The 288,358-nt window shown below is 36.3% G+C and overlaps 3 protein-coding genes across 3 annotated transcripts; all 3 read right to left on the bottom strand.

Annotated features, from left to right (window-relative positions):
• Positions 1-6,399: 6,399 nt before the first annotated feature.
• LOC149567726 (tetratricopeptide repeat (TPR)-containing protein) lies at positions 6,400-224,054 on the bottom strand. The gene is made up of 11 exons (XM_089820990.1): positions 222,927-224,054; positions 193,731-193,950; positions 177,994-178,086; positions 177,779-177,886; positions 177,047-177,217; positions 176,750-176,838; positions 127,738-127,859; positions 96,311-96,492; positions 83,497-83,778; positions 54,480-54,627; positions 6,400-7,131 (listed from the first exon to the last, which is right to left on the bottom strand). The coding sequence occupies exons 1-11, from the start codon at positions 223,649-223,651 to the stop codon at positions 6,659-6,661; spliced, it is 2,613 nt and encodes an 870-aa protein (XP_089677116.1). The 5' UTR covers positions 223,652-224,054; the 3' UTR covers positions 6,400-6,658.
• Positions 116,406-118,761, bottom strand: LOC149567727 (uncharacterized). Its single transcript, XM_089820991.1, has 5 exons — positions 118,554-118,761; positions 118,284-118,436; positions 117,812-118,212; positions 117,302-117,707; positions 116,406-117,166 (listed from the first exon to the last, which is right to left on the bottom strand). The coding sequence occupies exons 1-5, from the start codon at positions 118,609-118,611 to the stop codon at positions 116,583-116,585; spliced, it is 1,602 nt and encodes a 533-aa protein (XP_089677117.1). The 5' UTR covers positions 118,612-118,761; the 3' UTR covers positions 116,406-116,582.
• LOC149567728 (uncharacterized) lies at positions 118,775-119,815 on the bottom strand. The gene is made up of 2 exons (XM_089820993.1): positions 119,748-119,815; positions 118,775-119,555 (listed from the first exon to the last, which is right to left on the bottom strand). Exon 2 carries the CDS (start codon positions 119,524-119,526, stop codon positions 118,906-118,908), a length of 621 nt encoding a protein of 206 aa, XP_089677119.1. The 5' UTR covers positions 119,527-119,555; positions 119,748-119,815; the 3' UTR covers positions 118,775-118,905.
• Positions 224,055-288,358: the final 64,304 nt, after the last annotated feature.

Here is a 288,358-nt window from a genome sequence, read left to right on the forward strand (position 1 = left end):
TGGATTTTTTGACATGCTAACTGTATTTGTGTTATCACAATGTATGATAACAAGCTCAATAAACTCAATTCCAATATCCTTCAACATTTGCTTCATCCAAATTATCTGATTACAATTGTTTGTTGTTGCTCAATATTCTACTTGTTTTGTACTTTGTGAAATGCAATCTTATTTCTTGCTTAGCTAAGAAACCAATCTTCCTCCCAAGAAAAATGTTCCACCACTTGTTCTCTTTCTATCATCAACATTTCCTATTGAATCAGCATCAATGTATACAGATAATGTGAAAACATGTGATTTGTCATGCCACATCCCATAATCTAAAGTTCCTTTCAAATATTTGAAAATTATTTTTACTATTACAAGATGTGTCTCTTTAAGATCTACTTGAAATCTTGCCATAATTCAAACCACGTTAGCTATATCAAGTCTAGTGTGTATCAAATATTGTGATCCACCTATCATGGATATATACCTTGTTTGTAATGCCCTAGATGATTCATCTTTGCTTGATGACTTACATCCTATCACCATACGTGTTCCAATAGGTTTACAAGTTTCTAATCCAAACCTTATCAACAAGTCCTTAAAATACTTAGTTTGTGATATGAAAATGCCATCCTTATTCTGAAGAATCTATAATCCCCTAAAAATATTTCATCTCACCAATCATGCTTGTCTCGAATTCATTCTTCAATTCTTTTGAAAATATTTTGCCAGCTTCATCATTACCTCCAAAAATGATGCCATCCACAAATACTACAATAATCAATGAACCATCTTCATTCTTTTTTAAATGCAAGTTGTTGGCTCCTTTACCTTTCTCAAATCCCAAATTGATCAAACGTTTGTCTAACCTCGCATACCAAGCTCTATGTGCTTGTTTTACTCTATATAATGTTTTCTTCAATTTGCAAACTATATCTTGTTCTTATGTCAAAGGAAATCCACTGAGATGTTCAATGTATACCTCTTCTTCAAGTTCTTCATTAAAGAAAAACTAATTTTACATCCACCTGATAAACTTTAAAGTTCTTTTTAGTTGCATATGCCAAAAATATTTTAACTGCTTCCAATCTAGCAACACATGCAAAAGTTTCCTCAAAATCAATTCCTTCTTGTCATGGATAAGCTTTGCATACTAATCTTGCTTTGTTTCTGACTACTTCACCTTTTTCATTCATCTTGTTTCTAAGTATCCACTTTGTTTCAATTATGTTTTTGTCTTTAGGTCTAGGAGCTAATTCCCAAGTTTTGTTCTTTTCTATCTGCTCAAGTTCTTTTTTCATAGCCTTTATCCAAAATTCATCTTCACAAGCTTCATCTACATTCTTAAATTTGACTTGTGATATAAAACATAATTCTTCATTACCTTGTTTGTTGTCATAACTCCTTTGTTTGCACTCCCAATGATTTGATTCACGTGGTGATTTCTTGCAACATGTCTAGGTGTTCCTTGCTCTCTTCTAGCTAATTATGTTCTAGGTTCTGATCTTGCTTCAATTCTTGGTTCTTCTTTATGTTCTTCCCTTTGTAATCCAATCTGCAAATTAGTGTCAATTTCATAAAATAATTCCCACTCAACATTCATATTGTTAATAGGCCTTCGATTACTCTCTCCATCGGAATCATAATCAAGTATTCTCTCTTGAATTCTAAATTTTCATCAACTCTCACATTAGCATTTTCAACAATACTTTTCAATATTTGATTAAAACATCTACATGTTTTACTCTTCAATGAATATCCAAGAAGCATTCCTTCATCACTTCCAAAATTGAACTTCCCAAAATCATCATCCCTTTTAATATAACACTTACTCCCAAAGATTCTAATGTATTTCATAGTAGTTGTATGTCCAAACTAAAGTTCATAAGGTGTCTTACCAATGCGTTGTCTAATTTGTACTTTGTTCATTGTGTATGTTGTGGTGTTCACTGTTTTTGTCCAAAAGATATTTGATACATTATTCTCAAACATCATTGCCCTAGTAGCTTCACTTACTGATTTGATACTTCTTTCTACTATCCCATTTTGTTGTAGTGTCATAGGAGCTAAAAGTTGTCTCTTTATACCATTATCCACACAAAAGATGTTAAATTCATTTAAAATAAATTCTCTCCACTATATGATTAAACACTTAATCTTCAAACCAAATTCATTCTCAACTCTACTCTTATATATCTTGAACATCTCAAACGCTTCATATTTCTCTTTAGGATATGCTAAAATCATCAATAAGAAGCATAAAGTACCTTTCACCATGAAATGCCCTTGTTCTTGTAAAACCAGTCAAATATGTGCGTACAATCTCCAACTTTGTTATAGTAGGGTATATCTTGCTAGTAAGTGAACTTTTCTTCTGTTTTTCCATCACAAATTCTTTACAAACCATGTTAGAAGGTTTCACAATCTTAGAAAGATCTCTTACTACATGTGTTGTACTAATCTTCACAATGTTAACAAAATGTGACAAAATTTCTTATGCCATAACCAACTATCATTCACTTTAGCAACCAAACATGTTATCTCAGCAAGATTCAACTGAAAAACATTACCTTTAGTTCTTGTACATGTACCAATTAATATGTCATATTTTTCTTTGATTGTACAAGCCTTCTCTGCAAACTGTAACTAATATCCCTTGTCAACAACTTGTCCAACACTTAAAAGATTATGTTTCAATCCATCCACAAAATAAACATCCATACTATTAGTCTTTCCATCAAGAGTAATAGATCATTTTCATTTAATCTGGCATGGTGCATTGTTTCCAACTCTAACGATCCCTCCATTATAACCATTGAATTCAACAAAAATGTTCATATCACCAATCATATGATGAGAGAATCCACTATCTATAATCCAACCAGACTTTTACTTGTCAACATGTGATACTAAAGCTTTTTCTTCCCTTACTTCTTTTACGTCTTTTTCAGGGCTTTCTTCCTTAACAACAACAAATCCTATCTTAGCATCTTCTTCATCATCACTATCTAGGAAGTTTACCATCTTAAAATCAAGTTCATCATGTTCATTTGCAAAGAAGCAATCCTTTGGAATTCTAGATTTGTAGGGCTTCCTAAGCTTAGTCTTCCTTTCTCTTCTAGGACAACTAGATGAATAATGACCAAGTTCTTTACATGTCCAACAAGCAAAAAATGTCTTAACTTCAAGTTCCCTTTTCATAAGCAAGGCAAGTACTTCATCAATCTTCTTGTCTTCTTGCTTTACTCTAGCACAATCTCCAGTTGTACTCACACTCCTAGCAAGTGTAGGGTTGTCTCTTTGTACGTTGAAAGCATTCTCAACTCTCGATAATTCTTCATTTTGTTTCATCCATAGTTCAGATGCTTGCAACTTTTCAAGAAGAGTTTCTTTGGTGAAGTTAGGTGTACAAGGAATAACTTCTTCAATCATTTGTGTCTTTTGATGATAAGCAAGTGTCAAGTTTTAGAATCTTCCATACAATATCATCTTCTGATTTTGTTCCACCACAACTTCTAATTCCCACAACAATCTCAGCTATCGTACTATAGTATCCCCTTATAGATTCATCTTCCTACATTTTAGCACTTTGAAACATAGATACCCAACTTTGCAATCTAGACTTCTTTGCATACCCATCATCTTCAAATATATTCTGCAATCTAATCCAAATTCCATTTGCAAGTTTTAAAGTTTTTACCTCAACATATTCATATTCTAGAAGAGTTGACAACAATGCTTCTTTAGCAGACATATTTTGCATGAATAGATCTTTAGCAAACTTGTAATAACTTTATCAAATCTGAAAATGTAATTAAAAGGCGCAACAACCATACACAGTAACACCATATTTGTTAACTAGGGAAACCTTTAATCAAAGGAAAAAAAACCCGGTGGGAGTGATGCCCACAAGACAGTGTACTAATATAAAAGTTCCTTGTGAAAGGATAGACTCAATTAGGAGCCAATGAATTACAATCACTATATATGAGTCTATGTTAAGAGACTTTGCATTATAGTCAAGAGATTCCAACCTTGGTAGGAGTTGCGCCAACCTTGTTAGAAGTTGACAGGAAGACAACTAAACTCACTATCCCAATAGCTTCAAGACTATCTTCACTAAACAGTCTTCAGAATAACATATCCAAGTACATAAATTCACTAAATAACAACTCCTTTGCCAATACAATTCCTTTGAATCTCACAGTACATCCTCAACATCAATCTATGCTCTTATCTTTCATAATCTGAATCTAAAGCTCGCATAACATGACAAAATGATCTCACTGATAATTACAACCAAAGAAACAAACTTTCTTTTACACCAAGTCCTAAAACAAGTATTGAGTCGCCCTTGATGTTTTCTCAATTTACAATGAATAATACATTACATGTTACATTACAATAACACTTCCCATAATGATATTAGCAATAGTCGGCTTCCTAGGAACAATACTTTGAATAGACATCACAACTCATCACAAAATGATCATCTAATTCAGCCATGTTCACCATAGCATCTTTAACATGTTTTCCATCATCATTCAAGCCCGCTAAACAATCTTCAAGCTCACTAAAAAGATACAACACAATTACTAGTACCCATTTTCCAGAAACTCAATCTAAGAGCAGTATCCACAAAATCTTATGTAACTTTCTAAAATATGCAAATCTCTTTCAGTGAACATGGACACGGCATCAAAACATGTTCATGAATTCTCCTCCAACTGCACGTAACATAACTCGCTAACTATGAACCTCACCGAACGAGTCTTCCTTTGCAACTCTAACAAAACTGTACAAAAAATTGGTATGTTGACATCAATGACAAACACAGTCATGAATGCAACATATAAGTACTTGATCATCTCTCTGAGAACTTGACAATCTCCCCCATACAGCAACATCAAACATGCATGCTTAACAGTTGTGTCTTTGTGTGCCTCTTTTTTGTTCTATTTTATTTTGTCTATCATTATTTATGGGCAAAACATTAACAAAAATGGGGAAAACCATTAAAGAGGTGATGAGTGAATTTTTGGGTTGATGTGATATATAATGTCTATATGATTTCTCCACTCTTAATAATCGTCACATATGAAAACATTAATGCATTTTTCTAGATAGTGAACGAGTTCATTGATAGCATGTCTAGCCAAATGAATGTGGTTATATAGGAGAAAACCCCCACCTTATAGTTTTACTATTAACATAGTTAAACAATTATACAATAGATACAAAGACTTTATAGAATTACCCCAATGGAGGATCTTACAGTGAAAGTGGGGGGTGAATGTTTTCCAAAAGTTATATCACATAGATTATGCCACCACCATTTGTGTTGAGAAGACGTGACTTATCACAAAGATATCCAAAACAGGCCAAGATGGATAGGAAAACTATAGCACAAGGGAACCAATTGCATGGTGAACTTTGCATGGGCTTGTTTTTTACCACCACACTAACTATTTGCCTATCATCTCAAGTTTCTAGCTCTACTCCTAAGAGGGATTGGTCTACATGCAGCTTTGTCCACCTTGCTAAAAAGAACAAGCTTACAACTAGAAGAATAGGGAAGCTTTTAGTTGTAAATTAACCCCAGTATGTTTCTGCACACAACACACTTACATACAAGGAATGAATAACTCAATGAAAAGAAAAGCTAAAGGAGCTAACTTAAATAACATTGGTTCTTATTGGTTTCGAGAAACCTGACCTCAAGGAGTCCAATACTTCAAGTGATGGGGAGTTTAGCATAGAATTTGAAGATGATTAGCAGCATGAGGCCATTGGCCAATCGAATCCAAATATTTTATGTTATCATAATTTATAATATAATCTCTGATAAGTATCTTCTACATTTTCATTGCTCAATACAATGTGTTTATTTACAATAACTAATTTTTCAAATGCAGTATATATTTGCACTGACATCCCCATACCTAAGACCCTGGCCAACCTATCCTTGTGACCCATTTCCCCATTGAATGAAATTTACAACCAAGTATAGCACTAAATAATATCTTTGTGAAATGGTAGCAGGCAATGATACCAGATAGTAATCAGTAAGAAGATTTTAGACCAATTTGATCTTTTAGTATTTTAATCATTGTAGAATTCTGAACAGTGTTCACTGCTCATCACTAGCCAAAAATACTCAGCCTTACAATCCTAGTTTAGCCAAAAACTGGAGTAGCTATGTCCCTTTCTGGCTTTCTACCTCGTATCCTAAAACTCATGTAGAGGTAGACATGCATAACTATTACTGTTTTTATACTACCATAAGTTTTCTAGAAAAGATTGGTAGTCTATTGCCGAATCCAACTGTGTTGGTAATGTTTCTCAGGAATCATTGATTATTTTTCAAAGACATAACATATGTGTAAGTATGATGATATTGACCAACAATAGTTGAGCAAAATATTTCATTCCAGAAAATTTTTCTGTTTCCAACTATTTTGTTGTATGTGACATTTGTGTGCCCCTTAATTTGGGGTGTTTCTAATAGAGGAATGGAAAGTAGCCAATATACAAGTGTGACTTTGGATAATATATGAAATAATGAATACCTTGTGTACACACCCTCACTGCTTAACAGTTCAGTGTTAAGAGGAGTTATTCCTTTTTATTGATACAACTAGAGAAAGTGATCATCCTCAGTGCATTCATGTCAAACAACAGCACTCTCCTCAGTGGGTACACAATCCCGAACTCGAACAGCATCAGTGGAAGATGGTGGAAGGTCCAGTGGTGTCTCTGGTGAATACAAAACTGATGGTGATGTAGGAAAGTCAGCATCCATGCAACACGGTGAAAGGGCTATTGCTTTCATCTTATTTGACTTTGCAGCATCCAGAAGAGGGTCTGCAAGAAGAGCCTGGTTAAAACAAGAAACTGCCTTTTGCCATTGACCCTCTGCAATGTACAATAGCCCAAGATTGTTGCATGCAAGTGCATAACTAGGGCATATTTCCAGTGCTTTTGCAAATGCTTGATGAGCATCATCAAATCGTTGCTGTTGCCGATAAAGATTTCCTAAATTTGAAAGCACACTGTGTGCTTGTTCAGAAGCAGCAAGAGAAAGTGCCTTCTTGTATACTTCTTCAGCCAAAGAAGGATCTTCAGATAATTGTAATGTTACACCTACAGCCACAAACCACATCACCAAAAATATAATATTTGGAAAATGAGACAGCCAAATATTGAATAAATTTACCTGCAGCTATGAAACTTCACACTTAAGGTTAAAAATTTGTATTCATATTATGAATTGAAAACATACATGATACATCTGTAACTATTGTTCATATAAGTGATCCAACAAAGTTATAAGATGAAGTCAACAATATTAACAAGATGGTAGTTACAAAATATCTTATTTAACTGGGCAACTGCCTCTCTGTATCTGATGAAGTGAATTGACAAAAGAATTATTTACACAACCAACATTTATCGAACCAAAACAACCCTCTGCTTTTTCTTCTCCATGCCTTTTGTCAATTATTAATCACTCCATATACAGATGGTAGAAATGGAAATTATTCACATTTTATGCCATGGAAAGGACACAATTATAAAGACTTGAGTAAGATCGATAATTCAATGGATCAAGTTTGGTAGATATTCCCAGATACTGAGCTCAGTTATAGTTTGTAGATAAAATTATAGCAGTACTAACCAACTTTCTTGTTTTTTCACATCCCCAGATTGAAATGCAGACACAGAAGCATGGGAATATTTACAACAGTTCAATTGTTGTTTTGGCTGATGCATGATTATGCTTGCTCTCTTAATTTAACATACCATGCAGAAAAACAGCACTGCAGCAAGAAAAATCAAATGAAAAATAACAGGGTTGCTGGGGATGGGGCCACTTGGGTTCTTTGGGTATATAAGAATGGGTATGGGTACAGCTATTTTCCAAAATAGGAGAAGGGAGTACTTAGGTATGTGAATTTTTTTAATATAATTTAATATTTATAGAAAATCTGAAAATATGAGTCATAATGAGTTTTCAAAACAAGAACAGTGATTGGGTCTGCAGATGTAATTAATGCTGACGGGCATTCTACAACGAGAGAAGGGGGGAGTGGGATGATGTGAACCTGTTAATGTTAACTTTTATTCTTCTAGGTTAAATTTGACAATCTACATGTCAAAAGTTTAAATCTTATTATAAATAGAATATACTTTTAAAAATAATTTAATAAATACCACATAAAATATCCATTTAAATTATAATATTTGGAGATATAAATCATCCATTTTTTAAGAAATTAAAATAAAAAGCTTAAGTTAGTAAAAACCATGGTTACCAGGAGACCCGTCTCCCCCCTAAAAGTGGCGTCTCGGAGACCGAGACGCGTCTCGGAGACTTTTCGCGTCTCCGGAGACCTCAAAAAAGGTTGGAGACTTCATGACGAAGTCTCCTGAAGTCTCCCCGTCTCCTAATCCAAAAAGTGAAGTCTCCTCGAAGTCTCCTGATAAAATATAAATGTAAAATATAATATTAAATAATTTTATATATTTTAGCCCTCATTTAAATGTTTTTAATGCAAAAATCTAAGGTACTATATGAATTCCGTAAAAATTGCTTGGTGATGTACGTCACCTACAGGAACACGATACAAGTCTAAGACAACATATTGGAAGCTGTACAGGATTGCAGTAAAGATCCCAAATCACATAAATTTATGCGGCTGAGGAATTAGGGTGCAAAAACTGTTGTTAGTGCATTAGAAGATAGTATTACGTATGTTACAGAAATCTGATATGCAAATGCTTGATAATAGTATTATTCCTCATGAAAACCAAGCATCTATTTGCTGATAAAGACTCAGCGATAACAGTGATGGACTAGAGGTTTAATGTATGTTAACATGAATGTATTTGGTCCCATATTTCTGTTTTTTCAAGAGGATATCATGTTTCAGTTTGATGTATAAGTCGTATTTGTTATTCGTACCTGTTTATCTGCTGTTGGCAATATCCTAGTACCAATATAGGAATCTTTGTTAGTTGAATCTGTGTAACTGGAAAAAAAACACTATTACAAAATGATTTACTCCCTTTTAAACTAAGCAATCCTAACTCTTAGTTAGAAAATAGAAATCCTAAGTGTGTCTCTATGCATGCATCAATGTTGAATAATTCAATAATTTTCACAAATTTTTTGTAGCAATGCCAATTTGTCAGGTTTTAAAATCTATTTCAGTAATGTACTTCTGTATCTGACCGCTTATTATTATTATATTTTTGACAGTTTGACTCTATGAATATATTTTAATTTTTAATGTGACAACACTAGTATTATTAATTTATTATTTACTTTAGTCTTTTAGTCTTACGGTATTACTATTTTGAAATTTTGAAATTTTGTATTTACTTTTAGTATTAGACTCTTTTAAGTTTAAACTATTAAAAATTTATTTTAAAAAAAAAAAAAAAAAATTGCCGTCTCCAAGTACCCCCGTCTCCTATTTGAAAAATTGCCGTACCGGTACCAGTACCAGTACCGGAGACCTCAAAGTCTCCCCGTCTCCCGGTGACCTTGGTAAAAACTAAATAAATAGAGATAAAGAAAATATAAATAATTTTAAATGTAGTAAATTAAATTATAATTAGTTTGTATTGGATATCTGTCGGCATTTCTTTAGATAGATTTATTTAAGATATCTATACTAGTGTATTGTTTTCAGATTCAGATTTGCAATATGTTTGTAAAAATTTTATATGCTAAATCTCCAGATGCATAATAGAGAAGGCAAATTTTAAATATGAACAAGAAGATCATAAATCATATAACAATGTGATATTGCAAATGAAAAACTTCTAACTTGATCAGTGATAATTTTTTATGTTAATCAGTATTGTTTCAAAGCTTCATACTGATTACATATTGAATTAAGCTTGATAAACAGCAAGCTTGTATATAAACAAAAATCAAAAAATTTAATCAAGGTTCTTAGCTATGATGCTCTCCACTAAGTACCCGATCCTTGGGTACGTGTACCAGTACCCAGTATGCATCCCAGAATAGGAAACTAATGGCATGCTCAGATACAAATATTTTTAATATTTTAATACAGCTGGTCAGAAAGTTTATTAATTCAAATATTAGCAGATGTGTAGATTGTAAGAACTGCAAAAACATAAAAGCTACGAATTATCATACGAAGATGATTTTATTATTTGCATTTGTTACATACATATAGCAACAAAGCGTTATCACGTAAGGATATGAATTTAGTAATTTGCTTTCAGAATTAAAGCATATTTCATTACATTTAAGAGTCCACGGTAAAATGTGACCCAACACAAGTTGATGCTTAAATAAATAAAACATCAAGCAATCATTTTCTATCTCCACCACAACCCTAATAAAAGAAACAGCTAGTCTCTCAATTGGCTACACCTGATCTTCAGAAGGAAAGTCATGAATCAGTCCATGCCTATGTTGTTTTGTCATACCTGTACAGGTCAAATGAAGAAGGTTTATGAAGTATGGGTTTGGATTGTTCAAAGGGGGTTTATGAACAGATTTCATCCTTGCCATATGGTGAGGACCATAGGTTCACCATCCATCACAAAACTGTATTTCCATGCCCTAAAGAATGCAGGATGTGTGTATAAATTATGAAGTTGAGGAAACCTGCATGGGTAAAGATGGGTTTTCAATTGAAACTTATATCACACAACATTAGGCATGGCAGTAAGGATGATAACTGAGTTTCTAAAAAATATGTAAATCAATTTTTAAAGTGTCCCTCATAAGGTGAAAAGGATAAAATATGCAAACACATGTATGGAGCAGACATGTTTCTGTAACCTTGAAACCAAGGTCAAACGTAGCAATTTCATGGCCTAGCATGAACCTGTGTACAATTATGGGAATTTGAAAGCCAAAGAATGAATCCTTGCAAAGAGACACATGCCTATTCATACAAGGATAATTGAAAGAGAAAAGGGCATATTTTGGTGCTATAATTGGTATGACTATTCATCACAATGATTAGCAAATTTGAGAGCAAAAGATGACTATTGTTTTAAGAGAATTCCAAGTAATAAAACAATGACAATGCTATGAAGTTCAGTCCCTCCAAAACAATGCCGTCGTAGTATGTGGTATAACAATCAGTGTTACAGGACTCGGACTCCCCCCTGACTCGGAGAGTCAAAATTGGGCTCGGACTTGGACTCGGACTCGGCTAGGACTTAGCAAGGACTCGAAAAATCAAAAACCCATGAAACTCAAAGATTTCTTAAGGATATAAAGATATTTTCATGCATATTTTAGTCAATTAACATCAAATACACAATAATTTAGATAAATAGAAGCTAAGCTTATAATTTGATGAGTTGAAGAAATTAATCCTATCTGGAATTGCATTAACTCTGAAAATCCTTAATTAACATTCCAGCAAAATAGCATCATCCAACATTTTAAAGGATTCAAGTTTGCTCGCAAAATGTTTGACGAAATGTCAAGCAACTGATTAGTATAAGAATTGGGTGTTTGTCAAAGCCATAACCAAGAAGGGGTTTTTATAGTAGTATCAGAGCGGTTTCCTGCCAGCCTATAGGAATTGGGCTCCAAGTCATTGACAATGGCCGGTGCTTGGTTAGAATTGCAGTTAGTATTTGATCCATTATCTTGTATCATGGTTAATGAAAGGAGATTTGTGCCAGGTATGCACTATACCCGAAGAGGACATACCAATCCACCTAGGGAAGGTGAACATGAGATACAGTTTTCTCCTGTTGGTAGTCCAAGTGGTTCAGGCAGGTCAAGAGTTAGAGATGTTGACATTGACAGAGAGCCTATGCAAACATTTAGGAACCTAGCAGCCGAACAATAGTAGATGACAGGTGTACTACAGCAGTTGTCTAACACTCTGCAACAAATAGCACTCCCCCACGAACAGAGTAGGGAGAGAGTTGGAGATGTTTTTGTTGGTTTTCATAGATCTCGAGTCGAGGATAGAACCCGAGATGGTGATAGGTTCAGAGATGTCAATTGGGCTTCAGTCGAGGACCATGGTAGATTAGCTGACAAAGATGGCATGCATACTGGCACTCATGATAGGCCGCAGAGGCCCACGTTTCTGAGACCTGAGGTGGATGCGGTCAGTATTGAGTCTAAAGCCGCTCCTTTTGCTGATGACATGGTGGAACACTTTGCGGAGTGGGATGCTTTACCACAGGCTATTAAAGATCATTTGAATTTTGATAGGATCCTGACCCAAAAACGAGAGCATTCCAAAGCAAGGTCAACACCTGAGAGACAACAACCTCAACAAACTAAGTTACAACAAGTTGCCAGTAACATGATGTTGGAACACTTTGATGGTACCACGAGAATTACAGCTCAAGCTTGGATTCATAAGCTGACACATTTCTGGATTTGCGTCCTATGTCAAAAGTGGACGTTATCAGATTTGGAGTGTTGCATCTAAACGGAGTTGCCCATGACTGGTGATACCATGGGTTAGTTTCTTTGCGACATGATCAGATCACTTCCTATCATGAGTTTGTGGATCGTTTGATCAAGAGATTTAATACGAAGGATCCAGAGGTGTACTTCCGTGAGTTGGCTTAGCTGAAGCAGTCTGGTGGATTGGAGAGTTACATCAGTGAGTTCCAAAATCTTTCAGTCATGGTTTATGATATTTCGGAGTGCAAACAAGTGATGTTATTTATGGAGGGATTGACTGAGCCACTCCGTGGATGCATGAAGTCATTGCACCCATCTTCTCTATAGGTAGCAATGAGGAAGGCACGAGACTTGGAGTCCTCTTCTGGAAGCAAGGTTGCTTTGAAATCTTTTGCTCTTCCGCCTGATGATGAGGAGTCCTCGCCAGTTGTTGAGGACAAGGGCAAGTCAGTGGGGAGATCTAATGACACTTCTAGACAATTTGACAGGAAAGGTTGTAGAGCTAGAGGACAGGCTGGTTTCCGGACTGACTGCCAGACCATGGATCACATTTTCACTTTACAGGCTATTATTGAGGAGGCTAGACAAAGAGTGGAAAAAGTTTACTGCTACTTTGTTGATTTTTGCAAGGCTTTTGATCTATTCCTAGGATGGCTTTATTTCAGAGGCTTCGGGTGATTGGGATTTCAGAGATGTTACTAACTACTATCATTAGATTATATGAAACTATGGTGGATAGATTCAGGACTCTTGATGGATTCTCAGTTCCAATCCATAGCACCATTGGGGTTAAACAAGGCTGTCCTCTCTCCCACTTTGTTCAGTTTGTATATTGATGAGCTTGAAGATTTCCTTTTCAAGTCTTCACTCCTATGTGACAGTTGCTACTTACACCAGGTTTTGATCTCCATTCTTCTTTTCGCGAATGATGTGGTTCTTGCTTCTTCTCCAGAGGCTTCTAGATAGTTTGGCTTCCTTTTGTGTTCAAAAATAGCTTGCGGTTAACTTGGGTAAGACTTAGGTTATGATCTTTAATTGCTTAAAGACTTCTAATCTTCACTTATTTTTTCAAGGACAGGAGATTGAGATTACTTCTTCTTATATGTATCTGGGAGTGAAGTTATTTGGGCCCCACTTCAGTATGAGACCAGCGATACAGTCCAGAGTTAGTAAGGGTATGGGTTCTCTTGCTCTGCTTGAGAAACAGTGTTTCACACACCATTTCCAAGATACCTCGTCCAAGTTATCCCTCTTGGACTCCCTTGTTCGACCGACTGTTCTTTATGGCTCGATGGTTTGGGGGCCTTCTCTCCTTGGTTCTAACTAGGCCTTGTTCAAACGGGTTCAAACATTACTTTTACGGTGCATCATTTGATGTCAAAGGTTCACTCTTCATAGTATCATTCTTGTTGAGTTTGGTGCTCATCCCTTCAGTCTTGCAGCCATATTTGATCTGATTTGGTTCCTTCGTCACCTACGTGGTTTTGCAGATTTGGTTGGTGAACGTCATAGATATTCCTACCTAGCGTATTGTTCTTTTGTTGCTACTACGAATTATGATACTAGCTCTCGTGCTCATTGCTGATATGCACAAGCTTCTTCTTTGTTGAGCTCGATTGGGATTGATATTGATCGTCTCCCTCCTTATTAGTTCTTGTTGAATGCCCCTGCTCATCTCCTCCCCTCTCAACAGGAGTTAAATGAGCATCTCAGACTTGATATTACAAACAGTATATTATCACTACCTAGACTAACTCTCATGGTAGCTTACATTTGAGGATGGCCTTCTATGCAGAGCACTTTTTGGAGATCAATGATGGGAATATTGTCTGTCCTAATTACCTTTCTCGACGGTGGTGTCATGCCCTGGGTATCTCTCTGGGGTCTTCCAAAGTTGGTTCTCACCATCTTCATCCTCAGACCGACCATCATATTGACAGAGAACGGATCTGCAATTTGTGTACTTTAGCTGAGGTTGAGAGGAAAACTCACTTTATTTTTCGTTGCCCTATCTTTTATGAGATCAAAGGGAGATTTTATTGTCTCTTCCGGGAATTTTTTTCCTCTTTCAGCTTTTTTCAATTATTGTGACCAGTTTTGTCTAGCACTCTATCTATAGGAGGCCACTTTGCTCCGCGATGGTATTTTACAGTTACTACTTCCTCACCGACATACCTCTGATCAACTTATTATTGCCTTTTTTCGATGCAGGAGCTTTTTGTGGCTTACTAATCCATGATCTTTTAGTATTTTTTTTAAAAGCTTTTAATGTTTTTCTTAGTTTGTAGAAAGTCGATTTTTATTAATAACCTCAAAATATTACTTCTGATTTTGAATGTTAGTCAGCAGTGCATCTTATCTCATATTTAGGAAGCTTCACGAAAAAAAAAAATCAGCTTTTTTTGAATTGTTTTTAAAAATTACCAAAAATAGCAAAAAAAAAATTTATGGAAAAAATGCCAAAAAGGGTAATTTTAGATTTGTATTTAAATTTGTATTTCCTCTCACTGTAGGAGAAGAGAATTGGGAAGATGAATAAAGAATAATTGGAGTTTTAATATTTATTTTTGTGTTCTTTCTCTCTTATGTTTCTATTAATTAGTTGAGGAATTTTGGTTGCATCATCTAATGCAAAAGCTTTTAGTAGCTTTCTAATCCATGATCTTTTAGTAGTTTTTTTTTTTTAATTTTAATCTCTTAGTTTTTAGAAAGTTGATTTTTATTAATAACCTCAAAATATTACTTCCAATTTCGAATGTTAGTTGGCAGTTCATCTTATCTTAGTTTTAGGAAGCTTCATGAAAAAAAAAATCAGCTTTTTTTGAGTTATTTTTAAAAATTACCAAAAATTACAAAAAAACAATTTTGTGGAAAAATTGCCAAAAATGGTAAAATTTTGGATTTGTATTTAAAATTTGTGTTTCCTCTTATTGTAGGGGAAGAGAATTGGGAAGATGAATAAAGAATAATTTGGAGTTTTAATATTTATTTTTGTGTTCTTTCTCTCTTATGTTTCTGTTAATTAGTTGAAGAATTTTGGCTATATCACTTTTTCGCACCCTTATCTCCTTTATTGTGTGTGAAAAGGCCATCTAGTTCTACCAGTTCTACTAGTCATTCCAAATCTATCAGACCCCGCAGTGGTTTCTTACGTCAGTGACACTCCTCCACGAGTTCACAGAGACAGTTCAGGGCTCATGTACACTCGAAGTCTTATCCTTTTGTGACTGATTTCTTTTTGCCAATGAAGGACTCCTAGTCTTTGCCTTGGCCTCTCTCTTCTTGTTTCTTGTTTTTCGATTTTCTCGGACACCATTTGTTGCTCCTGCGGTTGTCAGCTGTCTGGTTGTAAACTCTCGGTCCCATAGACCTTTTGTGGTCTTTTGTTGGACATTAATAATTTTATCTCATCTTATCTAGAGAGGATTTAAGGAGGCGTCAGCTTTGCTATTGGTTTCTTTAAATGTCATACTTGTGCCTTGAGGCTAAAGGGAGCAGCGAATCATCGTATATGGGTTTACATTGATGTGATTGAGGATGAGTACAGCAACATGAGGATGTCGAAAAAGACGATCATACTAATGATAGAGTTTATACTATGATGAGTATTTATAGTTTGGTATTTGACTCACATGTTCAGAATTTACATCAGGGACAGAGTTGGTCTGAGCCTAAGCTTGATTGTCTGCAAGATGACTAGGTAGGTATAATGAAGGAGAGTGTGTTGAGATCTCCTGTGGATTTGTCTAATAGTGATGTTTCGACTTTTATATCACCAACACAGGTATTCAGTGCTATGTTGCAGGTCATGTTATTGGTTTTGATGATGGTATTGGCATTCAGTTGGTTTAGTGAGGACAAGGACATCACTTGCTTCTTATGGGATCCTGGTGTTTTGTATGTGTCGGATTGCTTAAGGGCAAGCAATTTCGAGGAGGGAGGATTGTAATGTCCCCGTTTTTGGCAAGTCTATGCAGTTGATGGAGTTAGCTCATGTCATGTCCCCTTTCTAGCGACATGACTTCTACCGTAGATTTGCCTATCATTGACTCTCGTAGGCAAATGATTTTGGAGAGAGTCATTCTGTTACCGGAAGATACATTTTTGCTCTCGGAGAGTTATAATCCAGTAAGTGGGGCCTATTTGTTCTAATGTCGAATTGAGATTGCACTTTTAATTTTATAAAGTTATTTATTTAATTTTATAAAGTTAATTAATAATAAAGTGCATTATAATAAGAGATGTTCTAGAAGCTTCCAGTGATTTCTTAAAAAAGTAAATAAATAGAGGGCAGGGGGCACCCATTTGAACAAGCGATTTTGTGGATTCTACTACTTATCATATTGGAGCAATTTGTGGTCTTCCGTCTGCAAATTTCCATTAGGTCTTTGAGAACGAAAACTCTCTCAGATCCACATAACTGAGGAGGTGAAATATCTTCCGAAGGGCTGCTCATTGGAGATGGTGTTCAGCTATTTCATGATGGATTAATCTGGAAATTGATTTTAAGGGTTCAAAACTTGCGAAAGAGTGAGAAGTTTCATCCAGCTTTGAATATATCCAAAACAAGCAAATTCGAATAAGGTCTACATGCACTCAGTTTGGATTTTCAGAATGTCCAGCTAGACTCCAAATGTGGAATCGAATTAATTATTTGGACAGTATTTTATGTGCAATTCGAGCACTGCCATTCCTATATATTTTCGTCACCTGTCTGAGAAGAAGAAAACTACACAAAAACGATTGGAGGATGCCGTTGTAGCTACAGGCGTCAGTATCGAATGTGAGGACGAATTATACACCATTCCGCTGGAACGCGAGATACTGCCGACAGGACATGGTTACAAGTTGCGGAATTAATCAGAGATCATTCCGATTCAATCTAGCCAAATCGTCTGCCAAAGGCGGATGGAAGTTTGAGAACAGACAGGGAACGGGGTGCTATTCCGACTTCATACTTGTGACAGCCAATTGAAGCGGCGATTTCAGGTTTTATTAATATTAATTTGGTTGTCATTGAAATAAACAATTAAGTGCAAAAATGTTTATATATATCAGACGCTGTTGTTCTTTAGCCGTTAAACGTATATTGCAATTGTAATAAGTGTAACAGACCAGTTCTGGAGGGTAAAATCAATTTCCCTGAATTTTGTTGGTACTGTTCTGTTTCATTGGTTTACGTCAATCAATTTGGTGAAATTGACCACTAAACAAGTGTATGCCAAGCACTTGACTTGATTCTACAGTTCAGAATTGATTTTTTTGGAACCCTATTAGAGAGGGTCATCACAGTGGTATCAAAGCAGTGTTCTTGCCATCCTGTTGGGTAAAAATATCTTATGCAACCTTATCCCAGGTATTATACACGTAGAAGAGCAACAGTTATGGGTGAGAGACAGTCGCAGAGTCCACCTAGAATTGATGATGATGAGACCAAAGAGTTCTACAGAATCATGACTACCAGACAGCAAGAAATAGCCCAGTCATTACAAGCATTGACTACCATAATGGAGAGAGTTGTTCCACCCAGGATTCAGGAACATGGTAGAGGTACGCCTGATCATGACAATAGAAGTGTGGCAGGCTTACAGGGTGCTCCTAGGCGCAGATCATGGACAGCAAACAGGCCTACTCGTCCCACCTTCCTAAGGGAGGAGGCTCGGGAGTTAGGAGAAGATGACTTGCCGGATGATTTTCAGGATGATCTCAGAGCTGCTACTGCAAAATGGCAGGCATTACCACCACATGTGCGTGAACTATTGAACTTTGATCGCTATCTGAACCAAAGGAGAGAGCATATGAGGAGTAGCCGTCAGAACAGGAGGCCTAGAGGAGGTCATGATAGCGAGTTGCAGCGAGCTGTTGGCAAACTTACTTTACCATCTTTCGATGGAAGTGGCCAGATGACAGCACAAGCATGGATTCATAAGTTGGACACCTTCCTAGCATTAAGGCCTATGTCTGAGATAGATGCCATCAGGTACGCCACCTTGCATTTGGAAGGCGCGGCTCATGATTGGTGGTCACACGGGATGGTTACTTTGCAACACAATCAGGTGACATCTTACCAGGACTTTGTGGATAGATTGGTTGAGCGTTTTGATAAGAAGGATCCAGAGATTTATTTTCGCGACCTCGCATAGTTGAGACAATCAGGCAGTTTGGAGGTTTATATTAGTGAATTTCAGAGGTTGTCAGTTATGGTACAGGATGTGTTTGAGAGACGGTTGATTATCTTGTTCACAGAAGGATTGTCCGAACCCCTCAAAAGGGTGGATCAAGGCATTTGACCCACCAACACTTCAGGAAGCTATGAGGAAAGCACGGAGTATGGCGCTTATAGCACCTTCTAGCAAGTTCAATTCTAGGAGTACTGCTTCTTTCAAAGACAATAAGAAGTTTGATAAGAATAAAGAGAAGAGCATTGATACCAAAGGAAAATCTACTACACCCCTGGATGCAAAAGCATTAAACGACTTGCGCAGGAAGAAACTATGCTTCTATTGCAAAGGCCCATATGACAGGGACCATGATTGTCCTTTGAGACCTAAGGGAAAGGCCAATAGAGTTATGTGGGCATATTACGAAGGGTCAGATTCCGACAGTACAGAAAATGAGGATGATCACAATGATTCAGAGCCTGAGGGAGAAACAGGAAATTCAGAGCAAAAAGAGGAAACTGAGTTACATTTACAGCAGGGGCGTTTGTCTAGTATTCAGCAGGAGGGATCCTTTAGGTTACGTGGTGTTCTAGCAGGACAGAAGGTGATCACATTGGTTGATACAGGTGCTACACACAACTTCATTGATGCACGTTTGGTTGAGCGCCGTGGTATTAAGACAGAGGAGTTTGAGGGTCTCCGAGTACAGGTTGCTGATGGATACACTCTTAAGTGTAATAGAATGGTTAGAGACATGCCTTTATGCCTAAATAATTATGAGTTCAAAGCAGATTACCATGTGGTCAATATGGGCGACTTGGATATCGTTTTGGGTATGACATGGTTACGTTTATTGGGTGAGGTCACTTTCCGCCTCAAGGACATGGAGATCAAGTTTGAGGTAGATGGGAAGCAACATGTGTTGAGAGCTATCAGGAATAGTGACATTCGAACCATTTCTCTCAGGCGATTGGAAAGATTGGTGAGGCATAATGATATTGAATGGGCAGCCATGTGTACTCTCATACCCACAAAGGAGGAACAACAAAAGACAGAATATCATCCAGACATCCAGATATTGAGGAAGAAGTATAGTAAGGTATTCAGCGATATTCCACCCGGTACACCACCTGATAGAGGGATTGAGCACATCATTGAGTTAGAAGAAGGTGCTAAACCAGTTATGATTACTCCATACAGGCATCCAAAGAGGCTCAAGGATGAAATAGAGAAAACCATCAAGGAGCTTCTCGCAATGGGACACATTAGACCTAGTAAGTCTCCTTTTGCTTCTTCAATAGTTTTGGTAAAGAAAAAAGATGGTTCACTTCGGATGTGCATAGATTACAGGGTGCTGAATAAGAAAACCATTAAGAATAGATATCCTATTCCACGGATTGATGAGCTGATAGATGAACTACATGGGGCATGCTACTTTAGTAAGATAGACTTGAGATCCGGTTACCACCAAATTAGAGTCAGAGAACAGGACATAGAGAAGACTGCCTTCAGATGTCATTGTGGGCACTTTGAATTTGTAGTGATGCCATTCGGGTTGACCAGTGCACCAGCTACTTTCCAGTCCACCATGAATAAGGTCTTCCATCATCAGCTGAGGAAGTTTGTGTTGGTTTTCTTTGATGATATCTTGGTATACAGTCGGACATGGCGTGAGCATATGGAGCATTTAGAGACAGTATTGAATACCTTGCAGGCAGAGTCCTTGTATGCCAAAGAGTCCAAATGTGATTTGGGTATGACCGAGTTATTATACTTAGGTCATATTATCAGTAGCGAAGGAGTACGGATGGATCCTGATAAGATTCGTGCTATTGTGAAGTGGCCTATTCCTGAGAACCTGACCCAGCTGAGAGGATTCCTTGGTTTATGTGGCTTCTATTGCAGATTTGTTTGTGGATATTCGCGACATGCGGCTCCTATGACAGATTTGCTAAAAAAGGGAGCTTTTGTTTGGACAGCAAAGGCACAAGCTTGTTTTGACAGATTTAAGGAGATCATGATTTCATGTCCGGTACTAGCATTGCCCGATTTCTCGAAGCCATTTGAACTCCAGTGTGATGCCTCAGGAGATGGTATTAGGGCTGTTTTGATGCAGGACAAACATTTTATTGCATATGAGAGTAGGAAATTCCGTGGGCCAGAGAGATCATTCAGCATTTACGATAAGGAGATGTTAGCTATCATGCACGCATTAGCTAAATTCAGGCAGTATCTAGTAGGTGGTAAGTTTTGTATAAAAACTGACCACAACAGTTTGAGACATTTCCTTGGACAGAGAGATCTCAATGATAGACACCAGAAATGGGTGAGTAAGCTGCAGGCATACGACTTTGCTATATCATACGTCAGGGGGACTCAGAATGTGGTAGCGGACGCCTTGTCATGCAGGCCACATCTTAGTGCAATGATTGAGATCTCTAAGGATTGGAAGCATTTAATTGTTCCAGAGTATGCTAGAAATTCTTGGGCATCTGGGATAGTTGACGGGACAATTGATGATACCAGGTATACACTTGTGAATGAATTGATTATTTACAAGAACAGGATATTTTTAATCCCAGGATCCAAGATGAAGCAGGCTATTATGAGGGCTCTTCATGATTCACCTATAGCTGGTCATCCCGGGTACTTTAAAACATATAGATAGGTACGAGAACGGTTTACATGGAAAGAACTCAAGACGGATGTGTTGCAGTATGTTCATGAGTGTCCCGTTTGTCAGCAGAATAAACAAGAGCACATCTTCCCAGCAGGACTCCTTCAGCCACTTCCCATTCCAGATCAAAAGTGGGAATGCATATCCGTGGATTTCATTACAAGGTTGCCCAAGGCTCAGGGGATGCGATTACATTTATGTGGTGGTGGATAGACTAACGAAGTATGCTCACTTCTTTCCCATCACCACTACTTACACAGCAGTACGGGTAGCTGAGGTATTCTTCAAAGAGATTTTCAGGTTACATGGGATACCCCAAAGTGTTGTAAGCGACAGGGATAGTAGATTCTTGAGTCATTTTTGGCAGGAGGTGTTCCGATTATGTAGCACTGAGCTCACCCTCAATACCAGTTATCACCCGCAGACTGATGGACAGACGGAAATAGTGAACAAATGGGTGGAAGGCTACTTGAGGAATTACGTGGCTGATCAGCAGAAGGCATGGGTAAGATGGATTTATTTGTGTGAATATTGTTATAACACCACTTTCCACATGCCTATTCAGATGACACCTTTCCGAGCGTTATATGGGTATGATGCACCGAGCTTTATTGACTTGCTAATGGGTGATGTTCGGGTTCCACGTGCCAGGGATTTGATTCACGAGAGTAAGGACATTATTAACGCTCTCCGGGATAACATAGCTCGGGCACAGAATCAGTATAAGCAGTATGCAGATCAAAAGAGGACAGAGAGGAGCTTTGAGGTTGGTGACATGGTTACCTCATGCTTCAGCCATTTCGACAATCTACTCTCAAAAAGAGTGGGTCAGAGAAGCTTAAGCCTAGGTATTATGGGCCTTTCAAGATCACCAAGCGAATAGGGGAATTGGCTTATGAGCTTGAGCTTCCAGCAGATAGCGAAGTGTACAATGTGTTCCATGTGTCACGCCTCAAAAAAGCATTGGGACAGAATGTGGTACCTTCTACGGTATTACCTCCCTTGGATGAAGAAGGGAAATTGATCTTAGTACCGGACTTCATTTTGGAAAGCAGGGAAAAGCAGCTCCGCAGAAGGGTGAGCAGAGAATATTTGGTTAAATGGAGAGATCTACCAGTTGAAGATGCGACTTGGAAAAACGAAACAATTTTGCAGCATCCAGCTTTGAGATTGCTTGAGGACAAGCAATTTCAGGAAGGGCGGACTGTCATGTCCCCTTTCTAGCGACATGACTTCTACCGTAGATTTGCCTATCATTGACTCTCGTAGGCAAATGATTTTGGAGAGAGAGTCATTCTGTTGCTGGAAGATACATTTTTGCTCTCGGAGAGTTATAATCCAATAAGTGGGGCCTATTTGTTCTAATGTCGAATTGAGATTGCACTTTTAATTTTATAAAGTTATTTATTTAATTTTATAAAGTTAATTAATAATAAAGTGCATTATAATAAGAGATCTTCTAGAAGCTTCCAGTGATTTCTTAAAAAAGTAAATAAATAGAGGGCAGGGGGCACCCATTTGAACAAGCGATTTTGTGGATTCTACTACTTATCATATTGGAGCAATTTGTGGTCTTCCGTCTGCGAATTTCCATTAGGTCTTTGAGAACGAAAACTCTCTCAGATCCGCATAACTGAGGAGGTGAGATATCTTCCGAAGGGCTGCTCATTGGAGATGGCGTTCAGCTATTTCATGATGGATTAATCTGGAAATTGATTTTAAGGGTTCAAAACTTGCAAAGGAGTGAGAAGTTTCATCCAGCTTTGAATATATCCAAAACAAGCAAATTCGAATAAGGTCTACATGCACTCAGTTTGGGTTTTCAGAATGTCCAGCTAGACTCCAAATGTGGAATCGGAATTAATTATTTGGACAGTATTTTATGTGCAATTCGAGCACTACCATTCCTATATATTTTCGTCACCTGTCTAAGAAGAAGAAAACTACACAAAAACGATTGGAGGATGCCGTTGTAGCTGCAGGCGTCAGTATCGAATGTGAGGACGAATTATACACCATTCCGCTGGAACGCGAGATACTGCCGACAGGACACGGTTACAAGCTGCGGAATTAATCAGAGATCATTCCGATTCAGTCTAGCCAGATCATCTGCCAAAGGCGGATGGAAGTTTGAGAACAGACAGGGAACGGGGTGCTATTCCGACTTCATACTTGTGACAGCCAATTGAAGCGGCAATTTCAGGTTTTATTAATATTAATTTGGTTGTCATTGAAATAAACAATTAAGTGCAAAAATGTTTATATATATTAGACGTTGTTGTTCTTTAGCCGTTAAACGTATATTGCAATTGTAATAAGTGTAACAGACTAGTTCTGGAGGGTAAAATCAGTTTCCCTAAATTTTGTTGGTACTGTTCTGTTTCATTGGTTTACGTCAATCAATTTGGTGAAATTGACCACTAAACAATTGTATGCCAAGCACTTGACTTGATTCTACAGTTCAGAATTGAATTTTTTGGAACCCTATTAGAGAGGGTCATCACAGCTCATCATAGCAGCCCTCGTGAGTTGACAAGGTGTTTTGGGGGTCCTAGTTGTGGACTTACTATTTTTAGTAAGTCTATTTTTGGCAGTGCAGTGGGTGGCTTTGGCAGTCGGTCGTCGCCTATAGTAAATAAGATTAATAATTGCATGAGCTCTTATTTATTCATTAATTATTAAGTTGCATTATTATAATAATATTTATGTTATTATAATAATGACATTAAGAGATATTTCTAAAAAGTGTATTGGAAAGTCTCTAGTGTTGAGTTCTTTTGGGAAACTTCCACAATTTTTGAAGTGGAGTTTTTTAGGAAACTTTGGCCAACAAAGGATTACAAATAGGAGCTCATTTCATTGGGAAAAGCACGCTTGGATAATTTATTTGCTTTTGTAGCCTTTGTGGCTTTACCTAAGGTTCTGAATTGTGATGCCCTTGCTGAAGTATAAGGGTCTGAATTCTACGTTGTCCCTTGAATCTACAACTGAAGTACAGTAATTCAAATTTGAGACTTTGGTCTGAGGGATTGATCCCCGTGCTTCCTCTTTTTGTATCCACTGTAGCTGAGGAGCAATTGTCTGCTGAATAAATATTAAGTGTCTTCTCTTACTATATCAACTAGGGCTGAGAGGGCACTCTTATTTTGGGAGAGATTGGTAACTGCAATTTCTGATTGCTAGTAAATTGCAATTCTGATTTAATGTTCCCAAACCTGGGTATTTGGTTTTTGCTGGAGATCATACATTTCATATGCAATTGCAAAGAAAATTTTGTCTCTAAATTTTATCGTTATAATCTAGTGTCAAGTATATTTGTTCCCATCGAGTGTTTATTCACTGCAAATTTGCTGTTGAAACATCTGCATATTCAAGCATCTATTCAGTATTTTAGTGTTGTGGCATTAAGCAATTTTGGGCGATTATTTTAGAGGATTGAGGTGCATATTCGGAGTGCAAAATTTATCCTACAGGGCTGTAATTAATTGCACCCAGACTGGGTGTTTAAATCTGCATTCTAGACGTGGCTGTTGACTGTTGTTGGGGCACTTAATCATCTGCAGTTGCACACCATTACTCTTCTACTTGTGACGTGATTCATCTGAGTTTTGGGCAGCTATAATGTGAGAACTCTGTGCCATTTCTTGGCTGCCTACCTTCTGTCTGATATATGCACTCTAGTGTGGGATATTTCTGCATCGTCGTGGGAGCTGCATGTAATCTGCAACAGCATTTGGAGTCATTCTATTATCTGAAACACAACAGCTATACCACGTTTTTCACTACTTTGTAATCATTGAATATCTGCATCTCTGTTTATTGTTATAAGCAATTGTAATGTGCTAGCATTCGCACTCGGCCTTGCTTTTCATAAATCTTAAATCCTCTTAAAGTGGAGTGATGTATGCTAAGCTTATAATTTGATGAGTTGTAGAAATTAATCCTATCTGGAATTGCATTGACTCTGAAAATCCTTAGTTAATATTCCAGCAAAATAGCATCATCCAGCATTTCAAAGGATGCAAGTTTGCTTGCAAAATGTTTGACAAAATGTCGAGCAGCTAATTAGTATAAGAATTAGGTGTTTGTCAAAGCCATAACCAAGCAGGGGTTTTTACATTTGGTGTCCCCTCGGGACAATCTTTGCTTTAGAAAAATACATTTAATTTAAATTATTTTTGTCGAAGCGGCATCATGGGGTCCCACAAGGTTCAAATTTGTGTTTGCAGATGAGAAATTTCGAATGATGTTCAGCATAGGAAAAAATTTGTGATTAAATATGTTTAAAAATAATAATTCAAATAAACAAAATTATATCAGATTTTCTATATTAAATAAAAAATCTAATATTTAATTTGGATTTTATAATATTCATCATAATAAGAAGGTTTAAAGGCTATCATTAGCTCGAATTCGCTAGGTCTTGCATCGACATCTCTACAGAAGCCATCAAACCAACCTAGGGCAAAAATCCTCATGAAAATTCTTGGCAAAGAAGTCCCAGTGCTGTTCAGAGCGAGATTCGAGGAGCAGAGCAATGGAGGAGCCAAACCCAACAAAGAAGCCAGTGATAGAGGTAAGGGTTCCCCTACCACCGCATGTATTGGACTTGGCTATTGAAGCCAAAAAGAATAAACAAAGAAATTATGTCATGTTTCTTGTGGCTGAAGACATTAATAAACTTCCTTCTAGAGCCTATCTTAATGAATGGATTTATAATATCTAGGATAAAAATTTAATTTGCATTTCTTATATCTTTATATGATTCAAAAAGGATTACTTTTTTATAATTTTTGTTAACCCTAATGCACAAAAAGAAGTTATTAATGAGTAGTTTTGGAAAATTGGCTCTTTGTGCTTTAGGGGTATGTGGTGGTCATCTAAATCCATTCATGCGGAAGTCTTAGCCCCTTCCAGCCCTTGTTGGATCAACGTTGTCAATCTCCCACCTTTACTTGGAATTTAATTCCCCAGGCCTTGAACTAATTGGAACCATTTCGAGGGTGGATAAAAAATGACAATCTTCTCCCCCACAAAGATGCTAGGGTTTTGATTAAAATCAACACTGGTAAATATTTGCAGAAAGAAATAGTGTTTGATTTGAGTGACCATCCTCATACGTGCCCTATTTCTTTTCAAGGTGGTCTAAATTCATGCTTCCTCTACAGAAGAGAGGGCCACATGAGACAGGATTGCTCTCTACTCTAAAGATGAATTCCTATACTGCCAAAAACCAAGTCAAGTTCAAAGGAGGATGCCATCCCTCCACTTCATCAGGTCAATCAATTGATTGGTTCATCCCTGCAATCGAAGGCCCTCTTAGAATTTGGGTATTTCCCCTCTGTTACCTTTGAGGCCATCCGTGCCTCTTTGGACTCACGCAAAGCATATTTCAATAGTAAGTAAACCCCTTCTCTTTAGGTTGATTCCAATCTTGTTCTCTTAAAATCCCTCCATCAGCCCAAGGACATCAATTTTGGTTTGGAACCCCAACAATCGAAGCCTAAGCATAGGACCCACAATGGCCAAGAGATTGTTTAGAAGAAAATTAGGACTCTTCGTTCATAAATTCAGAAAAAAGGATTCTCCTCCCACCCCCTACAACAAAGCTCTTATTTGGGGGAGAATGTCGAACTAGACAATTCAGCCACTAACAAGATGCAAAGCATGGCTCCCTTTGGAGGAGGAGGTGACTCCTCTGAGGATGTTAAAGACTCTGATGTTTCCCAAGGTGGACTAGATGGTATTAAAAAAGCATACGAACAAGTAGGTAGATTGAATAATTTCTCTATAATTGATATTCTTGTTGCTTTGCCATCTCCCCTTCCCCTCCTCCCATCCCGATTGTGTCATGCCTTGCCTCTGAATAGTCACCGATGCGATCAGATGAATAGTGAATCTCGCAAAGTTGTAGGAATGGATGGATTTGAACGAGAAATTAAAGAGGAAGAACAAGTGCTTATATTCAATGCTAAAAGACGAACAGAAGGCCTAAGGCCAATAAGGTGGAGAAAGAGAAGAAGATTATTGTGGAAGACATCTAGAAGAAGAAGATGACTCCGTAATTAGGAGAAAAAGAGGCAAACCTCCCCCCCCCCTCCCCCAATGTATCTATTATTAAACCATTGAAAATTCAAAAGAGGAAACTCCCTAATTGCTTTAAAATCTTTCAAGCACCAATGGATAAAAACTCCAAAGGTTACTAATGAAACCCAAATGTGCCTCTTCGATTGGCATGGGTCTTGAGACTCCAGACAAAAACTATGCCATTAGGAGATTTCTTAAGGTGCAGAAAAAACATTAACTTTCTCCTCCAAGAAGTCAAAGCAGTTGGCTTTGTTCTTGACATTTCCCTGAAATTTATATGGGAAGATGCAAAGGCCTTCTATAACAATCGTGTAAAAAGTAGAGGACCAATTAAATTGGTGAACCGTAGATGGTAAAAGTTGATCTTAGAGTGGGGGTGCTCTCCTTGCAATAGACTAGTCTAGGTGTTGCTGAAATATGATGACTTTAAATTTGGTAGCTATTTGGTATATGCTTCCAATGACCATTACAAGAGAGAAATGATATATGGCAATGGATGAGCAACATGATAGATATCCCTTTGATAGTGGCGGGGGACTTCAACATGGTTGAATATCCACAAGATAAGGCCAGAGGTTCCAAGTTTGAATGGAGAGGAAGTGAGAAATATTTTGGAGTGGGAAACTTAACCTCTTTGATCCCCTTATAGGGCAGAAAGTAGAACATAGGGGAATTCGGTATACTTGGTCTAACTTCCAAAAAAGGGGGAAGAGGATTTATTGTAGATTGGACAGATTTTATGTAAACAAGGACACCTTTGGCTTCAAGAAAGACCAAAGAGGAGTCACTGTCAAGGTCATCCCTTATGCTCTGTTGGACCATCACCCTTTTGTTTGTTATATCTTCTAATTGAGTAGGCCATCCTCTCCTAAACACCAAATGGCTTTTTCACTCAATACTTCTTTTCTATGGAGGACATTAAGATTGTTGTTATGATGATTTGATGGTATTAGCATACTATTGTGAAACATCAGTGTTGTTGAGAAGTGGGTACAATGTACAAAAAGTTTAAAAACCATACTACAGGTGGTTGGGAAAAAAAAGGCCAAAGATTCTCAGAGAGAAGAGGCTCTTTTACACAACATGTGTAAAGTTGGACTAGCCATTCAGAAAGAGACATCTAACCTGAGGGCCTTAGAGACTTTAGCCTTTTCCAAAGACTCTTGAGAAAACTACAACAAGTGAAGATCCAAGGAGCCAAGACAAGAACCAAAATCAATTAGCTCAATAACGGGGATAAAGGTTCTAAATATTTCTTTCGGATTCTTAAGAGTAAAGTAACAAAGGACAAGATTGAGTGTATTTGTGAAGATGGTAACACTATTAAATTACAACAGGATATCTTGCAAGCTTTTGCTGTATACTATGCTAAAATCTTTACCTTGGAGGATGATAGGACTTCAATGGATATTACAATGGAGAAAACCAAAGATATTATTATAAGGAAGATTCAACAGGAGGAGGCTCTATTGTTGAGTAATCCTATCTCCACCACATAAATTAATAATGTCATCCTTAGGATAAGTAATGAGAAGGTTCTTGGATCAGACGGGTTGCAAATTGAGTTTTACAAGGAAAACATTGAGTAGATTGGGTAGGATCTTCTTCAACTATACAAGGAGGCAATAAACAAGGGAACATTGGGCTCATCATTAATTCATGCCATAGCATGCTCATTACCAAGGAGGGAGATACGACTCTGATTAAAAATTGGACCTATAACCATGCTTAATGTGTTATACAAGATCTTGGCCAAATTGTTGGCTGTGAGATTGGAAAACATTTTTCCTAAAGTCATTTGTTCCACTCAAACCAGATTTGTAAAGGGAAGGTACATATTAGAAAGTTTGATCACATGTTGGGAGGTGATGGATTGGGTTAAGGCAACCAACCAACAAGTCAGCATGCTCCTGATTGATTATGAAAAAGCCTATGATAGGCTAGAGTGGAAGTTTATTATGATGTTGTTGGATGCTCTTGGTTTTCCTAATGTGATATCCCCACCAAAATAGATTCATATAATTAAAATATAGATATATAATAAATAAATAAAATAATAATATAATATTAATCATATCATAGTATTGCATAATATATTAATATTACAATATGAAAATTTAATCATAATATAAAGTAAATTGTATTAACATTAATATTAAAGAAATTACTAACAATAAATAACGACGTCATAATAACTAATATTAACAAATAATATATTGAAAAGACAACTTTTCACATATCAAGGTATATTAAGAATATCAATCACACAAAAATATAAGGAAGCAGAAAAGAAGAGATATCAAATTGGATATGCAAAAGCTAAATTGAATAAACTCAATTAAATTATGAAAGATCCCAGTCAGAGCTGGTTTTCCTACCAGCCTGTAAATTTTTATGTAAGACACATTTTCAAAAGAGTTATATTAGAAGACAAATTTAAGGGTTTATTTTCTAAGGGAAAAGGGATTTTTTTGGATAAAGGATTTTTTGCATAAAAATAACATTTTCATAGGTCGTATTCAATATCATGCAAGGATTTTGAAGAATGGTGTTGTTGCATTGTAGCATCGAACTCAATTTATTTCCTAAGCGTTGGCTCAGCTAATGACAAAAGATTACATTGGACAAATAAAATTTCACAACCTCAACCTTGGAATATATAAAGCACCTAAACAAGATTTTGCAATTTAATTATTGAGATGTGAACGATCTGAACATTGTCGTATTTTTCCAACATCTATTCTGGAGTAGAGTTTTTGACACTGAATAGATATTTTCCATGGCTTTTGACGATTCTCGATAGGAAGTATATAAGAAAAGTAAAAAGGCGATTGTCATAAGGAAGAAGGCAAGCACATATCAAGAGGGGCAAAATAAGAAAAGAACTAAATTATATTACCATTGTCTGATTAAAGGCCTCAAACAGCAAAGGGCATATCTAAGGAGGTATTCTCAATAAAGCACCAAAGACTTATACTAAATGAAGTCTAAACAATATGCCACGTGGAACCAAAGTTATTGAGCAATATGTAATTCCATTTGATGACAAAAGGGTCCCACGAGAGTATAAATCAAATCACGGGAAGAAGGACATGCAAAAGTAGCAATGATATAATCTACCATTAAACAAGTTCTACACAAAAGAGAAGACAACCAAAGTCTGGCATATATAACAAGGATTCTGAAGTGAACATAAGCAAAGTAAGGATTTCAGACATCAACCCACATGGATGGTGTGTCAGCCTGCTAAAAAGGACCGATTCAAACAAAAAACAAAGAGTTTTTCTTGTTTAGGAGACCAAAAAGTTATTTGTTGTCATGGCAGTAATGTGTTTTGGAATTCTATCTCACTCGCAGAGGCAACAGAAGTGTGAATTTTCAGTTTGAGCATTGACTAAAGATTGATTGTAATTCCTGAGACTAGTCACAGACCTGGGCATCCAAATGTAACCAGCAGTAGGAGTAAGTTCTAAATCTGATGGAATGATGCAATTGCATGAATTTGAAATGGTTGTATTACTCTTTGAATTGTTTGAGAGTTTTGATGATGCTATGGAAGAAATAATATATTCGGGGTGCAGAGGTCTATGGCATTTATTTTTGTGAATCTACCTTCCCCAGCAAGGGTATTACATGTTACTTCTGAAAGTGCCAATTAATACGGATTAAGGGGGAGGATGGACCGCTAAGTGTTTGTCTGAAATGTTAGACATTCTTCTAATTCGTATTTTCATTTGAATATGCAATGATTGAATTACGCTATATTTAGAGTTCTAGAAGCTGCAAATTCCACCCAGTAGTAGCATTGGCAACTAGAAACTATTTTCTATGGTTTGCTGGAAGTCCTGCTGTTGAATACAGCTCAAATTTGATCCAATTGTTGTCTTCCATGCCTGAATATAATATCAAAAGTCCGTCTGATGTGATTTGGAGCCATTACAGATCTGAAAATCTATATGCACATATCCAGGTCAGCACACTTTATGCATCTCTAAGGTAAGCATATTATATTCTTATCTATTATAATGATCAGAATTAATTCATTTAAATAATATCCATGCTCAATCCCATTATAAAATCTAGGCAAGAAGGAATAGATAGGGATGCAATATGAGAAAGGCTTGTATAAATCTAGCCAACAGGTTATCTTGAGATGGATAAAGGGTCAGCATCCACGAAATGCCTTGAGGACATGTCCAAGATGGGTTTGGGCTTGGATGAACAGAAACCTTGCGGGAGACCGTAGAGTTGTTAGAAACTATAGTCCACCAACATATCAATCCTTGTTAGGAGACTTTGAATCCCTGTAAGTACATTCCAACCCTATTAGGAGTTGTAGAAGGCAGAAGGACCCATTGACCAAACAGCTTCAGCGGCAAGACTACCGAACTCACAGTCCAACTAGCCTTTGTATTATTCCTTTCAGAATAATAGAAAATACAACTCAAACTCATGCTTTGTCCTCTTCCTGTGTCTTTTCCGTGCCAAAAACTTCTCAAATCTCAATACCAGATTTGCAATCTCGCATCGCAATAATCCCTTTAATTGCTTACTCGCATTATACTTTGCATCCACATACACTTTATCCACTTGATACTTGCAGATTTACATTCTTCATCTCAAGGAAAATAGCTTTCCTTTATACCAAGTCCTCAAAATAATTCATTAACTCGGCCTTCAGGCTTTCCATATTATAATTACAATAGGATCTCATAAGATAACACGCTACATTAGATCTTTTCATAATTGCATAACACTGTTGGCTCACAATCTCTACTAATATTTACACATGCAACCTCGGACTTCACGCACTTGCTGACATCATCAAGGATGTCTTCTGTCTCTGTCTAACTACACTCAACCAGATTCTATCTCTGTTAGGAGATATAATCTAATCATCAAAAACCGCTTCTTAGGAACTCTGTCTGCAAACCATCTTTTGTAAATCTCAAATAACTACAACCAATCTTCGACTTTCTACATGCGCTCTTAGCCATGTCATCAAGACACTTTGTACAACATGTCCCCAACTGCGCTTGACCTCATCTTCAATCCTCGATCTGTACGATCTCAAACATTATCTAAGCCAATCTTCTCAGTATATTGACATCAATGACAAACATAGTCATGAATGCAACACACAATTATACTATCAATCTCTCTAATGCTCCAGCAATGTTAGGATACTCCCCCATAGAAATATCATCAGTATTCATGCTAACAATCTCCCCCTTTGGTATTGATGGCAACATAAATGAAAAACATCTAAATTCTAAAAATACCAAATACAACTTTACTACTGTTGTTGTTCTCATCTTTTTAAATCCTCTTCATCAGTCAAATTTGAATCTCTCAAAAATAACTCTTCATCAGTACTACTACTCCCCTATTGATATACTTCCACATTGATATCAATACTTTGTTCATGTACACCTCTCCCCCATTCTTCTCTTCATATAATTCCCTCCCTCATACTTAGGAGATGTTTTTCATGCACTCTTTCTCCCCCATTGACATCAATGACAAAGGCATCATTAAGTCAATCTACTACTCAAATGTCTTCAATCAGCTCAAGTGTCCAAAGACACTGTTGAAAACCAGCTGCCAAGAGTCCTTCATTACTCAGCTCAAACACAAATACTCCCCCATAAAGGAAGCATCAATGTTCAGTGCAAATGAACAATAGTGCTTTGTACCACTGGATTGATGCAATCTCTGCATCATCTATTCTAAGGTAGGCAGGGGCATAACTGCAAGCATACCTCGCAAATACTCAAATGTATCCTTAGGCAAAGGCTTTGTAAATATATTTGCAATCTGCTCCTTTGTACTAATATATTCTAGTCTGATCATTTTCTCTACAACTCTCTCTCAAATAATGATACTTAATAGATATGTGCTTTGTCTTAGAATGTAACATATGATTTTTAGACGTACTCATTGTACTTGTGTTATCACAATCTATGATAAAAAGTTTTGAAAACTCTATCCCAATATTCTTCAGCATCTGTTTCATCCACATGATTTGATCGCAATTGTTCGTTGCTTCTACATATTTTGCTTCTGTTGTGCTCTGTGAAATACAATATTGTTTCTTGCTTTGCCAAGAAACCAATCTTTCTCCTAAGAAAAATGCTCCACCACTTGTACTCTTTATGTCATCCATACTGCCTACCGAGTCCGCATTAGTATATGCACATAGAGGAAAGTCATTTGATCTATCATACCACAACCCAAAATCAGGTGTAACCTTCAAATATTTGAAAATCCTCTTTATTGCCGCATAATGTGCTTCCTTAGGATCAGCTTGAAATCTTGCAACAATGCCAACTACATTAGCTATGTCTAGTCTTGTATGAGTCAAATATTGCAAACCTCTAATCGTGGATCTGTACTTCTTCTGCTCAACAGTAGGTGTATCATCTTTGCTACATAACTTATGACTAGTTATCATAGGTGTACCAATAGGCTTACAACTCTCTAAACCAAATCTCTTTAATAAGTCTTTCAAATACATAGTCTGAGAAATGAAAATACCTTCACTATTCTGCACAATCTACAAACCCAAGAAATACTTCATCTCACCAATCATGCTCATTTCAAATTCCTTCTTCATTTCATTAGCAAATTTGTCACTTGCATCATCACCATCTCCAAAGATTATGTCATCCACAAACATCACAATAATCAATAAACCATTCTCAATTTCTTTTAAATACAGATTACTATCCGCATTACCTTTAGGAAATCCCAATTTTGCCAAATACTTATCCAACCTCGTTGTAATGTCCCATTTTTCTGAGACATTATAATTCTATGTTGCCGGCTCACTTCGCCTAGGTTTCGGGGGCAAAAAAGTTCTTTACAGGGTTCAGTTCGAGATTTGGCCTAGACATTTCTAGTTTCAAACCCATCAGAGCAGTTTTGGGCAGGTTGTCCGGATGCTTACTATTTTTAGCAAGTAAACAGAGCTCAAAATTCTTGGTATCTCAGTGTTGGTTTGGAAGCGTCTCGCCGAGAGCTTTCCAACGAGCTATTGCACGTGTTTATCCAAGTTCATTTGGTTAGTTATTTTGATGCCTGACGATTATATGGTTTACTGACTAAATGACTTTTAAAGTTCATTTAACTTGTCACTTTATTTTAAAAGGGTACTATGTTCACTTAAGTCACTAAAGGACAAAAAAGGTGTTTTATCCCACATTTCCTAAAAGGGTGTGCATTACATTAGGAAAAGTGATAAAAGTACAACAGGCTCCACATGGGGGGTATGAAGATTTTAATATTTAGAAACAAATATTAATTTGGGAGCTAGAAACAGTGACTGGTTATCTCTTTGAGGACGCAAACCTTTGAAGAAGCATTTGGAGGTTGGATGCAAACCTAGTCTTCTTACAGGTTTTATCTACATTTGCCAATCTGACTGTTATTGCTATTTATAAGATTGAATTTTTTTGGATTGTTGAGTGCTATTGTATTGTTGTTGTATGATACAGTAACGTTATTTGGCGGCCATTTGTGTTAACTACGGGTTTATATATGTACTTCTAAATATTGGAGGTATCAAACAAACCTTTCTGAGTTTTCTTGTATGTAAATTTGATAGTTACAAATCGATTAAAGTTCTGGAATTTATATCAAATATTGGTTTTTTGTTCGGTTTTAAATATGCACATTTATGCCAAGATTTTTTAGTAAATATCTAGAAAAGGATATTACAGTGGTATCAGTGCCATGCATCCTACCAGCCTGTGAAATTATATCAGCAATTAAATTGCAGAAGGAATTCTCACAATAAATATATGAATTATAAAATCAAATCAGGTTGCTTCAATGTGACTGGTATTTCCAAAGGACAACAAACCTTTAGGAAAGGAATGATACTAGACGAAAACCTAGTGATCACATTATCTATTTGGGATACAATAGTTGAGTTGGGAAGGATATTCAGAAATCTAGAACTCCATGGCAACAACAAGTATGAATTATCAGTTCTGCATTAAATTCAGTATATGCAGGATATTATCTATGTTAAGAACTTACCGCTAAGGAAGAGTCGATAGCTTCCCATAGTGGACATAGAGCAGGAATGACATATTTCTTACCACTGGGAAGAAGATAACCGATAGCAAGAGGCAACGCAATGGTAGTGGATTGGTAACCCGTTGGAAATCTGGACAGATTGATAGACTTCATTAGGTAACGAGCACACCATTCTCCTATTTTCCAAACCACGGGAAGGATAGTGCAAGTCGAAGGGATAGTGAAAGTGCAGGCGGCCTGAAATCCCATTGTATTTCCAGTTCTTGCCGGCTACAGTGCCAATATGCGGCGATTTTGGTGAGATACTATGCAAAGTAAAAGTTGCTAGTAAGGCTAGTACAGGTGAATCCTCTCAGCCATTTGGAAGGCATTTTACAGAGCAACGTCTCAACTCATATGCCAAGGGAAGTAAGCTCAACTTGTTGACGCCATATGTACTAAAATCACGGGTTGCCACAGAAATCACGGGTCGGGCCTTCATCAGTGTAAGACATCTCCACGCCCACATCCAGCAGGGAGTCACGGCTGTTGGAGTTGGATGAGTAAATAACAGTCTTGCCACCAGTAAGAAATAATAACCGAAGACGTTGTGTGGAAGATAGTTAGGGAGAATTGAATGTGATAAAAGCACCGCTTAAGGCAGCCGTCAGGTGTCATTTGGTATATCAGACAATCACGGGTTGTTCCAGTGTGAAGAAGCAACTTACCAGCGATCATCAAGTCACAACCAATGAAGTCAGTGAAGTCAAGGGAAATGTGGAAGGCATTTCTCGAGCACAGTACAGTATGGGAGACTCAAGGAAGAATTGCATTGAGTTATGACGGCAACCAGTTAGTGTTGGTGGAAAACACAAACCACAATCACACTACAGAACCGACACCTATTCCACTTAGAAAAAATTGTATGAAATCCGAATAATGATAAATAAATATAGGACACTGGTTTGAGTACATTTAGCATTCTAAGTTATATCAGTTAATCATTTTCTTTTCAAGTAGTTCAAGTAACAACAAATCGAAGATACCATATTTTACTCAAAGTATTTTGGAGTCATGCCAACTGTTTAACAAAATGCACCAAGTATCAAACTGGAACAGTTGATCATAATTACCAGAGGATCATTACAGAGATATATGAGCCTTGTTTTATGCTAAACACCAACTGTTTGACCAAATTCCTATAGCAAACATTTAGGTTTTCTGTTCAGGTTAGACAGAGACTATTACAGTGGTAGCCAAACCCGAACTTCAAGCACAGGTGACCCTTCAACTGGCAAGTTCACGGCAGATTACCAAGCAATCCACGTGTAGTGTCGGGGTCCGAGTAGGGGCTGCAAGCATTAACGCCACAAGAGGCATGTGAGGCAACATATTTCAAGATGGATAATGTTCTTATTGATGACCCAAGAAGACATGTAGATTTCAGTCAAAGTGTATCTAAAATCTGGAATCAATATCGTAGTGGAGGCAAGAAAAATATGGGTAATGAAGGAAAAGGCCATGGCTGTTGTAAATGTGGAGAAGAGGGACATATTGCAAAGGATTATCTAGAGAATGTTGATGAAGCACCCAAAGATGCAGTTCCAGAGAAACCAAAACATGTCTTGAAAGACACAAACAGACAACACTAGCTAGCCCGAGACTTCCAACTCGATATTAAAACTAAAGTAAGGACACTGTACGATGATTATAACAAATTCCCATCAAAGCTTCAAAAAGAATTTCTTTTCATTGATTATGTGAACTTTCAACTAGAGCTACAAAACAAGACGGATATGATAAGAAACAAATGCTATGATTTGGCTCGAGATCTCCCTGCAGAGGATAGTTACAGAAATTTGCATATGGAAGATATCAATCAACTTGATAGTAGTACTAAAAAAGAAGAGCAACCTTCGCATGATAATATACAAAATACTAATAATGGCAAAAGTATACTAATAGGTAATTGGGAGACAAAAGTATCTTATGTAGTCCTTCTGATGAGCATGTTGATGGCCCATGTAGAAGAATTGACCAAACTGCCAATGTTGGCAACTCCCCATCTTATTTAGACATGGAAAATACCAGCATCTTATTTGGTGACATGGAAATTAACTTGGATGAATTTTATGGTGATACTAGGCTGGAAATTATGTCAAATTTTGAGGAGCAAATGGACCGCAATGTTGGCAGGATAGATGATCTAGCACACGTTGAGTTAGAGGACATATCTGAAAATGTTGTTCCCCTAGGTGACGAAAACTCAGAAAATTATATGGGGAACAACCCACTTGTGTTCGAAGGAAATGGTCAAAAACCATTATCACTCAACTTATTGGATATGCTTTTGATCAAAGAGGACAAGCTTGTCCAAGTGCAGACAAGGATGGATAATTCTTCCAAATTGATTGAGGATCTCATGCGGAAGATTGTGATAGAAGAGAGACATAAGAATGTATGTGGTGTCACAAGTCCTCTTTTACATATTTTTTTGAAACTTTGAAAATGATAAAATATGATTACTTGCAACTATTAATGGATAGAGATCTAGCAATAAAATTTGGAAAGGACAAGGAGAGCGGATAGATGAGCTATGTCTTCAATTGAGCTTAACACATTACTCCATCCACAAAGCTGAAAATCAAACGAGTGGGGCAGCCACTCATGAAGAAGATAACTGTGGTTCAAGGGTACAAGAAATCACGCAAATCATTGAAGGAAATCATAAAGTGGGTAGATGTGAAGGCAAACAATGTAATTCAATCACATGATCCCTGTCTGAGACTTCCTACAATGAGAAAAATTTTATAGATCAGCAAGTTGATAAGTCTAAAAACTCTGATTTTTATGACAGCAATTGTACACCTTCACACGAGCACATGGTTAGTGATACAAGTGAGGATAATTCAGAGATTTCAATTAATGGTGAACCTTCCTTTTATGAAGACTTTGACATAATCAAAGGTACTTATGGTGGAGTAGGAAGTTCAAATCTATCCTTAGCATGCTGTGAGAAATTTTTCAGCTTAACCAGAGCTTTATCACCCAGCTCTTATGAGATGGCCACGGCCTACTTGTTGATTGGTGATTTTACTTGTTGGTATATTCCAGCTATCAGTGGTTTGTTAGTGTATGTTAGTAGTATATTCGCTAATTCTATTTGGCCTTTAGGGATCAATGAGTTATTTGTAGATGAGTGGGGAGAACATACATTACCCTACATTCCACATGAGGTGTCTACATTTTTTATTCAGCAGTATATTGAAGATAGTGTTAGCATTCATGATGTTGGTGATTCACCAACCACTCTTTCCTTTACCTTGGATCATGTTGATTGGGCAATTGGGGATCCAAGTGTTAATATTATCTTACATCCGGTGGATTATGCTATGTTGTTACACAGTCACAAGATTATGATCTATGTGTTTCAGCGTTCTGACACATCAGAGTTCCAAAGATTAGGATTACTCTATTTTCACCAGGCTGATATGGTAGTGGAGTCAAATTGGTCGGATCTGTCATTGTCATCAGTACAAATATTACAGAAGTGATATAGTGGTACAGTGGTACAGCTATTACAGGAGCTAGTCAGTGGTATCTCAGACAGCGCATGAGTCCTCATTTGGGATCCAGGTGGAGCATCCCTATGTATTGCCTTTTATTGGGGAGCTAGGTGGAGAGTTTGGTTGCTATCATCTTGGGGTGGATATTGGTGTATTGTTGAGCTCCCATCTTCACTTGACAGTAGAGTCTCGCAGGGAGGCATTCATTCTGACTAAGGGTATTGGCACAGAGGGCAGCAACACATGGCAGTTCATGTGCCTTCATGGTGAGACTTGGTGTTTGAGCATTTGGAGGTTGGACACAAACCTAGCCTTCTTACAAGTTTTATCTACATTTGCCAATCTGACTGTTATTGCTATTTATAAGAGTGGATTTTTTTGGATTGTTGTGTGTTATTGTATTGCTGTTGTATGACACAGTGACGTTATTTAGTGGCTATTTGTGTTAACTGTGGGTTTATATATGTGCTTCTAGATATTGGAGGAATTAAACAAACCTCTCTAAGTTTTCTCGTATGCAAATCTACTAATTACAAATCGATTAAAGTTCTGGAATTTATATCAAATATTGGTTTTTTGTTCGGTTTTAAATCTATACATTTATATCAAGGTTTTTTTAGTAAATATCTGGAAAAGGATATTACACTCACATACTAGATTCTAGGTGCTTGCTTTAGTACATACAATGCTTTCTTAATCTTACATACCATATCTCCTTTTGTCAAAGGAAATCCTTCAAGCGGCTCAATATAGACTTCTTCTTCAAGTTCTCCTTTCAGAAATGCTGACTTCACATCCATTTGATCCACTTTGAACTTCTTATTAGCTGCATAAGCCAAGAACATTCTTACTACTTCAATTCTGGCAACAGGTGCAAATGTCTCTTCATAATCTATACCTTCTTGCAGTCTAGCTTTGTCTCTCACAACCTCACCTTGTTCATTCATTTTATTTCTGAAAAACCCATTTAGTTCCTATAACACTTTTGCCTTTAGGTCTAAGAACCAATTCGCATGTCTCCCTAAGAACCTGATCTAGTTCTTCCTTCATCACTTGATTCCAATGATCATCCTTGCAAGCTTCATCAGCACTTTTAGGCTCTACTTGAGAAATCAAACATAACTCTTCATGTACTTTGTTTCTTGTCATAACTCCTTTGTCTTCCCTTCCAATAATTTGATCAACAGGGTGATTCTTTATCAAATTCTTATTTTGTGTCACTGTCTCAACTCTTACTTCTGGTCTGGGTTTAGCTCTTGGTTCCTCTCTCTGTTCCACAACTTGGAAGTCATTCTACAAATCATTATTAGTTTCATAAAACTCAATATTTTCTTGATTAGGCTTAGGATAGCTTCTTCATCAGAATTATAATCAAGTATTATTTCTTCAAGTCCAAACTTCTTATCCACTTTCACATTTGGGCTCCTAACAATAGTCTTAGTCCTCTAATTGAAACATCTATAAGCTTTTCTTTTCAATGAATAACCAAGGAACATACCTTTATTGCTTCTTGAATCAAACTTACCAATGTCATCATCTCTCTTGATATAACACTTGCTTCCAAAAATTCTGAAATACTTCACTGATGATGCATGTCCAAACCATAATTCATAAGGTGTCTTGTTTGTACCTTATCTGATTTGTACTTTATTCATTGTATACATTGTTGTATTAACTACTTCTCTCCAGAATGTCTTTATCAAACATCATAGCTCTTGCAACTTTTGTTGCAGACCTGTTTCTTCTTTCAGCTATACCATTTTACTCAGGTGTTTTTGGGGCTGAAAGCTGTCTTTTAATACCATTCACTTCACAAAAACTATTAAACTCATTTGAGGTAAATTCTCCACCTCTATGAAATCTTAAGCAATTAATCTTTAATCCAGATTCATTTTCAACTATGTTCTTAAACACCTTAAACTTTTCAAATGCTTTTGACTTTTCTTTAAGAAATGCTACCCACGTCATCCTAGTAAAATCATCAACAAGAATCATAAAGTACCTTTCACCGTAGAATCTTCTTGTCTTTGTAGGACCACTCAAATCTGTGTGAAGAGTCTCCAATTTTGTTGTTGTAGTGAACTTCTTGCTAGGAAATGAGTATTACTTTTGTTTAGCTATAACGCATTCCTCACAGACAACATTAGCAGGCTTTATAATTTTAGGCAAATCCCTAACAGCAAATGTACTACTTGCTTTCACAATATTATCAAAATTTATATGACAAAACCTTTTATGCCACAACCAGTTGTTATCAACTTTAGCAGCCAAGCATGTCAACTCTGCAAGATTCAGTTAAAATATATTACCTCTAGATCTTGTGCCAATGCCAATCATCTTACCATTCTTATCTTTGATAGTGCATGTATTTTCCGTGCACTGTAATTGATATCCCTTATTAACCAACTGTCCAACACTTAGAAGATTATGTTTTAGTCCATCAACAAAATAAACATCATTTGTTGCATTGAAGAGATTAGTTTGGTGCTCAAGCAATCTGTTCACATCCTAAGTATTCTTCTCGACTAAAAATGATAATAAGAGCAAAACAAAACAAGCATCCCACTAAATAGGCCACCTCGTGTGGATGCATAAACATCACCACCAAAGTTCTGCTCTTGGACTTAGTATGGGATTGGCTTGGAATAAATTATCATTACTCACACTTTATTGAAACTTACATATACACGTATGTACCATTGATCACTTGTGGTTACCAGATTCCATTGAAAAAGTAAAATTTTGATCTTTTCCTTGACCCTAGTTCATTGCAAATTGTAAGGCATTAATTAGAAATTGCATGCATTATATGTCTACCTCGTGTCTTCATGCATTCACGTGTCTACTTTGTGTTTTTATACATCACCTATTTACTTTGTGTATGCCTCTTGTTTCTATGCATCCAATTATATGCTTTGTATGTTACATCCCATTTTTTGGCTCCATTTGAAATGTTCATATAACCGCTAAGATTTCATGTGAAGTCTATTGACAGGCGAAATTAGTTACAATCATGTGAAATGGTAAAATGGTTAATCATTATAATCTTATATGAAGTTGGCATGCTAATTAATTGTTATGATGATATTTTAATGCTATTTTGAAGTTGGTTATTTATCATGAATTCGTGTGAATTGAAAAGGCGGTTAGCCGTTATGATGGTTTATGATTAATAACTTGTTATGGTAATATGATTTAATTGTGGAAAATTTCCTTGTAGGGAGCACATCAAAGGGGTGGAAGCAATGTCACAAAAGAATTGAGCACAGGGGCACCACCATCACTGGGCAAATAGGTATGAATCTTGAATCACCATGGCTAAGGGTAAACGATTAGGCAAGCAAGAGTATATGTTGGGCAATACCATGAGCTACTTGGTCAAACATATAAAAATATATATAGCTATCATCATCAAAATTCATGTTCAGAACCATTACCTTTGATGTTTGGTGATGTCGTCTCCGTTTTTCTTTTATCATCACCTATATATATATATATATATATATATATATGATACCACCAAGATATTAAAGTAATATCTATGGTTTGTACTGATATATATATATATATATATATATATATATATATATATAGAGGTGCATACATCAAGAGGATATGATGTTATAATAAATCGTATTCTCCAAACTATGCATGTATACGTATTTTAGTGAGTGCAACTTTAGATACAATAATAGCATGATGGAATCATTTAAAATATATATGTGTGTGTGTGTGTGTGTGTGTATGTATATATATGTATATATAATTGTTTTTCAATGGAGTTCTTTAATAAATCAAACTTGTATCTTTCCATGAGAGGCGACCATGTACACTTAGCGCAACCTTTTCTTTTAAATTCATGACCTTGTAACCGATGGTCTTGGAAAGAAACTACCACCTTGAGTCATGGCTTGCTTAAGCCTAAGGAAGATTTAAACATATCACATCTGGCTAGAGATGGCATTCTATTGCCCTTCTCTCCTCTTACTTTCTTCTCTACACCGAGCATAATCCCTCTTAATTCAAGCACGAGTTTTCTCACAGCAAATTATTGCATTGCATTTACAGTCACATCGGCTTGAGCCATATGGTGGAGACATCATTAATTCTCACAAAGGCTCTCGTTCAAGTTATGTTAAGTGTTACACACTCCATTCTTTATGTTTCTAATCGATGCAACAATTCTTGGATGGATTTTCCATGCATCTGATATTTATAGTTTCTGCATTAGCTGTATGATCAAGTCAATAAGCTCGTCTTATGTTTTGTTGACCTTCCTATTTGAGATCATTAAGAATATGAATGGGGCCGATATATTGTTTGAGAATTTATCACTAAGAACAAGTTCTTCCTCTATGTGTTTACGTCTATGATCTTGTCTTTTGATTTACCATGTGTGCTACTCAAATGTAAGAACGACATGTTGTTGGATTTGAAATACATCTTTATATCAATTTGTTAATTGCGGCGTACCGCCAATGGATAGGAATCCATGAATACTCAAGATGACCTATACCAAGGACTCACCCTAGCTGGTAATAGCCAATGAAGGGGAGTGAAGAGGAAAAGAAGTCCCTGCAAGGGAAAGAATAGAAATCAGAACTTCCATATATGAAATCATGATAAATTTCTATTTAATATCCAAGTAAGCTCATGATTGTCCAATGTGTACCTTGTTGTCAAGTCGAGTGGTGGAATTAAATACCAGGATGCTCAGTGGCTGGGCAAGGTGTTCCATGTCTGTTCTGAGTAGGGAAAGTCTTTCTCAAATGAGATTATGTGGGGATATTTCAAGGGTCAGTGGTTGCGAGGTTAAACCCCTAACAATGTTTCCTCTCTCCACAAGATGTCAGGACATGCACCAGACAAAGAAAATTTATGCATTCAAACATTTATTGGTAATAGGTAGTTTACTTTTATGATGTTTATACAAGTAGAACATATGATGGATTGATTTATATCATTGATTCACTTTTTTTTTTTAATAAAAGCAAAAAAATTCGTCAATGTAATTGGTAACCAGTGAGATCAGTTGATCTTCCAACTAAATATGGAATATATCTATACGAGAGAGATAGGTTTATTTGAAGGATTGTCATTTCAATCTTTCATTTATGTGAATAATGAATATATCTTCTAACCGAATGTCATTGTCATAGTTAGCAATAGAGAGAAAATGAATGATACAGTGGTATTTGATGCCCAAAAATGATATAGTGGTATTTGATGCCCTAAAGAATAGTGATATTTGATGCCCTAAATGATACAGTGGTATTTGATGCCCTAAATGATACAGTGATATTTGATGCCCTAGATGATATAGTGGTATTTGATGTTATTTGTCATTACGATAAAGTGGTATAGCTATTTGTTCCCTAAGTGATATATATGGATTAACTTGCGTTTTGCAGATATTGCCCTACGCGGATTTCTTTCAGATTTTAGGGTATGTAAGCTCAATTCCTTCATTTAGATTTATTGATGATGTTTGTTGTCCTACATTTTGTCACCACAAAATGTTGGTAACAACACAACTTTTTCAAGCTAATTTAGCGTTTATCTAAGCTTGAATTTGATATTCAATTGCTTAATGTTGATCAATCGATCCATTTCAATTCATATATCAAATCTTTTTACCAAAGGCCTTCATCAAGTCCTTTTCGTTTTGTTTTCTATCGAGCCTTTGCTTGATTTTTGAAGCCTTCATCGTCGTTCTTTGCTTTTGAGTTTGCGTTTGTTGATTTTTAGTCCTTTAGTTTTGCTCATTTCATGCCTTTCGCTTTTCCCTTTGATTTGGTCTAACCTAGAGCTCAATCGGAGTTGTTAGTCAAGAGATATACTCGTTTTAGTGCCTCAAAAGTGGACCTTTTTGGTGAAATAGCAGGAATTAAAAATACGAAGCTATATTTTTTATTTGACTTTCACTTTTTGATAAATATAACTTAAATTCATTTTATGTTATGTTTTTTAGTTACTTTATCTTTTAATTTTTCACTTAAAAGTAATTATAATGCACTTTATATTATATTTTTAAGTTGAGTTAACTTTTTGATTTTTCACTTAAGTGACTATATTACCTATATAGTTCAATTTAATTTTTAGCATTTACATCAAATGCTCTAGTAAATATTACTTTTTAAATGATATTTACATGTTATATTGTTAATATGATATGTAAATATAATTTATGTCCCACTTCAGTAATATTTTAATAAATTTAAATTGACATGTGCTTATTATATCACTTAAAGTCATCAAAAGTGGACATTTTATGTGTCATTACATGTAAAATTCATCAAAAGTGGACCTTTTATATGTCATTACATATAAAATTCAACTTGAAAACATAAATCCATAAAAAGTGGACCTTTTCCATGTCTTTGCATATTTAAGTCATCAAAAGTGGACCTTTTATATGCAATTACATGTAAAAATCCATCAAAATTGAACATTTTACATGTCATTACATATAAAGTTCAACTTGGAAACATAAGTGGACCTTTTTGATGTCATTACATCAAAAGACTCTCAAAAGTGGTCCTTTTTCATGTCATTAAATCAAAAAGTAAGTCTTTGTGTCATTACATCAAAAAAGTGAGATACGACTTATAATATGCTTTGCACCCCAAAAGGTCCGATTTTGGCCATATGCATATTTTAAAATGTGTTATGCACTCCAAAAAGTCCAATTTTCTTTGTTGGAAGATTTTAAAATATGCAAGTCACTCCAAAAGGTCCAATTTTGATCTAAAGCATATTTTAAAACATGCATATCACTCCAAAAGGAACACGTGCATTTGCTCTCCAAGAACCTGATTTTGCTCATTGTGAAAGATATAGTTAATGGTTTTGCATGAGATTTTCTCCAATTGGGTCATTTTTGCTTGGCAATGGATTTTTTAACATAAAAAATGGATTCATCTTGCTAAAAGACGTTTTTCTAAGCTCTATCTAAGGGCATGTTTTTGGAAAAAAAAAATCAAAAAACATCATTTTTGGCTCAAGTTTTGGCCCAAAGAGGAATCGATTTGGCTTTTCAAGTGTTTTACATTACATTGTGACTCATGTTCTGGTGTTTAGAAGCCAAAACATTTTTGTTTGTTGCCTTCTATGAATCATGTTTTTGCTTAAAATGCCTAGAAATTTGGGGGTTTAATCCACTTTTATGCGTTTTGAAGCCACTTTTTTGCATATTTATCTATGTATATGCATTTGGAGAAGTTTTTGCATTCACAGGTCAAAAAATGACTCAAAAACATGCATTTTTTGGCCACGTTTTTGCAAAAATGGCCCACATTTTTGCATTAAAAAGTCATGTTTTTGTTCAAAAAACTCAAAAAATGGCATTTCAGCTCATAAATTTGGATCAAGAGGGGTCGTTTTTGAATTTTAATGTGTACTCATCTTTGGAGACCATGTTTTTGGCCTTCTCATGTCAAATTTGACCATTGAATGTCCATTACATACAAGTGCAGAAAAAGTCAAAAAGTTGTTTGAAAATCCAGATTTGAGGGAGAATTGGTTTTCAAGTCTATAAAACTTGCTATTTTGGCTCTTTAATCTCCAAGTAAGTGGACATTTTTAAACTTGCTCATCAATTTATGCTTATCTTGCTATTTCCATGCATATTATGGCTTGTCATTGTACACTTGTCCATATATATGCCATAAATAGTGTATTTTTCTTTAAATGATGAAATGGTTCATTTTTTTGTTTTTGGTTCTTTCCCAAGTTCCAATTTCGAATTTGCATGTTGACATGTTTGAGTCACTTTCCAAAGGTATGTTTTTCTTTGTGTTCTTTTGTTTTGTGTATGCTTGCTGGTTTTCTCCACTTTGGAGAAATTATAAGTTCTTTCCCAAGAACTTGTTCTTGTTTCACTTCATGCGAAAGCATCATCACGTTCCACTTCCATCTTCCATGCCACAACACTTCAAATCTCATCTGACAAATCCGTTTACATGTTTTCCATCTCATTCACCATCTGCACATACATGTAATCCCATTTTTTGCTTCCATTTTCACTCATCTCACTTTCCGCATCCATTCGCATGACACGATTACACAAAATGCCTTATGTGTAATTGCATCTCAAAGGTCCGATTTTGACTAAAAGTCACTTTTTGAAAAGTCAAAAAGATGTCATTTTCATCTTCCATGTACTTTGACTTCACCTTTTCACCAAAGGTGACTATAAAGTTCATTATTCCTCCTCCATTTTCCATTTCCATTTCCCCATATGCATTCGCGCTTCCATGAGCAAATACATGTTTCTAAATCTTTCCATGCTTTTTGCCTCATCCTCCATCTGTATTTTCATGTAAAGTGCATCCTCCATCCGTATTTGCATCTCATCTCACCTTTCATCTCCCGTTACATGTTGCATTTATATGTAATCCATTTTCCGTGCAATGACATCTTGAAAGCCCAAGTCACTTTTTAAAAATCAGCAATTTCCATTTGCACGCATTCCCATGCGCCAAGCACTTTACTTCAGAAAAAAAAAGTAAACGTGCTGATGGAAAGTTGTTCCAACACCATCGAGAAGGTTTTCAAAGTGTCAAAGACTCCAGTTTGTGTTGGTCTACAAAGGAAAATTCATGACAACTTGAGCGAGAAAAGCTGCATTACATCAAGTTTTCAAATGACAACGGACAATTCATCAAAGTCAAAGGTTATCAAAAGACGCAACATCATGGTTATCAAGATGAATGCAGTGGCACAAAATACAGAAACTCCTAATCCTGTGATCATCCGGGATAGCATCGCCAAGTACAAGGCCTTTCAGGGCAATCCCTAGGATTGTTTCAATTCTCTTGTCTTTCTTCTTCTTCTTTCATGTTTGTAATTGAAAAGGATGTATTACATGAAGATGTGTAATTACATGTAATGCAAGTTACATGTGTACGTAAAACATGTAATGCTACTTGCATGTGCACTTGCATGTAACCCTATATTTTCTCTTTTAGTTAGACTAGGTCAAAATTGGTTGAGTTGCTCCCACTTTTTCCTCCACCTTTTTCTCAACCTCTGTGCCTATATAAAGGAATGCCCCCTCATTGTAAAAATCATCTTTTCTTGTATGCAAGAAAGCTCTGTCACATTTGTGCAAGCATAACTTTGATTGTGTAGTATAAATTTGGAAGAAAAGTGAATAAAAGAAGCAATTGGATTCGAAGCTTTGACTGGAAGCAATTGTGATAAAGCAAATTAGAAGCTTTGACTGTAATTTGTGCCTACTATCTTGATTCATGTTATTATTGTGTTCAATAAATGAGCATAGTGATTTAAGAAGCAAACGAAGCCGAAGTTTTGACTGGGAGCAGTTGTAGAAATATATAGCTAGAAGCTTTGTCTGTAACTTATACATCTTTCTTAATTCGCAAAATAGTTAAGTTATTCTTACTTTTAGGAGTCTTTGTGCCCTAATTGTAAAGTTTTTCCATATAGAAGTACGATCGGACTTAGAGCCAAACCAGTACATTTTTAGCTAGCCTTTGAGTTAGTGAAGGTTTATCGGTATCACTGTTTCCAGCTCTTGATAGAAGTGTAGTTAGAGATTCACCCTGCCCATTACTTGCTCCACGAGCAAGTGGATTCTTTCTTGAAAGATAAGAAGAAAGGATATTGGTAACACCCATTTTATAAAATCTCTCAACTTCTTGCTTACCTTGAGTTGATCCAAGGAATGGTGAGAAGGGGGAGCCTTCTCTTTAAGGTAGGAGAGACTCTATCTCACACGCTGTGGTTGGTCATCCTATTTTCGACTGGTTTGTACCCAAGACTGTCGATTGCAAAATATCCACCCAACAATGCTATCAATTGCTAGTTATGAATTTTTTAATTAACTGATTGTAATCATTAATCTCATTCACATGAACATAATTGTTATAACTACATTCCTATGAAAATGAAGTAGTAATTGTATTTCTATGATATGCTCGTTGTTAGTTAAGACCCAGAGAAAGTGGATGTTACATTGTATATTGGCTCTATGAGAAAATTTATGATCTTTCTTGAGGACAAGAAACATTTGAGAGGACTATGATATCCCCGACAATATAAAGATTCATACAATTAATATATAGATATATAATAAATTAATTAAATTATAATAAAATTATTATCATAATATAGTATTGCATACTATATTAATATTAAAGTATAAGAAATTAATCGTAAAATAAAATAAATTGTATTGACATAAATATTAGTAAAGCTATTAATAATAAATTAATATTAACAATATAATGAAAAGACAGCATTTTGCATATCAAGGTATATTAAGAATATCAATCCTCCAAAAATATAATCGAAGAGAAAAGAAGAGGTATCAAGTTGGATCTGCAAAAGCTCAATTAAATTATCAAAGATCCCGATAAGGGGCATTACACCTAAGGCCTTTAATAAGATGGTTCTTACACTTATGAAAGGGGAAACGACAACTGTGGAAATCAATAGTGTTAGATCAGAATCCTTTGCCCTCTCCAAATCTATCAGGTAAGGGTGTCCCCTCGCCCCTGCCTTATTTGCCATTGTTGCAGATTCCCTCTTTTACATTCTCAGAGGTGACTCTATCTTCTCAAGAGTCAAAGGTATCATATTGCACAACAGAGAGGAATTGTCCAATATACAATCTACTGATGATATTGCTATTTCTCTTGAGATGACAGAAAGAAAGCTTAAGAATCTCATCGCTAAGTTGGATGTTTTTTGTTCTGCTTCAGGTTGTAGGGTGTTCTTACCTAAGTCAATTTTGTTGGGATGGGAGGAGAATCAACTGATGTCATGTAGGAATTTTGATCTCAACCGGGGAGGTCCCACCTACCAAGTTAGATACCTTGGCATCCCATTTTCTGTGAATCCTAACCTAAAAGCAGTATGGGAGTGGATCAAATGCAAAATTGAAGGGAAGTGAACAAATGGAATAACAAATACATCTCATTAGCAGAGAGACTGCAAGTCTGTAAAAAAGATTTTGTCAATCTGTACTATGTACTACTCAACCTGGGTTTTTAACCAAACCCAGATTAACTATGTCCAGAAAGACATCAGAGATTTTTTGTGGTCAGATGGGAAGGGATGAAAAAAGCGCCACAAGGTGAGATGGAATTGGTGCATTAGGAGTAAGGAGAAGGGTGGACTGGGTCTAAAAGATTTGAGATGGCAGGGCGTTTCACTCACAGTCAAATGGATAGCTAAAGCCACCAAGGGAAATGAACCCTAGGAGGTTCTAATCAAGAGTAATATCAGCACAATTGTGCCTGCTTAAGCAAAAACTTGGAAAAGGTTGCATACAAATCATCTCTCCAGGAAGTTGAGAATTGCGGGGTCTCATGCTCCAAGCCATATGGAAGGCTTGGGAGGAAGTCAGACATTTGGTCTCTGGAAATGGGATTTTTTACCAGAACAACAATATATTTCGAGAGAAGTCCATATGGTAGAATCTGAGTAATGGTGACAAGCCACTTGGAATCTAAGTAATGGTGACAAGCTACTTGTCATGCTCAAGGGGTGCTTAGTAAGAAAATGGGACTCACTGGGAATCAGTTCCTTTAAGGACATTATTCAAAATGGAAAGTTGGTCAATTGGCAGGACCTTGCCTCCAATTTTGATCTCACCACATCACTGAAGAAACTATGTGGTGTTGAAAGAAGCATGTGAAACTCTTATATTGCCCAGACCCTGTAGTGATACCTCTGATATATTGTCCCTGTTGAAGTGGTCTAATGGCACCCGCCCCACCCCCGCCCTTGTGACACTAGAGCCACATATATCTATAAATTACTAGCCAGTTTAATGAGATTTTTGAACACTTGAAAAATAAATGTAGCCTCGACATAGAGCATCCAAATTGAAGAAAATATCAGTTAAACCTTTGGCACTCCCCTGTTGAACCCAAAATCATTTGTTTCATGTGGCACCTTCTTCTGCAGAGATTGCCAGTTGAAAAGCCTAATGGAGAGCCCAACATTTGTTCATTCTGTCTCAGCAATGTATCTATCCCACATTTGTTCATAGACTATATCTTTGCCAGCAAGTTCGGAGGAATACTCGGCCTTTCTCTAAATGAAAAGTTTTCTCTGTTGGAAGTTATATCTGGAAAATGCTTGGGAATCGATAAACATTGCAATCCCTTCTGGTTTATTCTTTCTCTTCATATTCTTTGGTACATTTGGAAGCTTCGGAATGATGACATTTTCAGTGGTTGGGCTAGAATCCATACTGAGTCTCAGCGGACACTCATAGCTGGTAACATTTCTATGCAGGATACAATGGTGATGAGGGTTAAAAAGGACAGACTCCTAAAGATGCTGAGAGAATGTGGGGCGGTCCTGAATAGAGAACAGATTGACTATGAGTTCACCACTGAATCTAACGAAGAGTTTGATTATGATATCACCCTTTCCCAACTGTTATTGCAAATCAGAGAAAGGAAAAAGAAGCAGAAACAAAAAGCTCAGCCCTGTACGGCAGTGACCCCATCTCGTCATGAACCTCACACCCGTGAGTCTATACCAGTGAATGTTATTCCATTAGTGGTCTCCTAGTTTGCACAGAACAATGTACTAGAAGCTGCTCCTCAACCTATTCCACCTCATTCAACAACCAGTGCATCTGTGGCACCGCCTCCTCTTCCATGGGGATGTCCAATCCATACAATGTTATAACCTAAGATGATATAACCCAAGATGTCAAGAGATTGAAGTGGGCCGATGGACCTAGGCCATAGACAGCATGGTTCTAAAATGCTCGCTTTTTTATAACAAATTTTGAAATTTTGTATGAATCTAGCTCATGGTATGCAGTGTATTTCTACAAAAGGGACTTTTTTGTACATGTTTTGATCTCAATAACTCTTGGGCGGTAATTGGTATAAACTCTATGTAACTAGTATCTTAATTGGGCTTAATAGAAAAATACTCGTCCTAATAAACATCTTATGTATTATATAAAATATATATAGATTTTAAAATATATACTATAACCATTCATCTAATTTAATGAATTAATATCTTTTAGATGTTTATTATTTAATTATAAAACATTAAATTAGAACACTCAAATTGAGATATATATAGATATATTGATTTGGATATTAAACCATGGGTTTGATGTTTGAACCTATTGCTATAATATTTTTACACTACTGCTCATGATTTACATTGTTGCATCTATCATTTATGATGCTGCTCATGTTGTTATAATACAGTTGCAACTTGTGAATCCATGATTAATTTACATATTGTCTTCTTGTTATCAATTATTGACATATTTCCTTATTTTCCTCTATCTATAGTATCTTAATATATTTTGAAAAAACTATACAGGTAGATAGATAGATTGATAGATATTTTAACTTTTGTATACTGTCACACCCCTGTCCCTTATTTTTGGCCATTTAGGAAACCTCCCAAAAATGCATCCCCTATCGTCCCTCCATCCCGTATTAAAAACACCATGAAACATAGAATGGTAATTAAATGTTTTAAATGTTGGATGCCTAGACAAGGGGGCCTTTGCACATAATACAATCTTAAGACTTCTTTCAAAAAAAGTCAATTTTGAGGGTAAAAGGAATTATTAGAATTTTTAAATTGCAAATTCCATTCAAAAAGATATAAAAGGAGGTGTTGGGGCTCCTTTGTGGAAAAGTTAAAGATTTCTTATGTTGTTACATTGCCAGATGAAACACGTGTTTCTTCCTAAATCATTTGAGAACAAAAGACTCATTTGAATCCTAGTTTCCAATTTGATAGATAATTCCCAGCCAGTTTGGAGTGGCTCTATTCAAGATTCACCACTGTGCAGAACAAAGTTTCAGATTTTGGGGTTCAGTAAGACGACTTTTGATGTGTTTTAAATTTGCAGCTATATTGGTGAGTTCTTATATCAGTTGCAGATGCTTGTTGAGAGCAGAATCCATTTTTACTGCTTTTCACACCACTGTAACCCTTTATTGGTCATACAAAATCAGTTGGAAGGATTTACTGTGTCACAAGGAAGCTATGGAATATTAGTTTTCAAATTTTCAGACCTCGCCACCCTTTGTAGAAATGATTCTCTGTGACATCGAAGGATTTAAGAGGGGGCTTCTACTGGGCTTGTATTACCTAGTTCAGGTCGTACTAGTTCACAGTGGTGGCATGCAGGCTCGAGGACCAAAGTGCTGTAATGAGCAATATTTTTTATTTCATATTGAATAGAGTTGCCTAGCTTGCTTGAAGGCAATCCACTCAAATGATTGCCGTATGAATGAGAACTGAGGATTTTGGGGATTTATTAAGAGAAAAAAAAAAAAAATTATACATCCCCACATGCATCGCATCTGAGTTGCAGACTCAAACTCAATGAGTACTTGCCCCAAGTTCAAGCCTGCAATTCACTGATACCCACCCATGAATAGATCGGTGAGTTAGTTAGCCCAATTTTGCTTTGCAGCTTACAAGCTACCCGAGAGTCTCTGAAGTCTTTAATCCATGCTATGAGATATTTATCATAGAAAAAGGACTTTGAACCAGCTAGATTATGTATCAGAAGGAAGAGGTTTATGAAAAACAAAGATCAGGGTTTCTATGGCTGCGACAAGAGGGTAAAGGTGCAACTCTAAAACAGCTCATAGGCCCAGAAAACATATTGGCTGCAAAATATTCACAAACGTTTTTAAGCCTAGGGATAGATAAAGATATTTTCTTTAATAGTTCTGCTGCTCTGCATGACACTGTGATCTATGAGAGCAAGGAAGGGTGCTAAGTTTCACTTACTGTTGTTAATCAAATTAATACAGGGATTGCTCCCATAATTTTGTTTTATTGAAACTGTTTACAAATCTTGTGCTCATTCAAGCAACAACATGAGAGTCACACTAGAAACAACACTTGGAAGACCAAGAGTCACAACTTAGAATCCACCTTTTACAATGAGACAAATACAACCAATAGAAGACCAATAGTCACAACTTAGAATTCCACAAAGATGTCCCTCTTGGGATTTGAACCAGAGTCTCCACAATGAGAACTCATTGCTTCAACCAAGCTAAACCCCTTGGACTGGGATTACTCCCATAATTCCAAAAAACAATCCCCAAAAATTGAAGCTATTTTTTGCATAGGCGTTCCAAGAAGATTTGTAATGCATTTATTAACTCAAAGAATACATTTGGGATTAAAAAAAGTACAAATATTGATGAAGACTCGTCATGAAACCAATATTGTTCAATCAGAGATACATAATGTTCTGCAAGAATTTGTTAAGGAAAAACATTAATGACTACAGAAAAAGGCAAATCCCATGAGATCAAATTTGTTGTCTTTTTCCCGTTCATATACTAATGACATAATCACTGTCCCAAATGTATGTAGCTAAAAATTAGTTTCTTCATTCAACTTTCCATCTCGTATTGTCTTATAAAAACACAATTTTCTAGTTGTATAACAGCTTGAACATTAGCAGCATCAGAGACATGCTAGATGAAGTTAATTCTATATGACTTGAGAGTACGGATGCAACAGACTTTGTTCCCAAGAATATCAAAAACAATTACCTAAATTTGACCATGCAAAGCTGCAGTTTTTTCGACGAGCTATAGCAGTTTTCAGGTAGCTTTCAGCTTTGTTAAACTGCAATGTACGGAGAGTGTGCAATCCCAATTGATGCCATTGAACAGAATCTTCAGGATCCTCCTCAATTGCCTGCCAAGAAAATGATGATCTGTAATAAACTTTCTTTAATTATTGCTTCTTAAAATGGCATTGTACCTCTGATATTAATGCATGAGCAAAATTCTCCACATCAGATTACAAAGTTTTCTGTAGGTTAGAAAAATTGGATCAGATAAAAATGTTATAAATATGTAGTCAAACGGAATAATTTGTAAATTTACAAGAAAAAACTCATAGTTAGGCATAAACAATGGAAATGTCTACATCTTCTTATGAGGTTAAATTTCTTAATATTTTAAAATCAAGTCTACAATACCCAACATGTGTATACATGACTAACACCGTGAATTCAGATACAGAAGAGGCAACCTATAAACATATATGGCTAGGCATGGTAGTCTTCAATGTCATCCAACCATTTAATCCTTTACATGCTAAACAATTAAAGACTAAATTTAAAAATATTAAATCATTGAAGATAGGAGATTTCCACAATCCATGAAGTATGCAGTTGTCTTTAATATTAAATATAAAATTAGTTTGACTGCTACAAAATGTAAACACGCTCTAATCAAGACCTCTAAAACTTAGTTCTTGGAAAACCACTCTAATAAAATTGAAATGACATCAAACAGTTGTTTCCACGTTATCCACTGATATCACAACTATCAGTTTGATTATTTTTACCTGAATTAGGACTACTACAAAAAAAGATTTTCAGGGAAGAAAGCTTTGATTTTTACAAATTCATCTATCAATCAGCTTGACGGAAACACCAAACTCCTGAGTCTGAGGAAGCAGTCTAAATTTATTACAAACAAAGCAATTCAAATAATCAACGTCTTAGGTGACCAAAATAACTTTCCTACAATCAGTAGACATGCATAATTTGAGACTGGCATAAGGTAACATCCTTTAAATCAGCATTCTGCAAAATTGAACGCAACAAAAACTAAATGATTTGCCAAAGGCATTGTTGGCAAGAAGTGAAACTGGGAGCATGCCAAGCTTTTTCTTAGAGACTTAACAACCTAATTGGATAAAGCAAATAACAGAATAGAAATCAATCATGATGGAGAGCCAGTAACGATGAGCAAATACAGCGCACATGCTGCCCAGTTGTCAAGCATGGAAGGGACTGAAAAATGAGGCGCTAAAGAAAGAGCATGATATCTACCTCTTGGACTTCATGTGTTTACATAATTAGGTCAATTTGTTAAAGTTATTGTCCTCTAACAGTTAATGTTTTACATGAATGCCAACTCTATTCCATGCATATTTGGTCCCTAATCATATAAAAATCCATCATTTGAATGATCTGCAGTGTTTGTTCTCTTTTCTGTTGATTTTTGTAGAAATGACAACATTAATAATAATATTGTTGGTTTTCTTCTCGACTTCATGATAGTGCAGATGTTGAGTTTTCAACTCTGTTTGATACTTTTTCTTCAATGTAAGTGTTTTCATCGTACCCAAGGGCCAAGACCACATGCTTTGACACTGGCTCTAGTTAAATGCAAAAAACACTACCTTTCATCCTCTTCAGGTACTTGTCTCACTTTCATTGGGACTCATGTGATATCCCCATCAGAATTAGATTCATATAATTAAATTAATTAATTAATAATAATAATATAATATTAATAATGGTATAGTTATAATTTATTATCATATTATAATATTGCATAATGTATTAATATTAAATAAAAGAATTAAATATTATAATAAGCAATAAAATATAATATTTAGACTAATAATCTAAATATATAAACTAAATATATTATGCATTTTATGTGATAATATTAATATTAATATTATAATAAGAAATATAATCGATATAGTCTATATTATTAATATAATATACATTATTAGTATAATTACTAATATAATTATATTATCAAAATAATATAATTAATATAATGTATAGTTTATAAAAAGAGATGACTCTTAGAATGAAAAGGTATATATATAGAAAATTAACTTTGGGAAATTTTCATTCAAAAATACAAGAAATATATATAAAACCATTTTACAGTAAATTTGAATGGAGAAATTTAAATTAAAAAATTAACGTCCTGACAGGGGACATTACAATTGGTATCAGAGCATAATCCTACCATCCTATGATGAAGGTTTGTAGTAAAACCAGTTTACAATAAATTTGAATAGTGAATTTTAAATTAAAAAATTAATGCCTTGATAGGGAACATTACAACTCAGCTGGCTTTTGCATGTAGATTCATTCCACTTGGCTTCTATTTTTTTCTTACGGTTTTTTGTGTCATCAAATAGAGTTTGATAATGCTTTTCTTAAGTTCACAATTTTGACATTTTTAACCATCATATTTTTTCTCCCTCAATCCTAAGATTTCCTTGGAGATAATTCATTTGAGAATATTAATGTCAGATAATCTCTTCTCCTTTCTAGGATCTCCCTTTAAGTTTTTCTAATCTTATCCAATTTTGCTTCCTTCACCCTAAGGCCATTTGGGCACGATTCACATGAATTACGAATTTATGTGGCAGAACACAAAAGTAAAAAGGCATTTCATTTTCCAAGGGGAATAAAATGCCTTCTACTTATCTCTCACTCCACACTTTTCATTCAAGACTTTCCTTTTGAAGAAACAAGACTAAGGCCTCCTCCAAATTTTAGGAGTTGCAGCTATATTGTCTACCATTAATAGGGTTTTGCCAAGCGCTGCATGTTTTCCAAGCATATGATCATCATTGTTCACCTTAGTTACCGGATTCATGCCCTAGAGGCCAGATCCGGATCCGAGTAAGATGCTTGTTTTACACAATGGATTCGTCAGGATTTGCAACCTTGTTCACCTTAGTTACCAGATTTGTGCCCTAGAGGCCAGATCCGGATCCAAATTTGTGCCTGGATTCATGCTGATCTAGGCAGGATGCTTTTTTTACACAGTGGATTCCTCCAGATTTGTGGGCCGCAAATCCGGACGAATCCACTGGGTAAAACAAGCATCCTGCCTGGATCAGCATGAATCCAAGCACGAATCCAGATCTGGATCCTCAAAGATCTAATGGGAACCCTCAAAGATCGACAAGGAGGCCAAGGTTTTAAGTGGGTCTAACTTATTTAATATTACTTTTTAAAAATTGCTTTCTAACCCTAAAATGACCCTTTTATTCAACATCCAAATACAGCTCACCTCAAATTTGCTCTCTATTTCGTCTCTCATTGTGTGTGTGTATGTGTGTGTATATATATATATTCATGAGTCATCCACAAATCCTAATTGGGGAAAAAAATCGCGAATCCACGGATTTGATTCATGTGCCCGAATTGGATTCGTATCCTGAATCAGTAACTAAGTTTTTCACCATTACCATTGTTTTTCAGGAGTTGAAAGCACCAGAGGCTTGTTAATTTGTAGACCGTGGTAATAGATTCAGCAAGAAATTTTAATCTATAATGCCTCTTTTCAAATCTGTTGGGACAATCACTATGATCTTCTTTTCTTGTTATGTTAACACAGTGTAACACGGGGACTCGCATCCTGCTCCCAAACCTCGAAGTACCCATCCCCAAGACATCCCCACATTGGGTACTTGAGTACACAAGTACCTCCACCTCTGCCATTCCGCAACCATGTCGACGCTAGGATGGGTACTTGTATTTGAATTTTGATTTTTGAATGTTACTATTGGGTATGTAATATGTTATTATGTTGGATGTTCAATGGTTTTAGTTCATGTTGCAATTTTGCTATGTTCAAATATTTTAATTTGGTATATTCTACAGTTATCAGCATATGAATTGATGCAAACAATGGAAGTCAATAAAATTTTAATGTGATTGTAAAATATATTTGATGCAAAATGACAATATCTGATATAGAATTGTAAAGTTGATAATAATAATTGTAATGTCTGGTGAACAGCTGCAGTACATACAATAACAACTATCTCTTAACACTTAAAGTGATAGAACAATTGTGCAGATAATCGTTATATATGTTTTCTGTTTCTGATAAAGGCGCTTAATATGTGTAAAGTCTGAAAGTGATATTGCTACAGAGATGCGGTCTGTCTCTGATCTGTAACTATGTCCTTGCAACAACAATGATGGCTGCGTCTGATATAATCAAAAGATATATATGTACTGTGTAGATGTCGTCTCAGAATAAGGCTTTATGAACATGTACCAGAGATGCCATAAGGCAATGTGCTCTAAGCAGAGCAAATCCATAAAGGATAAAATCCACCTTATATCTTGCAATATCAAACAGATTGCACATTTTAATTATTGAAGAGATGTATCTCTTACAAATCACTTACAAATCATACCTCCTCAAGCATAAATAAATCAGGTTTGATATACACAGGACATCTCTTCATGTCATTGATTAATTAATAAATTATTATACCAATCAACTAAACATAGTCGATTAAAAATATCCAAGCCATCGACTGAATTGGTTGATTAAGATATTCTAGTTATCAACTAAATCTGATTTCGAAAAATTATAGCCTATCAGCTAAGATGAAAATGTAATTATGAATGTGAATATGAAATAGAGTAACGTGACTCGCCGCGAATCGGGTGAGTCACACTAGTTAGTGAGTCACCACCTGCCTGCCGAGTTAGAATGACCAGTGACCCGTGAGCAGCGGGTCAGGTGATGTGACTCACTTGACTCGCGGATCACGTCGTGACTCACGGGTCATGAACAACTTGACCCGACCACGGCAGCAAACGCCCAGTTGGGTTAAAAAATGACAAAATCAATTTTTTTTAAATATTTTTTTTGTTTTATGTTATGCTTATAACCCTAAAAGGCCTTTCATAACACTCTATTGTGAGAAGAAAAAAGAGAGAGGGAGAGGAAGAAGAGAAATAGAGTGTCATTGTTTTGCAAACAGCTGAAAAGAAGAGTCGAAAACTTGCATTTGTGACATTGGAGGTTGCATTTAGATCATCAGGGAGTTTATAGGAGCTCTTCTCAACACTTCCCAAAGCATTTGAAAGAGGTAAGAGTTGATTTTTTAGATTTTGATGATTTTTTTCTCTATGCTTATGGGTTTTTTGGATGAATTTTTTTTGTATGTTTATGGATTTTTTTTTACTTTAGATCTTCATAAAATACAAAGCTTAAATGGTAATATTTGGTCTAAAATGTCTTATTGCAGCAACTTTTACATTTTTCTTTACTCATAATGACTCTTGGAGGTAAAAAAACCCAAGCTCTCTAAAGGCATTAAAAAAGATGAGTGTTGGAAGTACACCATAGACTTTCTGGGTAGAGCTAGAATTTAAACAAAATGCCTATTTTGTAAAACCGTTAATAGTGGGGGGATAAATAGATTGAAATACCATATTGCTGGCATACGTGGTTATGACGCTAAGCCTTGTAAAGCTGCAACTATTGAGGCTTAATGTTTTTGTTATGTTGCCTTAGAAAAATATGAACAAGAAAAGGAATTAAAAAAAACAATTAGTAGAGTTAGCTCAAATTGGTTCCAATTCCCTTCCACGCTCATTTGGAAATGTTTCTGAGTCAGTAGGTTGTGTTTGAGAAGGTTCTTCCCTTCCCCCCTATCATCCTAATGCTTCTACTATTCGTACTTCTTCTACATCTATTCCTTGCACTACTAGTGGTGTTGCGGCTGCTGCCCCTTCTAGTAGTATTGGCTTTACCTTTTGTCCTAGAGTCAAAAAATCTAGGTTGGGCAATTTTTTTGTAGCGCATTCCACTCCCGGTGCACAACCCTCACTTGAGAGCTTGCACTGGAATAAGGAGATACATGAAGCCAGAATAAAAGCAATTTGCAAGTTTCGATTTTTCTGCAACATTCCATTTATAGCAACCAGGTAATTAAAATGTTTTTATAAACGTAACAGGACTCCTTATTGGCAGGAGATGATTGATGCAGTTTCCACCTATGGTGAGGGGTTTAAAGCCCCCACTGAAGATGAGTTGACTGGCCCACTCTTACTAGATATGGTTGAGGAGATGAAACTTGAGTTGGATGACCATAGAAAGATTTGGAGCCAAAAGGGGTGTACCATTATGACAGATGGATGGACAAATAGGAGGAATAGGACCCTCCTAAATTTTCTTATTTCTAGCAGAAGTAATTCATTATCCTCTACTTCTTGAAGTCTAAAATTTAATGTATTATTGAATAACAAAAATTTTATTTTATTGACTATTGATTCTTGAATGATAATTATTTTGTTTAATTTTCACTTTTAGGATCCACCATGTTTTTGAGGTCTATAGATGCTTCCTCGCATGTGAAAAATGCAAAATTCTTATGTGAGGCTATTGAGGAGGTCATAAGGGAGGTGGGGGAAGAAAATGTTGTCCAAGTGGTGATTGATAATGCAGCTAATTATGTTGCTGCAAGTAAAATTTTAACTTCTAACTTTATACGTTCTAAAAACACTGTTTTAAGTTTTTCATTAAATTTTGAAAATTAAAAAATTTTTAATACATCAAAAAATTTCATTGTTTACTAACTAATTTAAAATTGTTGCAAGAAAACTTTTGATGGAGAGACACCCAAAAAAAATTTGGACTCCATGTGCGGCCCATTGCATCGACCTCATGTTAGAGGATATTGGCAAGCTTGTATGGGTGAAATCATGTGTTGCTAAGGCCAAAAATCTTTGTAAGTTCATCTATAATCATGCCTTGGTCCTCAGCACTATGAGGCAATACACGAAGGAAAAGGAGTTCGCTCGTCCCAATATCACAAGATTTGCCTCTAATTTTATCATACTAAAATCTTTGTTGAATTCAAGGTTAGCTTTGAGGTGCATGTTTGTTGGTCTGGAATGGAGTTCCTCCTCCTTTGCCACCAATCCTATAGGGATAGATGCAACAAAATGCATTTATGATGATGAAGGTTTTTTGGAGCCATGTTTGAAGATTGTGGAAGTAATTTAAATTTTAAAAGCTTAAGTCTTAAAAATTTGTAAATTAATTTATCTTATACATATTTTTAATTTATTTTTATTGTGCAACTTTGCAAAGTTTCATCATTCACTAAATTGTTTTTTTGTTTAATTGTTTTGTAGATCATTGAGCCCCTTGTAGCCCTCCTACGAGTTGTTGATAGGGAGAAGCCCTCTATGGGCTACATATATGAGGGCATGGATAGGGCCAAGGAGGCTATTAAGGCCAAATATGTAGGAGTTGAGGAAAACTATGGCCCTATTTGGGACATAATCGATAGGAGATGGCAAAATCAGCTTCATAAGCCCATCCACGCAACAGCCTATTTACCTCAATCCGGCATACCGTTTCCATGAAGATTTCAAGGCAGATGAGGAGGTTCTTAGTGGCCTATACACTGACATCGAAGATGGCCACTAATGCCACAGATATATTGCTTGAGATGGAGGCCTATAATAATGCATCAAGGCCCATTTTTTCAAGTCAAATTTGCAAAGGTCATACAAAATTGCAGCTTAAGCCTTATACAATCTAGTTTCTAAATTTCTAGTTTTAAACTTTAAAGTTCAAATTTTGAAATGAGACAAATATTTTTTTCTTTTCCTTTTTTCAAAATCCAGATAGATGGTGGCAAATGTTTGGGCCTTCAACCAAAAACCTTCAGCAAATCGCCATCTGCATCATGAGCCAACCAAGTAGCACTTCTAGATGTAAGCGCAACTGAAGCATATTTGAGCACATCCACTCGAAGAGGCGTAACAGGTTGTCTATGGAGAAAATGAATAAGCTAGTCTTTGTGCATTACAACCTACGCATTAGGATCAGGGAGATTTTGGATGGTGACACCTCTCCGATTACTCTAGAGGAGGTTGATCTAGAGTCTGAGTGAATCACTGAAGTTACTAATCCTGTCTTTGATGATGAGGACCTACAGTGGATTGACCAGGTAGATAGAGAGGGTCAGGCTGAGGCTGTGGCTATGGCAACAGAGGACCAGAGAGCTCTAGTTGTTCCTAATGGCATCTCATAGGCATTGGCAAAGCTAGAGACTACAATTGATCCTAGTGGCACCTCACAAGCATTGGCAGAGCCAGAGACTTCAGTTGATCCTAGAGGCACCTCACAGGCTGATGCTATGGCTATGCAATCATCCAGGACCTACCTTAAAAGTCTTACTAAGAGGCATTTTATAGATTATACTGAGCCTGAGGTTGAGGTTGAGGTTGGGGATGACGATGATGATGACGATGAAGATGACGATGATGATGAGGACTCTGACTAGGAGCCATAGCTATAGTCTTGTTTTAACTTTTTGTTCAACTTAACATATGATCAGAATTTGGAACATTTGATGATGAGTATTGACTCTTGATGTGTTGGATTTCATAATACATATACATTTTGATGGGTTGCATGGATTTATCATTTTATATATGATTCTATGTTTTACTTTTATAATATTTCCTTCAGCTACTACTTAAACTTTAATTACTAGTAATATAGTATTTAGCAATTTACCTTTGTAGTATTGTACTTATGTAATCGATGGATGTTTGACTTTTAACTTGAAGTATGTGCATTATGATCAAATTATCTTCTATTTAATGATGTTATTGTGTCTTTAAGCTTTATTCAATAATGGGTGCATGGAATGTTCTTTAAATCCTAAAAAATTTCAAAATTTTGAGATTTTTCACTTTGCCGAGTCACTTCCGAGTCCGAGCCAAGTTGCGAATAAAGTTACCCTTGCTGAGTCCGAGCCAGGTCCGAGTCACGTTGCTTTGATATGAAATATGTATGAGATATGTATAACTGTGTGTTATGATGCAATATGGGTAAATGATGGAACTAAAATGGAGTATGAAATTTCAACAGGAGTAAGTTGTTGGGGAATATCACATAATCCTAAAACTAAGCAGCTTAAAATACAAAAGCATCAAAACAAAAATCTCTAAATATGCTAATTTGAAAAGAAATAGACTGTAGTAGAAAATCAAATTTAAAAAGAAACCATCATCTTATCCTAAAACTGTGTAGCTTAAAACACAAAAGCATCAAACAAAACAAAAATCTCTATTAATTCTAATCTGAAAAGAAATAGACTGTAGTAGATAAAAAATGTAAAACGAGACTAAATATGCATAATGATTAATATTTATATATGTAGCATTTAGATGGACAAGTGTACTAAGAACCTAACATAGAGAAACTAGATGAGGTATCAACTAATTCTCCATGTTAAGCATACAGATCACTGCAGTAATACTCACTTTCACTTAACAGTCAACTAGTTTGACTCATCAATCAACCTGCTCTAAATAACAAATCATGATCAGAGTAGCTTAGACTAGTTTACTTCCACAAGTCACTAAGACTGTTAATGGGGTGCTAATCTCAAAGTAACTTCATACACAACTACACTTTATGCCCTACAAACTGCATCCTCTTCATGTTGACCTCTCAGTTGCATAGAAAACAAGGTGAATTTAATGATCACTATTGCGCCATGTTGATCCTGCTACTGCACACTCTTTTCTGTTGAAGCAGTTTGACATACAATGCTTTGCCAATGTCAATAAAATACTGACAATTATCTGATCTGATTTATTCTAAGTTACCAGGTGCATTCGGTTAGGGGCTGGAGGTGGATGCAAATGCATCCGAAAGCTGATGCGGAGCAGCTGTGCATCCAAGCCTGTGGATGTGCATGGATTTCTTATGAGCTCCCAATCAAAGTAACCAAAGGGGTTTTGAGCATCCCTGGCTAAATGTCTCTATTCTTCAGGAGGCAAGGAGAAGAAATCTGCTGTGGTGGATTTTAGGCAGTGCAGAAGATGACCTGGAAAGCATATTGATGAGATCGAAGAAACCCCACTCTTTACACCTTTTCCACTTTTTTTTTGGAGCTCTTTTTCAAGTCTATAATGGGGATTTTGACATTATCGTCAGGGAATGTGGAGAAATGCTTCGGACAATCCTCTTCGCTTTGGATAAAACTCTCCTCAAACATCAGGGCTCCCATCGTTACTAATTTCTTGTTTCTCGCTTTGTGTTGCTTTGATTTGATTTTATTTACATCTGTTGAGATTTAAAAAAAAGAATCATTGTGCAGGTTTTTGATACATTCAACATAGAAGGTATGGGACAATGCACTAGAAGTTACATTTGACCAATTGTTGGAATCTGATTCCTTCAACAAGTGGTAAAAGGTTAATGTAAGTTCCTTCCATTTGTAATGTTTTGTTCTCGGCTGCACATTGCTTAGTACCCAAACCCAAAAGTAAGCTTCAGAAATGATGAAACACAATCAAATGATGTCCAAATGGTATGAGATGCATTGGTCGTGTTGGTTCCCAAAACCGCAGATTGGAAATCCAAGAGCCGGCCACTTCTCCTATAGGATTTCTTAATCAGTTCTGGCCAACGAACGGGAATACTTCTTGATTCCCCTGCACTTCAGGCTCCGCTACACCCAGGCGGGTAGACCTTCACCTTGAATGCTGACTACTCAATTCAAGGTTTTTCTATTACGAATTTAAACTTGGAGTTCTTCGACTGGCAAGGTCCTCAAACTCAATGAAATTAAAATTGGATGCTGAATATTTGATAATCGAATGTTTTTTATAAATTTTGTAAATAATGGAATTGATGCTTGCAGAAGGAATACATATAGATTTTCTAACTTCAATAATAAAAGACCAGTGCCTTTGCTCATCTGGGCGATAGAGTCAACTTCAGTGAACTTTTACATACAACTTCATTAGTTTAATGCACTTATACTGCCAACAATTTTAATAATCCAAATGCGACAGGCCAATTATAATGCAATCTTAAATTATTCCAGATTGAATTTTAACTCTGCAGGGAGACAAACTGGACACAGATGCAAAAACAATTAAATATTTCACAACACCTATGATGATCAAATCTAAAATGCTAATTGACCATGTCCACTTATCTGATATCAAAATCATATACAAAATTCTAAAATATAATTATGAAGGACGATTCGCCTGTAGTTTAAATCTCCATGCCTTTTTTTTTTAAAATAAACAAAACACATTTTATTTTATTTAAAAATAAAATAATAGACTTTATATTATAAAATCATAATAGATCCCTTATTCCTCCATACAATAATAAAATGTAAAATACTCCTTCTGAGAGAATATAAAATGTTCCAATGATGAATATCCCTCCTCTCCAACTTCTAGTCTTATTTATATCCTCTATATGTTTTTGGATGTAACTTTTCAAATGAAAAGTCATACTACACCACTTTAATTAATCACAACTCTTCAATAAATAACTTTCAATTGCAAATTAATTGTTTTCTTAATCATTTTATTTAACTTCTTTTCTAAGGTTACTCTCATCGATATATTCAACCTATAATTTTCCCTTTTCATGAATTTATGAGAGCCCTTGATGGCATGAATGGACTCTTCAAACGCAATAGCGCTTGATGCCTGAAATTGTATGACGACTTTCCACAGCTGTCCATTCTATCATTGTGTCCTTCTGTTTCCATCATCCTTTTGCTTGTGCGGGATGTTGGGTGAGAGCTGTGAATAAAACCATTGTATGGAAGCGTGTGATTTCTCCTCTGATATTCCGCCCCTCAGATCTTCATTGTGCAGACTTAGTGAATAGAGCTTCACAATGATCAAAAGATGGAGTTGCTCCTTGATTCTTCCCATCAATTATTCTTGGACCTATCTGGGCTGATTGTTTTGCGGTGATAAAAAAAACTGCAGTATCCTTCACAACTCCTGCCATGTTCCACAAACTTCTGATTCCATTCACAATATTTTTCTTTCACAAGTGCAGCTACAGGTACAATATAGACAAATCGAAATGTATTCTCCCATGTTGAAACACTTCAAGCAGATGGCTGACGGTTCATTCCTCTTAATAGCTCACAGTATCTGACTTCTCCAGGAATGATATTCCCGTGTAGTGCATGCCTTCATTGTATAGGGTGGTATAATATGATTGTCTTCCATCGTTGCATGTGATTACACAACTCCAAGATTTCTAAACATCATTCCTTTTAACCACTGGCAGACTTATCTTATAAAGAATGCCTGAAAACAAACATTTTGGATTTCCTCGCTACCATTATTTGTCTGGCTAGATATGAGATTATAGGAAGACGTCACAACATTTTGGGTAAGCTTGTAGAGGCATTTGGAAGATTTTTGCTAATTGGAGGTGACTGGATATTGCAGGGTTGAAAGACCGTACTTGGCTGGATGTGGAATAACAGTGGCATGAACTATTCATCTGTTGGAATGAGGCTTTTTTCGACTAGGATTTCATTAGTGCAGACCATAAGCTCAATTGTTGTACATGTCAATTTGGTTCTTGATGTGTGAGGACAATACAACTATCCTCAGTTTTCCAAATTTCAGTACAAGGATTTGGGCCCGAATTAAACATGAACTCTAAAACTCCACCAATTCCTCTCCTAAATGATGAAATGACACCAAAAAAGTTCATAGCAACACAAGAGAGCCTCATTCCAAAAATTAATCTCCCAACTGTAGTTTTGGCAAAATGTTTAACTCCATAAATCTTTTTGAATATCAATTCTCCACTAAGATATCAAGTTCTTGATATAAGCATAATTAGAAACAATATCTTCCTTCTCACTAGTATTTATTAATTCTCAAAGCTGAGATCCATAGATCAGATTATATGATCTTTATGACTGTCTCAATCATCCTCAAGATTCAGAGTTATATAGCAGATTATAAAATTTGGCCTCACGAATATGTTAGGTTACTTAAGTGGATATAGATCAAACTAGAAAGATATGTCAAGTCATTCAATTGCAAATGTCTTTGATTCTTTTGTCCACTTAGCTCAAATGGATGCCCAAAAAATTGAAAATTTGGGCTCCATCAAGTCGTACAGTGATGTTTTAGGTTGATTGTACGATGGGATCGGGGACACTGCTTGGCTGTAGGGTGGAGCTATCCCATACGGTGAGGAGAGAATAAGTTTGTCATACAGCCTGAGAAGGGTGTTCGTACGGTAGCCAAGACTAATACGTCGGGTGGAGGCGCTGCTTGAAAGTACGGTAGGACTGGATTGGCATGCAGTGAGATCGTATGGTGGATGTCGTACAATTAATCAAGGTGTCAGTTTGCCAATTCATCCTACACCAATGAACAGACAAAAATGTTGTTAATTAATGATATTAAATATGTATATACCCCAAATCGCTAGAACAAGATGGATGCCAATAGAATTGATGAAGTTTCACCGAACAATATTTATAATTGCAAACAAGGATGGTACACTGATTTGCCAAATCCGAGCAAGTAATACAAAGATGAAATAGGATGAGGGTTGAATCCCACTGAAACCAAAATAGCCAAGTAGGGAAGATCTTTCACTTCCGAAATGGCGAACAACAGAGAATCACAACTAGAACTCGCAGTACAAAGAAAACATAATCCAAATCGCATGACAACTACTTCCTACATGTCATGCTTAAATACCCTTCGAAGGAACTCCCGAGGGTTTACAAAGGTAGCCAATAGCAACACCTACAAAAACAATTAAAATAAAAATGGGTCCGAGATATACTAAATCAATCAACCCATAAACAATGCTTTGATTATTTATTTATTTTATGACAGGAACATTACACTCCTCCCGTCCAAAAATTTGTTTGTCCTCAAGCAAATGCAATGCCGGGTGCTGAAGAATGTGCTCACCTTCCCAAGTCACGTCGTCCAAAAGCAAGTGTTTCCAGTGTACCAAGTATTCCTTCAAGGTATGGTTCCGTAGAGTCTTCTCTAGTACATCAATGATCTCAGTCGGTTCCAATACAAGCTTTCCTTCTTCATTGAGTGGCAGATCATCTGTGGTTACTGCGATGTTCTATCCCATGACTTTCTTTAGACAAAAGACGTGAAAGACGTTATGGATGTGGCTCCCTTCTGGAAGTTCCAGTTCATAGGCAACTTCACTGATGCAGTGAGTTACACAATAAGGACCATAAAAACGTGACTTCAATTTTTCTTTCCCTTTTGCCTTCAATGAGGATTGCTTGTACGACTGGAGCTTGAGATATACCAAGTCTCCCACTTCGAAACTTCTCTCAATCTAGTGTCTGTCGACATAGATCTTTTGTTGATTCTATGCTCATTGTAAGTTTTTCTTCAAGAATCTTAGGATGTCTTGCCTTTCCTGAAGCCAGTTCCTTACCCTAGGCGCGTGGCTGTCACCCAAAACCATGTCGATAAATTAAAGGGGTTCATACCCGTACAATGCTTTGAAAGGTGTCATCCCAATAGACATGTGATAAGTTGTATTGTAATAGTATTCCCCCAGATGCATCCATTTGACCCATGCCCATTGTTGTGTTGAAACGTAGTTCCGAAGGTAGCCTTCTAGCCACTTGTTCACAATCTTCATTTGTTCGTCTATCTGAGGGTGGTAGCTAGTACTTGGCAACAATTTTGTTTTTACTAACCGAAACAATCTTGTCCAAAAAATACTAAGAAACCGACCATCCCCATCACTAACAAAGTTTCGGAGTAACCCGTGCAAACAAAAAACTTCTCTGAAAAAATAAATTGGCTACCTATCCAGTCTGGAAATCTGAAGAGATGGCAAAGAAGTGTGCGTACTTCGTCAATCTGTCAACCACCACAAAGATACTATCCTTTCCATTTACCTTAGGAAGTTTGGTGATGAAGTCCATAGAGATACTTTCCCACTTTTGTTTTGATATCGGCAAGGGTTGCAGAAGCCCGACAAGTAAAGTGTGTTTGGATTTGTTTTGTTGGCAGACTGCACAGTCCTGCATGTACCGCAAAACATCATCTTCAAGTCCCTTCCACCAAAACCTCTCCTCGAGCTATCTATAGGTTTTGAGAAACCTCGAATCTCCGGCCAAGGGTGAGGCATGTATTTCCTTCAAGATTTTTTGGTTCAGTTTGGATTTAGGCACTAAGTATATCTGATCTTATGTAGATGATATCATTCACCACCTTGTATTGGTAGTCCTGAGTGACATCATCCATTAGCTTACATGCAAATGTGTTTTTGGAATGTTCTACCTATAAGTGTGCTTTCCAGTCAGCTGAAATATGAGATAGTAAGCAAATGGCGGGTTTTCTTGACAAAGCATCTACAACCACATTGTTATTTCCCTTCACATATTCAATGTTGAAATCAAAAGCCTGAATCTTACTTACCCATTTTTGCTGCGTCTTGTTCAAATCCTGTTGCTCCAGAAAGTATCTCAAACTATTATGATCGGTATGGGCAACAAACTTGACACCCACCAAATATTGTCGAAACTTGGTCAGGGCATGCACAATGGCCAACATCTCTTTGTAATAAATGGAATATAGGCACTCAGCTTGTGTAAGCTTTCAACTCTCATAAGCTATGGGGTGTCTTTCCTACATCAAAACCGCGCCAATGCCCTCTCCGGATGCATCACACTCCAAAATGAATGGTTGAGTGAAGTCAAGTAAGGCAAGAACCGAGCAAGTGCTTAATGCTTCTTTTAACTTATCAAAAGTGTATTGTCCCTTTTCATTCGCCTGGAAGGAGTCTTTCCTAATCAAATTTTTAATGGTGCACTGAGCTGAGAGGATCCTTTTACAAACCTCCGAAAATAACTGCACAGCCCAAAGAAGCCTCACAACTCAGAGAGTGATCTTGGTGGGGGCCAATCAAGGATAGCTTGGATCTTTAGTTGGTGGACCTATACTCCATATTTACTTAAACGTGCCCTAGGTAAAATATTTCTGTCATTCTAAATTCACACTTGGATTCCTTGGCGAACAATGATTGAGCCTCTATGATCTCTAGGACTTCATCCAAATGTCTCAAGTGTTCTTCCCAAGTTTTACTATAAATAAGGATATCATCAAAGAATACCAACAAGTACTTGCGCAATTGTTTGTTGAAGATGTGATTCATGCAAGACTGAAAAGTAGTTGGTGAATTCGTTAATCCAAACGGCATGACTAGGAACTCATAATGGTCGTAGTGAATGAAAAACCGTCTTCTCTACATCTTCTCATATGCGGATCTGATGGTATCCGGAATAGAGATCTATTTTAGAAAAATAAACTGCACCATGCAACTCATCCAACAATTCATCGACCCTGGGAATAGGATATCTATTTTTTATTGTCTTATTCAACGCATAGTAGTCAACATACATACACAACATCCCATCCTTCTTTTTCACCAATACCACTGATGATGCAAAAGGGCTAGAGCTTGGACAGATCCGTCCCTTCTCGAGCAACTCATGAATCGTCTTCTCAATCTCATCTTTGAACTTTTTTGGGTGGCAGTATGGTGTGGTGATAACTAGTTTGGCGCCAGCTTCCAACTCAATGGTATGCTCAAAACCACGATGGGGAGATATCTCTGGAGGAATGTCTATAAAAACTTTATCATGAGTACTCAAGATAGCATGTAGATTATCATCTTGGGGAAGTGTTCGTTCTCCTTTTATTGGTTCTGCGAAAACAAAGCAATGTGCAGCCCATGCAATATAATCGTGTCCAAAAATGGCCTCCATCTATTGCGTTGAAACTTCCTTCGGTCCCTCATTGGCCATCCCACGAAGAACAACCTTCTTCCCATTGACAACAAAAGTGACGTTCATCCACTTGAAACTCTGTGTGTATTCATCTAGTGACTTCATCCACTGTATGCCCAAAATAACCTCCATATCATCCAAGTCCACTATAAAGAAATCCTCCATTACCATGTGATTAGCCATGGTGATACTCAATTGGGAAACAAGGTGTGTGCAGGGCAAGAGTGTTCCTCCTGTGACCTTCACTTGGAATCTTGTGTGCATCTCTATAGGTAGACCTCTTCTTCTCACCAACGATGACTTTATGAAGTTTAGAGTGGCTCCACTATTGAGCATCAAAATGACCTTTTGTCCCTAACAGGTTCCCCGTACTCGAAATACCATACATCTCACGCTCCCAACCAGGGCGATGGTTCCTACACACTGTACTAGTGCGGCGATCTCCTTCGTACAGTTCAAATGAACCATTTTGGAGTCCTGCAGGTAACTTTCCTCTGTGGGTAGATTCTCCTAATCGTCCTCATCATTAGACACAACCTCGAGGTAGTGTATTTTTCCTTTACTGAGGCATCTCTGCCCAAGTTCCCACAGCTCCTTACAATTGAAACATAATTTCTTCCTTTGGAGCTCCTATCTGGTAGCTTTGTCCAACTAAGGCTTCTTCAGTGAAGGTTTGTTATCACTGTCCCTTGGAAATACTAGCGGTTTGGAGTGAGAATAACCTCAAGAGGATAATGTTGATGATGATGCCATGCTTACGCCTTTTTTATAGCCTCCAAAAGGGTGGCAGGATTGAAACTTTTTACCCAACCCCTCAATGGTTTTGTCAGTCTATCCATGAAGAGCACTATGTGTCTCATTTCTGTCATGTCCCCATTTTAAAATATAATTTTAATAATGATCTTAGTTACTGGTTCAAGTTCGATTAAAAATACGGGTTCAAAGAACCGGTTCACTGGTACAACAAAATTTTGGAAAGGGTTTTGGGTTCATTTGTACAAAAACATGTATATATGTATACACACACACACACACATTTATGAAGCCTAGAAGCATAGAGTACCATAAAATCATATGATATAATCTTAGTTAATCATTTAAACAACAAAAACACCATAGGCATAAACTTTAAACATCTAGGTTGTAGTCATAGCATCATGAATCAAAATCATACCATCATATATTTCAATTTAAAATTTTCAAATTCAACATCAAAGATTCAAAACAATAAAAGTAAATCATGATCCATAAATCATAACAGCAAGTTCAAGTATCATTGTTTCAAGTTCAAGTTTCAACTAATCATAATTTATAAAATTTTAATATTCATCTTCTTCATCGTCATCATCATCTTCTTCTTCTTCTCCTTCTTCTTCTTCTTCTTATTCTCGCAGTCCTTCCGCATTAGTTGACTCAGCAATAGAGCTAAGGCCAATGGGATCAGCACCAACAACAATAGTACGGACATCAAAATCTTCAATCTTCAATTGTAAGCCGAGAAGCAAAAACATCCAAGTCCACCAACTCTGCATCTACATCCCACCTCTTTGTCTCCCTTCTTTGTATTTTTTAGTCTTGTGCAAGAGGAGACGCAAGCTGTAATGTACAAACACCAAGTTCTCTACTCTTTTTTCTGTTAAAAGCCAAAATAACCTATTTACATTCACTTTTTAGCACTGCAAAACTCAAAACATTATCAACTTTTATAAAAAACGACATAAAGTCGTCCAACACCACAAATTCGCCTAGCGTTCCCCTGATATTCGATCTTCAAGAATCCAGATTTGAACCACCCCCAAGAAATTGGAACCCTAGCCGAGTTTTGCCTAAACTGAACCAATATTTTGAACTGGTTCGAACCCAAGCAAGGTTCTCTAGGCAAAAGGACGAACCCAGGTAACTAAGATAATAATTAAATAAAAAATAATAAGAAAATCATATTCAAATGTAGAAATAAGAAATAAAAATTACATATATAATATATTATCAATAAAAAAAAAATTGTATAATATTTATAACATATGAATAATTTAATTAATTAAATTAAATAGAAAAAGAATATTGGAGAAAGTATGTTATCTTTCTAAATAAGATTTAATAATAAATGATAATAAATACAAAATAGATGAGTAAGAAATAATATAATATAAATCAACTAAATCTAATTAAAAAGTCAAGAGATGTGAATCTTTAAAATTAAGGTATAAAAGGGAGTAGAGTTCATTTTAAAGAGTAAGGAAAATGAAAAGTAGAGAAGAGTAAAAGAAAGATTATTAGAAGAGGAATGAGAAGGAAACAAATGATTTTTCAAATATTTTCAATGATGAAAGGATGTGACTCTTTGAAAGGGTTGTGTTTATGAATGGTTGTGACTCTTCAAATATATTTTAACTATGAAGAGTTGTGACTTTTCAAAAGGATTCTGAGAAAGGTTGTGACTTTTCAATAGTATTGTGATTATTAAGTGTTGCGACTTTTTGGTAATATTGTGATTATGAAGTATTGTGACTTTTCAAAGGACTTTGATTAAGAAGTGTTATGACTTTTCCAAAGGGATTGTGATTATGAAGGGTTGTGACTTTTAAATAGGATTGTGATTATGAAGATTTGCAACTCTTTGAAAAGGACATGGATGATAAATAAAATATAGGAGAATTTTAAAACAATTATACCTTAGAGAGTTCAACTATAAAACCATCAGAGTAGAGGAAGCTAAGAAACTAAACTAATATATGATATATTGAATGTTGGGAATTGAAGTAATATATATTCTATGAAGGATTATAAAATGAAAAACTAAAGGGAACTGGAGATGTGTTTATTTGATATTTTTACTTTATAAAATAAATATGAATCATTTGGTAGATAAAATTATCAAGATCAAGGATTGAGATGAGAACTTTATAGTTCTCATAGAGATCAAGTAAGAACTTGGTAGAGGGCATTCATTAGAATGTCGAGTTTCTTTTAAGAAAACTCAAAGATTAGAGGACATTCTTGATTAAATGTCGAGATTCCGAATTGGAACCCAAAAAGAGGTTTGTACAGAACCTCTTAGGGACAATATATATTGTAGTAGTTAATCATGTGCATATGTTAGAGACAAGAGGCTTGGTTAGAGGTGGGATCTCTATCAAGTACGTATTGTTAATGAGTTCACTCATTAATAGAAAAGGTGCTCTTAACATGATGGTTCCCTAACTGAGAGTTATTCTCATTAGAGGCTTAGGTAACTCTGAGTAGAGCCTCCTTCAAAGCATTAGGTGGGTTTAGTATGGAAATTAGTGCTTATATGATTTAATAATATTCATCTTGTTAATTTCTAATCATTGTTTTCTACTCATATGTTTATGTTGTCTTTTCCACCTACTAACATTGTTAGAGGATTTAAGCATCAAATACTCAAGATAGGAGAAGGGACATTACAATGGTATCAGAGCATGATCTTTCCATCCTATAGGGTAAAAGAGGAGGAAAATAATTCATATGAAAGACTAATATACAAAGCCAATGAAAATTGGAATAAGGTCAATCATATCAATCAAAACAACCTAACATTTAGAATAAAAAGCATAAATCTTTCAAATCAATAGAAGAAACTATAAAATTGCTTGAGGACAAACAACTTGAGGAAGGGCAGACTGTCATGTTCCAATTTTAAAATATAATTTTAATATTAATTAAATAAATAATGATAAGAAAATCATATTCAAGTATAGAAATAAGAAATAAAAATTACATATATAATATGTTATCAATAAAATAATATTTAGTACAATATTTAAACAATTAAATGATAATAATTTCATATGAATAAATTAATAAATTAAATTAAATAGAAAAGAATATTGTAGAAAGTATGTCATCTTTCGAAATAAGATTTAATAATAAATGATAATAAATACAAAATAGATGAGTAAGAAATAATATAATATAAATTAACTAAATCTAATTAAAAAGTCAAGAGATGTAATTAAAAGATGTGACTCTTTAAAATTAAGGTATAAAAGGGATGAGAGTTCACTTTAATGAGTAAGGAAGAAGAGAAGAAAGGAAGAGTTGAAGAAAGATTATTAGAAGAGGAATGAGAGGAAAACAAGTAACTTTTTCTAATATTTTCAATGATAAAATGATGTGACTCTTTGAAAGGGTTGTGTTTATGAATGGTTGTGACTCTTCAAAAAGATTTGAACTATGTAGAGATGAGACTTTTCAAAAGGATTCTGATTATGAAAGGTTGTGACTTTTCAATAGTATTGTGATTATGAAGTGTTGCGACTTCTTGGTAGTATTGTGCTTCCACATATAATTTCTACTACACAAAGTCCATCATGGAGTATCTATTGGAGAGTTCAGATGTGCGGGAGGATTAATACAAAGTGTCTGAGGGTACTCTCATCTGAGGCTCTTGTATTATTCAGAGGTTGGTAGGAAAGATTGTAGAGACTGTCTACTATGCTTCCCCATAGGGATTTTGTGGTTGGATTTGCTGAGAGGATTGACCAGGATCCCACTCGACCAGTAGTTCAAAGTTGGAGATTGGAGCCATCTCTTGATTCCCAGTTTGTTACTGATGAGCCCTTGAAAGAGGTTGGGAGTTTTTATTGGCATTACACTATGAGCAGTGCTCATCACTTTTCTTTTGACCCACAGGTAGAGGATTTGGTTTCGCATCGGTTCAGGTTGGCCTTAGTTTCATACCATCCATTACAGAATAGGTTAGCATCATCTTTTGCAGATGGGATTGACAATTGCAAGTGAGACCCCTTGCAGTATCTACACACCCAAGACAATTTGGCAGAGGTTGGAGTTGGTGGTAGTGTTTCAGGTACCTATGGTTGTTACCATCTCCACACTATAGTTGGGTGTGAGTGTTAATTTGATGGGGACTCAGGTGTGGACAAAGTTGGTATTTTAGTTAGGTTGAGTTTCGCTGAGTTGTTGCCTTCATTAGCGCCTAGGGTCAGTATAGATAATTCTGATGTTGATGTTCCTTATTTGGGTGTTGGTGCTACAAGAGTTGCTTGTACATAGCAGGGATGGTACGCAGTTCTACCAATGGGATCCAGGTGGATTATGATCTCCATTTTGCTTTGCAATTGCTTGGGACCAAGCAATCTTAGAGAGGGAGGACTGTAATGTTCCCATTTTTAGCAGGTTTCTGCAGGTGGCTAGGTCAGTTCACCATCGCGACCCTCGTGAGCTGGCAATGGGATTTGAGGGTCTTAGTTATGCAGTTATAGGCTTTCCAGCAAGCTATGGTGTGTTTTGGCTTCATTTGAAGGACTTACTATTTATAGTAAGTCAACCTGTTGGTTCTGATGAGCTCAATTGAGTTAAAAGAGTTGACTGATGTTCTCAGTTTTTATTTCAAGCTTTTGGTTTGGCCTCCAAGAATCTTAGAGAAAGTGTCTATTTATAGTAAGTCACCCTATCAGGTTCATTTGTCTTCTTTCTTTATCAAGATCACTATAGTCTTGTCAGATTTTGATTCTAATGCTTCTACAATTGTTTTCGCAAGACGGGTGAATTATTATTATTATTCATCTAAATATGCTGAGGTTGCTATTTTTGTTGGTGTTGTTTATTGGTCACCTCAGTATCATAGCTTGTTGAAACCGGGACAAAAAGTTTTAAATCGTGGGAACAAGAAACAGTGGCTTTACGTGTCAAAATATTAAGTTATGGTGGAAAAGGTCATTTTTTGAGGCAAAAGCAATTAATAAATTATATTAATTACACTTTATTATATTTTAATATTGTGTAGAGGAAGCTTCTAAGTGGAGTTCTTTTGGGAAATTGGTACCATTTGGAGATTATAAATATGAGGACATTTAATGAGAAAGGCATCCAATTATTTGATTATCTTTTTTTGCTTGGTTGTCTCTGTGATGTTTCTAAAGTCTGATTTTTCAGTGCCCTTGCTGAAGTATAAGGGTTTGTTCTTAAGAAATTCATTGTAATTCCTAGCTAAGGTATTGTGAATTAGTTTTTTGAGAATTGTTCTTTATCTCCATTTTTGTATACACTATGGTTGGGAGATGTTGTGGTGTTGGGAATTTGGAATTTGGCATCTTCTTATATTGTTATTACTGTTGCTGAGAAGCAGTTGGGTGTTGGTTAATTTGGAGTTGGTTGAGCACCCATTTATATTTGCCGCATTCTATCTGCACTTTGGGAGAAGCATTTTACATATCTGCGGTTGCATTTGTTTGTTGGAGAATTCTTTTGTTGCTGCTAGACTTCATTTCAAAGGGTCTTACCTATAAGTTCATGGATTGTAACTTTCAATTTTTTTGGGTATTGTTGATCTAGAGAATAGGGCATATTTTATCAACTAAATACTCAGTATCTAAAGTTGATATTAAAATTTGGAATTTTTAGATGTATATTCCTTATGTAATATCCAAATATTTAAGTTAAAATTATTATTGTAATATCTCCTATTTTGCTGCTATATTGTTGTATCATAAATTGCAAAACCTCAAAAAGAAATAAAAAGAAATCATTACTTTGGCACAGATTGATTGAGATCCAGTAGGGCTCATTACAGTTGTATCAAAACTTGCTTGCAAAGTGTTTGACGAAATGTCAAACAACTCAATTATAAAAGAATTTGGTGTTTGATGAAGTTATAACTACTTGGGGTTATTACATGTTGTGACTTTTCAAAAGGTTTTGATTATGAAGTGTTCTAACTTTTGCAAAGGATTGTGATTATGAAGGGTTGTGACTTTTCAAAAGGATTGTGATTATGAAGGTTTGCAACTTTGAAAAGGACATGGATGATAAATAAAATATAAGAGAATTTAAAAACAATTATACCTAAGAGAGTTGAACCAAAAAACAATCGGAGTAGAGAAAGTAAAGAAACTAAACTAATATATATTGAATGTTGGGGATTGAAGTAATATATATTCTATGAAGGATTATAAAATGAAAAACTAAAGGGAACCGGAGACGTGTTTATTTGATATTTTTATTTTATAGATAAATATGAATCATTTGGTAGATAAAATTTTCAAAATCAAGGATTGAGATGAGAACTTTATAGTTGTCATAGAGATCAAGTAAGAACTTGGTAGAGGGCATTCATTAGAATGTCAAGTTTCTTTTAAGAAAACTCAAAGATTAAGGGCATTCTTGATTGAATGTTGGGATTCCGAATTGGAACCCAAAGTGAGATTTGTATATAATTTCTTAGAGACAATATATATTGTAGTAATTAATCATATGCATATGTTAGAGACAAGAGGCTTGGTTAAAGGTGGGATCTCTACCAATTATGGGAATTAATAGTTAGATGATTTAATAATATTCATCTTGTTAATTTTTAATAATTGTTTTATACTAATATATGTTTATATTGTCTTTTCCATCTGCTAACATTTGTTACAGGTTTTAAGCATCAAATACTCAAGATGGGAGAAGGGACGTTACACTTTCAAAAATATCCGTAACCAAAACAAAGAGTTTCTGAAATTCCATGATGTATTGGTTGACCGATCCTATTTGCCTCAATTGTGCCAACTCTTTAAAATTAAGTTCCGGATCTTTACCATCAAACTAATCTATCAATCTTTCAATGAATTGTGCATGAGTATTTACTCGGTCATGCCCAACGTAATGGTGCCATGATGCCACCATTCATGCCCCACTCCCTCCAAGTGGTGTGCTGCAAATTTAATTGCTTCTTCTTCTGGCATTGGATTAAGCTGGAAGTAAGTATCAACCTTCATTACCTATGCCTAGGCGGATATGGATCTGGATCTGTCAAATGATGATAGATTTATTTTACTCAACTTTCTTCTAAGATCATAATTAAAATATCCTTTGTTTCCACCTCCAAAATATCGCATTCTCAATTCTGCATAATCTTTGTAGGATATATCTTCTTCCAAGTTTGCATTCTTCCAATCTTCTTTCAACTATTCTTGAACTCCCTCAAAGGTTCGTTGCCTTCCTCCATGTGGTACCTCTGCCCGTGGAGGGAAAGTTGGCATGGATGGTCGAGAACATGCTAGATGAGGATTTGCCTTTCCTAAGACCGAGTCGATACTGCGACCATTTTGTTCCCCAGATATCTTATTGTCGACCAGTTTCCAGAGAGTTCCTTCCATAAGTCGTTGAGTGCCATTGATCTGTGCTTGATTCCTCGAAAGATCCCTCAATAATGTCATGACTTCGACATGTATGGGTTCTTCATCTGCCATTCTATCAACTAAGTGGGATCTCCTTCTTTTCTCGCTATAAACTTTCATTCACTATCCACAGGCTGGCAAGATCTATGGCTCTGATACCACTATAATATTTTATTCCCGGCTACACCTTGCTTGGTACCCAAGCCCAAAAGTAAGCTTCAAAAACCACAAAAATGATGTCTATACAGTATGAGATGTGTTGGTCGTATGGTGATGTTTTAAGTTGATAATACAGTGGGATCAAGGAAACTACTTGATTGTACGGTGAAGGGTGTACTACTTGGCCATACGGTGGAGCTATCTCATACGATGAGAGAATAAGTTTGTCGTACGGCTTGAGAAGGATGTCCTTGTAGCCATGACTAAGACGTCAGGTGGAGGTGCAGTTTGAAAGTATGGTGGGACTGGATTGTCAGGTAGTGAGACCATACGGTGGATGTCGTACAACTACTCTAGGTGTCAATTTGCCAATTCCTCCTATGCCAATGAACAAATGAAAATGTTGTAATTCAATGATTTTTAAAATGTATATACACCAAATCGCTAGAACAAGATGGATACCAATAGAATTGATGTACTTTCACCAAACAATATTTATAATTGCAAACAAGGATGGTGCGCGGATTTGCCATATCCGAGCAAGTAATACAAAGACAGAATAGGGAAGTAGAGAAGATCTTTCACTTCCAAAATGGTGAACAATAAAGAATCCCAACTAGAATTCATAGAACGAACAAAACATAATCCAAATTGCATAACTACTACTTCCTACATGTTGTGCTTAATTACCCTTCGGAGGAAGTCCCGAGGGTTTACAACGATAGCCGACAGCAACACCAACGGAAACAATTAAAATTAAAATGGGTTCAAGATATACTAAATCAATCGGCCCATAAATCATGCTTTGATTATTTATTTATTTTATGATGGGAACATTACACCATTTCATGGGGTACCCAAATTGGTAGCTTGACAATCTAATACATTTTAAAATTTAAGTATTGCTAAATTGTTAATTTATGAGATGTTATATATTTTTCTACATGTTTTTTGTATATATATAAATTTAAATATATATTAGTATATGAGTGTGTGTATAAACGCACCCAAACCCCCCCCCAAACAAATTTCATGCATTTGTGTACCGGGTTCTCGCACCTGCATCTGCACCCAAATCGGTAACTTATGATTTATTTCATTCATTTAAACACAATACATGACTTCCGAATACATTATTTATTGCATCTAAACTCAAGATACAATACCATAACTCATTGATAAATAGTCTGAGTCTTTATAAGTACAACTATTAAATAAATATCACATGATTGCAGCTAAATCAGTCATCTTGGGTCTCAATTCCAAATTCCTGAAAGACTTGGCTGCAATTTATATTTTATGTATATAATGAATTTATTAGTTATGTTTCTTGTTTATGTATGTGATGACAAATTAGCTTCTATTCGATGATGTTATAGTGTCTTTAAGTTTTATTCAATAAGGGGTGCATGAAACAAGTTCTAATTTTTAAATCATTAAAAAACTCTAAATTTCAAGGCTTTTTTCATTTTGCCGAGTCACGAGTCGAGTCAACCTTGCCGAGTCCAAGTTTGGGAACTATAGAATTAGCACTCAGAATCTCCTCCAGTTATACAGCTGTAGCTGATTTCTGCACTTTCTTTTGGACGGTTAGCTTGACTATGCCTCCAAATTCAGTCCAAATGCCACCAAACACCTTCAAACTCCTATAACTTGTCCTCCAAAAATAATGATAACCCAATCAAATAACTTCATATATCTTCATTTGACAACAAATGCTAGTTACCAAACTGAAGCAAAAATCACTGAAAACTCAAACTCGAAAAACCAACCAGCTAGGGTGGATATTACACCATTGAAACTAGATCAACTCTAGAAGGTTTTTGTCCTTAACAATTTCCAGAACTTTCTTGAGTGCACTTCAACAAGATATCCTTGTGTGTGAATTCAAAATACAAGAATGAGAACCCAAACTCCAATTTATAGAAATGGAGGGAAAATTAGTGTAATTAAAATTTAATATATTTTATTTTATCCTCAATATATCTTTTGAAAACAATTTATGTCCCCTGTCCCCTTACCTAGGCATCCCCCTTTTGGAGATGTCGGTTATGAAATATTTATCATTTTATTTATAGGCAAAAAGTCACTTTTTGGATCATTTATAAACATGAAACATTACTTCCATCACCTCAGAATCTTCGCCAAGGCACTGAAATTATTTTCTCACATCCTACTCCAACTTGATTTATCTCCTAAAGGACGTCAAAATGCTTTAAAATTTTGACATCCAACTTGGGTCACATGTTGAAAGTTTCCATCTCACAATGAATAACCATTCAAGTAGAAACAATATTGAAAGTTTCTATTTAAAAACACCAATTCAGCATATGTACATGGATAACCAATGAGTATAGTAGAAAGATGTTTGCCTAAAAGTATAAGCAGTGAAAGTCATACGTCCCTCTACATACTATTTAATACATCAAAGCAGCCTAGGATGGCCATGGGATGCCTGTAAATCAATGGTGTCCATCGGAAAACTAATAGTTGTCTACCGGGCACATGATAAATGTTTGCTAGCAATAGCTTTGATCATTAGATGAGCATAGAAACAGTTTAGGGTATTTTCATGCAAAATATCACCTTTACCTCATTATGGATATCATTAAAATTTAAAAGATCAAGGCATCAAGAAGAGCCCATGGAACACAAGTACTGAGTGAACTCTAATTCAACTATAAAAGTGGCAAACAGGGCATATGATCTATAAGTTTTATTATACTGTAACAAGATGAACCAGAGTAACATAAACTGTGAACAAACCACCAGAAATTGCAATTTTTCACCAGTCAAGCTGCATCCCAATTTTTTTAATCAAAAAATGCATTTTTTATCAAAATCTTGCCTCTATTGATTTATTCCTGACGTTATCCATTTAGATCTGTACAAGACTCATGATTCCAATTTGATACTGTTTGCCAGTTTTTTTCTACTGTGTGGATTTTTTCTTTTCCAAAACATTAAAACCAATTTATTCCCTACAAAAGGCATTTCTTTGAAAAAAGCTGTTATCTTTTGGTTTGTCAATTAATTCCGAGGACTGGTTTTTGCAACTCAAATGAACACTGCAACAACATATGGTATTTGCCTACACAAAATTTCCCTTTGATTTTAGCCTGCCATAAACTAATTATAAACAGAGGCACAAACATTACAATGGGTAAGCTGATTTTACGTCTTTATACCTTCCACTACAGAAATCAACAAAATATGGTTCAGATTACTTCTCACAGTCACATGACCATATCTACATGATTATCTGTGTGTGTGTGTGTGCATATATATGTATATGTGTGTGTATGTATGTATGTGCATGTGTGTGTGTATAAGGCGCTAGAATTTTATTGGATAAAAAAATGAAATTCGCTAGAATACACTAGTGGCAATGTATTGTTCTGCATTCTCAAATATGGTATTTATGAAACTGCTGGCAATTAGTAGGAAATTGATGAAGATTCACTAAGGAAACCTAATTAAAGATAAATTCATTTGACAAATCTTCAATATTCTCAACAGAATTGAAAAATGATAAGAAACATGAATTTATTTCTGAGCGCACACAATTTATTATAATGCCTTTCAGAGGCAACTTTATTTAACGCAAACTCGTAAAGACTGACTTTCCAAATACAATTTACAAATAATTACAATAACGAACTCAAGTTTTACCACTGCAATTAAAAGAAAATGTCTATTATATAGCATTGTGCTAATTTTGCATTGTTCGAACAGACAAGATTGTTCAAGATCTCCATTATTTAAGGTAAGGTTCATGTTATAATAGTCATTGTCATTCAATGTTTCTGGGTCTGTTATGATAAAAAAGTTTGAGTTATCAATGACCAATCATCAAAAAGAGATATTTTTACAATCACAGGATGGATGGGTGAGGAGATGGACTGAAAACAGATAACAAAGCTGATTAAACTAACAGTTGACTTTCTGAGAGGAACCCAAATAGTAATTCGATTCAACAATATTTTTTTTTTAAAGTAATGATAGGATATGGCTAAAATATTGAAATCATTCAAACAAGAAAATACAATAATTCAAAAGTATCAATATATTATGAAAGTTATACCTGTTGTAATGTGTAAATGGCTCTTTCCTCCACTTCTTTCAAATCTGTTTCTCCTTCAAAACCTGCTGCAATCTCATGCTGTGCTCTGTCAACCAGAGCAAGACCAGCCCAAGCCAGGCAAGGCTGGACAGTTGCTGGATCACCTTCTCTCAGTATGGAAGCCATTTCATTGGCAGCCCATGAAAGTTGCTGAGTCGGGTCCTTGGATCTTTCTGCATCTTTCACTCGATGCACTGCTACAGCATATCTGATAGACATTCGATTTGGCTCCAATTTTGAGGCCTGAAATTGTGCACTAGTACATTTCTGTCAAGAGTTCCTAGTCTCTTTCTTTCAAAAGCCTTAGTACATAATAAATTCTGGGACAAACTAAAATATCTGAAATCAGAAACAGCTCTCAAACAAATGAATTTACTTAATAACCTTAAATAGGAGTTTTCTTAAGCTATAGCACATTTCATCATCAATTATCTAAATGTTAATTGATCTAATTATCTAATGTCCCTGACTTTATTTTTTAAAGTTTTACAAATTCACAATCACTGAATGCATGAAATCTTAACACCTTTTGATCCTCAAAGATCTTTTCTCCCACTTCCAAATAATCTCTGTATATTTTGTAAATCAATGTTTCAGATTGCACTAAGCAATTCATCACCAGGAAGAGGAAACAATATGAAAATGGATTGCAGACCAAGACTTAAAAAGAGTCAGAGAGACAGAGCAGAAAACGAGGGAGAGTATGATCTGGTAAGAGAGGTCAACAACAAGGAGAAAATAATAAACTAAAAAAAAATCTAAAAGAAAGAAAAACAAAAAAAAAGACTATAACCAAATAGAAAAAAATAATATAAAATCCACCCGAAATAATACACGAAATAAACAAAAATAACTCAAAAGGATAAGAATATATAGATATATATATATAGTTAATTTATTTAAGTTTATTTGGGTTTTTAATATTTTTTTAATTTAAGAAATAATACTGAATTAGTATGCTTGTTAGAAGCAAGCTGCACAACACACGATGCATTCAGATCAAAGCTACAATGTCGGTTCTGCTGGGAAGCCTTCCCAAACAAATGCAAAATTTAAAGTAGATCCGACAAAGAATTTCACAGATTAATATTACAAAATTAGGATTGATTAATGCACACAATTATATATATGACTGCTGGAAATCAAATCTGAAATATATATAACAACCAGCATAGAAATCAAAACTGAGATAAGGCAAATATCAGATGATAGCTACTGTCATAGAACTCCTAGATGGCTGGTGCAAAACAGCAGATATTATTGTTTCAACAAAATCAAAACTTATGATTGCTACAAATGGTACGGCAGCTATTTAAGAGAACTAAATCTTGACTTTGGTTCTACAACCACTCAAAACAATCAATATATTAGAGATTTGAATCATGCAATTTTCTTTTAAGGTAATCTCAATCTAATATGAAGTTTGAGTCCCCTTTGAAGGGTAGCATGGTAGTCAAAGTCTCTTCAATATTAATCATGGCACTACTGTTTAACTTGTATCAAACCTTAAAACACAATACTTTAATCATCCAAGTGTGTATAAAAATCAATGAATGAAATTCATTAATCGTAGTGATAAAATGATACAAACCTTACAATATGGTACAACAGCAATATAAATTTGTGCAACCTAAAAATACATATTATAATACATCTACATAAATGGTACAGCCAAACCAATAATGGTGCAAGACAAATAATAAAAAACTGTTTTGTTACTGGAAACTTAACAAAATAATTACTCCAAAATCACCTCAAGGCTCTAACTGATAGTGGATATGGAATCTTCAACTTTCTAGACACCCATCATCTCTAAATGAAATCACCGTGAAGGATTGGAAGGATGATTTCATCGTCAAATCCAAATACCTCAACGCTTTTGTCTTTAGGAAAGAAGATGAACATGGTTTGATCTTGGAGAAAAGAAATTTGTTTCATAAAATGGATGCTTTTTTACATGCCCATCTTCTCTTTTTATAGTCCTCTTCTAGTTTTGAATTCCCTTTCCTAGTCTAGATTTAAATAACATCATACTGGACCTTAGTTTTTTGACACTTCTTTTAATGAAAATAGCATAATGCTACCTAGGACAATTTCAACTAAATTACTTTCCTTACTCTACCCCATTAGCCTATGCATAATAAAATAATTGGCTTGGGGAATTTTAATGACTTTTGGAAAGTGGAAATGACATTTTATATCTCCCGGATGAATCAAAATTTTCAAACTTGGTAACTATGAACAAATAAGATTCAGTTAAGACTTTCAAATTGCATATAAATAGAATTTTCTTTGTGTAATCAAGATACACCGGGCACATTCATACCATGAGTGACCAAAAGTAGGTCAATGGAACTCAAAAATCTAACAAAGAACAATAGAAAATCCTAGGAAGAGAGCATCCTCAGAAAGCAAAACAAAGGAACTAAAGCTCTAAAAACAAAATGGAATGTTAAAAAACAAGTGGTTAAGAAAACTATGATTCCCGAAGTTTCTAGAGTTTTGAGAAGCTCTATAGTTCAGAAAATTGTGAGAATATTCTCACAGTTCTCCAATCTCTAGAGTATCTCACAGCTTTCTTAGCCCTACTTTCTATTCATTCTAAGTTTCATTGTCATGTCCCCAATTTCTGCCCTTCCTTAGTGACAACATTTTTAGCAAGGTTGGTTTATTATCTGGTTCCCATAGGCCAACAGAGCGTAGAGGGAACCAACCCAGGGACTTTGAGAGTCATACATGAGCTTCCAAAGTAGTTTGGAGCAGTAGACAACAATTTCCTACAATTTAGGAGGGATTCCTAATTTGTAGGGATTCACTAGGAGTGGTCTAGGAGGCATTTTGAGACCTCGGCGAACGTTTTGGAGAGTTAGAGTGCATCTCCTATTTTTTAGGAGGAACTCCCAGTTCAGTGACAGTTCTCTCAGAGGTGCACACAGCAGGGGAGTCATTGGGACTCAATTTTGGTTGATTGGGGCTGTCTCCTACTTTTTAGGAGTATCCCTAGATTTTAGGATGGACTACCAGTTGACAAATCTTGTCCGGCATCAGTCACAGACAGGTGACAAGGTCAGATTCATGTTTGATTGGTCATTTTGGGCCTTTTGGGACCATTTGGGAAATATTTTAATATATTTAAATATTTCCTAAGTTGGTGATTAAATTAATTAAAATAAGGTTAATAATATAACCATTTTGGAGTAATAAGGGGATTTTGGCTTCAGTTGATCAGGTACACCTATGTGTTATAGCTCGTCGGAAAGGTCTCGAATTATTATACATGATTTTTACTATCTGTAGACTTTTTGGTGCCTTCAGCTATGGAATTTTAATTAAGTAATGTTTTTCCTATAGCATGGACGACTTTAATTGGGAAAATGTTATTTTATTATATTTTATTTAAAGGACAAAGTGTAATTTCCCTTTAGGGTTCGATTTACAGTTGGAAGGGGATATAAGGAGATGGAGACCTAATTTCTTATTATCTTTTGCATATTGAAAAACTTGTTTTTGTGAATTGGCTCTGAGAGAGCAATTCTTCATCTGGGACGCAAACCCCAAGTTCTGGATTGGCTGGGACGTAGCCCTCAGCAGTTATTGGCATTGGATTCTTCAGACAGTGTGCATTGCTATCAAGGATAGAGTACACCATTCTTTATTGTGGATTCAGGTTGCAGATTTATGGTTTCAGTGTTACAGATTGATTCTTTCAACTGGGATGTGATTCCTTGCAGTCTTACGGCTGCCATTTGCAGCAGTTTGGCATCATTATTGGATGTAAGATCCTTAGAACTGCATTGGATTTATTATTTGGCTTTATAAATCATAAATCTGCCTGCAGATCAGCAAGGGCATCTATCAGGGATCTTTCATTCATCTCACTCAATCTTCTACAATGTAAGAATTCTCACCAAATTCCTTGACCAAAAATTTGCAATTTTCACAAGTTCGGGCACACGGGCATTTTATCAAACAGTCTTTACATCTTCTGTTCTGATCTTGTTTCCATTTGCATTGAAGTAATATTCAAATATTCATTCTGAAGTTACTACCCATTCCCTCAAAGAAAATAAAATAAAGTCCCATAATATTTATTGATAATCCACTCTTCAGGATGAGGAAGTTCTTTCTGACTCCAATGATTAGAATGGAATTTGATTGTAGGTTTTGGCAACCAAGAATAGTTTCTTTGTGATGAATTTTGATCTCAGGATTGGAGTAATGGATCAATTTCTAGAGTTAGTATTGCTGCCCATTTTCCAATCAGCTTACAAATGGGTTCAGATTTTGATCTACAGATGAGTCGATGTGACTTGATCACAGGAGATACAGTTTCAGCTACTTCCTTACCCATGATTGCTATGTATTCGGTGGTATTTCAGATTGTTTATTATTGTAATAGTTGCTTAGCACAATTGGTGCTGACCTCAACATTGAGCAGTTTGATTTGAGCACTTGCAAACTTCAGTGCAGCTAGTTGTGGGACATCTTGTGGTCACAACATAGTTATTCTTCACTTCCACTTGGGAAAATTTAGGTCACTTTGGTCACTTCACAATATTCGTATGTGTGCTTTTAAATGATGATGGGCTGATTTCAGCAAGTTGGGTTTGCTGGAATAATTGATTTCCCTACACTGACACTTGGAGGCTATCTGTCCATGTCATGTTTTCAGTGGTTGACCACAGAAGTGATACATGGTTAGTTGATTCCAGTTCCTTGATAGTGACGGATCAGATTCTTGTTTGGTTCGTCGTGAGGGGATACACTAAGATACGTTTAGGTTAAATGGATCAATCTTGGGAGTTTGCTTCTGTGGTCTTTCTTGAGTTACTTCGGCAGGATATAATACATGGAATTGATTTCCTCCCTCTTAGAGTTCTCAGAACTAAGGGAGTCACTCTAGTTTACTCCAGCGACTTAGAATGGGTTGGTATGATTTTTTGTGTGCATGTCATGGGTGTTTTGCACTTCCATGGAAGATCATTTGGAGTTAAGGAATTTTCCAGTATTGATAGCTCCTTGATATACTTCTATCGCCTTATATTGGAGAGTTGTGATTGTGTGATGATGCGGTCCTAACATTTGCATGATTGGTGCTCTACTTAGGTGAGATCTTGGTGAGATGCTCAAAAACTTTGGGTATGGTGATGTTTACATCAAAGTAGTGGAGAAGCAAAATTCCTAAGGTTGATATGTGATCCAGTCACTAGGTTTCAGCATGTAGGTGCAGATTGCTTAATGACAAACAATCTCTGGAAGGGGAGGACTGTAAAATCCCCTTTTGGACATTAGAAGTCAATTAAAAATTAAGTTTTAAGCTGTCCAATTATATCAAATTTGGTGACAAATTAATTTAATTATTTAATTAAGTACTAAAATGACTTTAATAGTATAATTTAGTAAAAATATAATAAGGTTATTTTATTATTATTTCCCTAGTTTTAATTTTAAAGGGGGAGAATAAAGAGACAAAGAAAAGTCTTAGTTATCAGGTTCACACCTTGAACCCTCGAACTGGATCCAAATGTGAACCCGATATGGGTTCTTGTGGGGCTCCTCGTTGGGTCTGAGCAGGGTCCTTGACCAGACCTGTCATGTAAACAAACATGGAAAACAGATTTTTTTTTATTCATTTTTTTCTTTCTATTCCTAAAACAGCCCCATACGAAACCTCCAAACACATTTCATTTCACATTTGCTCTCTCATTTTGTTCACTCCATCTTGAAGTTTGAAGTGAGGTATATAACGCATATATATGTGCGTGCGTGTGTGTATCTATTTTTATATATTTATATATATGTACACACACACCCATACGAACCATTACGGAAAAAATAAATTCACAAACCCACGTGTCATGTTCTCATACCCAAAACTGAACGGGTAACTTAGAGAATAAGAAATGAAAAGGCAAGAGGAAATGGAAGGCCAAGGGAGATTCAGAAGTTATTAAATATTACTGAGAGAACTATTGGATATCATGTTGACTTTATTCATTTAATTGAGTGGAAGCCTGTGGCATCTGGAAATTTGGACTTGGTCCATCTCAGCCTTCTTTTGGATGAAATCCCTCTTGGAAAAGACTAGCCACAATAGTGAAAGATCTACTTTGGCTAATGATTGTTGAAGATGATAGATTGATTTGTTCATGATATGTGGATTACCAATCATTCTGTACATCATGTATCTGTGATTGGAATGCTTCCAATGCATCCAATCCTACTATAAGTTTTGTGGCTATAATTGGAAGATGATTTTGTTGTTATTATGTTGAATGTTGTAATGATTTATCTATATGCTAATATTCATATTTAGTTTTAAATATTTATTTAATTCTGATATTATATGATGTTAAATCTGTTCGGTCAATAAAAATCTGTTCTTTTGCAAAATGTTTGTTTAAATTTCTATGGAACATTTGGCAAAATATGGAGCAAATATCCTTAGGGAATATTACAGGATACAATAAAACTCTTTGTACCCTTGCACAATATTTTTAATGCAATGGAAGGTGACAACTTACATGCATGTTTGGAAGTCAGCAAGCCTTATATTTTTTCTTAAACCTAATGAATAATTACCTATGTTCCACAGCATTCTGAGGAATAGGCCAGCAGGGGAAGAATATCCAAGATGTTTCCTATAGAACCAATAATAAGGGACAGAAGGGGACAGCAGTATATAAATTTTAAAATCTATGTGTGGGTGAATTTTTCAAAATATGTTAAGATATTATAAATAGAGAGAGGGAAAGAGAGAGAGATGTGTATCAATAATTGATTATTAACAAGGCAATATGTAAATAAATCACAAATTCACGAGTTACAGCAGTAGTATGACAACGTAAATGATAATAACAGCAGAGTATAACAGCATTATAACAATAGTCTCAAACATTAAAACCATGGTCTATCAATATAAGTAACCAAATCATAATGTCTCAAACATGTATCCAAAGGTCTCAAACATTAAAATATAACAAGCACAGCCTATAAAACTAAGCCTCGTTATAGTCCAAAGGCTCTAGAACATCTAAGTCACTATCTCCCTCTGGCAGAAATGGATGATCCAATGCCTAGTTCAAAATCTCGTTCTTTGCCACTTATTAGTGAGGCAAAAAAAAGATCTCAGGAAATATTGGAGATATATCAGTACCGTCTAAGGAAAATATCATCAATTTTATAAATGGCTTCAATTTTGTTTAGAAATGCAATTTTTTTTGCAAAAATCAATAAGGAGATGCCTTTAATGAGTTAGTAAATGAGTGAATAAACCAAACAAGCTGATCTAGATATATATAAATGCAATATGTAACAAAACCACATCCTCATGTGGAATGTTAATGGTCAGCAGCCATAGTTAGAGACTCTGAACTCTAAAGCAAACTAAAAATAGAAAATTGTCTTTGTAAAAAGATAAGCAAATACAAATGTAAAATACAATATGAAACTAGTGTAAATCTTCCTCTTCCCCTTCCTAGTAGCTCTAGTAAAAACTATGGGAGTGGGAGGGGGTCTATCCCTTGCAGTCCACTGTGGTTGCAGTTGTGGTTGTCACTCGATATCCATCTTGGATGTAGCTGGTGGAGGCACTGGCAATGATTCCTCATCATCTGTATCCTCACTCGCAGTGTCCTCATGAATGTTATCCAATTTTAGTGCAAAACCACCTCCTCCATAGCCTGCCTCTCCAAATCATAGATACGATGGAGGCCGCTCATGTATTGTCCAATCACCATAGGGATCTATGTCATCCAGATCGAGTAGACCAACTAGTGTTGACTCTATCTTTCTTATGCACAACTTAAAGTTATATTGCATAAAGACAAGGTCATTGAAGTGTTTATTTGCCAACTTGATCCTCTTTTTTGTGTGAATGGATTTGAATAAGCTCCAATTATGCTCACAACTGGATGAGCTACATGGCTGACATAAGATGCGAAGGGCAAGATTTTGTAGATTTGGGACATTTCCACCCTAATTTCACTACCAAGCATCTACAAGATAAATATTGAAGAGTTAGAAATCAAGGTGAGAACATGTATTTGTAACTTAGTTTTTATCTACTTCTCATGCATGTGAAAGACTCCAAAATCCATATATTGTCATGTCTAAGGAGAATAGCTTGGCCATTGCATTTTGATACACTTCCATCTCAACCACAATAATGTCTCTCACCTCAATGTCAAATACCATCCTTAGCATGCATTCAATCAATGTCCTCCACGACCTCTCCATTAAGATCCCCGTACAATGGAGAGAAGCAAAAATTAGGGTTGAAATACCCTATCGGATGAATGGATTGGTGGAGCTATTAGTTCCATCTACTGTCAATAATTGTCATATGAGGTCAAATTTTAGGTTGTCCCCCTTGTATAATTTCTTATAGCCTCTTTGACCCTCTCCATGGCCACATAAAGATGCCCCATTGGGGTTTGTTCCCCATCCACCAAGGGCTCTGCCACCTACAATTGAAATGTAGGAATTGATTATCATTAGTCAAAGACTAGGGTTATAAATTAATAATGAAAGACTTGATTATTGAATACAAAAAAAACAATATTCAACTTTTGATGTTTCCAAGATACTTTCACAATTTTTGTAGCTTCATTAAAAAATGGTTATCAAAGACAATGTGTGCAACACTCTGTCCATCGAGCTTCTTTGAATAACTTGAGTCTAGCCATGGCTGACTCACAAACAACTGATTCAAAGAAGTCAAAGAACTAATAAGAGTTTGCAACTTTCGGAAAATCACTGCAAACCTTGTGACCCCAAATCTAATCAACTCCTTCCCGTGGGTGTATTCTCTCATCAAGCGAAGGACCGAAGGGTGATTGTATAAATATTTTGTTACCTTCATTGCAACCTTTACAACCAGGCTCACCCAAACCAATATCCCTATATCCAAAGAAGGTCAATAACATGCGCTAAACAAGTAGACCAAATGAGTGCGTTATACTTATCTTGTAAGATCCTACCCGCTACCACATATGCTTATCAACTACTAATTGTAAATAATTATGCTTCAAGATCCTAACAACCTCTCGAAGCACACGAAGCTCTGCTAGGGAAAGGTAATTATCATTGTGCTCATCTATCATAGGAGCACCCCAACCAAATGCAGCTAGCATTTGACGGATAGCATCATAATGCTCAAGAGATGATGAGATGTCACTATCACTCACCTTCAACTAGCTAGTTACATGATGCCTCTATAATCCCTAATTCCTATGCAAGCTCTCTGCCTTACTAACCACACTATGATAGGAGACTAAATCTATACTACTCACCCCATGATCACTAACATCATGTGCACTCCCATCCTCACACACATCAATAACCGAAATACAACTACTTGGTACCTCTACCAACCCCTAATCCGAAGAAGTGGAAGCCCTCGCAATATCAAAATCCTCGCATATCTCAGCATGCCCCTCAATAGTAAGTCCCTATAAACATCAATCTTGGGACCCATCAACAAACTCCTCAAAGTCATCACCTAACATCTGGCAAGGAATATCAGACCCACAAAACCTCATAGCATCCTCAAATGAATCATCAGGGGTTTTCATACTATCCCTATCCACAACTCCGAAATGAACATCTAGTGCTATCACATGACCCTGCATACATGACTCGATGTCATGTTGTTAATCAATAATGCTAGAGCCTAAATCAACCTCTGTTGACTCCACTATAACACCTAGATCACTAACATCACAGCTAGGTGACTCAATACATGCATCGGTCCTACCTGAAGAAGCCACTCCCTCCTGCAAAGAAGCATTACTATGACAGCTATCATAGACATCAGTGCTCACATTCTTTGCACTGCCTCCAATAACAATCCCCTCCTCAAGAGAGTCTAAGCTATCAATAGTAACAACTACCTCAATAGCCTTTGCACTATCCGCAACAACTCTAGAATCCTCAACCTGTTGAAGCTCGATGTTGCTGACCATCCAATGGCATTGACAGATCCTCATGACCCTGTGTAGAAACTCCATCATCATGACTACATATGGGACTAGTGGTTGCCGAACTAACACAGGCTCATCCACATCATAAACACTTGTCGAGGAAGACTCAAGCCTTCTACCATGCATCCTCAATGTTGGTCTACTAAAAACAGAAACCATTATCTCGCTACCCTATCCACTGCGACTAAATCCAATAATCTTGTTTCCAATCTCTTCTAATGAAACCCACGTCTTTCCATACTCTCCCTCAAGGCATTTATTTTCTCACTATTTTCCACACTCCTAAGTCGGCTCCCAAAACTACTAGTCCTCTACTATGTTTGTCCATAACTAGAAAATGTAAGTGTTGGTCACTCCCAATACAATACCAGATCTAAAATAATAAGGAATTTCCTACCCCACGGAATAAAAAGGAAACCGCTCTGATACCACTGTAATAACCCTATTGGCTCGCTCTATAGCTATGCTGAAGAAGTTTTTGATTTTTTTTTATTTTTTTTTGGTTTGTGCAATTTTTTTGGATTTTCAATTGAATAATAAATACTGAAATATAACACCAATATAACTTCTACATATGCCAGGTATTGAATTTCAAATATAGTTTGCAATTATGAAAGTTGTATAGGATTATTCCTTCCACAACAATGAAATTACATTTAAGATGAGAACCTCATAATATCATGTGATAAAAGTCGATTGGCAGCAGTAAAACAGGAAACACCAACTCTACAGCTGAAATTCCCACACCTAACCATATGAATAGGGTCTGCTGTAGTGAACACTGCCTCTGTGACAATGATCACAGCCTTCAAACAGACTGCCAGTAGAGCAATTCAGACGCCCAAAATGCAATGCCAAACGCTAGTAATGATGCCACCCAACTATGAACAAATAACAGTCATATATGCCCCTGATTTGAAGAGAGAATAAATGCCACACAGAAGAGACAATAAGCACTCAATAACAGTGATATTAAAAACCAAACTTTCAGCACCAAATCGCCTTCCAAGAAAAAATGAACATAGTAGAGGAAGACTCCCAAATTCAGTCCAATTACGGATACAAATTGCTATACAACTGCAGAAAATTGATTCTCAGATCAACAGGAATCAGTCCTCAAAATAATTCACAGCTCCAAACCCTCACAAGAAAATATCAAAAGCAATAGACAAGAATGAATTCCCTTCCCACAAAGCATTGCTTTTATAATAAATAAAGATAGCTTCTTCAAGACACATTCACTTAAAAGCCCCTTTGCTTTATAATCAGGCACATAATTGAATAAAACAATTTATTAATTCCCTCTAGCTCAAAAAACAACATTTTCAATCATATTAAGGTATTCTAACACACAAGGTCATTGTTTCTTGTGCCCAAGATTTAAAACTTTTCAACCCGGTTTGAACGAGCTACGACACTAAGGTCACCAAAATACAATACCAACAAAATAGCAACTTTAGCATATTTAGTTGAATAATAATTATAATTCACCTCTAGTAAAAATGACTGAAAAAGCATTAGAATTGAAATCTGACAGCACAGAAGTGATCCTAATGAAGAAAGACAATGAATGAACCAGACGGGGTGACTTACTAAAAATAGACACTCCCTCCAAGACTCTTGGAGCCCAAACCAGAATCCAGAAATAAAAAATGAGAGCATCACTCAACTCTCTAACCTATCTAAGCTCATCAGAACCAACTGCTGACTTACTATAAATAGTAAGTCCCTCAAAACGGAGCCAAAACTCACCATAGGCCACTGGAAAGCCTAATAACTCTACAACAAGGTCCTCTAAACACCAATATCAGCGTACAAGGACCTAATAATAGACTGAATCAATCAAATCTGCGGCAACTCAAAAATGGGGACATTATAGCCAGCTGGGACATTTATAATAATGGAAAGGTATTTTACAACACTGTAAAATGATCCTTACGAATTAATACGGCACAACATTGACCTAGCTGAGCAATTGAACAAAAGGTTGGCACAGAGGGACCATAGAATCCGATGGTGACAAAGGTGTCAATTTGGAAAGTACGATGTTCTATCAAGCATTAAATTTGTGGTATTCAATGACTCACCAATGATTTGAAACCAAATCAATGCTTCAAGAAGTTTGTATGCAAGCTCTTACAGTCTATGTGCTAGAGATTCAACAGTTGCCGTGTCTTTTAAAATGCACATCTAGCAATATTTAGTTTGGCATAGCTTCAAGGTAAACTTTATTAATTATTCACTACTTCCCCTTCATGGGGAGGACCTTTACTTGGATGAATGTAGATGAAAGGGGATAGCTGCAAAACGCTATGGCATAACGTCAGGTGGCTTGGTGGATTCCTAAACAAATTAGGTCGGAAGCCGTCATTCATCCTAATCCTCCTCTCTAACTCTAGGGTAGTTGAAGCATTTTAGGTGAGAGTTGGATTTTTAGTTCCAAGTTGAATTCAAGTGATCCTGTATAAAAGTGTTGACCCCTTGCCTCTTAGGTTATATGTGCAAATGTTAGCCTCTCTAGCTTTCTTAAGAGAAGACTATCCTTGTGTATATGTTTTTATATTGATGTGATATTTATTATCTGATCCCTGAAGTAATATAAGTTGCATTTCTCTTATCATAAAAGGGAAAATATATCCTGCATGTATAATGAGAAGCTGTCAGAGCACCTATGTTCATTTGATTACAATTGACTGCATAAAATACATGACCACTTATACTAAACTTTATCATTTACTAGTCACCACAAAATATTTTCATCAAAATTATAATAGTCAAAGTAGCAAGACTACCAGGTCCAAGCATCTGCCAGCACTTGTATGGTCACCAGCTAGAGAATATGCAGCAGCAAGATTTACCCATATATATCCTGCTTTGCTATCTGCTTTTGCTGCTGCTGCAAGGCATTGTTGTGCTGCACTTGCAGCTGCAAGCTGACTAACATATACCTCTTGACTTGCTCGAGCTCCTGCACCTGTCAAACAGAAATATGAAATGCAAATTTTCTCAGGAATTTCTTCAAAGGAATCGACATAAGACACAAAATAAAATATGATTTATATTTGCTGGACCTTCAACTCAAGAATTTGCAATTTCAATGTATTAAATTCTAAAACAAAAAGAATTTCAACAAGGTGAGCTAACTAGCCTCCCCTATATCTAGATATGGTAACTTTAGTTCCTCAACAGGCGGGGACACTATAGATATAGACCAGTGACCTCCCTCTCTCTAGATGGGATATGGGCTGGGCCTGCGAACTAAATATATAACCCACCCATGTATAGATAAGGGATAAGGGATAAGGCCTAGGAATACCATACTGACTAGATCTATCTAACTATAGAGAGTAGGGTATAGGACCTGCCCTAATCTATAGAATAGAGTACTAGATTTGGGGTGGTTTCAGGTATGGGGGTTGGGGAAACATATTCTCTCTGTAGAGCGGCTGGGGTTCAGGTGTTGGAGGGAGAGAAAGTTCAAAAGAAAACTGTCAAAAGTTTAATATGGAAGTGGGAAACAAAATATCCAGTTTTCAGAAGTAGCAATTGCATAGGAATAATTCAAAAATGTAATACCTCGCTGCCTTGGATTCAAGAATGTACAAGAAAAGAAGAAGTAGGTGATAGAACAGCTGCAAAGATAATTGCTAACTTGTTATTAACAAAGGAGACAAAGGCTCCTCAAATAGAGAATACATGACAATCTTTCCATAACGGAAATGATCAAGAAAAGAAACACAAAAGGAAACCTCCTAAACAAACTAGAGAGAAAAGACATAAAAGGAAGCTTTTAAATACCAACTAAGACGATCATTATAACAATATTATAATATTATTTTAATATTCTCCCTTAATGGTCATCCATAATTACCCTACAGAAAACATGACACAATCTGTAGGTCATTTGGCCATGAATGCATAGAAGGCTTCCCCCTTCTTTTCAAAATGTTATGCGACAAGAGTTTCTAGCTGAGACCTCTCTAGTTCTACAGATGTTCAAGATATGATCAGTTCTACCACAAATCTGTTGGACACAATCCTTCCAACCTGATATTAGGTAACAAAATCATCCCTCCATTTATCCAAACACACTGAGATCAGCATTAAAGAGCTTCAGTTTTTGTTGACAAAAAATGGCAAAAAATTGAAACTACGATTTTGTGAAAAACTCTGCAAACCCTCAATGCAATGCTGAAATCACACACCCATGTTTTTGTGGAAAAGACAATAAAAACCCATCAAATCACGATTTTTAGGACAACATCACATAAAACCCTCCCTGATTTTTAGAGAAAACCCATTCAAACCCCTACCATGACTTTTTGTGGAAATAAAAAGCAGTATACCCAGAAAACAACATCAATCATGAGTTTTTGTAGAAAAAAATAGAAAACTCAACAGCCAAGAAAGAACCCACAATTTTTGTCTGAAAAAATTGTACAAAAAACAAAAACACATGACCACCCTTTTTTGGGAAAAATCGAGCAAAACCCATTCACAAAAAAATCATGATTATTGAGGAAAACTCATACAAAACACATAATATCCACCAATTTTTTTTGGTAAAAAAGGTCCAAAACCCACGATCACCAGAGAACTCCACAAATGAAACCTAGGATTTAAAAATATGGATGCTCATATTACTTCACAAATCATGCAATAGCAAAACCCTAGGCAGCTAGAAAGTCACGATTTTGAAAAAAAAATGTATGCAAGAAGTAGGAGAAAAAATGAGCCCACATGTAAAAACATGCCCAAGTCACCCACAATTTCAGTCAAAAATTGTTCAAAACTAAAATCTTGTCACAATCTTCATTGTGCTAAAAACTGACACAATAGAAAGAAGCCCGTCAACTTCAGGCTTCCTTTGCACGGGCTGAAAACATTTGATACCAAGAATCTTCATCCATGGAAAACACAATCGCAGGAAGTAAGGCCTTGAACATAGGTCACAAGTTGCAAAAGAAAGCCAACCACAACAAGCAAATGTAATTTCTCGAGAAAATCACACAAAAAAAGGGAGGGAAATGATGGCACATGGCTTGCAGAGGTGCGAAAAAACCCTTCCTTTTGCATGGTAGAAAGGAAACCCTTCGTGCAGAAAAGCAACACCCAAAAACCCTACTCAATTTTTGTTGAGGTGAAAAAAAAAAAAACTTTTAAAATGGTTTCCAAAAATAAACCACTGATTTTATCAAAAACTCATTTAAAACTTCTGAAATAAGTTCAGGTAATAACACCACAATTTTTCATTAAAAATCCAGAAAAAATTCGAAGTAATGAAGCTATGAATTATGCCAATAAAGGCATGTTCAGATGGTTAAGTAATTGTGTTGTTCTTCTTCCAATCAAGGTTCAAATCTCATTGGTCATGAGGTCCCCCATTTGTGGCCTCACTGGTTTATAGATCTGAGTCAAAGCGTTTACCCCTCTTTAAACAAAAGAAATGAAGCTACAAATTGTTATAAAAAATTCACCAAAAACTACCTAAAGCTTTGGTATCATAAAATGATAATTGATAAATTGATATAACTAAAGGAGAGAGGATCCTTAAACAGAGAGTACTAGATCTTTGCCAACTGCAATGATCAAGAAAAGAAACACAAAAGGAAATTTCCTAAACAAACTAAAGACTGAAAGATATAAAAGAAAGTTTATTAAGTACCAACTAAGATGACCATTATAACAATATTATACTATTATTTTAATACACCTAATCCATAGAATCTAATTATAAAATACGCCAAATATTCTCTATTAGAGTCTATACATATTGACAATCTTTAACAGTAAGGAAACATGCAAAGCTTGTATGTGCAGTTCTTATAACAAAAAACTAAACAAGGAACAGCATTGTGGACATGAATAAAAATTTAAAACGAATTTTTCGTATGATTCCTCACAAGAATCAAATGTAAGATTGGAGATCAAATATGTTATTTTGTTGTTGAGTTCACCAAAGAAGTTAAAAATTCAAGATGATTAAATTCCAAATCTAGGACAAGAAAAGAAAAAGCATGACCTACAAGGAATGAAAAGCATCAATCTGTAACCCTATAGAGGAAAGCAAAATCTGATTATTATTATCCATTTTTCAGAAGTATCAAGTCAAACCAATATTGTTATAGAATGTATACCTCTATATTTGAACTTCAAGAATGTATAAGATAAGATTAGATAAATTTATTAATGTCCAACAAGAGACCACAAACGGATCTAAGGGACTGAAGAGAGTACAAGGCCATAGCCAGCAAAGGGAGCACCAAAGGGTGTCCACAAGGAGACAAACAAACAAGAAAGAAAAAGATGAAAGCAAACAGCAAGTAAACCGAGCAAGAGACAAGAAGAAGAATCTAAGTACTTCCCACAAGAGAGAAGTACCCTCAAAGCAAAGGATAAAGCCTAGGGCGAGGGCAAGTAATGGTCCTAGGTTGTCTCGAGGATTCATTGGTATAAGGATGGTGTTGCCGAGCGTAACCACTACAAGGTCTCATGGGTCTAATGTGGCTCGAAGAAGCAAAGGGGAGCAACCTCTTCATCTCGTGGGGGAAGACAAAGGAGTGAAAAAAGCAGTAATGAGCTTACAAGAAACTTGTCTCGATGGGCTCTAGGACTCCAGAATATGAGTATGGAGCTGCATGGCTTCCCTCATATAAAGTGCAAGGCACCGTTGGTCAATATATCTAAAGAAAGAGGATAGGCTTCCACACTCTCTAAACAAGTAGTGGAATCTCCACTTGATCTTATAGCAAATAATGCACTGAAAAATAAAATGTGTCTCTGACTCCACATCCTCAAGAGAAAAAAGGTGGAAAATCATGTCCTCCCTGTCAATATGGTGGTCTATCTGAACGTGAAGCTAGTGTAACCCTACTATAAAAGACCCCAAAGAGATGCAAAGGGCAAGAGCCCAGCGATGAGTGAGGTACCAAGGGAAAATGATGATCATGTCCTTGATCATCCTGAATATCAATGTAGTTTTCCGCATAAAAGGTGATCCTCGACCGAAACCCATAGGTGGATTAGTCAAAACCATAGTAATGTATTTTCTGTAAATATCTGCCCTTACCAACTCGTTCAAATCTTGTCGAGAAGAAAGGAGGTGAGCGAGGGTGTCAAGGTAGAATTGAAAATGGGGAAGACAGTTAATCAAGATCCCAACCAAGCCAAGAAGAGTAGAAGCTTGAGCGAACAAGCAGTGGGCCCTACCAACAGGGTTGAACCTCGCAACCACCTCGAAAAGAGCAGTAGGTCAAGTAAGAATATCTATGGTGGCCCTTAAATGAATCAGCGAAATCCCGAAGACGATGAATAAGCTAAACCAAATCAAAGATGGTCCCAAGCCTGAAAGGATGCACACTAAACTCGATCGGTATAACACTATGGAGAGTGGATATATGACATCTAAGAATACAACAAAACAAAAGCATCTTAACTCTCTCGACCGAAGCCCAATCAAAATCTAGGAGAGAGCGCCCCCAAACAATAGAACCGTAAAGAACAATAGGTCTAACCAAGGAGTCCAAGAGGGACATCTTAGTTGTAGCATCCTAAAAGTGGTGTCTAAAGCACTATCGCTCTAGCATAGCAAGGGTTCTGAGCCCCTTACTAACCCAAGGCTGCATAGCAAGTCTCAAACTGAACCGTGGTCCCAAGAACTTAAACCCTGAATAAGTATAAGAAGTGATCTCAACCCCCTGGCCCTGAAAATTAAAGTGGAGATGGGAGGTCTTCAAACAATTAAAGACCATCACCGTGGTCTTTTCTAGGGTCACAAAAAATTGTCTCGTATCACAAAAGGATGCTAAACCATCAAGAGACCGCTGGAGCCCCTCAAGGAAAGAGGCAAAAAGAATCACATCATCGGCAAAGAGAAAAATGCATATTAGAACCTGGTGCAAGTAACAACTATCTCCAACGAGAGAAACGTCTTGTAGGAAGGATTCAAGCTCATCAATGTATATACTAATGAGAGTGGGGGGAGACGAAAATCTTGTTTCGCCTCAATAGTGCTCTATATAGGATCCGAGAACTCTTGTTGAGTCCTAAACCTGTCCACCACACTCTCATACAACAGTACGATAGCAGTCAAAAGAGTCTTTGAAAGCCCAGTATCTCTAAGCCTCAGTAAAGAGTCATCCGAGGAATATAAATTAAGGCTTTGTGGAAGTCAACAAAGTAGCAGTAAACCTTTGCAAAGCAATGACGGGCCTCTTCGAGGGTAGCACACAAAGGCAAAATACAGTCCATGGTCTGGAAATCTGTACGGAATCTAGCATGTCCCCTAGCCCGACAGTGTTGGTGGTCAAGCTCGCTGGAAACAATAGCATTCAACATTGTGGCATGAAGTTTGGCAAAAGTGTGCCCAATCATGATAGTCCTATCGTTGTCGGGTCTGAAACTGACCTAGTCTTGTGAATTCGGTGGATGATGTATCATGACCAAGAGTCAAGGAGCCTAGCACAAACCACTATGTTAAAGAGCACCGTGAGAAAAGAGCGCAAAACAGTGAAACCAAGCTTGAAGAGTTCTGCCTAGAACCCTTCCTCGTCCGCAACCCGACTACAACTCAAGTATCTAACAGCCACATTAAGGTTGGAAAAGGTGAAGAGGTGGTAGCTTAAGCGAGGAGATGGGGTGAAGTGAGGGCTAACCTGGAATCTCATAAAGGGTGGAGGTGTGAGAGAACAAAGCACTATGGTCAAGGGAGGGGGAGGGGGGGTGAAGGAAAACGGTATGCAAGAAGAGCTTGGGAGACTACAGGAGAGAGGCGCAAAGAGATCTACAATATGAGGCGATGAAACTTAGCTTCTTATGGCGAAGAAGGTGGCGATAGCCAAGATCAAGCTGAGTGAGCCCGAGTGAAGACGTGGAGAACGCTGAACAAATTGAGAGGTGTAAGGACTTTCAATTCTTATCAAACCACTGACTCAAGGAACAGGTACTACGGGACGTTGAGCTACAAGAGAGGGAAGAGGTGCAGTAAGGGATGGAGAGAAGGGAAGACACCCGCATCGCAAAGGCCATGGAGTAAACATGGAAACAACGTCATGAGACCCTGTAAAGTCGGGGCAGAGGAGCCCTCTAAGATGATGAAGAAAAAGGTCACGGTCGTTGGGCAAAGAAAAAGGAGGTGTGGGTGGCACAGGAGGGAGGAGGGAGAGGGATGGTAGCAACAAGGGTTGTCACAGGAGGGGGGGGAAGGGACAGCGAGCGAAGAGGTAGAGGGTTGAGGCATTCTACTTTATAAGAAAAAGGAGAATATAATGGTTGTCACAAGACATGTAATTCAAAATTGGCCAATATTTTATATACTACAGAATATAAGAGTGTAAAATAATTCATATACCACATAAATATAAAGGAATGTTGTTATGGAATTCATAAATGTCACCTAGCAGCGTAAAACTTTATATGTGCCACATTCTAGGATAAACCACAGGGACAGAAAATGAAAGAGGTTGCTGCAAAGAAGGTCGAGGAGCATAAAGAGGAGACTGAGGCGGTGGAGGAGCATTACATGAACCTGGAGGAAAGGGTCAAACCTTTGGAGGAGGGGTTTTTCACCTTCTCCAAGTTTGGACTTAAAGTTATTCATGCTACTGCTACTACCCTCCAACTGTTGGCACAGGAGAAGCAGGAAGCTGGCTTGGACATGGAGGACAACAAATTACTCTTCAAGTTTCTTGCCGATGACTGGGACCAGATTCTACTTCATGCAAGGGGAAAAGGGAAAAAAGAAATCTAAGTCTTTTTTAGTTCTGTTCAGTTATGAGAATCTAAGGATCCAAAGACTTTATATACTTTTATGGCAGTTATGGTTTTTCTCGTAATCAGCTGTATTTATGATTTTATTAGGCCTGGGTACCTTTATGGACTTTGCGATTAGTAGCTAGGTTGTTTCCTTTCTGGTTCTAGCTTTCTGGTTTATGGTATAAGTCTCTGCCTGTTCGTACTCCTGTTCTATTTGTCTATTTTTGTTAGTGGCAGGTAATGTGCTGGTTACCAGCCTTTTGACTGTTAAGGGCCGACCCCCTTGTTTTTGGTCGCTTTTAATTTCAAAAACAGTGAAAGTTCTTTTCATTTTCTATTTATTTATTTTCTATGCATACACCACAATATTACAAGCCCTATCATTTCCTCACTTAGACCCTTAAGAAAGAATATTAAAATCTTAGATGGATATCAATGATAATAATGAGCTCAATGGTGAGGCTCAAAATGTCCGAAAAGAATGTTTCTCTACAAGTGGATCCAAAAATTCATCTTACAAGTTTATCTTATTTTTATGCAAATTAACTACCGAAATTCACAAGAAAGTTGTCTCAATGGAAAAGCACTCACAAGACTATGATACTTTAAAATTTAACCTTGGAGGACTTCACAGCAACAAAAGAATAGATAACCTGATGACCAAGCCTAAGAATGTAGATAAGATAAGACAAGATAAATCTATCAATGTCCAACAAAAGACCACAAATGGTCAAAGGGATTGCCAAGTACATCAAAAAGAGGTCAGCCCACAGAAGGGACACCAAACAGTGCCCTAACAAGAAAGCAACTACTAAACTAAACCATAAAGGAGGGTCCAATGGCAAAGAGTCCAATGAAAAAGCAAAGAGAAAACCTCCCAAACCCAATTAAGGCATCTAAGTCATCGTGAAGAAATTTAGATCTAAAGGATAAGCAATAGGATCAGTTAGAATCATGGGGCGCCTCAAAGTGTCCTTGGACAAGGATGATTGCTGCCAAAAGGAGCTCATCAAGGACCTCACAGATATGGGATAAGTGGCAGCTCCGAGTCAAAGCTTGGTATCACCTATTGATTTAATCCCATTGAAGAAGGTAGCAATTAGTTGACGCGATGGAGGCGTCACAAGATGCTAGTGTTGAAGAGTGTGGTCTCGAAGCCTAAGGGCTTCCTAAAAGTAAAGGGTAAGGCATCTTTGGACAGTATATTTGAAGACCGAGAGCAACCACGCCCCCCTAAAGAGGTAGTAGAACCTCCCATTGATCTCGTAGTATATAGGACAGCGAAAAATGAAGTGCTCCTCAGACTCCCCTTTCCCAAAGCTGCAAAGTTGACAAATCATGTGCACTCTACCAATATGACATTCAGTTTCGCAACATAGTCGATGTGAACCCACTTTAAAGGAGCCAAGAAGGAGCCCAAGGGAATGTAGCCAATGGTGTAATAAGTAGGAGGGGCAAGCAATGAGTTTTTCCTTCAAAGCTAGAAAGTTCTCTTCATAAAAATCCATCTCAGGATGAACTCTCGTGATGCCGCTCGGCTGAATCAGCAAAGCCCTAAATGCAATGAAGGTACCATACCAAATTACATATGAATTCAAGTGTAAAGAGATGCACCCCAAACCTTGCAAGAATATTGTTGTGTGGAATGGATTGCTTGCATTATATGTGTTCGAGGAGCAACATTTGAACCCGCTTGACAAAGGCCCAATCAAAAACCAGCAAAGAAAGATCACAAACCACTGAACCATAGCAATAGTAGGTTCAATAAGTGTATGCATAAGAATTATCTTGGGCATAGTGTCTTGGAAATGGTGTCAAAAAATGTTACTCGAGCAGGGCCAATAAACCATATCCCTTATTTATCCACGACTGAAGAGCGGGTTTCATTGTAAAATATGGCCCAAAAAATTTGAACCCCAAATATATGTATGAAGACAAGATCACCTCCAAACCCATGAAGAAGAAATGTAGGTGAGAGGTCTTACGATCAATGAAGACCATCACCTTGGTCTTTCCCAAAATAACTATCAAATGCTGTAACTCGCGAAAGGATGCAAGATCATTTAGTTCTTTGTAAACCCTCTAGCAAAAAGGCTACAAGAACGATATTGTTTGCAAACATCATAATAGAGATCGGAACCTAGTGAAGAAGGCAACAATCCCCAAGAAGAGTATGATCCTAAAGATACCTCTCTAGCTTGTCAATGTAGAACCAAAAAAAGAAAGTGACAAGAGGCAGCCCTGCTTAACCCCAATGGTGCTCATGATGAAGTCTAAAGGCCCAAAAGGGTCTTGAGAGAGCATATGCATTAGCAATATACCATGCAATTACAAGAAGGGTTCATCAACCTCCTCCCAAATTTCAAAGTAGCACAGCTGCCCCAAGCCAAAGGGTAATGTGAATGTTATGGTAAGTGCATCCTAGTATTCTTGAAAAGAAAGATATTAAAATCAATGTGGACAATCTGATGTAATGGTCATGATGATGGGAAATGTTAGAGGCTTCATCTCAGATTGCATCCAAGAACCACAAAAAGAAAATAGAAGCTCCAACAAGAAGGTTGATTCTCACAAGGCTGCATTCTGGCTTTAAGAGTGCTAACTATGATGTACAGCTTCATACAAAGTTACAAACACTGGTACCTACTTTTATCATGCCACTGTCAATGATGCCTTTCCTTAGCATCACCAAACAAGAAAACCAGTGATATGCTGATCAGCACTACCACCGTGCTGAAATTTGATTAGATAACCAAAAATGAACACAGTGTCAATGTAACGTCCCAAACATTACAAAAAAATAAAAAATAAAAGTGAATTTTTATAAACATTTGATGAAATATGTAACCCTCACTCTTTCCAATCACCAAGATTATGATGTGGATAAGTTGGGAGTATACAGGGATTGAGGCACTAACTTATTGGCAGCAATCTGCACAGTTTTGCACTATACGCAACATGGAAAAATTTAAATAATTTGCCATGTCTTGGCATCAATGCCATCCAAACTTACATTCCAAGGTAATTTAGCAAAGGATTGCACAAATGATTACAATATAATTCATTATGATGCTGGTAAGTTGAGAGCATACAGTGGTTGAGACACTAATTTATTGCCAGCAATCCGCACAGTTTCACGTAAACTGGAGAAATTTAAATACTAACCATGTTTTGGCAACAATGCCATCGGAACTTACATTCCAAGGTAATCTAACCAAGGATTGCACAACTGATTACAATATAATTGATTAGGCACTGAAATACTATACTATTTTCAACTCCAAAAATTAAATTAAATAATAGTCCAACATCTGGAAAAAGACAATTTTTCAAACAATCAAAAAGAAAACTGCATAAAATGTGAAGTAACCAAACTAGGAACCAATATAGTTGAGAGAACAAATGAAGGATGAACCAATGTACGAACTATACCAGAACAGGAAAAAAAAAATAGATTGATTTCCAACTATAATTATTCCCTCCAAACCAGCTATGGCTGGCAAAAATATACATTATGATTTCCAGCTTCTCCCAAATTATATTTGAATTGGCTACTCAACATAAATGCTGAAAATTACAAAAATATCGTTTTAGAAGTACACAACTTCAAGTTTGTCCCGTGGCCACTAAACATCAAACAAGAGAAGCTTATAAAGAGTCCAAAAATATGGTTATAAAGCTATACAACCTCACAGAAACAAAAAGGGAATATAAGAATTTTCTCAATTTCTTTTAAAGATTAAGTCCCTCATGAGTAAGAGTGACCAATAGAATACAGAATAATAAGAACAGGTGCCCACTCTCCAGTCAGCATCAAAGGATTTCAATTACTAAAAACCAATCACCATCTTCTCTAAATAGTACAGAACCCCGTAAAAATAAATTAAAGAAAATAAAATTGTAAGTAATATAGAGTGTTTCCATGAATAAACCAAACACTTCTATTTCGTATAGCTGATCCCCCAAAAAAATTGATTCTCCCCAGTTCGGAACTGCAAAACATGTATAGACAGCTCAACAAATAACAATATTCAATCTTTAATAAATAAGGAACAGCTACTAATCTCCATAAACAAGGGTACGACCCAGCTAGGTACAAGAATTCCAAAAAGTCACCACATCCCTCTTGAATTCAAAACGAACAGTTAGGATGTGGACAAATTACAAACAAAATTAAAATTTTTGAAAAAAAAAACTATGGTTTTTACTATCCTGCATGGCGAGCTTATAACTCTTAGCTTGGTGCTCAAAAATTCAATTCTTTATATCGCTAGAAAGAGCTCGATGAGATCTAGGTTTAGTCCCTTAGAATCATGCCTATGGAAACAGTTCTAAGGGGCTGATGACAGTCTGGACCACAAATTTCACTCTAAAGACCTCTGCAAATGCATTTTTTGTAGAACATAACAAATAATTAAGCAGTTGATATTATACATCTAATTAGTCTCATAAAAGTGGTAGAAGACTCAGTTAGACCAAAAGGCATGACTTACCATTTGAAAAAACCTTCAATTGATTTGAATGTAGTCTTCCACTCATTTCATGGATCTATGGGCACTCGATGTACTAGGACATCAAATGAATTTTGGTGAAGAACTTAGCCCCACTAAGCTGGTCCAATAGATCATCAATTCAAGGCATTGGACACCTCTTCTTTGAATTGATTTTATTGAGTGCTCAATATCCAAATCCTTAAGAAGTCACCATGTTCCTACGTTTTCTTTGCAAGATCAATTGGGCTGCCAAATAGTGAAGCACTTGGGTTCCCCTAATCACCATGACTAAGCCCAAGAGCATGAAGGCTCCAGGATCGAACACTTTGGCCGAAGTGGCAAAAACTCTTGTCCATCCAACATGTGGTGGGCTCTTAGAAGGGGAAGATGCACTTGCTGACCTTATTGGGGTCTTCCCAAATCCTTGTTTACCGTACTGGTAAAGAAATCAACACATACAGACAATGGAACAGAATAGCAAAATTATATTCGCATATGCCAGAACATACATTATGCTTCATAAGATCAGTAATAGAAGATGATTCTTTACAATGTTCCCAGACGGGATATAAATACTACCGCCGAACCTTCCCGAAGGAGTCCGTCGGCCACAATATTACATCCGCTACAAACTATTTACCCATCGGCTACAAAATACAAAACATCGACGACAATCATTCCGTCGGCTACAGAATACAAAACACCGACGACAGTCAATCCGTCAACTACAGAAACACCGCTGGAACCATCCAATCAGCTGACACCATTCCCCCCAAAAAAAACAGTCATCTCCTGACGACTAACAAAATATCTGAGACAAATTAACAAACAAAATACATTAACGAACTAACTGCAACAAGAAAAATCTGCTTCTGCCACATCACTTTTACATTCCTCCTGTTGCATTTGTAGTCTCTACTAACACAATACTGTCTCCTCAAGTTGACCTTGATAGCCACCCGTGCTGCTTTCTCTGTCCAGCTCCTCGATACCCCGAGCCAAGTGTCGCTGCACTGCCTCCAACTAGATGATCAGCTCCTCCCGAGCTCTCTACGCATCCACCAAGACAGCCTCACAGCCAAAACCTGCTCCCACTGCCTCTAGTACACAGAAAGTCCATGCCTGCAGCAACTTCAACTCTTCTCAATTGGTCAGACTCCCACGATTGATATCCACAACGCATACAGACAATGGAAAAGAATAGCAAAATTATATTCGCATATGCCAGAACATACATTATGCTTCATAAGATCAGTAATAGAAGATGATTCTTTACAATGTTCTCGGACGAGATATAAATACTACCACCGAACCTTCCCGAAGGAGTCCGTCGACCACAATATTACATCCGCTACAAACTATTTACCCGTCGGCTACAAAATACAAAACACCGACGACAATCATTCCGTCGGCTACAGAATACAAAACACCGACAACAGTCAATCCGTCGGCTACAAAAACACCGCCAGAACCATCCAGTCAACTGACAATCCTTACATTGTGGTTTACATGAGATTTCAATAAATAAATGATCTAGTTTTTAGGAAAACTGCTTTTTTCTATTGTTTGATTCCTTTGATTGTAAAATATGAATGTTAATGTCTCCAAAATTTGACAAAATAAATTAATTAGTCTAAAGTTATTCAAGCACATTAATGATTAAAAGGACAACTTAATAAATTTGATTAATAAAATAACTAAAATAAAATTATTTTACAAAGTCACTTTAACTATTGAGTCCTTCGGCAGGCAAGGGCCTACAGCAAAATGGTAAATTGTGAACCTCTCATCGGAGAGGCCTTGGGTTCAAATCTTCTTGAAATTAAAACATAATAATAATTAATCTTAACAATAATAATAAATGAATAATAAATAATTTAGGCTTCAGCCGATTACCTATCTAAAAAAAACTATTGAGTCCTTCAGCCTATTACATAAGCTATGTTATGGGGGGAATTCCAAAAGCTTCACCAAATTATTATAAAAGCAAGGTTTTACAATTCATTTAGAGATTTTCAAATGATACATTAGAGTTGATGAATTCAACCGGTGCTTTGCATTAGGTAGGATTTCTAGAAACGAAAACGTTCAAGAATTTGATCAAAGAGCTAGACAAAAACCTAGTTATTATAAGAGGTGGGTTCACAATGGAGTTCACATCTATACAAATTTGATGACTGAGAAAATAAAACAAATGATTCGACAGGAGAAAATGTTTTAATGGAAATTTGGCTACTTAACTTTTGGGGTGTAACATTAATGATGAGTTTTCATGTCCTAGAACTTTCGATATTAGTGATTAATTATATAAAAGTAATGGCTTCAAGTTTACTGGCTGAAATATGTGTGGCTTCTTCTGGTTGACTACCTTAAACCAGTATTTGCAAGATTTAATTATGGCTCATAACGATCATTTCATATTTTAACAATGGTTGCTACTAATATTTAATGAGTTTATTAATGAAATGGTGCTAGAGTAGTTTATAAGTGTCAAGAAGTTCATTAGCTCTGTCATATGAAATAGGGGAGCGGCATAAAATATACAGTTGCAATGAATTCATGCATATACAATGTAACACCAATATTGGGGAATGTTAGGACAAGGGGGTGTCAAGACGAGTTTCTAGAACGGGGGAAAAATGGGCCTCATTTTCGGGATGGCGGGACGACGGCCAGGGGACGACGAAAAGTGGTGGACAGGTGAGGGAGGGGTGTTGTATATATACAAATAGAACTTGAAATGCTAGTTATGAAATGATGTTCTAAAGAGCATACCAAATTAAGATACTCGAATATTGCAAAAATTGCAACATGAACTAAAACCATTGAACATTCAACATAGTAACATATTACATACCCAATAATAACGTTCAAAAATCAAAATTCAAGTAGAAATTTAAGTACCCATCCCAGCACCGACATGGTTGCGGAATGGTGGAGGTGCGGTTACTTGGGTACTCAAGTACCCGATGCGGGGATACCTCAGGGATGGGTACTTTGAGGTTTGGGAAGGGGATGCGAGTCCCCGTCTTACACAGTGAATATATCATTAGAACCAGAGTTGCAAGAAACTCCTTTGTCCCTCCTTGAGCATGCGTATCCCTGTATCCAATTTGGAAACGTATCTAATACTGCCTGGATACACATCGACTATTGTACCCATGTCTTCCTAAAAAACTTTGTTTTTCCAACCATACCAAATACTATGGGATTTGATTTTTTTAGAGATTTCACGTAATCTTCTTCCCAAATTCAACTTTTAAAAAAAAAATTATTTAAACAATTATTAAAAACATGGTATAAACAAAGCATTCACCAAATGAGAAAGACAATTACAATGTTTTTCTATTTTAGAAACCTGTTTTTGGGGTTATCTTCTAATGCAACTCTATTATGTTTACATATTATAAAGTCTTAAATTAACTTACAAATATTTATGTAGCATTTGTGTCAACGATGCTTTTGAAGTAATGAAAATATCCTATAACTTGGAAAACTGTGTTAAATAAATGTGTATGTGTTATTTATTAATGTCATGTCTAGCCATATCCATATTGGGGGTCTTAAAAAATGGCCGTAGCTGTACCCAATACAGTATCTGTATTAGTATCTGTACCTGTATCCATGCAACTTTGATTAGAACCAGACTTGAAGAATATTTGGTTGTGAATATTTGCAGAAGATTACATATCGGGCCCAATTTGTCATAATATGTCCTCAACATAACACTTGTAGAATGTATTGAAGCCAGCCTATACACTTCAGCACGAAAGTTCCTTATTGATTGGAGGATTAATCTGACACCATATTCATAGCCTGGCAACCCTTTGATCATATCATGGCTTTTTTTTGGGAGTCAGAAATAATATTCTGTGAGGCTTAAGTAGAGAGAGTGATTATATTTCAGAAAAGTTCCAAGTATGATTAGCTATATCTCAAATGTGCCAAAGAATGAAGAGCTGAAGCATTTCTTCTGAAGAACATACAGCAGTAATTCGGGAATTCATGAGTCTTGAATATGGATATGAACCTTTTAAAAGCACAGTATGTATTTGCAATAAAGAACTACATAGACATTCGGGCAGGAAAAGATTTCTGAGAAAGAATTTCATCAGACCAATTCATTATGGCTGGAAACTTTATCTCAACCTTATGTACTAATAATTGCAGCTTCAGTCCTTAAGACTCAGTCTAGGATTCTTCTTACTCATTATTGGAATTGTGATTGGTATCATTCAAAGGTTGGTGAAATAAACATTTACAAAGTTGTGATTCTGATTTCTGGAACAGTAGATTATATTCTTCATATTTTATTGTTTCCAGCACTCTTAAATGTTGGCCAACTGTTTGTTATAAGGCTGTTGCAAAAGTCTCATAATTGGAGGAGCCTTCTTGGAGATTATGTCTGTGTGTCTTGCCTTCACGAATAGAATGCTTGATCTCTATTGTCATACAACAGTTTGATACATTTCTATGCATAGTAATTATAATTTTTACTGTGTTTGATGACACAAGAATTCAGAAAATTTCAGAACAAACTTTGCACAACAATTGTTTGACAAAATCCATATAAGTGAAAACTGAAACTTTGACAATAGAACGGAAAGAACTCTTACATTGAAGTATGGGCGATTGATGTTTTATGTGATTGATGAGTGATGATGGAATATATGTCGGTTATACATATTGGTGAATGATGATTGAATAAATGCTGATTTGATTTCTCAATTGTTTGTTTTCTTCATCCCAAGATGACCTAGTGATTGATGTCAATTTGACAATTGTTGCCTTGACCTTGTTTATTGCTTGTTTGCTTGATTTCTTGATGGATGCATGAAGGATTTATTTTGAAGGATTCATGAGTGATGATCGGTATGTGCTCCTTCCATGCTAGGAATGAATTCTCCTTTATTGGTGAAAGGGTCACCACCTTTTATAAGAACAGAATCTCCGCTTTTCGATGTTTCCTTTGGCAATAATATTTCGTTTCCAAAATCGATTTACCTTGTCTGTCCTCCTCAATTGAAACCTTCTCAACCTTTGATCATTTCTGCCCTTTGCAATGATCGCAACATTTCACAATCACCATCCTTCAAAAGAGAGACAACCCTTCATCATTTCTGCCCTCTGAGAGAGTCATAACCTTTTTTAATTAGAATCTTCTGAGAGGGTCAAAAACTATAATGTCCCCGTTTTTAACTATAATTCATTGGAGTTAGCACTAACCTTTTGAATAAGTGTCAACATTAACAATATATTTATTTAATGATTCCAATGAGCCCAAATGGTTGAGAAGAGTTAAATGATGCTTTCAGATGTTATTTGTAACTTTTGGTTTAGGCTCCAAGATCATTGGAGGGAGCATCTATTTTAGTAGGTTACCTGTTGTCCTACATTTTATGACCACAAAATGCAGGTAACAATACGAAACTTTTTCAAACTAGTTTTGCATTTCTCTAAGCTTTTTTCATTATTTAAATGGTTTGTACTGATCAATCAAGCAACATCAATTGATATAATGAATCATTTTACTGAAGGCCTTCATAAAGTCTTTTGCGTTTTTTCTTGTCAAGCCTATGCTTGATTTTTTAGGCCTTCATCGTCTTTTCTTTCGTTTTTTAGTGTGTGTTTGTTAGCTTTTGGTCCTTTAGTTTTGCTCAAATCATATCTTTCGGTTTTCGCTTCGATTTGACCTATCTTAAGGCTTAATCAGAGTTGGCAATCAAAAGATATGACCATTTTAGTGCCCAAAAAGTGGAACTTTTTGATACAATTGCACGAATTAAAAATATCATGTTATATTTTTTATTTGACATTCACTTCCTGAAAAATATAACTTAAATTCACTTTATGTTATATTTTTAAGTTACTTTATCATTTAAAATTTCACTTAAAGTAACTATAGTGCACTTATGTTATATTTTTAAGTTGAGTTTGTTTTTTAATTTTTCACTTAAGTGACTATATTAACTATATAATTCAATTTAATTTTTGATATTTAAATCAAATGCTCTAGTAAATATTACCTATTAAATGATATTTACATATTATATTGTTAATATGATAATCTAAAATAATTTATGTCTCACTTAAGTAATATTTTATTAGAATTAAATTGACATGTGCTTAAATTGATCACTTAAGTGTGCAATGGCCTCTTAAAGTGAATTTTTTATGCAATTGTATGTAAACTAAACTTAAATATGCAATGACATCAAAAAGTCGATCTAGATATGTTATATGCATATGCATCAAAAATGTGAATTTTTGCCTTAAGTTGCATATGCAAGTAACTAAAACATGTAATTGCACCAAAAAAGTGTGTTTTGCACTAAAAGCATATAAACACATTTCATAAACCCGTTTTTGGGCAAAAAGCATGTTTTTAAAACATGCATATGCACCAAAAAAGTGTGTTTTGCCTTGGGAGAGCCCATTAAAACATGTAATGGCCTCTAAAAGGTGTGTTTAGATCTATTGTGCATATTTAAAGCATGGATTCGGTGTTTTTTACATTCAACTTCATGCATTTGCTCTTCCAAAACCCATTTTTGAAAAATTTCATTACTTTGGCCTCCAAGAACCCGTTTTTGGTGATTCTCTTAGATTCTTCCATAGAATGACTTGAAATCTTTCCCTCAAGAGGCGTTTTTGCATCCTCATGCATTCCCGTGGATTTGGCAACCTCATCATGCTAAAAACAACTTAGTTCAGCCCCATACAGAGCCACGTTTTAAAGAAAAACACCCAGATTTGGGCCTTCAAAATTCACGTTTTGGCCAAATATGGGGTCATTTTGGAGTTTTGATCATTGTATATGCATTTGGGAAAGTCGTTTTTGCATTCACAAATCAAAAATGACTCAAAAACATGTATTTTTTGGCTACGTTTTTGCAAAAACGGCCCAGATTTTTGCATAAAAAGTCACACTTTTGTTCAAAAAACTCAAAAAATGGCATTTCCAGCCCAACCCTTTGATCAAGACATGTCGTTTTTGAGTTTTCATGCATGCTATTGTCTTTGGAGACTACGTTTTTTGGCATTCTCATGTCAAATTCGACCATTGAACATCCACAAGTACAGAAGAAGTCAAAAAGTTGTTTGAAAATCCGGATTTGAGGGAAAATTGGTCTTCAAGTCCACAAAACTTGATATTTTGGCACACAATCATCAAATAAGTGGACATTTTCCTTCTTGCTAATTAAATTCATGCTTATCTTGCTGATTTTATGCATGTTTGAGCTTGATGTTTTACACTTGTTAATTTTGATGCCATGGAAAGTGTATTTTTCGTCTTAAAATGATGAAATGGTTTATTTTCATGTTTTTGGTTTTTTCCCAAATTCCAAATTCGAATTTTCATGTTGAAGTGGTTTGTTTGTTGACATGTTTGTGTCTTTTGCCAAAGCTACATTTCTCTTCTATGTTTGTGATTTACTTGTTTGCTTTTCGATCTTTCTTCATTTTGAAGAAGTTGCAAGTTCTTTCCCAAGAACTTGATCATGTTTCACTTCACTCCATCTTTCATTTCATGCAAAAGTATCATCACATTCCATTTTCATCTTTCCATGTCACAACACTTCGCATCTCATTCATCAAATGTGATTACATGTATTTCATCCGATCCATCATCCGCACGTACATGTAATCTCATTTTCTATTTCCATTTCCACTTATCTCACTTTCCACATCCAATCACATGACATGATTACATGAAAAGTTTTACATGTAATTGCATCTCTAAAACCAGTTTTTGACTTAAAGACACTATTTTAAAAGGTCAAAATATGTCATGTGCATGTATTCCCATGTACTTGGACTTCACCTTTCCTAAAGACGTCTATAAAAGCTCACTTCGCCTCAAGGCACATTGCATTCATTCCTTCCATATGCACTTACACTTGATGAGCAAAATAAATGGCATTCCACTTCCCTTGTCATAACGCATTTCATACACACTTACATGTAAGCTCATTCTCCATCTGCAGTCGCATGTCATCTCACTTTCCATTTCTCATTACATGAGCATATTCATGAAATCCACGTTTCGTGCAAGGACATCTTGTTAAGAAGACGTGTTTTAGCTCTCAAAGAAGCAATAATTCATTTAGTCTCCATTTTCCCAATGGTTATCAGAGAACCTGAGTTTGAGTGGAAATGTGCCCAGCACTTTGATTCAAAAAAACAAAAAAAAAAGTTGCAAATGCTTGTCAGAAAATTGTTCTAAGTTTATATCCAAACACCATCGAGAAGGTTTTCAAAATGTTGGAGACTCTAGAATGTGCCAATCTACAAAGGAGAATTCACGACAATTTGAACGAGAAAAGCTTGATCACATCATATCAAAGTAACAAGAATCGGAATCGGATCGGAATCGGCAAGGCCGAATCGAATCGTGAATCGGCAATGAATCGGCAATGAATCGGCGATGAATCGGCAAATTTGAAAAAACCCTTTAAATTTAAAGATTTTAACAATTTAAAACTTATTTCATGCACCCTTTATTGAATATAACTTAAAAACACTATAACATCATCAAATAGAAGTTAAAACTTAACATACATAAACATGGAACATAAAATCCATCACATATGTAACTATGTTATCTAAAAAGTAAATTGTAGGCTAGCTGAAGTACATAGAAATCAAATGATCACAATGATTTAAATCATAGAATGTATGTAAGATGATCCATAAGACATCAAATCATAAATGTATGTAAGAATCTAAGATGAAGATCCATGAAAGTTTGAAACATATGTCTATCAATGATTCAGTATCAATATCTGTAAACAAAATATAAAAACAAGGCTCCAACTCAAGCCTCAGACTCATAGTCATCATCATCATCCTCAACATCATCCTGAAGCTCGGCTGCAGCCTCAGCCTCAGCCTCTGAGTATCCAGTATGCCTAGTAGCAAGGCGTCTAATGTAGGTCCTAGAGGACTGCCGAGCCATATCTCCCGCATGTAAGATGGGCTCATGAACGTCGCTAGGGCCTGTGCCTGTGCGTGCACGTGTGCGTCTACCAATGCCTGAAGAACGTGCTCTAGCTGCCTCAGCCTCTATATCCACCTGGTCAACCCACACACGGTCTTCCTCAGTGAAGACTGGATCCACAACCTCTGTGAGCCACTCTGATTCTTGATCAATCTCCTCCAGAATGATCGGAGAGGAGTCAGTGCCCAAAATCTGTCTGATCCTAAGAAGGAGGTTGTAATGAACAAAGACAATATCATTCAACTTCTGCACTGTCAACCTATTTCTCCTCTTCGAATGGATGTGCTCGAACATGGACCAACTGTGCTCACATCCAGAAGCGCTGCTTGGCTGACTCAGAATACGAATGGCAATTTTTTGAAGTTTTGGGGTTGTGGCCCCAAACATTTGCCACCATCTATCTGCAATAAGGGAAAAATTGAAAATTGAAACAATTAGTCTCATTTACAAATTACAAGTTAACTCTAAAATTACATAATCAACTTTAAGATTAGAATCTAGATTCATGAACATTGAATATATTATTTAATTTTTACCTGGCTGTAGTGTTGTCTGAGCATTTATGGCCATCTTGCCAGAGAAAAGTGGCTCCTCTTTATTGTTGAACTGGTCTAGCTCAACAATCGCAGCAGCGCTATCTTCATCGCTACTCAACCTCTGAATCACTGTGTATAAGCCAGTGAGAACCTCCGCATCTGCCTTGAACTCAGGACAGAAACGATATGCCGGATTCAGAAAGTAAGCTGCTGCATGGATGGGTCGATGGAGCTGATTCTGCCATCTCCTATCGATGATGTCCCAAATAGGGCCATACCTCTCCTGCACTCCTGCATATTGGGCTCTGATGGCCTCCTTGGCCCTATCCATGCCCTCATAAATGTAGCCCATAGAGGGCTTCTCCCCATCAGCAGTTCGTAGCAAAGCTACAAGGGGCTCAGTGACCTACATATAAAGTAAAACAAAAAACTTGAGTCAAAACTTAAATATAAAATAATATAACTTAAAGTAAAAGTAAAATACTAAATGTTAAATTGCAATAAATTTACCTGCAGGATTTCTCTAGCGGGTTTCCAAAAACCATCCTCATCAAATATGCAATCCGCCACATCTATCCCTACAGTGGTCGTAGCATAGGAAGAGGAAATCCACTCCCGCCCAACAAACATGCTCCTCAATTCATCCCTTGATGTCAACAAGGACTGCAAGGTGATGAAATTCGAGGCAAACCTCGTGATACCTAGGCGAGCTAACTCTTTGCCTTCTGTGTACTTCCTCATTGTGCTAAGGACAAATGAATGACTATAAATGAATTTGCATATGTTTTTTGCCCTTTCCACACATGACTTGACAAACTCAAGTTTGCCAATTTCCTCCAACATGAGGTCAATGCAATGTGCCGCACAAGGGGACCAAAATATGGTGGGGTGCCTCTCCATCAAAAGTTTACCTACAACAATTTTAAGTCAATTAGAAATTCAAATAAATTTATTTTCAAAACTTGAAAAGTTAAAAGTTTACCTGCAGCAACATAACTTGCTGCATTATCCGTCACCACCTGGATCACATTTTGTTCTCCTACCTCTGCTATGACTTCCTCAATAGCCTCACATAAGTATGTGGCATTTTTTACATGTGCGGAAGCATCAATGGATTTGATGAACATGGTATATCCTACAAGTAACAAAACAACGAATTAGAATATTAAAATTAAATGGATCATCAACAAATTAGCATTCAACAAATCAAAATTTACAATTATGTATGTAGGAAAGTAGAATGATCAATTACCTCCACAGGATACAAGAAAAATTGAGGAGTGTTCTATTCCTCCTATCTGTCCAACCATTAGTCATGATGGTGCAACCCTTTGCAATCCACTCCTTTTGGTTCTCCTCGAGCTCAGCCCTCATGTCCTCTACTATCTCATCCAAGAGGTATCCGCTCAACTCAGCCTCAGTTGGGGCTTTAAACCCCAGACCACAAATAGCAACCGCGTCTATCATGTTCTGCCAATAAGGAGCCCTGTCACAAATAAAAATTTAGATGTCAAAGACTCAAATTATAAAACAAGTAAATATAATTAAAGTTTTACTTTTACTTTTAATTTTAACTTTAAAGAAAACAACGAAAAAAGAATCAATTACCTGGCTGCAATAAATGGAATGTTGCAAAAGTACCAAAATTTGCATATCTCCTTTCTGGCAGCATCATGAATTTTCTTGTTCAAACCCATGCCATCAAGCGTGGGTTGGGAACCAGGAGTAGTGTGGGGCACAAAGTAACTATCCATTCTGTTTTTCCGCACTCTAGGCTGCAATAGGTTGGTGTGGGACTCTGTCTCAGTATGCGACCGACTAGCACTAGCACGAGCAGAAGAACTAGGATAAAAAGGAGGCCTAGAAGAACCCTCTCCAACACAACCTACAGATGCAAAAGCTGATGCAGATGCAGATGTGGATGCGGCTGCAGATGCGGATGCGGGAACATGGGAGCCAATACCCCTTAACCCTTCAAGTTGCATTTTCCTATTGGCTTTGTCTTTTTCAATTTTTTCTAATGCCATTAAGCAAGTGCGTTTTGCCTTAGGAGTTTGGTGAGTGCAAATTGTAACATCGTGTCCAGGTATAGCAGCAATGTGGTATTTCAATCTATAAATACCCCCAGAAGTTATTTTTTCTTTACAAAAAATACATTTTGTTTGATATTTGGTTCTTCCAGGAAACTCTTCGTTATATTTCCAACATTCATCTTTTCTACCCATCGCGAATTTGCAAAAAATGAAAGCAAAGGCTGCTGCAATAAAAATTTATACGTAAAATATCAAAGTTTGAAGCTAATAAAAGCTACAAAACAACAAACCCTAGTTTGCAACTTAGTAAAAATAAAGAACATTCAAGATCTAAACTAAAAATCTTGAAAACTATAAAAATTTAACAAAAAATGCATAATACACTAACATGCAAAAAAAAAAAGAGCACTTACCTCTTGCAAATGAGTTGAGGAGTGTTGAGATTGGCTCCCTAATGCTCCCAATGCAATTGATGGCCTCCCCAAATGGATTGCTGATCTCTTTTGTGCTCTTTCTTCTTGCCGGTTAGAAACCTATGGCTTTTCTTTTCTCTTCTTCTCTCTCACTTTTCCTCTCTTCTACTCATGTTAAACAAATAGAAGGCCCTTTAGGGTTATAACAAAGAGAATAGGTCAAAAACAAAGTAAAAAAAACAAGCAATTTTTTTAAATTTTACAACTCTATACTTTATTGGCCGCGGGCGATTCCAGCCGATTTTTCCAGGCGATTCATGCGATTTTTTGGATGAATCGCCTGAATCGGCAATTCAGGCGATTCACCTGAAGAAATCGGCAATGGCAATTTCCGACTCCAAAAAAATCGCCATTGCTGAATCTAATCGCCGATTCAGGCGATTTTATGGCGATTCTCGTTACTCTACATCATATTTTCAAATAACGGACAATTCCTCAAAGAGAGTCAAAGGCTATCAAAAGACGTAACACTATGATTATCAAGGTGAATGCAATGGCATGAAACATAGGAACTCCCGATCTTGTTATCATCGAGGATTGCATCGTCAAATACAAGGCCCTTCAAAATAATCCCTAGGATCGTTTTCTTCATTTCCGTCTTCTTTCTTCTTCTTTCATGTTTGTAATTGAAGAGGATGCATTGCATGAAAGGATGTAATTACATGTAATGCGAGTTGCATGTAACCCAATAATTTCTCTTTTAGTTAGACTGGGTCAAAGTTGTTTGAGTTGCTCCCACTCTTTCCTCCATCTTTTTCTCAATTATTGTGCCTATATAAAGGAGTGTTCCCTCATTGTAAAAATCATCTTTTGTTGTATGCAAGAAAGCTCTGCCACATTTGTGCAAGCATAACTTTGATTATGTAGTACAAATTTGGGAGAAAAGTGAATAAAAGAAGCAATTGGATTCAAAGTTTTGACTAGAAGCAATTGTTATAGAACAAATTAGAAGCTTTGACTGTAATTTGTGCCTATTGTATTTGATTCATGTTATTATTGTGTGTTCAATAATAGAGCGTAGTGAGTTAAGAAGCAATAGGAACCAAAGCTTTAACGGGGAACGGTTGTGGTAATATATAGACTACAAGCTTTGACTATAACTTGTATTGTCGTCTCAAATTCACAAAAGATAGTTAAAATTTCCCTACTTCCGAAAGTCTTTGCACCCCAATGGTAGAGGTTTTTCTTCTAGAATAGAACAGAAATCATCTACTTCTAGAAGTCTTTGTGCCCCAATGGTAGTGATTTTTCTTATAAATTAAGTGAACAGGACTTAGAGCCAAGCCGGTACACTTTCAATCAGCCCTTGAGTTGGTGTTGGTTTATTGGTATCACCATTTCCAACTAGTAGATAAAGTGTAGTTAGAGATTTCACATTGCCAATTACTCGCTCCACGGGTAAGTGGATTCTTTCTCGAAAGTTAAGAGGAAAGAATATTGGTAACACCCCTTACAAAATCTCTCAACTTCTTGCTTACCTTGAGTTGATCCAAGGAACAGTGAGAAGGGGGAGTCTTCCCTTTAAAGTAGGAAAGACTTTGTCTCACACGCTGTGGCTAGTCATCCTATTTTGCGACTGGATTTTACAAAAAACTATCGGTTGCAAAATATTCACCCAACATTATTCATCATCTTTTATCATTGGGACCACTCTTGTGCTGTCAAATTTTGATTCTGGCACTGGTAGTTCATTTCTGTAAGTGTGTGTTCTATTGGTTATAGACTTATAGTTTAATTATATTTACTAAGGTTGCTATTTTTATTGAATTTTTTCACCAGGCACCTTGGTGTAATAGCTCATTGGAACCGGGATGAGAAGTTTTAAATCTTGAGAACATAAAACAGACCTCGTGTGTAAAATTATAATTATATTAGTGAAAAGGTCTTTTCGAAAGCAACAAGGGAATTTAAATTAATAAAACACAATAAAGTTGCTTTCTAAGGGAAAATGAAATAAAAGAAATATAGTTTTCCTCTCAACATTGGATCAAAAGGTTATAAAAGGAGAGAGAGGAAAAGAGATTCATTCTTGACATTTGATTTTAAAAATTCTCATGGAGAGCTTTCTCTCTCATTCACAAGAAAACCTAAGGACAGACACCCTTGGAGTTCCTTAGTGGTTTGCATGGAAACCAAAATTCACCTAAGGTGTGGATTCATCCAAAATTCACTGTTGTACTTCATTATCAAAATGTTGGATGTTTGAACTAGAAATCTCTCTAGAGGGTTTGATGGGCAACTTTATGAAGACTGCAGCAAAACAAAACCCTTCATGTTTGTTTATATCTCCTAGGGCATTGCCTATATTGTTTTAAGCATCTTTCCATTTGAATTCACATAATTGGGCAATGGAGATAATATTTGATATGCAGGTTTAAAATTCTGCTTGAATTTACTTCGCAATTGCCAAGCAAATATTGGGAAACCATTTTGGAGAATTATTGTAATTTGGAATTGTATATCAAAAGAAGAACTGTTAATTAAGTCTCATTGCTGTTGCTATCTGACTGGCCAGATTAGTGCATCCCAACCCCAAGAGTCACTTCCTTATTTTCATCCTACTCTTTCTTTTTCCATTATTCCCTTTCTAATTCCTATGTTCCCTTCTTTCTTCCTTCCTCCATATTCCCCTTTCAAATGAACTCCTCCCATTTATATCTCATTTTTGAGGGAGTCGCAACTCTTCATTGCATGCCTTTCCACCTCCATTAAACTCAATTAACTTGTGATCATTTTTTTTTTAATATAGTTCAATATTATTATTTATTATTAAATTCTATTTCAGAAAGGGGACATTATAGTATCTGCCTCTTAATTTCATCATTTTCCTAAAACTGACCTAACGCTAGCTCCATAGGCAAAGGTGTTCTTGCAATCAAATCAATGCAATGGTTGAAGACAATGCAGTGTTACTCCAGCACGTGTCAAATACATTCTAATATCTTTTCAAGATCTACTCCATCTACCTCTGCTAGTTTGTTGTACTAGCTACTTTTGTGCGTGCATCACACAAAACTGACTTCTTCTCCTTGGTCAAACCATGAGTAGCATAAAATCTCTAGTTTGAGCAATCAACCATCTACAGTTTTTTGCATTTATTAAAAATGCAGGTTTCACAAGGATTACTTAAGGCATCTGATGCTTTTGGTCACCAAACTTGATAGTGATACTATGTGCTCTGAACTCATATAGATCATGACACTGATACATGGAATGGTTGTCCAAGCAAAACATTGCATTCATTTAAAGGAGTTACATCACAAATTACTTCACCCTTGAATGGTTTTATGGAACATGAGAGACCACACTGCTTCTTTACCTGTATATCTCACCCTTTGATCTATTATTCACAGAATAGTCTCTCTTTCCTTCTTTCTTGATTTTTTTCTCAATTTTTTGTAGCATACTTGAAGGTAGTTGCTAGCATTTCTATATTCAGTCTAAATATATCTATGAAGTCCACTTCAATATTTCAAAACTCAATGCCTCTCGGAATCTTGGATGCCGAGTTTTCCTAACAGAGGATAGAATGTGCTGGTATAATCCTGAACATAGTGGTCCTCCTCCTAATTAAGTAATTGGCATTGCCTAGATTTTAGTTCATAGGTATTTTCAGGAAAATACTCTTCTCTGGTGTGCTCAACAAGATTCTCCTCATGTGGGTTTTTTGTCAATCTCTGCATCAAAATTGTGTCCAACAAGTGCTTCTTTGGATAACAATTTGATTTCCCATGCTTGCTTCACATGAGACTCGGCTTGAGTAAAGAAAAGATGATTTACTCAGCATCCTAAAAATGATTCACAATAAATATCTTTCCCACTTCAACAATCAATCATCAATAGCATTTGTATCATTTTTTCCTTCTAAAGTTGGAATAACAAAATTCACCTCACCTAAAATCGAGATGTCCACCAAATGGTAGGTTTCTTGGATTTCTCCTTGAAGTTTTATTTTGCAGTACACGAAAAGTTGTTCCATCATCACCTCACACTGTTTGTTCAATGCATCTTCAACCAGTATCTTGAAAGGACTGCCGAGCTCCTCAGTCTGTTGATTAGGCATACACGATCATGTGCATCTCAAAGGAAGGTAATCTGATGTGTCTCTTGTTTCCAAACTGAACCTTAAGTGTGCTGACCACGTGCAAAGGGACATGTAGGAGCAAATAAGCAATGATACCATCAATCCAAATTACAAATCCAAAGGAAAATATCTAAGTTATAGCCATTGTAAGTTCTATAGCATATGATTTTTGAACCAAAGATTCAAAACGAATGCATGTTTTTTATGGAGTCTACGAGGCCAAACGACCTATGTGGTCCATGGATAGCCATCAAAGAAATAAGCATGCATAGCCTGAAATAGAAAAGCACAGAACACCTAAAAAAATTCCTTTTGCATCTTGGATGTTCTACTGTGAATCTTGATCAAAATATCTGCAACCCTTCTTATCTTTTCTTCTTCAAATAGATTACTCAAGGTGTTCAGGGTCTCAGTGGATCTGAATATCCTTGTAAGCTGAACACTCTATGATGTAATACCATTCTATCTCCACCACTTCTTGACTGCAATAGAAACATCTTTTTTCTTCCCACTATTCTTTAGGTATTATCCATCTTCCAATCTCACATCTAAATTGATGCAAATTAGTTTGTATCTGACTGATTAACATCCACATGCTTACTTTGAATTTTCCTTGCAAGTACTTCTTTATTTCTCCATTTTTCTTTGGGATCTCTTAAGCTAATACCCCACTTATTCATCCATCCATTGTTTCTGAAAGAGACATATCCAGAGTAATTTATTAATTTTGGAATTCAAATGAATAGTTTGTATGTGGACAAGTACCAAACAAAGTCAAAATTTTCAAAACAAAAAAAATCTTTTTTTTTAGTTGAAATTGACAGAGTCATAACTCTTCGTCCGATGAGATCTAGTTTCAATCCCTTAGAACGCTACTGCTCGCAACAGTTCAAAGGGATTGATGACAGTTTTGACCTCAAATTCCACTCCAAAAACCTCCAAAACTATGATTGTCTGGATGTGGAACTTATGAAAAAATAAGATTTTTGATATTTTCCATCTGTGAGTTGTGCTATAGATCAGCAATGTACTTTCTTTTTTTGCACTTTGAAAATTCATATTGTAATTGAAAGGAAAACATGTAGTGATTGGGCATTGTTTTTAAGTTTGCAACTTGCATGCTATATTTCAACATCACATGCATATCGACAATGAATTATGAAAGCAATATGAATAAAGTTTTGACATTCGCTAATTTGTTTTTCTTTGGTTCTCATGTGATCTCTCTATTTAACACAAATATTATGTATTAAGGTTCTAAATGTATACATGAAAGCATTACCAATGTTATCATATTCATATTTGATTTCCTGTAATTTTTATATAATTGTCTCCTTTGCCACCCTTTGCCAACCCCAAAAAATGGTCCCACAAATTGGGGACTCTAAAAAGCATCCCATTGTCCCTAGCCATCTCCGTCAAAAAAACTTGAGGTAATACACACACACACAAAGATGTGTGTGTGTGTGTGTGTGTGATCAGCAACGTACTTCCTTTTTTTGCAGTTTGAAAATTCATATTGTAATTGAAAGAAAAACATGTAGTGACTGGGCATTGTTTGTAAGTTTGTAACTTGCATGCTATAGTTCAACATCACATGCATATTGACTATGAATTATAATAGCAAATATGAATAAAGTCTTGACATTCGCTGATTTGTTTTTCTTTGGGTCTCATGTGATCTCTCCATTTAACACAAATATTATGTATTAAAGTTCCAAATGTATACATGAAAGCATTACCAATGTTATCATATTCATATTTGATTTCCTCTAATTTTTATTATAATTGTCCCCTTTGCCACCCTTTGCCAACCCCAAAAATAGTCCCACACAAGTTGGGGACTCTAAAAAGCATCCCATTGTCCCTAGCCATCTCCGTCAAAAAAACTTGAGGTAATACACACACACACAAAGATATATATATATATATATATATATGTGTGTGTGTGTGTGTGTATGTATGTATGTATGTATGTATGTTTGTTTTGTGTGTGTGATATATATACAGAAACCCAAATCCACACTGGTAATATAGGTTGAAAAAGATCACTTCTTGAGGATAGTATATGTATATGAATTTAAAGTATGTATGCATAATATACATACAATATGTGTACATATTACTATAGTCATACATATTATATGTATATGTACACATACACACACCTAAAGACACAAATGTTGTCTGGTTGAACAAATCCAATCTGGTTAAAAAAGCTCTCTTGGGGATAATGAGAAGATGAGTGCATGTAAAAACTATAGTTATGAAATTCAAATACATGTGGGTTTTTGGACCTAACGGATTCGTCCAAAATCAATCCACTTTCAATCTCTCAAATTTTAACCCGATTTCAAAATTTCTTTGAATGTGGAAAAGAACTGAATTTTTTGAAACTCGTAACTATGCTGAAATCAAATATCCCATAGAACATATTTTGTTACAACTCCATTCCTCTAGAAAAGATGGTGCAAGCCTACTCTTGCATTTGGGAAATCTTAAGTATTTAAATTGAGACTTAGCTGAACATATGATCATGGAAAATCAAGGTTTGATGCTTCTAGGACAGATTAACTTCTTATAAATCAGTTCAAAAGAGGAGAAGCTCGCTACCCACACATTTGAAGAGACAAACCCCAAACATGATTGCATTAACTAACCTTTTTTGTTTTGTCTACCATAGAGACGCAAAGTCTCAAAAATAAAAATGTAGCTCAATTAACATCTAAAAAATAGAGAAAATAATGATATGCATTATATTATCAATTCAGCTCAGATACTTAAAGTTTAAAAAAGGTAACTAAGAACAATTTAAGAATTTTCATTGTGAGAAATTGTGAAACCTTACTCCCTCCTATAGAGTAGTCTTTTTTGGGATGATAAAAAGTTCGATTTAGATGAAAATTAACTACACAACAAGCCTACAAGAAGAAATGTGGTTTTTATTGTATAGTCATAAAGCTCATTCATTTTTATGCAGGACTGCACACAGATATGGTTAGCAATCCATGGAAAGGCAACCATAGCTTCATCAACTGAAACATAACCCAAAACATTGGTGATTGAACACTTCGATGCTATTGAATCCACAAAATTCATTACAAAAACTAAACTGTAAATTTAAAATTTCTTATCTGATACATTTTGAAACTGTCCCTGATTAATATACTAATAATAAATGGTTGCGGGGACACCCCCATGTAAAAAAAAAGCATCACATTCAGGAAATAAAAGCTGATTGATAAGCTTTGATTGCTAATATTAGTTTCTAAACAAAATCAAATATTATATACATAAAAAAATCTACAAATATTTCCCCTAGAAATATATGATAAAAAGCTGATTGTATTCATCTTGTAATGTTTTTTGGTAATTGTTCTTTTGATCGAAAATATAGTGAAATTAAAGATTATATAGCATTCTATACTGCAATTTGTGACAAAGTTACATGCTTGTTTATATTTCATGTGTGGGCCAATCAAAGAAGAAAAAGCAACACTTAAATATAAAAAGAAGAAGAAAAAGCAACAGCAAATGATTTAAGGAGTGGTTTCCAAAAATATTGTTCCTTCTAAGAAACCAATGTCAGCAACAGGGTACCCTGCATCTTTGTTATGAAATTTCGTTCATGCATAAAATTGTTCATCAATGATGCCATTAGTTTCCATGCTAACCTTTGAAAAAACAAAATTTTAATATTGGAAAGAATTCACTGAGGTAAAAAATCAAGTCTCCAATTAAATGAAAAATATGAGGGAGTCATAGTTACATGTTTACAGCAATTCTTCTGTATAGTTTTAACAATCGGGATAAAGAAATAACCTTTCGGGCATTAGATTCCCATACCTGCAACAATTGAACCATACTGGCGTAAAAGAAGAGCCCCGTAGTTGAGAAGAGCTCCTGGATGGTTTTTGTCTTTCCCTAGTAAGGCCTGAAAACATTGTGCAGCATACCCCAAATCGCCACTGACAAAAAGGAATCATTTTAAACATAACAACTCAAGGACCTGATGATTTTTATATCTAATGGTCAATTAATCACCTAACAAGAAAACCCAGAAACAAACAAGAATTTTTCATATCTTCCAGGTAAAGCAAAAGGATACATACAGGAACCAAAAAAGATCATCCAGTACAGGACCCAATGAATTGGAGTCAAATTTAATATTTTACTTCCATGCCTGCTTAAGACTAAAGGTTTCAAACTATTACTCTAACAACTTTGTAACACAAAATCCTGTCAACCAGTATAATTACATGCAATGGGTTTTATCAGTATTTGCCATCGTAGTTCCTAAGTTTTGCGCAGAAATGTAAGGTGATATGTAAGATTGTAAATGAGAGCCTATATCAGATATATTGAGCTTTATTTATTTCATAAACTCCTTCCCTGATCTTTCTATGCCTCCTGGATTAGCAGTAACCATAACCTAATAAACTAAGGGTAAATTTGATGGTTGAGAACTTGAGATGGTGGTAAAACCACCTCGTGTAATTTATAAGCACTTTTGTGCAGTTTGTATTGCATTGATTTAAGGAATGGGAATTTAGTCGTTGCTATTTTTTGGTTCAGTCTTTGTTATTCTACCTTTCATGACTGTTGGTTGATTTCAACATGTGCAATATCCCCCTCTAATAATAAAATTTTATAAAATATTTAATCAAGATTAGTAAATATGAATTATATATAGTGAATATTTATTCATGAGTATATTGTTTTATTGGTCAATAAGATAAATGTTTCAGGAAAATATATATATATAATAATTAATAATATCATTATTAAATTAATGTTGAACATATAAATATACTACTGATCAATGAATTGATAGACGGTGAATATAGAACTCAATATAAACTGAGGGTAATTGTCGGTCACTACCAAACAGAGAAGAACAATGGTAATAAGCATCAGATATATTTCTAAGAATTACTTAGTGAAGGAAGCAATGGAGAACTGCATTAGAATTAAGATCAATATATCAAAATGAATTGAGGGATCAAAAGAAGACCAACGTACAAAATCTAAAGTAGCCATTAATATACTGGATCCATATTTAATAAAATACAACACCAATGATCAGAATAAGATAAGTTTTCATATCGTAAAGGGAATAAAAGAGAAGTATCACTGCCATTAAGAAGATTATCATCAAATATAATGGGCAGAACTAATTGAACATCCAAACGCCGAATGATTATTGGCAAAATATAATAGTACACAATACCGTGAATATTTCATTAGTATACCGAGTATGTTGCATTAGAAATGGGGAATAGTCAATGGTTGATTATATGCAGGCTGCCTTAGTCTTCAGACGGCAATTAAGGAGGAAATCAAAACTTAGTCTAGTCTAACCAATATCCTTAAAAGTAGTGATTACAAATATGTTTTGTAGCATTAACGATATTGTCAACTCATTATTAAGACTGATAATATTAGCACCTTGATAGTCAAGAACAATACATGTTAGATATATGGTGTCAACTGAGATAATAAGAGCAACCTGGTTAATTACGAAGGACAACCACCATTGCAAGAATTGTGACTGTTGGCAGAGACATAACCTCCCATTTATATCAAAGGGATATATATATGGAGAATATGAACCTCATTGAGGAATCATGGAATAGGATGATAAGAAAGACATATAAAAGGAAATCAACATTAAGAATATGAGTATATTAAATATGCTCATAGCGTTGACAGTGAGGAGTACCCAGTCTCTAATAAAAATGTGCTGTATGTTTATGTGGTAAATTCAGTAAGCTTATATATTGTCAATAGTTCAACTTTATTCTGTATATATACACAAAGATATGTGACTGGGAAATTATATATATAGAAGTAATATATATTATATATAATACAATAAATATATATTCATATATATATATATATATATATATATATATAAAATCAGAAAGGAAAACATTGATGAATATACTTAAACCTTCAAGTAATTATTTATATATTGAAGACATGTTCAATCCTATTACTAAGAAGGGAAGACTGAAATGTTACCAAGGAGGGGCTTGCATAAATCCAAGCAAATTGATCTTATCCTAAGAGAGGGCAGGGGTCAGCATCCGTAAGCCTTTGTGATATGGACTTGGACCTGTAAACTTTGAGAGAATCCATTATTGGTTTCTAGGCAAATTGGATAACCCCTACTCCTTCCGTCTTTGCACTAGAATAGTAATGGATGTTAATACTTTGTACAGATACCTTGAATCTAATAAAATGAATGACTATTCTTATATGGGGTCATTACAATCCAAAACCCAATTATGAAATATAGGATAAATTAAGTAATGTCCCAGCAATCGACATTACAACATGTACTTCGTACAGATACCTTGAATCTAATCAAATGAATGACTATTCCTATCAGGGGACATTACAATCCAAAACCCAATTAAGATATAGGATAAATTAAGGTCGGTCCCAGCAATGGACATTACGACATGTAGTATCTGACTTGTTCCCATGAATCCAGGCCTGTGAAAGATGGAAGTTGATTGAGACAAATATGTCTTTGCAAACGCAGTACCAGTTTCCAACAAAACATTTGCCTCGTGATTTTAGGACTGAACAACAATATCAAATAAGATACAGCTTTGAAATATTCTCTAATGAATCTCTGTACCTTGTTCTGAAATTTCCATGTTTTAAGCACACACTTGTAATATGCAAGAACAAGTGAACTGATCAATCTGAATAGCCTTTTGTTGCATTTAGTCAAAGCATCAGTATTACTTGAGGAAGTCCATGTCTATGGATTGTGCTCTACTGACAGACCTAATCTTGTCCTGACGGATGGAATAAGCATGTATTTCTGCCATTCCAACCCCCAAACATGGTGTCCCAACCATTGAGAAATGCACGTGTTATCCAGGCTGCATAACACGCTATTCTTACTTTCTGCTCTTTCTTTTATGGCAGTTGTTTGTCTGTCAGCAAGAAGCTCATTTGCAACTGTACAAACGTAAATGTCCCCATTTTTGGCCCTTCCTGTATCCATGGTAGTTCCATCTTTCTTGGAGGAAGAGATCCTTATCAGTTAGGAGTTTGGTTTTAGGAGTGAACTCTGGGGATCATATCAAGTCCATTGATGCTTTTTGGGATCAATTTAGTCATTTTCTAGTGCACTACAAACATCTTGGCAGAATATGCTATTTTGGAAAGTGTTTTAAGTTGGATTCCCTCAGACTTCAGTTCTCGACTGTCTGCATTTTCCATCTCTCAATACTGTGAGTGCGATAACTAATGAGTTGAATAATTAATTTAAGATTGTCCAAAAAGCATATTAAAAGACAACTTTAATTTTTTATTTATATAATGATGTGACTGTAGAGTCGAAATAATGAAATAAATCAGTTTTTTGATCAAAAAGGATTTTCTAAAATATAAAGTGGTTTTTAAGTGATTTTCTAGAAGTGTCACAAGAATGGTTATAAAAGAGAGATTGATGCAGGAGCATCCTAGGTTGCATTGCTATCCTGCATGTTTGTTGAGTTCGCAGTTGATGTCGAGTTCTCTTTAGTTGCTGACTTATCTTTGGTTGCCAAGTTCTCTTTGATTGTCGAGTTTTCTTTGGTTGTCCTCTTTGGTTGCCGAGTTCTTTGTAGATTGTCAAGTTCATGTATGTGCCGAGCTTGCCGAGTGCCAGTATTGTTTTGGGTCTTCTTTGACCGAATTGTCTGTCTGGTTCCAGTTTGGGCCGACCTTGCTTATTTAATTTCGTGATGTGTATTTGCTGAGAGCTGACTTGTGGCTTGGTTTGCATTTAACATATGGGTTTATTAAGTTGGTATTTGTAATAGGTCGACTTGTGGCCATGCAAGTATTTAAAGGGGTCTTGGGTAGAGTCTTAGGGTAGAATAGGAGAGTAGCAAGAGCAGAAGTAAAGTTGGAATGCGAAGTTTGTCATTGAAGATGGAAACCTGAATTGTAATGTTGGCCGTAACCTAGAAAGCCTTATAGTTGGTATCTATGTTGATGATTTGATGAATTTATAAAGCATTTTGGTTCTTCTATCTCTTTTGGTTGTTGTTATTTGTGTTGTTTTCCGCTGTGTTTACTCTCGCAGGTGGCTTGGATAGCTGGGTGTGCCTTTGGCCCTAGTTATCACATGTCATCCTTGCATCAAATGGTATCAGAGCCTGAGGTTTATCCTTGTGTAGATTGGATCGTGTAGAACCCTAAGTGAATTTGGTTGTAGAGTTGCAAATCTGCGGATTGACCTACAACTTGCAGAGGCTTACGATCTTGCAAGAACCTGATTGTAAAGATGGTTCAAGGTAGAGGAAATGCTGACAATGTCGTATTGGAAACATTGAAACAAAATGCAGCCAGATTAGATGTTGTGTAGACAGCCTAGAGGAGAGGAGCGCATCTTGATGATGTGAGTGATGATGAAGCAGCAACACCAAACCCTAATCCAGAACCTGAAGAAGATCAAGATGAGGCAAGATTGTTGAAAGTATTATCTAGGGAAAATTCAAAGCCTGTTGTAGAAGTTCTTCCTTATGATGGAAAATTGGATACCAATGTTGTGTTGGATTGGATCTCTGAAATAGAGAAGTTCTTTGAGTATGAAAACACTCTTAATAATAGGAAGGTGAAAATTGCAGGTACTAGGTTGAAAGGACATGCCTTATTGTGGTGGGAGCATTTGCAAAGTGCTAGGCAAAGGAGAGGAAAGGAGAAGATCAAGACTTGGCCGAAAATGGTGAATAAGGTAAAGAACAAGTTTCTTCCTACTGATTACCAAGTTAACTTGTTGAGAAAGATGCAAAATTTGAAACAAAGAGACATGACTGTGAAGGAGTATACTGAGGAATTCTATAGATTGGACATCAAATCTGGACATGTGGATGATGGTGTTGAGAAAATTGCAAGATACATAAATGGATTGAGATCTAGGATTCAAGATGAGATAAGTTTTGTGAAATTGGAAAGTGTGGAGGAAGCATATCAATATGCCTTGAAAGCTAAGGAGATCTTGACAAAGAAGCACGAACAAAGACAAAGAGGTAGAGGTGGTAGATTCCAGAGAAGCAGAGGTAGATCTTATGGAGAAGGTGGCAGATCTGACAATTCTATGCAAGATAAGGGCAAATCTTAATGGAAAAATGATGATAAAGGCAAGACTGAGTGGAAAGGTGGTGATTCTTACAGAGGAGGTACTGTTCTTACCGAGAAAGAGGTAATTATTATTCTAGAGGTAGTTTTCATTGTAATGGTTTCAGATGTGGTAAAGAAGAGCATAGATCCTTTGAGTGTAGATCCTCTGAAAGTGGGCAACATAACAAAAATGTTGTGGTTCAAGGAGACACTGAGGGTTCACCAAGTGGACCTGAGGCTCGAGAAAAACTGATGGTGTGGAGGGAAGTGATGAGGAACCTATCCTAAGGAGAAGTCTTTTCAAGATGGCTAGAAAATGTTGCAAGGTGATCATTGATGGTGGAAGTTCTACAAATTTGGCATCAGAAGAATCGGTTACAAAGTTGCAGTTGCAGAGATTGGAGCATCCTAAACCTTACCATGTTCCATGGATCAAAGATGAGCATCAGATATTGGTAAGTGAACAATGTATTGTGAAGTTCAAGATTGGACATTATCTTGATGAAGTTCTGTGTGATATTATGCCTATGGATTGTTGTCATATTCTGTTGGGTAGACCTTGGCAATATGATAGATATGCTATACATGATGGAAGATTGAATCAATATACTCTTTGGGTGAATGGGAGAAAGAAAATATTGCTGCCCTTGATTGAAAGTCCAGATGAGGTTAATTGTACTACTGTGAAAGTTTGCATGGTTAATGGAAAGCAATTTGAAAAGGAAATGAAGAAGAAACGAATTTGTTTTGCCATAATCCCTAGGAGACCGAGTTGTGTCAGTAGCAACCAACTATCAAAAAAATAGTGTTAACTGAGTACCAGTCAGTAGCAACCAAGTCACAGTAGTTAGTGGTAACCAAGTTACAGCAAAAACTAGTAGTATTGACTGAGTGCTAATGGAAATTACAAATTTGTTGAATGAGTCTAAAGATATTATTGCAGAGGATATACCTGATGGTTTACCTCTAATAAGATGTATAAGTCATTGCATGGATCTAATTCCTAGAGCTAGTTTTTCAAATAAAGATTAACACCATATAGATTAACACCTACTAAAAATGAAGAACTTAACAAGCAAGTACATGACTTGTTGTAGAAAGGTTTGATCAGAGATAGTTTGAGTTCATGTGTTGTACCTACTGTATTAACACCTAATAAGAGTGGAGAATGGAGAATGTGTACTGATTCTAGAGCTATTAACAAGATCACAGTGAAATATAAGTTTCCTATGCCAAGGATGGATGACATAATGAATTGTTTGAGTGGAGCAAAGTATTTTAGCAAGATTGATTTGAAGAGTGGTTATCATCAGATCAAAATCAGAGAAGGTAAGACTGTTTTCAAAACAAAAGATGGTTTGTATGAATGGTTGGTAATGCCTTTTGGTTTGACTGATGCACCTAGTACTTTAATGAGGTTGATGAATGAAGTCCTCCACAGATTTTTGGGTAAATTTGTAATTGTTTATTTGGATGATATTATAATATTCAGTAAGACTAAGGAAGAACATCTTGAGCATGCTAGACAAGTATTGCAGAGATTGAAAGAAGAGAAGTTAATGATTAATCAAAAGAAGTGTTCTTTAATGTAAGAGGAGATTGTGTATTTGGGATTTGTGATTTCAGCTGATGGTTTAAGAATGGTCCTTGAGAAGGTTAAAGCAATTTTGGAATGGCCTACACCTAAGAATGTGGGTGAGGTAAGATCATTTCATGGTTTGGCTAGATTTTACAGGTGTTAGCCGACTGGATGGTTCCGGCGGTATTTTGCATTCTGTAGCCGACGGTCCGGCGATGTTCTTGTAGCCGACGGTCAGGCGATGCTTCTGTAGCCGACGGTCCGGCGGTGTTCCTGTAGCCGACGGTCCGGCGGTGTTTCTGTAGCTGACGGTCCGGCGGTAAATAGTTTGTAACGGATAGAATAATTGTGGCCGACGGACTCCTTCGGGAAGGTTCGGCAGTAGTATTTATATCCCGTCTGGGATCATTGTAAATCAGGAATCATTCATCTACTATTGCGAATATAATACTGCTGTTCGTGTTCTATTGTCTGTATGCATTCATCTTTGTCTCTACGCTAAACATTTGGCGTCGTTGCCTTATGAATCTGGAAGGTGGGAGGAATGAAGATTAATGCCAAATCAGCTTAACAAGGATCGAAATAAGGCGAAGGGAAAAGATGGAATCCGTATTGCGCAAGCGAATTTAATTCTAGCACAGCAAGCCGAACGCCGACGGAGATTTCAGAGGATTGTCGACGAAAACCGAAGTGCGGAGGAATTGTTGGAGGAGACTCGGCAGCGGGTGGAATTGGTGGAAGAAGCACAGCAGGAGTTCTTGAAATTGTGTTCGCCGAGGGAAGAAAATTCAGACGGGAGAGCATCAACTCGCACGGCTCGCGGTGCCGACGGAGCACGAGCGTGGAGTGACCTCTTCGTCCAGGATAGACTTCCGCGGGAAACAATTTCGGAGGATCCTCCGTCTTCACCAAGGGTTGCAGCTGTCGACACCTCCAGTGTGGGAGTACAGACTGCCGGTGTGGGAGTGCCGACCACTGTAGGAGTGCAGACCTCCAGAGTTATGGCGGGACCCAAAGAAAAATTACCAAAATTTGAAGGCGATGGTACAGCTGACCCCCTCCAACATTGTAAAACATGTGAGACGATCTGGCGGGCAAATGGAATCACAGATGCCGACGAATGGGCCAGGCACTTTCCGGCAACCCTACGGGGTGTCGCGATTGATTGGTTTTCGGATATGGATCCGCAGAAGCTGGATACATGGGATAACATTAAAAAGGAGTTCTTGGCGGAATTTAAACTCTTACGGGATGATAATGAAATCGTAGCGGAAATTTTCAATACCAAGCAAGGGAAGCACGAAACTGTCCGTGTCTACGCCAGGAGATTGAAAGACTTAATAAACAAAATGGAAAGCAAGCCAGCGGATGGGTTGCAGAAAAGGTGGTTTGTGGACGGCCTCCGCTCGAAGTTGCGGAGGAAAATGAAAATTGTGCCACCGTCATCATATGTGGATGCTTACAACAGAGCCCTCGACCTTGAAAGTGAGCAGAAGACAAAGAAGAAGAAAACTAGCTCCTCTGATTCTGATGATGACGAGCCTGCCGGAGATGATAGCAGCGACGACGAAGGCAGCAGCAAGAAGGTTCGTGCCCTACAGAAGGATATGGTTCGCATGATGAAGGAATTTAAAAACATGCAGAAGGAGCCAAAAGGCAGTGAACTGTGGTGCACGGAATGTAAGACCGACGGTCATACTAAGGGATCGTGCCCGAAGAACCAATTCTGCGACATCTGTCAGATCATGGGCCATTCGACAAAGGACTGTCCTTTTAACATGAAGACAAGAGGATCTCCGCAGGTGCTTCTTACGCAGCAGGCTTTCCCGTCGGGCAATAACGAAAATGCAAACATTGATGGTGCCACACCCGGAGGGTATAGGAATAATAGCAGAGGGCAAAATAACAACAATGCGAATAATAACAATAATAATGGAGGCCGAAGTCGAACCCAATATGATGCAAACGGACGGCCGATCGTTCAATGTCGAGCGTGTAATTTGTGGGGTCATTTTGCGCGAGATTGTACAGTGGCAAACACACCGAAATTATTATGCAGATGGTGCGGACCCGGCGATCACGAAGATTCCAAGTGTCCAAAGGCTGGAGTAAATTTGATCACTGTCGGCACGGATGTAGAGGAGGTTCTGGCAATTACACGGAGGCAAGCGGAGGAAAAGAGAAAAGTGGGGGAAGTGCAGGCGGACATTGCAAAGGCATCGTCGGCGGAAACATCTCAGTTGAAGGACATCACAGGCACCTTGGCAAAGAACTTCGCAGAACAAAGCATTGTACGACAGATCTTACAAACGGAGATACCGGTCAAGATAAGTGATCTCCTTCTCACAATGCCCCAGTTACGGACGGCTATTCTGAATCATACACCGTTTTCGGAAGCACCAGAGGACACACGAAGGAATAGTAGGGAAGTAATGACAACAGATCCAATGCTGCTGGCACTCACCTCCGGACGGCATCCAGCGGTCGTCGAGATGGAGATTTTGGGAAATGTTTTGACAGAGACAATTGTTGACGGAGGGTCCGGCGTGAATGTCTTACCGGAGGATACTTGGAAGAAGTTGGGAAAACCGACGTTGTGGCCACCTCCATTTCAGTTGCTCACGGCAGACCAACATGGAATCAAACCGTTGGGAATTCTGAAAGCGCAACCGGTAACAATTGGTACGCAACCATTTTTATTGGATTTTGTAGTCATTCCATTAAAAAGAAAAGGCTATGATGCTATTCTGGGACGGGATTGGTTGGTGCAAGCAAAAGTAAAACATGATTGGAAACGCAATACCCTATCAATGGAGCGCGGAGGCAAAAGATTCATAATTGACCTGCATACGCAAATGGTCGGTGAGGAGGCAGCATTGTCAGATTCTGACAGTGAAGGCGAAAGTGATGACGAAGGACAGAGGAGAATGGAACCGGATGAAGGAGGAGTATTGAGACTTGACGGAGGATCGAATGACGATGACCTGGACTCGGTTAATGGCCTTTACCACTGGCAAATAGAAGACTACGAACTCTTTCCGAGTTGCAATATGCTAAGGGTCGACGAAGATGAGAAAAAGGAGGAAAATGAATGTCCGGAGGAATGCAGGGAAGTGGAAGAAGGAAAAATTGCCATGGTTGAAGCTGAGGGGAAGAACATACAGTCTCAACACAAAAAAACGAAAGATTCCACTGTCCGGTACATGGTGAATAGACCGCGCGGAAAGAAAAGGTCACACTGCAGCATAAAATTAGTGGAAGGGCACCGACAGCAAGGAAATAATCCAATTGTGCGACGACCGCAAGCACAGTGGGCAACAGAAGTAGCACAGAATAGACGCAAACTCTGGCATGACAAGCATCTGAGACATAACAGATTCCAAACAGAACAATTAGTACTGAAGTATGATGGCCGTAACGAAATCAAGCCGGGCAAACTCAAAGTGCGATGGATTGGACCATATCAAATCCGAGAAATTGGCGACACAGGGACAATGAAATTAGCAACCTTGGACGGACAAGAGATAACTCAGCCAGTTAACGGATCTAAGTTGAAATCATATCGTGTAAGGAAGTACTCCCCGGCGGTGAATCCTTCCGTGTCGTCAGTACAACATTCCCTGGCGATGACGTCACTCAGAGGTACTGTTGTTGAGTAATGTATTCTGATATTAAAAAAAAAAAAAAAAAAAAAAAAAAAAATTGAAAAAAAAAAAAAAAAAAAAATTGGAAAAAAAAAAAATAAAGCCTGACAGCCCCGCGGACTTGAAGTCCCACGGGAAGAAAGCCCCGCGGACTAAGAGTCCCGCGGGCCCCGCGGACTAGAAGTCCCGCGAGAAGAAAGTCCCGCGGGAAGGAAGGCCCCGCGGACTTAAAACCCCGCAGATCCGCAGACGGAAAACTTCCACGACAGTAGCAAGGTAAAGTTAAAACAACCGCGATTTATCTTCTCTCAGACAGTTTGGGTGGGCATGTTGAAGAATTTGGTGAAGAATTTGACCAGCAGAAGGCCGCGGGTAGGAGAAGAATGGGTCGCGGGAAGAAAAAAAGGCCGCGGGTGATGCAGAGTCAGAGGTTCAGTACTTATAATAAGAAATAAAAAAAAAAAAAAAAAACGACGACAAAATCAAGTTGTTCAGAATGAGTGATAGATGATGCCAAAGGGAAGGGGACACATCCGTGGTTGCCAGCAAGAGTGCAGAATTGGCAGATAATAACAGAAATGGTGTGTTCCGTGCATTTTTGTGTAGGTTTCGAAGTGCTAATTTGGTCTTGGCGGCCCGGGGCGCTGCCCCAGGACCCCGCCAGGGGCGTTGCCCCCTGGACCCCCAGTCGTGGCGGATATCAGTCGTGGGAGTCTGACTAGCTGAGAAGAGTTGAAGTTGCTGCAGGCATGGACTTTCTGTGTACCAGAGGCAGTGGGAGCAGGTGTTGGCTGTGAGGCTGTCTGGGTGGATGCGTAGAGAGCTCGGGAGGAGCTGATCATCCGGTTGGAGGCAGTGCAGCGACACTTGGCTTAGGGTACCGAGGAATTGAAAACAAAGAAAGCAGCACAGGTGGCTATCAAGATATTTTGTCAGTCGTCAGGAGACGACTTTTCTTTTTGGGGGGGATGGTGTTAGTCGACTGGATGGTTCCGGCGGTATTTTGCATTCTGTAGCCGACGGTCCAGCGATGTTCTTGTAGCCGACGGTCAGGCGATGCTTCTGTAGCCGACGGTCCGGCGGTGTTCCTGTAGCCGACGGTCCAGCGGTGTTTCCGTAGCCGACGGTCTGGCGGTGTTTCTGTAGCCGACGGTCCGGCGGTAAATAGTTTGTAACGGATAGAATAATTGTGGCCGACGGACTCCTTCGGGAAGGTTCGGCAGTAGTATTTATATCCCGTCTGGGATCATTGTAAATCAGGAATCATTCATCTACTATTGCGAATATAATACTGCTGTTCGTGTTCTATTGTCTGTATGCATTCATCTTTGTCTCTACGCTAAACAACAGGAAGTTTATAAGGAATTTCAATGCTGTTTGTAATGCTTGAGTGAGACAATGAAAGGAGATAAAAAGGAATTCAAGTGGACACATGGAGCTGACGACAATTTTGAGACTTTGAAACAAAAGGTTGTTGAGTTACCTGTATTGGCTTTGTCTGATTTTAATAAAGTATTTCAAGTTAAATGTGATGCAAGTGGTAGTGCAATAAGAGTTGTATTGAGTCAAGAAGGTAAACCTATTGTTTTCTTTAGTGAGAAGTTGAATGATGCTAAAAGGAAGTATTATGTGTATGATCAAGAGTTTTATGCTATTGTTCAAGCATTGAAGAAGTGGAGACATTATTTGATTCCTAAGGAGTTTGTATTGTATACTGATCATAAACCCTTACAGTACTTGGGAAGTCAACATAAGTTGAATCAGAGACATATGAAGTGGGTTGAGTACTTGCAGAGTTTCGCGCTTGTGATTAAGCATAAGAGTGGAGTCACTAACCGAGTTGTTGATGTATTGAGTAGAAGACGTTCTTTGTTGACCAAGATGAAGGTTGAAGTTCTTGGTTTTGATTAAATGAAGGAGTTGTATGATACTAATCCTAATTTTTCTGAGATGTGGAGAGTGTTGAGCACCTAGTTTGACAGAACAACCAAGATAGTTTGATGAATATTTTATTCAAGAAGGTATGTTGTTTAAGGGAATTTAGTTGTGTATACCTAAGAGTTCTATGAGTTTGAATTTGATTAAGGAAAAGCATAGTGGTGGATTGGTTGGATATTTTGGGATTGATAAGACACAGAGTTTGCTGAAGGATAAGTATTATTGACCTCAAATGTATAAGGTTGTTCAGAAGTTTGTAAAGAGTTGTGGAGTTTGTCAAGTTGCAAAAGGAGTAAGTCAAAATACTGGATTGTATACACCTATTTCTATTCCTAAAAAACCTTGTAGTGATATCAGTATGGATTTTGTTCTTGGATTGCCTAAGACAGTGAAGGGGTATGATTCTATATTTGTTGTTGTGGATAGATTTTCTAAAATGACTCATTTCATACCTTGTAAGAAGACATCAGATGCCGAGCATGTTGCTAAGATTTTCTTCAAAGAGATTGTTAGACTACATGGATTACCAAGTAGTATTATTTTTGACAGAGATAGTAAGTTTGTTGGTTAATTTTGGAAGACTTTGTGGAAGAAGATGAGTACTAAGTTGAAGTTTAGTTCTACATTCCATCCACAAACAAATGGACAAACAGAAGTTGTGAATAGAAGCTTGGGTAACTTGCTGAGATGTTTAGTTGGAGATAAGCCAAATAATTAGGAGCTAGTATTGGCACAAGCTGAGTTTGCATATAACAGATTTGTGAATGCAAATTTGTGAATAGGAGTACAAGGAAAACACCTTTTGTGATTGTTACTGGATGCAGCCTAAAGAGATCAGATTTAAGGGATATTGTTGGTGAAGAGAAGAGAAGTGTTGCAGGGGAAGAATTTGCTGATTTTATGAAGTCTTTGCATGAGGAAGTGAAGTTGAGGTTGGAACAAAGTAATCTGAAGTATAAGGAGAATGTTGATAAGTCTAGAAGACATCATGTTTTTGAAATTGGTGATGAGGTGATGGTTCATTTGAAGAAAGAAAAATTTCCTGTTGGAACATACAGTAAGTTGAAGATGAAGAAGTTTGGACCTTGTAAGATCTTGAGAAAGTTTGATAGTGGTAATGCTTATGAAGTTAAGTTACCTGATGACATGAATATATCTACTATATTCAATGTTGTTGATTTGTATAAATATCATGAGTCAGATGATGAAGTTGTTGTATCAGATAATTATCCTAAGTAGCAGATTGAAGAGGTTGAACAGATATTGGATTAGAAAGTTGGTGAGAGCACAAGAGGAAAAGATTACCATGAGTATTCGGTAAAGTGGAAGAATAAACCAGTTGAATATGCTACATGGATTTCCCAATTTGTGTTGGATTCGGCTCAAATTGTGACATCTCAATGATTCAAAAGAATCATTTTTGTCAACCCCGGTTGTCTGATGCAGGAGCATCCTAGGTTGCAATAATATCCTACATGTTTGTTGAGTTCACAGTTGATGTCGAGTTCTCTTTGGTTCCCGAGTTCTCTTTGTTTCCCAAGTTATCTTCGGTTGTCGAGTTCTCTTCGGTTGTCGAGTTCTCTATGGATTGTCGAGTTTGTGTATGATCCGAGCTTACCGAGTGCCAGTATTGTTTTGGGTCTTCTTTGACCAAGTTGTCTGTGTCTGGTTCGAGTTTGGGCCGACCTTGCTTATTTAATTTCGTGATGTGTATTTACTAAGAGTCAACTTGTGGCTTGGTTTATATTTAATGTAAGGGTTTATTTAGTTGGTATTTGTAACAGGCCGACTTGTGGTCATGCAAGTATTTAAAGAGGTCTTGGGTAGAGTCTTAGGGTAGAATAGGAGAGTAGCAAGAGCAGAAGTAAAGTTGGAATGCAAAGCTTATCATTGAAGATGGAATTCTGAATTGTAATGTTGGTCGTAACCCAAAAGGCCTTATAGCTGGGCATGTATGTTGATGATTTGATGAATCTATAAAGCATTTTGGCTCTTCTATCTCTTTTGGTTGTTGTTTTCCGTTGTGCTTACTCTCGCAAGCGGCTTAGCTAGCTGGGTGTGCCTTTTGCCCTAGTTATCCCATGTCCTCCCTACGTCAAAGATGGAGGTCTCATTTGAAGATTCATTTTGCAGATTGTCTATGGAAGATTTGTGCTCAATCACGAGTTTTTGATTTTATCATAGATTTAGTACCAGGAGCAGAACCAATTTCTCGGGCTCCTTACCAGAAGCAAAACCACCACAAAATTAATGAAGTTACAATTACAGTTGCAGGATATGTTAAGCAAGAAACTTATTCGGCACAATGTTTCACCATGGGGAGCCCTAGTATTGTTCGTCAGAAAGAAGGACAAGACTATGAGATTATGCATAGATTATAGAATGCTCAATAAGGTCACCATCAAGAACCCATACCCACTTCCTAGAATAGATGACCTCTTTGATCAAATGAAAGGCGCGACAATTTTCTCAAAGATTGACTTAAGCCCGAGATATCACCAGCTCTACATCAAGGATGAAGACATTCACAAAACTGCATTCAAAACTAGATATGGGCAATATGAGTTCACAGTATTACCCTTCGAGTTAACCAATGCTCCCGCAACTTTTATGAATTTGATGAATAGCATATTTCAAGATTGTCTAGATAAGTTTGTACTAGTCTTTATAGATGATATCCTAATCTAATCGGAAAACGAAAAAGAACATCAAGAGCATCTAGAAAAGGTCCTGCAAAGGCTGAACGAACATAAATTATACGGAAAATTGTCTAAATGCATTTTTTATCATAAAGAAATCCAATATTTAGGACATATTATATCAGCCCAACGAATAGCTATAGACCCATCAAAAATCAAAGCAATTAAGGAATGGCCTACATCTAAGAATGTGACAAAAGTTGAGAGTTTCATGGGATTGGCAGGATTCTATAGGAAGTTTGTAAGAAATTTCTCCAAGATAGCACACCCGATCAGTTCGCTTCAGAGGAAGGGAAAGAAAATTTAAATTATTATAATCGTTGAGTTGAATGGATTTTTCTTTTCTATTCATGTGAAAAGGGTAGTTAAATATAACCGTTGTATCCTATAAAATTGTTTGTCGTCAATTATTTTGTCTAACTGTTTAATAATGATGGTCGTTATCCATTATTTGTCATATGATGATGATAGTAGTTAGCAATTGCTTGGTTTCAGAATTATGGTTATTAACTATATTCCTTGCTAATATCAAAGTTAAATGTTATTATGGATTTATCATGGAACTTCTTATTATTGTGGAAAATGTTGCACAAGTGATTGCAGGACCGAACGAAGGGGAGAAGCATTGCTTAACAAGATCTATGGAATGGGGTACTACCTTAGTCCATTTATCTGGTCGACAAGTATGACCTCTAACTATTCTAGTAAGATCCTAGTGACTTGTATAATAAGATACAATCATTGGACATGCATGAGCTATTAGATAAACACTAAAAACATTAATCATTTTAACTTAATTAAAGTACATACCTTTAATGGCTTATGGTTGATATTTTTCATCACTTCAATATAATACATATGTATGTACATGCACATAGATATAGATATAAGGTGACACCATAGTATTATTTTATACAAGATTATATCTATTAAAATACGTACATTTAAATGTGTGCACACCATGAGTGGATAAGAAGATAATCTTCCAGGTGAAACATGTATTTAGATATACATACTTTATAGGTACAACCTTGGATAAACATTAAATATGATGTCATCTTAATAAAATATATATGTGCAAGTAAATATATATATTTATAAATTATCCTTCTGATTAGTAACCCTCGAGTTCTCTTCCCTATTTATTTATTTCCTTATAAGAGGCAGAAATGTACACTTGGCATATGTTATCGATGATTCAAAAAGATGATTATTCTTTTTTTCTTAACTGCTCAAGAGTTATGGCTTCTTGGAAGCCTTTGTTATTTCGAATGTCTCTTTATTTATGGAAGTCGAGAAAAGCCAAGGACATGATTATTTCTTCCACGCGATTTACCTCTACTCACCTACAATATCCTTCATTTCTATTCTTGCTGCGAGTGATTCAGGCAAGATGTATTCTCCTTGAGCTCTGCAATTGGATTGCTCACTCAAGTAGAACCGGCTGCAATGAGTCAAGACAAGCTCGTTTTTCAGACCAGGTTATGTGGTCAGCCTTACAAATCATAAATTGCTTTATGTTTATTTTTGCTTTTCGAATTTACAACAGCAAGGAATGTGTCCATGAAATTCCATACATCACTTCTAAATTGCAATATCGAATACAAATTCGATGAGTCTATTCTCCCCATGTTGAGTCAAGATCAAGTACTTAATAGGTTCATACGTCTCCATTTTATTGATGAATTTCAGAATTAGATTTTATTTTTCTTGCAAGCCCATTAAGATCATTTCTTAAGTCATAAAGACTGTGATATGACATACTGAAATTCGTAATATTCTTTACATTCACTGAAGTTCAGCAAAAGAGTTGGATTACTCTAAGATTTAAACACCTGGGACTCACCCAGCTGTATGACCAAGGAAGAGGGTGAAGAGGTGAGAGAAGAATCTGCAAGAACATGAAACAAGATTAGATGTGATACAATAAAGATATTAATTTTAAAGAAAACACTTAATAGCTCATGCATATACATTTATATTGTTTCCTGTTGTCAAGTCGAGCGGTGGTGATCGGGTAGTAAAACCTATCCAAAAACCTTGGCCAAGGTCCTTAAAGGCATGCTTGCCTTCTTAAGATCACATGATGTCAATAGTGCCAGTTATTTAGACATGTCCGTCCATAACTATGCGGACATTCTAAACACCGGTATTGCTCAGATGGCTGGACTAGTGGTACCCCAAACCTAGCCCCAGGGTAAAGAGGGTATTTCTTTTCAAAAGATTGTGTGGAGATGAATATGGTCCGCAGTTGGGAGGTTAAGCCTAAGTCAATGCTTCTCCTCCTATCCGGAAGTCAAGGCTTGTACAACCAATAAAGACTCATCAATTACTTTTAGTATGTTCTTTCCATATCCATGTTATGCATTTATTTCCTCTTGCAATATAGTAAATAATGGCAGTAAATTACATTACTTGTATACAAAGAATGATTAGGAAATTGTTTTTTCAGTTAATCGTTATTTCAGTTAATCGTTACTTCAGTAATTTGTTATTTCAGTTAATTGTTATTTCAGTTGATATCTCATGAAATGGATTATAAGATGTTATGTTTCGGAAGTTGGTTGAAGTATTATTTCCATTTCTACTTAAAAACAGATTTTAGTTGTTTTCTTTTCTATTAAGAAAATTCGTTTGTTACAATCGCCATTTGGAGGAAATATGATTTGCAGGAATATATTTAATATAAATTATAATCACCAAGACTGCAGTTGCAAAAGAAAAATAACACTGAAACCACCCTATCTGCTAGGAAGCCATCTAGCCTATTAATGTTACCCAACCAAAATCAACAATTTTGATTCCAAAAGAGCCAATTTGTGGGACCTGCACATGCTGGAAGATTTTCAACTTATTTCTGTTTGCAAGAAGAGAACAAATGTAAAGCAGCAATGAGGGATCAAACAATTTTTATTTGTGTTTTTTGCTGTTCCATCACTATCTAATCATCCAGCCCCGTAGATATAACTGGCTGCTGAAGAAATCGCTCTTTAAACTGATTCGTGGACTTTCAGCCGATATAACAAGGCTCAATTTGGATTAAAATTTTATTGTTCAAGTATGTGTTTCATGTAAACTGGTTCCACAAAATTCATTCTATTGAGATATTTATGCAAACAATAATCAGCTGGACAGTTTGGTTATTTCAAATTGCAATTTTGGAACACTTCTGACAGCAGTCACTATAGTTGTTTGATAAATTGTTGCTGTTGTTTATCATTCCATGTATAAATGTCAAGCTTTATGAGTGTTGTATCAATGCAAAAATTATCAGAACATAAGCTTGCAGACAGAAACCCTTTGTTCCTGCCAAATATTTGACAAATTGCTGGGGAAATAAGTGAAAAAAATGTGGTGAAAATCTAGCAGGCTTGTTACAACAACAAAGAGCATGAAGATGGCAGGAACAAAGTAAACTACAGCTCTTTGTTGATGAAGTCATGGAGAAAGGTGACAAATTTGAACCCACTTGTTTAGCAACATTACAAGATAATTTATCAAATACTGCCAAATTCTACTGTCTTCTGAAATAACAGTATTTTTTAGTTTGCTAAGTGAAATCAAAGTGGTACAGCTGTCACTATCATCATTTGATTTCTGCACTTCTTCCATATTTTCTAGACCTGAATTTGATGCTTCATACTGCATAGGGAGTCATTCCTTATGAACCATGAAGCATAATGATTAATGTGAGGTCATGTTTCAATATTCTTTCAATCAACAAACAACAGCTAAAATGCATAAGGGAAATAAAAAAGATAAGATAAATTTAGTAGTGTCCAACAAGAGAACATGAAGGTCTAAGGGACTGAAAAGCATACAGCAAGGCAGCAGTCAGTAGTGGGAGCACCAAACGGTGTTCGCAGAAAGAGCAGGCAAAGAAAGCAAAAGAAGCAATAACAAAGAAAGACTAAATACTCCTCAGAGATGAGTAGTAGTCCAAAACCAAAGGATATAGTTCAGGGAAAGGGTGTTCCCCGAATCATCTATGGGAGGCGCTGGAGATAGGGTAATGCTGCCAAGTGGGTCCTCTGCAAGGCTTCACAGATCTGGTATGTCCTGAGGAAGGGCCAAGCGAATGCTTCTTCCCTCAGGCAGAGCACACAAGCCTGAAGAAAGAAGTGAACCTGGTCAGAAGACTGTCCTGCCGGAAACTGGAGCTGTAAGGTGTGATCACGAATCCGCATGGCCTCCTGGAGGTAAAGTGTGATACACCACTGATCAGTGTATCTAAATAATGAAGAAATGCACGTGCAGTCTCTAAAAAAGCAGTAGAACCTCCCCCTAATCTCATAGTGAATGGGATAACAAAAAACAAAATAGGTGTCCATTTCCACCTCCTCAAGGGGGCAATGGCAGTAGATTTTGTCCTCTCTGTCAATTTGGTGATCAGTCTCTATATATAACTGGTAGGGGCCCACTCTAAAAGATCCCAAAGAGATGTTTGATTCATTCGTTTTCCACAAAGACATTACTAAAAACAATCTTGCTCCATTTTTCCAAATTTTCCCTTAGAATGTGTAAATTCTTACTAAATCAGAACATTTGAGTTCCTATGAAGATATCCGAGTTTGCCGACCATTTTTCCATTATATCCAGACATCTTAACCACATCCTTTTGTAACGGAATTGTAAATAGAATGACTTCATAGCTTCATCAATGGTTATTGTTGTCAATCAGGATTGCGCCTATAGCAAGATGTAAAATCTAGCTATCTTGTTGGAACATAGAAACTCTCTTGGGTGGTGGGTTGTCCTAAAAGGAGAGATGAATCTCCGGGATTGAAAGGTCAATTCCTTTTTTGGCATCACCTAAAGTTAAACTTATGCGGCAAAAGCGATGAAAAAGTGAATAATGATAATGAATATGTGATGTCCCGCTTCTGGATTGTAACCTGCAACAAACTGTTAGTATAATATATAAATAAAATCATATATATGTAAACATTTCTATAGTGTTAGTTTAAATTAAATTGAATTCTACCCAAGCTACCCTTCCTAATCCTTCAGAAGAGCCCCTACTCAAATTACCTAACCCTCTAGTGAGAACTATATCTCAATTAGGTGATTATCATAAAAAGGAACATCTTCCTTAGGCCTCTTGGGGTCTCTGGTAATCACTACTTGGTAGAGATCCCACCTCTAACCAAGTCTCTTATCTTTGACATATGCATATGTTTGACAACTACAATATATATTCTCTAAGGGATTCTCTATAAATCCCCTCTCTATAATCCAATTCAGGATCTTAGCGTTCGATTACAAATGCCCTCTAGTTCCGAAGTTCACTATATGTACATAATTGCTTATTATCAAGTTTATTCTACCTCTAAGACATAATCTCTTACTATAGCATGCATCATAGCTCTGTGTGGAAAATATTGTATGCTTCTAAGCTTTCTTATATTGTTTTGTTCTTCAATCCTTATTTAATGTTCTTGTTAATACCATTGCTATATTTAGAGGAGAATTTTAAGATTAATTGGTAATGTTGCCCTCTATTTTCTATTACCCACGATGGATGTGCAGTTCAGGTTCTTGGTTGGAGATATCATCTAAGCACTACAGCAACTGACTACAGATGGCTACCGTCAAATATGATCAATTCCTCCTCTCTTGTAATATGGTATGGCGACAAATATTTACTAGTTTTAGCAACTCTTTCAATGAATCAATAACTAACTCTTCACTTCGTAATTCTGGTATTCACAATTTCTCCTTCTCGTGTCTACAGTCTGAGTGATGTACTTATAGGTCTTCACTACCATTGGTGCTCTTCACTCTCCCTATCCATGGTATTAGCTGTTATGCTGTTTGAGTATCTTCTCTGGCTGGATGTACTTGTTCTCCTGCTCGACGTCTTGCTTCTCTCCCATGATGGCAGTGGTTATTTGCTGACAGAAGCCTTCGTTCAATGAGACTGGTGTTGATAGAGTTTGATGTCTGACAATATAATTCCTTGAGCGTTTGTCAACTTTGACTTATCTCTGCAAGTTAATCGATGAATCTCCTTTTCTTCTACCTCTTGATACTTATCGGAACCTATACATATATGCATACACCATTGTATTTGAATAGTCACACCCTTTGGCATACGTCGACTTGATTTATTAAGTCTTGGCCAGATAATAGATTAATTTGATAATTTGTGTTTAAGTATTACTTAGCATAGGTTTCACTTATAATTTCCCTATTAAAATTAATTAAAAGAAAAACACTTATAATTATGACTCATTATAATAAGATACATTTGTCTCTTATTAGGATTTCATTATAAAAATGCTTTTAATTACAATTATAGTAGTATACATTTATGTACGTATCCCTTATTAGGATCTCGTTTTGGGTTTATTATAGAATACTAAACCTAAATGAGGTGATACACCATGATTTGTATGCAATTTAAATTAAATCAACACAAATTACCCATAATACAAATGATTCACAATACCCAGACAAGCATGCAATTTTAAAAGTTTTTCTATGCAAGGACCTAGAATCTTTTGCTTTGAAAGGAAAACCTAGGATTTACCAATTTTCTGCAAAATGAATAAGGACACAAACAAAGACCTGCAATTTCAAGTATTGAGATTCGAGTATGCAATAAGGAGTATAACTTAAATGAAGGACAAACACAAAATAAAAGCAAAAAACCCATAAGATTCAATGAGAATGAACCGTTGAATCTGTATAATCAATGCTAAAAAAAATCTCTGCTACAAAGTGCTCCCACAATCCACTCAAAAATTTGCTATGTGCAAAAAATCTGAGCAAGAAAGAAGAGACCTCAAAATGAAGTGAAAATACAATAAATAGGGCTCAACCCTAACTCGGATGTGAGAAAAATGCATGAAAACTATCTCTGAAAACTCCTCCAAAGTGTGAAGAAATTCGTCAAATTTTCCCTCAAGCTCAAGTACAACTGATAGCTAACTGAAATCTGCTTCCAATTGCTCAAAAATCCATGCAAAACCCTAGCTCAGATCTAAGAAATAAGCCAAAAATCTAGCATGTCAAACTCTCAAAAACATGTGAAAACTACATAAAATGACATCTCAAAGTGAAATGCATGTAAAACTGGTCTCAATTGCACAATAACTCTCCAAAAATAGCACTTAACTACACAATAAGTGCATGAGAAAAACGAACTTCCCCTGACTGAAAAATAACTCCTTGTATGCCCCCTCTACGGTCTTCCTAAAATCTTTGGTCTTCATACCTATATCTGCACATGGAATAAACATATTAGTGTAAAACCTGCTTTGCTTTCACTTTCTTTCTTTTATGCACATGATGATGTATGTTGTTTTTGTTTAAGGAGAGTAGATAACATTGATCATTATGTTCTTGTTTCCTAAGCTCATTCATTTCATGTGACTGACGTCATTTTTTTCATCTTCTTTACACGTGGCAGCAAGGATGCGGGAACCTGGGAACTCCATGAAATTCAAGATGGTTGCCTCCATACTAGGCTATGACGGAACCATTGATCTCTTTCAATGTTTTTTGTTCTTGCTAAGTGATCAATGTACATTGCTCATATGTAGATTTTGTACTTTCTTGAGAATATGTTCAAAAGAATTTAAAAAAAGAAACAAAACTTGTCTGCTTTCAAATAGTTACCACAGCTTGTGTGGAACAAATACTATGCACTTTCCTTGAACTAAATAAAATGTCTTTTGTACATGTATTTCTTCTAATGTTTCTCCAAACTTTAAGCCTTCTGAAATACTTTGAAAACATGTTCAAAGCCATTCAATAATTAAATCAGCATGCAACAATGTCATTCCATAATCTGTTATGCTTAACCACCAATTATGTATGAATTCAATCTGAACTTATTTTCACATAGGCAATAAAATTAGGCAAACTTTAGAAAAAATTGCATATGAAGTGAAAATACTTAACAATTACTTCTACTAGAAATGGTCCAAAATCGAGACCACACATATACGAGCATTAGGCATTGGGAGTTCCATCATCCAATCATGGGAAATGAAAAACCAATCCAATTTCTTCAATATATTTGTAAAACCAGCCCTTCTATTGTTTTGTGTATATGATCCATTTGGTGGATCTATTTCTATCAAACCATTTTCTTGAACAAATTACACAAAATCCAATTGAGATTGACCTACCAATTGAGTCCCCCTAATTTATGAATACTGGATGAAATTGCATTGAAATTCCTAGAGATAATATATTTTCGATTCTGCTTGAGGAGATATAGAAATCTATTATCTATTATCTTATGTATCCTCAAGTTTGAGGCTAGGCTGCTCACACCTACGGATATCCAATTTTGTGCTTTGTTAATATCTATCACACTAATTTTATTTTCTTTCATTGAAAACACCTTCCCATCCTTTGAATACTCAATTCTAATTAGTTGGATGCCCTGAAAGTTTTGTTTCTTGCATAAGAACTCAATTGCATGATAAATTGTCCAATTGACTCTTTATCATACATTTCCTGTTAGGGGCATTTAGGCCCTTAACATTCTAGGTGAGGATCTTCATTGTCCTCCAAGGGAGGCCACCACTCCCTTGGATTGAGTGAAACAGATTTTGATATAAGTCTAGGCTTTTACTTGCAGATCCCCTGCCCTCGTTTGTTTATTTGTTTTCCTGCCAGTGTGTTTCTTAATTGGTACTATCTTTAAGTTTTGCTGCCAATTGGGAGATATCCCTTGGTTCCACAATGCGAAGTTCATCATCGCAAATTCCTACTTTAGTTCCTCATTGGTCGAGCATGGTTTCATAAATGGAGTAATTGCCAAGTCAGGTCTACAGTTTTCTTCATTTTCAATCACATGAATAGTTTCAGAGGACAAGACTTCCTTTGAATCTTGATCCTTTGATACATCCCTTGTTGGGACAGATTTTTCTAGATACCATCGCTTTGCTACAGGTTTAGGGCATGATGCTTCAAAATGTCTTGAACTTTTGCACCTTAAGCTAAAAAAAATTTCTTTTTCAACATCTAGGTTTTGAATCATTCACATAAGAAGTTTCCAGGTAGATTTCTTTTGGTATTGCACATATAGAAAGCATGTCATTTAAATGCAGCAAATGGAGTCCTCATTCCCCATATCAATATCGATCACTCTAACTGGAGGGTTCCCTATTCAAATCAATACTTGTTCCCGCCACAATGTGAAAGACATTGTATAAACGACACCATATGCGAGCCTCATATGGGTCAGTTTCATTTGGATTAAAGCGTGGAACCCAAATCTGTGCATAAATCACCTAAGCAATTTCCCATAGGCTTCATCTTAAAACTGTCTTTTCTCCATCTGAATTAAAATCCACCACAAAAAATTACTTTGGCAAAAAATAGATTTTTGCTCTGTTGTTGTCCCAATTTGCCTTGATCCATCTTTGAATTCTCTCCCGTGTGTAGCGTTCTACAAGATGACCAATAATCATTGTTTTTCCTAGACTTTTTATATCATCATTGGCAATGTTTGCTACGTCGATTTTCAAAATCTAAGATGACACCTTTGCCTCCTACAAACTTGTGAATTTTGGAAGAGCTATTATACATACATACATACATATATATGTATATGTATATAGATTTACATACATATATATATACACACACACAGAGATATATATATATATATATAATCATCCCCTAGTCCATGATAAAAAAATCCCAGAAACTCGTTTCCTTGTCCCTTTTGTAACATCTCTTTACGCAGCAGTTGTGGTTGGCCTATTATTTGGTTCCCGTACGCCAGCACCCATTCAAGAGCACATGAAAACATATTAAGGCTTTATAAGTCAATTTGACTAGGTTGGTACAATCTCCTAAATTTTGGAAGGAATCACTATTTTTATGGATGGTCTGGGAGTTGACCAGGACACGCTAGGAGACCTTCAGAGATCAGCCTAGAGACTTTGGCGTAGTTCCTATTTTTTAGGAAAGTTCATGAACTTAAGGAAGTGATTGTCAATCATCTCGCAGTGATCAAACAAAATCAATGGACAGGTGTCATCATCAAACAGAACTTAGATCTAATTCCATAAGAGCGAGCTATGCATAATTTGAAAATAGTTTAATTATTTCTATATCAATAAATTAATAATAAAAGTGATTACTAAGATCACTTTATGATATAATAATTTATTAAAATAATAGGCCCAAGTCCCTAAGTAATAGAATAAAGTTATAACTTAAAGAGGGCCTCTTTATCATGATGAATAATGGGCCTCGAGAAGTTTTGAATTCCCTAGATGGAAATTTAATGAAAATAAAATTCTCTCTTTGCAAATTTCATATTAGAAAACCACTTTAGTTCAATTTTTTTAAACCTTATCAAAAAACTTCTAGCTTTAATGAATTTTACCCCTCCTTGCTATTGTTCTACCTTTTGGATTCCATTTTCTCCCACTAGAACTTATATTTGCATTGCACACCTTCTAGTCCAGTCATCGAATACCATTCTTTCTAATAATAGCAACTTTTTAAAAACTAATTAGTCGCACTTTTAGCTCCTCACCATTCCTTGAAAAAGCATAGATTCTAAAATGGCAATTTCTATAAATAGAAAATTGGAATTTTTACCCACACTCAAATTTGGATATTCCAAAATGAAAATTTAAAAAATGACCTCTTTATCATATGATCCTATATCAACGTGCCAAAGCATATTTCCCTAGAATATGCCACCCAAATTGCATATCACAGTATTTCTCTTAAGCTCATTTTTTCCATCTTTTGCTTCTATTAGAGCTGCCTAAGAATAAGAACTTGATTATCCTAATGATAGCCAATTTGCATACTTTATTGGTGGACTTGTTGACGTGAGTTTTATGCCACTACAACATTCAAAAGTGAATACTTAGTATTTCATATGAAATAGAAAATCTCCAACTCTCTCTAGAATAAGGATGCTCAAATGCTTAACAATGTACATAGATTGTGTGATCAAATGCGACAACCCTGAAGTTCCTTTTCATTGTGGACTTTCACTCAATTTTATTATGTGATATGTTGGGTATCACAAAGGGACTTCAACTATTCATTCAATGGATATCAACTACTTCCAACCAGATAAACTCCAAAGAATAAGGTGTAAAAACCCCAACCATTTTATCACTTCAACTTTCTTCACGATTTAGTTGTTTGACGAAATGTCAAACACTTGGCGAGCAACTCTGTTATCACTGCATATATGATGTTTTGAAATATATTTGCGTTTTTGTGTTTCTTGGGATAAGTACATATATATAAATACAAATTGTAAAGATAAAAAATGCCAAATAAACTTTGAAACAATTGCAGGTACTGTACTTACTAATTCTGATTTTGCAACAGTTCATACAGCACATCTATGCAAATAACACCAGACAACCAATTTATTAGAATTGTAAATAACTCAATAACGTCGTTCCAACTTCAGTAGAGAAATGCAGGCCTCTAACAATGTAATCACAGGCCTTAGAATGTGATCGCGGACTGGAAATAGTGATCTGCAGCCCTAAAATTGTCAGCGAAGGTCTCCCAAAGGAAATTGCAGGCCTCTTAATTGCAAACGCAGGGCTGTAATTTCATTGCAGGCTCCTAATGACATGAATTGCTTCCCAATTTCCAGTCAATGGCAGTCAACAATACACAATTGAGCCCTCTATTAGAAAGCGCAGGTGCTTTCCAATGCAGGAATACTCAAAATCTCCCTCAGTTGAATTGCAAAGCTCAACTGATTCTTGCACAAAGACTTCTCAGACACAGAGGATACAGATTAAGAAGCCAACACAAATTGCTATACCTCGGCAACAATTGATTTCTTCCAAGTAACAGGAATACAGAAATGGAAGATCCAATAACTCAAATTCAAACCCTTAATCAGCAAGGGAATTGAAAAAAAGACTAAAGAACCCTCACAAGAGATAAAATAAAATCAATAGATAAATGGATCATCAATTATCATAAACGGAGCCATATTTATAATCTCCATTATGCAACTTAGCTTCAATTACACACCTTTCACTTAAAAGCCTTTTTGCTTTATACTTAGGCACATAATATAATTTTATTAATTTCCTTTTGGCTCCCAAAAACAACCTTTTCAACCATATCATGATATTCTAACATGCAAGGTTGTTGTTTCTTATGCCCAAGATTTAAAACTTTTCAACCTAGTTCCAACGAGTTATGATACTAAGTTGGCCAACATACAATACTAGCAAAAATAGCAACATTAGCATATTTAGTTAAATAATAATAATAATTCACCGTCTGCCAAAATGCTTGAAAAAAGCATCAAAAACAAAATATAACACGAGTGATCCTGATGAAGAAGAATGATGAATAAACCTAACAAGGTGACTTACTAAAAAAATGCTCCCTCCAAGATTCTTGGAGCACAAACCAAATGCCAGAAATAAAAAATGAGAGCATCACTCAACTCCTCTAACTCAACTGAGCTCATTAGAACCAACTGTTGACGTACTATTAATAGTAAGTCCCTCAAAACAGACCCAAAACTCCCCATAGGCCACTAGAAAGCCTAATAACTCTGCAACTAAGACCCTCAAATCTCACTATCAGCTCACGAGGGTCATATAACTGACCAAGCCAATTGCAAGAACCTGTTAAAAATTAGGGCATTACATAAGGGATTTAAAAGCTTTTCTACTCCTAGAATGCGAGAGGTTGTGAATGTCTTTGTCGCTACTAGAATTAGTTTAGCCATCAACATCAACCAACCTAGCGTGATCTTCTAAGGTAAAAAATGTAAGATGTTCACCATTCAATTAACACCATCCATCAATGCATATCAATATGCAAGCAATAATCGAAGTTAAGTTCAATAATATGTCATTAGACCACACAAGGAAACTTACAATCAGAAGGCAACTAGAGGTTTGGTATAAGCGAGTTCACCAGAGATGCATCCAAAATATCTTAAACTACTTCTAATCAACATGTAATAAAACCATGTTCTAAGTGAGGAAATGTACAAACCATGCAATACTCCAAAGCAACACGAGTAATCCACCACGAAAGCCAACAATGAATAAGTAATTACTTTAAGAGTATTATGGAAACAACTTCAAGTCTCCTCCAGTTGTACTATAAAACTAATCTAATCTCCTCAATCTAATGAGTTACAAATAAGAAGGCCTTGGCCGTTTATAGTTGTTCAATTACAATGAATACCAAGAATGAATCAAGCTCAAGGGCAAGGATTTAGCCAACAAAGCCCTAACCTATGTAATTGCTACAACCACGAAATGTTCATCCAATTTTATTAAGGCACCAACCTATGAGCCAATAAGAAAATTACAGTGCTTTTGAGTACCAATGAGAAAATATAATAGGTAGAGGCATGATGTGGACTTCACATGTACACTTGGTATAACCTGATTGACTATGCTTGAACACAAGTAACTAGAGCCTTTTGATTGGCTAAAGATGAATGGGTGCCACCTTAGCATGCTTACCTTATGATAAGTATATTTTGATGACGGGAAAATGTCTTGAAACTTAACATTTTCCAGCCTTGGCTTGATGGTGCTGCCATGTAAATTGTTTCATCTTCACAAACTTTTCATCCTTGTTCTTCAAGATTTTCTCATTTTCGGCTTCTTGACCTTGACATTCTTGAAGAGATGAAGTCTTTCATGTAGTTGAATCTTTCAAAATGAACTTGGATTTCCGAACAAAATTCAAGTTGGTGATGATCTCTTTCACTTGTAGGCTTGCAAATTCAATCACTCTCCTCCTTGATTTCGCTCTTGGAGTTTGCAATTTTTAGTTTAATCCTTAACCTTGAACCACCCTCTTGCTTGAAATCCTGACCTTGATCTTTTCATTACTACACCTTGCTTTTGAGCATCTTCATTCACCCTTTCTCCAAGCAAAACACAAGAGATAAAAATGCATTAAGCTTCAGAAATAGATATGAGATCCCTTACAATTTTGCATGTTTTCACCCTCAATTTCTAGTTGAGTTGAAAAAATCAACAAGCTGGCAGAAAACAGAGGCATGAAGTTCCAAGTGCAACATGGAGTGGTCAGATTCTGACCTCTCCAAGTCCCACTTTACTCAACATTTATTCAAGGTCAAGTCAGGGGTTCCTTATGAGATCCTTTTGGCAGAGCCGGGCATGTTTCTGGTTGAGGGGTCAGCAATTATCTAATTGCTAAGCTATTTAAGAAAAGTGGGAAATACGGATAAGCATTGCTGGCCTAAGTTGGTGGCTGACGAGGAGCTGGAATGTAGAATAAAATCATGGAAGAAACAAAATACTGTAATGAGCCCTGCTGGCTTTCAATTTATCTATGTTGAAGAAAATAAAAATTATGTTTTTGAAAGTTTGTGTTTTTTCGTATTTTGGAAATATATGTTTTTTTGGGTTTTTTCCAGAATTTGAGAGGAATAAAACAATGCATAAGAAGAGACCTCATGGCCTTTTACCTATCAAAAAAAAAAAAAAAAGCATAAGAATTAAATTGCAAACTTCAAATTTCCTTAATTTATTATGCAATTACATGTATATATGTACAATGCACACAATATATCCCATAAATCACAGAGCCTGGTAAGGCAACGTTGACCTTCAGATTTGTCTTGGGAGGATCACGAACTAGACTTCAATAAATATGCAGCAGAAACGGACCTAGAATGAGAACGCAGCCCTGAGGAAATTTCAAAATCGCTCCTAAGAATTTGGACGCAGCTGGTAGAGACTCCACGTTGCCACCACAAACCCCAATGCCACCCAATGTGCAGATATATAGGCATCAAATGCAGCTCTTAACAACAGAATTATATCTAATCCTGTTAGCCATTTATAATCCAAAACGCCGACAGCAATATTGAATCAACTCCTTGTGAAAAAACTCCTTCCAAACCTCAGATTGATTGTGGAAAAATCAGAGGAATTACTTGCACAAACGTCCAAACAAGCCCTTGTCAAAATGCAGATTAATATCCAGACACTAAGGCACGATTCATTGGCATGAATAGTCACCAACTCAAAGTGCATAAGATGAAAAGAATTCACAATTCTTCAGCATCCAAAACTATTCAGATTCCTGACAGGAAGTTAGGTTCCAACCTAGTGTCAAGATAAAGACCTAGTGTCAAGATAACAACCTGGTGTCAAGATTGGGAATCTCAACAAAAGGTCAGATTACAACCCTATGTCAGGATTAATTGACTTTATTTTGTTTTCCAATCTTCTTTTTAGCTTTTCCAGCTCTTACTGTATGCTTTCAAATTTGTTCTAAAGGCTCATTTTTTGTGGTTTTTCATTGTGATTTTGCATCTTTAGTTGATCAAATCCATCCCCAACCAATTTCAATTTATAATTTGCTCTAAAATATGACTATCTTTCTCCAAGGTTTCATCAATTTTGTTGGGTGGATATTTTGCAACCGACAGTTTTGGGTAAAATCCAGTCGCAAAATAGGATGACTAGCCACAACGTGTGAGACAAAATCTCTCCTACCTTAAAGGGAAGGCTCCCCCTTCTCACCATTCCTTGGATCAACTCAAAGTAAGCAAGAAGTTGACGGATTTTGTAAAGGGATGTTACCAATATCCTTTCCTCTTAACTTTCAGGAAAGAATCCACTTACCTGTGGAGCGAGTAATGGGCAATGTGAAATCTCTAACTACACTTCTATCTAATAGTTGGAAAGGGTGATACTGATAAACCAACACTAACTCAAAGGCTAGCTGAAAGTATACTAATTTGGCTCTAAGTCCGGTCGTAATTCTATATCAATAAGCTTTACTATTGGGGCACGAAAACTTCCAGAAGTAAAGATATCCTAATTATTTTGTGAATCAAGAAAGAGATATAAGCTACAGAAAAAGCTTCTAGTCTATATATCTTTACAACCACTCCCAGTCAAAGCTTCAAATCTGATTGCTTTCTAACTCTTTTTTAAACTCAATTATCAGGAATGCAAAACAACATGTGAATCATGCAAATTACAATCAAAGCTTCTAACTTGCACAGGTAACAATCTCACTCAATCAAAGTTGAGTCTCAAGTGATTCTTTGTATTCACTTTTCTTTCAAAATGGTGCTACACAATCAAAGTTATGCTTGCACAATTTCTCCAAAACTCTCTTGCATACAATAAAAGATGATTTTACAATAAGAGAACACTCCCTTATACAGGAAAAGGAGTTGAGAAAAAGATGGAGGAAAAAGTGGGAGCAACTCAACCAACTTTGATCGAGTCTAACTAGAAGAGAAATTATTGGATTACATGTAACTACACATGCAATTAGCATTACAAGTAATTACATAATTCCATGCAATGCAACCTCTTTGATCTACAAACAGAAAAAAAAAAATAACAATCTTAAAGATTGTTCTTTAGTGCCCTAAATTTGATGATGACATCACGCACTGTAGGAAGATCTAAAATCTCCATTATCTTTGATATTGCCTTTATTCTTACTGCATATGCATATGTTGATTGCACGATTTTGGAATTTGATGATAAGGAATCTCATAGATGCTTGGCTAAAGACTTGTATAGAACAAATCTATTCATTGTATGAGAACTGAAATCATCAGAATATAAATCAGCATTAACACTGATTGTATATTCTGAAGTCGTCCTTTCAATTGTAATCAACTTATCGTGTTCATCAAGAATCTGACATCCCATTTGCTCTAAGTCACATGTGATTCCTGTTTCTATTGCTTGGCAATCTTCCAAATTTGCTTGCAACTTTGTCACAAGCTTTTTCAGCGTCTCCTCCTTGTAACCTATGAGCCCATGACATCTATAAAACATTTCACAAGATGGAAGAATGTCACATGTAACCATGGCATCTAGATCAAACTTAGCAATCTCATCCCAGTCATTAAGAATCCCTTTCAAAGCGTTAGCTTTTTGAATCAAAGAAGAAATCAACTCGTGTTCCATTTCATCCATGTTTTTGATATGCCTAAGGACTTTAATAGTATCTATAATAGCTTGAACTCCTTCAGAAATGACTACTCCTATTCAAGACTTTGCAGCTTCTACTATCTTTCTTTCCCTGGATGTCTAAGACACAACAACATTTTGTGAAGATTGTTGTCGAATAACTTCATTTAAGCGAGCAACCTCCTACTTGAGCTGATTTTTCTTTTCCCATAATTCATGATTGCTCTTTGATACATTGGCAAGTGCATCTTGAGCATCCTATAAGCAACCCAGTTGTGACTACTTTCTGATCTATACCTTGGTGAACTTATAATCAGAACGCGTAAGGTCTCCAATAGGCTTATCCACCAATGGCTCAGCAACCTCTATGAACTTGGTCTTTTCTTAATCAACTAGGATCCTTGAAACAATCTTATCTTTCAAAGATTTGGACTTAGTTTTCTTAATAGGAAGATCATTCGGGGGTACGACTACCTTCCTTCTCTTCATTGTGCTCTTGCTTAACCATGCAAGCAAACTAAAATTTTCATCTGTGGAAGCAGTACAGTGGAGACCATTGGCATTGATGTTGATTGTATCTCCGTTGTGACAAGCAAGATTCGGTTTGCACAGTTGAATTCATAGGGGCATGATAAGAGGATTTTGTCATGAACAAGTCAAAACTTGTTAAGGATGTATCAAGTTGATAAACTTGACCTTCTATGAGAGTTGGAAAATCCTCAAACACATTCCCCAAATGTTCACATTGTTCAACCATTGAAATGGGAGGAGTTGTTGAAGATATAGGAAGAGCCAATGTATTGACTTATGAAGTTGGGATGGAAGTTGTGAAAACAGTGGAAAATGAATCCATATCATCATCTATCATACCCAAACAATGCGCTTCCTGCATGGATGGTTCATGAGTTTGTGCAAGTCTCACAGGAGATATGATCATGACTTCTCCTTCTTCCTTTTCATCTTCTTCATTAAGTTCTTCGTTTGATTCTTCCTCTAACTCTTGAACTGGTTCAAAGGTCTAAGATGATTTGAATCACTTTCCTCCCTTCAACTTGAATTTGAGAGATTTCTTTACATCAGAGGAGGAATCACCATCTTTACCTGTGGTTTCCAATGGTGACTTCCTTCCAAGAGGACTAAAACTTCCACAATCCAAACGCAACTTTGAATTGAACCTTTTAAGACCTTTGATTTTCAACCACTTGTTGGTGTTTGCCAAATCAAGGAGAGATGTACCTTCCTTTTGCTATCATTGAATAGGGAAAGGGCATCGTTTATCAAAACCAGCTTGATGATATTCTGGATCAAGAACATTACCATCATCTTCCACATGGAAATTAGATGGGATCTCGAGCATATTAAGATCAAAGATCTGTTGCAAAGTCAATCTGCAGCAATCGATTTTCATCATATCCAACTATGACTGCATATCAATCCAAACATCTTCTATATGATGAACATGAGTAAAGGCCCTCTTAATTTGAGAATTCATTGCTTTATAATCAAAGTCAAATCTGGCTTTGAAACTCTTCAATGTGATTGTAATAACCACCCCTGTTTTTTCTTTTTTTCTTTTTTTTGAGGAGACTTGTAGACTACTAAGTATTATCAATTAGAGTGTTATTTTCAACATGGCATTTTGACAAACACTTCACAACATACAACAATTAATATGCAAAGTCTAGAACCTCCGTATTTGCTGATAAAATATTGATTTTGCATAAGAAATGATTACATACAATTGCCTTATAGGCTGCAGCAAATATTAAAACTAGTATTTGACAATTACAATGCCTAAAATGAAAGATATGATGGAAGGAACCTGGAAGTAGTGATCTGCAAATGAAATGACAGCATCCTAACTTTTAAACAGCAAGAGTGAGCAAGAGAACTCAATGCAACACTATTCATGCACCGTAGTAGCAATATTTACAGCAACGTAGCAAAAACACTATTCACGCGCATTGTAGCAAAGTCACTATTCACGACACTGTAGAAAAAACACTATTCATGCGCATTGTAGCGAAAACATTATTCACACGCACTGTGGCAAAACACTATTCATGCACACTGTAGCAAAATTACTATTCACAGGAACTGTAGCAAAAACACTATTCATGACTACATAACCTGAACTTCAAAGCTCTTAAATCATGTGTAAAATCACCAATAAATCCCACTGTGTTTCCTAAATGAAAACACCTGATAATCCTCTTGATTGTGTCTTTCAACAGCGAAGAGAATGCTAGCAAAGAGGGGTTTCGTCCTCCAAGCCCAATAATTAGATTTTCAGATATCCAATAGCATAATAGTAATATCATCCAAGCATTCCTCAACTCATTCGAGCCAAGAGAACATAAAGTTGTCAAGGAAGTCGACTTTATTTGCATAAGCAATGTGGGATAAATGGGAAACACCTTTTTAAAACAACTTTATAATTGATAAGTCCTTTATTTAATTATCAATTTATAATAAAGTAAATGAACTTCGGCATTAAAATCATATAAGAGTCGAACTCAAAATACCATGTATGATAGCTTGTCGAAAAGAGCTCAACCAAACCCACCAAGCCGAACTGTGGAAATTTCCATATCACTTGACTCCCACTGACTTATTATTACATCCCAATTTTTGCCCTAAAATTGTTAAGCTGTTTATAGCCGTTGAACCAAATTAATTTTTCATGTTCATGTGAAATCGAGTTAGTTCATTATAACTGTTGTTATATCATGTTAGTTATAGTCGTTATTTATTTCTTCATGTTCATGTGAAATTGAATCAGTTAATTATAGCCGTTGCATCGATTTGATTATTAAAGGAAACTAGTCAGTTAAATATAGTTGTTGTGTTCATGTGAATTGGAATTACTTAATTTTAGCCATTGTACAATGAAATTTCCTAACGATCACTTTATGATTTTGTTTAACAAATTACGAATCTTGAATTGATATTTTGGCGAGAATGTTGTTTAAAAATGTTTACAGGATGAATACCGGAGAGAGAGGGGAAGCATTACAAAATGAGGTCATCGGAATGAGATGGTCATAAGATTCAATCATCAGGAATGACAGGTTTGACCTAAAAGTCGCCCTGGCAAGATTATTAGGACTTGACAATAAATTTCTTGGTGGAAAATCACATGAGCTAAAATTAAAAATTAAAAACAATATAATTATAAAAATAAACAAAGTTCTTACCTTTATTAAATTTATTAAATAATAATATCACTTAAGATTATTTTACTCTCTCAATTAAGATCATAAATAAATAAATACAAAGTGGCACCATTACATTAGAATTATTAAACCAATAATGCCACCTTGCAAATCCATATTTATAAACTTAACCAAAATGATATAATAATATTAATACATGGACTCTTCATCTTTCCTTTTCATTTCAATTTTTCTTCTTTTCTTATTTTTTCTTTTTAACCAAATGATAAAAGAATTTGAATGAATTCTTGTAACGGCAAGGAAGCCGTAAGGTCAGCTTAAAATATATTTATGTGAGCTTTGTCGTGTATTGGCACCATATACCTAGATATCCGACTTCTTTCCTTGGAAAACTTTCATCAAGTTTCCTTGCTTTGTTATAGTGCCAACAGCACCCAAATTTTATCGTTTTTGCATCCCACAATCAGTTGCACTCCCATGAAAATCTAGGAAGGAGGCGTTGAGACAGTAACAGCAAATACAACTGCAGAACCAATGTGTCATGTAAGATGGTGTCTTACAATTTCTTTCCTTTCTTTTTACCTTGCACAGTTGAGTCGACTTTTTATTTACATCTTTTCCATGCTATGTTAGAACAAGTGTGTTACGTAAGATGGTGCCTTACCTTTTCTTTCCTTTTCATTTTACCTTGCACAGCTAAGTCCACTTCTATTTAAATCTTTTCCATGCTATGTTATAATATGCCATCCTCAATAGAATATCTGTATCCTTCTTCTTAAGTCTGAATTTACACTCACGTGAACTGAAACAAGCAAGTACCTTAGTTCAATTTAGTCATTTGTCCAAAGCAATTTCTTTCAATCGAATGTCTTGAAAGAGCAGAATACAATTAAGTGTACCAATCTATATGAGTAATGCCTGAAGATTTTCATTTAAAAACTTTACTTTTTAATCTCTGAAAATGTGATTCAATAACTGATAAACAATACTGAGAGCACCAAGGATATCACCCGGCTAATGCTAGAATGAGGTAATGAAGGTGCAAGATATACTATTAAAGACAAATGTTCAAGCACCAAAGAGTCACCGACTTGATGGCCTGTTATGGTGAGGAGGTGTAGATGAACCTATAAAAGAAAATACATGAATGAAATCAGTAACCATTATTATATAAATTAAATCTAATAAAATTGGCTCATACAAATTCCACTTTCGAAATTAGTTATCAAGCTGAGTGGTGGAGATCGGGTTATAAACCCACATTTTGAAATCCTTGGCCAGGGTGGTAATAGGCAGACTTGCCACAACAAATTGATCATGTTGTTGTCCTGATGCTTCAGTTATTCTTCCGAATAGCTGTTGGGACCTCAACTCACTTGATTACTCCGATGGCTTGATCAATGAACGTCCCATGCCTGACCTCGGGGTAGAGAGAACCGTTCTATTAATTTAGAACCTGTGGGGATAAGTAAAAAGGTTCGCAGTTGGGAGGTTAAGCCTATGATAATGCTTCTCCTCTCACCAAAGCCAAAGCTTGGACAGCCAATCTAGAAAGTCTTACAACTAAAAACTGTATGTCTACTTAACCTAAAAGTTTAGTATTTTTCCTTTCAAGCTACAAGTTTTTTTCATTTATTAAAAAGTTAGATATTTTCTTAAAATTTAGTTAGTGTTCATAAGCATTTTAATTCTACATTTTCATTTCAGTAAATTAAAATTAGATCAGATTTATTCACAGCTAAAAAGTAATGTAGACTTAGAATTTAGACTTTTAAACCGTTAATGATTTCTATGTCATGTGAATATGAAATATGTTTCAGTTAGATAAATGTTGAAGTTAGTTAGTATAAAACCAGCTATTACACTTACTAAAAATAGTAACTCCTAAAAATACTGCCAAATGAGCTCCCTAATCACTTTATTAGCCTACGGAAGCTCCCATCATTACCTAATCTACTGACCCTGATGGTCACACTAGGTAGGGGACATTACAGTCTGCCCCCCTTGAAATTGCTTGTCCTCAAACAATCTCAATTCTTGATGCTGCAATACCTGCTCTTTTTCCCAAGTAGCATCCTCCTCTGGCAGGTTTCTCCACTTAACCAAGTATTCCTTAACTACCCTATTCCTAAGAGTCCTCTCTTTGGTATCCAGAATAGCTTCAGGGACCAACACAAGCTTACCCTCCTCATCCAACAGTGGCAAATCTGCAGAACGCATAATTCATTGACCAATGGCTTTCTTAAGTCTCGACACATGAAACACATTATGTACTCCACTGCCCTCCGAAAGCTCAATCTCATAGGCGACCACACCCACTCTGTGAAACACTCTGTAGGGGCCATAAAACCTAGGCTTCAGCTTCTCGGCTCCACTTTTCTTGAGCGATGACTGTCTGTATGATTGTAGCCTCAAGTAGACCATATCCCCTACCTCAAAACTGTGTTCTACCCTGTGCTGATCAACGTACAACTTCTGTTAATTCTGAACCTGTTGTATCTTCTCCCTGAGCTCTTTCAGGATGTCCTATCCTGCAATAAGTCTTTGGCTTTGGGCACTCTGTTGTCCCCTAAAACTAAATCGATGAAGCTAGGTGCTTCATAACCATATAGTGCCATGAAGGGAGTCATGCTAAGAGACATATGATAAGTGGTATTATAACAGTAATCTCCCATATGCAGCTATCTGACCCAAGCTCTTTGTTTCCCTCCACCCATTTATTCACAATCTCCATCTGCCCATCTGTCTGTGGATGGTAACTAGTGTTGGGTGTAAGATCTATACCACACAACCTAAACAATTCTTGCCAAAAAACACTCATAAATTTACTATCCTGGTCACTGACTATGACTCTAGGCAAACCATGCAACTTGAATATCTCTCTGAAGAAAAGATCTGCCACCCGTGTTGCTGTGTAAGTGGATGGAATAGCAAAGAAGTGAGCAAATTTCGTCAAGCGATCTACCACCACATAGATGCAATCTCTCCCTTGCACTTGTGGTAAACCAGTGATGAAGCCCATAGAAATGCTTTCCCATTTCCCATCCAGAATGAGCAAGGGTTGTAGTAAACCTGCAGGAAACGTGTGCTCTCCCTTATGCTGCTAACAAACAACACACTCCCTGACATACCTCGGAACATCATCCTTGAGCCCTCTCCATGAGAACAACTCTCGGATCTGCCTATAGGTCTTGAAGACCCCTGGATGCCCAGCTATTGAGCCCTCTCCATGAGAACCGCTCTCGGATCTGCCTATAGGTCTTGAAGACGCCTGGATGCCCAGCAATAGGTGCATCATAAAATGCCCTCAGAATCTCCTCTCTAAACTATGATGTAGGGGTCAAATAAATCCTATCCTAAAATCTTATCAACCCATCCAACGCCGCATACCTGTCATCTTGAATGGTGCCTGCAACTACCACAAAAGCCCAATCATCTCCTACATACTCCGTTGCAATACGATCTCTCCAATCTCTTGAAATTTCTGCTAGAGCACATAAGGTCTCCGAGATAAAGCGTCAACCACCACATTTTTCTTACCTTTGACAAACTCTATGTCAAAGTCATAAGCTTGCAATTTGGTAACCCATTTCTGTTGTCGGTCATTAAGATCATGCTAGCCCATGAAGTATTTAATACTATTGTGATCAGTCTTGATCACAAAACGTCCACCTACCAAATAAGATTGAAATTTGGCCAACGCATGCATTATGACCAACATTTCCCTATCGTAGATAGAATAGCTCCTCTTAACTCCTCGGAGCTTCCTACTCTCGAAAGCAATGGGGTGTCTCTCCTGCATCAATACTGCCCCTATCCCATCTCCTGCAACATCACACTGAAGCTCAAATAATTTCATAATATCAAGCAGAGCTAGAACCAGACAAGATGACATTATTTGTTTGAAGTGGTCAAAACATCTTTGGGCTGCCTCTATCCATGTGAAGGCCCCCTTCTTGGTGAGATTCGTCAAAGGTGCGGCAATCTATGAGAATCCCCTAACAAACCTCCCGTAAAAACCACATAAACCAAAGAACCCCTTAAGTTGTGTGAGGTTTGTGGGAGTAGGCCAATCCACAATAGCTCGAATGTTTTCGGGATCAACTCGAACATCATCTGCACTAATGATATGCCCAAAGTAAAGGAGCTCGGTCATGCCAAACTCGCATTTAGATTCCTTAGCATACAACAACTCTCTCTCCAAAAAGGATAACACCTCCTCTAGATGTTGTATGTGCTCCTCTGAAGTCTTATTGAAGACCAAAATGTTATCAAAGAAGATCAAGATGAATCTCCTCAACTACCTCCTGAATACCTAGTTCATACAACTCTGAAATGTAGGGGGTGCATTGGTTAGCCCAAATAGCATAACCATAAACTCAAAGTGGCCATAGTGACATCGGAAGGCTGTCTTCTCGATGTCCTCTACTCTCATCTGAATCTGATGGTATCCGGATCATAAATCAATTTTGGTGAAGAAGCATGCCCCATGCAGCTCGTCAATTAGCTCATCAATCCTAAGAATGGGATACCTGTTTTGAATTGTTTTCTCATTCAGTTCCCTATAATCGATGCGCATGCGCATCGTCCCATCCTTCTTCTTTACCAAAACTATTGCTGAAGCAAAAGGGCTTTTGCTAGGCCTAATGTGCCCCATCTCCAACAACTCCTTAATTGCCTTCTCCATCTCATCCTTTTGTTTCTTAGGATGACGATAGGGAGTAATCATAACTAGTTTGGCTCCTTCCTCGAGCTCAATAACATGCTTTATCCCCCTGTCAGGAGGAACCCCATGTGGAATCTCGCCAAATACTTTAGTGTGCCTGTCAAGTATCCCCTGGATATCTAGTGGATGACTCTTCCCCTGTGGCTCCCATGAAGCTGGCATAGTGAAACATTCTGCTGCCCACTCTGCCATTATGCTGAAATAGTCTCTACATTCTCCTCAGGGAGACTACCCTGCAACTACCATCTGAAAGTCCTCTGAGTACAATAGTTTTGCCCTCATGCTGGAATCTCATCTCCAATTTTGCTAGGTTGAGTGTGAACTCAACTAGCGATGCCATCCATGTCATGCCAAGGATGACATCATAGTCTCCCATGGCTACTACATAGAACTCATAGCCATCTCCAAACTTGATGTGAAGATTAGATATCCTCTGAGTGCATAATAATTTGTCACCATTAGCTTCCATAACTATAAACCCAACATGCTCCTCTGTCTATAAACCTCTCGTAGCTACCAACCGTGCATCAATGAAACTTTGTGTAGCCCCAGTGTCAAAGAGAGAAATCACTTTCTGCCCCTAGATAGTACCCTTGACCTTAAATGTGATTGCCTTTTGAGCCCCCATCAACCGTGCCAACGACCTATCATCCTTAAGAATGTCATTCTCCTCTGGAGTGCTACTCTCCTCTGAATCAGAGTGTTGTTCCTCCCCTCTGACTATGACTCCTCCACTAAAAAATACTCGATTTGATTTGCCTTAGCTTTGAGAGGGCACTTATGAGATAAATCCCAAGGCTCTCTACAATGAAAACATAGCTTCTTCCTCAACTCATTCAAGGTGTCATTGTCCAACTTATTATCCCTTTTTGGCTGAGCATGCTTGTGAAAAGATTTTTTGTCCTTTTCCTTATACTTCTTCAGATGTGAATCCCTATGCTGAAATATGCTCCTAAAAGAAGGTGCTAAGTCACAAGCCTTCTTGGTGGCCTCCTGTGATGTAGCCAGGTCATGCCCCTTGACCCAACCTCTTAAGGGACTGAGAGTCCATCCATAAATAGCACTACTAATCTCCTCTCTGAAATATCTATAACTAACACAGCTAACCTCTAAAATTCACTAATGTATGTCTCAATTGATCCCCACTGCTTGAGTTGTGCCAACTCTTTAAACTGTAGCTCAGGATCTTTGGTATCAAATCTTTCTATGAGTCTCTCCGTGAACTCCTTGTAAGATGTGATCTGATTATGCCCCATGGTTACCATGCCATGATGCCACCACTCATGCACTGGACCATCCAAATGAATAGTTGCATACTTGATAGCCTCCTCCTCAGGCATTGGATTTCACTGGAAGTATGTATCTACCTTCTGCACCCAAGCTCGTGCAGTCATCTTCCCTGAAGCATCATAATACGGTAAAGAAAGTTTTCCAACTTTCTTTCTCAGCTCAATGTTTTGATTCCTCCCTCCTGCTCTAGGCATGTGTCTCATCCTTACGTCCATGTCATCTCTGAGGGAAATATCTGCCTAGAACTCCAATCCACTAGCCTCCCAGTCGCTCTTGAATTGATCCTGTAACTCGGTAATCTGCAGTTCATTTACTAGTTGAACCGGATCTCTGGGTGGGAAGGTGGGTAGAAGAGGTCTCAATCTCACTATTCGAGCTGGGCGTGCAACATGTCTAAAGTTATCAGCCTCATTCCCATTGTTGCCATGTCCGTTATTATTACCATTAATGCTATTCTCAGGACCATTGTTGTTGCCTCGGCCTCCATTATTATCTTTGCCCCCATTTCCATTGTTTGCATCACCTGGATTAATATTGACGCCCATCTATCTAGCCATAAGCTGCAACGTCATATCCATTCACCTATTCTGCTCCTGTTGCATACGCTGCCCCTCCTCTAATGTACCTAGTAACCGTTTGAACATTACCTCCTCCTGATCAGGACCGGCATTCCTACCTCTGCCTAGTCCTATATTCTTGTCATCTCGGTCACCCATATTGTTGTCTTGTTCAAAGAATATCTCCTTTGTGTCTATATGACTGGATTCTATGTCCACCTACACAGATGAACTAGACTACTCGCTCTGTGAGTCATAATCTTTGTTGTCTTGCTCTGGTATGGCAGGAGTAAATGGCCTCTATCGCATGCTCAAACATACATTCTTAACCTGTTTTATTTGTGACTTTAGTGTTTTAACATTTCATCAAACACTTTTCCCTCTATCCGGTTGTTCCAAATTCCCTATAAGGCTTCCACAGGATGGCAGGACTTAAAGCTTTGATACCACTGTAATAACCACCCCTCTTTTTTCTTTTTTCTTTTTTTTTTTGAGGAGACTTGCAGACTACAAAGTATTATCAATTAGAGTGTTATTTTCAACATGGCATTTTGATAAACACTTAGCAACATACAACAATAAATATGCAAAGTCTAGAACCTCCGTATTTGCTGATAAAATATTGATTTTGCATAAGAAATGTTTACATACAATTGCCTTATAAGCTGCAACAAATATTTAGACTGGTATTTAACAATTACAATGCCTAAAATGAACAGTATGATGGAAGGAACCTAGAAGTAGTGATCTGCAGATGAAATGACAGCGTCCCAACTTTTAAACAGTAAGAGTGGGCAAAAGAACTCAATGCAACACTATTAATGCACTGTAGCATCACTATTCACGGAACTATAGCAAAAACACTATTCACGCGCACTATAGCAAAGTCACTATTCACGGCACTGCAGCAAAAACACTATTCACGCGCACTACAGCAAAAACTCTATTCACGCACACTGTAACAAAACACTATTCACGCGCACTGTAGCAAAATTACTATTCACAGGCACTGTAGCAAAAACACTATTCACGGCTACATAACCTGAACTTCAGAGCTTTTAAATTATGTGTAAAATCACCAATAAATCTCATTGTGTTTCATGAATGAAAACACCCGATAATCCTCCTACTTGTGTCTTTCAAAAGCGAAGAGAATGCTAGCAAAGAGGGGTTTTGTCCTCCAAGCCCAACAATTAAATTTACTGTGTTTCCTGAATGAAAACACCCGATAGTACTCCCGACTGTGTCTTTCAACAGCGAAGAGAATGCTAGCAAAAAGGGGTTTTGTCCTCCAAGCCCAACAATTAGATTTTCTAGAAATCCAATAGCATAATAGTAATATCATCCAAGCATGCCTCAACTCATTCCAGCCAAGAGAATAAAAAGTCCTCAAGGAAGTCAACTTCATTTGCATAAGCAATGTGGGATAAATGGGAAACAACTTTTTAAAACAACTTTATAATAAAGTGACTTAATTGATAAGTCTATTATTTAATTATCACTTTATGATAAAGTAAATTAACTTCGGCATTAAAATCATATAAGACTTGAACTTAGAATACCATATATGATAGCTTGTCGGAAAGAGCTCAACCAAATCCACCAAGCCGAACATTGGAAATTTCCATATCACTTGACTTCCACTGACTTACTAAAAATAGTAACTCCTAAAAATACTACCAAATGAGCTCCCTAATCACTTCATTAGCCTACGGAAGGTCCCATCATAGGCTAATCTACTGACCCTGATGGTCACATTAAGTAGGAGACATTACAGTGATCAATTGAAGTTTTGCTTCCATGGCTTTTGCATTGTGTACAGTATTGATCATGTAATCACCAATTACGAGGGGTTTCGCAGAAGAAATACCAAAACCTGGTCTATGCAAAGCATGTTGATCAAATTGAACCTCCATGAGTTGTCTGGCCAATTCCATTAAAATGATCCTGTCAGTAGCATACCTAGGTAAGGTACATGGTTCTCCTTTGAAATACCCAACTCTTAAATAAGTAAAAGTTGGAAACTAGATTAAAAAACGGCCATACTGATTAACCTTGTCCCACACTTCATCAGACACCCTTTTAACAAACAACTATCTATCAAACAAACACCGAAAATGTCCAAAAAATGCATCCTGAACTCTTTTGTAATGGTACTTACAATTAGTCAAAGTAATTCGATCATAGTATTCCCAAAATGGAATTTGAAGACGATCTCCCTTGGTTGAAAGTCCAGAAAAAGATCCCATAGCAACATTAATATAGACAAGATAAGAATTCATGTATAATGGTGCCGATGTTCCTACATTGAGCAACTACTGACACAATGCAGTGCTGATAAGTTCTCCCCAAAAGATATGTTCCTTATTATCAATGATTTGAAAAATGAACTTATACATCCATGGTTGAAAATCATTAGAATCCTTGAGACCACATATCCTACTGAGAAGGATAATTAGGTCTTTGTATTCTAGCTTGAAACTAGATTTGTGAATGGTTTTTGGCCATCTTGAAAAATCGTTTCACTTGGAATCCAACCAATATAGATTAACATACTTCTGATAATTTCCCTTATTCACATTCCATATCTCCAAAGATGTCTCTTTGGTCAAATCCACACACTCTGCACTCTGCACTCTGTGGCACTTTGAAAAACTGCTCAATAACCTCTAGAACAAGGCTTATAATAACATTACCATCAGCATCCTTGATGGTTTTTGACTTCGGACTGAAACGCTTTACACATCCAATAACAAATTTCAGCTCCAGGGCAGCCATGGGAAATGTGGACACCAAATGAATATTACTCCTTTTGATGTGTTTCATTTCATGACTAACAGGAGCTTCTACCCTTCGCAAGAAATCAGTCATGTCCACATGCCCGATCTCCATATCTAACACACTATCAAGAATAGATGTAACCTAGGATGGAGTTGTGTGAGCCAACTCCTTATCATATTGATATTTCATTTTGTCTTTCAATCTTGCAGATGGGGGCATCCCTTGTGCTTGTGCTGCAACGTGAAAATTCCAAAATGTGAACACATCATCAGAGGATTTTGCTTCCATAAAAACGTCAATTCTTGATCAACAACAAAGCTTCAAAGTATAGATTAGACACTTCAAAGACCTAATGTGATGGTCTTAAAAAGAGATAACATGCATATGTGAAGGCTGGAGTACGGCTTGAGAGGATGAGAATACGAGGTGGAAGTGAACCTCTATGAATATGCTTTAAGACATGGAAGTGGAATGCATGCAAATGAAAACTTTTGACTTTTCAAAAGTGTCTCTAAGTCAAAACCGAGTTTTCAAGATGTCATTGCACGAAAAGTGAATTACATGTATATGTAACATGTAAGAGGAACGGAAACTGAGATGACATGTAAATGTAAATGGAAAGTGAGTTTACATGTAATTGCATGCAAAAGATGAGATGCAATGTGTTGTGACATGAAATGGGAAATTAGATTAAATTGCTCATGAAGTATAATGGGGGATACGGAATGAAATGATGCAATGTGCCTTGGCATGTAATGATGGAGGTGGAATGAAAAGATGCACTTGCATTCGTTGATGGTAGATGGAGTGAAATGAAATGTGATCAAGCTCTTGGAAAAGAATTTGCAACTTCTTCCAAATGAAGAAAAACAAGCAAACAAGAAAACAAACACAAAAGAAACACATACCTTCAAACATGTCAACAAGCAAGCTACTTCAATATGCAAAGTCAAATTTGGAATTTGGGAAAAAACCAAAAGCATAGAAATGAGACTTTTCATCATTTTTAAAGGGGAAATGCACTTTTCATGACATCTACATCAACAAGTGCAAAGCATCAAGCTAAAACATGCATAAAATAAGCAAGATAAGCATGAATTAATTAGCAAGAAGGAAAATGTCCACTTGCTTGATGATTATATGCCAAAAATGAAGGATAAAGAAACTTCAACTTTGAAAATCTTCAAACAAACTTGGACTTCTTCAACCTTGCAATGATGAATGATTAATGAGCAAGAGATGAGGCGTTTTTCATGTATATGCCGAAAAACGTGGTCAACAAACACCAAAGCACAAATTGTTTTTGGCAAAATGCATGAAAAGAATCTGTTTTTGACAAAAACATGGTTTCATGAGGGCATTACATGTAGCTTTTTCATCTTAGAATGCAAAAACATGACCCTCAATGCATTCATCACACCATCAAAGGCCAAAACAACCTCTATTAGAGCCAAAATGTGCTTGCAAAAACCCCAAATCTGACTCCAAAAGAGGTTGAAATGTATCATTTTCCACATGGATAGGGATGCCAAATGCATGGAAATGCAGAAACGCCTCTTGAGGAAGAGATTTCAAGACATTTCATGAAGAGATCTAAGATTTCTTTGCAAAAACATGTTCTTAGAAAGAACATACATGGACATTTTTTCCCTTGGAATGCGAAAACGGGTTTTTGAGATGCAAATGCATGTGTTAGAGAAAAACACACTTTAGAGATGCACATACATGTTTTAAAAACATGTCTTAAGCTTCCTTTTACCCAAACGCACATTTTGGGTGCATGTCAACATGTTTGAAAAATATGCATTTTGGTCAAAATACGGGTTTCCAAGATGCATATGCATGTTTCCTAAGCAAAACGCACCTTTTTGGTGTCATTACACATTTTAAAACTTTCAAAAACAACCTCCAAGGCAAAATGCAACTTTTGGTGTCATTGACATGTTTCAAAAATATGCATTCAATGGAAAAAACTACTTTTTAGTGTGTTTGCATATTCTTGCAATATGCATGTCTCACCTTTTTGGTGTGATTGCATGTTTTTTGCAATATGCATTTGCATGTTTTTTATGCATTTACATGCATTTCCATTCAAAATCACACCTATTGGATGCAATTGCATATTTTTTATGAAATGTGCTTGTAGACATGTTTTGCACAACTTAAGTGATGAATTAAGCACGTCAATTTAATTTTTGATGAGATATTACTTAAATGGGTCATAAATAACATTTACACTATCATATTTAAAATATAATGTGCAAATATCACTTTTAAAAGTAATCTTTACTAGAGCATTTGATTTAAAAATCAAAAATTAAATCAAACTATATAATTTATATAGTCACTTAAGTGAAAAGTCAAAAAGTAAGTCAACTTTAAAATATAACAAAAAGTGCACTATAGTTACTTTAAGTGAAAAATCAAAATCATAAAGTAACTTAAAAACATAACATAAAGTGAATTTATGTTATATTTTCAAAAAGTGAATGTCAACTTAAAAATATAACATGATTTTTTTAATTCGTGCAATTGCATCAAAAAGGTCCACTTTTTGGGCACTAAATTGGTCATATCTTTTGATTGCCAACTCCGATTAAGTCCTAAGATAGATCAAATCGAAGGGAAAACCGAAAGCAATGACTTGAACAAAACCAAAGGACCAAAACCCAACAAACAAACATTCAAAAACAAGAAAAAGGATGTTGAAGGCTTCAAAAATCAAGCATAGGCTCGAAAAATAGAGAAACTAAAAAGACTTAACGAAAGCCTTCAATAAAAGGATTCGTTATAGTAATCGGAATCGAATGATTGATCAATACTAACCAATTAAATAATGAATTAAACTAAGGGAAATGCAAAACTAAGTTAAAAAGTTCCATACTATTACCTACATTTTGTGGTGACAAAATGCAGGACCACAGATTTTACCTTTCATTCTTATTTTCCACTAACTTCACCAACTTGGACTCGTGAAATGCCCTTATGTTGGGGCGGAATTTGAGCACTTGTTAGGATTTTATTAAAAGAGGACCAGAATTTTGTAGTCTCTCGAGATTAAGAGGTGGTTGGATTCTGCCCTCCTCTCGAGACTATCTCAACATATGTTTGAACTCTCAAATCCCAGAGTCTCAAGTCCTAACTCGTCCACTATTTCTTGTGCAGTTCCTCATATGATCCCTCAAACACAGATAAGTGTTCCTCTGACTATTGTCCAGTCAATGTTTATGTGCTCAACAAAAAGCCTTGAATCCTAGTGTTCTATGGATACTTGGGAGACCTGATTCTCACCAGTAAACAAATGATATGTGGCCCCTTGAAAACAGGTTGTTGGAGGGTTCTCGCATGGATGTTCTTTGTGCATCTTCCCTTCTTGAAGTATTTTCTCTTTTAGAACCACTTGATTCCAGAAACATAAAGAATGCTTGAATATATTTAGCTTACTGGCACAAACAGATCTAGCTTGAATATATTTTGGCATAGAGTCACCATCAGGCTCATTGTAAAGGATACCCAAAAACCATTAATAATCTTGCTTGGGAGCTTCCAAATCATGCAATGCATCTCCAGACAATTTCAAGCATCGTGATTGTTTGTCTTGTAGAAAGAGCAAAAGATTATGCGTTATCCCTTGATTCTGCCCTTGATACCACTGAGCTCAACCTATTTGCTGATACTATTATTTCATGTCTATCACATCAGACGCCAATTTCTTTAATAAAGGCTCATCGATGGGAATTGGAACCATGGGCCTGATGATATCTTTTCTGATTTCACTAATTTGCAAAGCCTCTCTTCCAAAGACTCATTCACATGCAGTGGTTCTCTCCATTAATAGATATGATATATCACTTGATGTTAACACATCGATGATCACTTTCTTAGTGCTTTAGTTGCACATACATGTTGCTATCTCTATTAATTGAAATGAATTCTTAAACAAAAAATCCTCATAGAAGATATTCCAACTGTATTTCTCCAAATTCATCTAATCCATAGAAATGAATTCTCCTACAATGATGCATTATACTGACCTCTAAAGATTCATATTTGTTCTCTAATTAAACATGCTAAATTCCCACCTCTACCAAAGATATCCTCTAGCATAGGTCAAAGACCTAGTGAATTCTAAGATGAATTGCAAGGTAAATCTAGCAAGTTGCATGCAAGTATTCACTCAGTAATTCAAGACAAACTGCAACTTCTGACAAATTCATATAGAATATACAGGCAGAAAACACACAAAAACCCTCTTCATTTTTGTTTTCTCATTTATGCAATTGTTCTTTTAACAACTTTGCATATATTTATCGATGGTTGGTTAATATTTATAAGTGACAAGATTTTCTAAATAGAAAAACAATGTAGAAACATAGATTGCTTTTAATCACAAATCCAATGACATTGGGAGAAAGCCATATACCTATGCAAGAAAGCAACTCCAAGGTTTGCAAGTGCATCCAAATAATCTGGCACAATGGATAACAGAGAAGACAAAACAGAAACTGCACTCTGCAAATCAACATTATACTATGTCAACCAGAGAAACCTTTTGGATTTAAGAATATAAACTACAGCCGACAATATTGTTATCCAAATTAATAAGTCAATCAGAAAATACTTATCGATTAGCCATAGATAATACAGAGGACATGAGTTTTATGAGAAAGAAAAAGAAACTAACCATATAGTATAAACAGAGAAAACTCAAAATTACAACCTGGACACGGCCTGTTCTGAGAAGCAGTAAGCCAAGGGTATTCCAAACAGATGCATGCCGATCATCTGCCTGTACTGATTCTTTCAGCTTGCAAACAACATCTTCAATTACATCCTTTTGTAGTTCCTTATCCAAAGTACAATGATCTCCAACAGTACCTTGCAAAAGACACTGACAATAGCATGCAAGGAGATAACTATGCCTGTAACAAAATATATACAAGAGGATTCTGAAGAGAAACTTGCCGGATAGCTGATATCAGACAAAAAATCTTTACTTAATTGCAATCAAATTTGACTAGGATGGAAATCAAAAATTTGAAATGACAACTTATTATAACTAAATCTTTGAATTGGTCAGAACCTTTAAATGTGGCCATAATTACAAAAACAGGTCCAAGCTGTAGAAGCCTAACACAAAATCAGGTGGGTTTCCATCTATACAAGAAATAGGGGACATGAATGACCATGAACATATGATATACCCAGTTACCAGTTATAAAAAGATTGTTCATCAGGGCTGCAAGTTCAGCTTTTATAATACCAAGCACACCAGAGCAATGGCAATTTTACCAAATCAATTTCTAATAAAATGTTTTACCTTGATTTCAGTTCAACATTTCCTGCAGAAGAAATATTTCAAATTTCGTAATGACACTATATTTGTATGAGCTCCATACAAAACATAGAGCATTTGGAAAAAGGCTGTTTTAAGCCAGGATATCTTCCATACCTGGGCATGGTGGATCTGAACTAAAGAAAGTAATTGACCCCTGCTTTGTCCTGTTTCTTCTTCAGATTGCGCTAAAATTTCAGTTGATTTCTCATATGAAGACACTGCCTACATATATAATTCAAGCACATTTATGAACTGTATAAACTTATTCGCCACTAAGAGAAGAGTTAGTCACTCGAATAAACATGCAATGACCATACTGAACGACTAACCTTAGTAGGCTGACCCATTCTCTGGTACATAAGACCAAGCACAAAATGTGCATGGGCATTTTTGGGCATCTTGCGAGCAACGTGTACCAGACCCTATCAGAAACAGCAGAACAAGGTAAAAATAATGCTCTTTTAGGTGACAAACTTCAGATATATGTAGTCTATGGTTAGAAAGTGGGATCAGATATATCATGACATACTTAATGCAGTGATATCCAGAGTACAGAATGATTTTCTGTCACTAATTATTATGAAAGAGTGATTTGTAATCATTCCCCTCCTGGCATCTCATCTATCAATCAATGTACAGCTTTAGTTTAATTAACAGAAGTTGCATCAAAGCCAATAGAATTTGCTGGAAACATATACCATTTGTAGACAGCAAAGTAACAACTATCTTATAAATATATTTTAATATTGAAACTAACTACATTTCCGGCTTATGCCTTAGTTGGCTGAGTACTGTACTAATATTGTTTTGATGGTATCAGTCAGTACCAGAAAATTGTAGTCCAACCAGCACACTTCTTGGCCAAGCCCACTATAATACACAGAATTTTGAAAGGGTAAGGGCACTCTCAAGAATTTATATATCTCCCTGTAGCATGGCATTGTGCACCACCATATATGAGTAAAGAGCACTATCAATGTGCATCCCAATCATCTTGTTATATGTTTACAACTTGACAAGTTTGATCATAAAAACACTTAATTTCATAAACAAGTGCATTTTCACAATTGAATCATAGAATCAAGTGTATTTGCACAATCTGGACTGAGTCATTACAAGTCAATATGAGCTTACATTTATCACCATCTGAAGATTCAATATCTGCCTCGTTAAAGCCAACATTAAAACAATTAGCCATTTAACCCAAAGTAAGGATTACATGATATTTTCATTATATGCTTGATGATGTAGTTTGATCCTACAACTATTCCATTTGATCAAGAAGCTACCCTCAGGTGAGTCCTCTTTCAGCATGATATCCATAGAATTAAAGATGACAAATTTAATAGTTTGGTATCTCTTACATAAAGGATAAGATAAAAAGTAATAATTATACCTATTACCATCATTGACACAGCTTTCGCTTGCACCTCACAATGGGATTTCCTCATCATTCACACACATATGATACCCTTCAAATTCACATTATTATATGCATGCATCAATATGTTCCATAAATCCATATAATATCTACATTCACAGTTTCTGGTTATAGGAATTATTACACACTGACAGAACAGTAATTGTAGCTATTATGGCTAATCACCCAGAAAAGTAAATCATGCAAGAAACATAAATAAATTGCTCCCTAGAATAACTTTATTTCTGTTGGCACAAATACATGGAGATTCTTTACCAGAACCTCTTGTACCAGATCAAGGTACACAATGCACATAGCATGGCAACAGTTAGATGGCCATAGTCAGGATTACAAGAACTATCAAATTAAATTGGAGTTAACAGGACCTTGTGCCATGGTCAGAAAGCAACAACTAGGTGAAGAAGATGGTCCAGGAAAGTAGACTACATTATCATTTAGCAATTGACAGAATTATATTCTAAATTTCACTACAGCTTTTTAATGTTTGACAGTGGGAGATGTTATAGGCACACGCTTTGCAGTTAAATTCTGTTTATGAATTTTATTTTAGACGTATTCAGCTATTTGGTAACTAGAAGATTTTAAAATCCTGCATTTAACCTCACATGTGCATTACAAGAACTACCGAGTTGGCAGATCATTGCCCCACTAGCTGATATTTATTTCTGGATATAGAAAAATAATTGTATAAATTCAGAACATGTTAAATAGTTGACTCTTGAATCAATGCACAATCTAATAGAAATCAATAAATAGAACCATTATTAAGATCATTTCAATATGATGAAAGAGAAAGAAATAAAGACAATATGCCATACTTTCAATTAATAAGAGAAGAAAAGTACAAAGTATGTCCCAACACATTCCCAAAGGAAGAATACCCTTGCACTGATCCCAAGAGATGGCTGTTCAAATTCAGGGTTGACCTCTGTCTGAAGCTATTAATAATTAGAGAGAAGCTAAGCTCTATTACAGGATTGGCAATAGCATTCAGGAAATCAATAGCAACTATAGTGGGCTACATCACGAACATACCTGTCTGCCTTATTATACCAAACAGAATAATAAAGAAAAGAAAACAAATTATATCAATGTCCACAAATCACCAATAGAAGATCAAAGGAACTGGAACATGCATGAGTTATACTAGAAAAGACTTAGGGCAAAGGGGGAAGGTCAAAGGAACTGGAACATGTATGAGTTACAATAGTTGTTACATCCCAATTTTTGACATAGCTTGAAATATAGCCGTTGAGGTTCGCATTAGGTCAGTTGGCAATTTAATTTGATATAATCTGGCGAAATGGTAAGATAGTTGGTCGTTATGATTTCAAGTGAAGATGACATGTTAGTTTTAATCGCGAATTCATGGAATTAAGATGAAAGGTTAACTGTTATGATTATTTATGATTATATAATTTATAATTTAATTACAGAGAAATTCCTTGCAGGGAGCATGTCAAAAGGGTGGAAACATTGTCAAAAAAAAATTAGGCAAGGCATCACCATCACTGGGCAGACGGGTAAAGAACCCAACGATTTGAAATAGAATACATTTGCAGGACTTGCATGAGTTATTTAATAATTTAATTAAAATAATTGAGTTAAAATATAAAAATGTATCTTAAAGGATTTTAATTTATCTTTCCTTATACTATTTTTAATAATTATTTATTACGTACGTTTAAATATAAAATCATTTAGCACCATTACAATTTAATAATCAATTAAGTGATGTACATATTAGATTTTAATGATTATAATAACCTTTAAAACCTTTCATCTTCTTTCTTTCTTTCTTTTCCCTCCTTTCTTTATTTTCTCTTAAGTCGATTTGAGGGTATTTGAATTGAATCTTGTAACCAATGGTAGCCGAAAGGTTTGGCCCCATTCTATATTATGGATTCCTTATGGTCTTTTGGCATTCTTTTTCCTGTACTTCATTGGCTTCCTTTCTCTTGGTTTCCCGAATTCATTGTTAGCTGTTTGCAGAGGCTGAACTCGGCTCTGATTATAATTCCACCTTGAATCAAATCGATATTGATTCCACAATCACTGAGCCAGGATAGACAGGTTGATACCAGTGGGGGCTCTTCTCAGGATTTGGATTAAGAGAGAGTCATGTAAGATGATCTAACTTTTGTAAATCGTTTTATGCCTTCCTTGGTATTATGACTGTAAAAACTTAATCCTTGAGCCGGTTGTTTAATATGGGAAAGAAAACCCCATTTTAGTACATAAGATTACTGTACTTTAATACCAGTAAGTTGTTTTCCTTGTGGTTACGAATTGATGTATGCATGTTTCCAGACTTAATCATTGAAGTTTTCCGTGTTTCTAGTCTACTGACTATTTTCTTTTAATATTATTGCAATAATATGTGTTTAATCAGACGTTTTCCTTCATTATCCAATTGTGTAAATTATCTGATTTTTTTTCCTTATGTGATAACGTTACACTGATTTATATGAGTTTGATGATTTTCCTTAACCTTATACATATCCAAGTATGAATTCTCTAAAACATTTAAGATCAATGACTAGAAGGATTATCATCCAGCTGGATATCAATTACAAGATATTAGGTCATCCAGTATATTCATATCATTGATTGTCCCTTTTAACTATAAACTGTCTCAATTTGAAAAATGGAAATTGCAATGAAGTTTAGGATCTAAACTCTTCCATTTATACTCAATCTAGAGATGAATATGAAATCATGAAAAATCCAACATACTGGAACTAATATAATCACAGACTGAATCATGGTGGACAGTAATAGATTTCTAGTTATTGAAAACTGTTCTTATATCATAGATGTTTTCTTAATACATAAGAGTGTATCAATCATGCATAAAAGAGATTGAAAAGCAATGAAAGCTGTGAGTAATTAAATTTAGCTTAGAATGTTACACATTCAATCATACCATACAAAGATGAAAATATTATCTTGAATCCAAACATCATGGAACTCACCAGGCAATATGGTGAAGAGGTGGAGTTAATTAATTAGACATTCAATTATGAGATCTTTTAAGAACATAATTATGTGATCATAGTTTGTGAATGCTGGGTGCATGTATAATTGACAGAGCCGCCAGCTCTGAGAACCAGCTCTGAGAATTCCGAAAATCTAGGACTCACCCGGTTGTGTAGCCAAGAAGATGGGTGATGAGGTGTGAGAAAGGAATCCCAAAAATATGAATCAGTATCAATTATGACAGTTCAATATTTATCATACAATATGAATTAATTAATAGCTCATGCATATTCCTGTTATTGTGATCTCCTGCTGCCAAATCGTATGGTGAGTTAATTACCAGGAAGTCCAGAGGATGGCAAGATGTCCCCTGTCTATTCCGAGCAAGAAGGGCCTTTCTCATTAGAGATCGTGTGGGGATAAATTGTGGTCCAAGGTCGGGTGGTTAAGCCCCTAACAATGTTTCATCTCTTCCCAAGAAGTCGGACATGTGTCAGACAGATATAAGCTATGCATTCAATTGTTTATCGAAAACAGGTATTATCATTTTTATTTATGAGGTAAGATTAAATTGAGTTAATTTATTGTTACCATTATTTTACACCTAGATGCAAGATATAGAATCGTGGATTGTTTTTCATTTATATGGATATCAAATATAAGTATATTTCTAACCTTGAGTTACTGTCATAGTTAAGCAATCGGAAGGAAAGGAATTTAAAGCCCTATTTGATTCCGTCGTCGCAGAAGCCCTAAATTGAATCCGTGGTAAATGATGCCCTAATTGATACGGTGGTATGTGATGCCCTAATTTAAAATATAGTGGTATTTATCATATGATTTTTGAGATAGCGGTTTTAGATGTTAGTCATGTGAAATTGTTATAGTGTATTTGTGGACTAACCCGGGTGGATGCAGAAGCATACCTAGTTGATTTCAATCTCAGTTTTTCCGAGGTAAGTAGTTTTCAATTCCTGAAATTAATTTCATTTGATGGTACTTCAAGTTTTTTTTAAGTTAAGAAATTTTGTCTGACTGATTTTAATCTTATTCACATGAACCTGAAATGATATAACTGTCTTCCTATGAAGTGAGGTAATAACTGTATTCTTTGAGTAAGATAGATGTTAATCTAGACCAAGGAAATCGAGATGTTACAATAGCAAAGACTTAGGGCAAAGGGGATGCCTAGACTTGAAGAAATAACAATGCAAGAAAAAAAGGAAAAAGAAATAGACACATGGGACTTAACCTAAAAGAAGGTAACTGGAAAAGAAGTAAAAGCTAAGTCACAAGGTCCAAATTCGACACCAATAGAATTCTGATGAACTTTTGGCTTCAAAAAAAATTGACGATAAATTCGTTTTGTGTAAATTTAATTTCAAAACAATGTATATTATTTTAACTTTCCAGACAGCAACACTCCTCCAATGGTTCTCGGAGACAATCTAAAACACTGGATCGTTCATGGTTATATCCTTCTGTGACTGGTCTCTTTGTACCAAGGAAGGATCCTTAGTCCTTACCTTGGTTTCTCTAGCTTTGTGTCTTGTTTTGTTTCTTCTCAAACACCGTTTGGTGCTCCTACTTTGGGCAGCTCTTTTGTTTGTATGCTCAGTCCCATAAACCCTTGTGGTTTTTTGTTGGAAATTAATATTATTATCTTGTCTTGTCTTATCTTATCTTATACATCACTAAATAGATTTGACATCATTACAAAAAAAAAATATTAAATTGAAAACATAAAAAATACTAAATTTCATTTCAATATATTAATTTTTTATATATATCTTCAAATACAACATTACAAAATACAATATTTTATTGGATAACAAGTTTTATTTTTACAATTAAAAAATTTATTACGAAAAAAGTAAAATAATGATTACTAAATTAATTTATGTTTAAAAAGTAGATAACTAATAATAGGCAAGAGCCTACAACACAATGGTAAATTGCGAGCCTCTCATTGGAGAGGTCTTGGGTTCAAATCTACTCAAAATTAACTCATAATTATAATTAATCTTAACAATAATAATAAATATAACGACATAATAATAATATTTGTATATGATCGGACGGATGGCTTCTGTAAGCGATTCTCGATCTGCTAGGGCCTACGTGCCCTAGCCCGACCCGTCTGCTCTCTTGCTCCCTGCAACTTTTTTTTTTTTTTTTGTTGGTTCATGGCTCGCGTTTTTTACTGGCTGTTGATTGCTGTGTGGTGGGGTTCTGCGCGAGGGCATCCCTTTTGGGCGTGGGTGCTTTGTTACATCATGTTTTTTGGTGTTCTTTGTTGCGTATGCGGTGGGAACTCACAGTAGTGTGGGGTTGAGGGGCTCTAGCCTGGTTTTTTCCTTGTCTGCGTCCTTTATCCAGGCTCGGGGTGAATGGGGGACCTTGGTGTTGCCTCCCCCGTCCTTCGAGTGAAGATTTGGAGATGGGTGAGCCGGCTCCAAGGGTGCATGCCAGTTGTAGGGCTCTGAAGGGTAAATCCCAATCAGGGGAAGGAGAATCATCTTCTAATGGGAAGCTCCGACTACAAAAAATTAATGGATGTTTGCAGAAAGCCAAAGTCCAGCCAATTCTGGTCATTCAACCTGAACAGGTTTCGGAGGATGTTGAGTACTAGAGTAATCGTGCTCTTATCTGCAAATTTTTGGGCCTTCATCTTTCATTGCCTGTGTTAGACTCCTGGGCCCGTCAGGTGTGGAACCCAAAAGGAGATATGGAAATTCTGTTGGCAGCTAATAATTACTTTATGGTCATCTTCTCATGCATGTCGAATAGGAATAAGGCCTTTGAAGGTGGCCCTTATTTCTTTAACCAAGTGGGGCTATTCATCAAGCCTTGGCACATGGGCTTTAACTCTGCCGAGGAAATCCCTTCTCGAGTTCCGATATGGGTATGCTTGCCGAGACTTCCTTTGGAGTTCTGGAGGGAAGATATTCTTCACTCAATCTCGATGCTTCTAGGAAAACTTGTGGGTTCGGCTACACAGACTCAAGATCGAAAGGTAATTTCTTTTGCTTGTATTTGCGGAGAAGTTCATTTAAATAATTCGTTGCCAGATTCTATGGAGATTTGTATGGGCTCTGTTTCCTTGATTCAACAGTTGAATTATGAGATCCTACCATTTAGATGCAGAATATGCCATGAATATGGACATCTTCTTCGCAGATGTCCCAGGTATAAGATCCCTTCCTTGGATGCTTCAAGTCCCCCTAGAGAGGACAAGGGAAAGGCCATGGTATCTAATGGACCTATTGACAGTGAGGGATTTACTCAGGTTAAATCTCGTAATAAGGGCAAAGGTAAGACGAGAAACTGGATGGATAGGCGGACTGATGGCACCTTTAACAGGTTTGAGGCTCTTGGAGACATGGTCCAAGAGGAAGGCATCCTAGTCGAGCTCTCTTCTAAGGCCAAAAGTCAGCATGAGACTCAAGAAGGAGATATGCAGAGAGAGGATTAGATTCTAGTGACAGGGGACCTACAAGCCGAGCAGCTGGATATTGATTTGCCCCCTCCAGTTCAGGATATCGGGGATCTTCATGGATCATAGGGTTCGCAAGGCCAAGTCTTGGTGGCCTCTAACCCCCTTAGGTCTAAGGGGACATCGGATTCTGCAAAAAGTAATAAGGCTCCCCTTGTTTTAATCATTCATCAGAAACCCTTCAAAAAGGGACCTTTAGATAAACCGTCAAAAAGTGGCAAGAAGACTGATCAGGAGAAAGTGAAGATAATGGGTGAAAATTTGGTTGAGTCTGGGTCTGTGAGACCCATTGATTCTCATTTCTCTCACCCCCATAAATGATAGTGCTATCATGGAATGTAAGGGGGTTGAACAGCATCCCCAGACAAAAGGTTGTTCGCAAATTAATTGAGTCCCAATCTCCTGATATAGTCTTCATTCAGGAAACTAAACTTTCATTGGATGGATTGGCTAATTGTGCTGCGTATATCTGGCCCCCAGGCTCTTGGCAGGGGGTGGGTGCCTTGAATAGTTCAAGTGGGGTGGCTTGCTTCTAGGACCCAAGGAAAGTCTCCCCACTTTGGTGGATTTCTAGCCGGCCATCAATTTCTTTGATTGCCACTAGCTTTGAGAATGGAGAAAGGTGCTTCTTATCCAATATTATGCTCCTACGGACTTTCCAGGTAAATCTCAGTTATGGAATCATATTAGATTCATCCAATCCTTGGAACCTTATCTTCCATGGATTATGGCGAGTGATTTCAATGCAGTTATTAGCCTAGGCTGGACCAGTCCTCAATTCTACTCAGAGATATGATTGGCCCATTGGTTCTTATTGATGTGAAGCCGACTAATGGTGTCTTTACTTGGAACAATCGGAGATGTGGTGGTGAGGCTATCTCAAAAAGGCTTGACAGATTTTTGGTTTCCTATTATTGGATGGACAACAGGTGGATCACCAGTTCTAAAATTCTTGACTGGAGGGAATTGGATCACTGGCCCGTTAAGCTTTCCATCACTCCATACAGTCACCAAGAATCCCTCTTTCAAATTCCAATTGATGTGGCTCAGAGACTTGTCTCTACCTAATCTTATGGTGGATTGGTGGTATGAGGGGATGCCTGATCATGGTACAGCCACGTATACTTTCAGTAAGAGGCTTCAACATGTGAAATACAAGCTTAAGAGATGGAATAAATAGTGCTTCGGGTATCTACATGTTCAGAAGACTGCTACTCAAACCAAGCTAGATAATATTACTCGCCAGATTCGGGACCAAGGGTTGAACTCTGAGATGAGCGAAGCTGAGTCCCTAGCTCTTCAGGAGTTGGAAGAATGGGAGCTTCGGGAGAAGATTTTCTGGAAGCAGAAATCCCGTATTGCGTGGCTTGAGGAGGGGAAGAGGAACACGGCCTTTTTCCACAACTCCGTTAAGGCACGAAGGGACGGGAACTCTCTCTCCTCTCTTGTCTTAATGGATGGAATTCAGATCTTTTCTCATGAAGACATCTCTAGGGAAGCAGTCAATTATTTCTCTATTCTCTTTTCTAGGAAGGATCCTTGTGCTAGGCCTAAAGAGCGTGATATTTTGGATTGTATCCCTCACCTTGTCTCTACTGAGATGAATGCCGCCCTCTTAAGCCCTATCTTGCTTCCAGTGCTGGAGAAAATTGTGTTTAATATGAAGAAAGGTAAGGCCCCTGGTCCAGACAGGTTTCCGATTGAGTTTTTCCAAGAATTCTGGGAGATAATAAAGTATGATCTCCTAGATGTGGCCTAAGAATCATACAGGAATAAACAAATGCTGAAGTCTTTAAATTCAACCTTCTTAGCTCTCATTCTTAAGAAGGAAGGGGCTAATCGGCTAGATCAATTCAGGCCTATAGCATTATGTAATGTTGTCTACAAGATCATCACCAAGTTGATTGCTAAGAGGCTCAAGCCATTCCTTGGTTTTTTGATCTCTACTGAACAAGGTAGCTTTGTTGATGAAAGACAAATTTTGGATGGAATTATGATAGCAATGGAGGCAATCCACTATATGGCTACTTCAAAGGAGAAAGCTATGTTCATTAAACTTGACATGGCCAAGGCTTATGATCAGGTGAGTTGGGAGTCCTTACAGAAAATTCTTTTGACTTTTGGGTTTGTTGTGGAGTGGGTCGAATGAGTTCTTAGTTGTGTGATATCACCCTCCTTCTCAGTTCTTATTAATGGAGAACCTTCAGAGTTGTTTGGCACTTCTAGGGGGCTTCAGCAAGGTGACCCTCTTTCTCCCTACTTGTTCATTATCATGGCAAAGGGTCTTGGCAAGTTTTTAAAAGCTTAGTACGGCAAGGTATTATCCAAGGTTGGAGCTGAAATAACAACCTTCCTTTGTATTCTCATCTTCAGTTTGTGGATGATACTGGATTGATGGGCATGGCTAGAATCAGTGAGGCAGTGAATATCAGGAAAGCTTTGGATATTTATTTGAAAGCCTCAGGACAGAGAATTAATGATGACAACTCTTCTATATATTTCTTTAACACTCCTCGGCTTATTCAGAACAGGATTGCTAGAATTCTTAGATTCCAAATTGGCTCCCTTCCTCTGATGTATCTAGGGGTCCCTTTGTTCTTGGGTACTCAGCGGAAGGATTACTGGTAGGGGATTTTGGATAAATTCAGGAGTAAGGTTAGTCACTGGACCTACAGATGGTTATCTTCTGTTGGGAGAGTGGTTCTGCTAAAGACTGTGGTGCAGTCTCTTCCCATTTATAGGTGTTGTGTTCAAGTTCCCCCTTCTAACTTTGTGAGGGACTTTGATGCTTTATCTCGGCAATTCCTTTGGTCTAGGAGTCTTCTTTCCTCAAAGTGGAGCCTGGTCAAGTGGGAGTATGTGTGTAGGCCAAAACATGCGAGTGGCCTTGGGCTTCGCTCGATGGCTCTTGTTGTCACGGCCTTGGCTACGAAAATGTACTGGCGATGGTGTAACAATCAAGATCAAGAGTGGGCTAAGATTCTTACCCATAAGTACTTTCCTAGTGTGGATTGCTCTGAGGTGCCACGTCTTCCTTTGGTGGGTAAAGGCTCCTGTATTTGGGATACTCTTAAGAAGGCAGCCCAACTTATTAAGGAGGGGCTCTTTTGGATTTGTAACAGAGGCTCGGATACTTTGTTTTGGCAGGACTCGTGGGATGGCCATCCTCCCATTCTTTCCAATTATCCCCAGCTTCTTCCCCTTTCCCAAACTTTCACTAATGCTAGTTGGCTTAAGGTGGAGCATTTTAAGACTGTCCAGCGCCTGGGGCAAGTTGAGATGACTTGCTGGAAGGACTCTCAGGAGTGGTCGATGGGTGGCTCTGATGAGGATCGGGCCCTTCTCTCTAGAGTTCTGGAGGATAGGTTTTGCAGCTCTCTCAATGGGAGGGACAATTTGGCTTGGAGCCCCAGTCCAAAAGGTAAATTTACAGTGGCTCAAGGCTATGCTATTCTTGACAGGAACTTACACGGTCTAGATGAAGTGAATTGGTGGAAGAAGGTTTGGAGTAGCTTTTCATGGCCCAAGTGTAACTTTTTCTTATGGTTGTTGGCTCAGAAGAAATGCCTCACTTGGGAGAATCTCCGCAAACGAGGTTTTTAGGGACCTTCGGTTTGCGTTATTTGTTTGCACAATGAGGAGTGTGTCTCCCACTTGTTTTTTCTCTGCCCTTTTTCGAGAGAGATATGGCATAGATGGTGGGAGGCTTGGTGTCATGGTTGTATTCATGCTACTTCTATTATTGATTTTTGGGCAAGCTTGGGCAGACCTTCAACGAAGACTTCTTTCTTACATATTGCTTGGATGGTTGGTCCAATCTTCATTCTTTGGAACATTTGGTTGGAAAGGAATCATAGAATCTTCTGTGATTCCAAATTAGGTAGCTCCCAATTGTGGAAGTTGATTCTCAATAGGCTCCAAGAGATGATCTATGCAAAGTGTAATATGTCTATTAATATAGATCCTGGGGATCAAGTTATTGTGAGGAATTTGAAACTAGGAGATAATTGTCAGGGATGCATTCCCAGTAAAAGATCGAGCCATGGTAAGTAGCAGGTGTGTCGGGATGGGAGGTGGTCTCCTCCCTCGACTGGGTTCTTGAAGATCAATACGGATGGATCTTCTCGGGGGAACCCTGGTCATGCTAGTATTGGGGCTATTGGTAGAGGCCATGATGGTGGTGCGGTTTTTCTACTCTCTGTTTACAAGGGTCAACATTCTAATACTCTGATGGAGGCCCTGGCTATTAAAGTTGCCATTGAGCGTGGTTGTTCTTTAGGGTGGCAGAAGATCATCTATGAGTCTGACTCTCAGATTGTCGTGGATATGCTGAATAACCAGAGGTTAGAGGATGTTAGCTAGCAACTTGCCTCTTTGGCCAGACAAATTCTTAGTCTCTGTAGTTCCTTGGACTTTGTTTCCTTTCGTCATATCCCTCACGAATGGAACAGAGTGGCGGATTGTCTGGCTAAGTGGCCTTCAGAAAATGTGGGTAGTGGGTTATTAATGGTAGGGATGAGCTACCTTTTGAGTATCGTGAGATCATTGATCAAATGTTACTAGAAGACAGGAGTATGTAATGTTGTTTTGGGCCTTCGGCCTTTCCTCTGTAACTTGGTTTTGAGTGAATAAATTTTTACCCCTCCTTTTTCCAAAACAATAATAATAAATAATCTAGGCTTTGACTAATTACCTATCAAAAAAAGTACTTGACTAATAATTAAAGTAAACTAATAATATATAATAAATTTATTTAAATTAAATGTTTATTATACATTTCTTTTCATCTAAATAAATTAATATTTAAGTTTTATCAGAATTATATATATATATATAACATGATTATTTTATATTTTATTTAAAAATGAAAATGAACAGAGAAAAAATGAAACAAAAAATAATTGACTCCGAGATTTTGCTGTCAACACCGAATGGAATGAGATCCTTTTGTCGCACAGCCCGCCTCAAAAATCCTTCCTTTCTCACAAATATCCGTCCTTACTAATGCTTGTTTCTCACAAATATCTTTACTCGCTAGAAAGTTGTTGTGCCCAAGCTACTAGCAGAAGAAACTTCTCCGTCATCAACAATTTGTTGAAGGTATTGCCATTTCCATACGAATTTGGAGGCAAATTTTATACATTTTTCAAAGGTTTGCCGAATTTCAAACTTGAAGCAAAAAATTCAAAGAACCTTGTGATATAGAAAAAAAGTAAAAAAAGATGTGTGAAAAGTATTAAGATAATATCTTATACTTTCTATAACAGTCAACTACTTGTCTGTAGTTCGTCTTTCAGTCTAGATAGGAATGTTTCCTATCCTGTCTCTTTTGTCTTCAGTCCAGATAGGAATGTTTCCTATCCTGTCTTCAGTTTTGTTTCTAATTTCGTCTTCAGTCTACGTCCATGTAATTCTTTATAAGGAAAAGATTTGTTCCTCTGTTAATAAATCAATCATGCAGAAATCCGTTAATCTGCTAATTCTTGAATCTTGTAACATGGTATCAAAGCCAATACTTGATTCATAATTTCATTCGAAATTATTTGCTCAAATTTTTCGAATCCCGACTAGGGTTTCTGTTTGGTCAGCAAATCACGATTTTGGAGTTTTCAAAAGCAGGCTCTGCAAATCGTGGGCAGATTTTTCTTGGCGTTTTTCGCAAAACCCTACCTCGGCTTGTCTGCAACTCCCGTGTTTTTTTTCAACACCCATTTTCTGCAACTCCCCATGGCATTAATGGTCCAAGTTTTTTTGGCAAATCACGGGTCTAATTGTTGAAAATCGCAGATTTATTTTGGTCTGCGTTTTTTGGCTGCCGTTTTTAAATGGCTCTGCGTGTTTTCCAGCCCTGTGAGTTTTGTTTTTTGCAAACTCGAACTCCCATGCTGCCTAGATTTGGATAAACTCGTGATCAGATCAAGAGGTCATTTTTTCTGACGTTTTTGTTAAAAACAGCTCTGCGATTTCTGAAATCCTGTCTCTGTTGTTTCATAAATCTACCACTGTTTTTGGAAGGTCAAATCTAGTTTTTTTTGGCATCGTCTCAACCTGTAGTCACACTCTGGGCAACAAATCAGACTTTGTTTTCCACCAAATCCGCCATTTTTTTGATCTCCAATCAAACGGCTAGGGTTTTGCCCAAAACCCTAATTTTTGGGGTCAAAAAAAAATTGTCTGCAAATTCTTGTTGGGTTTTTCGAGAGCTCAACTGGGTTGTCCATTTTTTCTAGGTGAAAACGACAGTAGATCCCTTCTGGGTTTTCTGTCTACTCTCCTAGGCACTTGTCATTTTTTTGGGTCAGCCTCAACATTGCCTCAAACTTTGTGCAAATGGCATCTTTGACTAATCTAATGTTGGAGGGCAATCTACGATTCAATGGCCACAATTACAATCACTAGAAGCAGCGCATGTTAACCATCTTTGAATATCGTCGTTTGGATGAGCTTGTTCTGGGCACAAAGACTCGTCCGACCTCCGACCAAGTAGAACAGGACAAGTTTGATGATCGCAATCAAGAGACTGTTATGCTTCTTAAGCTCTATGTTATCGATGATCAGCTACTGCAGATTCCTTCTGGCAAGTCAGCTGCAGAAATCTGGAAATATCTGAAGGAGCTGCATGAAACATCTGACAAGAGTCGGGCATTCTTTCTGAAGAATCAGTTGTTCTCCATTATGATGGATGAATGTAAGTCCTTACAAGAGCATCTGACAAAGATTAAGGACATCCGCGATCAGCTCGAAGCTATTAGTCGGAAAATGGAGGAAGAGGATATGGTAGTCATCACTCTGAAAAGTCTACCATCATCCTATGAGCACTTCATAGAAACACTCAACATTACGTCAATTAATGTTGATCTGAAGTTTCCAAAATTATGCACCAAACTTCTGCAGCAGGATCGTTGGAAACAACAATTTGGTAGCAGTGCTTCTACAACCTCCTAAGAGCAGGCATTTGCTGCAAAATCCTTTCAACAGAACATCAGCAACCACTAGTCTTCTCAACCTTCCCAGCATCAACCTTCTGCTCAATCCCTGGATGGCTCTACAAAGCAAAACTTACAGTGTAATTACTGTCACAAGTTTGGCCATATGAAGTTCGAGTGTCGGAAACGTTTGGCTGCCCAAGCAAAGGCAAAATGCTTCCCAGCCAACAGCACAAGTTGTCGAGCTTCCCAATCAAGGCGAAGCTGCATTTTTCGCCTTCTAAATCTGTTTTTGTTTTTTTGGGTTTGTTGATTTTCTCCTCAAAAATCATTTCATGTTGTCTGTAATACACAAGGTTGCATGAGATTCTGGGTTTTACCATTTTTTCCACAAAAACGAAGTTTTGTAATTGCAATTTGTTTTGAGTCATAGCACTCTTCTAGCAAAACTTCTTGGTTTCAGCATTCTGTAGATCCAACAAGGGTCTTAATTATTCCAGAATTTTCTGACATCTATACGTTGACCATTAAGGGAGTGTATTAAGATAATATCTTATACTTTCTATAAAGGTCAACTACTTGTTTGTAGTCCGTCTTTTAGTCTAGATAGGAATGTTTCCTATCCTGTCTCTTTTGTCTTTAGTCCAGATAGGAATGTTTCCTATCTTGTCTTCAGTTTTGTTTCTAATTTCATCTTCAGTCTATGTTGTTTCTTTTAGAAACAACGAAAGAAACAACGTCCGTCCTTGTAATTCTTTATAAGGAACACATTTGTTCCTCTGTTAATAAATCAATCATCCGGAAATCCGTTAATCTACCAATTCTTGAATCTTGTAACAAAAAGAGTATCCCACAAAACAGTGAACCTAGATGATGAAAACATAAGAAACCAAGAGAATTCTAATAAAAGGCGTTAATAGATTCAAACCAACAGGCCATTGCAACTAGTTAAAAAGATACCACAGCGGCTCTGAAAAACTGAATAACAGCTAGGCACTAAAAGGAAAAGATTACTTCCTTTCCTGGATACAAATGATTGCAAGGTTAACAAATATTCAGCAACAAGAGAACCCACCCAGAACATTCATCTTATGTTTTCTATTACTATATTAGCTTATCATAGAGTATGCTAATTTGATAAAGACAGCTACATCAAATTAAGGGGTATCATGTTGACAAGGTCATGAATAATGCTTATTCCTACACTTGAAAATAGAAACATACCGACTTAAGGCTCTTGATTTTCTCCTCACGAGCAGCCAAAATACCTAAATATTGTTGATCAGGATCTGTGTCATGTCCAGATTCAAGCATTGGATCTCCTTTTAACTTTTGACGTGCTCTTCCTGGTTTACCAATCTTTTTGTTTTGTTCTTCAATATCTTTGACCATTTTTTTTACCTTTACAAAATTCCTTTTTTTCCTTTCTTCGTCATTGGTGCGTCTGCATATGGCAGGAATTTATCTTCATCAGACTTTCTATACAAAAAGAGAACAGTACCTAGGTTCTGTTGCTCTGAGTTTTTAATTATATACACTATACAGTACAGATCATATAATTAACTAGGGAACACACAAATTGAAGATTTGAAAAATATTAATTCGATTTGAACAGCATCACTATTAGAAATAGAGATAACCAAAGATTTTGCTGCTTTATCTTTCTTAATAGTAACATTCCAATTGCATGCAATGCACATCATACTATTGACAGAAAAAAAATGCCACTGTCGCATACTAATTCCTCAATTGTATGGCTTTGACATTAAGGAAAGATGATATAAAGGTCTCAATAGTTTGAATTTCTTGAATACAATATTTTCAATTTTACGCACTGCATGTCATGTTATTAACTAGGAAACTGACACACAAATATACAGTTCGTCACTTGTAGATGCAGATATATGATTTCTAGTTACTAAGCTTAAACAGTAATATTAGTACAAGTCAACATTATTAATCAAAGTCTCCAAAAAAAATTAAAATCACTACAAAATGAATTGGTAAGAGGTAGGCAAATTTATTTACCATTTATATTTGGCCATTGACCAACCAAATTGACATAATTCCAAATATTCTACAAAGCTAAATTATTAATTGTCTTTTTCTTAACTGAGTCGTTAATAAGATCGATTGCTTTTGATTTGGATTTTTCTTTTTCTTTTCAGTTCAGTGAGGTGGTTACATAGCCATGCTATAGCTATATTTGGCTTGTTGACCTTCATGGAGGCATCCACCTTTTTGATGTTAAAATATTATCATATAATAAATTAGATTTATTGAACTTTGGATGTAGAAACTCCAATTGTAAAGTTAATAGTAAACCTCTACCAAGAATAAGCTAATATTCCTGGATTTAAGTCTGTTTTGGATGGAATAAATAATAATCAAGACATGTCATATTTTGGTCACAATGTATGTACGTCACACCCCTCCCTACTACTGAAACTTTTGATGTTATTTTACGTTTTTGAATAGAAAAGCAGCAAAGCGGTGCTGGCCCATGGTACAGACAAGAACTAGAGCATTAATAGCACATTAACAGCAGCTAGCACTTTAACAGAAAAATAGTGCAACCTTTCTTACCTCTATCGAAAACATGGAATGAACTAGAGCATCCGAAAACAAAAATAAAACAGATCATAGTATCATAGTTAACCGAAATGTCCAGATAAACACGAGCCATGCAGGGCCAATAAAAGTAGTCATCACAGAATTTAAACAGAGACCAGAGCCCCAAGGGCTGCCACAAGCACAACAACAAAAACAGAAAACCTCATTACTGACAAAACATTAAGAATTCCCACCCAGCCTCTTAGAGAGGAGAGTCTAAGCCCATTTCTTTTTGAGGAATTCAATGAGGTCTTTGCAATCTTCATCAGCACCCGATTTGACTACCGTGATCCTCTCCTGCATCAAGCATAGGGCAATAACAAAAGCATGCATCACTTTTATTGCAAATTTATTGGTGCCCTGTATCCTTCTACTGAATCCAGCTATCTCCTTCTTCATCACTTTCACAGCATCTTCAAGATCCGTTATCTGATGCCTGATTTTGCCCACAATACCACCAGTTTTGGGGGCATAGGTGTCCATTTTTTTTATTTTGATGCCCTAGATGACACATGCTTTCCATAAACAATGGTTTGCTTGATCTGAAGCCCTAAATGGTATTTGGCTTTCGTAAACAATGGTTTTATTTACAATGATGCCCAAGATGGTAATCGGATTTTTATTTTCTGCTTTCATGGAAACAGTAGTTCAGGTCTTGCAAGAGGAATAATATGATGATTTCATTCTTATCTGGAGTAATGTAATTTAATTATCTCATGTATATAAATGTTGGAATATTTATGATTACGAACTGACTACTCTTTTTCTTGAAAGTCGATGCAGAAACTAATTGTCCTCCAAGGAAAAGAGGAGAGAAAGTCGCACCGGGAAAGCGGGGTGCAAACATGGTTATGATCCATAGCTAACTGAACTTTTGGAACTGGTAAGTAGTGACTAGGTCTGCACTAGTGCAACCTAGATAGCATAAGTCTTGATTAGGATCCTAGTGGTTTTTTTTGGTGTCATTTGGTCATTGCGTTAAGTAACACTAGTGTTGGATAGCAATGGCATCCTAGAATTGTACCTTGTCAATCTATTTCTCTGACATCTTAACTGATAACTCAAGAGATTATGTTTCTTAAAGAATTTTAGGCATGATCTTACCAAATATGTATAAAAGTATGTGTAGTACAAAATCTATACATAAATATGTATTCATATATATATATATATATATATATATATGCAATTCTGGTGACAAAGTTCACAATTTTATATATATATATATATAGGTACTGAAATACTACATATAAGTATACATATATAAAGGTGACTGGGTGGTATAAATGAATAATAAAATAAAATAAACTTAATTGCATTGAGAACTTAGCCTTACCTTATATTAAATAGCTCCTCGCATAAGTGGGAAAATATGTTTCCTCTTATTCTCAAAACTAAGCAATATGTATAAATATTTTTCCAGCCACATTAGACTATGTGGCGTAATTTTCTGTGGACTGAGAATTAAATACCAGAGGATTTCATAATATGAAGTTTGGAAATTGAATTTAAGTGTTAACATAAGAATATCTCCTTCAACCACAATGGATAGTGGCGGCAATTTGAGAGCTGCAAAATGAAATTGACAATGTGAATTTCATCTAATTTGCAGAACCGCCTTGGACATTGAGCTCTTGCAGCCCATTTTTCAAATGTAATACAAAAGGAAATGATAGAGGAGGAACTAACGTGCATTTTGATGGCATTTCATATGAGCCAAGAAACTATTTAAATAATCATTGGCTTTGAAAGAATGGAGATATATACACACGGCATGTTAAGAGAAGCAGCACAATAGGAAAACAAGCTCCAGCAATTTGAAAGGGAAGCAATTCTGTAGCAAACGTTACATAATCTGAACAAGAGGCAAGACACGAATAAGACAGGGAATTTGAACTTAAAGACCATTTTTATGCAAGCAAATTAGTCTAGCTACTATTAACAAGCTAGTTTAAGAATGTCCAAGCTTGACAGATGGGAAACATCACAGAGATAACAGCTGAAAGATTTTGAATCCTTCTGAGGTTTAATAGGTTGTCTGATTTTAAAGAAAAAAACACCTCTTCTTAATATGCAGCAGCATAAGCATGTACTAGGGAATTTCATACTAAGTGCTAGTGACTAAAGAAGCAAGAAATTCCTATTACTCAAAAATAACTTTATAAATAATTAACTTAATATCACTTTATTTATTTATTTAAATTTTATACATAATAATATATGAAAATATATTTTATTTTATTTTTTTTAAATCTTGCACGGATGAACCTAAAATGAACTGGAACCCAACTCAAAAAAATATTGAGCGAATTTCAAACCCGCATCTGTACCAGAATCCGAATTGGCAACTTAGGTTACTAATTATGATCAGTAAGATCTCTTCCTTCTACTTTGTGTCTTGCTTAAGTTGATGATAATGATATGCATATTTATGATCCACATAGAAAGTTGCCTTTTCAATTTATTACAATTTAATTATGTTCTGAAAAAAAATATTAACTTTACCATGTTAGTTCCAATTTGTTTTGCAAGTTCTTTTCCGTTCTATATATACATATACATATATCTCGATATGTATATCACTTAGTCATTACTTTCATGTTTAAAATTCTTTGCATGTTACACAAGGTATCAGAGCTACCGGGCTCTAAACTATAACTGGGGCTCCTCTTAACTCAAAACTTAAACTGAACGAAGCAATTTAGTTTCTTACAAGGATGCGGATAATTCAAACAAAATGAAAGAAAGTTCAAGACTTCCCATTAAAACTGTCAAACGCTTTGTACAAAGATTACTACTACTACCAATGTGATCATCCAATGGATCACAAAACCCTTGCAGCAGCCCTGATAAGGATCAAGAAGCAAAGGCGTAAATGGACACCTGAAGTAAGGGCTCAAGTTAAGGCAGCCTTGCTAGCTGAGCATAACCAGAAAACTGAAACAAAAGTTTAACATCAGACTCCTAGTATTGTAGAAGAGCCATTTCAGCCTGTTAACAGTTGGAAACCTGCCCCCGGCTATAGAGTCCATCCTTTTTCTGATCTTGAGGATCAGGAAGAGCCCATTACAGTGAGGGCAGTAAAGGCAGTGAGGACAGCTCCTAGTTACAGCACCCTAGTCTATAAATGTATATGCAATTTTGAGTTTATTATGTAAATACAAATTTTGTTGAGAATGTAACTCAATGTAAGTACAATTTTGTAATGAAAATAAATACAGAAATTTTGTTGTGTGTACTCTTCATGTCATTTGCATTGAATGCTTGATTTATTACAATTTGCATTTAATGTTTACTTATGATGATAATTAAAACAGGTTTTCTTTACCAGGTGTTTGAACAAAACTAGAATGGATAACACAAGGAGTGATTACCAATCAGAGTCCCCAGTAGCACCATCAGAGAAATTAGATAGGCTCTTGCAGATGATGCAAGAGACTCAGACCCAAGTTGGGTATCTGGAACAGAGTACGAAACATGGATGAAATTGAGGAAAAGGGAGTCCGAGCCTAGGGTCAGAGAGAACAGACATGGAAGTCACATGCCCAAACCCAAAATTCTGAGAGAATCTTGAGAGTTCAAAACATATCCAAAGATATGAAAAAGCTTAAGCCTCGGCAATATGACGGAACAGATCCTGGGGATGCCACCAAAGTGTGGCTAACAGGTATGGAGAAATATTTCAATATCAGAGATTACACTGAGACCCAGAAGGCAGTTTGGGGCTACTACCAATTAATAGGGGAAGCTGCTGGTTGGTGGGAAAATATAAGAGTTGAACTTAAACTGAAATCTACAGGTGTAACGTGGGCCAAGTTTGTAGAATTATTCAGGCAGAGATGGCTGCCACAACTCTTCCGCAAACAAAAAACGTCTGAGTTTCAAGATCTCAGACAAGGAGAACTTACCATGGATGAGTACACGGAAAAGTTCAACAGGTTATTCAAGTACGTTCCCCAACTTCAAGCAGATGATTTTTTTTGTCTGAGGAAACATATTATGGGACTCCACAAGCGAATTGGAGGCCCAGTAGATGTCCTTGCCCCAGAAAACACCACTGAAGCCTATCAAATGGTTGTATGTTAGGAGTTGAAACTCAAGAAAGATGACTCTGTTAGGGACAAAGCCAAAAGAAGGCAAAATGGTCACGGTCTTCTCAAACCTTCAAGAAAAGATCAGACAGAGAGGACAGTAACACTAAGGGTGATAAGAAGTTTAAAGGGAATCGGCAAGATTTTCAAGGGGGCAAAAAGAGTGCCTCTAAGTAATAGAGGTAATGAAACATAATAGAATAGAGCAACCAGAAAGAATGTTCTCCAAGTGGATGTTTCACCTATGGGGGTGACCATAACACTAATCAGTGCCCTACTACAGCACAGGGTGGGCAAACACAGAGGAACCCTCTTCCTAACCAATAGACAACTTTCCAACAAAAAAGTCCACACAGCAGTGGATAGTGGGCAAACCGACTTTCAGATACCCTTATTGAGATAACAGGTACGCTCTACAGTAATCCTATATCAGTTTTGATAGACATGAAGACAACTGAAAATTTCATCTCACCGAAAATACTAAAATAGATTTTCTAAAAGAACTGATACGTGAATAATGCACGGCCAGTTGAGTATGCAAATCAGTCTAGAGCTCAGGTAGAGCAATGTCTATTTGAGGTTAGGGTTGAGCTTCTAGACTACATAACAGAAGTAAACCTGTATGTGGCACCTTTAGGGTCATACAATATTTGTTAAAGTTTGATCAGATTTAGATTTAGGAAATTTTCATTTTCACTTGTCTCCTAGACGGATAATGTTATGCTTTCCACTTGAGATGATATAATATATCTTTGTTGTAACTTGTAATAACACTTACTAATTTCTGAGTGTTTCAATTTACTCTTTCAATGAATACGTATATGATATAAAGAGGCATGTCTCTTGTTAATATCTTAACTCACATTAGTTATTGCTTTAACATATATCAAAAATCATAAACTCACATTAGTTATTGCTTTAAAATATATCACAAATCATATTTGCTCAATATATTATCATGATTATAATATATAATAATAATAATTTATATATGTGTGTGTGTGTGTATAATATATATGTAAAATATATCTCATATATATAATATTCATACATACATCTAGATAGATAGATAGATTATATATATATATATATATATATATATATATATATATATATATATATATATATATATATATATATATATATATATATATATATATGTATAATATATCTCATATATATAACATACATATATATAGATAGATATATATCTACTTAGTAATTTATTATTAATAATAATGCTCCATGACAATAATAATGAAGGATAGATATCAAATGTTTAAGGCCAATAAACTAATCAAACATTTGATTTCATCAATTGGAATCACCTGATCGAAGCTACAATCATTAATATTCCCTCTTAGCAAGGGGATATGATTTATATCCAAATAAACATGGGTCAGTGAGTTTGACTCAAAAACTGCACAATTAAATCTTGATAGCAATATCATAATTTGACTTCTTGTGGAAAATACCTCCTACTTATCAACACAATGTACTATTATTAGCTCACAGTAACATCAGGAGTATGGTATGCCCAAGAATATCAACCACGAGATATTCACCATACAATTTTTCTAATGACATCACGTGTCATAATGTCTATCGGAGAAGATATTTGCTCATGGCATATCTCAAAAATATAACTCATTGTAGTTGCACACTACTCAGCAAATATTTATGTAAGTGAAATCAACTATCATGACATGTTCTCTGAACCATATGATATTCATCGTGATAGTAGGTTAAGCTATGTTAAAAAAATCATCAATTTACCATAGTAACCACAGGTACACTTTATTGAAAGATCATCACCTCTCAAGAAGTTTTCACAAGATCATGTAATAACTCACATGACATCCACCATTAACCATAAAAGAAGGTGGATCCACCATGAATATTCCCAAAGTTTCATCTGAAACTGCTCTCACAAAGAAGGATGCATTAAGGTACATCTCAGGTAATCATTGATGTTGAGGCTCCCTCTTAGTAAGGGCTTTGATCCATGACGTCGAGCTTGTCTTTAATAATGAACAAACTTCACTTTGGCAAAAGGCTTTGGAGAAAATATCAGTTGTCAAAACTTTAGGATAATGTGCTATGAATGAATAGCATTCCAAGTATCCATCTACAGTTTAGGCATTTGCATAAAGGCCTTTGAATCCATACATATGGAACTTCATCCCATGAATCATAGTCCTCTAATTGCTACAGTTTCTTGATCACTAGAGAATCCATCTCGACATGATCTGCTCCCTCTAAATCAATATGACCAAGATCCTCAAAAGTAAATTGAAGCATATCCTCTATCTACTCCCTCTGTCACGGAAGCATACCTTGATTCATGGTAACATGAATGAATGTACTAAATTGTGGATTTATCCTCAGGCTTGGCAACACTTGACTTTCAAGCTAATGTGGTTCCTCTAAATCAATATGACCAAGATCCTCAAAAGTAAATTGAAGCATATCCTCTATCTACTCCCTCTGTCACGGAAGCATACCTTGATTCATGGTAACATGAATGAATGTACTAAATTGTGGATTTATCCTCAGGCTTGGCAACACTTGACTTTCAAGCTAATGTGGTTCCCTTTTGAAGCTTCAAGTACATGCATCAACCTCCTAACCTCTTTGTCCAAGCTTGCCTCTAATGAAAAGTTAGGCTCCCTCTTGTTATAGAAGGATACTCAAAATCTCAATCATAGAAGACATCTTGCTCCAATAGCCTCACTTTATCTAGCATGATTAACGTATGACTAAGGAATCCTAGATCCAAAACCACTTTAGAGCTACAAAATTGAGTTATGCATTATATTTTAGTAGCATACCTAATGTACCATTCTTCTTTTCCTCCAAGAACATCCCCAAAGAAAAAGGAAAATATCAAGGCAAATAGTTCTTATTACATGAATACATATAAGAGAGGGGCTACAATGAGCAAATAAAAATGGATTACTCTCTAATAAGAATAAAATACTTATCTAATTATTTTGAAGAAAACACTCATCAACATCCCTTTCTAATGTAATCTTCTTCTTTCTTCCATCTGAGTATTAGACTACGTCAAAGCTCTTGTTTGGTCTTTCATCCAATAGTGGTCAAACCTTAACATAGTCTCGACATTTCATAGACACATAAACGAATCACAACACCACTAATTTGATATCCTCATTCACCAATCAAGGATCATATAATAAATTCATCCTTTAACAAGGTTGATATGACTTGGAAGAGATTTTTTGTTTTTTTTGCCTTAGTAAAGGGATTAAAACACATTGTTTTGTTTCCAAATTAACATGCTTCGAAGAAAAAGGATTTGTTAGAGGTAGCAATATAGAAGGTATTATTCTCAAATCCACTACTCGTTTAATGGTTGCGAATACAATTTGCGCCCTTTATGTTGTGTGTAGCTTTTGGCAAATTTGCTAGGATAACATGTATTCAACCGACAAAAGATAGAATGTTGATGACAATGTCTAGCCTTCAAAACATTATAAACTCTTGCTATTGTTAATGTAACTTCTTTAATTTATCAATGGCTACGAAAAGGAAATATAGAATGCTACAATCTTAGCTCCCCATGATAACATTGTCTCTTCGAATATTTTGATGGTTAAATATGAAGACTTCTCTTACAATCACAATATAATCAGGCCTGAGTTTGAATGTTCCAAAGGAAATGACAATATTGTTTGGCATAATTTATGAAAAGTCACACACAACAATCTCTTGCACACTTCAACAATATTGACTAGCAGTCTAATGCATTGCACAAGGTGGTTTCCAATTACATTCTATCTAGCAGATACATAATTCCTAGCTTCTAGTACCTAAGGAATGACCACCAAGAACAGAAATTATGTAGAAAATGAGAGTTTGTCCTCAAATTTAGATTGTGTAGTAAATAAGGAGATCGCTAATAACAATATTTATACAACACTTGGTTCAAATCTTTATATTCTTTTATTGATAATAGTCTCCTCAATTGAAGTTGTTAGGAAATAATAAGTATTGTCGTTGGACAAGTCTACCAAAAACAACACTTGGTGATTTTTGGAATCTCTACCCATATCCTTGTGTCAGTTTTGAAATTCCTCAATCACTGAACTCATAGGAAACGGCTGATATTTTATGTCGTCGTTTTGCTAATTCTCTTTGATTTGGCTTTATATGATCAATATACTAAAAATCAATTCAGATATATCTTGATACAAAGTTTGACATTATGTTCCTTTCTCAATCACTTGAATACACCACGAGTGATGATATAAATAGTCTGTTGTCACTTTATTATTCTCAGTGGCATGATCATAACGAATATATCATCGCTCTTGATCTAAAATGATATTTAAGGCTTGTTGTGTCATGAAAGATCTCCTTATGATTGAAGGGTCTTATCAAAATTCTTCACATTACACTTGTCACTAATCTGTAATCGGTTAACAATTCTAAGTAAATTGTTGGCTTTGTTTCCATCGTCCCATGTTAGTACATTCATTCATTGACTCTTAGTATCAATCCCCACTCGGTATTGATTTGTTTAGGCTGAATTAAAAAAAGACTGAATCGCTCATGTTATGTTTTATCTCAATATTTGAATCATCATATTCATTGTCATTATTGATCCGTATACCATTCCTAGTGAAAGAGTGGGTCAAATATACACTGCTTGGTATCTTCTAAGATATCTTAGTTGATCATATTTCATCCTAATGTTTATCTCTACCAATCATTACCTGCTCTTTTTTTCCACCATGCTATGAATGTAATCATAGTTGTCAGGAAACTATATCTTTAGTTCCTATATCAGTCATGTCTTCATGGCATGACAAATTTTTTCCAATGCCAAATATCGGAGAGCCTTGCGCTACCGATCTGTAAGCCAGAGCTCATGCACAAGGATAATGATGTAATATTCATCTCCAACATCTAATGATAATAAACTGAAATATTTAGTCTTTGAACTATAGTCAACAGACTCAATAATATGGAGAAATGGGCCCACTGCAATTCCACAAAACCAAGATATGGCCAATGAGAACCACATTTCCTTTTTTTCGGCTCACATAGAAATAATGTTACACAGAACACAGGAATGAAATCAAGAACTCAATTCTATGTCTGAAATAATCAACCTGCCACTAGAGACTCTTCATATCAAGAAAATCAATTTTTTAAATATTGGTTTCAATCCTCCGTACCATCTAAACTTTCATTTTCCATGATTCTTAGTATTTCCTATGGTCAACATTAGAGAATGACCAGAGTACTAAATAAGGGCCCATGGATATGAAATATAGCCTCCACCTATAATAGAAGCAACCAAATTACTTTCAATCTTAATATGTCGACAGCCTGGCTTAAATTAAGTGAGCCACAATTTCACAACATAGATCGATGCATAAATATTCCACGATTGATATAATTCTTCAACTCAAATCAATCTACTTTAAATTCCTTTGAAAGTGTCTCCTTTACAATGTCAAAGCTAACAAAAAACTTGATCTTTGATGCCTTGTGTCTAAATCCATTCCCAGCAAACAACCCGCTCTAATACCATGTTAAGTTTGATCCGATTTAGGTTTAGGAAATTTTAACTTTAATTTGTCTCCTAGGTGCATAATGTTATGCTTTCCACTTGAGATGCTATTATATATCTCTTTTGTAACTTGTAATAACACTTATTGATTTCTTCTATAGAGACATGTATATAATATAAAAAGGCATATCTCCCATTAAGACATGTCACTTGTTAATATATTAACTCACATTAGTATCGCTTTAACATATGTCACAAATGATATTTGATCAATGTATTATCATGATTATAATTTATGATAATAATATATATATACATATACATACATACATATATATATATATATATATATATATATATATATATATATATATATATATATATATATATATATATATATATATATATATATACTTGTAATTTATTATCAATAAAATAAATGCTCCATGATAATAATAGTGAAAGATAAATATCAAATGTTTAAGGCCAATAGGACATTCAAACATTTATTTCATTGTTTCAACAAAACAATAGAATGCTTAGATGACCTAGGTAATGTAGTGCCCTTGCAAGGCATCCAATGAGAAGTAAAGCTGACACGGCTCTCTTCTTCACAATAACGGTGCAGTGAGGAAAATGGATGTCAATTGTTTGTTGTCAACATAGAGGACTTAAACAACACCAAGGAAGTTAACCAATTACATGACTTGCATGTATTCAACACAAGGTAGCATGATGAAATCGAGTTAGACAAGGGAAATGAAGAGCCCTTCGAAGATGAGTATACTTATCTTCGCAACTATCAGGATGTGTTTCCTGAGAAACTACCAGGACTGCCCCCTAAAAGTATCTTCGATTTTTCCATGAATCTCATGCAAAGTGTTGAGCCTACCTCTAAGGCTCCCTACAAAATAATAATGGTAGAACTCATGGAATTGAAAGCACGACTGCAGCAATTTCTTAGTAAAGGGTTGATTTGACATAGTGTGTAGCCTTGGGAGGCACCAGTTACTTTCGTCAAGAGAAGGATAGGATCCTTTCTCTTTGTATAGTCTACAAAATGTTCAACAAGGTGACAATAAGAAACATATCCCTTGCCCCGTATTGATGGTTTCTTTGATCAAATGCAAGGAGCCGTAGTATTTTCTAAAATAGACTTGCGGTCATGGTACCATTAGTTGAGGCATAAGGACAAAGACATACATAAAACAACATTCAAAACTTGTTATGGCCACTATGAGCCACAGTTTTACCATTTGGGTTAACCAATGCACCAGCAGCATTTATGAAATTGATGAACAATGTACTCTATGAGATGAACTACGCACTCCATGACTTAGAGTTAGCTACAATTCTTCATGCTTTACAGCGATGGTGTCATTCCTTGATGAGGAAGGTCTTTGAGCTTCAATCTAACCATCAAGGGTTGAGGTATATAATCACTCAACCTAATTTGAATAGACGTTAGAGAAGATGGTTGGAATTAATTTTCGACTACAATTTTGAAATAAGTTACATCAATTGGAAGGAAAACAGTGTGGCTAATGCCTTGAGCCACAAACAACATATTTCAGCTATAGCTTCAATCTATACAAATTTCAGACAATGGATCCTTTAACATCGGCATTATACCATCAAGTAAGAGAAGGCCTTCAAGATAATCCTCAGACCATAAATATGATTGGTTCAGGTTAAAACCAAATGGATTATTAAGATTTGAAGGCAAAATATATGATCCAAAGTTGTCAAAATTAAGAAACCTAGCATGGACGGAAGTGTATTCCACACCTTCTTCTGAACATCGAGGAGTTACAAAACTTATTGTAAACGTTAAACCCCTATACTTTTGGAAAGGTATGAAGAGAAATGTTGCCAGATTTGGATCCAGTTGTTTAGAGTGCCAAAGGGTAAAGGTAGGAGCATCAACATTCAACGAGGTCGCTTCAACCACATTGTACTAGAATGGAAATAACAAACGATTACTGTGTACTTTGTCGAAGGATTGCCTATGTCACAAAACAAGCATTTTGACAAAGTCACCAAGGTAGACCAATTTAAACCTAGGCACTTGACAGATGGAGCACCTGTTACAACCCACAAGTTTGTTCAAGAGATTTTCAGACTCCAAGAGGCACCTAAAAAAATAATATCTGATACGGATATTAGGATGACATTTAGATTCTGGCAAACTATTTTTGCAGCCTTAGGTACACAATTGAATATTAGTTCAACCTACCATCCAAAAAAAGATAGCTAGACAAAATGAGTCAATCAAATACTAGAAGACCTTTTAAGCATGTATTGCATCGACCAACATACAAGTGGGAGGTCTTTTCCATTAGTTGACTCCACATGCAATAGCACTTATCAGTCATCCATCAAGATGGCTCCATTTGAAGCATTATATGGAAGGAAGTGCAAAACTCCTATCAATTGGGATAAACAGGAAGATAGGATAGTCCTCGGTCAAAAGATACTTTGAAAAATAGAAAAGCAGGTTACCCTAATCCAATAAAGGTTAGCAAAAGCTAACAATTGCCAAAAGAGCTATGCAGATGCAAAGCGAACACCCAGACACTTTGAGGTGGGAGAGAAAGTACTCCAATTAGTCAAACCTCAAAAAAGTGTCATCACCTTCAAGAAATTTGCCAAGTTAGCACCCAAATACGTCAAACCTTTTGAGATTCTAGAAGTTGTGAACTCGGTTGCTTACAAAATTCCTTTACCTCCAACTCTTGCCCAAATGCTAACACCTATTATGTATCATATGGTTATGTATCAAACTTTGATCATATGAATTATTGAAAATCCTTGCAAGTGCGAGACCCAGGAGTGGTTGTGATCGAGCCCATTAAGGTGCTTAAGGTACGTAAGCTTTGCTTATGAAATAAAGAGGTTAGGCAGTGCAAGGTTCAATGGGACCAATATTCTAAGGACAACATTACTTGCACAAACTATGATGAGATACATCGGCGATTTCCTTTTTTGTTTAATGTTTACAACCAGTTGAACGAGTTGAACAATGCTTTAATGATGTAAAAAAATTGTAAATGTTTTGTAATCGCAATCATTGACGACAATGATTCACAAGGCAAACGATATGTCACATCCCTCCTGACTATTAAAACTTTTTGATGGTTTCTTTATGTTGATGCCCTAGATGATATTTGGTTTTCGTAAACAATGGTTTGTTTAATTTGATGCCCTAAAAAGTATTTTATTTTCGTAAACAATGGCTTTGCTTATAATGATGCCCTAGATGGTAATCATTTTTTTATTTCCTTCTTGCATGAAACAGTAGTTCAAGTCTTGCAAAAGGAATAATATGATGATTTCATTCTTATCTGAAGCAATGTAATTTCATTATTTCATTTAAATAAATGGTGGAATATTTATGATTACAGATTGACTATTTTTATTAACAAGCGGATACAAGATATGATCATCCTTCAAGGAAAAGGGGGAAGGAAGTATTGTCCGGAAAGGGGGGTCCAAACATGATGGTTATGATCCAAAGCTAGTAAGTATTGACTAGGTTTGGACTAGTGCAACCAAGATGGCATAAGTCTTGATTAGGATCCTAGTAGGGTTTTTTTAGTGTCATTTGATTGTTGCGTTGAGTAACCTAGTGTTCGATCGAAATGATGTCCTAGAATTGTAACTTGTCAATCTATTGCTCTTAGCCATCTTAAGTGATAAGAGATTTTGTTTCTTAAAGAATTTTTGGCATGATCTTACCAAATATGTATACAAATATGTGTAGTATAAAGTATATACATAGATATGTATCTATATATAACCTTGTCAACAAAGTTCACAAATATATATAAGTGATTATTTATTGGCGTTGAAATTTTATATATAAGTCTACATAAATAAGGTTGACCGAGTGGTATAATACTAAATAAATTAGTAAAATAAGATAAACTAAGTACATTAAGAACTTAGACTTACCTTATATTTAATATGCTCTTCACGTAAATGGGAAAGTATGTTTCCACTTATTCTCAAAACTAAGTTGTACATACAAATATTTTTCCAGCCACAATAGACTAAGTGGCATTATTTTTTGTGGACCAGGAATAGGAATTTTAGAGGGAATTTAGCAATCTAGGAGTTGCATAATGAAATTAACAATGTGAATTTCATGTAATTATGGAGCTTGCATTTAATTCAAGTTCAAGTTCAAAGAACCGATTTGCTGGTACAACAAGATTTTGAAATGGGGTTTGGGTTCGTTAGTACAAAAATATGTAAAAATTATACATATATATATATATATATATATATATATATATATATATATATATATATATATATATATATATATATATATATAGCTTGCATTTAATTCAAGTTCAAGTTCAAAGAACCAATTTGCTGGTACAACAAGATTTTGAAATGGGGTTTGGGTTCGTTAGTACAAAAAATATGTAAAAATTATATATATATATATTACCATCTTAAAATGAAGCACCCATTATTTAAGACTTTCACTCCTGTCCTTTAGTGACTTTATGGACCATGGATGGATTTGTGCTCAATCAGCTCTTTCTCCAACTCAGTCCCATTTCTTCCACTTTCATTTGTGCAATTTCCGAGACCCTGGGGTTACCCCATCTCGGGATAATCATGGAATAGATTGACCCCCCAAGGACTTTGGGTCTTGGGGACAATTTTGTCTCGAGGATTCAAATTTGAAAATCGGATAACTCTGTCAACTTGCTTTGTTTTCGCGCACAAAAACTAGTATAAAAGGAAGCCTATGCACCTCATTTTCACATCATGGACATCCACATGCACAAATATAAGTTCCCAAGCAGCTTCAAACACTCAAGCAAGCAAAATTCCTCAGAAATTTCTGTACGAAACAATTCTTCAAATTCTATATTGTCATTGATGTTACACAAATGTCAACACTAACTGAGCAATCGGGCAATGAAGGATATCCATCTTCCAGCATTAACTGAGTGGTCGGGCATCAAAGGACTTCTAGTGTTAACCGAGTGATTAATCCCAGTATTGACCGAGTGTCAGCAGATTACACTTGTAAATTATTTAACTAATTGAGGTCAACTAGTTGCATGTTTAATTGTTATTTGAAAGGGTATTCAAGCCGACTTGACAAAGCCTATGATATATAAGAAAGGTCAAAGAAGTGTAGTGAGATGTGAAATACATGGAATAAGATGGACATGTGATCAAAGGAAAAGGCAGAGTAGGCAAGGGTGGAAGATAAGCTGCAAAGATTATTCTGATCTATAAGGATCCAAAGGACAAACCCAAAAAGAGATTTGGATCTGCAAAAGAAGTTGCTTCATAAATTAGGTCAAATTATTGTTGCCTTCTAACCATTGTAGCAATGAAGAAATCTCTTAACAGAGTTAACAGTCAGATTGTAAATCCTTTAACAAAGTGACATTTTAAGATTGAAGTGTTTGAAGACCTCTAACCAAGCCACTCCTAACAGGGCAATCTAAATCCTATAACACGGTCATACTTAACAGTATGTATTGTAAACTTTAACAAGGTTGGCTCCTAACAAGGCTCACTTTAGAAGAGTGAAAATTATTGTAACTAGTTGCATGGTGGTTATCTCAAATTGGGTTTCCACATTAAATCTTCGTGTCATCTGAGTTCATGTTATTTTCTTTATGCTTTATGTTTCTGCAACTAACTTACTAAAGGTTAAAACAGATTAATATTTAAAAGATTGCTTTGTTAATCAAGTTACAGCAAGAACTTAGTTTTAACCGAGCTGGATAAGAATTACATTATCAATGAAAATTTTGATTTGACATCTAGGGACAGGGAATTATTTTGTGGTAACTGATTCACCTCTCTCCTCTCAGTTACTCTCTTCATTTCTAACAATTGCTATCAGAGCATTTGGTGCTTGCAAGAAAGGTTTCAAGGACCTAAGCTAAAGATCAAGATGTCATACAAAAGGGAAATTCTCATGCTTAACAGAGAAAACTTTTCAGCATGGCAAGAATTGATGAAGCTACACCTATCAAGCATTGGAGATACTAGTATGTTCTACTTGGAAAACAAATATGTGCCACCACCTAAACCTATGACTGTGGAACAGATGAAAGAGGCAAAAGATCACAATATAATGATGATTGATATAGCTTCCTCTCTAAACTATTCTAAATTTGATGAGGTTAAAGATTGTCCTACTGCATTTGAAATATGGGAAAAATTGCAGAAAGTCTATGGAGGTGATAAGAATGTGCAAAGAGCCAAGGCAAAAAGTTTAAGAGGCAAATTTGATCAAATGAAAATGAAAGAAGGTGAAAACATTGTCCAATACAATGAAAGAATCAAAGAAAGTGTAAGTGCAATCAAAGTTGCAGGAGGGGAAAAAAACTAATGAAATAGTGGTCAGCAAGGTATTAAGAACTCTTCTTCCTATTATACAATTAGAGTTTCAGCAATTCAAGAGATGAGATGCAATCCAAAAAATGATATAACCTTGGATGCACTTGTGGGAAGATTGACTGCTTTTGAATTTGATAACTTTGATAACTATGCTCTTAATCTTAGCAACTTTGAATCTGCATTCAAAGCCAAACTAACTCTTCGCAAAAAAGGAGGAAACTCTAAAAGCAAACAAGTTGATAGTGAAGAAGAAGATGAAACAGTGAAGACCTTGAATTATGGAAGCCTTGCTTGCAAAAAGCGTATCAAGAGGGAAAGGAAAATTCAAAGGCAAAATTCCACTGATTTGTTTCCCATGTGAAGAGGTTGGTCATATTGTTGCAAGATGTCTGAACAAAGAAGATAAAGATGAGAGAAGAAATAACAGGTTCAAAGGCAAGAAAGACTTCAAGAACTACAAGGACTACAAAGACAAAGGTAATAAATCGTGTTACATTGCTAAAGATTCCGATAATGATGATAATGAAGAAGTAGTCTACATTGTTGTTAAAGATGAATATGATAATGAGGAAAATGAAAATATGGCACTTATTTCTCATGTTAGCAAAAATGATATATGGATCATTGATAGTGGTTGTTCTCATCACATGACTGGTGACAAAACTAAGTTTGAACATTTAGAACACTATGATGGTGGAAGTGTTAGGATTGGAAACAGTGAACCATGTTATGTAAAAGGAAAATGATTCATAGCATTGACTAAAGGAATCAAATGTGGCAATGCCTACTGGGTTAAAGGACTAAGACACGATCTACTTAGTGTGGCATAGCTTAACAATATATGATATAAGGTAGAATTCATAAATGGCAAAGCTAAGCTATTGTAAAGAAAACATGGTTGGGACTAGCAATCAAACAAAAGGTAACTTGTTTCACCAAGATCTCATTGAAAATACATGTTTATTAGCACAAATTGAGAAAAGTTGGCTATGGCGTAAAAGCATGTGTCATGTTAACTTTGATAACCTGGTTACCATAAGCAAGAACAAAAGAGGAAGACATATACCAAATCTAAAGAAACCTAAGATGGCCATGTAAACAATGTCAAATTAGAAAGATGAGTGAAAGAAGTTTTAAAAGTAAATCTTTCAATTCTGAAGAAGTTTTGGAACTAGTTCATATAGATCTTTGTGGATCAATAACTATAGAAAGCTACTGTGGAGACATATACTTCATTCTATTTGTTGGTGACTATTCTAGGATGATGATTGTAATGTTCTTTAAAGATAAATCTGATGCTTTTCAAAAGTTCAAATGGTATTTGGCTAAAGTCGAGAAGGAAATAGGAAAGAATCTGAAATGCTTGAGTTCATACAGAGGAGGTGAATTGAATGAATTTTGCAAAGAAAGAGGAATCAAAAGACAAGTATCAGCTCCCAAGACACCAAAGCAAAATGGTATAGCAAAAAGAAGAAATAGATCCATCAAGGATGTGCAAGAACACTAATGATTGAGAAAAATGTTGCACCAAAATATTGGAGAGAAAAAATCAGCACAGCAATTCATACACTAAACCGAGTTCAATTGAAGATAGGTACTAACAAAACACCCTATAAATTATGGTATGGATATAAGCCTAATGTTTGTTATCTCAAAGTATTTGGAAGCAAATGTTATATATTGAAAGATGTAAGGAAAACTTGATGCAAAAATTGATGAAGGTATATTCCTAGGTTACTCCAATAAGAGTAAAGCATACAAATGTTCAAATCTTGCTACTCAAAAACTTATAGAAAGTGCACATGTGAAGATTGATGAGTTTGCAGAAAGAAGTGAAGAACACAGCAGCAAGGAGCCTGAAGACTACAGGAAGTTTCTTTACTATGAGAAGGAACCTGAGACTTTACCACAAATAGTTGAAGCCAAGCAACAGCAAAGTGAACCTACCAAGTCACTATCAATACAACCTGAGTTGCAGTCAGTTCAGACAGTGCAAGGCAAGTCACGGGCAGTGCAACCCAAGTCATAGGCAATACAACCCGAGTTACCGAGTTACAGCCAGAGGAACCTGAATCACAGACAGAGGAGCTCGAGCAAAAGGCAGAAGATCACAAGCATGGAGAACCAAGTGAACCTAGTTTAGAATCAAGAAGAAAAGAACCAAAACTTGCAAAACATGTCAGAAGACATCATGCACCTAAACAAATAATTGGAGGAGAGACGGAAGGCATCCTGACAAGAAACAAATTAAAAGGTACATGTTTGCTTAGCGAATTTGAACCTAGATTTATAAAAGATGGTTTAGAAAATGAAGGTTGGATAGAGGCAATGAATGAAGAAATTGAGCAAATAGAAAAGAATAACACCTGGTCTCTTATACATAGATCTAAGGATAAGAATGTGATTGGTACAAAATGGATATTCAGAAATAAGTTAAATGAAAAAGGAGAAGTAACAAGGAACAATGCAAGGCTAGTATGCAAAGGTTATGCACAAGAAGGTATTGACTATGGAGAAACATTTGCCCTTGTTGCAAGACTTGAAGGAGTCAGAATACTACTAACATATGCTGCACATAAAGGATTCAAAGTATATTAGATGGATGTAAAATCAGTTTTTTTAAATGGAATCCTAGAAGAAGTCTACATTGAACAACCTGAAGGATTCACTGATCCAAACAAAAGAGACATGGTATGCAAACTACACAAAGCTCTATATGGACTGAAGCAAGCTCCTAGAGCATGGTATGAAAGGCTACATGGATATCTGGTAAGAATTGGTTTTGGAAAGACAAATGATAATAGTAATTTGTATATAAAAGACCAAAAGACAAGATATTGCTAGCAAAAATATTTGTGAATGATATCATATTTGGAGGACATGAGATGTTATGCAAATCATTTACTGAAGTAATGAAGAAAGAATTGGAAATGTCTATGTTTGGAGAGATAAAATTCTCTATTGGCCCACAAGTTCATCAAATGAAAGATGGCATACACATCACTCAGTCAAAGTACATTAAGGAAACCTTGAAAGCATTTGGAATGGAAGATTCCAAACCACTTAAAACACCTATGTCTACTGGACATAAACTGTCAAACAATGATAACTCAAAGGAGGTAAATCAGATTACCTATAGATCAATGATTGGGAAACTTCAGTATGTGGTACATGCCAAACCTGATATTGCATTGGCAATTGCATAATTGCAAGGTTTTCTGCAAATCCTAAAGAAAATCACATAATGGCAGTAAAACAGATTCTGAGGTACCTAAAAGGAACTGAAGAATATGGTTTATGTTATAAGAAAAGAGGAAATCTTGAGTTAAGAACCTTTACTGATGCAGATTGGGCAGAAAGCATTGATGACAGAAAAAGCATCAGAGGAGAAGCATTCTTTCTTGGAAAGAGATTAGTATCTTCGACAAGCAAGAAGCAAAATTGTTTTTCTCAATCAACAATAGAGACAGAGTATGTTGTTGCAGCAGTTAATTGTTCTAATATAAATATGGATCAAGCAATTGTTGTTAGGAATGAAGGAGGAAATCAAAGAATCAATGGTTATCTATTGTGACAACACAAGTGCAATCAATATATCAACAAACCCTATGATGCACACAAAGACAAACCACATTGCAATCAAGTATCATTACCTAAGGGAATTGATTCAAGATAAAGAGGTGAGCTAGGAATATGTGAATACCAAGGAGCAAATAGCAGACATATTTACTAAGGCATTACCTAATGATGCATTTATGTATCTAAGAGGTAAACTAAGGGTTATTAAATGCTCACTAGAGCACAAGATAGTGATGCATCAAGCAAGTCTTATTGAAGATCTATCAAACTTGATGTAGATTGTCACACTTCAAGTGTGAAATGCAGAACATATTGCATATGAATCAGTACAAAAAGTACATAGTAACTTTAAAGTATGTATCATTTGGCATTTGATGTCAAAGAGGAAGAATTTAGTATCAAAGAGAGAGATTTTTAGTATCTTAGAGGGAAAGTAAACAAATGATGGAATATATAGTAAAGAGGGAGAATAATGACAAAAGTTCACAACAAAGTGATGACAGATGTAAGGGGGAGAATTCATTTGGAAGCTGTTGAGATAAATCCAAGCAGAATCACAGAGGGAGTTAGTATAGATGAGAATTAGAATCAAACTAAGGATATTATCTAATTGCTCATACTTTTATCATTGTATGTTGACATGTTGTGTTGCCATCAATGCCAAAGAGGGAGATTGTTGGAAACAATTCTTCAAATTGTATACTGTCATTGATGTTACACAAATGTCAGTATTAACCGAGCAATCGGGCAATGAAGGGTATCAATATTAACCGAGTAGTCAGGCAATGAAGGGTATTTAGTATTAACCGAGTAGTCGAGGAATGAAGGATATCCAGGTTCCAGTATTAACCGAGTGGTCGGGCATCAAAGGACTTCCAATGTTGATCGAGTGATTAATAACAGTATTGACCGAGTCTCGGCAAATTACACTTGTAAATTATTTAACTAATTGAAGCCGACTAGCTGGATGTCTAATTTTTATTTGAAAGGGTATTCAAGCCAACTTGACAAAGCCTATGATATTTAAGAAAGGTCAAAAAAGTGTAGTGAGATGTGAAATAAATGGAATTAGATGGACATGTGATCAAAGGAAAAGGCGGAACAGGCAATGTGGAAGATAAGCTACAAAGATTATTCTGATCAGTAAAGATTCAGAGGACAAACCAAAACAGAGATCTGGATGTGCAAAATAAGTTGTTTCATAAATCAGGTCAAATTACTCTTACCTTCTAACCATTGTAGCAATGAAGAAATCTCTTAACAGAGTTGACTTAACAGTTAGATTGTAAATCCTTTAAACGGTGATGTTTCAAGATTGAAGTGTTTGAAGATCTCTAACTATGCCACTCCTAACAGGGTGATCTAAATCCTTTAACAAGGTCATACTTAACAATATGTATTGTAACCTTTAACAGAGTTGGCTCCTAACAAGGCTCACTTCAGAAGAGTGAAAATTATTGTAACTAGTTGCATGGTGGTTTTCCCAAATTGGGTTTCCACATTAAATCTTGGTGTCATCTATGTTCATATTATTTGGGTTATGTTTTATGTTTTTGCAACTAAGTTACTAAAAGTTAAGATAGATTAATATTTAAAAGACTAATTTGTTAATCAAGTTAAAGTAAGAACTTAGCTTTAACCGAGCTAGATAATAATTGCATTATTTATGAAAAGTTTGATTTGACATCTAGGGACAGGGAACTGTTTTGTGGTAACTGATTCACCCCTCCCCTCTCAGTTACTCTCTTAATTCCCAACAATTTCAAAAATTCATCAAGCATTTAAGAATCAAGGATCGTTTGTGAGCATTTTGTCTTCTAATCTAGCCTTTTGTTGGTCATCAAGAGAGGATATCTACCTTGTGGAATTCGTCTTCTTCTTCTTTGGTGCAAATTTACATCCATAGCTCCATGATATGGTTTTGGTAGATCCATTGCATTTGTGGAGATTTCCTACATCCTTAATTACAAATTCAACATTCAAGCATTGCAAAATCCTTATTGACAAGGGTTTTATCAAGCAAGGTGAATATTTACATTTGTCTTACTTCCTTTCATGTTTTACATTTCATTTCATTTCAAGGTTGATTCTTTAATCTAGGGTTTGACCAAGGCAAGCCCTCCCCCAACAAACAAAATCAATTCTTCTTATATATAGGAGCAAGATATTGAAATTACGACTTGAAATTTGAAAAACTATTGGTTGAGAGCTTTCAAGAGAAACTAGGTCGATTTCGTTATAGTGCCTCAGGAACGTGTCCAACTTCCTATAAACCTTCCAAAAGGTTTTATTTTGGTCGACATATTCTTCGAAATCTAGGAAAATGAGGGTTTTTTGGGTCTTCTATCCTTACCACAAATCTACAATCAATATCACAAACACAATTTCAGATCCATGAATTTCATAGCATAAAGGCATCTTGTCTTGCATAAAGGCATCCTGTCTTGCATATTTCAAGATAAGTTTTCCATCCTTTCTTTTATCTCTTAGCATTGACCTATTTTCATATCTTAATTGGGTTAGTCGCATACATTGAATACCTAGATATGTTTTGATCTTGTCATTAAATCAATTGGTTCAATTTACATTCACAATGCACATCTTAAAGTTAATTAACATTGTATGAAAGATGACTTGTTTGCATACTTCCTTGATATAATTTGGGTTTAGTATTGGCATCTTCATCCAACTTGAGTTTTGCTAATCTAACTTGAGTTGTATTCAGAGTTATGTTTGGAAGCCCCTATATTGAGTGGCTTAGTGCGTAAATGGTTAATTAATGAATTTATCTCATCTAGTTGACATTGTTAAATTCATTGGTTCCGATTTCCCCTAAACATATATACATATGTATGCAGCCTAGAAGAATAAATTAAGATTAGAATGCCACGTAGTATCATAAAAAGAACAAAAACACTATAAGCTTGTTATCATATAATCATATCTATTATCAATACCAAAATATTAAAATAATATCCAGTTCAAGGATCATTGTTTTGATTCTCAACAATTAGAACTCTATACTAAGTTTCAATCATCTAATGGATTATCTAAATCTTCATCTTCTTCTTCTTCCTTTTCTTCTTCTTCTTCATCAAAAGCATTAGTTGATTCACAAACAATGTCAATGTCAATGAAATCAGCTACACTAATAACATTCTTGCCTTCCTATTTGAAAAATCTTATATAAGTAGCTCGCAACTCCCTTCACCTATTGAAGATGTTGCTTAATGTTTAAAATATGATTTAACACTCTACAGAGCTTCCCACTAATTGTACAGGGGTCATTTTCAGCAATTGGATATAAAAAATTCACTGAAAGAAATCTTGAGGGCTAGTTTAATTTAATGTAATAAATATCTGAACTTTGGCAAATTTTGTTTTGTAATGTCAAAGATCTTTATTCAAATTCCGTAACAATTGTTTTCTGCACTAAATTATAGAATGTTTCTCAATAGAACTATACCTAGTTCGTACACGGTCTACCTGTGTCTACCTTTGTTCAACCATGGTTTCGTTTGCAGGAAACAGCCAAACCAAGTTCAAACCCAAGTGGAACCCAAAAGGGAATTGGGACCACGACCTTGGACCAGTTCGAAATTCGCCTGGTTCGAAGGTCGGGCGGAGAGAACTAGGTAACTAAGCAAGAAGGAAATAAAATCTTCAAAAATCATGTCCGAGCTTGAAATCGTTCAATATTATCTCTAGAAGCGCCACATTTGTGCTGGAATCACAGGGTTTTACTAGTGAAGGATGGGATCGTTTCTACTAAATAATACGAATCTTGGTCAAATCCACTAGCAAATTAAACCAGGATCTAATTCTAGCACATTTTGTACCCGGAACCAACTTGTATATCTGCCGATTTGGCGAATTAGCTTTAATTTAATGTTAAACTCAGCATTTTAATTATATTTTGAAGCAATTCCTTTCTCAATTTGCAAGTAGATCCGGTACTTTTTTAATCTTATCATTTTCTTCTATCCGTTATGGACCTCTGATTAGATTAAATATACATTTCACATAGAGAATTGAGTTTTAGTGCAAGGCTAGTCACAAAATTATATGCTCAAAAAGAGGGCATAGACTATGAAGAAACCTTTACCCATACAATATAGTGCCCTATCATCTGTGTTTTTGTAATGTCCCCATTTTTGGCAAGTATGCACAATCGATGGAGTTAGCTCATCATAGCGACCCTCGTGAGCAGACAGGGTGTTTTGGGGGTCCCAGTTGTGGACTTACTATTTTTAGTAAGCCTATTTTTAGCAGTTGCTATTTTTGGCAGTGCAATGGGTGGTTTTGGCAGTTGGTTGTTACTTGCAATAAATAAGGTTAATAATTGCGTGAGCTTTTATTTATTCATTAATTATTAAGTTGCATTATTATAATAATATTTATGTTATCATTATAATGACATTAAGAGATATTTCTGAAAAAGGTTGTTGGCAAGTTTCAAGTATTGAGTTCTTTTGGAAAACTTCCACAATTTCTAAAGTGGAGTTTTTTAGGAAACTTTGGCCAACAAAGGATTATAAATAGGATCTCATTTCATTGGGAAAAGAACACTTGAAAATTAATTTGCTTTTGTTGCCTTTGTAGTTTTTTCTAAGTTTTGATAATTTGTGGCCCTTGCTGCAGTATAAGGGTTGAGTCTGAGATTCTGAGAAGTTCTTGACAATTGTGCTGAAATATACAATTGGCCAACATCTCCTACTGTAAATTTTGTGGCTAGAGAGAATAATCTCGAAGATACATCTTGATTATTATATTAAAATTATTGAGCAACTGGCTGAGGGATTGAGAGAAATTCAATGAATTCTAAGATTGGTGTATGCAAATTATGTTGAGGTATATAATTTGCAATTTCCTCCTACTGTAATTACTGTGTCTATGGAGAGCCTAATTTGGAGATAGCATTAAGGGATGGAGGAGAAATTATTTGTGGAATTCGAATGCAATTCTGGAGTTATCCTGGGAAGTGCAATTTTCTGCAATTAGTGTCCATAGACCATCTGGTATTTCATGTGGAGCTTTGAGGTGCGAAACCTGGAGTTCTAGAAGCTGGATGCTTCATTTTCATGCTCTTGTGGGTTACAAATCACGGGTCCAAAGCCATTTCCCTGACCCACAACTCCCATTACAGCCCAGCGTTAATAATTACAGGGCCTGCAATTTAATTCGGGTCCAGCATTTCAATATTTTGAGGGGACGGCATTCAACTTGACAAGCGGCTAATGCATTTTGGTGGTCCTGCGATTTTGTATTATGCTGTTTCTTCAATTCCCAGGCACATGTGATTAGGGATTCATTTCGAAATTGCTGGGCTATGTGCTGCAGTCATATCCAGGTTCTACATTGTCATTTGTAAATGTTATTTATATGCAATTAAGCAATCACATTTTAAATTCCAGTGTAAGAGATAGATATTTATTTTCCAGTAATTTTGTTGAGGCAAACAATCAATATTTTTAAAAAAAAACACATATCCCAAAAGGGGCAAAATAAAAACATTGTTCAGTTGCATCAGCATTTTGGATAGAGACCAATTCAGAATTCAGTAAATTGGTATAGCAAACTGAATTGGCTCGTCCCTCTTCATGGTTATCTATAAAATTGCCTCTATCTTTAAATATTTTGGGTGTGGTAATTTGGAATTGAGAAAATTGTGAATTGACAAACATTTGGAGTTCCTAAATATTGTTTGCTAAGTGTTTGACTAAATACCAAATCTCTGATTAGTAAGGGAAGTTGATGTTTGTTAAAGCCATAACTGACAGGGGTTATTACAGTTTTGTTCACCCTGCGTAAAATGGATGGAAAATGCATTAAATGGTCATGAAAACTGCATTCTTAAATGATGATTGCAAAGGATCAGTATATGTGTCAACCGAAAGGATACAGTCAAGCGTCAAGAACGCCAAGCATGCAAGCTTATAAATTGTCATATTAAAAGCAAGTCCTGTGAGTTTAATGTGAATGTCACTAAGCCCCTCTTGAAGTTGACTTTCAGGCACTTTGAATTCAATAGTGAAAATATTTTTCTCCAAAAGGTTGTTAGAACAGTTGTATAAGTTTGTGCATGATCTATTTCTAGGTGGTAAAATGAAATGCATATTAAAACTACAAAAGAAGAATAGAAGCAAGTGTTTAAAATGACTGATTTGAAATACATTAACTACTAATTGAGTATTGAAATGGATTCAAAGACCCAAAAAATATCTTTGTCACACACCATACTGGTGAACATGTGAGCAAATTTGGCACATCCAACTACAAACCACTTAGTATTCTTATGGAGTAAAGTTTGGAAAATATCAAATGATGCTGCAGCATTTGTTGACGCAACTAAATACCAAAACTTGTTGGAAACTTGATTTATGAACAACATGACCAACATTTCTTTCTTGTTGGAGTGCTCTCTAGATTTATGCAACAACCTAGAGAAAATTATGGTTTGGCATCAAAAAAATTATCATATATCTGAAAGGAACTCAAAATTAGGGCTGAAATACTACTAGGTAGCAAATTTCGTGTTGCAGGGAGTCTACTTCAGGTCTCTTAATGCATCTAGCATTGCCACTCACTTCTTGTAATCTAAGCAGTAGCCAAGGCCAACTTTGTCCTCTACCAAAGTAAAATATATGGTGGCTTTCAAGGCAACTAGAGAACTCCTACAGCTCAATTCTTGTATATCAGAAAGAATGACAAATTTCATTAATACCTCTCCTACTTGACAACCAAATTAATGGTTCAAAACTCCTATTTTCATGATCAAACCCATAGATGACGAACTCAGCAAGTGTGTGCAAGATTTTTGGCCTGGTAAGTAACTTGCTGAATTTTTATTGTGACTTTTTGGTTCTTACTCGCAAGTTTTTTCAAAACCTCGGTGTGTGTGCCATTGAACTAAAGGATACAGCAGAGACACAAAAAATTCTCAAAATCTGCACTTTTTTGCTCATAAAAGCCACTACACACTCACTTTCTCACACAAAAATTTTGCATACATTTGAGCTAATTGCAAGGATTTTCAGGTAGATTTGGAAGTCAGATTTGAATAATTTCAAGGGTAAGTTAGTAAAAAATATCCATTATTTCTACAGAGCCTTTTAGCTGCTAATCTAGCATACCTATTGTAAACAATTCGTAATTCCATTCTTTTTAGTAGTATTTACAATTTTAATTTCAAAAAATTGGATTTATGAGTTTTATTTGTTCATTTGTACTGAATTGTTTAATTAAAGTATTATTTTTTCTATTGACGGATCATTTAGCTGATTTATACCTTTTGGGGAGAATAAAATCCCTAAGTTATACTGAACTTATGCTGATTTATAATAATTTATGTCATCTTTATGCTTTTTTTGCATTTAAGAATTAAATATGTTGTACTTTGCACTTATAGGTTGGATTTAATGGCAAATAGAGACCCCTGGCCTCTAGGTAAAGCCACCACTCCGCATTAGGCTCCGACTTAGCCCAATCGAAACCAATAAATGGAACTCGTTCCCCTGTGGTACATACCTTGCTTGGAAACATGTCATACAGAGACCAACACCTGCGACAGTCATTTGTATAAGATGCCATAACCTATATCATGGAGACATCAATCACCTCAAATAGCAATTTGTTGGAATTACTAAACATGATGTCAAGCCCTGCGGGAAGACCATGTAAGAGAAAAAATGAGAGATGAACACACACCTTTCACTATAAAAGAGAAAAAACTACAAGAAGACAAAAGCTTCTTCTGTCCTGCTTTTCAATCCTGACCAGACATTGCCCTCTATCAGAAAAGAAAACTTCTGGAACGCAAGGTAAAGTATGCTTCTTTGGGATTCTTTTGTATAAAAAGATCAAGTAAAATACTTGTACCCAACTAGGAAGTTAAAATTATAGTCTAAGTTACCAATTTATTAATCTCTGGTTTTAAGACGACATCCATCCGTGACAGCATAGTGCAATGGGTCCAATTGCAGATCTTCCCACAGCTACTGAATCGGCCCCTATTGAGATACAGTCTAATAAAAAGGAGGAAAACTTATCTAGAGTGGCCCAAGATTAAACTTTAGTAATTGATGTATAAATGGTGGCCATTTAGAAGAAGCATCTTCGATTTTTCATTTTGAAATAGTATCTATGCGTTGAAAAACTTCTACTCACAGACGCAGGCCTTTCAAACGAACAAAGGAAGAAGGAAGTTAAAACCTGCCGCGCTCGTGCTGCGTTGCAGTACTTTTATCTCCACCACTATGGGAAGGTTCGTCCTCGCCATCACTTAATGGGGGTTCTGCATTTAGATCTGCAAACACACCATCCCTCAGTGTAGAATGTGATTGACCTTGCAGAGCCTGTTCATGCTCCATTTTCTTCCTCCTCCCCTTTGAATCGTCAATTTCAATGACTTCATGGCCTGACTTGTTCTTATCCAAATCAGAAACATCAATTGGCTCTACCTTGACACATTTCTCTGGCAGGGTATGTTGTTTGCTCTGCTGGCATAGTCTGCTAGAGTTAGGCTGCTGAAGTAGCGAGTGAAAACTAACCGCCTCGATACCATGTTGTTTAAGAGCTTGTTGGTGTAGTGCCGCCTGGTGCAGCGCCTGCTGTTGGAGTGCCTGCTCATGTGCATTTGCACTACCAAGGGAAACACTCTGGAAATCATTCACGACTGACCCTACTCTATCCACGTCCCTTTTGCTATTATTAGTATTGCTATTCTCATTATTGTGGACCTTCTGTCCTACACTTCCAGGAGTTGACTTGCCTGAGCTTTGGTCCATTGGGGGATTGTTCACGACAGGAGATTTGGCCGTGTGTTGTGGCAGTGCGGATGGCTCATTCTCCAACTGTACAGAGCCAACCGCTTTGGTCTCAGACTGTACAGTTCCTCCGCCGCCGCCGCTACTCGGTAACGCCTTCTCCTTCACCATAGCTCACAAACACAGAAAATTGATTATACCCAACTCGCAATAATTCGCACCCTCATAAAAATACTGCACAATTTCGACGGCCCACATCCCGATTCTCCATGATCACAAACAAAGTTCAGACCTGCACCAAGATGATTTCTTTCGATGATTCAAACATAGAAATAAAAGCCGGGTAACGTGACACAAACATATTTTGCTGTTTATAGGGATAACAAAATTGTCCTGTAGTACTGGGCCAATTGATGATCTTCTGGCATCGACCTTAAATTGAATTGAAGTTGGGCTGACCATGAATGGGAAAGCAATGTTTACATAAAAATTAAATCACGAGAACTCTGTCACGAGAAATAACCCTTTTTCCATCCACGGGCGCCAAATGACCCATAATCCGATGAGGAGTTTGTGAGAAATTATTCTTAATTTTGATCTAATTTGTCAATACTAAGATATAGTTTTAAAAAAATATTAATATATTTTAAGAGATTATTCAAAGTTACATTCTATTTTAATGTTAAAAGAAATGATCTTTTATTTAAAGGTTATTTATTCAAATAGATTTCACTTAGAGTGCTCTGGTGGACGTCATTAAAAAGCATTCATTCATTCATTATTCAAATAGACTTCACTTTCCAATGCTTTTCATATGACGAGTTTTTTATTTGGAAATATAATGAAATCTATAATTCAATATTAAGTATTTCATACACTTTTGTTTCATATTATCAAAATTATTTATTATTAGTCCTGTTAGTAAACATATTTGTCACTGCAAATTCGCTTTGTGAACAACGATAACCGTGCCAATAGTTAAAGAAACTAAAACCGATCACTATCGACTTGCAATCTTCTTTTGCATTTGAGAGGGTAAGCTCCCTCGTATGATGGGTGTATTTGGTGTTTTTTGTGTAATTTTCACCCGAAAGCACAATAGAAAGGAAAGCATAAAACTAAACAAAGAGAATGTTGATCTCAGAATGGTTTTGACAAGTGAGTGTCAACACACTTAAGCTATTTGCTAAGTTCATGTCAAGCTAGCAATATATGCCAAGTATAATATATACAAGTGTCGAGTTGCAACAGGTGCCAAGTCAGAAATATAGTAAGTGTCGAGCAAACAGACAGTGTCGAGCAAGTTTAAAGTGTCGAGTGAACAATAGATGCCGAGCAAGTTTAGGTATCGAGCCAAACAGAATTTCAATTAGTGTCGAGCATCAGTATTTAACAAGTGTCGAGCAACACATAATTGACATAAGAGTTTGTGAAGGCACAAACGATTATGTAAACCATTTGCATGCCAACTCGTGGATAGATCTCGAAGCTTAGAGATAAGATCAAATCTATTTGGATTCCCTATGTAATCTACATGCAACCAATTAGAAAAATGGAGGGAATCGAGTGGGAAAGTTGGATGAATCTCAATTGTAGATTCATACCTAACCCTAAGTCTAAGTCACCAAAGTCTTTTTAAAAGGAAGACGAAGCCCCATAATTCACGATGTGTATGAGAGAGCATTAGAGAATGCATGCGAAAAAAGGTGATGATAGTAGTGAAAGGGGTGAATTGATCAACATACAATTGAGGTGACTTAGAAGAAGGACAGCATTGCAGAATCAGTTAGCAGAACAAAGGATCAAGGTTACAGCATTTTCATATCAAATTAGAGAGGATCAAGATGAACTGAACTGGGATCTGAAATCAGCAATACAAGATTGTAAGTGTATCAGATCAAACATTCTACTGTACTTTCTAACAATTGTATCAATAGGATGAAATCCTTGTATCAAGGTTGATTTAACAATCATAGTGAAATCCTTTAATACGGTGACATTCCAAGTGAGTGTTCTAAAGTCCTTAAGCCAAGCACACTTTTGACAGGGTGTTAAAATCCTTTAATAGGGTAGGATCTAACAATCCTTTGTAAGCCTTTAACAAGGCAAGCCTTTCACAGGGCAGATCATGAGAATGGTCAAAATATGTAACCTTAACAAGTGAACTTTATTGCTATAGTAGTGAAGAACTGTGAGTGTCATCCCCACCCTAGTTTTACCTTCTCATTGGAGGGTTTCTAGGTAATCATATCTGGTGTCTAGTATTTATGTGGATGCATTTGCTTTACATGTTATTTCTATATGTGTATGCATGCAATGTTTTAAAGTTAAAAAGTTTTATTAATTAGAGATTAGTACTTCTGATTCAACACCCCCCCCCCCTCAGAAGTATACATTTCCCATTTTTAATCCTAACAATTGGTATCAAAGCTAAGTTCTCATCAGGAGAAGCCTTACAGCTTGGAGAAAAGATCTTGAGATGGAGGTTTACAAGTTGGGAAAGACCATTGAAAACCAGGAGATTGAGATACATCTCTTATTGCAGCAACTGGATGAAGCTAGAGATTCTTTGAGAAGTTCACTAAAGAGAAGAAAAGAGATTGCCATAGCTGAAAATGACACTCAGTACAAGGAGATTGACACCACAAAATTATTTGTAGATGGTAACTCTTGTGAATTTGATATAGCAATTGTAGATCTCATGGACAAAAATAGGGCATAGGGTGAGGAGATCAGAAATCTCAAGTTGGAGCAAGAATCACAAGCAATACTGCTATGTGCGGTGACTGAACAAAAGAAGAAAGCTAGAGAAGACAAGGTCATGATTGAAGAAGACAAAAGAATCTTCTCAAATAGATTGGAAGAAAAATCAACAGAGTTGTCTAGAATCTCTAACATGCAGTTGGACACCCTAAGTCAAATGATGAATGCCCATAATGAGTTGAATGTCAAGGACATTGAGATAACTACATTGAAGTTGCAAAATGAACGACTATAGATTGACCTAAAAAGAGAGAAGGAGTTTGTTGAAAGTTTCAACAAGCCAAATGAAGCTATCAAGTACTTTGAACAATTACTGAAATCCTCTAGATCCAGCAAAGACACGTCAGGATTGGGCTACACAAGCACTGAAGAAGGAGAATCATCCAAAGCTGCTGAGGAAAGAAGCAATAAAGGTAAGAACTCTAAACCTACCTGTCATCATTGTGGAAAGAAAGGATGCACAATTAATTTTTGCAGGAGCAAGAATGCTAGTCAGAATGTCAAACCAAGGAACATGATCCATTGTTACAAGTGCAATAAACAAGGTCATCAGGCACATGAATGCAAAACAAGGACCATGCATGCACTAAGATTTGAAGGATGCTGCTACAATTGTCAGAAGTTTGGATACAAAGCCTTTGAATGCAAATCCAAGTCCACATGGTCATCAAACAAGGGAAGAAATCATGAAAATTCCTACAATTGGAATTACAGTACAAGACATAGCTGTCACTATTGTCAAGAGTATGGACACATTCCTAAGAATTGCTTAAGAACACATTTCAGTGGAAGCTACAACAGATGGTTGAGTCAAATTACATACTTTAGTTATTTGAAGACAAGTCGTATCAGTAAGCACTGCCCAACAAGGTCAAAGGCACTCAACTCTGAGTTCAACAAAGGAAAAGGGAAAGTAGATGTTGAACACATCAGAGGAGAAATGAATAAGACATGGAAGAAGAAAGATGGATGCAACACATCAAATGAAGGGATCACTTCACTTGAAAGGTCAAGAGGTCACACTTCATCCAACTAAGCAGAAGGAGGTATGTGGGATTGATATTTAAATTTTTTATTATACATCAGTTCCAAGATAAGTTAGTACTGTAAAGGATAAAAATTAACATGAATAAAGATGCAAGTTTATGAGAAAAATCCAAAGTTAAAACTCTAAGTTTTTTCACATTGTTGTTGAATAAGGAAAGTTGCCCTCAAATGCAGAGTGAATGATAATGTGTGTCGAGTTGTCAGCCAAGACTAGTTGGAGCTGAGTGAGTAGTTGCTACCGAGCAAAATTAATGTTAGTTGCTACCGAGTGAAGGAAATTCTCGTTAGAGCTGAGTAAAGGCAATTCTAATAGCTGTCGATTGATGGGAAAACTAATGGAAGCCAAGTGAAATAGAAAATGCATAATGCAACATATTGAAAGGGTATAAGGCAGTTTTTTGCTCATTTCTCGTCATTACGAACAAAGTGCAAGGGCAAGTAAAGAAAAGAAGTGAATTTCAAGTGAAGAACAAAGCATTTGAACGGATTCCAGCAACAATCGAGTGTGACTTCATCGATTCAAGATATTTCTCAAGTGTCGAGTTACGTAGTTTCGAAGTTGTTAAAACCCTAGATTACAAAAATGGCCTCCAGTTCTAAAAGCCCCAAGGATAAGGAATCGTTTGAGGTTCAGTTGGTTGGTAATGAGGTCAAGCAACCAGATTTCAGGCCAATTCCTAAAGTTACATACAAGAACGACCCAGCAGTGGCATTCTCAATCATTCCACCCAAGGTCGTAATAGTCCAGGATGTTAGGAAATGTTACAATTGTAAGGTTGGAGGGATTGGTAACATGGAAATTCACTAGGCTTATGACAAACTGTGTGAAAATGGAGTGTTGAAAGAGGAATTCAACATTGTTGAGAAAAAGGGACTAACATGTGCCCTAGATTTCCCTACGGTCTTCAAAACGAAGTGGATTAGAATAGTTTTGAGCAGAATTCACAATGGATGCTTATGGTTGGAAGGAGGGCCTATTAAATTGTCAAAAAGAATCATGCATAAGGTTACAAGATATCCAACCCTAGATTGGCCAAAGACCCTAAGGAGTGACTCAAAAGAAGCCATTGAGAAGAACACAGGGGCAAAGTGAAACAAAAGGGGTCTGACCATTTGTTGTAAGGGTTATATCTCACAAATTTTATCGGTCAAGCCAACTAAATAGTGTCCTATGCATTGCAGTTGATGTAGGGTACATGATTGTAAAGAAAGATCACACGTGTGATCTAGCCGAGCTACAATTGCAACAAATCATGGAGAACCTAGGAGCTATAAGGAGATCAAAAGGAGCTCAATGTAAGTTTGGTTCAATTTTGATATGTATATTCTTCTATGTTCAGAATAAATTTCCCTCATTTGGAAAGATAGGATGGAAGACCAATAGGTCTATAGCTGTACAAATTAATGAGTACATAGAACAGATGGGAGCCAATTTTGAAACCATAATTACCAGCTATTTTGAGGACTTTAAGAAGTCCATGAAGCAAAGATTGAGAATTCTAGTTTCCCTAGTAGAGCAACACATCAATGATATTTGCTTTCTAGTTGATATTGATTACACCTATATTCAAGTAGTTGTGCCAAGAGTTAGATGGCTAAGGCTACTAGGATATGAAATAAACATTGTTGAAGCATCAACAACAATCACAACATTGCTAGTAGAGGAAATTGACAAAGCAACAAAACCTTTTGGTGCTTATGATGTTGTGAAATCAAAAGTAGAAATGGAGTTGAAAACAACATCAACACTGAAAAAGAAAGACAAGTTGGTCAAGAAACTCAAGGCCAAATTTGGAAAGGGAATTGTTGAAGAAGAAGAAGATGATGAAGATGAAGAAGAAGAAGAAGAACAGGGCCAGGAGCCACTTGCCTTGACACAGGGCATGGGAGAAGATGTTGAAGAAGAAGAAGGTGTCAAGGAAGAACAAGCTAAGGAAGCACCAACTAAACTAGAGCCCAAGAAGAGAAAGGCAAAGATACAACCTATTGCTTAGCCAAAGGGTAAGAAAGTTGTGAAACCAAGCCTTGCAAAGCCTACTGCACCAACTAAAGGAGCTAGCACAAGGGCCACAATTCTAAAGGCTAAGGAGCAAGAAAAGAAGAAGGCTACCAAGCAACAAGGTCCAACAAAGAAGAAATTAAGAAGAAAGTATGTTACACAACCTGACTCTAAAGAAGAAAGGACCAAGTTAGATGAAAACAACCAGTTCAAAGTGGTAAGTCATGCACCCAAGTCCAATATTGATAACATTTGTGAAAATATTAGGGATAATGCAGACTTGACTGGCTTGAAAATTTTTGAATTCAATAAATTAAATAGGGAAGACCAAAATAAGATTGAGGAATCAGTATATGCCATGATGCTCAATTCAAGAATACACCTCTTGAATTTGACACTACTATGCCTAAGGATTTATACTCCATTGTTAAAAATAAATGGCATTATTACCTAAACATGGAGAAAGAAATAAGGGAATCCACATTGGCACAAGTGATGCTAGATTTATCAAAAGGCCAAATAGCAAAAGCTGATAAGAAACACGGTAGCAAATTTTCACCTAAGTATAGGGCCTTCAACATTCTTCAAAATAAGATTGAAGATGTTATCAAGAAGTCTACTCAAATGTGGAAATTGATATATGGGCTAACTATTGTCAAGGAAGGAGAAGAAGATCCCTTTGAGGGAAGAAATATTGAAGAAGAGGAGGAGCATGATAAAGAAGAGGAAACTGAGAAAGAAAAAGGTTATAACACAGTGGAGAAGGGAACATAGAAAGAAGATGATATGACAACTACTAAGGAGCAACAAACAGATTAGAGTGTGCCATATACACAATTGCCACCACCAAGTCCTCCACATGATAGCAACACACCTGTAGAGACAATCAAAGTGAAGGATGTTCTTGACAGCACAGTTTAGAACATCAACCCACTCACTGCAGAGGATCTAAAGAAGATCCTTGACCAATCAACTTTACAAGCAAAGTTGTGTGACAATCTAGTATTGGTTAGTGTAGATGAGTTGCAGAAAGCAGTAACTGACCTAACTAGGGACAAGGTGGCTACACAAGAAACATCCTCTACCATCCTTATAGCTACAAGTGGACAACCTACAGTGCAAACATCAATAGATACATCTACCAAGGTTGATAACACAGTCAAAGTCATGATGATTGAACAGTAGACTCAGACTGCAAAGGAAAGAGAGCCTAAAAAGGAACAAACAAGATAGATGGATACTTTTGTTCCTACTGCACAAGTACAAGGTGCACCAACACAAATAATTGTTATCGATAAAGACAAATCAAAAGAGGAGAAGAAGATTCCAAAGGAAAAGGAGCAGGAAGCAATTCAAACATTGGTAAATCTACCAACTATTGGGACTCCTACAAGAATGTCTCAGAAGCTGAGAACTAATGTTATGCCACTCCAAATCTCTGCACCAAGCTCAAGCTCCACAAGAGTTGCAAGGGTACTTCATTATGGAGACCCTACATTAGATGAGGAAATAGTCATTCCAAAATATGACTATGAAAACATTACACTTGAACAAATAAATATCATGCAAGAGGCATTGTAAAGGAAAAAGAAGCAGGAGATACTTAGGAATGAGTATAAACAAAAGCAAGCATTACATGAGATTAAGGACATCTTCTTAGATGCCTTCAGCTTGCAGCCACCTGATCAAGCAAAGAACATATTAGAACAATTGTTAGATATTGTTAAGTAGATGACAAATGAGGACCAAGATGCTAATGTTAAACTTATGGAATGGTCAGAAAAGAAATTTTAAGTAAAGGTCAATGTGAAGATATCTAGTGAGATAGCACTATCTCAAGTAGAGCTGGCAAATAAAATTGAAAAAGTGAAGAAGGTACTTGAGAATATATTCTCATTGTACATTGAATTGTATGACCCCACACTCTTCACACAAGAAACCAATCAAAGGTTAGTGAGCCCAGAGAGAAATCTAAAAGTATCAAGCATGCAATTGCCGCAAGACCTAGCTCAGAGTGAAAAGCACTTCAATACCGTGCTACATATACAAAAGGAAATAGCTGTACTCACAGCAAAAGAAGCTAATACTAGAGCCAAGCTGGTGCAAATACAAGCTGCCCTTACCCCTCACATGGACATACTATACATGGAACTAACCTATGCTGAGACGGTGTTAAAGAAAGATCTTAATCTTTCAACATTAGACAGCTTAGTTCACCTTTCAGCAGAGACAACAATACAAATTATATCTCTAGAGGTTGCTATACAAAAGTTGGATGCTGCTTTGAAGATTGTCATGGAAGTTAATAAGAAATTTCTAGCTAAATACAACATATAGACCCTTTGACATAAGTTTCAAAAAGGGGGAGATAAATAAAAGGGAGATAAAAGAAAGGGGGAGACAATCTGCAAGGGGAGACATGTGAAAGAGTCAAAAAAGCAAAAAACAGAGCATATTAGACAAAGAGTATCAACATAAGGCAAATCCACTCAAAGGAGTAAAATTTTGGATACAAAAAAAGGCACATCAACTCAGGGGAGACACAAAATTTTGAGGTATATAGTCCTTCACAAAATTTTGAACAATTTTGAAGTTTTGTGTATATATCGAACTATAATTGTATTATATTTAAGGGAGATAGACTCGTCATGTATAGTTAAGTATTTTTGACACTCATGTCAAAGGGGGAGATTGTTGATCTCACAATGGTTTTGACAATTGAGTGTCAACACACTTAAGCTATTTGCTAAGTTCATGCCGAGCTAGTAGTATATGCCAAGTATATAATATATACAAGTGTCGAGTTGCAATAGGTGTCGAGTCAGAAATATAGTAAGTGCCAAGTCACTCAAGTGTCGAGCAAGTTTAAAGTGTCGAGTGAACAATAGATGTTGAGCAAGTTCAAGTGTCGAGCCAAACAAAATTCCAGTTAGTGTCGAGCATCAGTATTTAACAAGTGTTGAGTAACACAGAATTGACATAAGCATTTGTGAAGGCACAAACAATTATGTAAACCATTTGCATGCCAACTCCTAGATAGATATCGAAGCTTAGAGATAAGATTGAATCTATTTGGATTCCCTATGTAATCTACATGCAACCAATTAGAAAAATGGAGGGAATTGAGCAGGAAAGTTGGATGAATCTCAATCGTAGATTCATACCTAAACCTAAGCTACCAAAGTTTTTTTTTAAAGAAGACGAAGCCCCATAATTCAAAATGTGTATGAGAGAGCATTAGAGAATGTATGCAAAAAAGGTGATGATAGTAGTGAAAGGGGTGAATTGATTAGCATACAATCGAGGTGACTTAGAAGAAGGACAACATTGCAGAATCAGTTAGCAGAATAGAGGATCAATGTTACAGCATTTTCACATCAGATTAGAGAGGATAGAGATGAACTAAATTGGGATATGAAATTAGCAATACAAGATTGTAAGTGTATCAGATCAAACATTCTACTGTAATTTCTAACAACTGTATCAGTAGGATGAAATCCTTGTATCAAGGTTGATTTAACAGTCATAGTGAAATCCTTTAATAGGGTGACATTCCAAGTGAGTGTTCTAAAGTCCTTTAGCCAGGCACACTTTTGATAGAGGGTTAAAATCCTTTAACAAGGTAGGATCTAACAATCCTTTGCAAGCCTTTAACAGGGCAAATCATGAGAATGGTCAAAATATGTAACATTAATAGGCGAACTTTACTGCTGCAGTAGTGAAGAATTGTGGGTGTCATCCCCACCGTAATTTTACCTTCTCATTGGAGGGTTTCTGGGTAATCATTTCTGGTGTCAAGTATTTATGTGGATGCATTTGCTTTACATGTTATTTCTATATGTTTATGCATGCAATGTTTTAAAGTTGAAAATTTTTATTGATTAGAGATTAGTACTTCTGATTCACCCCCCCTCCCCCCCTCAGAAGTATACATCTCCCATTTGTAATCCCAACAGAGAATAGTAGAAACCCCACTGATAGACCTATGCATACCAAATAGGACTCCATAATGGAAAACCAAACACAAGGAGGTCTCAAGAAGATAAATGAAATGATGACAAAATACAAATACCAGACCTTGACGTAAGTAAAGATATGATATTTTGATATATTCATAACAAGATACCATAGAATGAATACATTTTCCAAAAAGGAAGAATATCGAATTGCATCATTACAAAAGATATCACCAACTCAACATACAAGAAGCAAGTGATTCAATAAACAATGACACATTCAAGACATGTGAAAAGATGAATTCATCATTATTTTCTAGAAAATATACAAGTTCAAGAACACAAAATGTATAACGCAAACTGAAAATTCCCTTTACAAATTCCTCTATTATTTCCCCTTCAAAAAATCCCCCCCCTTTACTCTACAAAAAGTCTCATATTTATAGGCTTCAAAAAATAACTACCTTTTCTCTGCGTTAATAACTAACTCCATTATGTGCATTTTGGGAGAGGATAATTAACCTCAAAATTTTGCACAAAATTTGTCAACTTCTTAACCTTGATCAAAAGTGAGAAAATTCACTAACTGCAATGTTTGGCTTGCAACTTGTCTATAGTAAATTATTTGATGTTGATTCTTATCATGATCTCAGCCATAATTTAACATTGTGAACATTGACATAGAAACAATCATTTATTCAAAATATTCCTTCTTGAAAATTTGTGCATACCATGAGATTGGCATGTCTTTTGAACATTTTGACAAACCAATCTTGAGTTTTATATGCTCCACAATTTTAGACCATTCTAATACACTATAATTCTCCTCATCATCCTTCTTAGAAGATGGACTAAACATTCCTCCCCACACTAGAAAATTCAAAACCCAATAATAAAATGGTGCAAGCACTAACCAAGATACCCATCAAGCTTATTGAAGTCTACATGGAATAGTTGGAGTTCATGAAGAACATGAGCTATGTACCATTGTTTGTATATTGCTCCCTCATCCTATCATTCTAAAAACTACCCCCAATGAAATTTTGCAAACAAAAGGAACTTTTTCAAAAAGTCAAACCACAAGCATCATGCACGAAGATGATGAAGATGAGCATGATTGTTATGAAGAGTATCGGTGAACTCGCTTTTAATAATCAAACACAAATAATTCCTCCCATTCCATGAATAGTCCAAAGATTTCATACTCACCCTCTCATGTCATATATATGCACTACACTACTAGAGAATATTCCCCTAAATGGGCAAGTTACTATGTTGGCTAGCACAAGTGTAGATGACGTTATACCTGCTTTCTAAAGATTTAAGTCAAATATAGTAACCATTTTATTTCATTCCTTGGAATGACATCTTTTGATGCACTTGGCTTGATCATACTAGTCACAACAACAACTTCTTGAAACTGATACTACATGTGTCACTAAATATTTGTCACGACTCAAATTTTGACTTGCTATCTTTCAGGATTTGTTATGTGTTCGACACTATTTGACTAGACTATGTTTGACTATGTTATGACTCGACTTGAGTCAAATACACTATAGACTTTTGTTGATACAATTAGATGGGTGAAGTTAATTTATTAGTCATTATTATGTTAGTCATTTTATGTTCGATCTTATGAGTTAGTGACATGATGGTTAATATTTTGGTTGTATTTACATGTTTATATCTTTTGTGGATTATACAAATGATTTATATTTAATCAAGTTCAAATTTGGTTTATATGAATGATGAATGCTCTAATTCATGTTATTAAATGTTAATGAAATCATGAATTTTGATAAGAGATATCATATTTAATGATGTTATTCTTCTATCCTGATGATGACAATACTAACTCAATGGGTGATGTTGAGTTTGTGAGTGTGCAGGTACTAAAGGCAGAAGAGTGGTTGAGGTAGAGGAGTTTAGCTACTTGGTAGGGTTGGTATGGGATCAATTGGTGTATGCACATGCACACACACACACACTTAATTTATTTTATTTTATGCAGGCACACACGCACGCACGCACACACACACACACACTTAATTTATTTTATTTTATGCAGGCACACACGCACACGCACACACATACACGCTTAATTTGTTTTATTTTGATTAAATTCATTTGCTCTAATGTTTTTGATAAGAAAAACAGGTTTTGAAGGGAGCTTGAAACCATTTACAAATCAAGAAATTTTCAACGAAGCCCAAACTAAACAAAACATCAAACCTAAGGTGAAACAAGTCACTGAACAAGACATAGTGACTAGGGTGGCATCATAGATAACATAGTACTCTTTAGCCGCACGTACAGGTTTTGAGCACGCACCTGAAACCCCAAACAAGTTTTGAAGGGAACCTGAAACCCTATATGAAACAACCACTGAAGGTGAAACGAGTCACCAAACAAAAGGTGACCTATGTGGCAACACAAATAAAACAAAACACTACAGCCACAAAACAAGTTTTGACTATCCTAAAAGCCCATGACGAGACACACTACAAAGAACTAAAGGCCAAAAGACAGTACAAAGACAACTGGCCAAAAGCCAGGTATCAAACTTTTCCTTTAGAACCCTTCTTATTAGATCGTAGTGCTGTATCAAAAGCGAGAACATATGGCTTGACCTTTTTTCACTTTATTGTAGTCCATTCATCCTCCACCAAACTAGAAGCCTTCTACCACTTAAAATTAGCTCCATTACAACCAATTCCAAAAATCCTTGAAGCTAGGGAGAAGGTTGCAGAAGAGGAAGTGACAGCAGTAGCATCACCCAGAAAAGGAACTGCCTCGAAACACCAGAAACTGGAACAATAGAATCAAATGGACCAACAATCACCACAGCCTTTGGATCTACCAATAAGAGGGGAGTGGACAGACAAATAGAGGCACCAACTGAGTCCATGCCAAAAAATTAGGGCAACAAAATCTTGAGACAGACCAACCGCCATCACTGAAGGAGCTAGAGGAAGGGACAGACTAAAAGAGACAACAACAAAATCCACACCAGAAGCCAGGATAGTAGAATCCAGAGACAGACCAACTACCACCATAGAAGGTGCCAAAGGAGGATCCACCACTAAATTTTCTTGTAGAGAGTCACCATTCCCCACAAAAGGGACCTTTTGGAATGTGTAGTGGTCTTCTGAGACCCCCTTCAACCAAGAAGGGAATATTTTCGATCTAGATTTACCAGAAGAGCACCTAGTGGCTAGGTGACCAATCAAGTGGAAAATCCTGTAGTGGAAGGGGATGCCCTCATAGTCATGGAGAATATTCCAAGAACCAAGAGGAGAGTCCAATGAAATCATTTTTGGGAGTCCCTTAGAAATGTTGATCTCAACTAGCATGATAGCATACGTCATCTGAAATACTTTGGAAGCAGCCCTATTAGACATCAAAAAGTCTCTAAGGGTGTTCCCCACATCCCTCAGAATAGAGTGTCACCAAAGGTGAAGGGGAATATTCAACAACCTTACCCACAAAGGGAACTTATTAAATGTTTCCATCAATGGGTTGAAATCCTTGTGCCAAGTTTTAGCCATCAAGGGAAACTTCTCAACCCAAGAAAAGTTGTTGCTAAAAATAACATTTCTTTCTTCAACAATATCAAATTTCACAACAAAAAACCCCTTGCCAAAGGGTAAATCTGGGCAGTCTCTCAGATGAAGGGCTCCCAAACATAGGAAATCCATGCATGCAAATTCGAAAAATGTTACATCTAGTTTGATTATATGGTTTGTTACACGTACAGAGTGATGGACAAAATAAGTAGATTTGACTATTGTTTTTGAAATATTATAATTTATATTGTAAAATAAAAAGCACTCTTTACTTTTCTATTAGTATTAACATGCTCAAATTTGAATTTATAGTTGCTAGTTGAGAAATTTATTGGTATTTAATAGAACTAAGAATGAGTAATTCCTCCATAAATCGAACTAGAGTCACATTCCAAAATTGGTTGAAAATGAATTTAATTCCAATGAATTTCATTTTATCTTCCATAGTGTTAGTTAGCAAAATTGAAGGAATTGCAGTATTGAGGGAATTTATTCTTTAAAAGAACTGGGGAACTCATCGAGGGAGTAGTCAGTTTTGGGGAGAGGAGAACAAAAGTTAAAAAAATTGTCTGAGATTGCATGGGAAATGGTGGGAAGGATTGGCACTCTTAATTGGAAGAAGTGTAAGAGGGTATGTGTTCCATTTGCAAGCAAACATGTTTCTTATCATTTTAATTGTATTGTTAAAGATGTTGTTTCTCTAGTTGATTAACATAATAAGAGATCGAATGTATCTATTATATCGATTTACAGTTGGAAGTATAGGATAAGATATTATGAGAAATTAAAATTCAAACTCTCATTTTTTTCCAACCTGTATTTTCTCTTTGAAACCAGCGTATTAGTTAAAGCTAGAAAGTATCTGGATTCTTATCACTATATTGTCTAGCTGGAATTATTGATTGAGTGCGAACTTAAATGTTTTTGCAATGCTTTTTTTTAGGTTGCATTCAATCATTGGCATTGTGTGTTGCAAGTGGGTAGTAAAAGACACGTTAGGTATTGCCATAAAAAGAGACCATTTTTTATTTGACTTGATTGAAGCTTAAAAGCTAAAATAATTATCATCAAAGGATATTCTTAAGAGTAAATTAGAAGTGTGGAATCAATGGTTTATTGGACTAATCTATTAATTGCTTTGGGAATCGATTCATATTTAGAGAGTGTTTTATTACTTTAATACAAATCTATGTTTTCTTTCTTGCTTGGGTTTTGACTATTATTTACTGAGGAGGGGGTGAATGTAAGAAGTCAAGCGACTATTTCCACTCATTTTGTTGCACTGGTTGGGCAAGCACCTAGGTTCTTAAACATATGTTCTTTCATATTGCAAAGTATAATGGATACTAATAAGACTAAGCTCATATAGGAAAAAAATTTACATCCAGTGTAAACATATACATATATTGCGGCAATTTCCTCATGTTGATAACGACCATGACTGAAACTTAGTTTTCATCTCTAAAAAGAAAATAAGTATTTTTGTATCTTATCCAAAATATAAACAAAACATGTGAACCATGCCCGATAGAAACTCGTTAACTGTAACATTAAACATAAGAGATGGTTGTTCTGTTATAGATGCATAATAGTTTATGATAAAAATATGTCTTTTATCTAAAATTGTAAATGGTTAAAAACAGTAACATCATTAACAGATTAGTAATCTGATTTTTTTTTACTATGTAAAAAGAAGACTCTTAGGTTTCTGATACAAAGTGAACTATACATGTCTTCAAGCATCATAGTTTGGTGTCTAGTTTCTCTTAGCTCTGATTTGAGATATCTTAAAATAAGACAAACTTGATGAGAATGAACAATTTGTCTTAGGAAAAAAAAGGCTTATCAATAGTAGATGTCAAAACACCACAATTCTCAATAAATCTACAGAATACAAAAATAGTGACAAGAATTATCTATCTAATGCCTATTTAGCTTAATGATGTTTTAACAATATTAGTACAAGAAACTAGTATTTCTTTAAGTAAATTTTTTAACATTCTTGTGTTTTGTTTTGAGCAAGTGTTCAAGAACTGATAGAGTGGACTTATATGGAAATTTTAAATGAACCTTGTGTTTTAGATTCGATATGGGATAAATGTCATTTTAGTCTATAAGTTGTGTTATGCCTCTTTTATTTTCTTCTTGGAAATGTATTTTGTTAAGGACATATATGTTTCTAGATGAAAATTATTTTTGTATACTTCAGAGAAATGAAGAAAAAGGGGTGGGTGTTGAATGTGGGCTGAAAGAGGAGGGTAGATTAAAAGGAAATCTTGTGACAAATCTCCTTGTTTTGCTACCTACCAATCTTTTATGTTATACTGGTTTTGATGCTTGACCAAGCTCAGTAAAACAATTATGCATATGTTCTAAATGCAAGGTTAATTATTATTTTTTCCCTCTTCCACATCCTTGTGTATGTTTTCTACTAGGCAAATGTGTAAGTAGAATTAGGCACTTGGTTGCACCAAATCCTTCCGATCCAAGTGTGTTGAGTTGTTAGTCTTTTTGTGTCAAGGTTGGGTAGTTCTTCTTAACCAAAGAACCTAGGGGAGTTAACCACTCCATGGTTGGGTAGTAAAAGCACTTGGGCAACTCTTCTGTCTCATGATAGTGGATGGACAATGTTCTAATGGCTTGGAGACAGGATTACATGCAGATGGACTCACAGGTGTGATGGCATGATTATTTTATAGTTTTTATGTTGATTTATGGTTATCATCTCATTTGACCTACTCGTGATTCTTTATGTTTGACATGCAGGTCAACATATCCTTGACATGTGTTTGATGTGTAAATTTTACGTCATTAGTATATTTTTGGAACCGACATGTGGTCGACAATGTAATAAACATTTGAATAGCAATATTATGGTGCTTATTTGCAATAATGACATATGATCCTAGTTTCGATTTGACTTAATGTCATTGTGAATGTTTCCAACATTTATTTGAATGGAATCAATTTTGCAAATATATCATTGTCTTGACTTTTCAACTTATTTCTATGTATGTTGGTAAATTTTGCTTAAGTGGCATCTATTTAGAGAATTTCAGTTCTTACAATATTCATTTAACCTATTTGGAAGTTCCCATTCAACATGAACAGGGAAGATGGTAATAGAGGACCTCCAATCTCCTTCATAACTATAATTTCATTTGTTTGAAATATTCCAAAGAGCTACATAATTTTCATCTACACATGACCAAAGAACATTTAGTCATAGTAACCATAGCCTTTAAACTGGCATCGTGAGCTATGAGAGGGTGGTGACATCTCTTAAATTCTCTATTTCACATAAATGTCAACGCACCCACTGGTCATCACATTCAATGCTTACTAAAGCTATTTTAAATAGGCTTATGATAAGTAAATATGCTTGCTCATTGACTCCAATGTTGAAGAAACAACACTCCATCATGCATTTTGTCAAACATATTAATGATTCACAATAGATGTCAAATAAGCTATATATATTGTAGTCGCTTAAAATCTTCCCAAACACTATATTAATTTATTAATATTTCCCTTTACATTGTAATTGATTATTTATTAATTAATTATATTTGTCATATTCTTCTACTTATTTAATTAAATTTATTTAATAAATAGGTTCACTTCCCTAATGTATTCAATTTAATTTGAATACTTCTCCATAATGTATTTAAATTTAATTTGAATACTTTCCTCTAATGTGTTAAATTTATTTAATGCATAGTGCTCCATAAATCCCCTTTTAAATAAATTTCAATTTATTTAATTTCCCTCCACTTTATTAAATTCTATAATCGTGTGATTAAATTAAATCCTATTTAATTTAATCTTAATCACACCTAAAACCTAGTCTACCACCCATCACTCTCATCTTTCTAAGCCTACCCACTAGTTAATCCCACTTTATTATCCTAAATACCCTCCTAAACATCTTTTAGCCCCTAAGTGGTTGCTCACATATGTGTGAGCAACTCAAAGCCCAAGAAAGCCCCCCTTTCATTAATTTCTCCAAAAGCCTTTTACAACTTGTCTCACATTCCTTTCTCCAAGGTTGCTCACACATGTGTGAGCACATCTTGAGCCATCTTAATCACAAAAAGACTTATGTTGACCTTTGCATGGCTTGTCCCCTTAGCCTACGTGTCTCTCTTGTAGCACCTATGTGGATGCCACATAGATGCCACCTCCTCAAGGTCTCCCTCAAGCCTATAAATAGAGCTCTTGTCTCAAGCATTTTTCATCTCCCTCATTTGCATTATTATCATGCTAGTATAATTCTAGAGCTCTTATTAGTTTTATACATTTTGCTAACCTTTGGTAGTTTTTAGCTTCATTTTATTCACATGGTTAAGTTATTTTATTTCCTTGCATCCATCTTCACCATCATTAAATGCTTTGAGCATCGTTACATCCATAACCATTGTTTGAAGCATTATCCTCACTTCTAGTTAGCTTCATGCATCTTGCACATCATTTCAATCGTCTTAGGATTCAACCATTGTGTTTGGTAGAGAACATCCACATCGCTCTAACTAGAGCACACCGACAAGGTTCACACGTGTGCCCTTGTTGAGTTGCTCTAAGGTTGTGTGGGACTCATATCTATTGGTTGATTAGCTCAGTAAAATGCAAGTAGTTTTAGTTATTTTCATTGTTTGAATCTTGATATATGAACATGTACAACTAACATTTACTTTGTTTAAGCGTGCTCCCAATAGGTAGGTTTTTCACATACACATTTTGGCATGCTCGATGGGACCCATGTCCCTTTTTCACACTTAGACTTGATAAAAAACTCAGAGTTTTTAGTAAAAAACTACGCATTGTCATCTTTGCTAGGATGTAGTGTCATTTGCGAAGATGCTTCGTTGTCTCCACAAATTCTCATCTCTGCCAGTGACAGACTTAATACCCACGTCAATATTACAAACAAATTCTTTTATGTCATCTCCATTCTTTTTGTGTCTCTACAAACTTAATTTTTGTCTCCATAGTTTTATTTTTTGTCATCTACATTGTAGGCGGCTGCAAGTCCAAAGTTTCTATTGATTATCGTCTATGCAAATTTATGTTTTGTTGTCTGTGTTGTGGGTAGCTGAAAGTTTGTACTTTCAGATGACTGTCATCTTTGCTTCTACTGTTGTCTGCAAGTTTTGTTGTCTGTGAATCTTGCATATCATCTACGATCTGCAAGTGTAAGTATCAGGTTTATTGTACTTGATTGTTTTCTATCATTGCATTTTGTCATCTCTAAAGTTTTGTTGTCTATGCCTACATTTTGTCATCTTAGCTTTTCTATAGATTGACAAATTTCTTGATACTTAACTCACTATTCGTTTGACGTACATGGATTACTGATCAAATTTTATTACAGGAGACAAACTGTGGAGGACTTTAGACTTAGGGAATAAATGAACTTATATGGTTTAATCATTTGTCTTTGGAATGAATGTTGCAACTAATACCAAAATCCAAAAAAACTCTCAAATGCATTTAAAGTAACATTTCACACATACTCTTGAGTGTCCTAAGGAGAATTTACACATATTTTATAGGAATGGATGCTCAAAAAACAATCTTGAATGATTTAAAGGATTGAGCAAGCTTTTAATTGGAATAGATGTGTAGAATAACAAAACACAATCTTGAGTGTTTTAAGGAATCGACAAGTTTTTCATTGGAATGAATGGTTAGATAGAAAAACACACTCTTGAATGCTTAAAGTTCAAACAAAAATGTGATGAAATATTTTGATTTGGGCTTAAAAAATTCTCGCACAATCTTGAATGTTTAAGGGACAAAGAAGCTTGCTATGAAACATTTGGACTTGGTGCTTAAAATCAACACACTTAATCTTGAATGACTTAAGGGAACTTGCTCTATATCTATCAATTTTCTTATGTTGATGTCGATCGATTTATTTTTGTTGATGAATCCTCAATTTTATTATATTGATGATGTTGTCAAGTTGGAAAGAACTTTGCATGCTTAAAACGAGTGTCTTCAAAAGTAGATAGAAAATCTAAAGTTTCAATTGGAAAAGAACAAGTGTCTTTTAAACCCCAAGGCCACTTACATATTCTCTCCTTTTGTGCCCTTGGGTGATCTTGAGTGCACAAGAAATAAGTAGCCTTGGTTTTTATTTTTTAGGAGGCTTGCTTAGGGATTTCATCACCCCTTGGGATGACCTCAACTCTAGTGTTCTAGAGGAGTATAAATATTGAGAGGTGAATCCAAAGACACCTCTCTTGGAAGTAAAATTTTTTTCACTCTTGGCTAAGCCCCAAAGAACTTTATACCTTTGGGAAGTGAAGGTGGAGATTTGGGTTATCATCTCCTTCTAGTTGTGTGGCACTATTTTATTTCATCTACAGATTTGGGCCTCACGTACCTTGTGTATATCGAGGACACCCTCTAGTTGATCTTTGTGCATCCTAGTTGAAACCTTATTAGGATTGTTGATGTGTTCAACGTGCTTGAGTGTTTAAAACCCAAAACTAAAACCAAACATCAAAAAAGTCTAAATGAGTGAAATTGTGAGCTAAACATTCAGTGAGAAAAATGTTTGTAAGTAGGTCCTCTTGACCTATGGTTATTTGCATAAGTCCTTGTACTTGGTCTAGTATTTGAGATTCATGGGGTCTTTCTTCACAACAATTTTTTTGGTAAAACTCTTGTGCTTGGTTTTGTAATTGAGGTTATTTTGTTCTTGTCATGTTCGATAAAGTCAAACTTAAGAGGGTGAAGTTATCAAAACCATTTTCCTACAAGGAAAGGAAAGGCCTAGCACATAGTGATAAACAATTCCGATACGCTATCAAAGACATCAAAAAGGAAGAGGATAAACAAGATCATTATGACAGAATCTTATACAATGCTAAACTTTGAGAATGGTTTGTTTTCCCTAGAGTAAACCTGAGATTTCTGTTTCTAGTGAGAGAGGATTAGCTATCCACATAGTGATCATATCACCCACATTTTCCACATTAGTATATTTTCAACTCTTCTTTTTCAAAGCTTCTAGTCTTCCATTTACAAAATTTCCTCTAGAGAGCTTGATCATTTGAACCTTAATCCTTCAACTTGAGAACATCTTAGTCACAAGACTTCAAAGATTACAACACTACACCTTTATCCACAAGCAAATATTTATCATAGTTGCACTCACTCATTTGAGATCACAAGTCCATCTCCAAATATCAAGTCCTCTATTTGGTGTCCTATCTTGCCTAAAGATCATTTGTCCATCTTTGGTAGGAGAAATATACTTTTATCCTATATCACACTTGGTTTGTTGAATCAACAAGATCTTATGTTCAGATTAGGTTGTTGGCCCCTTTTATTGTATAAAATTCATTCTCTCTCTCACATCTTCTCCTTCCACAAGATTTCACCCATTGATTTGGTCACAATTGTATGGTACAAAAATGATCTAACAGACTCACATTTAACCTTATGTCTCATTTACCCCTTGGTACAAACTTTGGTATGCCTGGCCCAACACCCACACAAGAACCAAAGAATTATTTTTGAAACACTAATATAGGCAATAATACAATTGATGAGGAATAAGTCTACCAAGATGAAGACCCCATTGAAAATAATGACATTCCTAATGATGTTTAAACATTTCTTGCAGACCCATACAACTTGGAAATGTTGGAAAAATCTATCAGGGTGAACAAAACTGAGATCTTCCTAAAACATGTCAAGGATGGTGTTAATGTCCCTATGAGTTTGATGAGAGCACTTTGTTTAGACAAATTACCAAAGATGGTGCTCCGCTGTTGCCAAATCCCACCATAGCCCAAACATCTAGCAGAGGAAAAGAACCTGTAGTGGGAACTAGTTCTATACCAACTTCAACGCAACCCACGTTCCAATTAAGTGCAAAACACATTCAACAAATCATTAGTGCTATGCCCAACACAAATACACACACTAGTATTCTATAGTCGACCTTGACAGGTCCAATTGTAGGATGCTTAAACATTGGGCAAGTACCTTTTCAACAAATGATAGTCCCGACACAACCAATGTATTCCTCCTATTTACAAATGCCAACAAGTATGTTGAAAACATCTATGCCAATCCCAACAACTGCATATCAATACATTGGCCAAAGTGGCACACCGCCACCTCCACCACCTCATAATCCACCACCACCATATAATCCATTTGGAAACTCATACAACTTTGGAGGTGGATTCAACATCAATTCCCAACCATCACAGATACCACCAAACTAGGATCTAGCCCAACAGTTACATAAACTCCAGAGTTTTGTCCACAATATGAACAACAAAGGGATGAAAGATTTCTATTTTGAGGAGATTTTCCCTTTTCCATTTGATAAATCTATCAACATGATACCATTTCTGCCAAACTTTTAGATTCCCAAATTTGACAAATACACAAGAGAAACATGTCCTGTCACACATCTCAAAGATTTTTCAGTCTTATGTTAAGAAGTTGCCTACAGTAAGGATTACCTTAAGAGGCTCTTCACAAGAGGCCTTGGAGGCCCTACACTTGAATGGCTAATGAACTTACCTAGAGGTTCCATCACCTCCTTCAATGACTTGACAGGAAAGTCTGTAACCCAATACTCATACAATATTGAACATTATGCCCTCCTTGAGTGATTTATGCAACATGAAACAATGAACTACTGAAACATTTTCTCATTTTCTACAATGGTGGCAAAACCTTTCCAATCGCATGCCCTACAAAATTAAAGATTCTCACCTTCTAGACATATTCATAAAAAATTTTATTATGGAGATGTCTTTCCAAATGAAGATGGCTATTCCTAAAGACTTTGCCACATTAGTCAAGAAAGGAAAGAACATTGCAAATGGACTCTTAAACAAGGGTTCCATTAAACACTATAACTCATCCCCATCAACTAATGAAACAAACAACAATGGAAAACATAAATTCTAGTCCAAAAAAAAAATTGTTACCCATGATGGTGTCACTGATGTCAAGAGTGTGCAAAATCTTCAAGGCAGAGATAATAACAACAACAACAACTATCGTCATCGAAACAACAACAAATCAAATTGTAACACTCAAAATTAGAATCAAAACAACAATCAAAACAATCAACAACCTCGTAATCAAACACAATTCTTTCCTCACAACAACAACAATACCAATAACAACTACAATCGTGACTATGACCGAAATAGAAAATTCACTAGCTTTCGTGAACACTTAGATGCCATATTCCATAAACTAGTGGATCGCAATTTGATGCTTTTTCCCAATACATGAACTTTTGATTAAAATCAACCCAAATCCAAGTGGTATAGGGAAAATGAGTATTTTAATTACCACCACATCAAAGCACATGACACTACGAAGTGTATCAAGCTCAAAATATTCATCCAAAACCTTGTCGATGATGGGGAAATTGAGGTTAAAGGAGGATCACCCTCTAAAAATGCTAAGCTTAAGATCTTTCAAAAGTTGTTCCTTGACCACAACAATGACAACAACAATGGAAACAATAACACAAACAATATGAATCGAGCTTCCACATCTAATGCACTCCATTATGATTATTCTACTGACTACATATCAGGCTTTGACTTCTTGTGTGGCAAAATAGAAATAAATGATATATGTGGCTTTGACTCCATGTGCGGTCACATTAAAGAAGTATATACCCATACCCTTGTCTTACAAGCAGCTGATTGTGGTGCAACCACTCAGAGGAGAAGAATTACTTTGCAAGCTTCCACTCCCAATCCCACCAATCAGTTAGTTCTACATGCCCCTATCGCACCATCCACTTCGTAGAGACCTGCTTCTCATTATGATGTCCTATCTTTGTTAGGGAAGACTACTGAAAAAATATCCATTATAGAGCTTTTTACCACCTCACCTATCCAAAAAGAAATCCTTGAGACTGCTCTTTTAGAGTCTTGTGTCCTTGAAAACATCAATGCATCCCAATTCATTGCCATGATCAAAAATCTTGTTGCATAACAACACCTTGTCTTCACAAACAAAGATTTCCAAGGTCCTGATCACCACCACAATTTGTCGCTCCACATTGAAGTCCTTATACAATGACACAAAATAAGATGAGCCCTTATAAATAATGGATTTAGTTTAAACCTTTATACACTGAAGATGATCTGCTTCTTGGGGCTCCCAGAAGACCTCCTAAACATTAATACATGGATAACCATTAAAGCATATAATGAAAGAGAAAGAGAATCAAAAGGGGTTATCATGCTACCACTACAAGTCAGACCAACAATAATCAACACTGAATGTCATGTCCTAGATTTGGACTTACTATATAACATCTTGCTCAGTCAACCCTAGAAACATACATTGAAAGAGGTCCCATCTACTTATCATTAGTGCTTAAGATTTTCCCACTAGGGAAGAGATTCGCGGAGATTCTTTGCCTTTTTCTTTTTGTAAGAGATTGGAAGGTGCCTCAACAATTTTTTGTCCAGTCAATGAATTTGCTAAGGTTATACCTAGATCTCTCACCATAATGGAAACAACTTCCACAGTAATTCTAAAGTCATCCAATATTGATTCCAGTTCTCATAAAGGAAAAGAGAAGGTTGAAGCTATCAAGGTTAATTCTGCAATGAAGAAGGTTACCTTTGTCGACCAAGGAATGGGAGAGTATAAGTTTGAGAATGCCTTGTGCATTGGACAACTACCACTCTCCCCTTGATCCTTTGGTAAGCCTTCCCAAATACATCCCTCTACAAATAAGGGTACTATGCATGTTAATAAAAAAACATTTGAACATTGGGGTTCACTTAGTGATGAACACATGGAGTCTAATATCTTAGATTGTTTATCTTATGTCAAAAAAGATGATCCTATGGAATTCCCTAAAGATAAATATGTCAAGGCTCCTCCCATCATTGAGAACATGAGATATCATGGTACAGGCCTTCAACCTAAAGAAGATGGAATCAGACAACCCCTTGAGGCTTCTAGCTATCCTAAAGGACAAGGTTTGGGCTCCATTAAACCCAAGGTGTCCTGTGTTGACAACTATTGTATGGTCAAACCTGATTCTAGTACTGAAAAGGAGGAATTCTTAGAAGTACCTTTCCAATACATTGAGGATGACCTAGATAACTATTTCCACACCATCACCATAGCTAGCCTCTCCTTCACCAACCTACCCCTCAGTAACCCTGATATGATAGACTAGAACCTTCAAGACACACCCCAAGCTCTTGATATTTGTAGCTTTGATGAAGCAGTGGTGGCTCTTTTTGGCCCCAAGAATCTCCAAGATTACGAGAATGAGATCCAATATAATGAGGAAGCCTACTTTGATAGCCAATTCAACTCTCTTAGTCACAAAAGTGAAAAAGAAAACAAAATAAAAATAAAAATAGAAGAAACATCCTATAGTGAAATCTCTTTTAGAGCACACTTGGATGAAGAAAAAGACAAAACAAAGGATGCATCTTCTGGTGAAAATCTCCTAGAGGCACTAGAAGAGGGAGAGGTTGACTTGCCACTCAAAACTCTACCACTAGAAAAGTCATCTACAAGAATGAAGACACGATTCTAGTTAACTTGGGTACGATAAATAATCCACAAATCACCTACATTGCTACTACCCTAAGTCCATAAGAACAAGAAGTGATGACATAGTTCCTATAGAAAGGCAAAATCAATTTCACACGGACATACAAAGACATGCCTGGCTTAGACACAGACTTGGTTGTGCATCACCTAGTAGTGGATCCAAGAGTAGACCTATTAAGAAAAAGTTACACAAGATGCATCCTAAGGTAGCACTCTTGGTAAAAGCAAAATTACAAAAAATGTTAGAAGCAAAGTTTATTCGACCTATTGATTATCCTTAGTGGGTTTCCAATATTTCTTCTTTAGGAAAAGCCTTTAGGGGCATCCTCATATGTTTAGATTTTCGAGATTTGAATCTTGCATGTTGTAAGGATAATTTTCCACTACCCAACATAAACATTATAGTGGATTTGACTGTCAAACATGAAATTTTATCTCTAATGGATGGTTTCTCCAGTTACAGGCAAATGAAAATTGTAGAAGAAGACCAATACAAAATGACATTTACTATCCCATGGGGAAATTTATGTTATCAAGTCATGCCTTTTTGGCTTAAAGAATGTCAATGCCACCTATCAACACACAATGACCACAATCTTCCATGATCTTCTACATGTAATAATAGAAGACTATGTTGATGACATCCTAGGAAAATCTAAGACACGTGATTCCCACATTGTTGTTCTTACCACCCTATTTGAAAGATTGGAGAAATATAAAGTTCACCTTAATCCCAAGAAGTGTGTTTTTGGGGTCCAATTAGGACATTTTTTAGGTTACATTGTGTTAAGAAGAAGGCATTGAGGTAGACCCTACAAAAGTAAAAGCCATCATGGAAGTTCCTTCACCTACTACATTGAAACAACTCTGTAGCTTTCAAGGGCAGTTACAGTCCATCAGATGATTTGTGTCCTAGTTAGCAGATAAAGTTCATCCACTCCAACACTTGCTTCAAAAAACACCAACTTTCAATGAGATTTCCTATGTCAAAAAGCATTTGAGCAAGTTAAGGTATACTTGGCTAATCCACTAGTACTGGTCCCTCCAATCACTGGTTGACCATTGATTCTCTACATTTCTACCACTTTAGTTGCACTAGGTACTCTTTTAGTACAACTAGATGACAATGGTAATGAGCAAGCTATATATTATCTTAGTTAAACATTAGTTGGCTATGAGTTGAACTACACTGTGATTGAGTGAGCTTGTTTGCTTGTAGTCTTTGGCACATAGTAACAACACCATTACATGCCTATTCATACTACACACTTCATTGCTAAGATAGATCCCCTCAAGTATTTTCTATCAAAAGCACCCCTCATTGGTCATGGTACTAAATGGGTCTTTCTTTTAAGTGAACTCGACATTATCTATAAAGACCTCAAGGTCATAAAGGGACAAGCTATTGCCGATCAACTTACCAGAGCTCCTCTTCAAGGAGACCATCCTATCATTGTAGATTTTCCAGATGATACCATTATGACTGTTACCCCTAGTACACAATGGAAGCTTTATTTTGATGGCTCTTTCACACAGAAAGGATCGAGGGCAAGTATTTTGTTTGTTACACTGCAAGGAGACCTTATCCCTAAGTCTTACAAAATTTCATTTCCTTGCACCAATAACATAGTTGAGTATGAAGGACTAGTAACAAGGCTACGTCAAGCTATCCAATGGAATATCAATAGCCTACTTATCTTTGGGGACTCCCAATTGGTCATTAGACAAGTTACATATGAATATCAAACAAAGGATAAAAACTTGTTTCCATATTGTCGGATGGTAAAAGATCTTAAACAACAGTTCATTGAGATAGTCTTTCAGTAGATACCAAGGACAAATAACAAAGTAGTAGATGCTATCTCCACCATATCCTCCATGATTGCCATGCCTAAATACAATCCTAAGTGTGAATTTCTTGTTGAGAATTTTTTCCTTCCTGCTTATGAGCAATCAGAATCAGAGCTAGTGTGTGAGATTGTTGGTCTCGAGTCTCCATGGTACTTTGACACTTTTTCCATGTACCTTTGTCATAAAATAATCTCCATATCCCTTTCCACAAACCAAAGTAAAAAATTTGTCTATTACATTGCCTATTACACTATCCTAGGTGACACACTTTTTCGAAAACACTTCAATGGAACCCTCCTCTGATGTCTTAATTCAGATGAAGCCAGAACAAAATTAGAAGAGGTTCAACAAGGAATTTGTGGTGCCCATTCTAGTGGACTTATGTTACCAAAAAAGCTCCTCAAATTGGGTTATTATTGGCCTAGTGTGGAAGTTGATGCCTATCATTTTGTGAAATGATGTGTTCCTTGTCAGCAACATAGAGATTTGATACATGCTCTCGCCCAAGACCTTCAACCTACTATTACACCATAGCCCTTTTCCTATTGGGGTTTCGATCTTGTTGGTCAAATATATCCAAATTCTACAAATGGCCACAAGTATATTATTTCAGCCATCGAGTACTTCACAAAGTGGGTTGAGGCTATACCTTTAACCTACACCAATAGAAAACAAGTTTCAAAATTCATCTTGAACTACATCATCTGTCATTTTGATATCCCCCAAGACATCATAACTGATAATAGGACTCCTTTCAAAAATTATGAGGTCGTCACATTGTGTAGGAAATTTGGAATCACCCAACATTTATCCATCAAATACTTCCCCTAAGGCAATGTCCAAGCTAAAGCCACTCATAAACCATTTTGAAAATCCTAAAGAAAATCATTGATACAGCTGGTCATGACTAGCACCTCCAAATTACTCCTGCCCTTTGGGCCTATCACACCTCCATTCATACCCCCATAGGAGCTAATCGATTTTCCCTTATTTATGGCTTTGAGGCTGTAATTACCCATCCAAATTGAGCTACCTTCCCTTAGAATCTCTCTCAAGAATCTAATGTCTGAAGAAGAATAATGAGTTGCTTGCTTGCAAGACCTGCGACTCCTCAATGAGAGATGCCTCGTTGCCTTAAACCACCTATGCATGTATCAAAATCTCCTGCAACTCTAGTTTCACAAAAAGGCTAGACCTCGAGAATTTGAGGTGGGTGACTTAGTGTTGCAACATAACATGAGGAATTTCTAAAATTGTGAAAAGAAAGGAAAGTTTGAAGCTAATTGGCTTGGTCCATTTATAATTATAGCCAAATATGGTTCTAGGGCATATTAGATTGCCACTTCAAAGGGAAATCCACTCCCTGAGCTTATAAATATCCAACACCTCAAGTGGTTCTATGCTTGAGTTCAACAATTCCTATACAATATTGTTAAAGTTCTGCAAAAATCCAAAAAAATCCAAAAAAAAAACTCCAAAAACATTTACAAAATGTTCCTGAAGAAAAGAATAAAAAGAGAAAAAAGTTTGTTGTTAATAAGGTCCATTATCTATAAGACTCATCTCGCTTCACCCTGTTTCCTTCATTTCATCCCATCTTTGTGCAGAAGGTCTATTTGGCTCACACTTCTCATGCTTCTAATAAAAGACCTCTTGTCTACGAGGCCTCCATCCATCTTCATTTTTCAAAAGACCTCTAGTCCACGAGGCACTTTCCCATCCAATATTTTCCCTACTCCCATTATCTTGAGCTTTTTTCCCACAACAGTGACTACAACCGAACCTAAACAAAGTCACCATTGATACTTAACGATTCAAGAAACTTTTTCTTTTCATAGCTATTGCCAGCAAACACTCACAACAACAACTTAGACAAGCAAACTTTCATAGGATGACTCCTTCCTACATATGGAACCACAACCTCCACTCTTTACTAATATTCCTAGCAGGAACTATGGACTGAATGACTACTTGGTAATACGGTCTCTTTTGGTTGATTTCATCTTTGTTTGTTAGTAGTAGCCTTCTACAGTGTGCCTTGATCTTCATATCTTGGTATCACCTGAATGGTTCCAACTGACTATGTGTCATTTGTGGTATGATTTGTTTTTTATGCTTTAGTAAATTTATGCTAGTTTAAGAACTATGACTATACACTAATTACTAGGGGCACCAGGTTAGCACACTTTCCACTAAGATTCTTAAAAATAATTTTGGTGTGCCTAGACCTCTCTAGTGCATATATGTCATTTGTTCCATCCTGACTATGAAAACTACATCTATTGTCCTAAAGTCTCTATTTCGTTAAGAGTCTAGTCCACACAAAGGAATCTTGTCATCTATGCTTCTAGAGCATTTCATGCATAACTCCTTTTGCAAAATCAAACTAGGGTGTTCTCTTCCATATAAACACAACTGAATCCCTCGATATCATGTGGTTAGGTTTCACGTAGTATAGGATTTTATTACACTCTTCTCGAGACAAAGGTTTTGTTTATCCCGCCCCCCTCCTATGCTAGGCTGCTTGATTCCTACAAGCTACAGTCTGACACAAGTCCATCCATTAGGTCTCATTCATATTCCATCTTCATGTTTCACATTTACACTTTGTGTTTGCATCATTTCATTTTGCATTTTTTTTATCTCATCCATGATTAGTGTGACTTATTATGTTACTAACACTTTCATTTAGGATACATTCATTTTTCATATATTGCATTCATTACACCTACATTATGCATCTCATTTATTACTCATCATTAGGTTACATTATTTATTCATTACATTAATCCATTAGGTATCATCATCACAATCATTACATTTAGTCACATATACATCATGACACATCTATTTCATTAATACAAATCATATAGTGAGTCCATACATATAAAACAACAAAATGCATACATCTTATACATCGCCATCATATAGGATCTGCATCATCCCCAAGTTAGACATCATATATGCATCATAGAAAATACTACATCGCATCACACACATCCTGAATCACAATTTCAGTAGCAATATCATAACATCATGCATCACATTTAGTACTCATCAAAACCTCATAAACATAAACATCATATGCATAAAATGCCATCATACATACACATTTAGGATTATCAAATCATGTCATCATATATATCAAAAAATAAGTGTCCATGTACAATCCATATACATCACTATGTCAAAACTAATTGCTTTAGGGATCATATGCATGGTTATGAGGGCCCTGCCCCTCATGTACCCCCTCCTTATGGAGGCCTCCCCTGCCCAATCGACAACTCTGATCTCTAACAGCCACCTGTGGCCCATGAGCTAGATGCCTCTTGAAACTCTGGCTATTGTTTCTCTACTAGCACAACATCATGATACAAGGTCTGGTAATAGCCTACCTCTTGTAGAGTTTGTGCCTGATGCTGACGTGCACTCAGGGCCTCTTGTATCATAGTGATCATCCACTATCTTGAGTCATCCACATCACGATGTCTCACTAACCGCAATACTCATCTACCCGACACTACAAGGTCTCTCTATCCACCCAAAGGGAGGCCACATCCTGTTGTAGAGTGTCTAGCTTTGCTAGCTCATTTGCATCTATGTGTACAGTAAGATGGCTGAACTAACCAGTGTCTATCCTCACCTACAATGCTGCTAGGGCCTCTTGCGCATTGTCTTCCCTAGCCTGCTATGCTTGTACTTCCCCTGGTAGTTGGGAAACCTTTGTCAGCAGGCTATCCCACTTTGCCCTGACTGTATCTACCTCATCCTATTGTATTGGTAGTGGCCCCTGTATAGGCACTATGTGGCTCTGGTTCATGTACTTGTAGACCCTATTGCGATCCTTGAACTATTGGTGGCCTTGTTGGTACTTGCCCTCCTTGTCGATGAACTCATCATCCTTGTGGTCCATGTAACTAGGGTACCTATCCCTCCTCTCCCCCTCTAGCCCCATCTCCCTTGCCTTGTGCCTACTCTGCTAGTGGAGGTGCCCCTGGTACTGTTAGTCACAGTGGCTGATGCGCTGCCCACCATTGTACGTACATTGGTGTCATCCTGCCATCTCCATGATCTTGCCCATGAACCCATGGCACTAGCTACATGCCACACCATGAAGCCCTAGCCAATCTAATGGTGGTCCCAAATCTCCATAGTCTGCCATACTCCTGGGAAACCACTGGATATAGGAACTTGTCTACCATAACATCTTGCACCCGTCTAAACTATCTCTGCACCCTAGAGGGCATGTAGCACATCACGATGTGCACCATCCAACCAATCAACCAACACTTTGATTGTGCATACTACAAGTAGAGATGATCCTTTGAATCGTCCTCTCCTTCTGCAGGTAGTATAGCTCCCCAATGCACACAACCTATGTATGGTGTCTAGTCGAACATGATGATTTCGTCCAAACATCATCGCTAGAATCCTATCGACTTGATAGACATATATTAGATGGGTGGTCTATATCGACATGCATATAGCTCCCCGAGTCATATTTTCTCTTGTCAAGTAATAGGTTATGTCATGCCTATGTGTTCCCATGACCATACCATGAGTAGAATCAATCCTGGGCCTATGGTCCTCTGTGTCTTGTAGGCGCACATGTGTAAGTTGTAGTATAAGTGGGCCAAGATGGTATGGCCCTAGCAGAAAATCGCTTCGTCATCCTATAGTTGAGTGCTAAGCACTCGTACCCATCCAATCAAAAATCTATGCCCACTCGTACCATCATCCATATTAGTGAGGCCAAATAAAGGGCTAGCCATGATAGTCTCTTGTCTAGCACCTCTCTCCATGTCAACCACGACCGTTGAATCGACAATCGCTGTCTCCGTCAGCCAAAACACTCCCACATATAGGGACCTACTCCCTCTAACATGTACTCTAGATATCTCCCATGAATCAGAACTTGCAGTATCCCCCACACATCTAGTAGAGTCATTGTCACCTCTCTTGTAGCAAGATGGAAGCTCAAAGTCTATGTATGTCATCGCTCCACCAAATGTTGATAGCTATGTTGAATGTGCCCTCAAGTTTGGCCACTCGTGGACATGCTCAAGTCCACAAAGCTGTACATATTCCCACTCTACCTATAGTAGTCTCTCCCTTAGGACCATAGTTGTTGGATAGTGCTCCCACGATCAGAATATCACTGTCGGCTAGTACAACACAAACATGCAATAGTCAGCCTCCTTTTATTTCAAGCCTCTTATTTTTTTATCTAAGCATAGGGCATTTTGCTCTGTCAACCCCCTGACTATCCCTACCACTCAAGTCTGTTGATACATCCATATCAACAAAGACACAAATCCATGCAAACGTGGATTTGCGAAGATGTCAAAACACAGAGACATCGATCTGGCATCTCTGGTGGCTTTTCAAATGTCAATTTTCTCACTGACGATTGTGGTTTTGTCATCTTCAGAGATGATGACATAGAGATTGTCATCTTCAATTTGATCCCCACCCTGTTCTTTCATCTATGCAGATGACATGATGCACCTTGTCATCTTCAAGGATGATAGGATGTATTCTGTTGTCTTTGTAGTGATGGTTTCTCTACTTTATCATTTGTGAAGATGACAGAGTAGAGAACTTTTGTCTCCACCCTGACCCCATTTTTTATGAGTACCTTGCCCTAAAAATGCATTATTTAAATGCAAAATCAAAAACTTGACAAGTTGGGATAGTTGACTTATCGATGGTCCTATGTTGACCGGTCTCTAGTGCACCTGAATGCGCTCTCCAAGCTGTAATCTCTTGATCAAATCCATCCTTCGCTCTAGTTCTCTACTCTCTAGGTGTGTAAGTGACTCTTCCAAGAGCCCTTTGGAGGGTCCCCTTTTGATCCCATGCCCATTCCTTGGCCCTACCTACCCTTGTTTATCCCCAAGTCATGCAAAATTTTCATCTATGTCTTTTCCCTTCCCTTTCTTTTCTTCTTGGGTCTTTTTTTCGCAAACAATGCACACAATTTATTTTTTGCTCTATTTTTGTGGGGGGCACCCTCCTCCCCTATCCTTGCTACAATGTAACTCCTAAGACTCCTCTCCTCTCTGGGGCAACCTATATTTTCTTTTCTTTGATATAATGTCGTCCTAACATCAAATCAATGAGGGACAAAAAGTAGACACTTAAAATCGTCCCAAATACTATATTAATTTAATAATATTTCCCTTGACATTATAATTGATTATTAATTAATTAATTATATTTGTCATAGTCTTCTACTTATTTAATTAAATTTATTCTACTTCCCCCTTGTTGGAAATAATCAAGACTAACTAGGTTACTGAGAGGGGAGGGGTGAATCAGTAACCTCAAAAACTTTAAATCAATTCAATACTTTATCCATACATCATTCATTCATCTAATCTACTGTATGCATGAGAAAGATAAACATTTACAACACATGAACACCAAATTTTGGTGACCCAGAAACCTTCCAAATAGAAAGTAAAACTGAGGTGGGGTTGATACCCACAAAACTTTACTATTGCAATATGAAGTTAGCCTATTAGGGCTTACATTGATCACTTCTGATGATTTTCCCTGTTAAGAGCAATTTGGATTGCTAGATCCACCTTGTTAGAGGATTTACAAACATACAATGAAGTATGCACTCTGTTAGGAGATTTATACAAAGACTGTTAAGTCTACCTTTTTAAAGGATTTACAAAATTGATTCACCTATTAGGATGAAACAGTGGATCTACTTACAACTTGATTGCTAATCAGATCCTTAAAGTATAGATCACCTCTTGTGACTGATGAATCCTTACTGCTCCTCGTAGAGCTTGCTGAATACTCTGCTCTACTGTTGATTCACTTTTTATCCTTCTCAAAGCATTGCATGTCCATTCCTTTTCATACTCATACATTGCAAATGATATAATAAATTACATATATACCATTCCAATAATTACAATTACAAGGTCAGCCAAAACACAAGTGAACAAAATATTACTGAGTCGGCCAAACAGTAGAAAACTCGGGTTCTTCAAGCTGACTTGGTAACCTTCTGATACTTGGCATCCATTGCATTACTCGGCATCGTTATGCACTCGATAGAAGAAGAAGCTCAGTCCATACTAATCACACAACGTAGCTTGGAACTCGATAACCATTGGAGACTCGGTAGATATAGTATCACTCGGTAAAAACTGAATCTTTCGTTTACCTTACTTTCACTCAGTAAAAACTACACTTCCATCACTCGGTAAACATTGGCTTCCATCACACAAAATGATGACTCGGTAGACACTGTGAAGCTCGGTGAACACTGTAGGCTTGATAGATACTGTTGGGCTACACACTCACTCAGTAGCTTCATGAATGCTCGGTATGAACTGCTGGACTGCACACTCACTCGATAGCTTTAGGAATGCTTGGTATGAACTACTTAAGTGATGAACCTAAAAGGTAACCACTGAATGCTCAGTATATACTGTAGACTGAGTGATGAACTCAGTAATCATTTAGAATTGAATAAGTGTTGTCACTAATGACAAATACAATATAATGCCAACAATCTCCCCCTTTGGCATTAGTGACAAAAAAACTTATGAGCCAAACATTGTGTACACTGATATACTAGATTTGATTTTTCAAAATTGATCTTTGTAAACTTGTTGTATATACATTTCTTACATTTCTCAAATGTCTTTACATATCCCCCCCATACATATGGCATGGTATATACATAGCTTATCACTGTAAATATATCAATATATTCTCTCTTGTTTTCTCCATTGTCTCTTACTCCCTCTTTGACTTTTACTATCTCTTACTCACAATAATCTCCCCCTTTTTGACAATAATGCCAAAGGTAATCATACTTATACAAAGACACCAAAATGTGAGAAAAACTCAAAATTTTACACTCGAAAGTGTCCCACTCTAAACCCTTCTATCCAAATGATTCCATGAGTTCGGAATGCTTGGATGCCGGCTTAGAGCTCCCTATCCGCGGAGTGCAAGAGAGTGTATTTCAAGTTTAAGGGCTCTCAGATGAGCCTTAGAGATACTCTTCTTGCTAGTAAACCATGCAATGGGAGGTTCCAAAGACAAGATGCAAGAATGCAAATGTCCCAAGGAGTTCCTCAAGAATGCAATGCAAATAAAAATTAAGCTAGAATGAGATGCAAAGTGGAGCTATGCTAAAACATGTATGAGAGTGTTACAATACCATTATTAAGCTATGTAAGATTAAGCTACACGTAAAAATGAAAGCTAAGCTAAGCTAGAATGCCATGATGCCATGGATGAGAGAATGTAGACAAGAAATAACAGTTCTCCACAAAGCTCCAAAGAAACCTATTAGAAAACCTGCAGCACAACGATATTCAAAATGAGGATTGATTGAGGGGGAAAGCTCTCTCCCTTTTAAAGATGTATGGATGGTAGAGATCAAGATGAAGATGGTGGATGATCAACGGTGGAATTCAAAAAGAGGAGTGATCTATGTGCACGCACAAGTCAACCAATAGAATATAAGTTGACTTGTCATATAAGACAAAAGTCACAAAGCCTTTTCTTTTAATTGCAAAATAGAAAAAGGACTTTATGTGTGCACTATCTAAATTCACCCTATCAACATCTTTGAGCATACCTTTCTATGGTCTTGGCTTATCATGGCTTATCTTTCCTATAGGAGCACTATCTAATCAAAGCAAAAACCCACAAGGAGAAAAATTACGGGTTCATGTGTAATGTTCATCTACAGCAAAGGAAATAGTTATACAACGAAGGAAACCCCAACAACAAGAATATTGCAAGAAAGAAGCAAGTACCAGTAGCTCATGGCTTAGAAAATGAAATCTTTCTAGCAGCATGAAACTCGTGTATGAAGAAAACCCAGGAAATGGCTACCAACAGCATAAATCATGCCCAATCCGTAGTAAGAATGGTGTCTAAAGCTCACGTAGGGAAGAAAGAATCACGTCCAACATTTATGAAGATCTTAACCCAGAAAAAAGGCTCAGAAACTGCAGTAAAACATGGTGAGCTCACACCAAAATATGGTCCAGCATGTGCCCAAATACACAGATCAGAACCCGTGGCCAGAGTACATAAAAATGGTGCCCAGAACCAAGTAAATCCGCTGTCAAAGTAACAAGTATGGAGTCGAATCTACAGCAAATATGGCACCCAAATCTACAAAGATATTGATGCCTGTGGCTAGGGTTTTAAAACCCTTTTCTTCCTCTATACGTGAACATCAAAATGAAGACAAAACAAGATGCCTTTTACAAATGCCTTAACGTATTTCAAAGTTTTTCCTTTGCTATTTTTAATAAGAGTTTCGGGTCCATGGTATGGGGTTTTAAAATTAGGCGTCTCTATTTTCATTGCATTCATATGTATATTGAAAATGAGTGATTTTTTCAATTACTTTTATAACATATGAAACTTTTTAAAAATATTATATATATATTTTTTATTCTTCTATTTATATTAATACTAATATGTTTTAAATTAACAAATAACACGTTAATTGTAAACATATTAATATTAATATAAATAAAAGAATAAATAAATAAATAAATAATTTCCTTTATTAAATATTTATTTAATATTAAACATGTTTAATGATATAAAATAATATATAAACATGTTAATATTAAATAAATATAATAAAAGAAGAGCTTTAATTGTAAAAATTAATAAATCAAGTGGTCGTAATTATAAGACCATTGATTGTATTAATTAATTAAAGGAAGTTATAAGAGTTCTCAAATATGTTAATGCCTAAATGCAAGGAGAGAAAATGGGAACGCTATTTTTGGAACAGGGGGACATTTAGTTAACAGGGGGTATTTTGAGGCCAGGTTCAGTTTCAGTTTCATATACAGATTTGTGAAGTTATTTGATGATATTTTTAGCATCCTATGGGGCAGTTGAGATCAGTTATGCATGCAGTTCAGATTGAGGGCTTATTTTATGCATATATTGCATAATTAAAAGCATTTTCACATGCTATTTTTGAGGGTTATTTAGTGTATTCGAGTTTGATCTTTTTATGCATGATCTTGGAGAGTTAGAGGCAGTTTTGAGTTATCTAGCAGTTGGGCAGGTGGTTGAGTTCAGTTTTCAGAGGCTCCTTTATTTTCATCAATTTTTGGTGATTTTTCCTAGACATGATTTCTAAATCTAAGTTAGGGTTATTTTTCTATATATTGTACTTTCACCTCATTATGAGGGACCTTCTTTTAGATTCAAATTTTTGTGCATAGCAGATTTTGAGTTGATTGTAAGGGCATTTGTAGCAGAGATTATTCTTCCAGCATTGATTATAGAGATACAACGGTTCCTTATCATAGATTCTTGTGCAAATTTTGTGAATTCCTTGCTTTAATGTTGTGTTCGCCTTTATTATAGTTACATTCCTAGTTGCAAATTTGAATCGTGATACATATGATTGCAGGTCTATGTTTGTGATTATTGTTTTCTTGCAGAAAATTGGTGAAACTTAGGTATCCCTTTCAAAGAAGGAGATCCCAATCCTTACATAGAAACACTTTTGTGATTACGTGATTGTCTGATATTGTGAATCAATTGTCTTTTCATAGTTTGTGCTAAAATAATCAAAATTACATTCAAAAAACCATTGGTGTATCACCTCACTTAGATTAGTTTTAATCATTCATTCTTTCATTTCTTACCCTTATCTCGAGTACAATTTAGGATTAAGTGATCACAACTTAGGAACTGGCTTAGTTTCCAGAGATTCTTCTCTCATTTTAGGACAACCCACCACTCAAGAGAGTTTCCACTGTTTCACAGGATAGCTTGATTCTGCATCTCGCTAAAGGCGCAAATCCTGATTGACAATAATTCCATTTCACAATCCTTATCTTCAAAACACTTTACATATTTTAAGAATTTAATTATGTTAGCTAGGAATCTCAATTCATTCACAAAATAATAAATGATGTTAGTCAACCAACATTGTGTTCCTCGGCCTTGGTCATCACTATACAACTTGGTCATCACTAACTTTCATCGCTTGGCTTACATTGTCTTTGTTTAGTCCTTTTCCTGGTGCTTGGTTACTCTATCATTACTGGCACTCAGTTGACACTATATTTTCTCAACTTCTACTATTCACTAGGCCTACACTAGCATAGCGCAACTTCAATGATAAGTTCCTTAATCTTTTGCTTTGAAGCTCAGTTAAGCCTATGCATTTTTTCCTTCAATGATAATCTCTTCTAGGCTTCAACATAGCTAACTTTTCCATTTAGTGTTATGAGTAAACAACACATTATCTTGCCAAAGTCTAATTGATCAAGTGCCCATTATAATTTCTTGTAAATTAACCTTTCCAATAGGTCTTCTTGTTATCTCTTCTTATCAAATCCTCTTCATCAATCATCTTGGTATTACGCTCTACTCAAGTAGCAACTATCTTACTAATTGTAGTTTACAATAATCTTCCTCTTTGGCATTGATGTCAACAACTCTAGTTACCATGCAATCCAAAAACATTCAAGTATTCACTTGATTTGCTTCAATCAAATCCTTATGTGTTTAGTAAAATATCTTCATTAATATCCTTAGTTTCATTATAATTCTTATCTCAACAACAAACAATCTCTCTGATCTCATCTTGTAGTTTCATCCTAATTCATATTCATGTAACTCTGATATGCAACACCTATAGTAACAATACTTCTAGTTATAACAGGATCATCTTATCATATCAAAGCATAGATCTCCCTCTTTGATGTACATCTTCTAAATTGCTTCACATTCTCTTGATGTAAACACCTCTGTACATATTTCTCCCTCTTTCATGTATGTCTTCTATAATCTCTCCCTCTTGCTGATTAGTTCATTCTCTCTTTATTCATGGTAACTATCTTATAATTCTCTCCCTCTTTTTTCATTATTGATGGCAACTGCATAATCTCCCTCTTTACTCATGTGTCCATAATAACTATATTACCTCTCCCTCTTTGACAACAATGCCAAAGACACTTCCATGGATACTTCAAAATCTTCAGTTAACAAACTCTTATCTCTTAAATCTTCAACATGTAGATATCTCTTGGTTAGTTCATTGAACTAGGTTCTTCTTCTATCATCTTACTTATGACTAATTCAACATCTTATGGTGCTCTCGTCATAGCTTTAGGCAAGTCCTAAAGTGTGATCTTCTGGAAAAATTTGCAAGATATTTTAATAAAAACATTTGATGTAGAGCTCCATCTTAGCTTAAGTAGCCTCAATTAGGGGAATCACCCTTAGTTTACCTCTTAGATATTCATGTACATCCTTAGGTAAATCCTTTGTGAATGTAACAACTATAAGTTCCTTTGTATTCACATACTCCAATCTCACTTCTTTCTCTTGTACCAACTCTTTCAAGTAATGATACTTAATAGCAATATGCTTGGTCTTAGTATGCATCACAGGAGTTGTAGATATGTTTATAGTACTTGTGTTACCACAAAATATAACAACTAGTTCAATGATATGTTCCTTCATTCTTTTCAACAATTGCTTGATCCACACTATGTCAGAACAATTAACTATTGCAACTACATATTTAGCTTCAACTAGAGATTGGGAAATACAATTTTTCTTCTAGGTTGTCCATGAAACTAGTCTCTTTCCTACAAAGAAAGCTCCTCTGCTTGTACTCTTTCTGTCATCAACATTTCCAACCTATTCTTCATCAGTATACACTTTCAGTTCAAAGTTGTCATTTTTCTTGTAATATAATTGTACACTCGAAAGTGTCCTACTCTAAACCCTAAACTATAGGTTATAATCAAATAAATTGATTATTAACAATTTGGCTTAGGTAAGTGATTAAATTAATTTAGCCAAAATGTTGAAAAGGGGGCTAATAGTCTAGATGACCATTTTTAGGTGATTACAATAATCTATAATTCTCTATTCCTTTTAGATATCCCAGTATTCTTTTCACAACCATCATGTGATTCTCCTTAGGATTTACATAATATCTTACAACAATCTCAACTGCTAGTGCAATACTTGGTTTTCTATGAACAACATACTGTAACTTTCCAATCATTAATCTATATAAGGTTTGGTACACATCAATAGAATCATCATTCTTTGAAAGTTTATGTCCAGTAGCCATAGGTATTCCAATTGTTCTTGAGTCTTCCATTGCAAAAATTTTCATTATCTCATTGATATATTTTGATTGAGTAATGTAGATACCTTTCTTCATTTGATACACTTGCAAGCCAACAAAGAATTTGATCTCTCCAAACATAGACATCTCAAACTCTTTCCTCATTTGATCTACAAATGACTTACATAATGCATCGTTTCCTCCAAATATGATAATATCAACAAATATCTCAGCTAGTATTATACCTTTTTTTTTTTTAAAAAAATTTAGTCTTCAAATATAGATTTCCATTATCATTTGTCCTTTCAAAACCAATCTTCACCAAATATGTTTGCAACCTTTCATACCAAGCTCTAGGGGATTGTTTCAATCCATACAAAACTTTGTGCAACTTACATACCATATCACATTTGCTTGGGTTAAAAAATCCCTCAGGTTGTTCAATATAGACTTCTTCTTCCATAATTCCATTTAGAAATGTAGACTTGACACCCATTTGGTACACTTTGAATCCTTTGTAAGTGAATGCAAGTAGAGTTCTTACTCCTTCCAATCTTTCAATAGGGATAAATGTCTCCTCATAGTCAATACCTTCTTCTTGTGCATATCCCTAACAAACTAGCCTTGCTTTGTTTCTTGTAACTTCACCTTTCATATTTAGCTTGTTTCTGAATACTTGCTTTGTACCAATAACATTCTCATCCTCTGGTCTAGGTACCACTAACCAAGTTTTGTTATTCTCTATTTGATCAATCTCTGCATTCATAACTTGAATCCAGTGATCATTATCTAAAGCACCTTTCATTAATTTGGGCTCAAATTCACTTAGTAAACTTGTGTCACTCCTTAGTCTTTTCCTTGTCATAACTCGAGAATCGTTATCTCTAATGATTTGATTAGGTGCATGATGTCTTCTCAAATATTTTTCTAATGTAGGCTCTTTTCTTAATCTTTCTTCTTCTTTAGTTTCATCTTGTAGATTTGCTTTAGGGAGCACTTCATGTATTTCAACTTGTTCTTATGGTTGTTCAACAATCACTTGTTGATGCTTGGCAAGCTCTGCCCAACTCTCGACATGCACTTCTTGATGCTCGAGACCAACTGGCTAATGCTCGACAGGTTATTGTTGTAACTCAATATGTGCTAGTTACTACTGCTCGACAAGTTTCTTCTTAGATTTAGATAAGGTGTCGGGCTCAACTTCATCAATGTATGTGAAAATTTTGTAATCTTTAGGTTCCTTCTTACATTCAACTTCATTTTTTTGCTGCATATTCATCAACTTTCACATTTTCACTTTCCACAACTTTGTTAGTGTTAGAGTTCAAACACTTATATACTTTTCTCTTAGTGGAATAACCTAAGAATATGCCTTAATCACTTTTAACATCAAGTTTTCCATTTCTATTGTCTTTCAATATACAACATTTTTTTCTAAAAACTTTGAAATATTTCACATTAGGTGCATAACCATACCATAAATCAAAAGGTGCAACACTTGTACCTTTCTTGACTTGTACTCTATTCAAGGTATAAATATTTGTAGTTATAAATTCTCTCTAGTATTTTGGTGCAACATTCTTCTCCATCACCACTATTCTATTGCAGTCCATGATTGATCTATTCCTCCTTTCATCTATACCATTTTGTGGAGCGGTCCTTGGTGTAGACACCTGTCTCTTTATTCCTCTATCATTGTAGAATTTGTTGAATTCCCCAGATATGAATTCACCTCCTCTATCAAATTTCAAATACTGCAAGATTTTACCTATTTCCTTTTCAAATCTAGCCAAATACCACTTAAATATTTGAAAAACATCATATTTTCTTTAAGAAACATCACAGTCATCATTCTAGAGTAGTCATCAACAAATAGAATAAACTATTTGTCACTGCAATAACTTTACACACCAATAGATCCACAAAGGTCAGTATGAACTAACTCTAAAATAACATCACACATATAGGTTTTTCTCTTGAAACTATACTTTTTTATTTTTCCCATTTGACACTATTTACACACCATGTTATCAGGTTTTTTCAATTTCGGTAACCCTCTTACTTTCTTCATCTTACTAATTCTTACCAAATTATTAAAATTCACATGACATAGCCTCTTATGCCATAGTCATATATCATCACATTGTGCAAACAAACATGTATCATCAGATAGGTCTAGATATCTAACAAATTACCTTTGGTTCAATCTCCACTTCCAATCAATTGTCCTAAACCATTGTAGATCTTGGCCTTCTTATGTTGAAATTCAACTTTGTAAATTGAACTATTCAACTATGCCACACTCAAAAAATTATAGTTAAGTCATTCAACCCAATAAGAATTATCACATATGTTATTATCAATCTTATTAATCCTTTACCTTTTACAAGACATGGTGCAACAATACCAAACTTAACACTACCTCCTTTATAATGTTCTAGGTTTTCAAACTTACTTTTGTCATGAGTCATGTGATGTGAGAAACCACTATCAATAATCCATCTATCACCTTTACTCATAGATAAAATATGTTAAGTTTTCTCATCTTCATCAAAATCATCTTTCATAGCAACATAAACGATATCTTCATCATTACTATCAAAATCATAATCACTCTCCTCTTCAACAATGTAACAAGACTTCTTCAATTTTCCTTTGTTGTCCTTGTATCGATAGACGCTCAAAAATGGTTCACATCTACGATTTCATCACATTTTCATACTAACTCATCCCATTTCCTCATTTCACTAATTCTAATCTTTTGGCAAACTTGATTATATCTCAACAATATTCTTTATCATTCATATCCTCTTGCACATCATTTTCATATCATTTTAGAATCATATTTGATCAACCCAAAAACCATTTCATAACTCAAAATCATATCAAATCAACACAGAATCACCCCAAATCTACACAAAATTACCTAGAATCAACCATAATCAACCCAAAACATGTCAGACATCCCAAATCAATCATCATCTATCCAATCCCAGGGATTGGTGTGGCTTTCAGTACCTCAGAAACCTATCAATCTATCAAACCTATCAATCTAACCTTAGTATTGTCATGGCTCTTAGTGCTAGGTCAAACCATCATTCTTGTCGTTCAATCATTGACATTTCCAAGTCCCTCAATGTCAGATCATGACATCACCAAACTATTTTAATAACATTTACAATGTTTTTCGATGCTATTATGATCAACCATATCAATCAATCTCGACCCTGTAGCATTTACGATATCAGTTAAATGTTACATGTCCTTAATTCATGTCATGTGTCTTGGTGTGTTATCATTTTTAATCAATCAATAAATTTGACCATGAATTTGGTCTACCCATCATCATCCTAATCAATTTGCATTATTGTCACATTTTCATCAAATGATACTATCATACTTTTTAAATCAAATTGGCCAATCATCTACTAATTTTCTCTATAGGATTAAATAACCCATAATTTAATCCTATGTCATTTCACTATTTATTCTTCCTAACTAACCTTTTCAATTAATTAAAATTTTATTAATTAATTGATTCGTCTTCACAAACTATGAGAATTTACAATTTCCTAAGTCCCATTTTCCACTCAATTTCCAAATTCCAAATTTCTATTTGTGTGAATATATAGATTTTTAATTTAGATATTCCACATAATATTGACACAATCTTGACATCATCATGACACATTGGCATGACACATCATAGATTCTCCATTACACTTGGCTATGATATGTCATAATCCATATATTCTTATTCCCTTAAGCATGTCTATATTTGCCTTCCATTGTCATAGATTCTTTGCTTTAAGTGGGTTTGAGGTGTCACATGACGTGTCATAGGCCTTCTTCCATTTTTAGCTATGTTTGACTTCCAAGTGTCATACAATCCCACATTTGACATCTTGTGTCATATGTGTCATGGACTCTCAAAGGAATATCTTGCCAAGTTGCATATCCAAGGTGACAAGTCCAATGCTCTCATCTTGTGTGTTGATTATAAATTGAGCATTCTTCCTCTCATTTTTGGCCCCTTGGTCTTTGGTCTCTCAAGCTTAAAATCACTTCTTCTAGTATTCTCATATCATAGGCTTTTTCTTTCTAATTGTGTGCATTATAGGCAATTGGAGCTACATCAAATGGAGAAGAAAGAAGGACATGGGGGCTACAAATGAAAGAGGGGTTTTAACTTTGTGTTGATTTCTTTGTTTATTGGCTTTCATGTTAGACTAGAGGGTATCAATGTATGTTTATTGAGTTTGTGATTTTCTCATAGTATGTTAGATATCAACCCATTTTTTGGTCCTACAATTGGTGAACCTAACGTGAAGATCATGTAAACTAACTTGGGTTTCTTGTTTTTGTGCTTGTAGGTGCAAGGAAGGAGATCAATTGGAAGGGTATAATGGCTATCTACACTTCCTTATCAAATGTAGATTAATTAGGGGGCCTAGTAACATGATTACTTTCTTTCATTTGTGCATTCTATTAGCTTGCTATCCTAGGGTGCACTCTGCTCTATTAGGGCACACTTGGGACCTCTACAAAGTAGTTTTAGGGGCCTAAGAGTCACCATAACCCCCATCTGCTATTCAAAACTTACCAACTAAGCTTAGAAATAACCAATTGCACCCTTCTAGGCCCCAAGTGCACCATGGGTGCACTCTGCACTATCTGAGCGCACTTGGTCAGGTAGATATCAAAATTTTAGTTTCTAGGTATTATTTAGGGCTCATTTCCTCACAATCTGTAACTGGTCTCCCAACTATGCCTAGAAACTACCAACTACACCCTTCTAGGCCCCAAGTGCACCATAGGCTCAATTAGCACTGTCTGAGTGCACTTGGGGGCATCCTGGGTTATTTTGGCCTTCTAGTGCACAATCTACTTTGTTAGAGTGTAGTTGTTTCATAAAAAGCACACATTTCACTCAAAATTTGCATCTAGGGTTTTTGTTTCCTTCTAGGACCTATACTAGATGTTTTTTTGTTACTGATGATTTTTTTGCAGAATGTGGCAATCGTTGGATGAAGACATAATCATTACAAACTACTAACGCTTGTTTGCAAGACGTTTTCAAAGATCCTATGTGCTTGTCTAAACTATGTGTGTGGGTTTCCTAGATTATATAACACTTTGTTTGGTGCACTAAAATGAACTTTCTATACTACTTGGTGTCCATGCATAGTTAGAACCCTAGGAGTTACATGGACGTATCGTCTCCCCTCGCTATACATGGATCTTGGGTGTAAGAGAAATTCATGTGACTTCTATAGAGAGGCCTACCTTGGACCCAAGACTCACAACTTGGTGAGCCCCAAGGGATGACCTCAAAGCATTAATAGGCCAAAGCCAAGTCAACATTCTAGCTACTATATAAAACTCAATACAGTTAATGTCGTGTCAGTGGTATTGCTATGTGATAGCTCTCCTCGAGTACCCTTGTGGTGCATCAAACCTTGGTTCTCGGGGTTGGGAGACCTTTTGAGGAAGTTTATCATTCACACATTGTCAAAAACATTACAACCTTTGTTAAAACTTTGCAAACTTTGGTCCAAAGCATTCAAGACTTGGAAAACATGACTATAACCTTAGACATGCTTGGCATGACTTAGATCCCACTCTTGCATAACATACACTTACATTCACCATAGTTTGAACCCCATACTTGCATCATCTAAGCTTCATTTTGCATCCTAGTATTTCTCATTATGCATTCCTCATCTTTCATAGTGCATTTCTTAGACTTCACTTTGCATCCCTTAATCTTTGCATTTCAACCTCAAATTTGCGTCTTGCATCTCCCATTTTCATTCTTGCATTACCCAACCTTCGTCTTGCACACTTTAACCATCATTCTGGGTGTCCTAACCATTATTTTTCACCTTCATTCTAGTCTTAGCACTATCCTCTACTATTTGGCTCACTGTTACATCAATTTGGAAAGCTCAAAACCCAAAATCACCTTAGTTTTAGCCCATCTTACCAACTGTGCTCTAAGACTACCAACTATGCTCTAACTGACCCCAATTGCACCATGGGTGTAGTTGGTATTGTTTGAGTGCACTTGGTAGTCTAAGAACCTAGTTTAGATTTCTAGACATCATTTTGGGACCTTAGGATGCTCACCAGGTGCCTTAATAGGTCCCCTTTCCTCTACATGTCCTAAATTGCATTCTGCATCTCCTAATCATCATTGTCTTCACTTAGGGCTTCATTCCTTAGGTCATAAAATTCATTCTACATCTCCTATCTAATCATAGCATCATCCCTAGCTTCCTAGCTCTCTGGTATAACAACTTAACAATGACCCAACTCAGAAACAACAAACATTCAACCCAGTCTCCCAACTACACCATGAAACTACTAATTGCGCTCAAACTAGCCCCAAGTGCATCATAGGCATAGTTGGTGCTATTGGAGCATACTTGGTACTATCAAAGCACACTTGGGTAGCTGCATGACCATTTTGGGCCTCCAAACTACATTTTGTGACCCTAAAATTGCATCTAGAAGCCTCTGTAGGTCCTCATTTTGCATATGACCCAAAACAAAATCTTGCACCCTAAACTTCATTTTTCATCCTAGGACCTTTTCATATTGCATATCCAATCAGCATAACCATCATTTTTATCACCCTAAACATCATTTCGATCCCAAAACCTTTGAATTTAGTCAAAAATCTAAACAAAAGTATCAACCCTAGAGTATCTCATTATGTCAATGGATAATAGATCTTGACCATGGTCGTTTTGTCATTTTATTTTATCATTTTCTTTGGTTAAACTCCATCTATGTCAAGATGGATTTGACCTTGTCATTTTGATCTTTTCACTTTTATCCCTTTTTGGTCAAGATCCAAAGTCTATTGCAATAACATTAAACTCTTAGATTAATACCTTTCAAAGATTTCATCTAAGTTAAAAACCTTGCATATACCCTTATCGTAGCATTGTCATATTCCTAGGCTCCCTAAATGTCATTCCACCTATCCCTAGTTACATAATCACACATTTTACATAGTCTAAAACCCTAAATATTGGTCTCCAAACATTAGATCCCATCAACAAAATTCAACAATTATCTTCTCCAAATCTTGGGTCAAACCCTTAAATTTTTCTTGATCTCATGTCCTCATATTGCACCTCCTAAATGTCATTATCAACCCTAACATACCTCTATTTTCATAATCAACCTTGCACATGTACATTTCCAACATCATTCTCAAGTCCAAAGTCTAACCCTAATCTTCATTTTGCATACCATAGAGTCATTTTTATCCCCTTTAGTCAAAGTCCAAAACGTCACTCCACATTTACATTTGCATTCTTCCCCTAGAACATTTGCACCTTTCATATCAAAACTTTAGCCCATTTAGCACTTTATCACATTTCATAACATCCCTAAACACCTAAAAATCCAAACAGTAGTTGTATCTTGCATACCCACTTCTGGATTTCCAAGTTTTGCCCTATTTTACCAACTGCACCTTGTTTTACCAACTACACACTTTAGGTATGTAGTTGGTAGTTTCAGTACATAGTTGGTAGTTTAGATTGCACTTGGTAATTAGGGATTTCATTCTAGGTTCCAAAACCCTAATCTGCACTTCCATAGCTTGCATTGCATCCCTAAAACTTAGAAAACACTCAAATCATTCACATTTTGCATTTTAGGCACCCTAACATCTCTTTTTACCAATTGCATACCTTCTACTTACCAAGTGCTTATCTTCAGGGCCTCAAGTGCACCAAGGGCACACTTGGTACTGTTTGAGCATAGTTGGTAGTTTTGGTGCGCACTTGGGAGGCAAAGTGTCCATTTAGGGTTTTCTCCATTGCATCTGCATCCTTAGGTATCATGCTAGTACTTACAAGGACACAATCTGCTCAAAGACCCAAAGAACTATATCAAACCTTATTTTCTAAGTTACAAACGCAACCAAAACCTCATCCAAGACCAAAGAAGAGTAAGAAAACCCAAAAAACATTTGACGAAGACCAAATTGAAGCATCACAACCTCTACTTGTGGACCCTTTAAGCATGTATCTGCAAGATCACAACAATCAAGAGATGACACAACAAACCCTAGAGAATACACCTACTATGAAGTTTCCTTCAAGCACTTCCCCTACACATGGAATGGTTCAACGGGGTCCTAACTTTTAACCCATATTCATACCGATACCACCCAGAGGTGGAAGTGTACCAACCACACCTGAGGATGAACAAACACACTCCTTCAAATTTAGTAAACCTAACACAAGTACCTTCAACCCAAACACCTCAAATATACAAGGTACTTTACACCTATGTGATGAATCTAACATGGATTATGACATCAATGATGAAGAAATGGCTAGGGCTTACCAAGACAAGACTTTTCACAAAAAAATTAAGCTTTTGGAAGACCAGAAAATTGTCAAATTTAACCCAAACTTGGAGGGACCTAAGACCAAACATCAAAACAACCCAACACTTGAAAACATAACTCCCATGATTAATTTGGATTTAGATAAGGGAAAAAAACCTTTAGAGTTTTCAAACATAATGATGACACCTATAAGATCCCATCAAGAATTAACCATTGAAATCCTCCAAAGTACATTTGAACACATCAACATCAATCCCTTGTTTGACAAACCTCAATCAATAAATGGAAACAATATTCTTCCTAAATATCCTAAAAGGATGTTAAGACTCAATCTCAATCACATAATGCAACAATAGGATGTGCCTAAAGGGACTTGTACTCTAGGGATGTTATAACTTTACCAAATGTTATAACATCGAATGTTCTGGAGCCTCCCATGAATACACCATTTGAAACATCATTCACAACAACTCCTATTGATATATAAAGGAAGAACCTTATTGACATTTCACCCATTCCCAAAAGTAACATGTCTCATTGCCAAATCAATATGATGTACCAAGGAGAAACATCTAACACACAAAGGTATCAAAACAACAACCCAAACATGATGTTCAATTCTCAAGGACATAGCCAACTCCCATGACAATACGAACCTACAGTGGTACAAGGACTTAACATTTCTTATGCATAGCCAAGTCAAAATTTACTTAACACGCATTCAACATATCAACAACAACATCAACCACAACAACAACCTCAAGTGGTGCAAGGATCCAACATCCCTAACACGCAACCCAATGTAAATCCACTTGGCTTTCACACAATGTACCAACAACAACAAGCCATGTTTGCTAAACATCAAGAGCAACTAAAACAATAGTTGGAATACCAAAGATGCCTTGATCAACAAATTTCCTATCAACAACACTTGTTACAACAACAACATATGCCACAACAAACTCAATAGATACCTTTACAAAAATAGTCACATACATGGTCTTACGTGCAACCAACAAAGGTATCTCAACAACAACCACAACAAATGGCATAACAACTACCACAACAATTGATGCAACAACAACACATGGTACAACAATCACAGTTGATACTACAACAAGTACCACAAAAAATATCACAACAAGTGCCACAACATGTACCATAATAAGGACCCTTTTGTCTTCAAGGTACTAACATAGCTCCACCACCTAGTGACACATCACCTGACTCTTTAGACACAGAAATGTTAGAACTGAGTAGAAATAGTTCTCGCCATAGAAAACAATCTTCTCATAGACACAAAAGACTTGAAGATAAGACTATCATGCAAAACCCTAATGAAGAGTTACTACAATAATTCAAACAACTTTCCAAACAAGTTGAGGCATTAGGAGTCTAGAAGAAAAAAACTCTATATATAGAAAGGGACTTATGCCCTAATCCATTTGATAAAAGTTTGTATATGTCTCCATTCCCAAAACACTTTGAGGCACCTAGATTTAGAAAATATCGAGGAAAAGGCAACCCTGTTGATCACATCAGGGAACTTTGTGCCTCTTGTACCAAACATAGTGATGAGCCCACCTACCTCATGAGACTATTCCTTCATTCTCTAGGTGGGCCCACACTTGAATGGTACTCCAAAATTCTTGATACCATAAAATCTTGGTCAGAACTAGTAGACAAATTCATCTCCCATTTTGCCTCCAACATTACAAATGAGGTGAAACTTTCTAATTTGTGCTCAACTGAACAAAAGATGGGAGAACCATTTATCACATTCTTATTATGTTATAGAAATTTAGTCAGTAAATGCTCACTAAGCATTCTTGAAGAATAACAAGTTAATCTATGCATTGAAAACCTAGTCCTTGACTTAACATATGAACTCAAGATCAAAGTTCCAAGCACCATTTCCAAACTGATGAAAAAGGGGCTAGTATTGAAGATGCTCTTATCCATAAGGGAATCCTTAGAATAAACAAGGAAAACACCAACACAAACTCATACAATGACAAGAAAAAATCTTTCTCCAAAAATAAGAATGTAACCAATGATGGCATTGTGGATGCATGAACAATTAGCGTAACACAACCTCAACTGACTTTGAAAGGTGTAAATCCTATGAATTCACAAACTCCCAGTCAAACACCACCTCAACAATAGAAAACTAAGACTTCCACACAGGACAAACCTTGAAGATGTCCTAGTACCAAAGACAAGAAATTCACACCTTTGGGGATACCTCTTGACATCACACTTCAAAAATTACTGAGTAATAACTTCTTGCAATTACCCCCAATCAAGGACAAGCCACCAACAAAATTAGAATGGTAGGATGAAAAGAAATTCTTTGATTATCACTGTACTAGAGGACACAAGACTACCTCATATTTTTAGCTCAAATATGAAATCCAAGACCTCATCACTGATAGCATAATTATTGTTGATCCTTCCTTGCTAGCATCCAATGCTGATCATACCATCTTTAAAGATCCTTTGGGTAATCATAACAAAGGGAAAGCCTTCAATTTAAACTCTGACTTGTAGGCCAATTACACTCACACTAGATATGACTACACGATCAATGATTTCAATGAGACTGACTCCTACATATCTACATTCACCTTAAAGGTTGAAGGCCCTTGTTGCACTATCACTACATGTCGTACCAAGATCATCCTACCTAGAGCTCCTTCTAGACCTACTACCTCTATTAGACCTGCACCCCCTAGTAGACCTAATGCTCCCACTTCATCTAATTATAGCCTTGTTGAACAACTCATGAAGACCCCTATGCAAATATCCATCTTGGACCTACTGCACGTGTCTTCCCAACATTAGAAGATCTTGGATAAAGCCCTTAAAGAATCAATAGTCCTAGATAACATTGATGTTGCCCAGTTCTAGGCCATGGTTGGAAACCTATCCACATCACAATATATCACCTTTTCCCCTTGGGATATTCCTAAGGATAGAATCAACCACAATGACCCCCTTCATCTCTAAATCTTTATCCATAATGCCAAGGTTAGATGTGTTTTGATAGATGGCAGAGCAGGACTAAACATCTACACCCTCAAAGTTGTCAAGGGTTTGGGTTACTCTAAAGATCACATGGATCCCTCTCATAGAATCATGATAAAGGTCTATTATGATGGTGAATGCTTCTCCAAGGGCATCATCATATTACCCATTAGAGTGGGTCCAACTACTAAAAATACATTGTTCTAGGTCCTAGATATCAAAATCAATTGCAACATAATACTAGGACGCCCTTGGATCCATGCTATGAAAGTAGTGCCCTCTACATACCACCAATGCTTAAAATTTTCCTATAACAATATAGAGGTTACCATCCTTAGTGACACAGATCCATTCCAATTCTATGCCAGTCTTAGAGGAACTACTGCATGCCAAGTCTTGACAAATCATGCAAAAAATCCACTTGAGTCCTCCAAATATATTGATCCTTCCACACTCATGCTTGCATTCAAAGGAAAGCTCAAAATTGAAGACCAAGGTTGCGATGAGTATTCCATGTCATATGCTTTTCACATTGGTAAACTCCCTCTCTCTCCCAAGTCATATGGTAAACCACATCTTATGCAGAACAAGCCTAAGTTCACATTTCAAAAGAAACCTTCCATGACTTTCACTAGTAAAGGTGGACTACAGGAAGTACATTTCTATGAAAACACATTTACATGGATTGAAAAGGCTAAAGTAGAATAATAACCTACTCCTATATTCTCAGATAAGTATGGACCTAGATTCACCATCATGCAGGAAAAGGGATATGATGGATGCAATGTTCTGGGACCTCAAAAACAAGGCATTATTCAACCTATTATTGCATCGAGACGACCTTGTAGCCTGGTACTTGGATTCAAACCATTTTTTTGGGTCTCCCTAATATTGAGTCATCTTCATCTAAGAATGTGAACACTTTGAATGATGAAAAGGCATCTGAGAAACACCCAACCTGAACCCACAGAACCTGCATCTAACATTGATGACCCTGATACTTCCTTTGGTCTTGACCACATCTTTGATCCTAATGAACTACCCATACTGGATAAGCATATTACTAGCAACTCTACTGGTCCTTCAAGTTGTCCACAATCTTGCAACAAAATACGTTGGGACCCAAGCCCTCCTACCTCTAAGCATGGCACTTATGACCCCTTGCCTTTGACCAAAGCTTATTCAACACTGATGATGGCATTTCCCTAGTTTACCTTGAACTCATTGGGACCAACAAGGACCACCAACATTTGACTAGTTAAAAAATGATGATGTCATCATAAATTTCTGTGAGCTCTGTGAAGATTTACCACAAGGCGATTGCAAGTCAGGATTTTCCATTGACCTAAACATCATGGCATATTTTGGGGAGTCAATTCCATCTTCCAGTCACAAAATAGAAAAAATAGAAAAAAAAGGCAAAAGTAAGTCTCTTGGTGAAAATCAAAAGGCACCATTAGACCATGAAAAAGTAAAAATAAAGGACATATCCAAGGGTGAAAACTTCTCTAAGGCACCTGAGGATGGAAGATTGGACATACCCTTATTGAAAGAAAGATCATCTTTACTTGTGGAAATGATAGAAGAGATAAATATGGGAACACCTAACAACCCTAAGATCATACATTTTGCAGCCTCCTTATCACAAGAAGAAATAGATGAGTTTGTCAGATTCTTTTTAGAGAGGTAGATCAACTTCGCCTAGTCTTATGTAGACATGCCATGATTAGATCCTGAACTAGCCCTTCATCACTTGCCACTAAAACTAGGAGTGAAACCAGTAAAATAAAAGTTGAGAAAGATGAATCTTCAACTTTCTCTCCTTGTCAAAGCTAAATTGAAGAAATTATTGGATGTCGGCTTCATAAGATCCATTGATTATGTAGAGTGGATATCTAATCTAGTAATAGTAAGCAAACACTTTGGGGGCATCTGGATATGCATTGAATTCCATGATCTTAATAAGGTATGTCCCAAGGATGATTCCCTTTACCAAATATAGACATCATTTTAGACATGACAATTGGATATGAGATGTTATCACTCATGGATGGCTTTTCTAGCTACAATCAGATAAGAATAGCTCCTAAAGACGAACACAAAACAACTTTCACATGTCCTTGGGGAACATACTACTATAATGTTAAGCTTTTTGGTCTCAAAAATGCTGGGACAACATATCAAAGGGCAATGACTACCATCTTCCATGATTACATGCACATCCTAATGGAAGACTATGTAGATGACTTACTTTGAAAATTTCCTAGACGAAGGGATCATTTGGGCATCCTAGAGAAGATATTCAATAGAATGGAAGGCTATAAGCTCCATCTAAATCCTAAAAAGTGTGTATTTGGAGTTGTTTCTAGAAACCTCCTATGGTATTTTATTTCTCAATGAGGCATCAAAGTGGATCCTGAGAAAGTAAAAGCAATACTTGAAATGCCTCCTCCAACAAATCTAAAAACATTAAGAAGTCTACAAGGGAGATGATAGTCTATCCGCAGATTCATTACACAATTGGTAGATAAGTGTCACTCCTTTCAACATCTATTATGTAAAGGAATATCCTTTCAATGGAACAACTGTGAAGAATCTTTCCAACGACTCAAAGATTATCTTCTACATCCACTAGTTTTAATGACTCCTATTCCAAGAAAACCATTCATTTTATATATATCTACTACAAAAACAACATTAGGCACTCTCTTAGCCCAACATGATAAACAAGGGAGAGAGAGATCCATTTACTACATTAGCAGAACACTTGTGTGGTATGAACTAAATTATTCACTCATCAAATGAGCTTGCCTTGCTGTCATCTTTATAGCACAAATGCTGAGACATTACATGATCCATCAGAAAATAATGCTTCTCTAAGATTTACCTACTAAAGTATCTCTTAAGTAAGGCCACTCTCATACGATGCTTAGCCAAATGGGTTATGATCCTTAGTGAATTTGACATCGAATATGTAGACATAAAGGCAATCAAAGGGCAAGTGATAGTAGATCAGTTAGTAGAAGCACCTATGACAGATGATCATTCCATGTTGATAAATTTTTTGGATGAAGCCATATTTAACATGGATATAGCTAATGAATGGAAGCTTTACTTTGATAGATCACATACAAGAAATGGTTCAAGAGTTGGCATTATGTTTATCACTCCCCAAGGTGACATAATCCCCAAGTCATATCGAATGGCATTCAATTGCACAAACAACATAGTAGAATATGAGGCAATGATCATAGGACTCAAGCTAGCTATCCAATGGAACATTCAACATTTACAAGTTTTTGGTGATTCCCAATTAGTCATCTGCCAAGTTAATGATGACTATGAAACCAAAGATGATAAGTTAATGTCTTACAAATAGATGGTAGATTTCCTTTAGTCAAAATTTGTTAATATCTCTTTTCATCAACTACCAAGAATACACAACAAGAAAGTTGATGCTATGGCTACTATCACTTCTATGATTGACATGCCTCAAAATGTGGAGCATTGTGAGTTCCTTTTCGAGCAAATTTTTATTTCAGTATTTGAACTCTCTCAATCTGAGTTTGTGTATGAACTTTTTGGTCCCAATTTCCTCCTAGTATCAAGACATCTATGATTAATTACATGCCCAAATCCTACCCCTTAACTTATCCAAGAACAAACGTTGAGCCTTTATCTGCCAAGCCACTATATATGTCATTGTCGATTGCACCCTTTACAAGAGATCCTTTGGCCAAACACTTCTCAAATTCCTTAATAAGGAGTTGAAACTGACTTACAAGAGGTTCAAAAAGGTATATGTGGAGGTCATTTCAATGGCTTGAGTCTAGCCAAGAATCTGGTATGAGCTAGATATTATTGACCCACCATGGAACAAGATGCATATGATTTTTCTAAAACATGTCATAAATGCCAGATACATAGCAATCTAATCCACACACCAACACAAGAATTATAGCCAGTCATATCTCCATGGCCCTTCTCAAAGTGGGCATTTGATCTTATTGGAGCTCTTTCTCCTTCTTCCTCTAATGGTCATAAGTTCATCATCACAGAAACAAAATATTTTACCAAGTGGGTTGAAGTCGTCCCTCTGACTTTCACCACTGGAAAGTAGATTTCGAGGTTTATTCTGAACTACATCATATGTTGGTATGGAGTCCCCATGGCTATTATTATTGATCATGGAAGTTCTTTTCAAAATAAAGATATGGATAAGCTCTGTGAGAAGTACAACATATACCATGGATATTCTAGTATTTATCATCATAGGGCAATGGCCAAGAATAAGCATCTAATAAAACCATTGTTAAGATTCTCCAAAAGACTATTAATGATTCTAGTCGAGATTGGCACTTACAACTAAATCTAGCTCTTTGGGCCTATTGAACAAGTGTGCATGCTCCCACTGGTGCAACACCATACTCTCTTGTCTAAGGCATTGAGGCCATACTTCCTGTAGAAGTTGAAACTCCATCATTGAGAGTATCCCTACAAGATACTGTTGATGATGAAAACTGTAGAATATCTAGACTCCATGAACTTGAAATTCTTGATGAGTGGAGACGAGCCGCCTTGATGCATTTGCAAGCTTACCAAAATTAACTCAAATGAAGCTATAATAAGAAAGTCTGAGGTTGTCGTTTTGAGATTGGTGATCTAGTCCTGAAGATGACCTACAAGACTCAGTAACATAGAGAAAAAGTAGGAAAATTTGAACCAAATTGGGAAGGACCTTATGTGGTTACTGCAGCTTTTAGATTTGGGGTATATCAACTTGCTACTATAGAGGGTGAACCACTGCTTGTGTCCATTAACATCATACATCTTTGCAAGTACTATACTTGATTCTATCTAAAAATCTTGAAAAAATATCAAAAAATGGCAAAAGGTCATGAATTTTTTTTTAAAAAAAAAGCAAAAAGTCATGAAAAAAGTGAAAAAAGCCATGAAAAAATGGATGTGTTGATGAAAACCTAGCAAACAGGCATCTTGGCATGAAAATTTGAGTCAAGAGAAATTTTTTGTCCAAAAGTGAAAACCTGGCAAACAGGTGCTTTGGGCAAGTACCATGGTGAAAACCTGGCAAATAAGTGCCACATGTAATCAGTTATTGCTCCTCTATCTATCAGGATTCCATCTATTTTTTCCCCTTTTGTCATTCCCTAATCATATCCTTCATATTGAAAGACATCCCTAATCCTTGATCATGGCCCACAAATTGGTTAATGTCCATTGTTATCTTACCAAAGTGTCACCAGTCTATACATACTTTATCTTTGGCCTTTGTACATAGTCTACGACTTTTCTGTGGGCATATTACCTACATAGTGCATGAGTTTAAACTTGAATTGGGGGCATCTCCTTAAGCACATATTATCCATTGGATTTAGCATATATCAGATTGGAGCTAACCCTTCCGACTCCTTATGATCTAGAAAAAATCCTAAAATCCTAAAAAAATCTCTAAAAATCATAAAACGTTCTGAACAAATCACTAAATATATAAAATGTCGTAAAAAATACTAAAAATTGTAAAATGTCTTGAACAAATCTATAAAAAATCATAAAATGTCCTACAAAAAATCCCTAAAAAAATCATAAAATGTCTTGAACAAAACACTAAAAATCATATACTGTCTTGCAAAAATCACTAAATATCATAAAATGTCCTGAAATAAACACTAAAAATCGTAAAATATCTTGAAGAAATGAGTAACACAAAAACATCAAATATCCTCAAAAACCCTAAAAATCACAAAACCCACCAAAAAATTGTAATAAACCTTACAGATACTCATTTTGGATTATCATCCCTTTTTCTTAAATACTCACATTTTTTTAGAGTGAAACTCAAAGCATTACACTTCAATGACAATCGCACTATTTGAGCAATGTGAACCAACAATTAACCCAACATGTCACTATGCACCTATCAACTGAATCAACAAACAAAGCTATAACATGATCAACTTGTCAAACACTATCTGAAGACCTAAAATTCTAAAAGGAAAGAAAAATGGACAAGAGTAGCTATTGGGTCACGCTGTTTAGTGAGTGATTTATTTTTGCTTTGTTTTTTGTTGACCATGTTCCTATGCCACTCGATGATATAAATTGATCTATGAGAGTGGCTGGGATGGTTCATGGTTATCTTTATCTTTGCAAAAGGTTGCATTGGCACTCTAGCCCTTTATGCCATGACGCGTTGCATTCCATTTGCCATATAAAAATAAAGCTCCAATAACATATAGTGCACTTAAAAAAAGTAAAAGTCCTCACCTCATACTAACTATCCCTCATCTCATCTCCTCTCCTTCTTCTACATCTCCTTCATTCGTCACCATGGTCCCATCCTTTGATAGACCAAAAGCATTGACAACCTGCATTCTTGCATATGTCAAAAATCCAGAACAATCCAAAGAAATACATATATGCATAAACATGATATTCATATCATTTTACATTTCATTTGCATTCATTCCATATTATTTTACAACTCATTAGGTATTCATTCATGAGAAAAACATGTGGCAAAAATAAAGATGTCATTTCCTAAGGATAACATGTGATAAATCAATGCATGATGTCAACAAATCAAGTCCACATACAAAAGCAAATATGCAACCTTATAAAACATATAAAACATATATATAATCCATCTCATATAGTCATCATAATATAGCTACATCTCATAAATGTCTCACAAAAGTACCAGAGTACATGGCCATGGTTTACATCAATACTAACTGCCCGTAGGCGTGAACCATAAAAGAGCATAATAGAAAAACAAAAGCAAAAATAGAGAAGCCTCTCTTTACATGAGCACATCTTTGTCACCCTATGTTATCCCTAGCCTCATGGCCTTTGTCTAACCTAGAGGATGACCCCTCTACTGTCTGTGGTGGCCTCATTGGTCCCATCATCCCCATACTACTTTGTGTCCTCTATGTCTGTTTTGAGTGAGATCTCGATGCATGAAAGCTCTCTACCCTCTACCCTAGTGGAACTACTGTCTACTGTGTCTCCATATGTGCCCTGGTCATCATTGTAGCCATCTCTCAAAAGTTCAGATCTTTGATGTTGCAAATGAACTCCCATGACTCCTGTACTTTCCTCTCTACCCTATACACTGTGGTCTCCCTCCCTGCCATAGTTTGATTCCTCTCCACCATAGCCTAATACCTCTCTACTACAACCCAACCTAGCTAACTCCAAAGCCCTCTGATCACCTCCATAAGCTCTAATTGGATAGGCCCTTCCCATATCAGTACTAGCATCCCCTAGTGTAATCCACTAGATCCCCCTCAGCGTCCATCACTGCCACATCCACACCTATTTCATCCTCATCACCTCCCTCATCATCATCACCCCCACCCTCCTCATAATCATCTCCATCCTCTCCCTCATCACCATCTCAACCACCATCCCCACCACCACTATCCCCACCATCCTCACCATCATCTCCAGCATCCTCATCTCCGTTGTCCTCTCCCTCATCATCCTTATCATCATCATCCCCTACCTCAACATCCTCATCATCATCCCCTACATCGTCATCCCCTACCTTGACATCCTCTTCATCCCCCCCCTCCTCCCCATCATCGTCCTCATCTCTTCCCTCCTCATTATCATCCTTATCTCCTTCCTCCTCATCATCCCCCCCATTCTCCTCCTTATCATCCTCCTCACCCTACTTTGCTTGTGATCTCATTCATGGTACTAGAATTATTGGATTTGTCAATGGCCTCAGACAATGCTATGCAAACCATCTATCATATGCCGCAATTGTGCCTACATCCACCACATCTGCTGGTGCTCCCCATACCTTGGACTGTAGCTCCTCCAATTGTGCATAGACCACTTGTGTCCTGATAGGTTATTTCCACTCCTAGACCTTTTCTTTGAACAATGTAAATAACACCAGACTAGTCGACACCTTTATATCTCCCCAAACTATTTGCATACCAGCTATAGTAGGTACATCTCTATCACTAGGTGACCAATCACTGTGCACCCTATGAGATAGCACTCCTGTCTGTAGTATGGTAAGTGAATCTCATCATCATCACACCTAGGGAAATCTCTATAGGGTCTCCAAATAAATTGTGTCATAGTATCTAACTGATTCCAGAAGAACCGAGTGTACCCCAGTGGTCCTCATGCTAGTATGCCTCTATAACTATATGAATACAACATGTCCTACACTAGTTCCCTCTCTACGAGTGGTTTGAATACTGCAATGTGCTCATATGACCAGATCTATAATAGTGTACCCCTAGTAGTAAATGTCAGCCTACCTCTATATGCTACTTGATGTAGATAATAGTACAACATCCCCAACATGAGCAGTCCCTAGGAAAACATAGTCCCATCTATGATCATCCTCTCTAGCACCTGGTTCCATCTGATAAGGAATCCATGTCTAGGCCTATTAGGTATCAGTATCCACCAATAACCCAACATATCATAGCTATTAGTCACTCATGGCGTGCTACTAGTAGCTCCCATCCAATCTCATAATCCCAGATCCCCAGCTCTGCATCTCCACATCTAAATAACTAGTGTAGCATCATTCGTCTAGTAGTTGGATTGTTCACAGGTAAGTCCCCATGAATCAAAATCATGAGGATGTTCCATACATGCTTCAAGGTCATAGTAGACTCCTTCATTGGTAGATGGAAAGAACTAGTCTCTGAATTCCATCTCTCTGTCAGCACTATCAGTAGTGCTACGTTCCCTCTCACCTCCAGCATAAATGTGATATGATATAGACCAAGTCCTACCAAGATCTCCCACTCACTAGTAGTCATCTAATGACATAGCATCAGGCTCTAAGGCCTATGTCCCCTCATCCGCAATAGGGGTAGATCCTCCTATATAACCATATAGCCAATGTCAACCTTCTATGGCTTTGTATCTAGTTTAACCTACTTTTGACCCAAGTTTGAACTAGTTTGACTTTGGTTTGAATAATTTTGACTTTTTCCAAGCATTTTTGAATGAGTTGACTTATGTTTTGAACTCTCTCTAGGATTTTGAATATGTCTACCAAGTTTTGGGTCATTTCGAGCTCATTTGCATCATTTTGACCCTCTACCTACCCATTTGTTAGATTTTTCCTCTATCTGAGATAGGTTTGACTAGGTTTGACCTTTTTATAACCATTTTGACCTGCTTTGACTTGTTTTTTCACCTCTTCCTAGGGTTTTAAACATGTGGTCCAAGTTTCAGGTCATTCTGAGTATGTTTGCACCCTTTTAGGCCCTTTGCATAACTCTTTGTTAGTATCCAACTGGGTTTGACCTACATCTATCCTAACTTTGACTAACTTTGACCAATTTGACCAGATTTGACTAAATATTAACCCTTCTATGACATCATCCTAGGGTATTTCTAGTGTCCCCCAAGTTTTGGGTCGATCCAAGCTCATTCAGACCCCGTTCAAAGCCCTAGAGCTTCTTAGGGCACTGTTGGGGCCCCAACTATGCCCATGGTGTATTTGGTCATGCCAAGTGCACTTAGTTATCATTTGGTCATTCCAAGTACTCTTAGTGTGCACTTGTGCATGCCAAGTGCGCCCACTGCATAGTTGGCTGTGTTTTGGGCATAGTTGGGGCATTTAGATGCCCTAAACTGGCCTCGGGACCCTGTTTGACCTCTGACTAACTCCTAAATACATCAAAAGTATAGAAAAGAATAAAATACAAAAATATGGCTTAGATGTACTCACCAAAGGTCCTATTTCTATACGTCATCAATAGGTACACACTCATTCACCACGGTGTTGCTCCCTGGGTAACCGATCTATTTTGCTTGCTCCAGAGCTCTTTTTTACCAAATGTGAGGGTGAAAATGACTATCAAAACCTCTCTAAGCCCTTTTATAGTCTATTTATACCTATAGGGATGTGAAAGAGGAACTTTCTATGTTTTCATGATGCATTTTTGCACTCTAGAGTCCATAACTTTTTCATTTCAGCTCTGCTTTGTGATTCGTTAGTTGCTATGACTTTGTTTTCTCGTTGTCGACAAAATTGACCTATCATATGTCCATGTTGGTCAATTTCTCGAGGGGGCACCAATATATACCATCATTACTAGGGCATTATTTTTTCCTTTTTCATCAGGGTTCTTTGACACAATGCTCTATATCACATTGCATTAAAGAGGGGCCAAATGTAGATGCTGAAAAATGGTTCGTGTCTATGATTTCATCACATTTTTGTACTAACTCGTCCCATTTTCTCATTTCACTAATTCTAATCTTTTGGCAAACTTGATTATATCTCAAAAATATTCTTTATCATTCATATTCTCTTGCACATCATTTGCATATCATTTTAGAATCATATCCAATCAACCCAAAAACCATTTCATCAACTCAAAATCATACCAAATCAACTCAAAATCACCCCAAATCTACTGAAAACCACCCAAAATCAACCATAACCAACCCAAAACATGTTAGAAATCCCAAATCAATCATCATCTATCCAATCCTAGGTATTGGTGTGGCTTTCAGTGCCTCATAAACCTATCAATCTATCAAACCTATCAATTTGACCTTAGTATTGTCTTGGCTCTTAGTGCTAGGTCAAACTGTCATTCTTGTCATTTGATCATTGAAATTTTTGAGTCCCTTGGTGTCAGACCATGAAATCATTAAACCATTTTAATAACATTGACAATGTCTGTCAATGTTATTATAATCAACCATATCAATCAATCTCGACCCTATAGCATTTACGATATTGATTAAATGTTATATGTCCTTAATTCATGTCACGTGTCCTTGATATTTTATCATTTTTAATCAATCAATAAATTTGACCATGGATTTCTTCTACCATCATCATCCTAGTCAATTTGCATTATCATTGCATTTTCATCAAAGGATACTGTCACACTTATTTAATCAAATTAGCCAATCATCTATTAATTTTCTTTATAGGATTAAATAACCCATAATCTAATCCTATGTCATTTCACTATTTATTCTTCCTAACTAACCTTTTCAATTAATTGAAATTTTATTAATTAATTGATTTGTCTTCACAAACTATGGGAATTCACAATTTCCTAAGTCCCATTTTCCACTCATAATTTTCAAATTCCTAATTTCTATTTGTGTGGATATATAGATTTTTAATTCAGATATTCCACATAATATTGACACAATCTTGACATCATCATGACACATCATGGATTCTCCATTTACACTTGGCTAAGATGTGTCATAATCCATATATTCTTTTTCCCTTAAGCATGTCTATATTTGCCTTCCATTGTCATAGATTCTTGGTTTTAAGTAGGATTGAGGTGTCAAATGATGCATCATAGAACTTCTCCCATTTTTAGCCATGTTTTAATTCCAAGTATCATACAATCCCACATTTGGCATTTTATGTCATATGTGTTATGGATTCTAAAAGGAATCTCTTGCCAAGTCGCATATCCAAGGTGACAAGTCCAATGCTCTCATCTTGCATGTTGATTATAAATTGAGCATTCTTCGTCTCATTTTCGGCCCCTTGGTCTTAGGTCTCTCAAGCTTAAAATCACTTCTTCTAGTATTCTCATATCATTATCATATCATATGATTTTGCTTTCTAATTGTGTGCATTATAGGAAATTCAAGCTACATCAACTGGAGAAGAAAGAAGGACATGGGAGCTACAAATGAAAGAGGTGTTTTAAACTTTGTGTTGCTTTCTCTGTTTATTTGGCTTTCATGGTAGACTAGAGGGTATGAATGTATGTTTATTGAGTTTGTGATTTTTCTCATAGTATGTTAGATATTAGCCCATTTTCTAGTCCTATAGTATCCTTTGTGGTCTTTTCCATCTCTTCTTTCTTTGAACTTGACATCTTTCTTCTCATCCTTGTCATCTGTATCATCTTGCAACAATATGATGAAATTTATTGCATGAAAAATAGATTATAGGAAGTTTACCTTTGTATTTTTCTTTGCCTCTTGGAATTATTCTAGTCACTAATACTTCAAGAACCTCAAGATCATCATCAGAAGATCCACTTTCACTAGCCTCATAATTTCCTTTCTTCTTTTTAGACTTATGCGAAAGCAACAGTAACATGAAAACATATGCAATAGCATGGGCATTCAAATTATCAAAATTTGACAATTCAAAAGTAGTGAGTCTACCAACCAAACTATTCAAGTTTAGGTCATTAACATGAGTACATCTAATTTTTTGTATTATAGACACTCTAATAGCATAAATGGGAAGTAAAGTTATCAATACCTTGTTGATCACAGTTTCATCACTAAACTTTTCATCAACTTCTCTAATAGTATTTACAACTTCTTTTATTCTTCGTACCTATTGAGCAATGTTCTCACCTTCTACCATCTTCATGTCATCAAAATTTCCTCTTAAGCTTTTTGATTTGGCTCTTAGTACATTCTTATCTCCTCCATTGATCTTTACCAACTTTTCCCACATCTTCTTTGCAATGTTACAATCCTTTATATCATCAAACCTTGAATAGCTTAGGGAAGATACAATATCCAACATTCCATGTTTTTGCTCTTGTTTTTCCTTTATTTGTTGGGTTGTCAAAGGTGCAAGTACTATTACATATTCATTGTCTAAGTAGAATATTGTTGAATCTCCAATTCTAGCAATGCGTAACTTCATCAGACTTTGTCATGGAGGAAAGTTCTCCATGTTCAACTTGGGTATCTCCTTCCTATACATCTTGACTTTTAACTTTAAGTCCCTTCAAACTTTTCTCTATAAGCACTGATGTAATACCAAGTTTGGTTGCTTTCAAATCCTTACCTTTTAAGGCACTCAGGCTTAATACTACCCTATTAGGGTTCCTTGATGCCCTAATCCCTAGAGGAACTTTATCCTATCCTCCAATCACACTCCAATCTAGTTACACCAATAGTTAGGGTTGTTTCATTACAAAAATGCTTCTTCCCACCTCATTGTTGACCTTGCTCCTATGGTTTCTTGACCAAAACCTCCATCCATGTAGTGTGATGACTTTCATCATTGGTATTGGACTCCCCTTGACCTTCTAGACACCAATCCTACAATTTGAAACCAAGTTCCTTTTCTATAAGTCAAAATTACTCAAAATAGGGCTACTAGGATTAGCCCTCCAAACTAAGTTTTTGGACTTTATCTTCAAATTTCTCCAAAGGAGGTGGTAGAAGAACTAGATATTTAGATACCCTTTTGGGAAAAATTAAGGATTTTGTGGGTCTCAAAACCTTGAAGTGTCTGTACACCCAAAACCAACTTTTTAGCCTACTTTTAAGGGTTTTAAGACAATGCTAACTAGCCTGAATAGGTTATGTTGTTTCACACTCCAAAAATTATCCTAGAAAATTTTCCCTTAGTAGGATTTTACCTTACTCATTCCTCCTCCTTCTATACTAAATAGTTTGAAGTATTCAAACATTTTCAAACCACAAAACTTCTGTTCTTGATTTGTGATCTCCGAACCAAGTGCCAAGACTTGCCTAGAGCATCACCTTCAAATTGACTGATTTGATTCTCAAGGCACTAAAACTAATATAAATTATGAAAATAGGATCTAATACCATGTCCCTTG

The sequence above is a fragment of the Cupressus sempervirens genome, chromosome 3, assembly GCF_028749045.1.
Source record: "Cupressus sempervirens isolate cs-2001-9-10 chromosome 3, ASM2874904v1, whole genome shotgun sequence".
Taxonomy (NCBI): Eukaryota; Viridiplantae; Streptophyta; class Pinopsida; order Cupressales; family Cupressaceae; genus Cupressus; species Cupressus sempervirens.

Bases quoted from the DNA above. Each gene is read 5' to 3' on its own strand.
- LOC149567726 (XM_089820990.1), bottom strand. From the start codon at position 223,651: ATGGTGAAGGAGAAGGCGTTACCGAGTAGCGGCGGCGGCGGAGGAACT. The intron at 177,218-177,778 runs GTATGGAAGATA...TGCTATTGTCAG, and splicing joins TTCAGATCCACCATGCCCAG to TGTCTTTTGCAAGGTACTGT. The intron at 54,628-83,496 runs GTATAACTTTCA...TTTTCTTGGCAG, and splicing joins CCATTTACACATTACAACAG to GCAATTGAGGAGGATCCTGA.
- LOC149567727 (XM_089820991.1), bottom strand. From the start codon at position 118,611: ATGGTTGGACAGATAGGAGGAATAGAACACTCCTCAATTTTTCTTGTA. The intron at 118,213-118,283 runs GTAAACTTTTAA...AAATTGTTGTAG, and splicing joins AGCAAGTTATGTTGCTGCAG to GTAAACTTTTGATGGAGAGG. The intron at 117,708-117,811 runs GTAAATTTATTG...CTTTATATGTAG, and splicing joins CCGCTAGAGAAATCCTGCAG to GTCACTGAGCCCCTTGTAGC.
- LOC149567728 (XM_089820993.1), bottom strand. From the start codon at position 119,526: ATGGGTAGAAAAGATGAATGTTGGAAATATAACGAAGAGTTTCCTGGA.